Source organism: Agelaius phoeniceus, chromosome 2, assembly GCF_051311805.1.
Source record: "Agelaius phoeniceus isolate bAgePho1 chromosome 2, bAgePho1.hap1, whole genome shotgun sequence".
Classification (NCBI taxonomy): domain Eukaryota; kingdom Metazoa; phylum Chordata; class Aves; order Passeriformes; family Icteridae; genus Agelaius; species Agelaius phoeniceus.
In genome coordinates this window covers 8,679,780-8,937,317 of record NC_135266.1, presented here as the reverse complement: position 1 = coordinate 8,937,317, position 257,538 = coordinate 8,679,780, and the positions used below count along the sequence as shown (strand labels likewise).

Here is a 257,538-nt window from a genome sequence, read left to right as displayed (position 1 = left end):
AACCTCTGAGTCCATGGCTGCCTGAAAACCTGGGCTCATGGTCTGAACACCCTGGAGCCACCTCCAGTGTTTGCCACTGAGGTGCTTGGCAGGTGACTGTCCAGTAGCCAGGATCTTCATTCTGTTTTTCAGAGACTTTCAGCACAGTCAGAATGATCCAGTTCATCTGCCCATTCCCTTCTGTCAGTCCTAGAACCCCCAGTGCATCTCCCAGCTTACCAGGACCCAGGAACGTAAGACAGTGAGGAACAAAGGCCTGAAATGAGACATTTTTTACAAAAAACCACCCCCACTCTTGAATAATGAATGCAATGTGATGCTCCATTTATGTCATATATTGTCTATAACCACAAAAATAAAAGTAAAGCAATCCTACATTTGTCTGAGAGGAAAAATTCTGGAACAGGATGAGAGCTGCCAGAGATGTCTGGATCTGTAGAGAAATGCATGCACAGCAAAGGGGTAGATGTCCAGTGTGGCAGAAGACCTTGCTGAAATAATTTATGGTGCATTTCCTGCCTCTGCCTTGAACTGTCAGGAGGCCTTCAATGTGTCCTTCATAATTTCCCATCCTTTTCCTTCTTAAACTTCAGTCTCTGCATCCCAATTGGCATTGTGATCTCATGTGAAATACAAGGGTAATACCCTTCTGGGCTCCAAATGCCATTTTGCATTAAACTGGGTGCTGGCCATCAGCAAGTGAGATGAGCCACTCCAAACATCGATTTAAACATTCCTGTGCACTAATCCACACAAAGTCATCAGCAGAGTGATTTATCATGTGTGTGTGCATAAGTGTAGGGAAAAAAAAAAGGACAGTCTTGAAAACTGTGCTGAAGTGATCTATGTCCTGGCTAGAAATGTGTTAAGTTGGTAAAGGCTGAGCAAAAATATATAGGAGGGGGATGATTCACTGATTCTCACCTGCCCTCTACCAAATAAATCACAAAGGCTGGCTCTGCCTCCCTTGAGATTCTTTTTTTTTTTCTGCTCTTCCCCCAGCCACAATGAAAGGGGCTTTTCTTCCGCTTGAACTGACCTTTGGCAAACATTTCCCTTCCAATTAATATCTGACATGTCCTTGTGGACTGCTGCTTCTGGAGACAGCAGGGAGGTGGCTCTGAAGCCACTCACACAAGAGTCAGGGCAGAGAATAATTGCCTGAATTCATAAGGTTAATTCCAGTCTAGACGAAGGCAGAGAGAAGTTAACTAGAGGTCTTCTTTGGAGAACAATATGTTTGTTTTTCTGGACTCTCTGGTCTCCCTGGCTGGCTGCTATCTATATAGTGTGATTATTTCTCTTATGGACTGCTGAGCAATTACTGTGTCTGAGCACTGGGCTCACTGTCCTCGTGTCATTATCAGTTTTATAGCCCAGTGGGAGCCTCCCAGGAATGAGGCTTTGACTGGGGCTTGACCTGGCTCACTGGATGAAATGGAAAGACAGCAGGCTGGGCGTGGGTGTTTGGCAGTGGGGAAGTTGCTGCCTGACTAAACCAAAGAAATTTTATTAAAAACATTCATCAAAATCTTGATGCATGCAAGTTTACAGGTAAAGCCTAGAATGACTTAATATACAGTCTCATTAAAAAGGACCAGGATAACTAGAAGAGGTAAAAGAAAAACATCAGATTAATGACTGCAGGAAATTCACGGGTTGCACTGAACATTTTCTCATCCAGACCAAGTTCTCAGGATTTTGCAAATTCATGCTATTGTAGGCAAATTAGTGGCTAGAGACTGACTATGTGATGTGCTGTGAAACACTTGGGCTGTCATGGTACAGTTATCTGGGTTTCATGGCACTGCCACGTCAAGCCAGTGGTGTTAACAGTGGTGTCACTGTCAGGATGGACGAAGGACATGATGCAAGGCTGGTCAGTGAAAAGAGGTAAGATCCTTCAAGACAAAGCTTTTGCCACACAACTAAAGTTCTCTCATGTGCTCTTGGGCCAGGGTAAGTGAAATTGGATGAACAGTGGTCCACTGCTTGTGCAGCTGTTGGTGGGTGGCACATACACTGTTGTTGATCCCTTCATTCCCAGCTACTCCATATCTTTAGATCATCAGCCTCCTTACAGGCTTTGGTGACATGAGTTTTATCCCCTTGCTGAGACCTTTTCTTTCCCTGGCTTTGGCAGTCCTGTGCCTCCTAAGACCTCTTTTTACTTCTCTGTTTGTTCCCTTAATGCTTCTCATCAGAGGCTTCCTCTGTTCTTCTCCTTGTTTCTTTTGAAACAAGAACCTCACAGTACATTGCTCATCCTCTCTGCATTCCAGCCACATACTCTGATGAGCTTCTAAGAGCCACTCATTAACGTGGAAGTAATGTTTCTGGGCTGAAACATCAACATCCTCTGCATCTTCCTTCCCTTCCCTTCGTCATCACCATTCTTCTTGACCTCAGAAGCCTCTCATTGACCATTCTCCCTGTCTTTCAGGTCCACTGTAAGATGAATTTCCACAGCCTGAGTTACTTGCTGTGCCCCACATGGTATTTGTAATAGTCCATTGTGAGGGGAATATATGAATCCTTCCACTCTTGGCTTTCCTAGTATGAAACCCATTAAATCTAATGCATGTGCATTGATAAAGCAATTTCCTTCCCTGCTCTATCCCTTTCTGCTTCTGTCTTCCTTATAAATATACCAAGCACAAACATTCTCTTTTCCTGTTCCAGACTTCTGTCCATTTATTTACTTTGATGCCCTGTTGATTTCCATCCTCTGCAATGCCAGAAATCCCAGCCCCATTTGCCTGGATATCCAGTTTCCCACTGAGTGCACACATGCTTTTCCTCCTCCTGGAAGGGGGGCCCTTCTCACAGAGGTCTTTAAAATCTGCATTTTGCAGGCATTTTCATTGTGCTGCCCACACAGCAGTGCCAATTAAGCATGATGGTACAGGCACCAAGGAGATGAAAAGCCTATTCTGTGTGGTGTTTTGCCCCCACATTGACATGTGTGTGGCTGAGCTATTCATAGGCATTACGTGATCTCTCTAAATGGGACCCGAGTATGTGAGGAGGAGGCAGTGTGAAAGTGAAGGGCTGGCCTGTGACTGGGGTTTTGATGCCAGCTCTGTCACTGCTTTGGCATGCTCTGACAAGTCACCTGCTCATGCCTCTGTTTCCCCACCTTTGAAACAAGGATAATTTTGCTTACCCTGTTTTCCATGCTTTGAGACCAAATGATAAAATATGCTCTGCAGTAACCATGCACTGTTGTTTTTCCTGTCCCATATCTCCTCATTATGTGTCACTCCAGCTGGTTTCATCTGTGGCTAAATTAGTCTGTGGGCATCTGAAGGAGCCCTACATTTTTCATTTTTCACAGCATGATGGCAGAGGCGTTGCAGTGCTCTCTAACTTACAGGTACTAATGCAGCAGAAGTAAAAATTATAATAAAAGCACCTCTCCTGGAGCTGTGGACAGTGCTACAAAAGGGAATGCTGAGTGTCTGCACTCAATAATGGGGTTCTGAAGTGACTTCTTGTGACGTTTTATAGTCGGACGTTGCCTGACAAAGATCCCATCTGGGATGTAAATTGCATGTGCTGCTGCCATATGCCTGGGGAAGCAGGATCTGTTTGTTCTGTCAGGAGAGAGGAGCCTGCTGAATTCAAACCAGAAGTCAGGTACACATCGTGTTCATCCCAGCTTGTGTTAGAGCTGTAGCAGCTTTTTATTCTTTTTCTTTTGAGTGCTGCACAGAGCTCAGTTTGGTGAGGCTGAGCTTCTGTCACAGGGAATTTGTTTATTATTTGTGAAGGGATGTATCACATCCTGGTTGTAAACTGCATTTTCACTCCTAGGGAAAAAAAACCCAAATGAGCTCCCCTATTTAACATAGGAAGCCAAATTAAGGCATAAGCCTGACTCCATGAATTTCCTGATTTCATGAATGTTCCAATCACTTAATTTGGCCTGGGATGCACAATAAGACACTGGATTGCTATCTGAAAGCTAAGAAGTTTCTCTTTAATCTTTTCAAGATTCTTATATTCCAGGAAAGATAGATAGAATGGGTAAGGACTGTTGTCTGAATTTTCTCTACCCTCTATTTCTCTGTTCTGACACTTTATAATGTTTTAAGATTTCTTATTTAAGACCTGTAACAGTTTTATGGCTATGCATGAATACAAGAAACAGTAACTTGGGAGACACAGAAACTGCCAGACTGAACACCTCCATTAGATGCTGATCTTACCTGTCCCTTGCTGTAATTCTAAAAACAAGGCAGTTTTTGATTAAGAAATTATGTTTTGAAAGGAACAGCCCAATGGTTGAGGCCCTTAACACTATCTGTGATTCTGTGATTTTTTAATAGCACATTTCTCACTTGTTGTTTTTTTTTTAAATTTGGCTCTGACATTCAAGAATCTTGAAGCAGCACAATGTGGCATTCACATTCTCTGAAAAAATCCCTTTGCCCAGGATTTTTCTCCTGGGAAGCTGAGAAGCCTCAGAGAAAAGGAAAACAATTCTTGTCTCATTTGCTTCTCCTGTGTTGTGCTCACACGTGGAATGTGTTTGGAGATTGTTTACCCACAGGTGATTGTTTCATTGGATTCTGCTGTGAGTTGTTTTGACTCATTGGCCAATCAGGGCCAAGCTGTGTTGAGACTCTGGAAAGAATCACAAGTTTTCATTATTATCCTTTTAGCATTCAGTAAGTATCCTTTCTGTATTCTTTAGTATTGTATTGTATAGTATTATAAAGTAATAAATTAGCCTTCTAAGAACGTGGAGCCAGATTCATCATTCCTGCCTTCGTCAGGACATTTCCCTGCAAATGCAATAGCACAATCCTGAGAGAACATTTTCTCTTAGAAAAAAAAATTCAGGCTGTTAGATTTATTTTTTTTTTACAAGATCCATGTACAAGATCACAAGAAAATGGTTTTGCTTCCCAAACACCTGTTGTACAGGTGTAAGCTGAGGTGAGGGGGTTTGCAGCCACTCAGCAGCTGCATCGGACAAGATGCTGCAGGGCAGGTGCTGCAGCTTCTCACCTGACTCCAGACCCTGCACTGCTGATAGCTGGGCATGGGTGAGCCCTGTTGGCTCCCTGTGTAGGCTGGGGGTAGAAACAGGCATTTCTGAGAGCTGCATTTGTCCTGGTGTGAGCTTCCAAAGCAGCCCAAGAGGTAAATATCTTAGGTCCAGCTACTGCTTTCTCCTGGCTGTAAGCAGGGGATTTGTCACCAGCTCACATATGGACGTGTCCAGTGAGAGAAATTCCTCTCACACTGTTTCAATTTGGTCTCCTGAAGTGAATGGCTGCTTTGAAAAGGTGTAAATTGCTTTCCTTGGGTCACAAAGTAAAGTCTGCACCACATCCCTCTGTGAGGCTTCAGGTGACTCATTCCTGCACTGGTCACATCCCAGTCTCTGCCTCTCTCTGCCGTGTTCCCATCTCTTTCTCACTGCTTATTTTTTGATAATCTGTCCAAATGAACTCTTTTCACTGTGAATGTTTGAAAGAGACACTCACTGTCTTTCATTTACATGCTGATAAAAGTCATAAGCCATGAAATAGCTTAGTCATACATCATCCATGTTCCCACCTTCCTGCAGGGATTCAAGTCAGTCTCCCAGGGAGAAATTTTAGGCAGTTTAGCCACCCCTAGGCAAGGGCAAAGCATCTCTCCTAATTTTTTAACCCACATATGGACTGCCAACAGAGAGCATCACACTCACCAAACCATATAAGAGAGAAAAAAGGAAAAGCAAGACTATGAAAAAAGTCCCTGGAAGAGAAAAAGAGGGAAAAATAAAAGGAAAAAAAGCCCCACCAACAGTAAATAAGAAAAGAAAAAGCAACTAAAATGAGTTAAAAAGAAGTTTTCCAAGGATGCTGCTGAATGAAGCTTTTGTGGCACTTGGATGTTGTGGTACAGAGCAGAGAGCTCAGGCCAAGTCGTGTGCTGCACCCCTTCAGTCCCATTTCTGTGCCATGATCAGCCCAGAACCAGGGGCAGTCAGAAACCAGAAATCCCATCCTCAGGAAAGCTGCAGGATTTCAAAATTTGGTTTCATTCTGAATCATAAATAAAAGTGACTTGCACTGATTTTTTTTTTTTTTGATGGGGCAAACATTCAAACAGTAAAGTCAAATTGTTTCCTTTGGGCTCATTAAATTAGACTTCATTTTGCATTTATGTAAAATATCAGTGTAATATAAAAGCTATAGCACAAAGGTAAGAGTGGAATATTTCAACATATTTTGCAAATATTTTAATGGAAGCCATATGTAACAGTAAAAAAAATCAGTTTTGTCAAACCAGCATTTCCCACCTGAAGAAAAAGAATCCCTCTAATGTATCTCTGCCTTGTCTTTTCAGTGCATTCACGTTTTGGTTAAAACTAAGTATTAAACAATCAAAAATATGTATCTGTCACGCTCCTCTTTCGATTTCCTTTCTGCAAGGAAGAGGCTGTCCAGTGATTTATGGAGGCATATGAACACCAGTAGAAATTTTTTCTGATGGAGACCAGCCTGAAGATTTTTCATCTCTGTGTCATACCAGGATTTAGGCTTCAGAGGCAAAACCAGAAAGTTGGTGGGAGAGGAAGAAGGGAGGGACCATAAAACAGCTGTGCTGGAGGGTTGGAGATGAGTAAAGGTTGACTCCACTATTTAAAACCAGGCCAAGATAAATGTCAGATATTTATAACATCATTGCTTGTCATCATTCTCTTATCAATATATTGTGGGACATAGGGCCCAGGCATCCCTTACATTGACAATGAGAGAAGCAGCACCACAGGCAGTAAGCAAGTGAAGTACCAGATCATTCAGGAATGTAAATAATTTTTTGTGCCTCTGTGGGTCATTTACCTTCTCCTTGGTCAGTATAGTAGAATAATGCACATGACTGAGCATTTATGAAACTCCAACAATTTGCTTAGGCCAGAAAATGAGGTTGTGCATTGTTTGATAATCCAGCAATTACTAATGGTCCTGCTAGTTTCCTTTGGGAAGAAACAATGATTTTGGGAGAGTCACTGCATGAACAAAGCATTCAAAATGCATTTATGAAGTGGATAATATTTTATAAGTAGTTCTGTAAAGATATCCCTGGGCAAGGAGATTCAAATCAAGACTTAAACTAGGGAACACCTCCTTTGATGAGAAAAATATGTTTCTGAGAACAGTTGGAGCCATTTGCTGAGATAAATCAGATGCTACTCTCTGCTTTTATGGGTTGCTAAACCCCAGAAATATATGGTATGTCTAGGATCTGTTGGCTGCATTCTTGTGCTATGAACACAGATATTGTAGTCCACTAACAAAGAAAAATGATGGACCCAGCAGGCAACTGCAAATATCTTCTTTTCTCATTCTTACTGATTAGAGCTGAGAGAAAACTGCTCTGGTGAAACCTCTGGAGATGTCTGATTTTTTCCTATATTAGACATGAGCTGAAAGCAGCCTGGGTCTCCTATTGCCACTTTTACCTCTACGAAGGGAAGTAAAGAAAATATCACAGACCTTTTTTTAAGGTAGAGCATTTTTAAGGCTCACTAGCTGTTACAAATATCTGGAAAGAATAATGGATTGTTAGGAATGCTGTCTCAAGAGACAGTCTTAGAGGCCACTAAGTCCTTCATGTCTCCAGCATCTCCAAGTTTATGATAAACACACCTTCTATTCTGGATTCTGTCAACTTATTAAAGGAAAACTAAATTACTTATATTAACAATGATCAGTGGGTTGCAAAAGCAACAATAGAGGAAATATATTACAATGTTTTTCTTTCTTCCTCCCCTCCCATGCAGGGTGGGTTTTCTCCACAAAAGCATTTCTCACAAACAAATGCACCTGAAGCCTTTGAGCCAGCCAAGCCAGGAGCCATGGGGACACAACCTGCTTGTAGGTAGAAATGATCAAGCATGAGGATGATGTGAGCAAAAAACCACAGGTATGAATGAAGAAATACAGAAAGCAGATCTCAAAACACATGTGAGGCATTGCAAGTCTGTAATGAGGAGGCATCACAAAAGGGCAACAACAACACAATAACAACAACAACAACAACAACAGCTTTGCTGCTTTGCAACATCAGTTCAGGAGGCAAAGGTCCAACTCCAAGCAACCCCAGAAAAGATGGGATGTGACTGATTGCCCAGTTCACATCTTGTCTCATTTTCCTGAAGGGACAGACTGCTGTACTCCAGACACTGAACTGGCTGCCAGAGAGATGCACAGAGTTTTCTTTTGGAGATGTTGTGTTTTCTCCCTCTATTGTTCTGCTTAGTCTGTGCTGCTATTTATGTTACAGTTGTTCTTCTGCTAATCAGTAAATGGCTTTGAAAACCTCCCAGTTGAATTATCAGCCAAAACTCAAAGTGTTGCTTTTGTTGGCAGCTAAGAGAGACATCACAGCATTGCATCACACTGAAGTGTTTAACCTTCTATTCCCACTCTTTTTTTTCCCCTTCACTTTTCTTTGGCCTAGATAGAAAGCAATGGTAAATATGTTATTAGCACTTATAGGACAATATTTCCATTGTGAAGTCTCCAGGACATATTCTATTTAATTTGTAATTTCACTTCTGAATTTTCAGACTAATTCTCTTAGCAATTCCTCTGACTCAGCCTCATAAGGAAGGGACTTTATCTGCATTTTTTTCTAAAGCCATTTTAGCCAGTTGAACTATATGCATGTTTCTTCATCAGGTGTTTCTTCCTTCCCCTCTCATTCTGCTTCAGCACTGACACTGCTGTAGCCTTTTGCTGTGGAAATGTGCAGTTCCTGGTGGGTGATGTAATGGAAGGTACCACAGGGAAGCTCAAACACACCTGCAGTGAGAAAATGCCTTCCTCCATTTTTGTGCCAAACACAGAAGCATCACATTTTTAACTAATAACATTTTGGGGTGGCTTAGGGGTGCTTTTAAAAGGAATGTCAATTAAGTTAGACAAAAATGCTGCAGTGATAGAACTCTGTTTGGCAGTTTGTGTTGAAGTCCTTGGGGTAATTAAAGATTTCAGAGAATATTCTAGTGTTAATGGCACCATGTAGGGTAAGTGTGGACCTGCCTGTTCCTGTGCAGGCCAAGAGACAGGGTGGAATGCATACAACAAACACCATAAAGAAGATAAATTCACACCTCTCTATTCATATAATTTCTTTCCTCCACCCACTTGACCCCACTTTTACAAACCAGCAGAGATGTATCTTCTTCCAGCCCTTTTTAAATCTTGCACATTGAGTTATGCTGATAGCTAAGAAAAGCATTTCTAAAGGTCAGAGGAGTGGTGGGTTTTTTCCACCTACTGGAGAAAGGAAACTTAAAAACCACTATAGTGATCAATACTAACAACAGCAAAGAGTAATAGGAACAAAGTGCATGCTCCAAAGAAAGATCAGGGCAAGGGGTGTGCTTTGAAGCATGTATAAAAGAGAAGAAAAAGAGCATTTTGTTGTGGTCATTACAGAAAAGGTATTTTTTCAAAAGAAACCAGGAAAGGGAAGATCTCCACACCCTTCCCACAGTTCCTCCTTCTAGAAAGAAAGCAGCATTTGACACGACTCTGAGGATGAGCTGTGTGCAGTTGTTCTCACATGGGTGAGAACCACCACCAAAAAGCCTGAAGGAGATGGCAGGCACGTGGGTGGGGAGTGGATTGCAGAGTTTCCAGGAGTAACAAGGGAGAACATTGGCTATTAGAACCACAAATGTGCAGGGATGTGGCCTCTCTGGTGTTTACCCCCCTTTGCTGCACAAGCCTATGAGACACAAACACTCTGGAGGGGTGTCAGCCAGTGGGAGGAGAGTGCTGGCACAACAGTTCTCTGAGATGATTAACAGCAGCATGGAGAGAGTTGCCATTTATATTTATTCTTCTCCTCTGTGTCATGAATCATCTGACAGACCAGAAATTGGGAACAGATTGTGCAGAGTTTGCAGGGCTCATGCCAGGGTGCTGCTCAGGTGGCACAGGCCATGCTGGCCCTGTGGTGAGTCCTGCAGGCCTGCTGTCTCTCCTCTTCTTTCCAAAAGAAGGACAGGGAAAGTGTGTCACTGCTCCTTCTCTGGACAGCTCATGCAGGCTTCTGGAATGTGGAGACAGGGGCCTGACAAATATCCAAGCTGTGATTCAGCCTTAGGAATGGAAGTGGGAAGAAGGCACACACCGACACAGATCTAGGAGCTGGGAAATACCCCTGGATCCCACAGAAGAGGCATGAATCTGAATCTGAAATTAGGAGGCAGATTGGTGAAACAGTAGTCCAGACAGTTTTTGAAAAGCCAGTGTTCTTCAAGAGCCTTTCCACCAGTACCTGCATCAGAAACCTGCAGCACAAAGCAGCTTGGGATGCTCCACAGAGCCTGCTGGAGAAAGATGCATTTGGGGCAAAAGAGTGGCCTGCAGCCAGTCTAGCAAAAGGGGCATGGAATTACATTACTGTCTCCTCCTACATTCACATTGTTGAGATATTTTTGCATGAGCATACAAAGAGAGGCATCACACAGACAGCAGGAGTTGTAGCAGAGGTAATGATCTGGGGGAACAACTGGCAAGGAGATCAAGTTGAGAACTTAATTCCATTTTATCTCCTCGTTTTTCTGTCCTGGGTGTCTAAAGTATCCCTCATGGGGACAGCAGGCAGTGTCAGTGCCATTCCCTGTCACTAGAGCCAGCAGGAGGTACTCAGAGACACAGAGAATGGGATCACAGCTCTGCATACAACATCCATGCTCAGATATCCACCCCTGAAAAGAACACTGAACATGAAGAAGAAGGTTAATCCAAGCATGTGCCAGCTCCCAGTGATGTGAGGCCACTCAGGGCAGGATCTGCACTGCAAGGCCCTGGCTTTTCAGCACAGTGGGCTCAGGGTAGGCTACCCTTATCCTGGAGCCCACAGTCATGCTCTGGAACATGAAATATCCTTTTTTTAAAAACTTGCAGCACTTTTGCTAGATGAACTCCCACTTAGTACTGCAAAGTCCTAACACCAGGAATTTGTCTGTTAACAAGTATTGGAGAAAGGCTTCTCTGAGCCCCCACAGGCACTGCTTCTGATGATGCCATTTCAGAAGATCCAGGGATATGTGCAATATGCAGAACTTTATTCCAGGAATGTCAACAGCATCAGGGCCAAGAGGTCTCTTGAAACCTCTTAGCGGAAAACAAAGGCAATCACTCATTTTCTCTCAGTGCTCATACCTAGGTTATATAACATGTCCTGGTCACTATTATTTTTGTCTTCCCATCCTATCCCCATGGCAGATGGTTCACCTTGTGTTAATTTGATTCATAAGATTTCTGGGCTAGAGAATGTATCTCACTGTGCTTGCAGTGTGTACATCTGGCATTTCCTGGCTTTCAAGTGCTTGACTATGCAGCCTAAATAAATACAACACTTCTACAGAGGTATTTGTAATACATTTGAATGGCTATATTTATATTAATAATGTATTGTTAGACATAGGAGGAAAGTAATTTGAAATGCAAAATGAAGAGAGAGGTGGATATGAAAAAATTATACTGCTGTAAAATGTGGAAAATTGCAATATATTCACAAGGTAACTGAATTAGGCTTTGCAGAATGGCTTCTGCATACAGAACTTTTAATTTTCAAGTATCTGACTTTGCAACTTGTTTCTTAACATAAATTTTTTGCATGCTTCTGTTTTTAAATGTAATTCTCCATTTTTTTCTCCTGGTGTGGAAAATGATGAAGAACAAATTATATGTAACTGTAGCAACCTGCTGTCTTTGTGAGAAGGACCTGAACTCCAGACACAGACACAGAGGACGGGACTTGCCTCCAGGCCCAGACCCCAAAATTTGGGTGTTGCTGGAATAGCTGTCTACAAGTGAAACTCTTACCTGTCCTGACACTGTGGTCATTGGGTTCTACAGAACTTCCATAAAATGGGATGTCTGGTGAATTCACAGCTCCCCAGATCCTACTAAAGGGCTCTCCAGTGACAGTAACAGGAGCTGAGACATTCACTCCACCTGCAGGTACCTGTGTGTTTGGGTGTCTGAAAGTGGAGATAAAGAGGAGCATCTGAATCTGTTCCCTCATCATGGACTTCTGCTGCTCTATTACACACTCTAGGGAACCTTGTTTACTCTCCAGCCAGCTCTCCAGAAGATTGTGGGTCTCCTGCTTTTCCTTCAGCCCCAGAGAGACCTGCAGGAGAGAAGAGGGTGTCTGAAATAGCACAAGGGATCTTGGGACAGCAGAACTGAGTCCTGAGTGTCCCCTCCAGGCTGGGGAATGGACACACCCAGGACTCCTTGGTCACCTTCTGGAGACAGGAGGGCCCTGCAGTGTGGGGAGGCAGGAGCTGGAGGCAGGAGGGGGAATTCTGCTGTTTGACATGGAGCCCCATTCTGCTGCTGTGTCCAGGGGCTGGCAGTCTGATCAGTCTCCCTGTTATGGAGGGGTGGGATTAGCTGTAGCAGCTGTTGCAGGGTGTGGTTGATTGGTGAGCTTAGGGGCTTCTTTTGTGTCTTTGGTGCTGGTTATGGTTTATTTAGGGGCAATGTTGGTGGGGTTTATTTATTTGGTGCCGTTGGCAGCGGATCCTTATCCTGCAGCTTGGACTGATTGAGGGGTTGCTGGTTATGTGTGATTGCACAGGGAGAGGGAAGGCCCCTGGCCTGTCTCTCTTCTCATCACTGATTGCTTCAGCAGAGATACTGAGCCCTCCCAAGAGGAGGAAATCAGTGGTTTTGCTACAGCCACAGCTTATCCTCAGAAAGCTGATGGCTGGCAAGGAAGCAAGTCTTTCCCAAAGACTAAAATTAAGGGTGATATTTTGGGGGCAATATACTTCTTCACAAAAACCTAGCAAGAATTTCACTCTTTCAGCCAAAAGCCTTTGCTGCTGCTAAAAATCCAGCTCCCCTCACCCCACAGCAAAACACTGAATATATGAAAACTTCTGGTGAAACATCATGATGGTCTTTTGTAATGGAAAGCATTAAGCAGTGTAAAATGACAGGGTCCTTATCCACTCCTCCTGAATTAATCAGAAAGTTGTTTAAGCTTTTTAGAGAGGATAATGAGGAGAGAGTTGCTTATCACAGACACAATGCCATTTGCATGGGTGCCTGACAGGCAAATCATCTTGGAAGTGGTGAGTGTTGCTGTGCCAAGCCCCTGTGCTGGTTTGTGTGATGCTCCCCAAGCCTGGAATGCAAAATCAGCTGCTCTGATGGAAACCACAACTCTGTGAACTATTTCCAGAAGACACTAACGAGATTTTGCTTTGCTTTACTTTTATCAGTACAAAATGGAAACCCCAAAGAAGATAGAAGGCACAATTGCTGTCTTACAAAAATATAGCTACATCCACATAAAACAGAAGTTTGGGTTTTTTAAGCACTAAAAAATTGGTTAAAAATTATTTAAAATGGGGCATCACATGATTTGATACAAGTCTGGCCCTGTCCTGAATTAGAATGTGCCAAGTTTGTCTATGGACATCCCTTCTTAGTCATGCTCCAGGCATGTCTGCAGCACCCCAGGGTGATGCTCTGTCATGTGTCCTCTCGGCTGACAAAGCCCTGCTGCCACATTCCCAAAATGTGCCCAGCTGACAGGTGGTCATTTCCATGACTGTGCCATCCAGGAACACTTTCTGAGTCAGGGTCTTGCTTGTGTCCTGTTTAACTGCAGATGACAGGCTCACCTAGTTATGTTCAGCCTGGAGATGAGACTCCAGTGAGGTGTCACACCCTCCCTATCAATGGCATCCTCAGCCACGAGTCACCCCAGCAGCTGAGAGCCTGACTTGTTCTGAAAGGGGATTTTAGAACACAGGTTTTGCTTTCTCCCAGGGTGCTAGGACTTTATCCCAGCTTCCTGCAATCAGAGGTTTTGTGTTTCCCTGTGCTGCTTCCCAACTGCTGTGCTTAAGGGCTGCTAATGATAGCTTTGGGTACCCTTGTTGCTGGGCATTGGCAGCAGCAGCTGTGCAGGAGCTGGAGCAGGCTGGTGGCTCTGCCATGGCAGTGGCAGAGCAGCCAGACTCATAGGGCTTGTCTTCCAAGCTTCCACAGCATGCCAGCTGTGAATGGCTTCATTTTGCTTCATGTGCAGCCTCAGCATGCTCAGGGCTGGAAGGCAGCTCAGAGGTGCCTGGGAAGTGGGCTGGACAGTGTGCTCCAGCTGGAGTGACCCATGAATCCAGCTCTGGGTGATGCTGAGCTCAGATGGGGCTGAGGCCAAACAGTGACTGAGCCCCCTCAGGCAACAATGTGAAGCTGAAGCAATAACCACTGCACATTTCTGCCTGTGTTACAAATAATTCATGTCTGACCCCTCAAAAAGTCTCTGGGAAAGTCCCTGCTGTTGTCTACCTTTCTACTTCTCAGCTGCCATATTTCAGACTTTGGAGCCATATTATAATGGATCAACTTGTTATGCTCTCTATTAGCAAAAGGCCACCGTGACCTCTGCAGAAAACTATTGCAGTGCTATAAAAAATTCAATAAACTTAGCCATGAAATATGAATGGGTTAAAAATTTTCAGTTCTTTGTTTAAATATTTTGTTTTCAGCAGAGCACAGAGCTGCCCATAGTGTGCTATTAAAATACAGTTAGGCAGAATATTATATACTGATGGAAAACCATAACAGCAAATAGAAGAAGAGCTGTGGTATGGAACCAAATCAAACCATGTATTTTGTAACAGCTCAAATGCACCCTGACTCTAACTGATTACTACATTACTGCTGTAGCTGCTGCATGGACATGCTGGGAATGTATAAAGAGCCACTCTCACTGTTACTCAAACCCTTTTCTCTGTGGAATGACAATTTCCCATTTTTCAATCTCCAGCACTCCTTCCTTTCTGTTCAGATGTGCTGAATTATTCAGACCCATTTAACTATTTGTCCTACTGCAGCATGATTCATACCTCAAGACTCAACACAGTAACTGTCATACCAAGAAAAAAATACTCTGCCATCCAAGACACCCTCTTGTCAAATGGTCATCCCTTCATTTTCTAGTGGAAAACCCTTCTGCTTGTTTTTTTCTTACCAGGAAGACAGAAGCTTTACTGCTTCAAAGTATTGTTTTTGGTTTTTTTTTTTCTGTAGCTACTGGGTACAGTATACAGCTATTTTTGTCTCCTATGTTGTTCTTGTCTTTTCCATGCATTTCTCCTAACAAGCTTGGAGCCATACTGGCTGCCATCATTTTTGCTCCTATATAGTTGAAAGCTTTTCCTCTCCCCAGTGTTGCCATTCTCAGCCTGCTCAGAACCACCCCTCTAGTGGAGAGAAGAAAGCCCTTTCAAGGTATTTTGGCTTTTCTAGAACAAAAAATATTGTATAGATTTTTTTTTTTTTCCATAAAAAAAATTGACTTTTGACTCAGTGCATAAAGCAAGACAAGGGTGGAGCAATGGTCATTTGTCTGGGTCTGCCTCTCTGGCCTCTTCCTCAGGGACTAGGCCAGAGGAACTGGCTGATGGCTCTGTGTTGCTCCCTAACTTTCTACATTTATATTTTCTTCCTACAGCTCCTCTGGAAAAAGATTCTGCCTGAGGCCATGGCTCTTTAGCATCCTGAATCGTGCCCTCCCTGGGGCAAGGGGGATCTCAGGGGCAACAGCTGGGTTAGGAGAGAATCTGAGGAGCCTCCTGCTCCTCCCTGCACTCTGGTATAAACACACTGGCCTCCTTTTCCTCAGATTCATTTGCAGCAGCTGTGCTATTTGTCTGGCACAGGGAGGTCACTGTGCCTTTTAGATATTACCCAGTGCTCCCTGAATAGAGTTATTGGCAGTGCACAGATTTGAGCATTTGAGAAATTATGGGCATTTCTTGAGTTAGCCTCTGTAGACTCACCAAAACTGTCTGTAGAAGAGAAATATCCTGCAGAGAAATTTATTACAACCTTTTGCTGACTGAACATTGATCCTATCAGGTTTTAAAGACAAGCAGCTGAGCATGCAACTCTCATCCTTTCCCCTAAATCCTCCCTATGACTTTTGGAGTGTGAGGGTTCTTTTTTTTAATTTTAACTAGCTACAAATACTAGGACCCTGTTGTCCCTGTCTGCTGGAGACATTGGGGATGAGATCCTTCTGAATTCTTCACAGATAAAATGCTGCTCTTGTCTAGACCATGGAAACAACCAGCACACACCAGGCAGAGTGTGTATGAGAATGACAATGGGGAATGCAGCAAATACAGGTCCCCATGGTCCCTGCAGCACAAGCACTGCTTTTTCTCCATGTTCCTGAGGGAGCAGGACAAAGCTGGGAGAAGTGCAGCTCTCTGCCTCTTTCCATGAGCACACACACACAAAATCCATGTCATGGGTCAGTGCAGACACAGACCAAGCAACACCCATTCAGTGCAACCATGAGTGACATATCTAACAATATACAAACCCTCTATTTGAGCCCTCCACATAGAGTTCAGCCAAATCCCCAAAGATTTTTCAGTCATAAATCATTAAAAAAAACCCCAGAATTTGTTTTTCTTAGCTTGAAAAGAAATTGAGAACTTGTCGAGAGTTTAGAAGACAGGAATTGAATGAGTTTTGAAGGTAAGATTGGGGTCAGGTTAATCTTAAGACCAAGCTGTTTGCAGATAGGCAGAACCTCCAGGTAGGTTTAATATAGCAATGTGGGAAAACCACACCATTCAGTGCAAAGAAAGGGAGGGAGGAGACAGGAAGTGGGTATAGAGGATGGTGCAAACATTACTCTGTTTTCTAGGCCTCCAGAAAGTCTCATATTGCTGTAACATCCAGCTTCAAGTAGATACCTTTGCCATTAACACAGACTTTTGCAGACTGAAAGAAATAGATCTGTTGTCTATATAGACTAAGAAGCAAGAGTTAAAAATAACCCATAGAGTCAAATAATTCTGAAATTCAATAATTAAATGACACTTAGTACTTGCACCATACATTAATTTCAGAGCAGTAATTAATAGCCATCACAACAGCTGAAAGACTGTATAAATATTATCCTTTGTTTATCAATTTGAGAAAAAGGGGAGGGACAAGAAGTGAAATGCCCAAGGCTACTGAGGATTTATAGGAGAAGCAAGATGAGAAAGTGGCTATCTTTGAACATCCTCTCCACTGGTGAGCAAAATGGGCTGTTCTTCCTTCCACTGGAAGGTGAGCACAGACTACCACCAGTGGGAAATGGGGGAATATTCCACTACTGCTGGCTGCTTTAAATAGTTGCAGGAATGATGGGGAAATGACACAGTGGATTTTTTGCCCCCCAATCCCAAGGTCAGATAATAACATCACCCCTCTGCAAAGGAAGTATGGTTCAGTTACCAGCAACTCAGGGCAGAGAGAGAATCAATTAGCTCTACATTAAAAACTACTTTTTTCAGAAAAAAATCTATGTTAAACATTAATACTGGGAAGTAAGTTAACTATTACACAAGAGCAGAACACAGTACAAAAGTACTTTATACACACAGGCAAGTTTGTGAACATAAAGCAAAATCCAGGTCCCACTGAAGTCAGTAGGACCAAGATTTTATCTGCTTGGCTTTAATGAATTTAGTAATTTGTCCACAAATTCTTAGCCTGTAGAGGACACCATATGGTTCACCACTCTCCTTTTTAAAGCACAGGGACAAGGAAAATGATGGAGGGTTTCCATTTCCTAGGATAGGTTCGTAATAATACAATACTTCCATCACCCTGCTAGGAGGTGACATAAGTGCTTCACTAGCCATCCCTGCTAAACCACATATTTCTCCTTCAGCAGTGCTCTCAGAGCTGTTATGGCAGTATTTATACTCTGCCAGAATCACTTCTCTGTGAGTAGAAAATGGTTATACAAGCAGGCAGCCCAGCAGCTCCGTGTAACTCTGTGCTCCTCTTCACGTGCACTCCCAATATTTTGTTTTCAAGGGCTGGCCATGGGGCACCTCTGGCAGGTTTCTGCTCCCATGAACAGGCTGGTGGCCCCAACCTCCAAAGCAGAAGCTGTGCAGACAGAGCCTGGCTGTAATTGGGTTTTCTAATTTTAAAGCCACGCTACATTACCACTGGTCAAATTCCTCAGGGCGCTGAAATCGATCTCTGCAGTAAAGCTGCACCCACGGATGCTGCCCATGTGATCCTGTTTAAATTGGAGCACCACAGAAAAGACAAACTATTGTGATCTCTTTTATTCTGCTCTCTACAGCAGATATTTTCCAGCCTGGTGGGTTGATAGGAGAGAAAAGCAGAATAATCCTTGACTGTCTTAACTGTGTCAGCAGAAGCCTCTGGTGCAGATCCAGCTACACTGGTGAGAGTTCGTGTTTTCTGGGATAGTTTGGCTTGCTCGTAAAATATAGCTTTGCTTTTTTTAGGAGCACAAAGAGCAGAAATGGTGATACAGCTACACAGCCAGTAACAAACTCTGTTGTTCAAATCACTGTACCTGCACTACTGTGCAAGAAAATTCCTTCCAGGGCCAGCACAGCTTCTGACTGCCACACATGAGCTTTGAGAAACTTGAGCAACTGCTTTAATGTGTGACAGATCCAGCTGTCACTCATTCACAGTAAGGTTATTGCCCCCTTAGCAATGTGAGGTGAAGGAAATGTCACCTCTTCTTTGGTGGCTCCAAATTTTGATCCACAGCCTTAGTTGAAGGTTTAATGTGCAGGATTGGGAATGGGAGCAGGCGTAGGTGGCTGCACATCTCCTTCTGCTGGCTCTTAAAAGGTTGGGACTTTGAACAGAGGGACAGAGCACAGAGCTGGAGGCAATAACATCTTAAACTGCTACACAAGGGTTACCATCTGACAAACCCCTTTGTAATGAAATTGTGTATCTTGACTTGAGAAATACAGATGTTAACATCATCTGCTAAAGCACAAAAAAATGGGAGAATATGTGGTAAATTTCTTCTGTGGGCCAGCATTGCCCCAGGACTTCTGTGGCTGAAACCAGGACTCAACCCTGGTGCTTTCCCTTTTCAGTCAGTCTCTAGCAAGGGAAGGGTGATTTATTTTCAAGATTTCCTGTGCTTGCTGTTAAGGAGATCTGCAGACCTGGGGCTTTTCTGGTGCTCACCTGTGTGAGCAGGAACAGAACAACTCTGGGACCTGTTCTCTGGGACCTGAACAGGAAAAGAATATCTCTGATTACCCTGACCAGTCTCTGGTCGCAAGGTGAGAGTGATGCAGCCAGAAGGGGCAAGAGCAAAATTGTTCCAGTTAAGGGCAGTCAGTGCCTTGTCCCAAAACACCCTGAGTCCTGCTCTGTGACCACTTTTGCTATTGCTGACATATTGCAGGGAGCAGAGCCTCCTGCTGCTCCCCAGATGAGACTCAGTCTCCCTCTTGCTAACTTTCCTGCTGAGCCCTGGCAGCTTTGGGAGCTAGACCCCTTTAAGGATTGCAGAGATCCCCTGCCAACAGCAGGGACAGAGGATTCCTCTCGCTCCCTCCCTGGCTCCCCTCCATGCTGAGGTTGGCATGCTCTCATATCAGACAAATCCAGATCTTCTTGGGCTCAGGAAAGCACAGAGCCAAAGCTGTTTTCATTCAAGGCACATTTTTCCACCCCCTAGTCTTATTATATGGTGAGATGGAAGATGAAGAAAAAGATGAGCTAATGCCACTGCCTTTTCTTTAAAAAGCTGCTGATCCTCCTCAGAAAAGCAGTACCTCTGGTGGAATGAGTCATCCAGCATTTCCTACTCATTTCTTAAATTTTCAATGGAGAGAGAGATGCTCAATCAAAGATGCTGAATTAATATCTAGAAGCTTCTAGGGATGCCTTCTGCCCTCTCTAAAAGGCAGAGAGAATTTTCTTTAGGAAGGCTGGAATAAATGTTTCTATACTATGGGCTAGAGGCCCGAGAAGCAGGCTGGTGCTGACCTAAATTAGATCACAGAGCCATAGAATATTCTGAGTTGGAAGAGACCCACGAGGATCATCAAAATCCAGCTCCTGGCCCCACACAGAGCAGCTCCAAGAATTCTTCCATGTGCCTGACAGCTCTGTCAAGTTTGGAGCTTTGACCACTTCCCTGGGGAGCCTGTGCCAGTGCCCAGCCATGCTCTGGATGAAGAACCTGACATGTGGGTGCTTGTTTGTGCTTGGACAATGGCCTCTCTGGAAGTCCCAGTGTAGGAGCACAGCTGTGGTGCTCCAGCCACTGACTGGAGCCCAGCTCATGGGACCAGCCCAGGGCAGACCCAATGTCCTGCAGCAAGGCTGAGGAATTCTGGCTGCCACCCCTCCACCCCTCTGTTTCCAGGCCCTGCCTCTGCTGCTCCTCCTCACAGGCTGATGTGAACAAAGCCCAAATGAGGTGGCATTTATCAGGCAGTTTGCTGCCTTCCCTTGTGGCTATCCTGCTCCTTTTCTCCCTTACCACTGTTTTCCTTCTTGCTCTTCCTCCCACTCAGCAAGCTGCTTGCTTTCCAAGGATAGCTTTGCCCTGAAGGTCAGAGCTGCTGCCAGCAGCTGTTTTATTTCTTATTAGTGTTTGAGGAGTTCCCTCCCTGCCTCCCAGGCCTGCCTGCAATCCCTGCAATGACATATTTATAAAATATCTGCACCTCCAGTCTAATGACAAACTAGATTTCAAGGCTATTGAACTAACAGGGTATCTTAGCAACAAATATTTATTTTAATAACAGTATTCCCAGCCATGTTAAACAAGCACCTACTTCAATAGTCAGAACACCCTAGAACATTTTATTTTATACCACAGCCCACCTTCTGTTGGCTCATCTTCACTTTAAAGAGTTACTAAAGTCAATGCCATGGTCCCAGAGAGGTTGTTCTCAGTGACTTCCCAATATTTTAGAACAATACCCAAAAGAAGCAGGTCACTGCACTCCTGCTAAGCACCCACACCGATTTGATGTGGGGGCTTTCCTCTCACTATCTGCTGGAAATTTCTTCTTGTTGCTGGTGTTGATCTTCTCAGAGAAGTTGTTGAACTGATTTCTTGCATTGTTTGTTTACTGTATTGTCTTGGTCTGGAAGGACAGGAGTCTGCTAAGGAAGGCAGGAGCCTCCCCTGAAATGGAGAATGTAAACCCTCCCCACCCCTCTGAATTGCTATAAGTTTTAAATTAAGGGGTTGTCAGGCAAAAAATAGGGGAGCAAGAAATAACAATTCTTTAATAGGGAAGAAAATAAAAGGTAAAATAAACAATGCAGTGCACTAGAACAACACTGACAGAGTCAGAACCCAACCTGACACCCTGTGGGATGTTGGTAGCAGTCCCATTGGAATTGTGGCTCAGCCCTCCTGCAGTGTCAGGGGTGGTTCTGCTGGAGCAGGGATCCTGTAGAGAAGGATGTGTTTGTCCTCTGAAGATCCAGGGAAGAGGCAGCTGCTGTTCCTCTGGGGAATCCCGTGGAGAGGCCGTGCTGGTGTCTCAAAACCTCTGGATTATATCTGGGTAGCAATGCTTGGCTCCTCCCCCTGGGCGGAGCATCTCACAATGGGATGTTACAGTTCTTATCAGCCATGCAGGGACATTCAATAGCTGTTATCAGCAGATGTCCCCTCTCCAGGGAGGTGTGAATGTGGTCACTCAAAGAGAGAGATAAGGCAAACTGCCCACTTGACAAAAGATAATCTGCCATACAGATGGTAACTGAAAACATCTTGCCTTGCAATCTGGAACACTTCTATCTGAAGACTGCAACGCTCCAGCCGCTCCCCCGGCCAGGACCACCAGGCTGATCCCTACTCTGGTCACAGTCGATCCTTGGCTCACATCCTCTCCTTGAAGCTGCCAGGAAGCAACAAGGGACATCCCAACAGACTGCCCTGCTACTGCTCCTTCATGCTGCTCACCCAACTTGCCATGAGAGGCTTTCCCATCCATTTTCTCTGGCCCTTATTAGGATTCCAGGAAGGATTTTTCTTTAAAAGAAATTTCCAATTTCCTCTCGAAAATTAGCTGTAGTGGAAACATTCACACATTAGAAATAATGGCTAACATAACCACCTAGCTTTACTGTTTTATTGTCATTGTACATTTTGCAATTACCTTTTCCTCTCCCCTGCTAGCTAAGCCAAGAGACTGACTGTGACATCAAACCATAATTTGTATGGTCATCGTTATAAATTTATGAAAGCAAGTAATAGTTTGTCTTATGGAATAAAATAACACAGCATGAAATTAGAGTAGCTTATCTTCATATTCCTTGGACAGCACATTGTTGCTCCCTGATGGGTTGAAAGCTCTTTCTTTTGATAAACTCACTAGTATCTGCCTTTGTTCTCTCCTAGTGAGATATTTTAGTGACAGAAACATCCAGAAACATTTTCTCAGCATTGCCCTACGGAGGATAAATCCAGCCCTTCTTGTCCCCAGCACTCACTGGGGTTCAGTTTTGTTTCAGGAAGGGAATACTGTGGTCATCAGAAAACACAGCCTCTCCAGTGCACATTTACCTGGGGATTGTTGAGCAATATTCTCTCCAGTTCTTTCTATTTTTCCATATTGCCTCCTGTTAATTTGTGTGTCAGCAGCAGGAATCAAGTGGCATTTGAGCAGTTCCTCTCCAGGGATTCAGCACAATCCAGCCTGGGCCAGTGGGCACTTTCCTGGCTCCTGGGGCTGGTCCAGCACAGGCCAGAGTGCCCTTGCTCAGCTCCTGGACACAGCTGCAGGTTCCTCACTGAACTGCTCCACTTCCAGGTTGACTTTAGTCCATGTATTTTCTCTCTTCCACCTGCCACCCTCCTCCCCCAGTTATAAACGTACGTTTGTGTACAGCTCAAGGAGAAACACCTTCACAGCTTCATAAAAATAAATGATGTCAGCCTGACACTGAGTTAGTCAGGAAGTTCTGCTGAGGACAAAAGCTGCTCTAAAGCTGCATCATGCAGGATTTAGCAATCCCACCTGTGCTAGATGGTGGGCCTACTATCCCACAAACTGTGTGCAAGGACAGGGGAACTGGTAATGACACCCATCTCCCTGAAACAGCCACAGGGGCTTTAAAAATGTTATGGCAAGAATCACTGTTTACTCCTGGATGGCTGAGCACTTCTTGTGTTGAAAGAGGAATATTGCTCACCTCTCTCATTCTTGCTGGTGAGGGTCAAAGTCCAGATCAAGCAGGTGGTGTGACCTGAGCTGCTCCCCAGACAAGTGAAAGGAGTGTTTTGTGTTGCATGCCACACACTTGTGGTCTGAAAACAACTCTTCTTCTGATTCTCTTAGCATAACTTCATTAGTGACAAGGACTGAGAGTGAAAGTGACAGCCTCATCATTTGATTTGATTGCTTATTGTGTTAATTTGGTATGGAAGCACTTTGAAGCTATTAATCTATTGATTCATTTTTACTTGAGAACATAATTTGATTACTGTATTTTTTGCATTTCTATTAGCTTTGTAAATAAACCAAGTAGCGTGCTTGCTTTCAATTTATGTTTGCTCTATCATTCAGTTTGATAAATTATACAAAAAAGGCCACTGATCTGGTTAGGTTAGACCATTCCTAACATGGCAAAGGCAAGTCTATCCATGCAGCTCTTCTTCCACATTATCCATATACAACATTTACAGCTTTGCTCTGTCCAGCAGCACTACCCATCCCCCTATTCATAAAGCACAGCTGGCTCCTCCAAGTGCATCACAGCTCTATTTTCTGATGTGTGAGCCACATTTTTTGCAGCTGCATTAACCAACTTGTGCCAACGTCCCTCTAAGCCAGTACCAGCCCACAATCACCCTCCAGTATTTCTGGGTGGAGTTCTGCTCCCCATTCACCCACAGTAGCTGCTCATGGGTATATGGGTATGCATATACAGCCTCATAAATTAGGGCAACCTGAATTCATAAAAGCAGGCAGGCTGTTGGTGTTTTGGGCTGTTTTTAGCACTGCTGCTCAGCTGAAGCAGGAAAAATGGATGCAGGCTAGGCATTTAACTTGCTGCTCTCCAAACACAAAACACTTTTCACCATTGCCAAGGTGTTCACTTCCAATCTCAAATTCTAAGGGAATCTGACACCTATTGTAAGCAACATCTCATGGAATTAATTTACTTTTTACAGGTCTCAAATGAGGAGATGCCATGAAAGCTATGGTGTTGAGTGCTGCTTCATAAACTGGCCTAAATTTAGGTTTTGTTATTTACAGTTAGAGCAGCAATGCATTTCAAAGCACTGGTTGGACTGTAGCTAGGAAATTGATGAGAGATCTAACCTTTAAAAATGCGTCTTCTTTGTCTTATGAAAGATAGCCACCTATTCTTCCTCTGTCCTGTGAAGGCCAACCTTCACCCTCCGGCTTTGCAACATCATCATCCTCAGTGTGGCCTGGGAGCACGAAATAAACTTCCCTCTAGAGACTGTCAGTGTTTCTTGGTCATGGACACTGACAGTAAGTCATCAATCAGTTAAGTACAAAGCTGGAAATTAGCTGGGAAAATGAGGGAGAAAGATCCCCTCAAATATTTGTGCCTAAGCAGACAGAGATCCTGCTCAGCCAGGCTTAAATCCATTTGTGTTTAAGCAAACATTTGAGTGGCCACTGTCTGTTCACAGGGAAATGTGGAGAGAGGCTGTTCATCAGTGCTTGTACACGCACAAATCCACACTGCAGAAATGTTGTCTTACATATCAAGAGTTCTCTTATTATAGTGCAAGGATTCCATATCACCAGAGTTTTGTACCTCCTTGATGTTTCTCATAGGCAGCTCCTCTAAGCACTGACTCTTCCTGGCCCTTGCAGCAGCCAACTGACTCCAGTTCCCAGCAATTCACTCTTTTATAATACTGCTCTTGTTGGCTATAGGTGTGGCCTGTTAACATCAGGCCTGCTCCTAATCTTTAGTAATTAGTTCAGCTACAACTCTTTAGGTGATAAGGCTACAATCTATACCATTTTCATCTACCCTTACTGTATCCCCCTAAATGCCCCTTTTTCTTTTAATTAAAGAGTTGCAGCATTTCTGGAAGGACATATTCAAATAAACATCATGACACATTGATACATTTCACTTAGAACTAAGAGTTGTACAAGTGTTCAAGCAGCATATTATAGTACCAAAATATATATATTTCTAAATGTTAGTTCAGTTTTATAGCTTTTCTCAGTTTACAAAGTACTCCTATTTAACAAACACTAATAGCTGTAATTGATATATTTTGCCAATAGTTTAGTATCCAAATCCAGTTTCCCCAAATCCACAGGGCAATATAGTTTAGCCCTAAATCCACAGGTCATCCCAAATCCATAGGGCAATATAGTTTAGAATCTAAGTCGATTTTCTCCCAAATCACATCAGCATCACCATTTGTTCTCTTACATATCGAGAGTTCTCTTATCATTATAGTGCAAGGATTCCATATCACCAGAGTTTGGTACCTCCTTGATGTTTCTCATAGGCAGCTCCTCTAGGCACCGACTGTTCCTAACCCTTGCAGCAGCCAGCTGACTCCAGTTCCCAGCAATCCACTCTTTTATAACACTCTTCTTATTGGCTACAGCTGTGGCCTGTTAACATCAGGCCTGCTCCTAATCTTTAGTAATTGGCTCAGCTGCAACTCTTTAGGGGATAAGATTACATTCTACACCATCTTCATCTATCCATACTCTATCCCCCTACACAGGAATTAGTACCAACGTGTTTTAGCCTTCACTATGTGGGCAGGGGGTGTTTGGGAGAGTGTGAGGAAGCACAGAGAGACCAGGGAACAAAGCAGGCAACGCTCTCAGTCCAGACCCACGTGATGGATGCCTGGCAGTGGTGAGGAAGAGGAGGAATCCTTGAGAAGTGGTGAAGTCCTTGACCAGAATCAAGGTGCTTGTGGTCCTGAGCAGGAGCACAGGATGAGATGCCTGAGCAGGAGCTGGGAGGGTGCAGATGAGTAAAATTCTTTATGTGCACTGCCCCACTTCAGCTTTGACCTTAAAGATCACTGAGATGGAGTTGTTTGGTTGAGAGAGGGAGACACTGATAACTATTTAGTACATGGTTCAAAGCCTGACTCCTGTCTGGATGAAATGGACAGCGACCAGCCCTGCTGTCAAGAGATAAGTGTGGAAAGAGAATTGGGTATCTTGGCAAGATTTCTGCTGGAGCTGAATTCAAACTGCAAAGTAATTCATCACTTGCAACTCTTCAATCCTTATTACCCTCTTTGCTATCTTGAATCAAAATCCTCTGTCTTCTGGAGTTCAGTTCTTATTTTAACTGAGATGTTTTTCCTGAAGAGCAACTCTTCAATTTAGGGGCAGGCAATAAATTAATAAAGAGATAGGTATAAATCATCACTTGTGACTTGGAATAGCTCTGCAATTATTCGGGTCTATAAGGCTTAGCTAATGTTTCTAATGTAATATTCTGCCATGAGATTTAATTTGCCTCATATGAGTCATTTAGTAACATAAGCATGGATTTAGAACTGACAAATATCTATTAAACCAGTATGTCCAGGTACAATAGGGTGGATTTGTCCATCACTAGGTATTATGGCAACACTAAGCAGATGATTTTGGATAGATAGCCTCAACTGTAAACTCTATTTAATTACAGGGGTTTTTTTTCTCTTATTGTTATCTGTCTTCCATTGAGCCAAGTGCATCAAGAGCTCTCTCACATGAGATTTCTGGGCATAAACAACTAATTTACATTAAGTGGTTTTTTTAGTCATCTGCCTGTTACGTTCCCATCTGGATATAATTCCACACCATGGATTTGGCCCTTTTCTGTGGATTGGAAGTGGCTTGTTGTCACCCTGGGAGCTCATGACTCAGGTATAAGATACCACTGAGGTCACAAAAACCACAGAAGGTTATAGCAACAATTATCACACCTCCAGTTACTTAAATTGAATTGTCTGTGACGTTCCCAACACACCTCCATGTCCCGTTGTTTGAGTGTGCTAGAAATGATATTGCACTTTTCATAAGATAATGGCAATTAGCAGAACTGTGCTCGGTGGTTATTTTAGGCAGCATTGTCTCTGATGTGAGCCCTCAGTTTTTTTCTCAGCAGTTGTCATGGTGGACCTGAACATGATATTCTTCTTGGTCACAAGGTCCTTGACTATGAAAGTGGTTAAAACTGGCTCCAAAGTGACTTGTCATAAAAAAAACTCTTCCAAGCAATATCAGTGGGAAAGCACCTACTGGTTAAAGGGAGAAATGTAAACAGAATTGAAAAGCAAAAGCTAAGAGGGGAAGGTACTCAGTCAAGACCTGACACTCTCTGTGCCTGATCTGTGCTTTTCTTCACCACCTTTCTCTAGATAGGAAAAGGTGATGCACTTCTTGCTGCACCTGCATGTTACCCAGGGAGATAAAATTCCTCAATAAAAAATGAAAAGCGAGGCTGTACGCTTTCAGAGCTAAGCCTCATTTTTTAAATTCAAACTCCTCACATCTTCAGGCAAAATAGCATGCAGCATTTAATCTCCAGACTTCTTATTCCCATGTTTTGAATTAATATTAACCATGAACAATTCTACTGGAAGAAAAGACTGAACACCAGTGTTGCTGAATACACTCCTGGATGGGTAGAGGTTTCTGAAGAGCCTATCAGCATTTCCTTGTTTTATTGTGCCTCACTAGAGGAAACTCCCAAAAAATCAGATAAGCCTGGAACCATAGAGCCTTAAAATTCCCTTGTAATCTACCTTCCAGACTTAATTTCTCTCTGCCCTCTTTCTACTCCACTTTGGAATAAAACAGGGCTTTAATAAGTGTTGATTACAAAATGCCCTGATCCCATCCTGCTTAGATTGCATGAATGGCCTATTGCTGGACTGTTCCCAACTTGACCCTCGTTGTGCATCCAAATTCAATGATACAGCCATTCATCAGCTTGATTCTGGCAGTGTTATACATGCCCTCTGAAACATTATTTTTGGCAGGCTCTCAAAGCACGAGTGACTTCCAGCATACAAATCTCATTTGCTGCATCATCTCCTTCGTGATCCTTGATCAGCAGGAGTTCAGCACCTCGGCTGACTAGCACAGAGCCAAAAATAGTGTCTTTGTCAGTGCAAGTCTGAATAACCATGAATATGGAACCTCAGTGACAGCAGTTGGTGCATGCTCTGGGACTGCTTTTCTCCACCTGTGATCAAGGGAGCTGGTCAGCAGGAGGAAGGTGCCCTAAAAGCACTTGCATCTGGTCCCTAAATTAAGCAAATGTTGCAGTAAGTTAATTTGTCCCACCAAGGCCTGTCTGGAGATGGTAACTACAAAGAGCAGGCCCCTAAATCAGGGCCTTTTTTGTGGTTAGAAAAGCAGTAGTAATGACTGTGTGTAGTTTTTAAGCTCTGGAAAGTTTTAGAAGCATTTCTATTGTTTTTGATGGCCTGGAGTTCAACATTAGTTACCCCTGTGCTACCAATGGGGAAATGGCAGCACAGGACAGACCTGGGGATCTCCCTGACGCTCAGATTTTCTTCTTGGAGGATCAGTTTTCAGGCTTTTTCTAAGATTGCTGGATCTCACCTCTTTAACCTCTCAAAAGCTCCAGCAGAAAGCACAAGGTGCCCTGTGTGCAAGCTGTGAGTGTCCCTGAAGCAGCTCCTTGGGAAAGCACTAGGAAGCATTGGATTGCTGCAGTGCCTTATATAACCCAGCAATACCCACACCCCTGATCCCCCTGAAACTGCAGAAATGCTGTGGGGCTCTGCTCAAGTCCATCAAGGCACAAGAGACACCACTGCACCCCAAACACCCCTCTTCAGACACTCCTGCAGGGAAAAAGCTGGAGGAGCTGCCTGGACACTGGCAGTGTCCTTTACTCCCTTGGAGGGAAACCTCAGGACAAGAAGTGATTCAGCAGATGATGCAGTGCAGGAGTGATTTGCTTGGCAGAGACCCCACTGCAGGTCTAAAGCTGCTGTTCTACAGCACCTCTTCCACTGGAAATGAATAAAACCAAAACCTTTGCCTCCCACAGAAGGCAGATACTAAACAGGAAGCCACCTTAGGTGATATCCCAACCTAGCAAGTAGGAGTCAGCCTCCCTGGCTGTAGTTTTGGAATAAAACAGGGCTTTAATCAGTGTAGATTACAAAATGCCCTGATCCCATCCTGCTTAGATTGCATGAATGGCCTATGCTAGACTGTTCCCAACCTGGCCCTCGTTGTGCATCCAAATTCAATGATACAGCCATTCACCAGCTTGATTCTGGCAGTGTTATACATTGCCACCTGAGGTGATATCCCAGCCTAGCAAGCAGGAGTCAGCCTCCCACAGCTTTGTTCCTTCAGCCAGGCTGACTGGAGACCTTGTGCTCCTCAGTGCTCTGAGAGCTGAGCCCAGCCCTTGCCAGAGCAGCTCTTTGTGCCCTTTTAATGACACAAAAAACAAGCACTCACACTGCAAGTGTGATTCTTCACTGAGTTGTGCATATTTCATGCCAGTAAATAACTGCAGTAAAATCTATGTTCTAAGCCAGTAAAATCTATTTTGTGATGATGAGGGATCAGGCTCAGTAAAACGTATCCAGAAATTAAACAAGTAAAACAGAGCAAACAGCTCTGTCCTATCAAGGTGATTTATATCCTGTTAACCACAAGAAAAAAAAAAAAACAACCCAACATGCTCAAGAGACATCTGGAAATGAAAATTAACTAAAACCAGACTGATGACATAAACAAGAGAGAAATACAGCCTATCTGTGTAGCTGAGTCTGATGTATATCACAAACTAGATTGCTTGGGGTTTTTGTTTTTAAAAGAACACAACAAATCAGGGAGGAAGTTTTCCATTTAAAGCCATAACTTCTCAATTCAGACATTTGTGAGGGCATAAAAGACAGAAGCATGGAGGAAAAAAATCATCTGCTAAGAGTTCCACATGCATGTTGGTCCCAGAACTGATTGAATAGCAATAACCCTTATTTGAGAATCATTTTGGTTGCCAGAATTCACAAATAATATCATTTACAACCCGTTGTATGACCACCTTCAGATTTAATTGAATTAAAAAATACATATTAGCACATACACACAAAAATTTAGAAAAAATAGTTTTAATTTTAATTTTAATTTTAATTTTAATTTTAATTTAAGAAATAAACGTTGAGCAAGCACATGGTTTCCCTGTTGCAATATTGTCTTACACTAAGGGCATTTGCTCCTCATTGTGAAAAAATTTCTGGGTTTGGTGCATTTCCTCTAAATGTATGAGAAGGATGTACATGCCACATAGATGAAAAAAAATCTGGGCATGGTTTTCACCTCATTGCTGACCTTGACTATTCTCTTCCATACCTAGCTCTGAAATCTTCATCCAAACTGCAGTGGGATCTGCCATCTGTTTGATTCCCCTGCAGATCTGGGCAGAGCAGTTTTATGATCTGTTTCCATGTCTATTATAGAATCTTTATAAAGATGGCAAATGTTACCACTTAAAACACCAAGGAGATGTTGGCTTACTTTATTTTCAGTATTGGAAAAAAATATTTGGAAAAATATTGGAAAAAAAAAAAAAGCTTATTATGGAGCTTTCATTTGCTCATATTCCCCCCAAGACCCCACCAAAACAAACACTTGCTAAAATAATGGTAAACTCAGCAAAGCAGAAAGGTTCAGGTTTTGAACTATATACCATTAGATCTTAAACAGTACTGCCTGCCAAATCCAGAGTCCACATCATTTTCAAGCACAAGCAATTTTCAAATTTTCAAATACCAGGCTAGTTCTGCAATGCTGACAGACTAAAATGATCTCCTGCTTTACTTAGAAGTTGACCCAATTTGACAGAAAAATCTTCAGGAGAAAGCAAATGTAGAAGTTTTTATTTTATTTGCTACTACTTTACTGACTACAGCAAAGCCCTGAAGGTCAGTAATGTTATCCAGGCACTAAATGCCAAATCCTGCATCAAAACACATCCCAGAAAAGTGTGCCTGGTTCTTTTATTCCTGCATGGGAATGGGGAAGTCTTTCCTTATGGTACCCCTTCCTTGGTGAACCCAACCTGTGTCTTTATTGTCCTGCTCCTGCACAGAAATAACACAATGTCAGTAATTCATAAGGATCATAGAGGCCTTTGCTGTGCTTTGTGAAGTCACCAGAACCCAGTGAAAGGCAGTTTACAATCTAGCTTGGTGTGGAAACCCAGGGCACTGGGAATATTTCTGTGTCTGCTTTGGGGTGCCCTGACCCCCAGGGGAGCACTGACTTTGACCCTCACTCATGGAGAAAGTTTCCTAAACTCCAGAATAGATTGGAATCCAGAAAAGTGTGAAATAGATTATAGAGAGTAGTGTAGGTGTATCACTTGGTGAGAAATTTAGGTTTTGGGATTTTTAGTATGTTGTGGATGGAAGCAAGATGGAGAGCACAGGGCGTCATCTGTAGCCATGATATTTTCTGAAAAATCCTTTCCTTAGGACTTTTTCTCCTGAGAAGCCGAGAGGCCTCAGGAACAAAATGTAAACAATGGTTATCTGCTGCTCTGGAATGCAACAGGTGCATCTGTGATTGGTCTCATGTTATTGTTTCTAATTAATGGCCAATCACAGTCCAGCTGTCCAGACTGTCTCAGTCAGACACAAGCCTTTGTTATCATTCTTTTTCTATTCTTAGCCAGACTTCTGATGAAATCCTTTCTTCTATTCTTTTAGTATAGTTTTAATATAATATATAGCATAAAATAATAAATCAGCCTTCTGAAACATGGAGTCAGATCCTCATCTCTTCCCTCATCCTAAGACCCCTGTGAACACCATCACAATCATCCTGGGTTTCTTCTTCATGCTTCTTCTTCCTTCTTCTCCATGGGTTTGGGTGGCATTTTGTAATTGGGCAGAAAAGTCCCATTGCAGCTCTTTGAGATCAGTTATTGGGTTAAAAAGGAAATAATCCAGGTGTCAGTTCTTAATTGGATATTTTAGCTTTAAAAGACCTTGGAACAAGAGATTGTTGGCCATTTTTGTGGTGCTTTTCCAGTGCGCTGAGCCTGGTGTGGACAGCGTGCAAAACTCCAGATAAGATAACAATAAACAAGAACCTGAAGACCAAAAAAATCCAGTGTTTCTCTCTCTCCTGACACAAGACCACTCCAGGAGGGTCTTCCCTGACAGGGGAGCCCCCTGGGAGGGCCCAGCCAGAATCTCCAAAGTCAGGGAATTGGTGACAGTTTGGGTTTGTGTGCCTGGTGCAGTCCTTATAGCTCCTTATGGACATCATGGAACTGCCTCATGACAACCTCCCTAAGGGAGTCTGAGGGAGAAAAGATCCTGTGCAGGTCTGCAGGCTGGCCTGGGCTTGGAGAGGACTGCAAAGTGCAAGGTGGAAGGAGAACACTGTAATGGAAAAAGAGGACAGTCAGAGAGACTTCATTCCTAAAGCCTGCAGGTTCTCAGGCACCAAAGTGATGAGTAAGAGACTTGCTGAGCTCTTCTTCCCCACAGGGGACATTCCACACAAGTGTCACTGGGGCTGAGGGCAGGCTTTGTGTCCCTCATCCATGAGGCCAGCATGCCAGCAAGGAGATATGGGATGTTCTGGGGTTCTTGGGTCTGAAGCTCCAGGGAGAGCTGTACAATGTAGGGGGTTCTTCAGAGATTGTTTCCACAGGCTGTGGTTGTGGTGAGGTTTATGCAGCCCTGGTTTTATGTTCTCTTTTGCTGTATGAAATTGAGTATTGAATACAAGTGACATCATTAAAAATATTTCAAATTAGTCAATAAACTATTTATCTCAGTTCCTAATACAGGTATATTTCTGGGGGTCTGTCAAGAAAAAGAAGAAATTTTAACAAATACACACAATTTAGGACAAACATGGACATCCCAGATTTCAAAGGCAATAAATCAATAAAAATTTTATCAGCCGCCACTGTGCATCCTTAAAAAGGAAAGTCCTAGCTGATTCTCTGTTAGTTAAAAATCTCTGTATCTCCAGTCTGAGCCTGGATGAGGAGAGGGAGAGGGAGAGGGAGAGGAGAGGAGAGAGGAGGTACCTCAGTTATCCAGCAGTGCCCATAAGGAGGATGGGGGGAGCATGAAGCAAGATGTCCTGGTGCTTTCCCTGTGCACCTCCCTTTGCCCTGGGCTCCTCCTTTCACTCCTGCTGCTCCAGCACAGGGTGCTTTGCTCCCAGTGCCAGGGAGGCTTTGTGAACGAGCTGCTGCTCTGCTCCCAGTGCCAGGGAGGCTTTGTGAACGAGCTGCTGCTCTGCTCCCAGTGCCAGGGAGGCTTTGTGAACGAGCTGTGGGTGCTTCTTGCATTCCTTGACCTGAGTCCATCTCGGGTGGGTGGGCGGCCAGCTGGAGCACAGGCATGGCCACAGGCATGGCTGCAATGTGGCTGCAGCATGATCAGGAGAGTGCCCAGCCTAAAAGCTCCTCCAGAGAGAAGGGCAGCCCTTCCATTTCCACCAAGGCTTCCTTCTCACAGAGCTTTCCCAAAGGTTTGATGCAGGATGGGACACCTGCACCCCTCGCCTCAGCTGGCCCCAAGCAGTCCAGAGCCCAGGAGGAGCAGGAGGGTGTGCTCAGGGTCAGGGTCAGACAGGCTGTGCTTGGCAGACTGGCACAAATTGAGGCACAACAGTGCCTTAGAGGAGCAGAGCTCCTCACCCAATGGCTCAGGGAATTGCTGGATGGCTGTGGAGGAAAGGAGGCTGCTCATGAGGGAGCTGACAGGGACAAGCAGTGGGTGTCTCCAGGGAACAGATTGCTCCTCCAGAAGGAAGGGATGTGGGCACAAAGCAAGAAAATCCTGCACAAGGGAAGCAAAGCTGCTCTCATCCACCTCCCAGCTGAGCCAAGAAACAAGCAGGGTCTGAGTGAGCAGTTCTGCTCCATTCCCCAGCATCACAGGGAAGGAATCTGCTCCACAATGGGCAGCTGGGCCTCTGAGCTGGGGCCAGAGCTTTTGTGTGCTCATGTAAGAGATACCTGAATGCTACATGCAACAGGCTGTCCCTGAAAAACAAGAACTTTGCCTGCACTGGCACTGATGTGGGCACAGGATGTGCTCTAAGTATCAGTCCTGTTTCTTTGGTTGTTTTAAGATTTGTTGTCCCACACTTTACCTGTAATGAATTGTTTTTTAAATGGTATTGCTTGATACAGCATAATTCTATTCACTAAAACATGCGACAATTTTGTTGTCATTTTCTCTTCTCATCACTAGCAAATTGTTGTTAGATACTTGGCAGCTTTAAAAATCAATCATCTCATTTTTTGAAGATAAGAAGAGGAGCCATTGTTTAGAGGAGGAGAAGGAAAATTAGACATCATATAGAGAGAAAACACATTGGATCAAAATCCATGCAGTGCACCTCAAATTCCTTTCATTATGTATCTGATATGATTATCAAATGTACATGGTATGATTATATACTAATTTTACCTTGAGCATGGCTATTTACTAAAGAGCTCTTGGTGTTCCCATAGCCTCTGTGGTGCTTTTCACATTGGACTATCACACTCCACACCTTGACCTCCCTCAGCAGCACCCATGTTGCCCATGCTCCATCAGCTGTCTCACTCCTGAGCTTTCCCCATCCCACTGTCCATAAACTGAAGACATCCAGCATTCCCTTTCCAAGACTTAGGTTATGGTTTCCTTTCCTCTGGAACTTGGCCTTAGATGCATACAAGGAAAAGCAAGCCTCAGGGGAAAATGAAGTTATAGTAGAGGAAATGTATTTGAATATCTGTATAGAGGCTTTGCCCCGGAGGTCCCCGTTGCCCCTGATGGGCTGCAGCTGTGATGTCCTTAATTGGGCTGCAGCTGTGACCAATGAAGATGACTGGGATAAAAGGGGGTGGGTTGGCCAGTCAGGGAGAGCCTTGGAGGAGCCCTGAGCTGAGAGAGAACAGCATGCAGCAGAAGGAGTCAGTGCAGAGCTGCAGCCATGAGAATATGCCAAAGAGGTATGGACTTTAGAAATCTGAGAATATCATTATAGAACTCTAGAGAAATAGAACAACAACATGAAGTTTTCCCAAACCTGTTAGCAAGCTGGAGTGGTCTCTGCTGAAAGGATTTGAGCACTCTTATGGCTGACACAAAACAATCCAGAGTCTGCAGCTGGGGTGACAAGGGTAAGAGCACCCCAGGCAAGAGGTCCATGTGTCACCTGTGGCTGCTGTCAGAGCCAAGGTCCAGGGCCTGGCAGGTCCTTGCAGGTGCCAGGCTGACCAGAGTCTCACCCAGCCCAGAAAACACCACACAGTACTCAGCCAGACATTCCCACATAAACCAGGGGCCTGTGTCTGTCCCACTGGGGGATTGCTGCAGACAGAAAAGCTGGGATTTGCTCTCCTGCCCCTGTTTCTTATGCAAACTCTCACAGACCAGCCATGACAATGGGTAACTTCTGCCAGCACTGGAGAAGAGGCTGAGCTCTGCCTGCTTTTGCTTCAGGGCAGACAAAAGAGAAATCTAGTAGAAACAAATCATGGCACAGTCAAGAAAGGAGAAGGAGGCAAATAAAAACAGTACTGAATGCTTTGGTGTTCACAGTTTAACCCAGTGCAGCCCAACCACACTCCTTGACAGAAGCAAATAACAGGAAACCATGGAGGAGGGGGACCTTATAGGTATTTCTTGGCTCCTCACACTGATCCTTCTAGAAGAAGAAATTATCTAATTCCTCCCAAGATTATTGTAAATTATCTACTGACCTTAAGAAAATGTCCAGGTATTCCAGGGATACACAAGAGAGAATCTGGTGCTGTTACTCATAACTACAAAGTAAAGAAAAACCAGATAAAATACAGTGTGACAAAGTAATTTGAGTGACTTGGCAAATGTGCAGGGTTAATTGTCACTTTATTGCTATAGATGAAGATAATAAAATTGCATGCTCCATTCTTCTTGCTGTGTGTCAAAACTCCCATCATCTGGAGATGTAATAATGCTTCTCCTGAAATAACATAGACCTGTTCTTTGTGTGTTTATATGCTCTTTGTGTATTTTTCTGCTCTCTGACCTCTTATCTTTTCCAAGTCCTCCACCCACCCTCTGTAAATGCTGGTGATCTTAATTTATCCTGTTGTGGTAGTTATACTTAGTCACAAATGTATTTCTGTTCCATTCCCTTCAAGAGAACACTTCACAAAGCTTTGGAGTAACCAGGAAGGTCATCACAAGCCATGAGAAATACCTGCCTACAAAACAGCTGTAAACCTCCCTTTTCAATCAAGGCATTTTCTGAGAAATATGAAGAGTTATGAAAAGCTTATTTGTATCAAAGTTACTGATAAAAACCAGATATTACATGCCTGCTCTGAAGGGAAATGGGACATCTCTTTTTGGCCTAACATTAGAGCATGAACTGAGCGTGGTTCATAAGGCATGAGATGCTTCCTACAAAGCATCCTAAAGACCTTCTTAAAAGGTTTAAGAAAGTTTCCTAACATTGCTACTTCCTCTGCAAACAGGTACTGCTGCCCATCAGTGTCAGCACCACGATCTCAATATTTCAGAGCCACCCCATGAGCCCTTTATGTTGAATCAGTGCTGAATCTGAATTTCATCCTAACTCATATGTGTTGCCAAACTCTGAACCTGATGTCTGTGTGTGCTCCCTTATGCCTGTGCTGCAGGAGGCTGGGCCTTTCTTTCCAAGTTGTGGTAAGTGGAAATTCCTTGGTTGACTTTGTCAACACCACATTCATCTCCTTACAGGCTCTTTTCTGGCAATTCATTCTCTGGCACTGGTTTTGAAACCCCACATCTCTTCCTTGGGGACCTATAAAGCCTGAGGCATCTTTAGAAAACACACTCTGGGGCCTGGGCCTGGCAGCTTGGTCCCACTGATGCATCTGCCAAAAGCATGCAGCCACCAGCCATGTGACAAATGTGCCACCATCCATGTGACAAACTGGCTGCTCAGTGAGTGAGAGCTCTGCTTTTTTAGAGCTGAAGGATGCATGATGCAGAGGTGGCAGTGGGACCTGTACAGAGTTACCTGAACCGACCTGTGACCCCCTCAGTGCAGCAAAAGTATCAGACACTTGTTTTTCCTCCTGCTTCCTGCATTTTGCCACAAAATTTGTGGTTACTCTGCAATGGAGTGATGCAGGCTCTGGCAGCTGAGGACAGCCACTGGCAGGTCCCATGGAGATAGGGGGGATGGGAAAAGGACAAAAAACCCTCAAACCTCTGCTCTCCAGGGAGGATGAAGTGAGTGTGGATTATAAGCCTGAATGCCCAATAAATGATAGCAGAGGTTGCTGCCTTTACTTTTGACAGCACCACAGCAAATCTGTGAAAGGCCAGAATGGGCATGAAGAGAACAAAGCACCACATTTCTCACCTGCTGTAATTGCAGAAGAGTGTGAGACCTTTACATTTTTCCTCTACTACTCCCAGAAAGAAGTTATTTCCTCATCAAATAGCCAAGATCAGCTCCAGGTAAGGATGGAAGTCCTCATTTTCACTTTCAATGCTCTGCCACAGGATGCAGGACCCCCTTCTAGACTGATGCTTTGCAAACAGACTTAGTAAGACAGGATATTCCCTGTGCTTTATGAAGAAATATGAATTTACAGATTAAAGAAGAATCCCTGCAAACTGCCAGTGTTTTAAAGAAATATTTTTCAAATGACACAGTTAGGCAAAAATGTCCTGTTTTGAATAACTACAAAAATGTTCTCTCTGTGGGAAGATGTGAAGAGCAATTATGTTCCCAACTTTGCAAACGTGGATTACAGACCTGAAAATGTATTTTGCTTTAGAAAGGCTTGCTTTGATTTTGTTCAAGTAATACTTGAGAATCTGCCCTCCCAAATCTGCAAAACTACGATAAAAATATTTTTAAAAGGTAGATGTGTTTCCAAGCCACACATAAAGGCTAGCAATTGTTCAGTAATTCCATTTAAGCCTAAAATGTTTGATGGCTCGGTGCTCTTGTCATATTTTAATGGTATTTGCTGTAATCAGGCAGATTTTTGTTCAGCTCTGTTCAGACATTCTCATTTTTAATCCAAAATTTGCATCTACATCCAATAAAGTATATCCTCCTTGACTGCATGCCAAGAAGCAACTCAGTTCCTCCACAGACAGCCTGGTGAGAAGACTGTAGGCTCAGGTGGAGATATCATGAAGCCTCTGTTTCTCAGTCCTCAGGACATCATCCCCTCCGGGGCCTGACATTTGTGAAAAAAGGAGCTGTATTTCCTGGTGTGGGCTTTTCTTCTTGCACCTCTGTTTTCTCTCTGGTTCCCTGGTGCAAAATCCTATGAGCTTTAACAGCACTGTCAAGGGAGGCTTTGTAGGCACTCGTTCAGTTTAGATCCCCAGCACATCCTTCTGAGAAGACTCGGGGGATGTATCCCAAATTAGGCACAATGGGACAGAGTGACCTAAAATCACATGCTGTTGGCAGAAAATGGGAGTCTTTGTCAAAATCAGCATCTACCAAAATATCCATTCTGATTGATATTATAGTTTGTTTCATGCTTTCTTAAAAACACCTGAAGGGGAGGGGAAGTATAACCATAGCTACTGAAATAAATGGCTGCTGTCCCCTGGGCTGTGGCAGCAGCATTTATCTTTCTACAGCCCATGTGTGAGAGGAAGGAAGAGAATTCTCCAGCTTGGAGCTATTTTCTGTCAAAAATCTTAGTGTAATTTTTGTACAGTGAATATTTATAACTGTTGTTAGTGTCAATACAATTTTTTGCAGTTAGTGCACTTATTTACATTTTAATGGCCAAGCCAATAAAGATTTATGCACCTGTCATCTGAATTTTCCACAAAAGTGGTGATTGCTTAAAAAAACCCCAGTACCTCCTGCAGAATACTCCCTCTCCAATCATCTTTTAGATGCCTTCATTGTTTTGGGAAACAGTGGGCTTACAGCTCTAAAAGTCATAAGTTAAACCCAGCAAAATCCTGCATCAGTCTTCATGGCAAAACTTCTGCATATTACAAAAGCACTTGCGCAGGAACCATTTTTTTCTCACTCTGTTTTTCAAACACTGTCTCTTGAATGGCAAGGGCTGTTTAATCACTTTGATATGTCTCAGCTGCACAAACTACATTACTTTTGCAGCTTGAGGAGATTCGCTGTTTAGTGTTGACCTTGTTTTGATTTTAATGCAGTTAAAGGCATAATTCAGATCCCTGCTTTGTGTGCAGCCACACCACTCAGGAGGGACACACAGTGCTCCAGCATCCACTCCCATGCACACATAACCTCCTCCAAAATGTGAACTACAGAAAAAGCCCTGAAGGCATCCCCTCTGTGCCTGCCCACGGTCCTGGCACAGCAGCCAGGACATGTGTGCCCTCATTCTGGCCATGCTTCTCCTGGAGGCAGCCAGCCCACAAGCCTTTTTTATTCCCACACCGCTGCTTTGGTGCCAGGGCTCTGCAGGATCAGCTCCTTTTCCATGCCCAGACTAGCCCGGTTATTTCCCTGCGGTCCATCCCTCCTCGCTGGATTCCCCAGGGGTGGCTGCGGTGACAAGGAGGAGGGTCGGGCTCTCTCGGGAGCTGTGTGCCCTCTCCGGGCTCTGCTGTCACTCAGCTCTGCTCCAGCCGAAGCTGAGGGTCTCAAAGACATAGAAGTGTGAGGTTTCTGATCAGTATAGCTGGGGTTCAATGTCCAGAGTAGTTTTAGCATACAGTTCAGATTTGAGGCATAAAGCCGAGGCCAGGGGCCAGGCTCTTGTAAGGCACCGTCCGTAGGTCACAGCTCTTACAGTTCCACACAAGCACCTGCATAGAGCTGCAAAAGAGGCACGGCATAGGCCGAGAGCTGGAGGAGCCCCGGCCCCCAAATAGCTTCGGTGCAGAGCTCTTGCTCAGCCAGACTGCGTGGCTGTGACCAGAGCACCGTCAAACCTGCGCTATTTGCCCTTGCTGTGGTCCCCAGACCTTTGAAGCTTGCAGGAACACACATTTTAATCGTGACACTGAAGGATGTTTCCTCCCGTACGGGCAATTCCCTCCGCAGCTCCGACCGTGCAGCGCCTCCATCCCCAAACCCCTGAGCAGCCCAAGAGACGCCTCCGAGCATCTTCCCGACAAAACGGGGCGGCCGGGGGGTGTCCTTCACCTCATCTTTCAAAACCTCAACTCGCCCCGTCCCTGAGATGAATGTCACCCCCGCGGCCGCCCCCGGCAGGCGCTGCTGGAGCCCGTGCGCGGTGCCCGGAGCGGGGGTCCCCGGGCGGCAGCAGGAGGCGCGGTGAGCCCGGCCGCGGCAGCCGGGCGCTGAGCTCACCTCCCTCCGCCCCCCCGCTCCCTTCTCCCTCCCCCTTCCCTCCCTCCTCCTCCGCCTCCTCCCGCGCCCAGCCTGCAGCCGGGATCTCAGTATTATGGCATCGAGGAGAATGGAGACCAAACCCGTGATAACGTGTCTGAAAACCCTCCTCATCATCTACTCCTTCGTGTTCTGGGTGAGTGCGGCTCGGCGCGGCGCGGGCACACGGGCACCGCAGGGCACCGCAGGGCACGGCCCGGCACCCCCCGGCCCCACCTGCCCGGGGCGGGGGGCACCGGGGGCTCCGCAGCGCGGGGTGGCACCGCCGGGCGAGCGGGAACGGGGCATGTCCGCCGGATACAGATCTGCATGCACACACACACACACATATATATGAGCTCACACATATATATACACACACATTTCCATGTATAAAAAATGATGGCTTTTGCCTCCTCTCGCGGCGAGCACATCCCCCCGAGCCCCCGCGGGGGAAAGTTGCAGGGGTCTCCCTGAAAGCCTCCATAGCCTGCGCCTTCCCCGCCGCCCCCCTGGCCGCCAGGACCGTGTCCCCAGCCTCCAGGACCGTGTCCCCACAGCCGGACCGCGTCCCCAGCCTCCAGGACCGTGTCCCCACCGCATCCCCGTCCCTCCGGGCGATGCCGCCCGAGCCCCCCCGGTACCTGCGCGCAGCGGGGGCTGCCCGAGCCCCGGCCGCTGTACCCGCGTTTCGTAACCGGGCTCAGGCTCCCGCAAACCATTTTCCTGACCCAGATGCATTAATTGAGTTGCCGCGATTGCCTGACACGGCCCGGCCGTGTTTTTCAGGCCCCCTCCGGGGGCTGGAGGTTTTCGCAGCGCCCCGGCCTGTTAGTCAGCAGATCCCCGGCAGGAGCCGCGCATCGCGGCGGCGATCGGCAGGTTAAGGACCTTTCAGTGGCACACGGTGACAAGACACGCTAATGGCCCCGCTGTGTGCAGTTAGGGACCTGCTCCGCACACCATCGGCACAGCGCAGCGAGGCGCGTTTGTCACTTCCCAGCCGGGGGAGCTGGTTGTGCTCTCTCGGTTCGGTAGCTCTGCGCTGTGGAAAGTGTCTGTGAAACACACTGGCTCAAATCTTCATCTTTCTGCTTCAAAAGGCATTCTAAACAAAGAATTGCTTATTCATGGCAATAGCGTTTGACATTGTTAGAGTGAACATAGGACTTCAGCTGTTTCAACTTTAACTTCATAGGCTTTTCTTTTTTTTTTTTTTTAAAGCATAACCAAAACACATTTTTGTTTTTCCATACTCATGGCAGTACCTCGGTGTTATTGGTTCCCTCATACCTCGTACCCTCCCCCCCAATATTTAACATATCCCCCCCTCTTCCTTTTTTTAATAATCTTGGTGGCAGCAGAGGTGTCTGATGACTGAAATGGATAGGAAGCCAGAATTATCTGTTGGGGCTTTTGTTGGCAAGTAGATTCTTCACATTAGTCTCAAGGTGGCTAAGTTTATATACTTACCACAGTTTTAAGATTCATCCTTTCCAGTCCTCAGTTCTCAGCAGATCTGTAAAAAACCCCTCTTCATTCTGTGATGAGTGAGCAACTGCAGGAGCTCAGGCGAATTCATGGCATCTTTTAAAATTGTGTCTTTTTTTTTTTTTTTAAAGTGATCGTTGTATCTGCTGCAGCCCAAATAAACAGAGGGCTTAGATCAGCATGCCCGTTGAGCTAGCACATTTCACCAAATGGGAATCATTTAAAAAGAGAGAATTGTACCCTGAGCCAAGCAGCTGGCCGAGGGCATTTGTGCTGGAGGCTGTCAGGATGCCAGGCCAGGTTGACAGCTGGGACCTCGTGGGGTAAATGGCACAGCTGAGCTCAGGGTGGGCTCTGTCAGAACCCAGGAAACGGGCTCCAGCAACACAGCTGTGCTGCTGGGATGCTCTGCTGTGAATTCTTTCCCTCTGAGCTGTGGGTCAGGCTCCTGTGTCTCTGGATCTTCTCCAAGGGCATGGCCCACTCTTCCAGTTACTTAACATTTGATGGCTACCAGAGTCTCTGTTTGTCCTCTTCCCTGAGCCTGGAAAACGAGGAGGAAATCAATGGTTGGGGACAGAATCCTGCAGCCATGATCAAAGGAGAATGAAGAATCATGCTTGCTGTTGCATCTGGTTTCTCAAGGCACCGGCCAAGGGACATAGGCAGGTGTCAGTGGGAGAAGACAGCAAAGGATTTGGTAAAGGTCCAGAGCATTTGACAGCAGATTCTAAGTCTTTATCAGTTCTTCTGTGCTAAAATCTAATTCATATTTTTGTCCTCTTTCTGGGCTCTGAATCCATTTTTGTCCTCTTTCTGGGCTCTGAATCCATTTAGAATAAATTGGAGCAGGATGCCATGAGGAGAGCAAAAACATGGCATACTCTGGATGTCTGCTCATTTTGTTTTTTTCAGGCAAGTTTGAGAGCTGAGGGATGTATGGACTTCCCTCAACCCCACTCCATTATTTTCTGGGGTGATTTTTGTACTCTTAGAATCTGCTGGCTCCAGAGTCAGTGTAACTCAACTTGAGTCCTTGTGAATTCTCAGAGCTGAAAATATGGGAAGGATTCTATTGGAGGAACTATTTCAATTTTTTTTTTCTTGGACTGAGCTAAATACCAGAAGGAAACCATGCCAGCACCACAAATGGCTGGTTTGTAAATTTTTATTCTGACGGCTTTCCCACATTTTTTGGAGAGGTTGTAAGCTGATTTCTGAAGGAGAAAGCTCTGTGTTGCTTAGCTGCAGTTTGTGTGGGTTTTTTTTCTAGCTGTGGGAATGGAGCTGTGATACAGCACAGGGCAGAAACTCGTCCTGTGGCATGGTGGTGTGTGGTGGCAACCCTTTGCCTGGTGGGTCAGGTGGTTACAGCTGTGAGGCAGTGGGGAGAAGGTGCTTCTTTGCATCCAGTGAGCTGTTCTGAACCGTCATGAAGGACTCCTGTGTGGTTCACATTGTTTATAAAATAAGAAAGTCTGTGTACGCAGCATGTTCCCCCAACAAGTGCTTTTTTTGTCAGGCTTAAATATGAATTGCATTTGTATTTGTGGGACAGATGTGTATAGGTGAAGGCTTTTAGTATGAGCATTAAATGAGGCTGCACAGATTTCATGGGAGCTGTAGGACCGTAATGGGGAGACACAGTTCATTCAAATTTCATGCTGCGTAGCTTGTTCCTTTCCAAATAGGTTTTGTTTAACGTAACTTGTTATTTTGATAGCTTCTTCTCCTCCCCCTCACCATACTTCCCAACTTCTTTCTGTAAATGTATCAACATGGTAAAAAAAAAATTCCATAAACAGAGATAACAAGCTTTTTGTGTGCTCATATGTATTGTTATTCATAGAACACATTAAATGCCTAAGGTTACCGCTTTTGGTCCTTAAGGGATGTAGTAATAAAAATTCAACAGCCATTTTTTTCCTAATCAGAATTCTATACTGACTGCATCTGGTTTGGAACTAGCAGATTAAAAAAAAAAAGTTGATAAAAGCTCTGCTCTGCTTGTTAGCTATTTTTATTTTTTCCTTTTGGGTATCATAAAATGCTTGCATAGAAATCTGAGTTAGAGCCTGTCTTGTTTTTAAGAGAAAATGAATTTTGAATTAGAATTCTAAGTGAATTTTTTATAGGAGAGAGAAACCTTGAAGCACCCCTCAGTACCTTGTATTTGTCTAGTACTTAAGTAACCTTTGGTCTTAAAACATGTGTATAATTAATATTTCACTGTAGCCTTCTAAATATATTTTGTTACCAAATTAACTGCCTGCCTCAATGTGTTCTGGGAGGGAGCTTTAAGGGGGCATGCACTCATCCTTTAAAGTTATATGGCTGAGGAAAATGGGTTTTCTCTTCCATGCAAAGCTTGTTGTTGCCCCAAATAGGCACCGTAGCAAAGTGATTATTTTCTGATCCCAGGCCCTGTGAGACACTTGGCACCACATGAGTGCTTTGTGTGTGCTGTCCTGCTGGAATGGGGTTTTCTTGCTGTCAGTTAGTGTCATAAAAGCATGTGAGTAGAGTTCCCATTTAGATAACATTCCAAGGTGGGTCACTGATCTGAAGAGCATCTTCCAAAGTCTGTGGGGACTACACTAGGTTCTTAGAACTTGGCCTGTCTTTGGCTATGTGACAAAATCAGAGCTAAGGTACCTGCTTAGCTCTGTAGTGGTAGTTTGGTTTGCTGAGTGTTTGTTGCCTTGAAAATAGACCTGTGCCTGCTGGTGTGATCCCTTGGAAGTTAGCAGGGGCAGGAGAGAGGTGAGGCAGGTGAGTGTTGCTGGCTCTGAGGCCACAGCAGGGCTGTGATTTTAAAAAAGGTACAGTTCCTCTTCTTTAGCCAGTTCCTCTGGGAATGTGGTGTCACTGGTGGGGGTCAGGGGGTCTGGAGATGGCCCCATGAAGGGTGATGGGCTCAGTGCCCCTCTGGCATGGGAGGTGTGGGAAGTCCTGGTGAGTGCTTTGAAGTGCCTCCCCATTTTCATCTTCTCAGAATTCCCCCAAAAGGGGTCACTTGTGGGTGCTGGGAGTGGCTCTGCTGTTGGGACAGACAGCTGCCACTGTGGCAGGAGGGTGGAGGGGGCATTTCCCTGCCATTCCAGGGCTCACAGAGCTGTTTTCCAGGAAATGACTGAGACAAAGAGCGAGTGTGGCAGCCTGCTTGGGAACACAGATTTATGGCTCAACTCCTGACCCGTCCTCAAATGCAGCCATCTGAGCTCTGCATTACAATGTGGGATTAAATTTGTGTGTCCCTTTGAGTTACTAGTGGTATTACTCATCTCCCCTATATATGTCCAGCTGGGTTGCTGAAATAACTGGTTTTCTCCCCAAATCTTCTTTCCAGTGTTTCTGCATTGGTTCCTGCATGTTTCCGGTCTTTTTAATACCTCTTACCATGCCTGTATTTCTTTTCTTTTAATTCTTTTAAAATATATGTTAGCAGATGGTTTTAGAGGAAATATTTTGGGAAATTTTTAGCTTTCCCATGTGGCTTAGATTGCTCAATCTCTTGGTGGTTCCATTTGATTGCAAAGTCAACATTGCTATACTTTTAGAAAGTGTTATTACTCATATGTAGTTACCTGAAATCCCAAAAAACCCCAAGCTCTCAAAAATGCCCGGTATCCCCCCATCATGACAGATTTGAAGTGCTCCATTGTTCAGCACAAACCTCATGCAGTTGCCTCCTGAAGTCAGTTGTTCCCTGTTCTCATAATGATATACATGTAAGATTAAAGATAATGGTGTTTTCTAGTAAGCATAGCCCAAGGTGAATTCTGTTGGCTAAATAAATAACTGGATTTTTAAAAACAACAACAAAAAAGGCTAGATGGTGTTTGAAACCATAACTCCAGTCAGCTTTGTAAATTCCTTCTTGGGACGTGTACACAGCTTGGCTCAGTTTAGTGGGGTTTTGATTGGGATTTTTCACGTTCTGAAAATTGTGTGGTTTTGGTACAAATTAGCATTTTACACCTCATTTAATGGAATAATTGATTTTGCTGTTGGCTAAATCCTCCTTCTTTCCTGTTTGTGGAGCTGTGCTTGCATCTCAGCAAGTGCCACCCCTTGACCTTGGAGTTTGCATCAGGACCGTTCTGTGGCTTGAGGACGGTGACATTTTCACATTAATGGGTTGGTTTGGACTGGTGAAGGGCATAGTGGGGGACTTGGAAGTTGTTTCAGCTCTGTTTGGGAAGGCACAGGATGCATTCATAACCCAGCAGAGGCAGGAACCCTTTTTTTCCACAAGGAAGGGCAGGAGGCTGTGGGGGAGTGCCACTGTTTGTGTAGTAAACATTTGGCTGTTTAGTGTTCCCTCCTGCTCTGAGCAACCTGTTGTGTGCTAAACAGGGTAAATATAAATTCTAGGGAAAGGTGCTGGGGAGGCCTTGTTAGCACTTTTCCATGAAAACAGCAGTAGAGTCCTTGGATGCTGCCTCATTCCAGCCTTGCTTGTCAAGGAAACGGAGGCAATTATCGTAGGTAAACCAAGGGAATTTAAAATGGATCCAATAATCTGATTTTATCTCTGATTCTGTGACTATTTATCAATTCCCTGTGCTGTCAGGGAGGGAAATTAGGTTACCTGGTACTGTTAGTTGTCTCCATCTCCGGATTTTTATCATCATTTCTTCTGTTGGTGCAACTGTCCTACAAATTTACGTGCCATTGAGTTAATAGATGAGTATCTAGAAAGGCTCTTTGTGCATGTGAGCTTGCAGAAGCATCTCCTTCAATCTTTCACATGCTGTTTAAACCCAGTGATGCTTGTTAGAGAGATGCTGGCTTTGCTGTAGTGCTGAGTCCCTTCTGCAGCCACCAAATTTGCACTTTTCAGCCCTGCTGATCTCAGTGCCTTGCAAACCTCGGGACTGAATCTTTAAAATAAAATACAGGACTCAGAAGTGACTGTGGGCAGCAGATGACAGACATTGTGCAGCCATTTTTATTTTGCATGATGTTACTTCTTTAGGCTCATTTCTATTAATTAGCATTTAATCATCTCTCAGAGATGAGAGATGGGCAGAGCAGGCTTCTTTCCATCTTAGCTCTCTCTCATGGTGGTGGGCAGATGGTTGAAATGTTCTGTCTCTATCACAGTTCTGGGTTAGCAGAGGGAAGCATTTGAATTTCCCTTGCACTAAAGGGACTCTGAAGCATGGCACACTTGTGTCTTACTGGATTATCATTACTTCATAGCTGAGCTGGTTCTTTGAGCTCTGGGAGGAGGACACAGGATTTTTAGGAGCTACTGTAATGAAAGAGTGGAAGTTAATGTTGTTAATATCAATTTTGCTGTAATTTCCACGTAGTGTTTTGCAAGATGTTTTCCAGATGTGCTTTTTTCATCTCTGTGTTTCTGGGGACAATACTAAAATCTTTACAAGAAGCAAGCAAACCCCCTTCCCTCTCTGTTTCTTGCTTTTCCCATCTCCCTAAATTGCTGTAATGAGTTCAGTTGGTGGCTGGCCACAGTGTGATGCTGGCAGTGACCCTCTCCCAAAAACCAGGCAGGATTCACCACATTCACCAACAGCCTGGGCTGAGCAGAAGGTTGAAATTTTGCCATCATTTATTATTGGGAGATATTTGCTGAGAGCTTTGTGGGAAGGTTGGATTTGGTTTGGGCTGAGTGTGGATTTGGATGGATCAAACTGAATTTTTTTTTGTTGTTAACATATTCAAAGAGAGTCTTTTTCAAGAGTTTAATTGCTAGGAGAATGTGATGGGGTGAGTAATGACGTGATGGACTTAATCTGCAGAAGCCTCTGGATCTTGGGAGCAGAGCTAAGGAAAAGGGTGGCATGCTTGTAAGGTTCTGCAGAGAAATCAGAGAGGAGAAAAGAGAGTGAAACCCTGTAAATATCATAGGAAGAGGAGCACTTACATTTCCCTTTAAAGTGGGAAGAGAAGGAAGCCCCTGCTGTCTGACCCACATAACCACTCAGTGCCTTAATGCCTCTGAACAGAAAGGATCAGCTCAGACCTGCTGCTGCCACGGGATTGGAGCTGCCAGGGAAGCTGACAAGTTCCTCAGGCTCTTGTTCCTGACTGGATTATGGGCACTGCTTCAGAGAATGCAGGAACAGGAACAGCAAATTGCACCAGCAAAGCTCATCTGCAGCTCAGCACACAGGAAACTCTGCCTGCAAGGACCTGAGTACATCTCCTGCAGCTGAGGATTCAGCTAGGCCATGCTGATTTCGTCATTTGATAAGTTTTGAAAACATTTGTCATTTGGATGGAGTTTCTCATGGGTTGGCCTCCATCTGGAAGCAACTTTGAAGTGTTTGGAGAATTCCTTTCAGTAGTTTTTGGCAAAAGAATATGAAAAATTGCTCATTTTTGTATGTTTCTGAAAGTAAATGGGAGCTATATCAAAACCTGACATTTTTGATGGAGGTAGTCTTCTCAATTATATAAACTTAGTGATTTGGGAAATTCTAGGAAAAAAAAGAATTTTTCAAATAAATGAGAATTTCCTGAATGTGCCAGGTAGCACTGAAATTCTTTTTTAATTTTTTTGTATCTGGACTTGAAACTGAGGCCAGTTTGTGGCATCACAGGTTGTGTCATGGCATCAGTGTGGCATCAGTCCAGTTGGGCAGCACCAAGGCTTCAAAAGTTGTGTCTGGGGCTTGGAGCCCAGCCACAGGTGAAAGTCTGTGGCAGAGATGGGGACCTGGGGTCTGCAGGCCCCTGTAGCCTGCAAGGATTTACACCTGGATATCCACCTGGAGTGGGATGTTTGTCCATGCTTGAAGATAATACAAAGGTGCATGGCAGTGTGCAGCTTGCTTGGACTGTAAAGATACTCTGCTGTGACCTCAGCCAAAGAAAAGGTGGAGGACATTGTAAACAGATTATGGAAACACATCCAAGTCAATCCCAAAAGCTATTTGAGGAGAATTGCTGCAGATTTCCAGCAACGGAGAGCCCATGAATTTTGTTGTCTTCCCTAATAGTTTCCTGCCCAAAACATTTTTATTACAACTTGCTGTGGCCTCCCCTGCATTAAAAGACAGTCAACACACCAGAGATGTGTCACACAAGTTGTGCCTTTCATTCTTGGAGAATAGGTTAAGATAGAAGAGAAGGCACTTTCCAGGTATGCATTAACAGAAGAGATAGAAACTCAATCCTCCTGTTTCACTTCAATAGTACTTAACATCTAACTGGCTCTAATTAGGCTTGGAATGGGAAGATAATTAAGAGCATGTCTGTTTCCCTTTGAAAACAAAGAAAGGAAACAAATGCAGATAGGTTACCCTCAGTACCTTGATGGCTGCATCTTATGGCTGGGTTCATTTTCACTGGTGCAGCTGCCCTGTGCTGGATGTAGCATTTATTGCTCTGTGGTGTGCACTGACTGCAGACTGAGCATGATTCAATTTACCTGCAAAATAATGTCTTAGAGGAAATAAGCAGCTGATATTATTGCATGTCTTTGAGAATTTTTTTTTTTCAAATTTCCTCTGTTTTCAGGTCAGTGATGCTATGCCAGAGCTCCTTTCTTTGTTTAGCTGAATCTTTGAGTTAGTTAAAGCTGATCCAGTGTGCAGTTGCTTGTAAATGTTGAGGTCAGCTTGAGTGCCACCTGGAACTGAGTTCCTCTTTCCAGTATACTTCAGGAAAACTGCTGAGTTAAATTGAGTGGGTTCAAATAATCTAGAGGCTTAAATTGATCTCTCTTGTCCCTGAATAACCTATAGGCCATCTGTGCATCACCTTCAGGGTTTGGTTTTTATTCTGTGCAAGTGTGAACTAAAACCTCCTGAAGAAAGAACCAGAACCTCAAGATGTTGGAGAGCTGAGTTTCAGAAATGTTTCCCTCTTATTTCCTGGATCATACAAGCCAGCCCTGGGTATATTCCTTGATTCCTGTTCTCACAAAACAGGAGCTGATGCAAAGGGATTGAATCAAGATTTTCCAACAGAAGGTCACACCATTTAAAAATAAAAAAAATGTAGTTCACAGAGATGACCTTACAGGTTTATTTCTGTCGTGGCAGCTTGGACTGGGGACACATAAGAGCCTTTCTAGGAGGCAGTGTGACCTTGCTGCAGTTACTGAATATGTGCAGGATGTCTGGGCAGCTTTCAGAGCACCTGTGCAAAACTCTCACTGACAGGATGGGGCAACTGCTGGTTTTGCCCATGGCCTTGTGGATAAATAGTTCCTTATGGAAAAATAACCACTCCTTTCTAAACCTTTCCCTGTTGGTCTCCAAAGTGATGCTTTTATTGGGCATCCTCCCAGCATGGAAAGGGCAGCTCAGTGCCCTCTGTGCCTGCTCAGCACTGACCTCATCCCCCCTCAGCTGTGTTTAGTGGCATTCTCACCAGAGAGATGTGCAAGGCAGGGCCACTGGTCCTTGTCCCATCCAAGGTGGTCCCTGCCACAGCCAGGGGACAGCCAGCAGCCTCCTGGCCAGCACAGGAGCACTGCCAGGCAGGTGTGGGTGGGCTCTGTACTCACCAGTGCAATTACAAACTGCAGGAGATGTGCAGGACCAGCCAGTGTGGTCATAAACAGTATTTCATCCAGAACTTGTGTAATTTTCAACAGAAACCAGCAACAAAAATAAAGCCTCCCACTCCCAGGACTTCTGTGTTTTGTAAGCAGCAGCTTTGTGACAAGATGGTTGTGCTCAATATAGGTATGTTTGTGGTAGAGAGAATTTTCAGCTCATGGAATTATCAGAATGATATGGAAAATTTGCCTGAGTTTCTGTGAGCTGGCATGATAGGCATGTAATACTCTTTAACACAAAACAAACTTGGTCCCTGTTGTACAGAAACCTGAGCATGCTGCACCATAGCTATTTTTTAACAGAAGTATCAGATTGAACATGTTCCCTTCCCTCCTGCTCACTGACCTCAAATTGCTGGGGGACCAGACAGGATTAATCCCTGTGCCATGAAGACTATCCAGTATTAAAGCAAGGAGCTTGGTTGTTTCCTAGAGCAATGCAATCCCCAAATGATAAAGAATATAACTGAACCACAACCACTTAGTTGATTTCTACCCTTAATTTCACCTAATTTCCAGTGTCATAGCAGGTATTAGACCAAAATTAATTCCTATTTTTTCCAGCACTATTGAATATGAAAAATATTTAAGAGTGAAGACCTCTAAATCTGAAGGATATAGAGAAGAATTTCATGCTAAGTTTTAGCTCTTAGGCAATCAATCAAGTTATTAATGATATAAGAATAAGAGCCACCTCATCAGTGAGGAGCAAACAATTACCCAGTTTTTCTTCTGGTACCATTAACCAGCTTATCAGTTGTTTACCAAGCTCAAGTCTGTGTGGCACTAAAATTTCCCTTTTGGAAACATATTTGCTCTACATCATATGTTAGTGCAATACTGGTAAGCAAAAGAATATGGAATAAAAATACATTTCAAGAAGAATTACATCAGCTCTGGTTGATGGGCACATGTGGGTGGACTCAGCTTGGTCCATATGAAAGGTGTAAAATATCTTACAACATCATCTTTCTCTGCTTAAATTCAGTGGGAAACAAACATGACCAAACTGTCTTATGCAGCCAGGCAATGGTTTTTGAAACTCACCTGTGCTTAATATTCATGTTCAGTGAAACAGGCAGTTACTCTGGCTTGGATTCCTCAGAATTCCCACAGACATGTGTGTGCATGGGAGGGTTTATCATTCGTGTGCTGGATATCTCAGCAGGATAAACCTTCTTCCCCTTCCTCTGCCAAGTTAAATTCTCCCTCTGGTCTCTAGACTCCCTTTGGTTACCCTGTGATTTTGCAGCACAGCATCATTTCACAAGAAGATGTGTGATCCTCTGGTGTGGTGATGTCACTGAATTTAGATGGACCCTAAAATTGTGTTTAAAATTTCGCAGCTTCTATGAAAACAAAACCTAAACTAAGAGAATACAAGAGCAAAAGAGTTATCTCTGTGTGGATGAGATGGAGTAGTGTGTGACCACCTGAGTCAGCTGGTGGATGAATAAATGCTGAGTATTATGGCTGGCATCAGAGGGCATGGCAGAGTGCATGTTATTTGGATTAAATTCAGGAAAAAACTGGACCCTGGCTGCACCCTGTTTGTTGATAAGATGGGATTTTTTAAATGTTGATAGCTGTATGTTATATTTTCTCTATTCTTGAGAAGCATTGTGCAATTACTTAGAGCAACACTAAACCTTTGGATTTATTTACCAGTGGTAATACCTAGAAAATAGTAGTTGGTATGTCCATTTGATAAGACAGAGCCACTGCTACAAGTCAGGCAATATGTCTAGGATGTGGCCCAGCTGTGAGTTGGTTATTTTAAGTCCCTAACTATAATAATTACTATGTTGTAGCATTCACTTTGACATATTACTTCAATTGCAGGAGTAGAAAGATGAAATAATAATTAGGGTCACCTGATGTTGCTTGTAGAGTATGGGAATGCTTCTGAGAAGTTTAATGAATTCTCCTTGTGAAGACAGATTATGATGGAGCAGCTGGCTGTATCTGAGCTATGAAATTCATACACCATGATGCTTCTTTATTCTGAAGCTGCATAGACAATGCTCTGAAAAAACCTTTTAAGCTGCCCAGCATCTTGGGAGAGGGAGTGGAGCTGCTGCTGCATGAGAGTAACCCCAAGGTGAGTGGGCTTCCACAGCTGGGAATTATCCATGCAACTTTCCTGACTTCACAGGAAAACCCTTTTGTGGGGAAAAAAAAAAATTCCTGCCATGCAGGGCATAGGTGGGGGATAGTTTTTCTTCAGGGAAAGAGCTGCACATTTCTGTAGATGGATATCCACCTTTATTTTGGAAGATATTTGACTGGGCCACAAGCATGTTGACACAGCTCCCCATGGAGAGGAGACTTGGTGTACCTGCTTAAGAATGTCCTCCTCCTCTTGGTGCTGAGTGATCTCTGATCTCCATGCTGTGTTCCAAGGGTGGCAGGCAGGATCAGCTTTTAGTGGTGACCTCCAGAACAGGGTGGTTTGTTTGCTTTTACCCTGCTGTGGACATGAAGACCCAGAGGAAGATTTTGCTAATGTGGAGTTCTGGTTAAAGACCAGTATGCAGAATTTTGTCATTTGTGGGTTCTGCCAGGTCTTGTGAGTGGGATTGTCAAGTGCTTCTAGGAACTGGACTGACTTACTGGCTCAAGAAGGGTTTCTCTCTAGTTTACTCATGCAGTGGATATTTTGACAGCTACAAAGAGTTCTTAGCAGTTTTGTTTGAGAAATTGTAATCAGGTGGCTAAAAAGAGCACTCTGTGTGGGGATGCAGCTCTCAGGACTCTGCTTTAGCACAGGGAGGGACCCTAGCACCTACAGGGGCAGAGGCTGTGCTGGGAAGGACAGTGAGAGCTTTCCAAGCTGTCATTTAAGGCTAGAACATGTTCTAAGGAAAAGGGTATCAGGTAACTTACTGCTTGGAGGAAACTTTTAATTTGGAGATTTCTTCAAGTAGAAGGGAGTTTGTTCATGCTGAGAGCCTATTCTGTAGCTTGTGCTTTCTCCCACACCCCTTTCTGGAAGAAATTAATGCTGGCTGCTCTTGGTTTTGTGTCAGAGTTAAATTAAGGCTTTTCACTAGCCTGGATTAAGGTGTATTTTGGTGTTTGGTGGGTGTAGGCGGTGACAACTCATGGAAAGATGTGATCATTCATCCTAGCATGCATCTTGCATCTGAGTGGGTGAATGACAGGCTGGTTTTCTTCTGATGGCCCTGTGCATTTCTATCCAAAACCCCTGTAATGCCCAGCTGGTCAGGCTGGGAGCAGAGCAGAATGCCTTAAAACAGTCACTGTTTTGTTCTTGCCCTCTCCTATGGCTTGGGGAACAAGAGGGCAAAGGGCTCAGCAGGGACTCAGCAGAAGGTAATTAATTTCTCTGGCATTCCTGGACCATGCTGCTTTCAGGCAGAGAGAATTTTCAGGTTAGCCACAGCATGATTTCTGTTTCCCACTTCTCCTTCCCCCTGAGTGGGTATCATGTAGGGACAGAGATTGCTCTGTGGCTTAGCTCATGCTTTTGTTTTCTTTTATCGCCTTATGTGGTGCAGTTTAAATTACACTTTTCAAATGGTAAATTGCTTGGGAAAGACTTCTTAATGCCAGTTCTCCTGGCAGTTTATTTCATACTTTTCATGCAAGTTGTACCAATCAGTGTCTGGTGGGGCTGCCTGCTAAGCAGGACCAGATGGCCCATGCTAGTGAGGACAGGAAGGATCACAGGGGTAGGAGCCAGTGTTATCTAAATATGTGTTTTGGATTGCATCATGAATGCTTCCCAGGAGGAAGCACAGCTGGCACTGGAATTGCAGAGATCTGATTTTTGGTATTCTCTATTTGCAGTCTTGGCATATGTGAAAATCAAGTTCATGTTGGGCCAGATCAATAATATTGAAATTCTTCTTGGATAAAATCAGTTTGCTTGCTAGTTTTCTTTCTGTCTTTTTGCTTATCCTGTAATCAAATGTACTGTGTGATAGAAAATACACAGAAGAGAGCAGCCAGGTCCATGATGTAATCTTGCTTCCATGTGTGCTCTACCACAGGATGGCCTGAAAATGGAGTAACCAATACATAACTGCAGGAAGAAAACCAGAATTAATCATAGGTGGTTTGACCACTATTTCCCCCTCTGGCACTAAAATACTTGAGTACCCTGCTAGGCAAAGGGCCAAAGAGGAGAGGGGGATGTGTCAGAAAGTGGCTGCCTTGCAGAGCTCATGTTCTGGGCAAATTTCTTTTTCTTCCTAATGCTGGGCTGGCAGCATCCCCTATGCTTTGACCTGGTTTTCATCTGTAGCAGTGGGCACATCTCCAAGGGGGCAGGGAAAAAGCATGAATGAAGAAAGCTGTGATCTTAAACACAGTCTGTGGAGGCCAAATTTGATTCTGCTAAGGCTTAGCCACAGCCACCTTTGCTTTGTGTAATGTATTATATTGGATGTTTGTCCAGGTGCCAGCAGGAAAAGGCCAAGAGATCCCAGACATGGCCACGTGATTGAGATTTGGCACATCAGGCCTTTCAGAGGGCTCTTGGAGTATGTACTGGTACCTGTCTTCTCTTGAGACTAAGACACAACATGAATAAAAATGTGAGAAACTTCTTACTGAAAAATTCACTATCAGAAAGTTATGGGAAATTCATTACTTTGTGATTTTTTTGGGATTTTTGGGGGGGGTGGTTGGTTTTTTTAGTTTTTTGTTGTTGTTGTTGGTTGGTTTTTTGGGGTTTTTTGTTGGTTTTTTGGTTGGGTTTTTTTGTTTTTTTGTTTTTTTTTTGGTTGGTTGGTTGGGTTTTTTGTTTGTCTTCGTTGGGGTTTTTTTTGTTTTTTTGGGGGTTTTTTTGGTTTTTTTGGGTTTTTTTTGTTCGGGTTTTTTTTTGTTGTTGTTTTTTGCTGTCCTATAAACTTTTAGTTTAGAAGATAACATTTCATTTGGTTCTGACATTTAAATCCTTTCCCTTCCCCTGCATGGACAGAGGCTGAGCAGTCCTTGCTTTGTGTAAGGCACCAAGAGCTTGTGTCAGTCCTGGGATGGTGTAAGCACAGAACCACAGAATGGTTTGGGTTGCAAGGAACCTGAAAGATCCTGTGCTTCCAATTCCCTGCCAAGGGCAGGGATGCCACCTGCCACACCAGATTGCTCAAAACTCCACCCAGCCCTGGCCTTGAACTCTGCCAGGGCTGGGGCGGCCACATTCTCTGGGCAAATTCTTCCAGTGCCTCACCACCCTCTGCCTTCTATTCTCACCAGCAGAATAATAACCTGTGGTAGATAAAACACATTACAACTGCCCAGAGAATGATGTGGAAGATAACCTAAGGCAGTCCTGTCAGGATGTGCCCTTATCCTTGGGCAGCTGAGCAAGGGGAAGACCCTTCTTGTCAGCCTGGCCTGGAAGGATTTGTCTCACAACTTCCCTTATGAATTTTGCACTTTCCTAGTGCTACATCACTGTGTTTACCATGGTTCCTGCTGCCTTGGTGTGTGTCTTTTGAGCATAAGCAGAAAATGCTGGCAATGTGTCAGGAAAAAATCCATGAGGAATGCCTCTAAAATGCCCTGGGAGGGAAGAGGAAACCGAGTAAGGTGGTGACAATTCCTGCTCTCCCCCTGGCCCATGTACACCAACTTGCTTGGGTTTAGGGTAAAGCCAGATTCTGCATTCACTTAAAAGCTTTTTCACCAACAACTTTGTGTGTGGAGAGAGGACTAGAAACACATGGCTGGTCACTCAAGGGAAGGAAAGGTAAGTTTATCCCCACTTTCTCCAGGAGACATGGAATATATGGAATATATGGCTGTGCAGAATGGTCAAATGCATTTCCCCTTGATGGAGGTGGCAGCTGGGTATTCCCTGGTTCTCCTGTTCCCTGTTAGCTCTGGAGTGGAGTCCCATGGCATTCCTCCTGGAGAACAGCAAAGGAGGGAGCACCTGCTTTTAGATACAAGCTGCTGAAGGGATCAAAGTATTTACTGATAACTCTCCCTTGCACTTCCCTCCCTTAATCTCTGCTCTTGAGAAATAGCTCATTAATTTGTTAGTGGCTTGATGAGAAAGGAGGGGGTGGAAAGCCACTAAAAATGGCCTTGGTCCAGGTCAGGTCTCTCTGTAGCAGGAGGAACCTGCTCTTTCCCACCTTGTTCCAGTGGGGAGATGAGGAGCTGGATGGTGAGGAAGGTCCTTCCCCTGTTATTCCACAGACTGGTTTGGGCTGCTATATATAACATTTCTTCTTGGTGGACATGACAAGCTACCAAAGAAATGATGTAAGGGCTGTAGAACTTACACATATTCCAAAGTTAACTGCCACATTCCTCCCAAAACTTCACACCGGAGTTTAAATGTGGAACTTTCCTCTCCTTTTCAAAGATCTGTGTGTATATCACAAGTAACAGGCAAAAAGATCTTTATCATAATACTTTGACCTGATAAATCAGTCTTGCAGACAGATAGAAGTTGGCAGGTTCCTTTTGAATGGGTTTGGCAGGCACTGCTGGAGGAAAAGGCAGTTCAGCACCTCCTTAGGAAGGAGAATATCCTTGTCATAACACCATCCATTGCTGGCCTTGTCTCTGACTCACAGCAACAATGAAACATCAGTTTTTTACCTGACTTTGAAACTGGCAAGAAAACCACAGGAGGACTGTAAAATGGAAGTGTTTGTACTTGGTTCCTGTTGTAGGAAGATGTGGATTTTCACTTTACATATTTCAAATTGGTCAGAGGAAGTGAGGAGGCCTGTAGAGACAGGAGATTTTATTATGCTTTTTGTTACATCAAACAATATGTGAAAGATGATTCATACAGAAAAGTTGGAAGAATTTAGGTAACTTAATCTGATGATGTAGATATTTGAACAAAGAAAAACTCTAGCATTGTTTGTTTTGGAACTCTCTTTATGAAGGGACATAGTTGCTCACAAATATCCCACTACTGAAGTTTTTATAGGTCTTTGATCCTGACATAGCTGCCAGTGTTCCTACATGTTCCTACAGCACACCTGGTTGTATTTTTGAGGCTCCCAGCTTTAGGAGTAGAAGACAAATGGTGAACACTTTGTCTTGAAACACTTAATGATAAAATGGTACTTGTGTAAATGCCTGACCTAAATACTAACACCAGGAATAATGTTCAACATCCTGGATGGAATCCCAAAGTTCAGAGCTCACTCTGCTTCTGATGCTTCCAGCAGAAGCACTTTTTCAATACTTCTCTCTGGCTAACCAGCAGATTCCCTCTGATTTTATGACCTGCTCCACAGGGAATGCCTCATCCTAAACAACATGAGCTCTTGCACTTCCCCTTTTCCTTTTTTTAAAAAAAAAACCTGATGAAATCATCTCTCTCTCTCTTTTTGTTATTCCCTCCCTCCTCCCCCCAGTTTAAAGGTTTACCTTATGTTTTTGGGTTGGTTCAGAAAAACTTGCCTCCCCCTTTGAGCTCTCTCTATCTAAAGCTCTTCCCAGCTTGTCAGAAGTCCAGATGCTGGGACTTTTAGGCTGTGGTACAGTCTGGGGATCCAAGCCCTCACTTGCAGGCTGTTTTTCCTGTGCTTTTGTCCTTGTTCAGCATTTTGGGAGGGATCTGCCTCTTGGGAATTGCTAAAACAAGAGAAGGGGCTGCTGCACTGCAGTGGCAAGGGATCCAGCTGTGGGGCATGGAGGGTTTACATCAGTGCTGAGGAGCACAACCACACTAAACCATCCTGTGCCAGCTGTATCTGGGATTTTAATGCCCTCCCAATGAGGCTGCAGTTATTTACTGTGAGTGCTCAGTGTGGCAGACTGCCCTGCCCTCACCAGCACCTGTGCCCTGAGCAGCATTGCACACCCTGCACACCCTCCTGCTGTGCCCTTCAGCTGTGCTGGTTTGAGCTTTTTCCTATCTCCAGCAGTGTGCAGGGAAAAAAAGAAGAAAAAAAAAAGGAAAAAAGGCTGCATTGCATTTTAAAAAAGGAGGGGAAGGAGTGAGGAGAGGTGAAAAAATAGAAAATAAAGGTCTGCAGGAGCACACACTTTTAAAACAGAAAATAAAAGGGAGGTGCAGAAGCGTACACCCTGGTGCACTGTGTGCTGACACAGGGGGGAATGGCATCAGCTGAGGCACCAGCACACCCAGAGCTGTCAGCAGTGCAAACTGGGCTGCACCCCTGACACCTCTGTGCATGCTGGGGCCTCACCCCTCATGTGCTGCACACCTAACCCCCCTGGACAGCACAGTCTCCTGTGCAGAGCTGAGTGAGCTCTCACTCGCTGTGGGGTTGTTGGCAGCAGCACCCAGGTATCCCCAGGGGTGCTGCTGTGGGCAGGCTGCCTGTGGTATGGCTCACACTGTGCTTGAGTGGTGTCCAAGTGCCTGCCCCTGTGCCCAGGCAGGGCAAAGCTCATTTTGGAAACAGGTGGAGTCCAGGGCTGCCCTGTGTGCTCCTGTGCTGTCCTCCAGCAGCAGGCAGTGAATGCTGCTGGCCTCGGGGTGCCAGGGGGCTCTGGGGGCAGCACCCCTTGCTTACCCCCAGAGCAAGGCTGCATTGGGCATCCCTGCCCCTCAACCCCCAATGCATTGCCAGAGTTTCTCTAAGGCAATAATAGCATGGAATGCCTTTGGGGTAGGAATTCCTCCTGTCTTTCCTTTGGGCTTTTCTTCCTTCACCTGCCAGGAGTGAGGGTGGGTGCTGCTGCTGGTGGCTGCCTGTTTCCAGCTGTGTGAAATGTGGCTGTGCAAGGATGCCAAAGCAGAAAAGGTGGGCTAACAGAAAGAGAGAGAAGGAAGTGTGGAGAAGTATGGAGAAGGAAGGCAGAAGTTAATGGAGAAGGGCAAAGGGAAACAGGTATTTGAGGCAACCAACCAGTCAGTTGTTGGCCAGTACAATAAGTAAATGGCCAGGCAGAATAAATCAGGGAGGTGAAAGAGGAGATAAGGCTGGCCTGGCATTCTGGTTTATGGCCCTGTTCAATGCTTTCTGGGACATTTCACTTCTGTATCACTGGGTTTGGTGCTTCACTGTGGGGCCTATTCATGCCCCTCTCTGCTCCCTGTGCCTCTGAGTGAGGAGCTGCTGCCCCACTGACCCCACTCTTTGGTGGGGGGAGGCAAAGGGGAAATGGTGTGGGAGCAGGATAGTTTGGGAGATCTGTGCATCTCAGGGGTTGTGTTGGGATAGAAGGACCCTGGGAAATGGGTAGGGGAGGACATCCCTGTGCTTCTTTTCAACTTGCCATCATGGCATAAAACCCCTTTATCTGCAGGTTAGTCTCTGCAGCAGCACCAGAGGGGCTGGTGGGAGGGAAGGCAGCGTGGCACTGACAGCAGGGAGGGAAACTTCCAGTTGTGTGGGTGCAAAACTCCCTCATCAGTCCCTTCCCCAAACAGCTTTGTCGTGTTGTCCCTCTTGGTGGCATCACGATTCACAGAGTTTTCACCAACAAACCAGCGGTGCCAATGGCATTGGCCATGAACGTTGTCACTACAAGGACACCTGTGCCTTGAATCCAGCCCCACGCCTTTGGAAATGCCTGTGAGACTGCATTTTAAAGCTTTTTGTGCAGGAAAAAGGAGTGCATATCAAGGGTACTTGGGAGACATCTCTGGCTGGAAGAACTTCTGTCACCTTCTGGGGGACTTGTCACAAAGCCAGCTACAGCAACATCTTTGTCATCAGGCTGAGGACGGGGCACATTGCTGTTAATGAGAGTGAGCACTGAACCCCCCAAGGAGCCAAGCCCTTCACTGGCTGCACCCCATGTGTCTGTCCCATGTGCTGGAGGTGTTTGTGCAGTGGGGCTGGGCCTTCAGTGCAATCCTAAAGCCAAGGGGTTCCACATGCCCAGTGAGCTGTGCAGGACAGCAAGCTTCAAGGGTCTTACTTTCCATTCCTGTCAAAATTCCATTTTCTCCCACTTCCTTTTCTTCTATTGAATGAAAAAGCCAGTATCACTAATGATCCTATTTTTAAATGTAAGTTTCAGAAATTCATGAGCTGCCCGGGTGGGACAGAGCATCTCTTTTGTTTACAAGTGCAAATCATTTGATCTTTGCCAGACCATGCATGTTGTGGAGTTCCTTAAAGAGACTTTTCTGGTGACATTAAAGGACAGAATATGTCGAGACACCCAGCAATAGTGAAGTTGAGCTTATGGTGGGCAAGTCTGTTCTGAGAAAAGAGGACTTCTTCAGAGCATTTGTACTAATGAACTTTCTTTGTGCTCTGCTTGTTTGTCTGCTTTGTTCTCTTAAACGATGATGCATTTCTGGATAATTTCCTCTGCTGGTGAGCTACCCCCATCAAGTTGAAAGTTGTCTATTTTTAAAATGCCAGCTGCCTCTCGGATAAAAAAGCCAGTGCTGATGTACCCTTGCTTGCAATGCATTATTCAAAGTCCTTTTTAGACTCTCTCAAATAAAGAGCTTCATTAATATTTCAGCGGTCGCTGTGATTCTCTCCAAGGGGGCTCCATTCCTTTTTCTCACTTGACACCCCTGTCTTTCTCTGTGCAGTGAAGATGATTGGATTTCCAGTTACCTTTGGTAGAGTGAACTCATCGTTTTCTGCAGGAAGTGGATCTTAAAAGAAAATCTGACCTTGAGATTGGTGCTAAGCAGATACCTGGCATACCCAGGGTCTTATCACAGCCCTCAGCAATGGGAGAGGTTTGGGAGTGGAGGGGCTGTTTTGTGCACCAAACTGTTGTGCACCATCATTCTGATCATTCCAGCTGGCTTTGCTAGCTGAGATGGGAGGTAGGGAGGGGGATTGGAAAAGGAGAATCACAACAGGTTGGATTTCTAGGCATAAAGATTTGCTTAATGAGGTTTTCTTATGGAAATATTAACTGCATTTGTACTGATTTCAAAACAACACTAAGGGTTATTTTCTTTTTTTCTTGCTGTTAGGTACAGAACCTGTAGCTAAAGCTGAGGTTTTGAGAAAGAACACAGTGATTTCCACACTTGAGGTACTGGTGGAAAATCAGTAGCAGGCAGGTCTGGGAAAAGTGGGTTTAGCTCTAAAGAAGAAAGGCTGAGACAAAAAGTATCAACCATTCTGAACTCACTGCAATATGAGCAGTTTTCCTAATTTATAGGGTTCTTACATCTTTCCTTATGATGCCACAAATAAAGATTCCTTTGGCTTGATTGTGCATGACAGGTTTTGGTGCTGGGAGATGGAGATCAAGTGATACAGAGCTGCATAGTAATTTTAAGAGGTAGTTTCTCAATACATCAAGCAATTAAGTGTCTGGAGAGAAGACAAGCATTCAAAACTGCTGCTCAGCCATGAAACAAGAGCAGGAGAGAGAGAATGGCTGCTAAAAATCATTGCTGCATCCCCTGAGTGCACAAGAGCTGCAGGCTGGGGTCTCCCCTGTGAGTGGAGGAAGGGCTGATGAAGAGGTAGAGCTGAGTAGGGTGGAGACCATCAGTCATCAAAGAAATTAAACAGCCACAAGCATAGAGGGGATTCACACTGTGGATACCTGGACATTGTGTTGGCTGCCTACAGCATGCCTGGTTTGCATGTCAGGCAGCTCTTGCACTGTCAGGCCTCTCGTCAGGACACTGTGCAAGGGGAATCCTGTGGCTTTGCTTGCAAAATACTAAAAATGCTGTGAGCTGCAGTTGCTGAGCATCCAGAAACTTAAATTCTGCTTTGCTGTTGAAGAAAATGACTATGACCAGGCTGGTTAAGAATAGCTTGATGTTTCTGCCCTGAATCAGCAGTAAAGTGATATTCTGGACAAGAAATAAGTCTTCAGTTCGGGGGGGTTTTGTGTTTGGGTTTTTTTCTGTGGGTGGTGCTGTGCTTCAAAATATGGTCTGTGTTTAGCTACCTTATTCAGTATGAAATTGAATTTCCTTTAGTTTCATGAGGTGAATGTTAGTATCTAAAAGCTGCAATTCTGCTTTCCCAAAATGTGCAGAAGTGTTTCTTGTTCATTTAGGACCCAAATAACAGCTGCTGTTCCCAGAAAATAAAGATTCCCCCCCCCCCCCCCAGACACACTTCACTGGAATCATTCATGACTTTTCTGGTGTAATTTCCTTAACATTTTTTAAAGGATCTTGGCTCACAGGCTGTTCAGAAGATACAGGAGAGCACATTTCAGGGTGCCAGAGGGATGGAGGGGATGCCAAAGCAACACTGGAATATTTTGACTGAAATGTTGTGTCTTGCTGGGAAAGGGCTGAGGACGGGGCCTATTGGCAGCGATTCGCCATCGGTGTGTGGTTCATGGTTACTTTCCCATCTTTGCTTGTACATCTGAAATGATTTTAAATTGCCACAGATAATTCTGGGCAGAATTATCCAGATCTGGGCAGCACAAAGAATACCTCCTTGTTCTTGTGCCCATTAGTCTAATGGGAGTGAGGAGTGAAACTCTTTGCCAGGCTTTGCAAATGTACCTCTGGGCCTATTTATTTGGTGTCCTGTGGAGTCTTTACCTTCCATGGGTGTCTTCTGCTGATGCAGGGAGAGCTCTCTACCATGGATGGGGCTGTTGGAGTCCACCCCGGCAGCAGCTCCGGGGGCAGCCAGGGTGAGCAGAGCCACTATGGGGCCAGGCAGGTTTGTGTTCTGTCCCTGTGTGCTGTGTCCCTGTTTGCTGTGTCCCTGTGTGCTGTGTGTGCTGTGTCACTGTGTCCCATATCACTGTGTCCCATGTCCCTGTGTGTCCTGTCCCTGTGTGCTGTGTCCCTGTGTGTGTGCCGTGTCCCGTATGCCATGTCCCGTGTCTCGTGTGCTGTGTCCTGTGTGCCACGTCCCTGTGTGCCGTGTCCCTGTATCCTGATTCAGGGCAAATTTTGGAGAGGACCCCCAAAGGGGCTCTTCTAGGAAAAGAGATTCAATTGGCAAGATTCAATGGGCAATTTCTCCCTCCCCCCAGCTGGTCCGGGAGAAAATACCTCCTTGGAGAAAAGTGGAAAAAACCTGTTTATTAAACAATAAAACCTAAACACTATGAAACAATAAAACCCCTTGCTGCTCCAAAAGAGATGACAAACTCAGAAAGTCCCTCCATGGGCTGCAGCTGAGCTCACTCAGTCTCTGCTCAGTCCCTCTGGTGCTGGAAATGCCGCGGCCCAGGCCCGGCCTGGTGGGCCACAGGTGGAGCTGCTGGTGCTCTGCTGGGTGTTCAGGCCAGAGCAGGTTAAACAGGGCAAAGAAAAGGGAAAAAAAACCCCACAGTCCAGGGAACTTCTTTGCCTCAGCTAGCTAAACTAACTAAAACAAAGGGGAGCTCTGTCCTGCTGTCTGTCCATCCGCAGACAACACAGTCAGGAGCAGGATTGTGGAGGAGTGAGTGCAGTGTCTGAAAACAAACTGCAGCTTCTCCTCTCCTCCCTTCACTCTCTGGAACAAGTCTGAAAGGTGCAAAACTTATTATTCAGCATAAACAGAATGAGACTATTGGGGCTAAAAGCATCATATAGTCAGCCTAGGACACCCTGTCACCACGCCCGCAGCGGATCATCCCGTCATGCGCTCCTGGGCTGACCTTAATCCTCCTAATGCGGGATCGCCCTCCCGGAGAGGGACAATAACAACCCCAGTGTCCCTGCTGGTGGTAACAGGGTAATAGAGGGACAATAACAACCCCAGAGGGACAATAACAACTCCAAAGGGACAATAACAACCCCAGTGTCCCCTCCGGTGGTAACAGGGTAAGAGAGTTACAATAACAGCCCCGGTGTCCCCGCTGGTGGTAACAGGGCAAGAGAGGGACAATAAACAACCCCAGAGGGACAATAAACAACCCCAGAGGGACAATAACCAACCCCGGTGTCCCCGCCGGTGGTAACAGGGCAAGAGAGGGACAATAAACAACCCCAGAGGGACAATAACCAACCCTGGTGTCCCTGACGGTGGTTATTCCGTAAGCAATCCCACAGCTCCCACAGGGGAGGAAGCGTTCGCAGGGCACTGAGATGCAGAGGATGGAAAGAGTGCCCTGGGGAAAACCAGGAGAGATGGGATTGCTTCCTCTGTTCCCTGTTGCTGTGTTGTAATATGGCAATGCTTAATGTGAGCAAAAAAGATGTTTTAAGCAAGTAATGAACGAATATATTCTACTAAAATTATAAAACGCAAAGTAGTTAATAATAGTAGTTAATAAACCTTTGTAGTGACGTGGTTACAAAGGTTTCTTTTTAGTTGGACTGAGAGGGGGGATTGTGGGAATCCTCAAAATCAGAGGGTTTTGGGAAAGCTGCAAAAAGCAGGCCTCAGAGACAGCAGAACTGTGGTTAGAGCTAAGCAGTAGCCATGAGATAGGTCAATAGAAAAGTTAGAAGTAGAAAGTGAAGACAAACAGAACAATAGTCTGTGTATTAACACTTCAATAGAATGAGTCCCTAAGCTAAAGAAAAGTATAGCAAGATATTATGAAGTTCTAAGCTTAGTAGTGGAGCTCTGTGTATTGTATCTTAAGGCTTACAAGCAGGTATTGTATTCAAAATAAGCAAACGTTTTAACCAAAGGTACCTGTGCTTATAGTGGTTGGATAGAGCTACTGTCAATGTGCTTTTACTTTGTGTCATTGGCCAAAAGACTTTTAAAGTAAGTTGTAACATAAAGTCCTTTGTCTGCTGCTGGGGATGTGAGCTGATGGCATCTTCCCATTGTCATAACCATGTAATGAGACTGATGCTGGAAAATAAAACAGCTCAAGGCACATTCCCAGCAGTCCTGTCCTGTCTGTGATTTGTACATGGACCCCCAGCCAGCACTACCTACTGTGTGTCCATCAGGGCTTCTGCAATTAGCACTGCCTGCTGGGAAGTTCCATCTTCTAAGGTTGCTTTTCCTGGCCAAGACACCTTTTCCCCCTTCCAACAGGGCTCCCCCAAGTACCTGGACTGGCTGCTGTTTGCTCTTTTAAATCTCTGGAGATCTCTGCTTCTTTTCCCTGTCCCAGGAAGGGGGGAAGAATCTCTTCCCTTTGTGTCCTGGCCCTGCTACCACTGCCTTTCCTTCAGCAAACTGTTAATTACAATTAAATGCCTGTTACAGGCCCTGTATAAGTAATAGGTGACTTGCTTCTGCAAGGGCTGCAGAAGGGTCCCAGCCCAGGGGACCTGTCTGAATGGTGTCTGGAGCTGATGCTCCCATCTGGTTGTTAAACACTGACACTCATTATTTTACCCAAATGGTGGCTGCTGGAGAAATTTGGGCCGTTGTGTTCAAGGACTGACTGATGTGAGAGCAGATGCTCAAAGACAAAAATGGGTCCTTGGGCCTGCCTGACCTTGCAGATGGCTTATCTTGGGAAACAGGAGCCAAATCTCTCGCAAAAGCCCTTTACATTTGCTAATGGTAAATCTTTTTTCCAGTGTGGGAAGCAAGGGCTGTGTGCAGGAGTGGGGAAACGACAGTGACAAAAAAGGAGAGCAGGAGTCCAAATTGGGCAGGTTTTTAATCCAGTGTCTTAGGGGATCAAGTTAGCACATAAAAATGCCTTTTTATAGCTTCAGCCACTTCTTTTAGTTGTGTGTTTTCTGGAAATGTGCTACAACAATCAGTATCAGCTCTGGTTAACTCCACACACCATCCAAATTTGAAAGGTTGAAATTTTCATGAAGGGACAAAGGTTTTAGGACTCTTATGGTGACATACATGGTTCTATCTTTTTCCTGTCCATTTTCCTCTCCTTCTTCCGAGCCAGTTCAGAAAAAGGTCTCCAGGAATTTTTTTTCTGAGTCCCCCTCCCAATAGGAAGAAGACTTTCTGCAAGCCTCCTGACTCCTATTTGCTCAGAGAGAGAACAGGGGATTTAGTCAGAAAAGCTGGTGTGGTTGGAGGGCAGCCAAGCAAACAGACACTCACACAATCAGTGCTGCTGATAGAGTGAGACTCTGCTAGAAGTGACTCAGAGGAATTGGCTAATACGTCCTGCAGCCACAAAGTAGTGCTCAGAGCAGAGTGTTGTTGTCAGCAGAACGGCTGGTGGTGCAGTAGGTAAACTTGTTTTTAATGGAAACTGGGAGGTAAGGCTTGGAAAAATGTCAGGGGCAGCCTTGTAGGTAGAAATTGAATGCTGTATTCTTGGATGTTTGCAGGACTGTAATGATTATTTAAGAGAGTAGAAAGTTAATTTGTTAATTAAATGTTCTGTCATTCTGCTCCTCAGTGACAGCTTCTCTGAGTCACCACTTATCAGTCCAGCTTTCCTTCCTACAAGTGTCACAAGCTTCAATTTTTACCACAGCTTGATCTGCATGTACTGAAAACTGCACTCTGCTCATTTAGACCTGTGCAAATATAAATGTTGCCTGTAGTGTACCCAGTGTGGTTAAAATTACCTCTTTTGTGGGAGACATGTCAAAATTGGCTTGGATTTTGTTCTGGGAACAGCTGCTGGTGGCACTGTAGAAACACTGGGTTTTACCAGTGGGTTTTACCAATGGACAAGCAGAAAAGGAGAGTGTTGGCAGGGTTTGGTGGCTCTTTGGGAGCACCAGAGAGCCCAACCACTGCAGTGTGAAAGCAGAGAAATGGCACATCACAAGTGCCTGTGGTGCAGTGTCTACAATTCCTTCTGGTTTTTGCATCCTTGCCCTGGAGTTGGGGGTTTTGCCAGGCATCAGTGCAGTCCCACGCAGCTGCAGCCTCTTCACAGCCAAGTTTTCAGTGGAGATCCCAGCAGGGAAAGCTTATGTGAGGCTCAAAAATGTAACTCAGAGCAATGAGAAAATCCATGGAGCATCTGTCATGCTGCCTCTTGCCTGGACAAATGTCTGGGTTTTAATCTCTTTGGGAGGATGTCTGTTTGGAGCTGAGCTCTCCCAGCTCTGGGGTGCTTTTGGGAGGGATCTCTGGCTCAAAGTTGCTCCTTGCTGGTGCAGCAGACCAGAAAGGAGGCTTTTTGCTCCTGAAACTGCACGAGCCAAGAGGATTTTGCAGAAGGATGCTGAGCAGAGCCTCCCCTTCCACTGGCCAGTGGGAGCTGGGCACCTCACTGCCCTCCAAAGATGCCATCACCACTGCCAGAATGCTCCTGCTTTGCTGCTCTCAGCAGCTCATGGCCTCTTGCAAAAGCAGAATCCTGCTTGTTTGCCTCTCTGGCATTAGGGGAGGTGCTGGTTAATGCTGATTTACAGCCCCTGCAAGAGCAGCAGCAAAAGAGGGCACATCATTTTGCTGTGTTTGTGCATAGCTACCTCAGTCAAAGGCTCACAGGCTGAAAGTTTCTTCCAGACAAGAAAGTGAATCTCCTGTCCTGCAGGCTTCTCAGTAATGCCTCCAAGGGCACATTTCACTGGGACAAAATGGCTCTTTGTGATAAGTACAGTGACAGTGCTATTACCACACACTAAATTAGGTCTTGGGTCTGAAATGAAGCTATTTGGACTTTTAAACATTGTTAATAGGAGAGATTCAAAGGCTCTTTCCCTCTTTGCTTTTTCTGCTATTTTCCCCCTCATCTTTGCTTTTACATCTGAAATGATTTAAAATTGCCACAGATGGACCTTCTGGGCAGAATTATCCAGATCTGGGCAGCACAAAGAATACCTCCTTGTTCTTGTGCCCATTAGTCTAATGGGAGTGAGGAGTGAAACTCTTTGCCAGGCTTTGCAAATGTACCTCTGGGCCTATTTATTTTGTGTCCTGTGGAGTCTTTACCTTCCATGGGTGTCTTCTGCTGATGCAGGGACAGCTCTCTGGCCACCTGAGGTCTTGTGTGTTCAGACCTGGGCTGGGGAAGCCACTGTGCCTTGCAGAGTCACCAAACCAAGTGTGCAGCCAAGGCCTCCTGAAGGAGCTGTGTTGCAATTTCTTCTCTGCCCACCATGCCCAGAATGAGCCAGCTGGGATGCTGGGGGAGGCTGATTTTCTGTGGATGAATCCTGGGTTTTATGGTCATTTCTTTGCTCCCACCCTTCTCTGGAAGCGTGACTGCTGCTGATTCCCAGTGTGCACAGGCCATTCTCTAGAGCTTTATTGCCCTCACTTTATGCTTGCTGAAATGTGGATCTTGATGAGATTTGCTTAAGTACTAGTACCCAAAGCACTAAAATATTCAATTCTTCTTAAAATAATGTTTGAATCATTTAAATAAAGCAGAAAATAACTTCTCTAGAAGACCTATAGGTTAAACAGATGAGAAATCCAAAAGTACAGCTAAGGAGAAGGAAAAAATCAGTTGTTCTGGTTTTCCTTCTTTTGTAGGAAATTGCTTCATTTTGCAAAAGCTGAATTGTTTGCTAGCAATTCCTGGTGACCTAGAGAGCCTCAGACAGTGACTGTGGCACTGCTGATGTCTCTGTGTTTTGCTGGTTTTCAGGAGAACCCCTGAATGCACCAGGTGATTGTCTCAAGACATGGAGCTCCTCCATGGAGAGGACACAGCAGTGCTCCTGCACGGGCTCTTGCCCCCAGCATTCAGTGTTTTTGGGAAAATGTGGCTCCTTGGTTGTGGTGAGAGGAGGACTGACTGCCTTAGGAAGCTGCTCAAGTGTCCAGTTGGAAAGTACAATTTACTGTCAGTGCACTTCTCTGCAAAACCATCGTCCCTGGCAAGATTTGTCCTTAAATGACTGGTGCCATTAACTTTAATGGATTGCATAATCAAGCTCTCACATTATCCTACCCCACACTGTGTTTTAGCTTGCTTCTCATCCTTCTGCAAGCCTGTGAAGAGAGGTGTGTGCTGGATGACACAGATGCAAGTGTGCACGCTCCACTCCTCTTGGCCACTTGGACACCTAAGAATCAAGGATGGCAGGATTGTTAATGTATCCTAGACAACCTCTGGAAGCATGTTTGACACTAGAAGTAATGTCAGGGTTCCTATTTCTGTTCTCAGGCACTGTCAGCATCAGTAAGAAACAAGGGTTGAGACCAGTAAAGGATTTGTGAGATGTGCACCCAGCACTGGGGAATAATGGGAGCACTGGCCTTGGTCCAGGAGAAATGTGACCCAGTAAACTCCTTAAAAGACAATTCAATCACCCTCTTTATTATTATGCTGGAGCATACAGGCTGTGCACAGGATGAATGGCATTTTCATAACTGCTGCCAAAGGAAACATTTTCTGTGCTGTGTAAAGTGATTTTCTCTACTTTGGAGTCTGGGCTGGCAGCAGAGGAGGGCTGCTCCTCACCTCCTCACAGGGGTGGGTGGTAATGGTGCACTTTGAACTGGACCCTTCACCAGTGATTTAATTCCATCAAGCTCAAGCACAGCTTCATTGCTCTGTACCTTTGTAGAGGAATCCACTCTCTGTCTGTAGTCATAGAGATCGGGAGCGAAATAATAGAGAGAAAAAAGTTCTGTTTGAAGAAAAACAGCACAGCCCATGGATATCTGGATGGGAACAGCAGTGTTGCTGCTTGGCTGGAGATGCCCAGGCACCTGAGAGCTGTGGCTGCTCTTGGAGGAGGGCTGGAGCATAGAGCTCCTGCAGGCTCCTTCCCAAAAAAGTCCTCAATAATATCAGAAATAGCACAGTGTCTCCAGGTGGGTTTTTTTATGCCTCTAGCCTTTTCTCTAGCCTTTGCCCTTCCCTGTGGTTTATTGCTTTCCCAAAATAGGTTTCCTGGGAAAAAAATTTTCCACTAGATTCACTCTGAAGTCAGAGTAACAAGCTGTTTATTTATTTAATTGGTTTTATGTTCCTACCAATAAATTAATCTTCTCTGTGTTTGATTTTTGAGCAAGCAAAGCTAAAAGAAGGGGCAGTGCATACCAGAGATGTGGGGTTCTCTTTTTCATGTTTTATCAGCTCTTTCTTTAAATAAAAAGCTTAATTAAGCCTGTGTTTCTCATTAGAGTCTGTGTAAATGTAGCACCTAAGGAACGTGATCTGGGCTTGAGAGCAGTTTGCTGTTCCTGTGCAGCTCATCATTTTCTATATAAGAGCAATTCCTGCCTATAATAATTTTGCTATCCCAGTGTATTTATCTTTTGCATCTTCATACATGACTCTTGGAGGTTCTCCTGGTGTTCTGACAGCCTGAGCTTCCCCAGCACTCAGACTGTTTATTTCTCACAAGTTTCTGAAACTGCATTCGATTTTTTTTTCTTATTTTTTGAATCTCCTTTTTTTTTTATGCATCATAAGCCACAGTGCTCACAGTTGTGTGTACAACCCATCTGCACACAGAACAAGAATGAAATATGCAGGGTTCATTAGTCAGATGTGGTGAATGGCTTGAAATGTTTAATTAAAGAAAAAACACAAAAGGCCCAGTGAATCAGATGCTCACAGAGTAATAGAGGTGGGGGAAAAAACTTTGTGAATTATCTGCTCTTTAAATATAGATTCTCTCATTTGCTCACAGTTCATTCCCACCCATGTTTTTTGCAAGGATGATCAATCAGTAAAATATATGACATCCTCAACTTTTTATTTCTTATGGAAATTTTGCTATGCTAATTCTTTTGCTTTGATGTTTTGCTTTCTTTTGTCCTAAATCTATTTTAAAGCTCAGCATTGCTGGATTCTACAATGTACCTTTGTTTAAGAATATAATGCCCATATATTTCCTAGCAATGCCATGGTCGTTTTGTCTTAGAACTGAAGCTTTGGAAAAGTCTCTTCTTCCCACTTAGGATGAGTCTATTCCCACTTAATTCTTATGAACTAGCTTGCGAAACCAAACTGGTGACATCCTTGCTAATCAGCCTTTGCAAGATAAAAAAAACACCAAAAACATCAACAACAACAAAAAACACAACAAAAATGAACAAAACAAACAAACAAAAACAAAACAAACAAAAAAGACACAAAGAAAAAGCAAGTGCTTTATGTGTCTTGTCATGGCTGTTAAATTTGCACGTTTTTTTAAAACCTTTCCTGACGATTCATGCTTCTTGTGAACCTCTCATCAGTGGAAAGCTGAGCAGAATAGAGGTTGTTTCAGCTAATTGCAGGGTGACGTTATAGCTTGAAATGGAGGATGAGGGATGAACAAGCACTTTGAGTGCTCTGCCCCTATTCTGTTCTGTGCAGGCATGTTAATAGCTGGATCTGTTAGTATATTTTTAAGGCTGTGTTCAGTCTCAATAGGGTGATGTTTGTCTGTGGGCCTGGCTCTCAGTCTGTTTGTGCCCAGTGTATTTGTGACAATGCCTGCACTGTGTCTGTGCCCTGAGCTGCTGAAGGGGGCTGAGATGTTAGACTGGGCTGTCAGAGATGCTCTTCATTTGTATTCTGCTCAGGGGGCCCAGCCACCGAGGAGGAGACGTGCCAGAGTGCTTTCCTTACAGAGCCCCTGCCCTCTTTCATTTGCCTTTGCATTTCTTTACCCCAGTGAACATTTCTCTTTTGAGGTGTAACTCTTCCTGCAGCACAGAGCTTGGCTTTAGATGATGAAACAGATAGGATGTGCAGTACCTACAAACCAGTGAGTTGTTTGGGGCTGGTTTATTTTTGGCTGTGAAATGTTGAGTTAGGAAACAGAGAGTTGCATTGAGAGCATCTGGTGCCTGCCCTCTTCCAGGCTGAGAGGGGGGTTTTGTGTGGGCAGAGAAATGTGAAGTACATTGTGGGAGTATGGCCTGTGCAGAGCTGCCTCTGAAGCAATAGCCAGCTCAGCTTTGTAGGGAATGGCACATGCTCTTGGAACCCCATGAATGAGGAGCTCCCAAAGTGGAATTGTTTTAAACCAAAAATGCTGGGTTTGCCCTAAATCTAAAAGGCTGCTCATTTGAGACCTGACATGTTAATGCAGTTTGTTTTTCCTAAAATGGTGCAGTGATGCATCCTCAGTGCTGAGGGGATGTGCAGATGAGTGCAGTGTCCTCACCTGCTCTGCTGGTGAGACAGTGGCAGCCTTTGGGGACAAGGAAGGATGTTTCAACAATATGAAGTAATTTTGTTACTGAATTCATGAGTACCTTCCTGTTCAATATCTTCTGAGTTTGCTCTGTGGTTTTCTGGGAAGAGGAGGGTGTTGGTTGTACATCCTGTCATTTTGCATCCTTCCTTGCTTTAACTGCAGCAGTTTCCAAGTCTCTTGGTCCTGTTTTTGGGACTGCTGATGCAGCACATCCCCATGGCAGGAGAAACCAGCACCCCTGAGCGATTCCTTGTGCTCCACACTGACACAGCCAGGCTACCCCAGCTCCTCTCCTGGCAGACAGTGATTAATGTAAAGTTCAACAGCACCAACTTTCATTTTCTGCCACGTGAGGTGTCCCCCCCAGCAAGAGAAAGCTCTGACTGTTCTGCTGTGGGCTGCAGTCTGTGCTGCTGTCCACATGCTGGTGTGACTTTTCTCTCCTCCATCCTTCCTGCAGTTCCCTTTTGCCCTCTGCCCTTGGAGACTTCTGTGTAAAGGTGAGATCAAACAGTCAGCCTGAAAGGAAAACACAGAGCAGAGAAAAGGCAGTTTTGGTGAGGATTGCAGGTCATGTGTCAGGTCGAATCAGTCCCTGATGGAGACAGCAAAGAAAATGTAACACTGCAAGAGCAAACGTGGTTTTGCTGAGGAAAGGTTCCTGGCTGGTTTTCATTGCTTCAGGGTCATCTGCATGGCTGCCTAGAAACCCTCTCTGCACTTAAACTCATGTGGTGCCAAACTCTTTCAAGTGAGGAAAATGAAGATCAGGAGGAGGTTGCTGGACCCTGGCCAGGGTGAGTGCCTGACCATTTGTGTGAGCCAAGTCAGGAGCAGGACAAAGCAGCTCCTACCTTGGTGTCCCAGGGAGCCCCATGACAGGAATGAAGATGCCCATTTCTTGTACTGTACTGTCATTTTCCTCTGAGCCTCCCATTGTCTGCCCACTTGTCCTGGAAGACAAAGATCTAATTCTAGATTTAGACAGTCCCAGGTGGAATCACAGTCAGTTGCAAACCAGGGGTATATTCCTGAAGAAAACTGTTTTCTCCATCCAACTTCCCTCGGGGTTTTTTTGTGTGTGCTGGAAGCAAAATCTTGCTTTCTTCTAGATTTCACCAGCTTTTGGTTTGGTGGGCACTGCAGGAGACTGGCTATGATGCTGCCAGTATTAGGAAAAGAGGAAATTCTTCTGTTTGAAGAACATTTTGGATGGAGGCCTGGTAATCAAAAGAAAGTTCAAACAAACTCAGCAAACACTGTATCCTGAAACCATGCTAAACCAACACATGTGATGGCAGAGCAAGCCCTTATCTTCCTGGCCTATGAATGAATGAAAGTGACTCCTAATTTCAAAACAAATAGAAAAGTAACAGAAAACCAATTATTTGTTGTATTTTAGTGGGAATGTGGATCCTGTACACAGAGCTAGAACAACCATGCAGTAAATCCTGTTCTCTCTTTTCCTTCATCACTGATGGATGCAGGGAAGCAAACTGAAAGGAAGCCACATCACAGCGAGTGAAGCAAGGCAGAAATAGCAGCTGGGCCTGTTTGGTGCCTGATGTGTTTGGACCTGAGTACCAGAAAGAGAGGTCCCAGCATCCTCTGAACAGAGTGGGGTGATCTGCTGAGGTCCCAAAGCCCTGTTGTTCCCATGCATTACACATTTGTTCCTGTCACAAAGATCACCATGACAGTGGAATTTTCTTACGTAATTAGAAGGAATGTGATCACCTTCAACCCTGGGAGCAAATGAGCCTCTGCAGCAGCAGCTCCCATTCATGTGTGCACTGCATACCAAGGGGAAGAGGAATACAATGGATTTTATGTGTCTAAGCAGAACACAGTCTGCAACTGGAAATGCCACTCCTTGAGAAGCAATTTTATGCGCTGGTGACTGGACATTTTTCATTTGAAATTAAATTCCTCTTGGCCCTGCTGCATATTGGGGTTTGGATTGATGAGTAATTTCTCACAAATCTGTGCATCATCTCTGTTTTGCATCTTCCCTTTCTGCTGCTCCCAACACTGCAAATTGATGGCAAGAAGAGAGCATGACTCAAATTGTTACTTGTTAAGCCTTCTGGTTTTATCTCATATAGGAATTTTGCTATTTGAAAGTAAATCTTTCAACCATAACTAGACCTGTGAAAAATTAATAAACAGGTAAAGGAATCACCCTGTCCCAGCAACAGGCCAACAAATATAGTCTGTGGTACTGCCTGAGCAAAGCCTGTGAATTAACTACATTTTAATCAAGTGAAGTGGGTAGCTTGGGTTTGCTGAGACAAGTGTTTGAGTTAAGGATCAGCTTTCTGTTTCTCAGTATTTTCAGCAAGCCTAGGAAGACATTCTGGAGTTAATCAGGCAACCTTCCCCAAAATGCTGTCCTGACTGCAATCTTTCCAGGTCCCTAAGCGTGATCTCACTGCCTCTTTCTCGTACTTCAACTTCTGACTAGACTGAGCCTCAGATGCAGATGTCAGCATGTTCCCAATTATTATGGCAATGTCCTTGAGTGGAGCCATCTCCAGTCAGAAAAATCTGTAGAGTTGAATATAGCAAAGTGCTATTTCAACTCAAGTTTGGCTTTCTTCCAGCTGACATAGCATTTGTTCCCAAAGTCAATTCCAGGACAATTTTTTTTCCGTTTTCTCTTTTTTCTCCTTTCTCTGTTCCTTCCCCCAAAGCCATTTCAGGGAAGAGAAGTCACACAAGTTGTATTGGCATCTGAAAGATGTAGCTGAATACGAATTCATGGTTATTTTTCAGTTGATGTTCAGCACCATTTTTATCAGAAATCTTTTTCACAGGCTCATCTTTGAGAGGAGGGGGATATCTGAATGCAATTCATTTGGAATTTTCATATTTAGAAGTTTGCCCTTCTTCCCCCTTAGAGATAGCAGAGTTGTCTGACTGTCTGTAATGTATCTTTTGGCATTACTGCACTGAAAAACAAGAAAAATGTCTCTGTTCTTGCCTGATAATGCTCTTTTGCTATGAAGAATGTTTGCCAGAATCAACCCATCTTTTATTGCCGTGTGAAGTTTCCAGAATAATAATGGATGCTGACTTCCAAATATTTAGAGTTCTCTAATTAGAAGAAATTATCTCTGTGCTCCACAGTAGGGGAATTGTGTATGCCTTCCTTGCCCTCCCAGCCCCAAGGGGGCTGGAATGAATGCTGGGGTGTAAGAAAGCAACTCCTGCACCCTGCAAAAGGCCCATGAGCTGTGGGACAGCGCTGCCCTGGCTTTGTAATGTTTTCCAGAGAGGCCATGCCCCACCAGGAGAGAGCCCAGTGCAAATGGGCAGATCCCAGACCTGAAATGTAATCTGAAGGGTTCTGCTTTTCTTACCTGCAAGAAGCTAAGCCTGATGTTCCAGTGAGGATATTACATGAGCTGTTCCTGTCTGGAAGTTTCCCAAGTTGTGTCTTGGAAAAAAAAAAAAAAAAGGCTCTGGATCCAGAGCTAATGGTACATCTTTCAAAGAAGTGTTTCTCTAAAAATATACTGACATCCCATATGAAATAACATCAGTGAGAACCCTGAAGCATGCTCTGCTCCCTTGTGTAGTAAAGGTTACAGCCAAAATCTTTTTAGAAGGGAAATGTAAAATCTGTCTGAGACCTCCTGGTGCTGTGCAGCATCTTCTCTGGCTGCACTGATCAGGCAGTGTCTGCAAGTGTCAGCATGGGTTTCTGGCTGAGGGGCTGGGTGTCACAGACACATTCCATGAAAAATCCTTTCCTGAGGACTTTTTCTCCTGAGAAGCTGAGAGGCCTCAGGAACAAAATGTAACCAATGGTTATCTGCTGCTGTGGAATGCAACAGGTGCATCTGGGATTGGGCTCATGTGGTTGTTTCTCATTAGTGGCCAATCACAGCCCAGCTGTCCAGACTGTCTCGGTCAGTCACAAGCCTTTGTTATCATTCCTTCTTTTTCTATTCTTAGCCAGCCTTCTGATGAAATCTTTTCTTCTATTCTTTTAGTATAGTTTTAACATAATATATATTATAAAATAATAAATCAGCCTTCTGAAACATGGAGTCAGATCCTCATCTCTTCCCTCATCCTAAGACCCCTGTGAACACCGTCACATCTGGGTGCACAGGTGAGTGTTTCAGTGCACACAGACAAATCATCCTGTATTGATTACCTGTACAAGAAATCTCTCAGTTCCAGCCAAGCCCTGAGCCAGCCTGAGGGTGCCTGCCCAGCCAGCACAGAGCACAGCCTTTATCCCAAAACAGGTCTTGACACCATGGGCAGTTGTCTCTGTTGGCTCTGCTGAGAGCTGAGAGTGATATGTGGCTGAAATTTCTCTTCTTCTGCTAATCCTATGTCAGCTGAATCATGCCCTTTGTAAAAGGCACTTCCCTGCCATCACACTGACCAGACAGCACAAATCATTTGTGATTTAATGGTTGGCATTAATGAGGTACTCAATATATGTAGACTTCACTGAGGTTTGTGGTAGCTCTTATGGTTATAATATTGTTGTAGCTCTTAGTGCTTACAGCTGTACAGCTTGAGATATATGGAAAAGTGGGGAGAAATGGGATGGGAGGAGAATGCCACAAGATTGCCAAGGTCCTCTTCCTGCTCCTGGGTATGATCAGCAGTGCTTCAGGGATGCACCACTGCTGTTAATTTACCCTGTGTTTGGAGAACTCTGAGTAAAATCTATTCCTGTGCTTTGTTATCATTATATGTAGTTTTTATAATGTTTGATCTGAGTCATTCTTGCTCCAATTTCAGCCCATTACTCCTTATCTGCCGTGGTTATGGAGAACAGATCGTTCTATTGACTTTTGTAGCACGTTTCTATGTACATAGCAGTCCATTATCACCCTGCTCATAGCATTCTCCTCACTAGATAAAAACAATGCCATTTGCTGCACTGCCTCCTGACAAGTCCTATTTTCTAGATGTTTTTCCTGGGTTTTGTACTCTCTTCCTTTGGTGCCCTTTTATTTACTTAAAGTACTCAGTGAGGGAGATAATTCTTCATCCAAGGACTCAGAAAGCTGAGCAGGAGAATGACTTGTATTGTAGGTGATGTGGGCTCCTGTGTTTAGTAATCCCAGCTTGTTGAGCTTTCATAACAGTATGACTTCACCCAGGCATGTTCCCCTTATAGCCTGCTACACTCCAAATCTTCCTCTGAAGAGCTGTTGTCTGAACACTCAGAACAGTTTTCCCCAACCTCTCTTTGTTGGTTGTTCCTGAGTGCCTGTAGTAACTATACTTCTGGCCGTGTTGAATTTCAAAGCATGTCTTCAAATGATGAAATAATCTCATTTAATCTTGTCCTCTGGTGTAATTGCGTTCCCTCCAGACTTGTGTGCTGCAAATTTTAATAAGCATGTCCTCTACTTCCTCCTCTCCTTCACTAATGTTAGCAGGGAATAGAACCAAGAAACAAAAAAAAAAAAAAAAGAAGGAAACCTACTTGACATCTCTTTTTGCTTTTACAGTGTCCCATTAATGACACCCATGTGGGTCCTCCATTTGTTGCTGGTTTCACCAAGACTGTGCTTCCTTGGTTGCTTATTGGAACATCTGTGAGTGCAGCATCCAAGGAAGTGTGGCTATACATGAAGTAAAAACTATAAAAATGTTTTTGTACAGAGGTATCTGGAGCCTTCCTGTAGAAGTGAAAACTCTTGGGCCATCAATATACTCTCTTCCTCTTCAGTTTGGTTATAGTCAAGTTGGAACAGTGAGTGATTGTCCAAAACAGTGGGGGTGTAAGTGCAGGTTCCTCATATGAAAATCTTCATATGAGACAAAAATCATGCAGACAAGTGTAAATCAGTCGTAAAAATAAGGATTTTGGAGGCTGGGAAGCAGCAGACATTAAAATGGCCATACTCCTGCCTTTATGTTCAAAATGTTCAAAATCAGATAACTAGGTGCTGGCATTCAGAAAATTGGCACTGAAAGCTCCCATGTTAAAAGGCCTCATAGACTTGAAAGCTAAATTATTTCACAGACTGAAGGCAAATGTAGGTTCAAGTGCTATGTAGGTCCCCAAATCCCTTGCCAGTGTGTGGGTTTTGCAGTAGGCTCTTTCCATAGTACTTTTGCACTTCTCCATGTGTGACAGCTGGGGAGATTGGAGATGGGCTGTGTGGCACAGACAAGTGCTCAAACTGAAATAATCCTGAGAAGAGTCTTCGTGCCACTTTCTCTTTGGGTTTCTGATGAGCACAGCAGATGTCTGCAGGGATGGGAGATGCAGGCTCCTGCTGTGAAAGACTGTAATAATGAGAAGCATTTGATGAGCTGTGTTTCATTCTTACTGATGAGTTGATACTTTAAGTATACAAATTATTACAGCAACTTTGATCAGCTTTAGTTTAGGTGCAACTAGAATTGATTCCAAGAGAGGCAGCTTGCGTGGATAGAAAAGTAACTAAGATGTGCTATCTTGTAGGCTTTATTTTTCATTCCTTCCTCATCCCTGTTTCCCCATCTCCTTAGCACTGATTTTATGTTAAGTATCTCTTTAGAATTGTCTTGTTCTGCAGTCTTTAATGTTTAAGGTTGTGTAGCAGCATTTTGGTTGCCTGGTTATCACAAGTACAGGGAAAACAGTCTTCTTGTTAAATATGAGTCTTACAGAGATACTCTGGCAGAGTCAAATTGCAAACCCATGTGTGCCTTGTTGCCTGGCTCTGTATGGAAAGGAACCTGGGAGAGCTGTACAGGGTGAGAAATGCAGAGGCTGGGACTAATGCTGCCCTTCAGAGCAGTCACTGGGGCTGAGGGACTGGAACACTTCCAGGAAAAGAGTACTGATACCGAAGTATCTTCACACATCACTGCTAATACTGGGTAGGAAAGTGCCTGAGGGAAGGACAAAACTCTGTAAACAACTGTGAGATGGAAATACGTGCAGCAGCCCTTTGGGTTGCTTTGACCGAGGGCAGGCCAGCAGGAAGTCTGTAGCAAGCTGTTGCTTTCTCCAGGTCAAAGAAAACATTTGAGGAATAACCTCCCCATTTTATTTTGCTTCTCATTCCTGGGAAACAGTGGGGGTTGGAGAATAAGTGTGCAGCAGTTATTATTTCATGGCCAGTGCCCCGGGGAAGGGGGTGCAGCCCGGTAGCTGTGCTGCTCTCTGGTCACCTGCCTTCCTGTGGAAACTGCTGCAGGCAGCAGGTGCCCTGCCAGCTCTGTCTGGCTTCTCTTCCTCCAAGATTCCCCAGATGTGGAGTGGCTTGGAATACCTGTCCCTTTCTCCATGCCATAACTTGCCTGGAGCTCTCTTACATCAAGGTGCTCCCGTCACGACGTGGGGCTGGAGGAGCTGCCATGGGCCACTGTGGTATTCACATGCCCTCTGAACAGAGAGAGGCTATGAGAGAAGCAGAGAAAAGAATTATCAAAACAATTCTTATCTCGTTTGCTACTCCTATGTAGAATGTGTTAAAAAAGTTGTTTACCTGGAAGAGTTTAGTAATTAGATGCTAGTAGAAATTGTTTATGTTAATTAACCTATCAGGTCCAAGCTGTATGGACTGTTGGTCTGGAGACAGACAGCCACCAGTTAGTTGGTTAGTGATAGTTCTTGTTAGTGTAATGTTTGTTGCGGTGTGATTTCATGGTTTACCCCAGAACCCCGGGTTTCTCCCCTGAAGATTCCCTCCCAGGTGTGTCAATCACCCCTCTTTTCCCCACCTTGACCCCTGCCAAGCACTGTCTGTCAATCCTGGCATTCCAGAAGTGTGTTGAGTGATTGGGCAGATTCAAAAGATGCTCTCTACCCCCCGGGGGCATTGGGCCATGCGGGTGTCCTTTGTCCCTTGAGACCTCGCCTCCTGTACCTATTGGTGGCTTCCTACCCCTTCCCTCCTCCCCTGCCCCAGGTAAAAGGGTGAGCAACCATGCAGTCAGGAGTTCTGTTGGAGCTGGTGCTGGATTCAGAGGCCTGTGGGCCAGAATAAAGCTCTGGATCCAAAGCCTCCATCCGAACCGACTCCTTTCCTTCACCATCACCTTAAAGCTTCTCCACTAGAGGGAAACTTGAGGAGCAGACCCTCCATGGGAGGAAGCTCCATCCCACCACCACCATAGCTGCTGCATGCCTGGACTTGTCCCCAAGTGCCCAGCTGCAACAACATCCAGCTGGCCAAAAGTGTCTCTGGGCTGAAACATCACCGTTGCCGCTATTTGGTTCAGCCGCAGGGGCCAGACAAGCCAAGGCACGTCCCGTCCACAATATCGGTAATACCAATAACATTCTCTAATATAGTTATAGTATAATACAGTATAATAAAGTAATTAATTAGCCTCCTGATGTCATGGAGCTCTGCACATCATTCCTCCCACCCATTGGGCATCCAAGCACTGACAGGCCACCAGCCCAGGGCTCCTGCGCCGCTCCCAGCGCGGTCGGTCAGCCATGGGGCTGTGAGCTGGAGGGGGCAGGGTCAGGTCATTTTTGGAGAGCTGCTGGTGAATGTGTCAGGGAGCTGCTGCCTTCACACGGCCCCAGCAGGCTGCTCTGAGCCCAGCTCTATAATTAGCTGGTGGCAATCAGCGCTGCTTGCTGCTGTCACAGGGGCTCAGGCTGGCTGGAGCAGTGAATGCACAGAGCTCCTGCTTTAATGCCTGTGCTTGCCCGGTGCCAAAGCCAGCTGACTTTTCAGCCTGCATTTCAGATTGATTTGAGGCTTAATTTTTGTGATTCGGGTGTGGATTGGTCTTTGCTTTCCCCAAGTAAATTCTAGGAGATGTGCTGGAGCATTAATAGGCCTGACAGATATTTCTGTGCAGCCCCTTGAATTTACAGGAAGCTTTCATCAATTAAAAAACCTTGCTGATTGGAATATGTGCAGATCCATTTGTAGAAACAGCCTCAGTACATTCCTTTAACCATGTCCTTACCATGTTAGCTCACTCTGCTTGAACCACTTGGGAATACAGGAACCCTTATGGGGTTTGAAGTTTCTGAAGGCATTTCTTTATCTTGGAAGTTCCTGGGTCTTTTTTAGCTAAGATTGCTCTCAGGCCTGATTGACTGGCAAAATTCTGTATCCCCCTGACCTTCTGACTTGCATCATCTACCTGACAAGGAGAATGGAGAAGAGATTGTGACAGTGCACACCACCAAATGTTTCTGTGGGAGCCAAAGCTAGGAAAGGAGGATACCACATTCTGCTCACTCTATTTTTATTTACAATGTGATAAGCCAGGACATCAAGATTTGTACTGGCTTTTAATAGATTTTGGGAGTGCAGCTAACTCCAGTTGTTCTCAGTTAAGGTACCTGCCTGCTCTGGCACATTACCCATTTCCATTATTTTGTTCTGTGGTGGTAGGAAATGTGCTCCCCCCCCTCTGAAAATTATCTCTGTACCTAAAGTTTGGGGTTTTTTGGTGATATGCCAACATACAGCATAAGCACTTCTCTAGCAGTTTTTAAGAGCTTGACTGTGGGAAGGGAGAATGAGGTCTCACATCCTGGGGAGCGGGGTAGGATCCAGAAATCTGCATTACGTCAGACTGGGCAAGACCGATTTTGACCTGATTCTATCAAACTCAAGTGCAGGCAGAAGGAGCTGGAAACATGAACTCCTTTTGGTGCCTGCAGTTGCAGGGTATGATCAGCCTGCCCTGCATTTGGCTAGAGAGCTGGACAAACAGCATCTGGAAGTAAACTGGGCACTAACAAACTTGGGGGCTTCTTTTTTAAGGGTGGGTTTTTTCCTCAGTCTATCAAGTAAATTCAAGTTTGCTTACTGAAGGATTTGGGGTGTGCACTGACAACCCTTGTCTGCAGCAGTGATCAGCCCTTGGAGCACAGCTCTCCAGGCTTTGCCTTTAATTCCAATTACTGGTTTGTATGGAGTCTCCTCTAATGCCTTCATGCAGCCTCCTGCTCTCCTACACAAGGATAAAGCCATTTCTGTGAAAAGCCCACAGCAAACTCAGCAGGTCTGTGCCTGGATCTCTGTGGTGAGGCTCTGAACCACTAATCTTTCCTGTGGTTGCTGATGTGCATTTGGAAGAGTGAAATGACATCATAAGGCTTTCAGACAACTGTGCAGTCTCATCTTTCAAAGTCAAAAGTTTTTTCTTCAAATCCATCCATATGTTAGAATCCTGGGCACCTTGTTTGTACTCATCTCTTCCCCTTTGTCTACCCCCTTTCATGAGTTACTCACTGATTTATAAATAAGTAAGGATGCAAGCACATTTTGGGAGATTTTTCATGTGTTGTTTATAGAAGAAATTTGTTTGGTAAAAAAGATAGCTCTAAAAAGCTTTTGGCGTCAGATAACAAGACTGGAACCCTGAGGACCTGCTTCACACCCAAGCTGCCATAACCTGAAGGAATTTTTAGGAGGCAGCACTGCTTGCAGTGTGTGATACTAGAAGTGTCTGCTCCTGATGTACTGTGGAACTACTGCACAGCCTCAGTGGCTGCATTTATAGCATGCAACAGCCAGATCCACCACAACAAGCAGAACTGCTCTTCAGTGTCGTGGGATTTCCTCAGTGTTCTGGCTGAACAGAAGGATGGGGACATCTCCTCTCTGAGAGCTTTGGAACTGGAGCTCTCTGAAGCAGTTTTCATGTGTCACATGCTGTGTGTACCGAGTGCTTTATGCCGAGGTTGGCACAAACCAATTTGTTGCTCTGTTTACCTTGTACTCCACACTGCTCTGTGCTCCAGAGAGGAAGGGAAAGCGTTGGGTCAGCTGCTCTCATCACCTGGGAGAGGGATTATGGGGGAAGCAGAGCATCCACTGGAGCAGGAGCTGCTGCCCATCTATCTGCTGCTCACATAAGCGATAATCTCCGGAACAAAGCGCTGCCCACACCGCTCCCTGCTGACATCCATCCTTCCACTTCCCATCTGCTCCCGGCTTTCCAGGGCATCAGCTGCCTCCCCAGCTGCTGGTCCTCTTCACAGACCACCCAGCTCCTGGGACAGGCTTCCTGAGGAGTTGCCCACTAATCCAAGCCCTAAGGGGTGGCAGGTTACCCCTTCGAAACACTGTTATATTTTTTGTACTCGTATGTAGAATCATTGAATGCAATGTATAAAATCATACGTGCAGAGCTCCTACAAAAAATAATTAATTTGCCTTAGGCTATTGGCCACTTTACCAGGCTTCCCTCTCTTCACCTGATGGCTTTCAGCCCTGTTGCAGCCTTGAGTGTCTTTAAGCCTTAGAGGTGTTTTTCAGTCACTCAATCTGCCATAGAAACGTTTTTCTCCTCTGGACCTCCAAGTTTCTGTGCCTGAAGGGAGTCAAATATGTAATTTAAACATCCTTTGAGCATGTTCTTGGCCTGCTCCTCTACAAGATGTGCTCTGCAAGAGAAGTGGGAATTTTCCCCTTCCCCTGGGACTTGTAGCGCTTCCATCTTACTTTGGAGAGGACCCAAGATACCCATTTTTAAAATTCTTACTCTTTTTACAGGAAAGTGTAAGTGTTCTACATCATGTAACAGACTTCAGCATGCTCCAAGCCTTGTATCCATCATATTAAAGGCATACAGAAAACTAGCTGTGGTAGGATTTGAAAAGCATTTCTGGAAAGGTGACATATGGATGGTACAGGGTAGCTCTTTTTTAACATTTCCATCTCGCCATCCAAGCCCAATTGTGGCTTCACCACCTGTGAACAATCCACAGTTTCAATCTCCTGCTGCAGTCACCTTGTATGCCCTTCCTCCCCATCACATATTCCAATTTCTGCTACAGAGTGACTTGAAAGGACTCTTCAATTTTGGCAGGAACAGTGTGGCTGCTATAGAGCCTCTAATGCATCCTTCTGCATTTTATTCATCACTGAAACAGGATTTGGAGAGGGTGGGGATTCTGAATAAAATGTGTAAAATTTTGCTGCCAACAGCATGATAATTAAAGAGAGAAGGTAGCAGTACATGTAAAAATATTGTTACATGTGCACAAAGCAGGGCTGATCTTAGTGTTGGAAGCTGGGTATTTCTGAGCCCTGTGCCTTTAAGACCTACATAATGCTGTTACATTACCTTAGGGTTTTTCTTTTGAATTTCCAGCTTCAGAAAACCAAGCTTGATTTTCCTTTTTTTCCTTCCATCCCCTGACGATGCTCTCAAAACCTGGGGCTGTTTATTTGAAAGAAGACTCTCTGCCTGTAAGATATCACGGTGTGATAAGACGCGTTGCAGTAAATAGGGGTAGAATCATGTGGACATCCCTGTCAGAGCTGCCATGGCCGGGTGACTGTCACCTCCCCTTCGCCACGCCAGCTCCGTCATTTAGGGCAGCACCACTCATTTTTCTCTATTGCTCCCTGACATCTCGTGGCAGCACCAGGTAATGCAGTCAATTGCTTAAAATTTTTCCAAGAGAGTAGCTCTGACATGAAATTTTGAATCTTCAGTAGCTCTGCTGGAAAAGAAACTCATTTAGCTGTTGCTATTGTGTTTTGGAATTATTTATTATTCCCCCCCTCCCCATGGGGAAGAACCCTTCTCTAAGGAAGGATTTTGAATATATGTATATATATATATATGTATGTATGTATGTATGTATATGTATATATATGTATGTATGTATGTATGTATGTATATGTATATATATATGTATATATATACATATGTGTATATATATGTATATATATGTATATATCTATGTATATGTGTGTATATATGTATATATATGTATATATATGTATATGTGTGTATATATATGTATATGTATATATAATATGTGTATATATATATGTGTGTGTATGTATGTGTGTGTGTGTATATGTATATATATATATATATATATTTATAAAATTTTATACATTAAATTAAAAGCTTGCACTAACACGATGCATTCTGTTTTAAAATTTTTCCAGTGAAATTTCACTAAATTTCACCAAGAACTGCTTTGATGCTTGGAGAGGAGGAGGTTGATGACAGCCAGTGCTGCAGAAGAGCTGAATGCCTTTGGCTGGCTCTTTGATATTTTCTTGTTCTAGCATTTAATTCCCCAAAAGAGTTGGAGTTTTGCTGCTTAGCTTTGAGAAAATGGCCAAGTCTGGGAATGGAAAATTATGCTGCATTCTGAGCTAGAGAGAAACATACTCTTGCTAGAAACAACTGAGTATTTTCTATATCTTTCGTCCCTTTCTAGAGTGCTGAGTAAGGGCAAAAATGAGGATAAAACAAGCAGAATGGGCAGTAAATGCACATGTTTGTGTGGCAGGTGCAGCAAAGAGAGTAGGACTCCATGATCCCTCTGGGTCCCTTCCAAGTCAGACTATTCTGTGATTTCTGTGATTTCAATACCTGAGCTCACTGCAATTCCAGCTCAGGGGCTTGGGGTTGGTGTGTGGCTGCCAAGAAGGTGTCAGTGAACCTCCCCCTGGTGCTCGAGTTCTGTGCCACCTAGAAATAACAAGGTTTCTCTGTGAAGGCCAGGAATGAATGGACGAAACATTGCTAATAGGAAGGGTGGCTTGCTCTGTAAAGGTTTGTTTTCTGTTCACAAGTCCCCCTTGTAATACCTGTTGCTGCCTCCTCTCTGGGTAGGAGCAGTGAGACCTTGGTGGGAATGTGAGCTGATAGTGATTAATTTTGTGTGGCACTCTGCAGATTGGACTCTTGTTCCAGTTTTAGGTAGAGTGCCTGAAAATTCATCTTTCTTTTCCTCTCCAATCTCCAGTCCCAAGGTAAGAAACCAGCCACAGCTTGTGATGTAGATATAGATATATCTATATATATATATAGATATATACTCACCTGTGCAGTGAGTAGTGCTCTATTCCAGAATGGGCTTTTCCACCATCTCTCCTGGTTTTGCACTCTGTGCCTTCTTGGCTGTTCTTTTATATGGATGGAATTATCAGCAGCTTGTCCCATCTTTCTCTGTCAGTTTAATGAGGTAACAGCTACAAGTGTCTTCTTTTTATTCTCTTCCTTGGTTTTTTGGGGTTTATTCTTTGCTTGTTCCAAAGCCCCTCCATCCTGGATTTTGCCTGAGAGGTTTCCCACCTGTACCACTCAGGCAGAGTTGCCATTTGTTTATCTCCATGACTCCATGAGTAGATGGCCACACATCCCAGCTTTCAGTGCTTGAAGGGAGGGCAGAGCAGGAGCAGCAGCTGCTGCCTGCCCCCAAAGAAAACCTGAGCCAAGGGCCAAGGCTTATGTCCATTGGCACTGCAGGGCTGAATTCTGCACAGGAGAGACTTCAGAAAACACTGGCTTTGTTCAGCATGTGGGACTTCTGTGGCAGCCTGAATTTCACCAGAGACCCAGTGTGTGTCCATATCCCCTGAAAAACCTGTGAAGTCCCAACCTTCCAGTGTCACAGAGGATGTTTTGGAGAGAGCAGAAATGCTCCAGCACAGTAGGAGATATATTGCCTATGAACCAAGATCCTATCCTGAAGGGCAGCCCTGGGAGGGCTCTGGCTGATGGAGCCAGGCTGGCACCACAAGGAGTGAGAGCTCCAGAGAAAGGGCAAAAAAAGAGAGCAACATGAGGATACCAAGAGCTTATCATCCCCATCCTTTGCTTTGTAAAGTTTTAACAGAAATCATGCCATAGGGAGGTGCCCAAATTAGTATTTCCTTCCCTCTTTGTCCTGTCATTGATCAGACCATGAGTTTAGTCCATTATTTTGGAATTATTTTCCACAGGGACTTTGGTGATAATACCAGAACATTGTTTTAGCTAGACAGTTAGAGTCATTTCAGCCTTGTTCATGGTGTCAGTGTGCCATCCCATGCAGAAAACAAACCCCTAAAAATTAAAACCTGCCCTTTATAGGGATGTTCATAGTCTGAATTATACCCAACTCCATCATAGCTTATCAGGTAAAATATTTACCATAGGTGTTTTCCCACAGGGAATGACAGCTGGACTTGACTGGATGTTTAAATGCTCAGATGTTTTGAATGAGGAGTCCAAGGGAGGCTCTTGGTTGGTGACAGAGGCAGCATTAAGGGACAATATCAGCCTGGGAACTGCCACAGCATCTCCCAAGCAATAAAACTGCACTCTGCAATCTTTGGTGTTGAAGATGACTGGATCTTGACCTATATAGCAAAAATTTCCTGCTCACCAGAGAATGAGTGATCACATGAAAGTCTGCTCAGTCCTTTTGTGGGGAAGGAGAGAGTGCAAAGATCTTGGGTTTGCAGTGAACCCAGGGGGACTCCGCCTCCTGCCTTGGAGAATGGTGTCTTCTTCTTATCAACTGCTCTCCCCTGTGTGGCAAAGAGTAGTTTGTCCTCTCCTTCCTGACAGCTGGCTTTTGTGTGAAAGTGAAATAAACTCCCTGTGCTGAAGGTTTCATGCAGGGCAGTGGCTCCAAATCCTGCAGTGCAGCCCACGCTTCAGCAGAGGGGTTGTTTCATGGCACTTCAATATTGTGTGGCACCCCTGGGGTGGTTACACCAGGCACTTCTGCACAAAAGCACCAATTTTGTGTATTTTAGCTGCATTTGCTGCAATTTAGCAATTGGTTCTAAATAGCAGCAGGACAGCTCTGTGCTTGCTGTCACACAGGAGGTATGACTTGGGAGCCAGGAGCTCTGCTTGTGTCTGAAAACATCCCAGCACTGCCTTTCAGTATCACTCTGGGGTAAGTGAGCTCAGGACCCTGCCACCATGGAGCCAGGAGGGGTTTGCTGCTCCTTCTGTACAGAAAATGTCTCTGCATTGGAATAGATGATTTTGATTTAAAACCTTCATTTAGCATTGGAGAGAGAGATTTTTTTTTCCTGTCTGGTTATAATTGTTAAAGTAGGTCAAGGTTGAGATCCAGATCACTGTAAATCACTTCCCTTTAAAGGCAAATGTTTTGCTTTGTGGCCCAAGGGACTGAAATCAAGTCTGACAAGGTGCACAGACCTGCATTTTATTCCTGGCTTTTCTGGGCTGCCTCTGTCATTTTTTTTCTCCATCTGGAGAGCAGTGCTTACCTCGCTCTGCTGTGGTGGGGATTAATTAATCCCTCTATTTGCACAGAGCTGTGAACATGCCCAAATGCAATGCTGTTATTTTAATTGCCTGGTGGCTCTGTGCAGCCTCCTGTGACAGCAGAGGCTGGGGATGCATGGAGGGGCACAGAGAGGCCCCTGGGCCACCCCACGTGCTGATTTCTGAGCTCTGCCTGGCACTCCCAGCCAGCCCAGATGCAGGGGACACCAGGTGTGACAGACCCCTGGGCTGGGCAGAGGTTTGTGCAGATTCCTGTTTCTGTGCCCTGTGGCTGGACCAGCTGGCGAGGAGGCTTCAGCAAGAATGGCTTGCAGGTTGCAGGTGTGCACTGTCTGCTAAAGATTTGGACATCAATTTAAGAGCCAAGTGGCTGTCTTAAGCTATCTCTTGGTGTTTGGAATCCATGAGGAGGCTTGATCTCTGCTTGGAAGATGTCAAACCACCACAGGATGACAGTGCAAGCATCATGTGCAAGTATCTAAGGATTAAATGGTCCCTTAGCCATCCTAAATGTACATTATCAATTCTAAGTGTAATCTACCAGGCATTTAAGGCCGTAAATCAGATTACTGTTTTTAGAGGGCCACAGGCTTTGTGTATTTTTTTGGCAGAGGGCTCTTTGATACCCTTGTGATCTCACCTCCTAGAATTTTCTTTGTTTTACTGGTTCACAGTAAAACAGGGGCAGGTTAAAGGTGTAACAAGGATTTTTATTACCCAGTCGTAGTTACACCAGCAAGCATTTGCATACCAGAGATTGATTTTTTCCTAGCATCTCCTTCTACAAAAGAGATGCACTAACAAAGCATGTAGGGCTTCACAGATGGGCTGTAAAAGAACAATAGGAACATTGTAGCTGTGTCTGCTGTGTCATTTCCTTCCATCTTTTCATTTTCTGTCTTTCTCCATCACTCTTCTTTTTTTTTTTTTTTCCTCTGTCTTGTCATTCCCTATTTGCTTTGCTCCTTGCTGGCAGAGTTATTTGGAGTGGAAGTGGATGGTTCACATCACATGGTGATGCTCATGCAGTGGTGCCCTCACCTGCCCAGCCAGCCTGGCTGTTTGAGAGCTGCAGAAAATGCAGTCCACAACAAGGGAGGAGAGCCCAGAATTCACTTTGCTGTCGTCATGGCAGTGGATCCTTTTCCAGTGATGGATTCGGGACACCTGGGAGGAAACAGAATAAAAGCAAACACAGAAGGAAAGAAAAACTCCAGAAAAACATTTGAGTTACTAATTATGTGCTTGGAAATAAATTTGGGATGACAATGCTGGAGGGACAGGGTTGCCTCTGGTCAGGCCATGGTGACCTGCTGGAGCAGTGGTGTGGGTTTTTCCTTGCAAGGAGGAGGAGTATGGAAAGGACACTTTTCTTAGGGATGCTCTTCTTAAGTTTCCTAAGCAGAAGAGATGCTGCATAGGTGTAACTTTCAGAAAATTCAGTTCAGGCATGAAAGAGCAGCTTGTGGAGAAAGCTTGAATTACTCCACTCCACTGAAGAAGAAAAACAAAACTTGATCATAGCTACAAAATTCCATACAGGAAAACCACATTATGCCACCATTTTTCTGTGACAAAATGCAAATGCCATTCTGGCCATGAACATGCTTATTGCATTGTCTGAAAAGATGCATTTTGATCCAGTAACAACTGGATTTCACCCACCTTTATTTTGTCAAGTTATGCTGCATTATGCATGCCTGCTAACTGGAATTTTGGGTGGCCATGGGAGCTGTGGTGTGAGACCTGGATGTTTGCTGGGAAATCAGAGCTTGGAGCTGACAAACTCAGCCCATGCCCCACGTCAGAGTGATGCCAGTGTGTTGTGAGGTACAGATTGCTGTCATTTCCATCTTTCTTCACGTGCTTTGCCACAATTTAAAGGACTTAATGATGGTATTTGATATGAAGCAGCACCTGTAAGAGGGATAATTGAGTACCAGTACAGATGGTTGTCCATGTATGTCCATCACTGCAGCATGTACTGACCTGCCTTCTTCATTTAAAGCCCTCTAAAATTCCCTCTGCTTTCTTCCTGCCACAGACTGCATTCCACAGAATAACCCAAAGACTTCTTGAGGGCATTCTCTTTATTATCAGTTTCCTGTTGGCCATCCCTAGAGCTGCTTTATACCTTCTTGCCAGCATCCCTCATGCTAGCTGCTGTGATGTGAGCTCCTCCTCCTGCAAAAAAAAAAAAAAACCCAAGCTGACCCAGTTGCCTTGGGTAATGTTCATTCTATTAATGCACATTGCTACGATAAGAGGAATGACTGTCACTTGAGGTAGCTGGAAAAGGAAATGAGGAATTTATTCAGCAGAGTGCAAATTGTGTTGCTTTCTCTTCCAGGGAGCCAGCAGGTACCAGTGGTTGGTGTGAGGTGAAGAATTGCTTGGTCTTGGATCCATGACTGTGATCCTCACCACGCACATGCTGTGCCTTCATCATTCATTGCTTGCTTCTGTCTCCTTCTTTCCCCAAAAAGTGGAAGGATAGAGGCTGTTGTCTTTTATTCTCTGGCTGATGGAAGAGCAGCCTTACATTCTCTTCCTATGGATTGTGTCCTTGGTGTTAAAACCTCATGTGAGGGCCTTTCTGCTGCCTTCTGCTCAGCCCAGCAGGGTTCCAGGGCTGCTTTCCATCACCCTGCCTGGGCTGGCAATCATGTCCTCACACACCAGACCTTGTGCTCTGGGTGGTGGGAGGCTGAGCCTGCATTTGGGTTCTGCCACCTCCATCTGGGGAAAATAATATTCCTGTGCAGCTGGGGCCCCTGGGGTGGGGAGGCAAAGTTCACACCTTGGCTTTCAGCAGAAATGCTCAGGCACTCCCATGTCACAGACATCTTTTATGAAAAATCTTTTCTTTAGGATTTTTCTTCTTGAGAAGCTTAGAGGCTTCAGGAAAAAATGCAAACAATGATTATCTGCTGCTGTGGAATGCAACAGGTGCATCTGTGATTGGTCTCATGCAGTTGTTTCTAATTAAAGGCCAATCACAGTGAGCTAGCTCAGACAGAGAGTCCGAGCCACAAACCTTTGTTATCATTTTTTCTTTCTCTATTCTTAGCTAGACTTCTGATGAAATCTTTTCTTCTATTCTTTTAGTATAGTTTTAATGTTGTATATATCATAAAATAATAAATCAAGCCTTCTGAAACATGGAGTCAGATCCTCATCTCTTCCCTCATGCTAAGACCCCTGTGAACATGGTCACACTCCCACACAGCTTTGGCTGCTGGCTCAGTTCTCAGTGCCTTTGGTTTGGTTTGGTTTGGTTTGGATGAGAGGGAGGGAGGGAGGAGGTTGGATGGAGTAATCCCTGTGGCCCCTTCCTTTGGCTTTACTCTTCCACAGGATGCTTTTCCTTGGCTGTCTCAGTCCCCCCTGCCCGTGCAGCTGGTGTGTGGGAGCTGTGAGCAGTGCTTGGCTGAGTGGAGGTGTCACTGAAGCCTTGCCACGTTCTGCAGTTCCACCTGAGACTCGAGCAAGGCTGCACCATCACTTTCTTTCCTCCAGTCACCTCGTGCAGCTCTGCACCTGCTGGGTCTGTCATGTGCTCACTCAACCCAAAGTCTGGTGTTTGTCTCCACTTTCCAGGATGAGAGGCCTTGCATGACCTGGGAAGGGACCATGCATGACCTGAAGAAGGCAATTCCTTCCAGCAGGATCTGGCTTGGTGTCCCCTGGTTGTCCTGGCCCTCTCCTGGACCTCATCTCTCTGCTGCCCTGGGCAGCTCTGGGCTGTGAGATGGGAAACACCCTCTTGATTTTCAGACTGAGGTCCAGAACCAAAGCAGGACCTTAAGCCTTGAATATACTGAAGTGGGGTTTTGTAGGAGAAAGCTTTTTGAGCAAAGCACACCAAGTTTATTTGTGAGTTTGTATGGAGTGAAGGGAGTGGCTTGGTGTTTAGTTTTGATCAAAATATTTTTAGAAGCAGGTCAATTACACACAGCATTCCTTAGCTTTCATTTCCCTGTCAGTCATTAGAAATGTTGCATTTTTGTTGTCTTTCACCTCTAAATTGAAATAAAGGAAATAAATTTTATTAGAGCATCTCTATCTCTACCTCTTAAATGCTTAAAGTTGGTTCAGAACCAAGTATTAATAATTGCATTGTATTCATTTATTTTTAACTTGACTCTAAGCCTGAAAGCAACCAAGCAGAAAAAGTATTTAATAACCAACAAACTTAGAGGAGCAGAACACATAGCCCAGTGCTGTTAACATCCTTCAGCAAAAAAGATTAAGTACTGCTGTCGTCATTTAGGCTTTGGGGGGTGGGAGAAGGGAGAGAGGAGATGTCTGATCCACTTAATGCAAAGTATAAATTGATGTCATTTTAATTTTCTTCTTATAAGATTTACCACTTTACATGTAAATACCAGGCAGCACTGTGGCTATGCTGGATTTCTGATTCATATGGAGAATGTGTTCATCTGCTGGAACTTAACTGATCACACTGAGTTAAGGGGAGGATAATAAAAAGCTATGGAGTGAATAATGGAAGGATTTAAAAATGAGGCATGGGGGGCAGAAGATAGGATACAGAGTAATTTTGGAGGTAAAACTACAGTTGAGATTAACAATATATTTCTGGACATCTGGCTGATCTAAAGTCTGTCTGATGATTGTCTTGTAATTGTTAAACCTGCTGCCTTTATGTGTGGGATTAGGCCTTTTTAAATATGCATGCAAAAGGCAGAATGGTTATTGATTCTATGCAGCATAATTTGTGTGGATCTTAGTTTGGAGTCAAATGGAGTTTATTTCTACTTTAGTTCACACATACTCGGATCTTGTTTAGCTTTTTTTTCTCAAATGCAATGTCAAAATGAGCATCTGGGAGAAGCTTAGTGATAGGGAAAGAGTTTAAAATAAAAGTTAGCATTTTTAGAGGGATTGATTTATAAAGGAAAAATGAACATATTTTTAGTTACTTAAAGTGCATCTTCCGAACAATTGTATTAAATTTAGCATTTAAGGATCCTGCATCTGTATTTAATCCCTTTCACTGCCACAGATCTTTAATTAAAGACTCTCCTATCTTTATGCCAATTAGTTTGAGATCCTAACCTTTGTGCTTAACAGAAATGGTTGCAGGAGCTCTGCTGACATCCTCAGTGCTGTTTGTAAAGAAAGAAAACTCCAGGAAAAACCCATCAATATCAGCCCCCATGGAAACACCCGGGCATTTCATTAGTGGCTGTAAGCTGGAGTGACAATGAGCTGGAGGGAAGGCTTTATTAGGCCAGAGGTGGTAAATGGAAAATTGGCAGCAGAAAATCAAAGTTTGATCATGAACAGCCCCTCACAACTGCAAACAGTATCTTATTGTGCATGGGTTTGCATTTCCACCATGCCCTGATCACAACGGTGTCAGGCCACGTAATAAATAAATAACCCAACCTTCACGAGCAGGAAAAAACAAAATGATGGCTCTGAGCCAGCCAAAGCTGCTCTGCAGCCATCTGCTCAGCATCAGCCCAGCACCAGCCTGCATGCTGAGAGCAGGGAGTACAGATCATTCCCCAAGGCCTGATGGTCAAAATGTCACTGATTTTATGTTCTTTGCAGAGGATATTTAATGTGATATTAAATTCCTTACAGCAACCATCTCCACTGGTGTTTTAGTTACATGTCTGTATTAGAAATCCACTGTAAAAATGTTGTGTCTATATTAACAGGCTGAGGGTAAGGAGAATACTTTGATTTGCTGTTCTAAGATGGTTTCAATGGAAAAAATGAACACAAGTCAAGGGACGTAAGAGAAGGGACAGATTAATGCTGGCATGAGAGTGGTCAGAAAAGGTGATGTTCATGTAGAGTCACATTTCCATTTAGGTACCTAAAAGTGCTGATAGGTCCTGCAGTTTTTAGATGGTCAGGCTGCTGGACCTCTGTGCAGCGAAAGACAGCCTGTGGAAATTGGGTGCCTGTTTTCTACTGCATTGTCTCTTCTGAGTATCTTGGTGCTTTTGAAATGTCCTTATTTACATGCTAGGCTTTTTACATCTCTGCAATCTGGTTTAAGTGGGTATGGAATCTGCAGCCTCTGTTTTTTGTCCTCTGCCCTGTGATGCCCATTCTTGGGTGCAGTCTTCATGCTTTAGCAGTGTTGACAACCAAAGTCAACACTGGGTTTTTGGACAAGAGATGGAAGAAGGAAATAGAAGACATGGGAGCTCCCAACTCTGGTTTAGTGTTTAGACACCTAAAATCTGTTAGTATAAGTGACCTGTAGCCTACAAAGTGTTTTCTTTATTTCAGTTCTGCTGTCAGTTCAGGCAATATTTTATGGGTGTGGGTGTTCTTTGTCCTTGGGGGAACTAAACACTCTTAGGTGTTAAAAAAGTAAAAGTGACACCTGAGAGCTCTGTTCAAGTAATGCTGGGTGGATTTAGAGATTTAGAGAGATGGGGATTGAAAGTGTAGCAAAAATTGTCAAGTGTAGCAGGAATTGCCAAGTTGGAACATAAAAGCTGTAAATGAGATCTACCCTTACTCTTTTATTCCCAGCCAGCTCTAATTTAAACTGGCTGTGTAACCAATTTTACGTGTGATCCACAGAGTCACGTAGGCCACGTGTGCTTGCAGAAAGAAAAGATTTAAGAGCATGACTGAAAACTGCCAATAAAGCTGCCCTCAGACCTTGCACTGTCGTGAGCATCACTGGTGCTGCTGCTGAAGGGACCCCCTGAGCAGCCCAGAAACTCTGATTTCTGCAGCAGTCATGGTGCCTTCCACACTCACGGTACAATAATCTGAGCATGGACAGCTCAAATCATACTCTGCTCCAGAGGAGATTTCATCAGGGCTCTCTTCTGTAGTACTCAGATTTCCATGTGCTGGAAGTACACAGTTTGCACAAGCATTTTTCATGCCTTCTTTGCCCTGATAGCTAATATTCACCTTTTGAGCAGCTGGTGCAGGCCTTTCATCTGGAATTCCTGAGCTCTGAGACCAGGCTATGCCAGAAATCTGTGTACATATTAGGATATCAACACATTGGACATTACACAGTTATTCAAGTTCCTTCTGTTTTGGTGTGAAATGCCTCCATTTCCTCCAGTGTCCTCTTTGTGACAGTGCTTGTTGGAACTCAGCGCATCCCTCCAGGTGTCCAGAGCTGCTGAGGACCCCACCGGGGGGCTCAGAGACCCTGGCATGCAGCCCAGAACACCTGGGGATTTGATTTTGACCCCTGGAGCAAGTTGCCAGCTTTGTATGAGGACCTGAAAGTCACAGAGGTTTGAATAGTATAATAATAAAATTATCACAGAGTGAAAATGTAGATTTTAGGATTTTTGGTATGGGGGTTATGGGGACAAGATGGAGGAACTTGGGTGTGTCTAGCCTTTCTTCTTCTTCTTCTTCTTCTTCTTCTTCTTCTTCTTCTTCTTCTTCTTCTTCTCCATTTTCTGCAGTGGTGTTGGCACTTTGGGATTGGTCTAGAGTAGAAGCTCACTGTGTATCACTGTCTAACATAGGGGATAGGTATTGGGAATTAAGTGTAAATATGTTATACGTAGTTTAGAGTATAAAAGGACAACACAGCCTCGAGGGCGGTCAGAGTGCCTGTGGCTGCCTTGCTGAGCAGACCTCAGCTGGGCAGAAGGAACATTTTATAGATAAGAGTTAATAAACAACCTCAAGAGCGAAAAGTGAGGAGTCCAGACTCGTCCTTCAGTGGCACGGGCCGAAACAGAGACACCCTGCACATCTCAGGGCAGCAATTAACAACCAGCTACCCGAGAAGTGCTGGCTGTTTTCATCCTCAATAAACTTTCCTTAGGATGTCCCTCATTTTTTGTGACACTCATAAAAGCAAGTCAGCTCCAATGCTTGCAGAATTTCTCTAATAACTCCTGCTGGCACAGGTGATTGCAGCTTCCCCTGTGTTGGCAGCTCCTTTGTCATCAGGCTGTTTCAGTGCAGCTTTTTTGTGTTTTCCACGTGGTGCTCTGTCAGCAGGTTTCCTGCAGGGAGCTCAGATGGTTCCTGTGGTACTTCTGTTGTATAAAAAGTGAGTCAGCTTTTCAGAAAGGGTTATTTGGGTTAATTTGCAATAACCAAGCTTCAGTGAGCCTTGCTTTCTGCATGGCTTTATCCCACTTCCTACTTTCCTCTGTGCCTTCATTTAACAAAGCAAGTAAGACAAACTAGAAAAAAATATTTTTATGGGTTTTTTTTTGTTTTGTTTTTTGGGTTTTTTTTTTTTGTGGTCAAAGTAGAACATCTGTTTAAACTAATAAAACATTGGGATTTTGCTTCATTTAGCTGCAGTAGCACAGGCAATGCTGCTAAAGATGTGCACTGATCATCTGGATATGAAAATTATTGCTGGTTTTAAGTTTTGAAAGGAATATTTTCATTATATTGTAGCATTTTGATGGCACATTGAGAGTTTAAGAAAAAGTGAAGATAATACCTTGCTGCCAGATGCCGCCCATTCCAAAAAGTGGAGGCAATGGCTCATACTCAGTGGTATGACCATGCAAGAATATTATTTTATTTTCAATAGGTGGGCCCTAGTTTCCCATTTATATGACACTGCATCAGCTTGTACAATGAAAACTATATCTACATTTACTGGACTTTTTTCTAATATCTCTAAGGGGTTTTTTTTACTTTCTTCTTGTATTTGCATTCCTAAACAGTGCAGTTGCTGTAATGATGCATCAGGGGTGTATTTACTTGTGCTGACATTAAAATATCCATTTGAATGAGAAAATATTTTCCTCAACAGAAGTGTAAATGTGTTTTAGAAGCCCTTACAGTTCTGTATTGATCAGCAAATTTGACTAAAGCAAGTTCAGCTTACTTTGTCATGTTGGCATAAAGCATTTGCCTCTGTTTGAGCAATTCCACTGGGGAAGAGGGCAAAGTATGTAGAAAGAACATTTTTTCATTATAGTTCAAGCATTGCTTTGCTTTGAGGCATCTCCTGGGGTGCACTTACCTAAGCTTTGTTTTGTAAGGCAGCTTGATCTCACAGAGGCATCATTTATCCCATGTGGAGCATTCCTGGATGTGTTCTCATCTGGACACTCATTTATGCATTTGTGCCTCAGCATCCAGCCACAGCTCTTTGCCTCTGTGAATGACATGCATCTGAACCTTTAAGTCCAGGTTGCTCTGCTGACCAAAGTGTTCAGCCCCACTCCCTGAGCCAGAGGCACCATCCAGAGCTCCCAAAAATCCCTCTCCTGTCTCTGGCAACACCACACTGCTCTTGGAAGGGATGCACTAAATCCCTTTTCTGTGTCTAGGACATGGATGTGGTTGGTTGGATGTTTCTCCTATAATTTCTCTAGAAAGAGACAAAGTGGGAACCTGGAAGATGGATGGTAAGAACTTGGTGGCCTGAGAGACAAAGGTTTTTGCCTGATCTCTTGAAATGGTGTAATGGTAGAAGGGGTTAGTTCCAAGCAATTTGCATTTTGCAAAGAGCTTTGTGAGTCAGATTGTTTGTCTTTCTTGCTGTGTTAAAGAGTGGTACTTTTTCTTTAATCCATGAGACATTCCTCTGGTGTTGCATTCATGGTGTTTGGGTGACTTACAGGTCAGTGGGCTTCAGCCCTGCTGTGCTTAATTCACAGTGTATCTGGAATGTCTTTTGAAAATATGCCCCTATTTGCACAAACAGAAGAAGATTAATTTTTGTTAATTTTAGATATTCACATTTCTTGATATGGCAGGTTTTGGGATGCTTTCTACTGATCTTGATTCTGGGTTTCTACAGCTGCAGTGCAGCAAATTGCACTGCAGAATTTGCATCAAGACTTTGCAGTGTAGAAACTTGAAACTAAAGTACCAAGTTGAGTGTAAGTAAGGTGGGAATGGAAATGCCCATGTGGGAAACTGCCATAAGAAACAGCAGGATAAGGGTTAAAGGAGCAGCACCTTTTGCTATAGAGGATCCTTTGTGTGAAGTTCAATCAAGGAACCAAACAGCAAGAAAATAGAGAATTATATTAGACTTTCTCAGAGAAGTTCCTGTTACTTGCTGGGTTGTGTCTTCTCCAGACATTGATTTTGGAGCATTCCCTGTCAGTAACACTTAGATTGGAATAGCTTGTTTTGGTTTTGGAGAAGCAGAACTTGCTGGGACTGTTTGGCAGGGCTGTCACAGCTGGAGCAGCCTTTGTTTTCTCCCTGTGAATCCTAGGAAAGTGCACAATTCCCAAGCTTTGACCTCTACAGCATTCAGGCAGGAGAGCTCCCCAACAGCCTGGCATGCTTGGAAACCATAGGGTCCCCTTTTAATAGAATCCATATCAAAATGCAGGTCCTTATAATTCTGTATGTTAATTAAGTAGGCAGACGTGGTCCTTTTGCATGTGCCTGGAGTTTGGAAGAGAACTCTGCTGTGTGTTAAGACTGGGCTTGGCAGCATGAGGTGGAAAAGGTGTGTCTGGTCTTTTCCCATACTCTTTGGTGGCAAGGTTTTTTAATTTTTTCTTTAATTACTGTTGTTATATATGGATGAATGTAGCAGTTTGATTTTTGTTTCCTTCCTTGCTGGTACTGCTGCTCTGTCATTGCTCCCAGGCTCTGATATCTTAAGCTGAGAGAAGCTTAGGATACAATACAGGAACTTCTCTGAGAGAGTCTGATATCATTCATTATTTTCTTGCTGTTTGGTTCCTTGATTTGGTAAACCACCATGGTGCTGGTGTGCCATCCTGGATGAACAGTGTGCATCAGCTACAGCCTGCTAGGAGGGCAAATTTGGGAGCCTCATCCCTGCCTGGACTCACAGTACAGTCCTAGGGACAGCTGCTGGCAGGGTGTAGTAAGAGCTGGTGAAGTAAAAGAGGAAAGCTTGGTAGAGTAATCAGTTAGGAATTTTTATGGCTCGTGCTCAGCCTTTTAAACGTTTCTATTTTCTCTTGTTAGTAGGTGGTTCCCCAAATTGGAACCTATAAAGAGCAGAGATGAGGCTTGAATAAGATCAACTGGCAACAGTGCAAACATGAATTTTACAACAACCAGTCAAATGAAATAAAACAGAATGATGTGTATAATGATGGTAACATTAGCTTGCCTTACTGCTCCTATGAATGCTAGTAAGATAAATATTGAATATCTGTAAATAAACTAGCATTATACCAGCATGAAATCCCCCTCCAAACTGTAATTCTTCTTGAGAAAGATGCAGTGGTTTTCTTTAATCTTTTCAACAGGGGCTCTGCAGTGAATCATTTCCTTTAATTGCTGTTCTGAAACACATAACAGGTTTTTTAATGCCTACTTTTTATATTTGTCTTTTTTCTTTCCGTTAATTGCAGTACTTCCATTCAGGCTTGAAAATGAAATTGCTTCCTCAACATATTTCTTCTCTGCTTTATGTAAACATGGGGGGGTTTATTAGCCCAATTTCCAGGGAAGATGGAAGTGCACTAACGCCGAGCACGCAGAGAGGCTTTAGTCAGCTGTTGTAGTCACAGGCACTTTAAAGGAAACTCAGAAGAGCTGCAGGCAGAACAAACCTCATCTCCTTCTCTCACTCTGTGGAATTCATGTGCCTGGGGGACTGAAGGGCAGCACCAAAATCCAGTGGGATGGCTGCTCCAAGAGGCTCAGAAAGGCTTTGCACGTGGCACTCTGGAACTGTGTGCACCAGAGCCAAGGATCAGATAAAGTCCTTCTCTTCCTTCCCTTTAAACAACCCACTTGCTTAATTTATTTGCATTGATTGCAGATTTGGTTAGCAAGTATGTTAACTGAATATCAAAACCTGATTACAGCTGATGAGATGAACAGGAATAAAGAAGCCTGAAAGTACTTAAAAATTAATCATCTTTCATAGCAATAAGATATGCAAAATCCCATGCAGTTTGGTCCGTCTGTCATTTAGGACATCATTGCAGCTCTTCCAGGAAAAGAAAACTTGAAGGATTAAGCAGCAAGCGAGCCTCAAGTACTAGATGTAGAAATCTAAAGAGTTTGATTTAAAACCCATGAGTAATCCATCCCTTCTGCAAATCTCATAGTGCATCTCAAACAGCAGGAGCAGTCCTGCTCAGTTCTGGGGTATTTTGTTGGTTTTGCCAAAGGACATTTCATAGGCCAGGTGGAGGCTCGTGGCAGGGATGCAGAGGGAAGCAGCAGCCTTTGCCTCCCAGGGCCCTTCTCAAGGGGACTGGCAGCAGCTCAGCCACAAATGGCTCAGGCATTTGTCCTGTGCTCCCACAGGAGCTGTGGCAAAGCTTCAGGGTGGGGTGAGGGAATCCTGCCTGATGGCATCCCACAGCTGCTGGACCCATGCCAGAGAATGAGTTTAGGTTGGTGGGAGACCTGTGGTTAAAAGGCTTTCCTGGAGGCATCACTGTGCTGGTGGGGAAGAGAGTTGCAGGTCACTTTTGTCTTTGGTATTGCAATTATCTGGTATTTTTTACTGGTTTTGCTGTTTTGGTGGTGGTGATGGCTTTTGGGGTTTTGTTGTTGTTGTTTTTGTCGCTCAAGTTCTTTTGTGTTGCTTTGGTTTGATTCAATTTTTGGGCTTAGTTTGCTTTTGCTTGGGTTTTTTTGTTTTGTTTGCTTGTTTTTTTCTTGCAGTGTTGTTTTTGTTTTCTTACTAATCAAACATCTGGGTTGAAATATTTTAAGTTTTGTTTCTGCTCTGGCTGACGTCTTTTGGTTTTGTTTCAGCTGGAATTTAGCAGTTTGAGTGCAGGCCACTCAAAATGTAGAAAATTTCTACATTCATGCAGAAAATTTCTTTCATGCAAGCACATGTAGTCATACACACTCAAAGGTGTCAGACATGTAGCAAAACCCAGCTAATATGTGAGGAATAGGCCTTTATTTTCAGACACATGCTCAAGTGAATCCCCACAAACAGGAACTCCAGTGTCTCAACCATTTAAGCACCAGTATATGTGTATGTATAGGAATAGAAAACACAATTAAGTTGTTTCTTTTAATTTTATCCAGGGAGTTTTGGTGAATGGTTACAGGTCCTAAACTATTTCAAAATCATATTTATAAGCCATGGTATGGAATTTTGATTCTGCAATCCTGTTGGGATTTGGGGCAGATATTTCCTTCCTCTCTCTAAAAAAGCATTGAAGTACTTAAAGCAGCTTCTGGCTTTGGCTCCTGTAGCAGGAGCAGCACATGAAAACCAGAGCTGTGCACAAATGAACAACAGAGCAGTGTGAAAATTGTTGTGTAGATGCAGAACCAGAGTGCTGGGCCTTAGGTGGGAAAACTGGGCTGTTTTAGAGTAGAACAAACCTTATTTTTGCCATCCTTAGCAGGTGAGGTGTGAGTGAGAGCAAATGCAGATGGTTATGGAGAACATGGTTGGTTTTGAAGGACTGACCTGGGTATGCTGAACTGAGAACATTTTATTTCTCATGTGAGCTGTACAACAGTGGGGATCCATCCTCTGTGCACTGCCTCCAAAAGCAGACCTCCAGAAAACACTGGAGCCTGAAGAGCACAAGAGGAGAACATGGCTCATGTGAAAGGAGAAAGGGAAAGAACCAGAAGTCGTAATGATGGAATAAATGTTTCCTTTCTGGGGAAAAAAAATAAACAAGCCCCTCAGTAGGAATGGCAGTCCTCAGCCCATTCTGAGTCTGATCAGGATGTAAATAACCAGTGATTTTCCTTAAAATGGGATCAGGACATGAGGGGCTTGGTTGCAATAATAAAATCCCTTTTCAACTTTAAACAAAACCTTATCATTACTTGTGCCCTCAAGCTGATTTTTGGATGGACTGAACTGAAATTAATGCTGCAGCTGACAACCTTCTTGCCAGAGGCATCCTGGCTCTGCAGGGATGGAGGCTGAGACCCTGCTGCCCCCCTTCCTCTTCACAGCTCCGGCCTTTTAGGCATTCAGTGGGACCCCCAGCTCTCCATAGGTGCAGCCCCCATCCCACAGTGCAGGGATGAGAGCTGACACCCTTTGCAGGCTCTGGCTGTGTTGCTGTTTTCCCCTCCTTCCCTCTCCCAGAGGAGGAGGCTGCTTCCATCCTCACCACCCTGATTTGCACCCTCCATGAGCCCATGGCCAGCATGGGCTGGGCTGTCCTGGGGCTTAAGCAGCTCCCTCTTGTCCAGGGAGTGGAATCCCCCCACTGCAGGTTTATATCCCCTCACCCCTCCTCATCCCCACACACCCCAACTCCTGCTCAGGGGACTCTCCAGCACCTCCTCATCCCTCACTCCTGCCAGGGACCTGCTGCAGCACCACCTCAGCTTCCTGAAACAGCCTCCTCTGGGAATTCCTCACCTTTGGAAATGCTCCTCTGGGAATCCCTCACCTTTGGAAATGCACCACTGCCTTGGGTGTGCTCTATGTGTGTGCCATGAGTGGCTCCTTGTGGTGTTTGTGAGGTCCCCAGGACAAGGTGAGAGATGAGATTTTGACTCCTTGTTCTCAGAAGGCTGATAATATAATATAATATAATATAATATAATATAATATAATATAATATAATATAATATAATATAATATAATATAATATAATATAATATAATATAATATAAGAATGCTATACTAAAGAAAGAGAAAGGAAACATCAGAAGGCTTCACAAGAATGATAATGAAAGCTCGTGACCGACTCAGAGAGTCTGGCACAGCTGGCTGTGATTGGTCATTAAGTTAAAACAATTCACATGGAGCCAATCAAACATTCACCTCTTGGTGAGCAATGTCCAAGCCACATTCCAAAGCAGCAAACACAGGAGCAGCAATCAGATAATTATTGCTTTCATTCCTCTCTGAGGCTTTTCAGCTTCCCAGGAGAAAATTCTGGGCAAAGAGGATTTTTCAGAAAATATCATGGTGACAGTTCCTCATCAGCACCGTGGTCAGCTGGCATTCAGAAGTCCTTTTCCTCCATTATTAGTTGCAAATTCAGGGGCTTGAAACTGCTGGAATTGGTCCCAGCACCATGACCTTGCATTTGTTACTACTGAATTTATCATCTCACACCTCAGTGCCATATTCTGCTTTTTCTGAAGGTTATTAGGACTGTAGTGGCCTGAATAAAAAATTATTCTGAAGGAGTTTCACGCCACTGCTGTTGTGTGCAGTGACTAATGAGCTTGTACATCTCTTTTTAATTCTTTTCAAGTTCTCTTACTGCTAAATCCAAACTTGGTAAGGCTGTTACATGTGCAGGGAGGAATTTCAGTGCTGATTGATCCATTGAAATTACCAAAACTCCTTGACTGGGGTCTCTCTCAAAGTCTTCTCTGCCCTGGTCAGTCCTGAGGGAGCCTTTCACCTGAAGCCTGACCCAGCCTGGGCTTTGGACACAGTGTGAGTCCCATGGGCATGGACAGCACTAGAGGATGTTTTTCAGAGTGTTTCTTTTTAATCCTTTTCCTTGTCCACATAAGCATTATAGAAGTTTAGATTTTGCCTTGATTTATTAGGAGGCAAGCAAACAACAAGAGCATTTAAGAAACAAAGTGTTTAATTAGGGGTAGTCTTGTTTCAAAACATTTTATTTTCTTGCATTTTTTAAATTTCAGATCTTCTATCTCAGTAAAATAGGTGAACTGTTTTAAAATTTGAGGCCGAGCCATGTCGTGCTGTGTAAATAATGTTTCTGTCACCTCTGCATTGCTACTGAAGGGATTTTAAAGTGAGAATATGAGGGACAGCTGCTGCATTCAAGCTTCCAAGAACTTTCAGGCCCCACAGGTTAATATTCTCTGGCTGTATCACTTTGCTGATGGTCAGTTGGTTCCTTCTGTTCTGTGCACTACCAGACCTCCAAAACATCCCCAGTTCCTCTGGCTAGGAGTGTGCCTTAGCCTTGCAGAGTGGGATGCTGCTTTTGAAGTCTCCACTCTCTAAGTTCTTTTCCCTGAGATGTTCAGTCATGCATATTTAAAGCTACATTTCAAGAAATTAGGTCTGAAAATTCCCAGCAGAAATGTATTTTTGTGTTTTATTTTTATCCAGAGATGACCACGTTTTTGTCTGCCAGCTGGCTTAAAAGATACATCAATTAATAGAGCCACTGGTGATTAAACTGCAAAGCAGAATATCTTCTCTCATTTAATGAAGTGCCTTACATAAAAATAACTATAATTCTCATGATAAAGAACTCAGTTTTACTGAGATTTCCAGCTTCTTTTCTGAAAGTGCAAGGTGTTATAAAGCTACATCTTCAGCATAAGAATATGGCTGTTTATTATAATTATTCATCACTGGCATGATATTAGTATAGAGATCAGGTCCCAAATGTCCTTATTCTTCCTGAATCTTCCTACAAGTGGCATGTAATCAATTGTTTCCTTACAGAAAAAAAAAGAAATCTCTAAAAATAGGTATTTGCACTGTCTTAGCAAGAAATCCTTAGTTTTGAGCAATGCTGCAAGGTTGTTTTCAAGTTCTTGCCTCCCCACTGCAGTCCTTGTTAGTGCTCCTAGGACTTCTTGGGCCATGTCCAATTTTTTATCCTGCAGCAAACAAAATTACTGTGATGTTTTCTTCCATGCTGTTCATTAAATGATCATTGGCCTCTTCTGGTTGCAAGGAGAAGGTTGCACTCACCTCTATGTGATTTTTAATCTGTTTTCCATACAGAGCCAGTGATTCAGTCCTGGTTGTCATTTCTGCCCCAGCCTGCAAGGAAAGCACCATTAGACCTTGGTGTGTGGTTGGTATGGATGGGTGGGGGTGCTGGGAAACACCACCTGGGTTGTTTATAAAATATCCACTTCCTTTCAGAGGTCATTTAACTCTGCAGTTGATAGAGGCACTATTAAAGTTAGGGATTAGTACACACTCTGTTGTCTGCAGAGTTGGTGGTGAGAAGCCAGATCAGCTCCATGATAATTTGGTTTTCACTTTGTCATCTGCATGACAGCCAACATTTCAATTTCTTTTCATTTTTTTTCATTTTTTTTACCAGTACTACAGTTTGACCTCTGAGGACCTTAATCTGATGTCAGCTCACCTGGGACAACTATTCATGTTCTTGTAATAGTGTCCCAGCTAGGACAAACACTGAAGATTAAAACTATTATTGAAAAGGAAATAGGATGGTAGTCATCTCACAGAAAGGAGCTGTGCCAGAACAGGGTGTTAAGCTTGATATCAGTGTGTCTAATCAAAATCTCCTCCACTGTGTTTCAGGGCAGATTCAGTATTGTCCCCTGATGTGAGTGTGGTAGATACTCAGCTCTGACCCAGTGGTGACATGGGAGCAGAGGCAGCATCCCCCTTGCTGTGGTTTGCCTGTCCTGGTATCCCTGAGGATGCTTTCCACATGCAGCTTTAAACGCAGGAATCTCAGCTTTGCACAGAAACAGCAAGGGCTGTGGTGGATAATCAGTGCTGTGACAGCAGCTAGCTCTGGATGGATGCTGAGCAGCTGGGATCATAACTCAAACAGATTCCTGAGGTGAAGGGATGGAGCAAGATTCCTTGTGCTGGACATTGCACACATGCAGCAGGGAGAGAAAACCCTGAGCCCAAGGCGTGGCAGCCTGCCCAGGTGAGACAGGCAAGGCATCTCAGAGAGCAATGTGGATTAATCTTAGGGCGTTTTTCCTTTAAATCCTTTTGGCTGTGGCTTTTTAGGAAGGAATTATTTACATGGAAAACTGTAGGGAACAAAGAAGGAGAGGGACAGGCCTGAGTTACAGGAGCAGAGGAACAAAGTAATTAGGTTAGATACTGGGGAGATGTGTCAAGAAATGGTGAAGTCAGGAATAGAAGACACTAGAACAGTTAGTTACATCCAAGAATGGCCACTGCAGGTGTTTTCCTCTAACACAGTGACCTTTACAGGCTGTCTCTCAGTTTGCAAAGGGGCCAGAAATGATGATTTATTGGCTTCCAACTTGTTGCCTTCTTCCAAAGGTACAGCTGGTGGCATCTTCCTTTCCTGTTTGCTCCAGCAGAGATCAGCCCTGTGCAAAGGTGACCCAAGATGGGTTTGCAGGTGTAGTCAGGATCAGCAGATGTGAGGACAGAGAATTCAGGTGTGTTGCTGGGTCACAGGCATTCCCATGTTCTGTTGCGTCTTGGCCTAATGCTTTGCCCCTGCCTGTGAAGAGCTGGCATTGAAGCTCAAAGGAAGATTTATATCACTTTTAGTCACCTGCCTGCCTGAAGAGGGCCCAGGGGCTGAGGAAGGAGAAGACTCAAAGCCAGCCACTCCCAGTGCTTGACAAGCTGTAAAGCAAGAACATTTTGAATGTGATCCATTGCCTATTTTGGGAAAGTTATAAAATTTTCAGAGGTAGGCCAGTTATTTTTAAGTCTCTCTGGACATGCTTTTAACGCAGGATTTGTTCTGGATGTTGTCAAGGTCAGACATTTTCTTCATGAAAATGTTTCCCTCCTTTGGGGAAATGTCTGGAAGAGCTAATTAGCTGTGTGCCTTGGTCCTCTCTCATTTCCTCACAGCCTGCTAAACCTATTGCTAGACCTTTCAGCTTCAGCCAAGATGGATTGAGATAGTTCTTGTCTGCCTTCCCCTGGCTTCATCCTTTTTATGCACATTATCCATTTTCTCTGGCCTTTTTGAGGAGAAAGTTGCAGGACAGCTGTGCAGAGACAGCATGCCTCCACCAAAATGCAGGGAGGCTGGTGTTTGGAAAAGGATGGAGTTGGAATATTTGGAATTGAGAAACTGAAAATACCAACAACGTGGTTATTTTCCTTGTATCTGATTCTTTGCTGCTGCTTTGAATTTCTTTTTAAGTTGCCCACATTTTTCATTCATTTAGCAAGGTGAAAATATGAAATGAAATAGAAGAATTGTACCTACAGTGAGATAGATCCTCATTAATGAAGATGCTCTCCTGCATCTCAGTTCTGTAGATAAAGAACCAGTCCAGAGAAATGCTGAGCTCTTCCTGCTGCTTTTGGGAGTGGAAGGAATTGCTGTGTGCTCTGCAGCAATCAGCACTGGCTTCCAAGTTTTATTTTGACAGACCTTAGGAATCAAAATTGCTCACATCACTAATGAACAGGAGGACATGGATTATGTGGACCAATAAACCAGCAATTCCTGCTGCACATTTATCTTCAGCTCTGTAATTGACAAACTTTAAATATTACATGTGGCAATCCTGAGTATAAATAAGGGTTTGAATTAGGGTCTTGTATTGTATTTGCAGGGAATGCCTCAACGAAGGCAGGAATGATGCATCTGACTTCATGTTCTCAGAAGGCTAATTTATTACTTTATAATACTATATTATATTAAAGAATACTATACTATACTAAAGAATACAGAAAGGATACTTACAGAATGCTAAAAAGATAATAAATGAAAACTCCTGACTCTTTCCAGAGTCTCGACACAGCTTGGCCCTGATTGGCCAGAGAGTGAAAACAACTCACACCAGAATCCAATGAAACAATCACCTGTGGGTAAACAACCTCCAAACACATTCCACATGTGAGCACAACACAGGAGAAGCCAATGAGATAAGAATTGTTTTCCTTTTTCTCTGAGGCCTCTCAGCTTCCCAGGAGAAAAGTCCTGGGCAAAGGGATTTTTTCAGAGAATGTGAATGCCAGAGTCCTGAATCTCTGTGGATGTGAGGTGTAGAACCTTTCATGCCTCCTGTATCAGCAGCAGCAACCTTCAGATCATGCCACCAGTGCTCTGTGGGTTTTGGGGTGTGGAGACAACAGACTCTTTTAGGAGTGGTGTGCATCCAGTTGAAATGAGTGCATAGTGTTTTCCTGCCTAATTCTGACAGAACTAAAGACAGTGCACTTTCAGAAGTTATTTTCTGAACACTCCTCTCTGCAGATTTTGGTGTTACCTAGAAGAAGGGGATTGATAGTTTGATCTTTGTTTTAGCACTAATAAAAGAAGGAATTCTCAAACATTTTTCTGTTGCCTTTTATTGAGGAACTGCATGTGTTTAGTATTAGTTCTGATTTTATGAATGCCCATCCTTACCAGGGCATGACTCTCCCTGTGTCCTGTAAAGCTGTGGCACACACCCTTGTGTCAGTGCTGTTGGCCACATCCTTGTCTGTGTGTCTCCAAAAAGCAGCTGGTTCATTGGACAAGTGGAGTTAGAGCTGAGAGTCAGTTCTGCTGTATTTCTGCCTGCCTGCAGCATGGTAGCTTTACCACCACATCCTGACCTGTGAGCAGTACTGCAGGTAACACTGGAATCATCTGTATTGATGCTGAAGGAAGGTAACAGGACTAGAAAGCCTGTCTGCCTTGAAATGAAATCAGTGATGGTGGGATGTGCCTGTGGTACCATGCTTGAGGGGAGGCAAGAGGCAGAGCTGGGGGTGAGGGGGGGAAGGTTGGTTCACAGATATATATATATATTTTTTTTTTTAAAGCCAGAAGAATCTAATTCATCTAGATTAAAACATTCTGTGGGAACACCATGATTTCGGTGGTGTTTTTTGTTAGAAAATGTCCAGGTGGCCCACCTGCTTCATTTCCTGCCATCTCATCAGTCAAGGGCTTCTGGGGTGTGTTTGCTGAGCCTGAGCTCAGAGGCACTGAAATGTGAGACCTGCTAGGACTCAACAATGTGATTTCTACTTGTGTGCAGCCTTTACAATCCTTGCCCTACTTGGATATCTCCTGTGTTTTGAGGTTTTTTTTTTTTTCCTTTTAACCTTTCAAATTTTGACCTAAATGAAGGTCAGGACGAATAATGTTTTATGGAATGCTGCATCTCTGGTTTCCTGGCTGAGGAAACATGAGTGCAAGGGGCTTCCACTGCAGTGAACTTTTGTAAGGAAGATATCATCTACCTTTGATGGAATCCAGGATGAAATAGCTTTCTAACAATGTTTCAAACTACAGAAAGAACACAGAAAAGAAACTGAAGGTGCAGGGAAAATCCATCAAAACAGTGTGGGGGGCAGGACAGGGTGCAAGCATGAAAAAGAGACAACCAAAACCAGCACAAACCACTTGCAAGCCCATTTGTGGACACAAAACCTGTCTGAGTTTCTGGGGCTTTTTATGATCATAGGAACTGGTCCCAAGCATGGATAAATCAGGCCAGCCCTGGCTGCTGGCAGGAATCTCTCCAGTGATGTTCTCTAGTTGGTTGTTCTCTGTGGATATGAGCTTTGCCTGTGTTATCCAGGGTGGGCTATTTCTGCTTAAGCCAAGGTTTGTATAAAGTCCAAGGAAAACTTTGGAGTTTTTTTCTGAATCAAAAGCATTTGGTAAGTTTGTGACAGGCCTTGAAACTTGGGATTTTGGGTAGTTGTTCTCTTTTGCTTTCCCTTAAAAACACCAATAGACAGGATCCCACGTGTGCTTACATTTAGATAGGAGTGTCTGGCAGTTGCTTTTTAGAGGGAAACTTCTTCCTTTTTGGTTTTTTTGGGAGGTTTTTTCCCTTTGCAAATGCTGGTTTTTCTGTACCACTCCAGATGTCTCATTTGGGGCATCATGGACTGTGCAGCTGCCAGTTCATTTCTTCTGTGGCTGCTGAGGATCTGGAGTGGGGTCATGACACTCTTCCCTCACTGTAGGCTGTAGCTGTCATAGCATCTCCAGGACAAATCTTAAAATTCTTGCTGGGCCATATGAGGACCAGGTTTTGCTGTAGGAATTCACTGGTGGAATTTCACTGCTGCTCTCATGCTCCATGTGTGCTGGCTCTTCCAGGTGTTTGTAAATAAACAAAGATGTTTATTTACAAACACCTGGAAGAGGTTTGGATGCTCAGAGGGTCTCTAAAGGTCAAAGGGCTGGCAACCACTCTCCTCTGACTGCCAGGATATCTGAAATACTTTTACATCTCCTGTATGATCATTGCCTGAATTGAAACTTTACCGTGGAAAGAGAGTAGGGAAGACTGGGGTGGTGGGGAGGAGGTGGGGGGGATTGTGCATTGGAGAAGGTGCTCTGAGTTTCCTTTTAGACCTTCCAGGCATAAAGGGACACAGAGCACCCTGCTTTTGTAACAATTGAGCCTGGTCACAGATCACAGAATTAGGCTGGTGGAGAGATTTTGGGCCAAAGGAAGGAGATAAGGGGAAGATGTGTGTACTGATGGTGAGTGTCCAGAGCAGTGTCTATTCCTGCTGCCTTGTTCTCAGGCCAGCACTGTCCTGGTCTTCTGTCTGCCCATTTCTCTCCTGCTTTTAAAGAAAAATCTAAAAACCAAGCCAGAAACCAGTACATTGATTTTTCCCTAACTGTGTGATGGCACAGAGAGATAGTGATGAAAAGTGTGTCTTGGAAATAAGGAAATGAGGCTTGCCTTGGGGTGGAGGTAGGCATTAGTCACACCACTGCTTGTGCTCTGCTGAATAAAGGTCATGGAAAGGTTTGTAGGGAAGTCTTATGGGTTTTTTGTCTTCATGAGCAAAATTTCCAGCAATCACTGCAGCTTGAGGTGCATCTCCAGTGTGTCTTTGTGGGAACATCCCATCCCCTCTGCACCATGCCAAGCTTCCCAGGGGCTCAGACCTCCCAACAAACTCAGGGATTTCCTTAAATCCCTGTAAATCAGAGCTCTATTAAGAAGCAGAAGGGAAATAAACCACCAAGAGGCTTTCCTCCTTTTTTCCAAAGTCTGTGTGTGCCATAAATTGAATAGGCCCCCCCTGAGACCTGGGGAAACCAAACTCTTAAAATGCATAGTAAAGGGTTAGTAATTGTTTCAAACAGCCAACTAAAAATGCTTTTTATTGGGAGGCTTGAGCTCTCTTTCATATGTGAAGCTGCCTGTTCACTTTGGCAGTGAAGGCTGCTTTTATGCCTCCCTGGGGATGGTGGTAAAACTTTCAGCAGCTTAGGCACAGAAACCAGCCCTTTGTGGAACTGGAGGCGAGAAACCAGAAGTTGTTCTGCAGATTTCTCAGTCCCCTGCAGCTTGCTTTCAGATTTTGCTGATTAATCCACTTTTGTTCAGGCCAAGGAGAGGTGAAGTGCAGGGATGGGACAGACTTGGCCAGGGCATTGCTGTCTGTGGGTGGGTAGGCTCCTCAGTGATTTTTTCTGACATTCAGCTGTTGGGTGCCATAACAAGGATTCAGCACTTTTCACACAGTTGCACTGAAAGATGGACAAGAGCTGGATTTATTATTACTGCCACTGTGAGCAGGAGAGCAGAAGTCCCTGCTAATCCTGTCCCAAGGTGGCAGCAGAAATGCCAGCACCTGCTGAGGCTGATCAAGGGGAGCAGGGGACACTCAGGCAGAGGGACAGGAGAAGCTGGCTGTGTGTCCCTGGGGCTGCAGGAGCAGAGAGCTGTTCTGCAGGGTGCACTGCATCCTCCCCTGGCAGTGATTACCCTTAGGTGTTTGTCCTTCAGTGCCAGCCTCAATGCAACAGGTGCTGGAGTTTAATTCATCTGTCTGTCCCTCTGGAGCTCTTGAGGCTCCTTGCTGCCAGCAGCAGGGCCCCAGCACATCCCTGCAGGATCACTGAGTGCTTTGGAAGGCTCTGGATGCCCTCCTCCCCAGTGGCTCCTGGTTGGAACCCTGCTGGCTGAGAATTTTAGGCTTTCTGTGCTGGCAAGCAGTGACCCCCAAGAGAGCACTGCATTTGACCTGAGTTTGTGGAGAAGGCTTCCAAAATTGGATGATAAAACTGAGATTGTAAGTGTGTAGTTTAAATAGAAGTGTATAATATGACATGGTAGACAACTTAAATTTAAAGTTTTAGAATATATAAACAATACATAAAACAAAATAAAAGCATAAAACATACATAAAACAAAATTTTAAAAATTAAAACAAAAGCTAGTCCTTCTTCTTCACCTTTTTCTTCATAAGTTTAAGTAGTATTGTATAATTAAATTTAAAACTCCACATTAGGAACCACAAGTAGTTAGTTATTAAGTTAAAAGTAAAAAGAATTTAAATATCATTTCTTAATTAGACAGTTTAGCCTTAAAAAAGCCTTATAAAGAAAAAAATACAACTCTATCTTTAGTGTATTAAAGCACTATAAAACCCACGATTTATAAGACTATAATATAAGTAAAAGCTAATACTCATCTAAATCCAAACAAAAAATACCATCTTGCACATTTAACCCCAACCTTAAAAAAAATTAAAAAAAAAAAAAAAAAAAAATCCATGGTTCCTGACAGGTTTGTTCCTTCTTCCACCAGGCAATAACTGATAGAACCAGAGGACACAGTCTCAAGCTGTGTCAGGGAAGGTATAGGTTGGATATTGTTGTTGTTCTTCTATTTCTAGAGTTTCATATTGTTGTTGTCAGATTTCTTAAGTCTGTACTTCTTCAGTGTATTGTTATGGCTGCAGATCTTCACAGCACAGACTCCTCCTTCTTCTTCTTCTGCATGTTGTTCTCGCTCAGTTCAAGGCTCTCCCTGACTGGCTAACTTGCTCTCTTTTATTTTAGTTATCTTCATTGGTCACAGCTGCAGCTTAATTAAGGACATTGCAGCTGCAGCTTATCAAGGACAACTGGGACCTCCCAGGGCAAAGCTTATATACAGATATTCAAATACAATACATTTCTTCTACTATAGGACATCAGGAAAAATATTTCACCTAAATAATAATAAAGTACTGGAATGCACTTCCCAGGGAGGTGGTAGATCACCATATCTGGATGTGTTTAAAAAAATGCTGGCCATGGCACTTGGTGCTATAGTCTGGTTGAGGTGTTAGGGCGTGGGTTGGACTGGATGATCTCAGAGGCCTCTTCCAAGCTCTTTATTCTGTGATTCTTTGCAGATCACTGGCGTTATCCTGCTGGCAGTGGGAGTCTGGGGCAAGCTGACCCTTGGCACCTACATCTCCCTGATTGCTGAGAACTCCACCAATGCCCCCTATGTGCTCATCGGGACGGGCACCACCATCATCGTCTTCGGCCTCTTCGGCTGCTTTGCCACCTGCCGGGGCAGCCCATGGATGCTGAAGCTGGTGAGCAAACCCCAGTGCCTGAGGAGGGTTTGGGATCAGCTGGGATTCCCCCCACTGTCACTGCAATGGGTGATAATTAGCTCTGACTCCGTGGTTCACAGAGGGCTGATCAATCTCTTTATTATTATTATTATCATGATTAAGAAAGCCATTGCTTTTATAGACAGTTATGATACAGCTGGACCTAACTGGCCCTTTAATTAAAACACCATCACCTTTGGCTAAGTAAGAACCCACCCTTTGGTAAACAAATCTCCATAACAACCCTCCACATGTTCACAACAACAGGTTAAGATAAGAATTGTTTCTCATTCTTTGCTCTGATCTTCTCACAGCCTTTCCCAGGAGGATGCCTGGGATAGTTGTCCCTGTCACTCTCTGTGACCAGAGAGCTGCTGCCACACCCCCACCCCCTGACAGATGTTGGTGAAACTTCTTAAGCACATAAGCTAGATTTTATTAATCATTACTTTCAACATTTGTGCCTTTTGGACAAAGAGGGGGGGGAAAAACCTTCACCAAGCCCAGTTTTTGATTGACTGTGACTGAATTTTGCAACACATGGCACATAGGCCCATGTGTTTGGAGCAGGGTGGTGCTGCTGAATTGCTCTGTGAGTTGTTCTACAATCATTCTGGTTTTCTGTGAGCCACACAGATAAATATATTTACAATCTGAAAGATTCCCAAAGCATCATCAATTTGAAATTCTTTTGAATTGTATTTTAAGGGATCAGTTTAATACCCTGATGTGAAATTATGGAACTTCATGAAAGCCTGCCCTTCTTTTTCTCCTAACATTTAGGAGAACATTGTTCTAGGATAGAACAATTCAACCCAAAAAGAAGGGCATTTATGGTATGTTTGGCCTCACCTCAAAAGCAGCAGGGGCTCAAGGTGCACTGAGCAGAGGGGGAGCTGTTGTCCCTCAGTCCACTTTAACCTCTCTCTATATGAATTTCTCTGTTCTGAGTTTTCCAGAAAGTTCTGGAAAATTTCCTTAAAATTCAAAATAACTACAGGTTAAACAAACTTACATTATAAACTGTGTTTCTAGGCATATTTAGGAGCAAAATGCTGCATGAGGAATGATTTGAAGGGTGGAAATAGCACTTATGAAACACTGAACTAGTGAGAAAGGGCTTGACAGTGCAATGCACCTCCTGCTACAGTATTTTGGGACAGGTTTTCTACGGAGATGGGATTATTTTTCTCCAGTTTTAACTGCATTTTAAAAAAGAAAGGACATGTTAAAGGGAGTTAATTTCCTCAAATGATGGCAGGGAGGGGAAGGGGAGAGGCAGCAGCTGCAATTCCATCAGCTGGTGGCCAGCTGGCAAGAACCTCACTGCTGTCTCTTGCTGGTGATGGGTGTCAGGGCATGTGCAGAGGCTTGCTGGAGTCACTGCAGGCCAGATGGGAAAGGGATAAAGGTGAATGATGGTATAAATCCATAGGAAATCAGGCTCTGCTAGCTGCTCCATAACTTTCTTAAAGCTATGCCAGTAACCGTAGCATGTGGTGTTCCAAGCACGTGGGTTTATTTTCATTGTACATATAAGAAATATTCCTGAACTTCTTTTCTCTCCTGAACAGAGTGTTTTGACAGCTGCATTAACTGGACACATTTTTTCTAGTTCTGCTTACACTGTTGTGCTCCTTTTCCCAATAACCTTTCATGAAAGCTATGTTTCCCTTTCTCCACTAAATCCTGCTAGGACTGAATTTAAAACATTTCCTTTCTTAATTAACTGTTACTTAGCAGGTGGAATAAAAAGGTAATTTTTCCTCCAGAAAATTAAGCCCCAACTTCAAATTTTACTATCCCACTTTGCAATTTTTCTTTACCTTCTTTATTTCTGCTTCAATATATTTTTAGTACTTGGTGAGTGCCTACACTGAAAGCACTGTTTTCAAGGTTTATTCAGCTCCTGATCCAAATGCTGCACCTAAAGCCAAATATGGACCTTGGCTCAGCAAAGTATTTGGAGCATATGTCTAATGTTACTGTGAGAATATTTCCAGTCAAGGCAATGTTTCAGTCCATTCATTGGAGAAACTTCAGGAACCAGGCAGCCAATCCCAGCCTGGCAGTGAGATAGATAAACACAAACCAAAACACCTGGGGAAGCCTGTTGAGCTCAGCAGAGCACCATGCAAACAGGAAGGGTCTGTTTGTATTCCCTATTGCAAGATCAAAACCTGAGTGATGTGGATTCACCTCTGGCACGTGAGTGTGTTTTAATTTATATAAGAATGCTGAGAAACTTGGAACAGAAACGTCAGGAAAGCCAATAATTAAGCAATATACATCAGTTGTGAGTTGTATAAACACGTGTGTTACATTCAGGTCATAACCTGTGTATCTCCTCCAAAAGACCTTTGGTTTCTTAACATCTTTGAAGGGTGCCTAGAGGGGAAGGTTACATTTCATGTGATAGCATCTGTGCTGAGACAAAAGCCTGTCGTGCTCTGACTTCTCTTGCCTCCTGCCTTTCCAGTATGCCATGTTCTTGTCCCTGGTGTTCCTGGCTGAGCTGGTGGCTGGCATTTCAGGCTTTGTCTTTCGCCACGAGGTAGGTGGAAATGTGCTGAGCAGGAAGGTGGGAGGTGGGAATGTTTGCAGCTGGCAGAGCCTCCCTGGCAGGGCAGGAGCTGCTGAGGAGCTCCCTGGAGGGTGGAGAACGTGCAGGGCACTGAGCTTGGCTCCAGCACATCTCCAGGGATGGGGCTGCTGTGACACAATGACCTGTACAGCTCCTAAGAACCAGTGCCATTCCAAATGAGGGGATTTAGCCAAAGCTCCTGCCCTCAGCTGCCTGGTGATTTACTCTGGAGCTATCAGGTTTTGTGTGTCCACCACGGAAGATCTTCTTTACTCTTTTACATATGCTGAGGGCTGCAAAATAGATTAAATGCTTTTCTTGAACACACTTTTTCAGCCAGGCAAATGCTGGTTTATGTAAGGCAGAGAAAACTTCTGCATCACACCAGAATTGCTGTTTTGTAAATCTTTTTTTTTCCCTGGGGGAGGTGGGGGGGAGAGAGGGGGTGGGGAGGGAGTGGGATGGGATTTCATTTCTATCTTGAGAATAAGGAGAGATTAGAAGTAGAGTGAGGGAGGAAACTGGGACAGGAAGAAGCTTTAAAAAAGCATGATGGTCTAGATTTGTAGTAACACTCCTGCTTTATCCACTGTAATCAGGTCTATCTCTGGCTGTAAGTCCATGGACCTACATGCCACTGGTGCTGAACCAGAGCAGCCCCAGGACCCTCCTTGTCTCCTCTCTTTGTGTGAGCTGGTTTTCCAGCTCTTTTGACATGACATTTCCACTGCTATAGAGTTTTCTGCTGCTCACCCGTGCAAGCAGTGATTGTTTTTAATGTGGTCCTGAGGTGCCTGTCCAGCTGCTGAGGATTCCCATTTCATCCCACCTAACCTGCAGCAGCCCCAGTGTCAGACTGCTCCCTTTTGGGAGGGGCAGTCTCTCATTAAGGCCACAGCCATGTAGGTTGCTCACATCATCTGCTTCCCAGCCCCTGTCCCACCCCGAGTGCCATTCCTGATGATGTGCCTGACACCTTCCAGCTGAGGGACCTCTTGTTCCTCACCCAAATCCCTTTGGTGCTGGGGATGCCTGGTCAGGAGATTTATGTCCTGCTTTGGTGCCACTGGCTTGTGTCCCCAGTGTGTTTGTACACCTGGCATCCATGAGCAGGGAGAAGCATGAAGTCTCCTTCAGACTTAGTGCTGGAGCAAAGTGTTTGGGTGGAAAAGCATAAAATGTTACCTTTTTGATAGGTTAAGTCATTTTACAGTATTTTTTAACATATCAGTTTGCTAGGGTAGTCTTCTTTCTGTGACTGATATCCCACTGGAAAAATGGCATAAATTATTCCTGACATTTAAGAGGGAGCTCTGCCAGCTCTAAAAACACCCTTAAAAACAACTGGGAAGAGCTAGTTTGGGTTTTTTGTTAGGAAATCTGCTTCCTGCAAGAACTGCTTCAGATATTGTGCTTCTTGTTGCTCATGTGGGCTGTTTCTTATTCCTCACCCTCACAGATCAAGGATACTTTCCTTAGGACATACACTGAGGCAATCCAGAATTACAACAAGAATGATGAGCGGAGCCATGCAGTGGATAACGTACAGGAAAGTGTAAGTCTCAAACTGGGTACCAAAATTAGACAATAGAGAAAGCACAGGTTTAATCCCAAAATCTGAAGTTTTGATGGCTCAATCTGCAAGCTGTAATCTGCAAGCAAAATTAGAGGCTGGCAAAACTGATCTAAAGGAAATGCTTGCCCAGGATTCCTAAATTTTAGTGAAAAAGCTGTCTGATAAAGGCAAGGCCTGTCCCACTGGCTTGTTGTTGGTCCCAGATCTTGAATTAGGTTTATGGGGCAGGTCTATTCCTAAAGAACATACCTTATTCCTAAGGGAATTTGCCAATAAGATCATAAAATGTTTTAAATTTGAGCTGGATGAGACAGGGTTTTATAATCTTGTGTCCTGCATCACTGATGAAATGCAGCAGTTCTCTTCACTAGTACAGTGAGAGGCTGGCAAAGGAGACCTCATGAGTCAAGAAGAAAAACTGGGTATCTTTTCCCTAGAGGAAAATAGAGGGGAAAACTGCTGAGGTTGGCAGTGAGAGGTGTGGTGGAGGGATGGAGTAGGAGCTTGGTGGAGAAGAGCCTCTCTGACCCTCAGGGTGGCAGCAGGGCAGTGGGAATTGCCTTGCCTTCCAGCAGGACACATGGCACCAGCAAATGCCACAGCACAGCCAAACCAGCTGGGGATGCCACCCACAAGAGACCAAATACACCAACTACAACACAGAGTGATAAAATTCACATTTAAATTCCCACTGGAAGCTCTGCTCTAGCAAGAAGCTGTTCCTTCAGTTTGCAATACATTCCATGAGCCAATTTCCTTTCCATATGATTGTGGCTCTATGAATGGCTGAAATTATCAGTGTAATTGTATTGATGATTTCCAGACCTTTAGAAATTACAGCTCTTGGTTGGACCCTTCAGCATGGTTGAAACTGTACTCTAACCTGGCTTCTCCTGGTTAGCAGATGACTGCAGTGCTCCAAATCGAGTATATTGTGCTGCCACATTTTCTGTTTGCATAATATTAACCTGTATTTTAAATTTCTGATTCCATGGAGTTGACCAAATGAAACAATTCTGAGTAGTTTTTCAGTGTTTCTGTTGTAGCAGAATGTTAATTTCATTCATAATTCTCTCTTTACAGGAACTGCACTTATAAGCCCTCTCCATGCAGAAAATTCAGCACATACTCCACACTTTTGTGTCTCTGACTTCTAGCTTAGGATCTAAATCAGAACATCCTTCCCAATTTAGGGTTTTCTAGCTGACTTCCTAGATACACCCTGTGAACATATGGTCTCTTTCTATTCACAGCTCAGTGAATTGTCCTAGAAATTATTTTGGTGAGTTAGAGAGGCTTCACCTTATGGATTTGTACTAGTTTGAACCTGTATGTGTTACATGTAATTCTGTGTAATGCTTTGAGGTCTTGAATTTACAGGATCATCTTTAATCAAATAAAAAAGTAAAGAAAACAAACAAACAAAAACAACCCAAAACAAACAACAGACTGTCAACTAAAAAAGATGGGTTTATGGCTGGACCTTTATCAAATGTTACAAATAATAGTTCTGCTCATAAAATACCTTCTTTTAGTAGGTCATCAGCTCCCATGTTCTGTAAGCTGCATCCCTGGTACTTTTGTAATTAATGGGGCAGGGGTGTTATCTGCTTTTCAAAACTTGAGGTGCCCTGTCATTATTTTGATTATGAGCTTATGAAGTGGGCTGAGATGATTCTGGTCTAGTTTGAATTCTGGTTTGTTTGTTTGTGTGTTTTAAACCTGCCTCTTACCCCTCCCAGCTGAGCTGCTGTGGCATTCAGAGCTACACCAACTGGAGCACCAGCCCCTACTTCTTCAAGCACGGCATCCCTACGAGCTGTTGCATGAACTCCAGTGACTGTAACACTCAGGATCTGCGCAACATGACCGTGGCTGCCACTAAAGTAAACCAGAAGGTACCAGTAACCTTGTGCCAGGGGCACTTGTGACACCACCCAGCACCCCAGGGGAGTGTGTGCCTGCTTGCACCTTGCATTTCATTTCAAATGGTTGGTTGATAACGTGCAAGTGAGGCTGGAGTAATGGTGAGGATGGGATTGGTCCTGCACTTGCTTCATTTTCCTCGAGCTGCCCTTTCTCAAATCCAATCCCAGACCCAGCAGTTCTGAGGAAAAACAGGTGTGGGGTATTTTCAGGGTCCCCCATGGCAGGAAGGAAATGATGAATCTGACTCCATGTTCTTAGAAGGCTAATTTACTATTCTATTCTATTCTATTCTATTCTATTCTATTCTATTCTATTCTAGAATGCTATACTAAAACTCTACTAAAGAATAGAGAAAGGATACTTACAGAAGACTAAAAGATAATAATAATAAACTCGTGACTCTCTCCTCAGAGTCCAAAACAGCCTGACCATGATTGGTCATTAAGTCAAAATAATTCACTTGTTGGATAAACAATCTCCAAACCACATCCCAAAGCAGCAAAACACAGGAGAAGCAAATGAGATAATATTGTTTTCCTTTTTCTCTGAGGCTTCTCAGCTTCCTAGGAGAGAAATCCTGGGCAAAGAGGATTTTTCAGAAAATATGATGGTGGCACAGGTGATTGACAGTAAATTCTGTGGTTGGTTTATTACTCACATTTATTGTGAGTTAAAATCTTTGAAGGTGTAGGGCTGCAAGCACAGCCCAGCCAAAGTGACCCCTTCCCTGGGTTCACCTGGAGGAGAGGGTTGGGAAGACAGAAATAGGATTGAGAAGGCAAGTAGGGAGAACAGGAAGAAAATTAATTAGAGAACAAAAATACAGAAAATGCTAAGAAAGGAAAGAATAAAGAGAAAATAATGCAGCATCTATGCATTAGACATTGTGCTGAAGAAGTGCTACTCAAGTTATTGCTTCAAGTGCTAGTGTTTCATCTATTCTTTCTCACTTGAGATTTGCAAGAGAGGGAAGAGTTTGTTGGTAAGAGGAATGATATTGTGGCTAAATCACCATTCTAAGTAGTGCAGCTTAGTCAGACTTAAGGATTATTTTCTTTTCTGTTTTGATTTTCAGAGATCTGTTTAAAAAATAAATAGAAGTCCTGAGGACAACAGGGTAAATATGGAAATGCCTCTGTCTCTTCTGTTTCTGTCTTTTTCACCTCAGTCACTTGTGACTCAGAAGGTTGGACTGGTGGCTGAGCACAGCCTGAAACATCTTTGAAAACCAGTCAAGTAGACAACATTTTCTGGCATCTATTGTAAAAGGGATGCTAGAGGATTAATTTCCACTAAGCCTTTCTCTTTTTTTTGCAATGGTTTAATGAGAGCCACTTGTTGCAGGTGTGGGGAATGTTGGTGGTGTCCATTGGTTGAGGGACTCACAGTCACCACCAGCAGAGTGACCTTGCATGAGCATGGAGGGTGAGCCCCTCTGTTCAGCTGCTCCTGGTGAATTTGTACTACCTCGATGTTTTTGTGCAAGTGGAAGGAAGGTGAGAGGCAGGGTGGATGTAGGGCATGTGCAGCCCTGCCAGCACCCCAACAGGTTTGGTGCCTCCTGGGCAGCCCATGCTGAGCCTCTGCTTTGGCTCCCCTTCCCAGCAGCAGAGCTTTCTGCTGTGGCTGGTGCTCCAGCAGCTTTGCAGTTCAGCACAGCCGTGCACTCCCAACCTGTCCTGCCTGCAAAACCATTTAGGTACCATTGGCACTCCCAGCACTGATCTGTGGTTCCCCCAGGTGTCTTGGTCTGCCTGCTCAGGGAAATCCCTGTCCACTTTGGAGTTCCTGGTGGCACAGGATGCCTGCTGAACTGTAGGGAGTGACTGAGGGATCAGTGAGTGCTAGGCCAGGGCTGGAAACACATTTCCAGCCATTCTTGCTCCTTGCTCTCCTGTCAAATGCACAAGTCACCTAACAGAAAAGCACTGCCAATTCTTCAGGAAATAGCTGAAGTAATTACTTGAGGAAATTTGGATGTTTGGAAGTTCATGTGGTTTTGTCTCATTTTCTGACATAGCCATTGAAAATCAAAAGTTGCAGATTTCTGTTTAGCAGTTGTGGGAGCTTGGAGTTGTCCCGGGCATTTGAACAAAGTGGGATGCTTCTGAAAGATGCATGGGAATAAAAAGCAAGAAGGAGAAAATGTTGTTTAGCCCTATCCTTTCACTTCAGATAGTACCAAACACCATTGCCTCTGACCCAAGCCCCTTGCTCATCTTGGAAACAGACCCTTTGCTCTCTGAGTGTTGGAGAAAAAGGAAAATATTTATTGCCTGTGTTGTGGAAGACCCATCTCACCATGCCTATGGACAAGTACATTTGGATTACATCTTTTGGTGGATTCTTGCAAAACTATCAGAAAAACGAGTTCTCTATGAGCTAATCAAATTACTAGCAGTTTCTGAGGACTAATAATGAATTAACCAAAGAGGATTAAACTAATAATATAATTACAGGACAAAAAGACAGCATTCCTGGATTTTCTTTGCCAGTTCTGACCCTAACTTGCTTAGTGACCTTGGGTTAATTATTTGGGCTCTCTGTTTCTTCGTCTCAGACAGCACTAATACCGAACTTTAAGGGCTGTCATTAGGATTAGCTAATTAATGTTCATCTAGTGCTTTTAATCACAGTTCTTTACTAAGAAACCTCAAGAACCATTTCTCTCTAAAATCTTAAGAAAGGAACAGATGCATGGAGTCAAGAAAGATCAGATCCTTTGTAAGCTGTCCCTGCTGTGCTCTGGATCTCTGCTCAGCACCCAGAGGTGCTCACACGCTTCTGTCCTGTCCTGCACCAGTGGGTGCTGCCCATGCCCACTAAGGACTGAGCAACTGGGCCATGTGTAAGCAATGTTCTTCAGAAAACAGGTTATTGTGGCTTGGGAAAACAGATTCTTCAAGTGAGGAGGGTGATCACAACTCTGCCATTGCATGTTTTTGTTGACAAGATCTTCTGTCTCCCTGAAATTACCACTGTGCTTCAGTGTTGCACCTCTTGAAGGCTCTTCAACAGAACTGGTTTCAGAAGAGCTGGGAGAGCATTAAGCCATGTCAGACAGAATGAAAATGCTGCTTGAGAAATCTAATCTCATTGCATAACATGTAAGACACACAAACTATAGTTGCTTGATGGGTTAAATAAGCAAGCTTGAATCAGACTTACTGTACACTGTGGTAAAACAGAGTTGATATGTACACATAAACATTTCAGAAATTAATCGGGATCAGCTGTGCTACTATTAGGTTCAGCCCTTCATTACTCTCAGGATTAAATGTTTTGTGATGTTATAAAAGAAGTTAAATAACCTTGTACCAAGAAATGGTACAATTTATTTAATGAATGGCCTGTCTGAAATAAAGAACATTGTTTGTCCTTCTCGCTGTTATTTTTTACAAGCACCTGATGCTCTGAGGTCATCAGGAGTTCCTACAATGCTTGCGGAATGAGGGATGTGTGGATGTGGGTGAAATGTGGAGACACTTCTCTCCTATGGGACAGGAGTCCAAGCTGGGAAAGGCAACTCACTGTTATTTCTGAGTTTTCCAATTTCTGATCAAGTGGATAAAGCTATAATGTATAAAACTCCTCAGGACTGGCCTTCAGCCAGAGTGAAGTTGGTCATTAGAGAGTGTTGGTCATTTGAGGAAGGTGGCAAAAGGGGCTGAGGAGCGACTTTGTGTTGTGGGGACAGATAATGGGGGTTAATAATGAAAGAAAAAAGAGATGTGTAGTGGTTTTGGTGCCATCTTTCTTTTTTAATCCATGTATCAAATCACATGTTTAGATTAATTTAGGCACCACAAAGCAGGAGATAACTTCAAATGCTTTTTTGAGGGGTCAAATAGGTGAAGGGAGAAACTTGGCAAACATTATTATACTGAGAGGGAGCATCTCAAAGAAGTCTATCCAAGAGAAGGGCAGATATTGCACATGAATCCTCTGGCCCCAGTCTGAGCTGTGAATTGAGGCCTGAGAAAGAGAAAGAAAGTCAGCAAAGAGAAAATTCAGTCTGGGGAGCAGGACAGGGAATTTTATGTCCAAGGGCAAATGAACCAAGAAAATTCATAGAAAACCCTTGATAACTTTGTTACATGGTTTAAAGTTACATGCTGTTCAGTGCCTTGCCTGGTGTCCTTTGATGGGTAAAGGCAAGCAGAATGCCTCAAGGGACACTTTATTAAATATCTAGAGTATTAGGAAATCAGCATCATTTATTCATTTTTGACATCTGTGTTGTATTATAACATTGGTGTATTGTTACTAGTTTGGTTTCAGGTCAAAGCTATATTGTTTTTTAACTGACTTTCTTTAAAAAGACCCATAAAAATGAGTGCAACATCACATTTAGATTTTAAAAGTATTGAAATGCATTCATTTCTAAAAGTAATTGGTTTTGCCACAACTCCACATCATTCACTCAGAATTGCTGTTTTAGAAAAAAGGTGACACTGTTGGAAATTACAGCAGAAATATTGTCTAGCCAGAGTTCATTCCAAATGAGAAATTTGTATGTATGCATTCATGGCAGGGAAGGTCAGTACAAAGAATGATGATGTTTGTTTTCCAGGGCTGTTATGACTTGGTGACCAGTTTTATGGAGACAAATATGGGAATCATAGCTGGAGTGGCTTTTGGGATTGCATTCTCACAGGTATGTGCATAAACACTCCCCTTCCCCCCCTTTTCTTTTTCCCTCTTTACCTGGACTTCAAGGAAGGAAGGATTATGGAAAGGGACTGAACTCAGCATGCTCTTTAGTCCTGAGGTCATCTGTTCATTGATTTTCTTTTTTTCAACTTAAATGAAGTTTCTCCTTGGGAATATCAGTTACGGTTGAGCTAATGACTAGCTCAAGGAAAACAACTTGTCCCTGCACTGGGTCAAATGGAGGTTAACCCAATAAAACATTGGCTTAAATGGAGCATAAATGCTAAGAAGACAAATAGCTTATCCATTGTTTGGGTAGGCTTCTATCTTCCAAGTACTCTTATTTGTTCTTAAAGGACTCAAGAATTCAAAGGAGTGCACCCTCAGGCCTCCCCATCCTGGACCTGGGGCCTGGAGAGGACACTTTGTGACCAATTTGATTTATTTTCCCTTTAACACTGAACAGTGAGAAATGTTAAGTCTACCAAAATCAGATTGTTAAACCAACTCCTTGTCTGCACCAAAAGGGGTTTTCTGCTCCATGATGTCCAAACTGCATTTATGTAGACAGGAACTGGGGAAAGTATAGCTCTGGTCAGATTGTTCTGATCAAGAAGGGGCAGGAAAACCCCTGCATCTTTCAACAAGATGTCCTTTTTCCAGTCATTTTGTGTGTCACAGCAAGGACTGTACTGGAAACATGCAGAAATGAGAGAGAGGGAAATATAAACAATTCAAAACTATCCCCAAGCCACAAAAGTGTGAGAAACGGCCCCCACATCCTCTCCATCAGCATGCACACAACCTGAGGGAGCCCTAAAATTGTCTGGGCTCAGTCTGGCTGAGTGCCCTGCCTTGGGCATGCCTGGAAGCCTGATGCCCTGTGGCCAAGGTGCTGGATGTGAGCAGCCCATGGTTTGGTGTGGGTGGAAATGTTGGTTGATCTCAACAGCAGCTGCCCAGAGCATGGGCCCACATGCCAAGGATCCAGAAAAGGAGAACAATCTGCAGCTGTTTGTGCATGGAAAAGGGGAGGTCAGGGGTTTTTTAAATAGGCTATTCTAATTCTTGTTGAATGGTGACAGCATTGATATTCTTCTCCAGCCTTGATTATGGTTTGATTGCTGCTACAGGACTCCAGGCTCGGGTTTCAGTTTGGGTTCTAGATAGCCAGAAGGCTGTAAAGCATCTTTTTAAATGCCTCCTGTAAAGCTATCCAAAAGAAAAATGAGACTAGTAGAATTGTAAAATATGCTGCTGGGGGGAAAGAGTCAGGACCAATACAGCCTGAAAGCATTTAATGGGTGTTTCATGGCAGGCTGCAGGCAGCAAGGGCTGCAAGGCATTTTGTCCCTGTGACTGAGAGGAAAAATGAGCTGTGTTTTGGTGTGGTGTTGGCATCTCATACTGCTGGTGGCACCAGGAGCCCTGCTGCCAGGTGGGGCTGTCACTCCCCAGAGCAGGCACTGGGCTCTGGCACGGTGAGGACATGCCCAGCTGCTTGGGGTGTTAGCAGACTTCTCAAAAAAAGAGAAGAGAGAGGCTGCAGAGGGGGAACACACAGCTCTCCCAGGCTCTGAAGAATAGGAGGTGGCCAGTTGTAATTTACTGAGTAATCTGTTTTGCTGGGCCCAATTAGGGACAGTGTTGACAAATTGATTTCAGGTTAAGGTGTCTGGCAGAAATGCCAGGCAGGGCTCCAGCTGCAGGCGAGGTTTTGCTGTTCCTATTGAGAATAGGTTTAATCTAAATAAAAGACAAATTAAATCATGTTGCTCCTCTACAGCAAAGCATGCTCAAGGGCCTTTCCTTCACGTGATTTGTTAGGTGTTGACTAGCATGGGGAATGTGCTGATGCCCAGAAATAGGGAAAGTTGGTGTAATGGCACTGAAAATCTTACAGGCCTGGCACAGACCTCCCCATCAGAGTCAAGAGTTCTTATAAAAAACACTGTGTTGTTGACCTTGTCTGATCTGCTCCTTGGGTTTGAAATAATAACAACAAAATAAAATTTGATGGTTTTTGGACTTGGATGCCAATGTTCACTTCCAGCTGGAATAATTTCCATTTAGCAGGTGCTCTTCAGAGCAGAAAAATTATTGCTGTGTTGTGCCCAACAGAGAATGAAATTATGCAAACTGCACAGATGATGGAGAGCTGTGCCTAGATAAAACTACAGAGCAGGCATTGGCTGAAGGAATGCAAGGGACACTGTCTGGAGGTGTTAGAGATTGTCAGTAGGGGAGGCTCAGTGCAATGTTCACATTATTCCCTTGGTGCTGAAATCAGGTGCTCTCCATGTGCTCCAAACCAGTTGTTTGGCATGCGCAGGTCCCATTATTCTAAGATAAATTCCCCTGCAGCCATGGACCCTCTTTACTGTCAGCATCAGTGTGGGCAGCTCTGCCTGAAGGTGGATTTGGTTCTGAAATCATCCACCTTGTCTGCTCCAGCTCCTCCCTGAGCACAGGGAGGCTGGGACTGGCTCAGGGGTGAGGAATGGGATCCACATCAGCCTCCAAGATGTGACTTGAAATCTGGTCTAAGACTGGGCTGTTTCTGAAAGCTACTCACAGTGGATTCAGTGGAGGCAGGGCCTGTGACAGAGGCACACCACAGCACAGGAGGCTGACTCAAACAACTGGCATGTGACACAGAAAATTCTCCCTTTTAAAATAGAGCCAGAGAACTTGCACGTTTGGAGATTTGCATTTTGAGAATATGACAAGGTATTGAGCTAAAAAATTATTCCTGATGGATTAAACCCTCCCCCCAGTTTTGGCTTACCTGATGTGCTGATGAATTCCAAGTTAGTTCAACACATTTCTATTTATAGAAATTCTCCCAAAGAATGAAAAATGGTGACAATACCAAGACCCAAAATAAAATGGAAATTCAAATTGCAATTCAGTTTCTTTCTCTTCAGTATAATAAGGTGTAATAAATATGTCATGCAGAACAGCTTCCAGTCAGTGGTAACTCCTACAGAATAAGTGTATTAAAAAGCCAGTTATTATATGTACTGGGGGGATAAGACTGCTACAAAATATGCTATGGATGGTTTTCAATGGCCAGAACTAAGATGTGCCTGAGATTGCTCCTAGAAACCATGAGAAATTCACTGCATTCTGCTTGCTGGAGTGACCTGTGATGGTAATACAGGAGAAACAACTGAGGGGTGTGGGTTTCCCAAACTAAAGAATTTGTCAGCATTTTCAAGTTTCCTGTGACAAGACCACAGTATGGAAATCTCTCTGCTTTCTATATAATAGTTCAGAAGATCAAGATAATCTTAGAAAAAAAGGGAAGAAAAGAAAAAAAGTAAGAAAGAAGACAAATGCAGAACCAAGTCTGCCAACTTAGCACTCAAAAATCAAGAGACTAAAATCAAATAAATGAATAAGTGGATAAAAGTTGAGATGGGGCATTTGAGGGGCAATGGGAGTGCAGGGAAATGAATGCAGCTCCCAGCAGCAGTTTCTTTGTGGGAATCCTTTACCACCAATTCTTCTGGTTTTTCAAAGGAGCTGCAGGAACCTGGTGCACAATGGGATAAGGAGCTTCCTCCTGCCTGAAGAGCAGAGGAGGCAAGTGATGGAACAAATGCAGAGAGCAAGGCAGGGTGCAGAGTGCTGATTTGTGCTGCAGTCTGGGAGCCTCTAGCCTGACTGAAAAGCAGAGGACTCGAGTTCTGCCTGTAATGAAAGAGCACCGTGGAGAAAACTCAGCAGCTCAGTACAATATTGCCTCTTTTGGGCTGCAGGAGGAGCAGTGCTCTTGTGGTTAAATGTGGAAATCAACACATCAAAAAGCACATGTTTTTATATGCATTCAAAGCGTTTCCAGACTATTTATTATAGCTCTGTTATGTCCTGGTAATGCTTAGAAATGCTGAATAAAATGTGTGTGCAATGGCTTGACACGCATGCCATTATTTTTGAAATACAGAGTTAAGCATTCTGTCACTATAACCACTTAAATGCCAAAACCAGCCTAGGGTCAGAGCCAAGAATCAATAATTGGGCCAAAGATCATGGAGATAGACTCATGAGTAACCTGCCACTCGTCTTAGGAGTGAGCTGAGTAAAACAAAACACCATTAAAAGCCTGCAGATGCTACAAAGTTTAGGCACACTGATTGTTAGAGAGGAATCCCTAATTAGAGGTGTCTGGGGAAGTCTGCTCCAGTTGAAGGGGGAAAGAAAAGCCTGTGGTTTCCTATTTGTAGAGGCTGCAGCATCTTTCCCCTTGTAAACCTGATGCAAGCAGCAGATTGGGGTCGAGAAGAAAGTGGCTGTAACCTGGGTGCTTGTGGTGGGGAAAAATAAACAAACTGCAATGTACATTCTTGGCCATTGTAGGGAGGAATTGATTTGGGTCTGGGCTGGAATTTGCTCAGGGAAAATAATTTGGATTAAATACACTGCAAAGTTCATCTTACTTAAAAATGCAGTAAGGCAGAGAGGTAACTTCTGAGTCCAGCCAAGAAAGGTGAAGAAAGACTGGAAGTCACCACAAACACAGAAAAACAACAATGAAGGAGGTGGGACAGGGCCACCCAGAGACACTCACTGTGTTCAGCCTGTCAGAGCATGAAGAAATACATCTCGCTGTCTAAACCAGAAATCTCATTCTCCAAAATTCATCTGAGCTAAAGAAACAGTGCATGAGCCAGGTGCAGGACTGTTGTAAGAATTCACATTAGTGCAATACAACAGAGTGTCATGTAGCCAGTAGAATGTGGTTGGTTTTCAGCAACACCTTCAGAAATTTATTAAATCATCCTCCCAGTGATGAGTAGAATAGGCAACAAAATAGCTAAAATCTCTTCTTGGTATCAGCTGAGATTTTTCAGAGCTGAGGAGGGTTTCCACCTGTGGCAAGACCACAGTATGGAAATCTCTTTGCTTTCTATATAATAGTTCAGAAGATCAAGATAATCTTAGGAGAAAAAAGAGAAGAAAAGAAAAAAGTAAGAGAGAAGACAAAAATGTATTGTTTTGGCAACCAAAAACACAGGCCCTGGACCCTGGTAGCTTTGGTTTTTGTTGGAGGCTGGTCAGGAATTGATAGCAGTGCCCCACATCTAGTTCTAACCAAGGCAGTGTCATCCTTGGTGCCAAAATCAGAGGGTGCATGTGGGGAACAGGGGAGTTCAAGCTGCTTCTAAATGTGGCTCAGTGCCCTTTTGAAATTCCCAGAAGAGCTCTGGTGGACACTGAAACAGGAAACTGAACAAATTTCTGGCAAAGAAGCATGGCCCGACAAGGACTGTGACATCTTAGGGACAGGAAACAGTTTATCCAGATTTGAGTTAACCCTGGCTTGGCCTTGGTCTGTGCTGGTGCCAGCCCAAATCAAGGTGGTACAGATGTGTATTTTGATGATTGTGTTAACAGGGAGCACTGCCTGGTCTAGGGGAAGGGACACAAAATCCTGGGCTGTGAAATAGGAGGATCCAGTCTGGATGAGCAGCCAGCCAGTCATACCTAGGCATGCTCTGGATGTGCTCAGGAGTTAATTAATTAATTGACCATCCCCAATGAGAAAAGCGAGGTTGAATTATTTAGAGCATATTAACACTGTTGGCACATGAAGGAAGCACTAAGAAACTGCAGTAGACAAAACATTGAAAAGACTGAGTGCTTATTGATGAGTGGAAGCCTGGGATCTGTTTTCAATAATCTGAGTGACAGCCAAGGGAATAGTGAATTTTGTGAATAACTTTTTTAAAAGTTATTTCCAGATTTACAGAGCTTATTTCTACAGTGCTGCATCACTTGTAAAGGAAGCATAACCAGTGTGGGACATCAGGAAGCTTTTCCCTGGCACAGTGATAGAGAAGTTAAAGGCAGCAGCTCTCAGGGCTGAGGGGTGGTGGTGAGGGATGCAGGTGGAGCAAGTGAAACACAGCCTGTAATAAGCTGATACCCCCAGTAGCTTATTCATCCACGTCTGGCTTGGCCAGACTTTGACAATGGGATTAAAAAATACCAAAAAGTCATGCTGTCTGTGAAATAAATGTCAAAAATCAAGAGGAAGATCTGACAAAGACAGACAACAGATTTAAATGCTGTTTTTCTAATTAGAGCAGTCCTTAAAATAGGGCATAAATACATTGTGCATAATAACTCCAGAACATGAACTACGTTTACCAATGCTCTGCACTGATATATTTAACTGAAATTCTGTTCTATTGAACTGAAATTCTGTTCTGTGTCTGTCTTGTCTGGAACAGTTGATCGGGATGCTGCTGGCATGCTGTCTGTCCCGGTTTATTACTGCTAACCAGTACGAGATGGTGTAACAAGGTGAGCTTTTCCCATTTTCCTGGTGATATAAAGCTATAAAAGCCTTGCTGTGTTGTGGCTGTGCTGCTTCTGCTGAAGACAGCGAGCAAATTTTACATTCTGACTTCTCATTCATTCATTTTGAGTGTGTTCCTTGAGAATTAAGCTTTCCCATGCACTTCTTTGCTTTGGGATTTTCATCCCCATTTTGTGTGTGGTAGGGGAAAAAAAATAGAAGGGGGGGGGGGGGGAATGCAGTGTTGAATTTTGTCATTTCAGTTTTCTTGGGGAGAGATGTTGCAACCCAAGAAATTCCTCTGGCTGCCCTGGAGGACTCGAGCCCCTGCCCAGGAGGCTCAAAGACCTTGGCAAAGAGCCCAAGATCCCTGTGCCTTTGATTTAGCCCTTGGAAAAAACAATACCAATCACCTATGTTAGACAGTGAGCTTCTACTCTAAACCAATCTAAAGGTGCCAACATCACAGCAGAAGATGGAGGTTAGGAATAAGAAGAAGGAGAAAGGCTGGACACGCCCTTATTCCTCCATTTTGCCCCCTGAACCCCTATTCTAAAAACCCCAAAAATCTATTTTTCACATCTATTTTTCAGTATCATTCTACTTAAACTGTCGTGGCTTGTAATTCTTCATACAAGGTTGGTAATTGTTTTTTTCCAAGGGCTAAATCAAAGTCACAGGGGTCTTGGGTTCTGTGCTAAGGTCTGTGAGCCCCCCAGGCAGGGGCTTGAGCCCTCCAGGGCAGCCAGAGGAATTTCCTGGGTTCCAACAAAGAGAGAGCAAAACACCTGCTGCGAATACTGATATCAACCAAAGCAACCCACTTGTTGGTTTGTTATTTTGGTGTTTTTTTGTTTTTTTTTTTTTTGGTTGTTTTTTTTTTTCCATCTCCAGTCTTTCAAGAAGTGTGAAGTCCAGAGCCTGTGTGAAGACCAGGAGCTGCAGAGCTGGAGAAAGACTGCCATGAATGTTATAGCACACACTGTCTCTCGCACGCACGCACGCACGCACACCCCACGAGCAAGCCCGTGCGCGCGCACACTCGCACCCACCCCACTCCCCAAGTGTCCCACGCCTAGTGTCCCATCCTGTGAAGTTCCACGGTGCCACCCGGAGTGTGGCCGGGTCCCCTCGGCCTCCAGAGCCAGCGCCACCCCCGGGGGACGGCACCGTCTGTATGTTCTTGGTCACACAGTAGTTGCATCGTAAGTTAACAAAGGTAACTCATTAACAGCATTGATCGGGCTGTGCATGTAGTGACTGGAGGGCATAATTAGCCTTTCACCATGGTTAATAAGTGTTGCACACATCCATATAAACCGGTATATGAAATATATATTCTTTTTGGTTTTTATCTTAATTTCTTGGTTTGTTTATTGCTTTACTAAGGTTTCCATCCTTTCCCCCCTTCCCCTGCACCTGTCCCCCTTCTCCCCAAAAACAAAGGAATCAGTAACATAACATAAAGATACTTGAAAATGATGTTAAAATGTTGTGCTTGAAGGGAACTGTTATTCCTGATGTTCTTCTACATCTTTGATTCTTACTCAGTGTTGTATGCCTAGTGCGTATCCCGGTAGGCTTTGTCTAGTGCATTTTGCCTCGGAACCTGATCCTGTGTAATACTGTTATTAAGCTGTGTTGTTGCTTACTGTGAAGGCAGAAATTTTTGCTCCCTTTATTTTTATTATGTAGCTATGAACTAATTGAACTGTGCTGTACTGCGGCCTTCATACTTTTTTCCTGTTCTTTTTTTCTTTCTTTCTTTTTTGCATTGAGGTTGCAGCCACCAAGTACATTGTTGAATCAAATCGAAATAAAAACACACACACAGAGACACAAAAAAAAAAATCTCAAAAAAAAATAACAGGCATATGAAATATTTTTGGGGGAAAGCAAAAGTTTAAAACCTTTTTAAAAAAAAATAGGACTTTTTTAATAATGCCTCTGTCTAGCATGCAAATGAGAATGCATTGATATTGTGAGTATTTGTGATATACGTATTAATAAATGGAACCATTACAGATTTCTAGCTGCTTCTGTCTCATTCTTTAGTTATAAGAAAACTCTTTTTTTGGGAGGGGGGGAAGTGAACATGAAACACGTAGGCACAGCTTGGCATGACATGTCTTTATGTGTTTTTTAACAACTAATTTGCTTGTAAAAGAGAAGTGTGACTACCCTGGGAAAATAAAAAAAAAAAAAAAAAAAGGAGAAAGCTGGAATTGTTTCAAAACTCCTTCTACAGCTGGTTTCACCATGGGACAAATACCCTCTGCTTTGCAAGTTTTCTTCTTGTAATTGTTAAAAATCCACAGTGTTTAGTTATCCCATCCTTAGTGCAGTGAGTGATTTTGGCATTAAGCATTTCTCTCTTGATTTTGGTGAGAAAGGAGAGAAGAGAGCTTTGGGGTTGAGGGGTGGGCTCATGGAAAGGCAGGCAGTTATCTGTTTCTCACTTGAATAAGTGAAATGTCACAGATGTGACAGAAAACCCGTGGAAGTTTAAACCTGGGAATTTTGGGGCAAGCCCTTAGCTTGGCAGTGTGGACCGAGGGGGAGACTTGAGAACTCCTGGAGCCTTCTGGTTGTGGGAGCTGTGCAGCTGCTGGAGTCCCAGTCCTTCCTCTGTCTGTCTGTCTGTCTGTCCATCCATCAGTGCCACTGTGACCCCTGCCCGTGGTGCTGCCCTGCCTGGTGCCTCCAGCATCAGATCCTGGTGAACCTTTGGGTGGTGCTGGCGTGGGCAGTGCACTCCCACCCTCAGCTCTGGAAGGGCTCACAGCCACATGGGCAGAAACCTGCCAGCATTCTTAAAAACCCCAGCAGCATCTTCTTTAGCTTTGTTCAGAGAGCACTTCCAGAGCAGGAAAGAGAAAAAGAGTTTAACAAATAGAGGAGGAATCTGGTCCCCAAATTTAGATCTGCCCTCAATAAAATATCTGCCATGAGGGAACCAGACATTTTTAGAGGTGGAGATGCCAATGCAGGTCCTGCATCTGTGCTGGGCAGTCAAGCAGGACAGTGCTGGGGACAAAGCCACTGTCAGGTCACAGCACTCCCATTTGCAGTCTCTTCTGAGCCTTCAGAGCAGCCACAGCCCCTTGCTGGTTGCTGGGGCTACGCTGTGCTGCAGCGATGCCCTTCTCCTGCAGGCACAGGATGTTCACAGAGAGATGTTTTTCCATGCCAGAAAGAACTGGCCCGCCAGCTGCCCCAGTTTCCCTCCTCTATTCACTGCCAGGCAGGTCTCTCCTTGCCCCTCGGAGGGGAGGGAGGTGGGTGAGGCTGCCCTGCCTCCTTCAGGAGTCACCAGTGACCTTCCGGAGCACAAAAGCACCAGCCTCTCCTTGGTTTTCTTTCCTTTTTTTTTTTTTTTTTTTTCTGTTTCATTTTCCTGAAAGAAAGAGCTGTTTGTGCCAAGAGCTGTTCCTTTTGAAGATGCTGATGTTGGGTGACAGGTCAGCAGGCCCCCAAACGTGCCTGTCCCCATTCAGGAGCGCTGAGCACAGCTCAGCTTTAAGGCGTAAGCCCTGAATTAAATCCATTCAGCAAAGCCCTTCAGTGCGTGGCCGATTGTTTCCCCCAGCGCTGCACCACTCCTGCTTTTATGGGGTAGGTGTGTTAATTGGGCTCTTGGCAGCTTCCCTGAAGAGGATCCGGCTGCAGGAGGAACTGCCAGGGGCTTCCCGGGTGAAATCCCCCTGGCTCGGGCTGGGACCACCCAGGCTGTGCTGCCTGGCACCGCTGCATCCCCCTGGCAGCCTGGGGTGGAGCTGGAGCATCCCACGCTCCCTTCCCTTCCCTTCCCTTCCCTTCCCTTCCCTTCCCTTCCCTTCCCTTCCCTTCCCTTCCCTTCCTCCAGGAAGGAGAATTGGGGTTCTGGCTGATGTAGGAAACACAGCTGGAGCTGCAGAGTGTCAGGACCCAGGACATCCCTCTGGCTGTCCTGAGCAGCCAAGACCCCTGCCAGGGAGCTCAGAGACCCTGGCACAGAGCCCAAAATGCCTGTGGTTTTGATTATGACCCATGGAGCAAGTTACCAACCTTAGATGAAGATGTACAAGCCATGACAAATTAAGCAGAATGATAGTGAATTTATCACAAGGTTTATCACAAGTAGATTTTGGGGCTTTTAGAATGGGGGTTCAGGGGGCAAGATGGAGGAATCTGGGTGTGTTCAGCCTTTCTCCTTCTTCTTCTTGGCCTCCATCTTCTGCTGTGATGTTGGCACTTTTAGATTGTTTTAGAGTAGAAGCTCACTGTCTAACATAGGTGATAGGTATTGGGAAGTAATGTAAACATTGTACACGTAGTTTTTAGTGTAAAGACATAACACTGCCCTGGGGGCAGGGTGAGTGCCTGGACTGTCTTGCTGAGTGGACCTCAGCTGGACAGGAGAAAGAATTTTATAGACAATGTTATGAATAAGAAGCTTGACTAGGCCAATATTCAAGCAGCAATCAATTTATTATTTAATATGGTAAAGTATGAGCAATACAGCGCTGGGTACAGTGGGGGAAGTTTTCCCTCCAACTGCACACCGATAGTTGAGTGTTACAGGTATTTATAGGGGTACTCATCAGCTTTTTCAGCAGTTTCTATTCCAATTTTTACTCATCAGCAATTTTTATTCCAAATTATTACATCACAATTCTATACACTACTGTGATTTTAGTATTTTTTTCTCAGGATGTTTCTCAAAAGGAGTATCCCAGATGGTGGCGGTCCGGTTTCCAAAAGAAGAAAGACGAATCCCATCTGGTGGAGTCCAGCTCCCCAGATGTGGGTCCACCTTTTAATTGCAGAGAGTACAGATATAATAACAGTGATGTCCAGCTTCCCTTTGGTCAAAACCATAAATCCTTGAGGTGATGTGCATCTTCCTTTCTCAAGCTGTTTTTCTCTGCTTCAATAAGGCATGAGATAAGCATATTTCCTTTATATATATTCTAAAGCTATAGTTTTAAGGATATAAGTAATATTCTAAAATTATACTTCAAAAGGTAATTATTGCAGAGCTCTTTATGGATTAACTGCAAGCAAAAAGCAACATCCTTAACACCTTAATTCCAATGCTCCTAAATCAACCAGGGTGAATTGCAAACAAAAGATAGGTTCAAAGGCCTTTTTCCATGCTTTATTTTCCTCAGTTATTATTGGAATTCACAGCTCTCCCATTGTCGGGGTCCACACATTTCGCACTCACAAATACACACGTCGCCCGTTTGTACCTGACATGAAACACAGCTTTGTATTTCACAATAAGATACAATAAACAACCTTGAGACCCAGAAATAAAGAGCCCTGACTCCTTCAAGCGCCAGGCTGGGAAAAGAGACTTTTTAACTCTTCTCAGGGTCACTCTGAGCAGCCAGAGACCCCAACAGGAGAGAACGGGTCGGTGTCAGCCGGGCATGAACGAGCGGGATTTTCCTTCCAGAGGTGTTTGCCCCAGGGTCCCTCTGCTCCCTCTGTATGAACTGAATGAGCAGCAGAGGAATCGAGCTGCTGCTGTGCCAGGATGGCTCTGGCTGCTCATCCCTGCCTGAGCAAATTGTGTCTGTGCAGTTAGTGAGCCAGCTGGGCCAAGGAAGGGTGGGCAGGTGTGGGAGTGAAAGCAGATGATGGGCAGCCAGATGAGCCCCAGGAGGGGTGGGAGGAATGGCTGGGCATCGAGGAGAGTGATCATAGAATCATTTAGGATGAAAAACACCTTAAGATCAGTCCAACTGTTACCCCAGCACTGCCAAATCCACCTCAAAATCATGACAACACATGGAGCAGGACTCTGGGAGGAGGAGGAAGGAGCAGCACCTTTGGTCCCAGTGAGCTGCCAGCTTGGTTTGGCTGTAAGATGCACCAGCAGCCTTAGCTGATGTTTGTGCTATCCTGAGCTGCCTCCCAGGGCTGGTTTGTGCTGAGAGCACAGCCCTGAGCCCTGCTGAGAGACAGCATGCTGCTGTGAAGGTGATTTTTCACTGTGTCAGTGAACTGTGGCTGCTCTTGGAGGCCTTGCTGCTGCTGCCATCCTTGGGCAAGCATCACTGCAGAAGAGACTGGCTTTGCCACAGGACTTCAGGCTGCTGCTCCTTGGAGGACCCAGTGCAGCCCCTAAGGTGATTTTGTCTTCTGTGGTTCTTCCCTTGACTTCAATGGCTCATTAATACTGAAGATAATTTTAAAGTTAGGAAGTTAATTTACTGCCAGCCAAGCCCCTTGCATAAAACACCTGGCATCCCACTGGAGGGGAAGGATTGATCAGGGTGTCAGACTTCCACCAGGGCTGAGTGAGGCCTGCTTCACTGTGAACCTGTATCACAAAAATAAAGATCCTCCTAAAGATCCTGTACCCAAAAATAAAGATTTGACACAGAAATGACACTTCTCTATTTTGTAAGTAAAAATGTTTTGCCCTCCAAATGTGTAAAGTATGGTCAACTTTCTGCAAGCTGTTTCTGCCAGCTTGGCCTGGTTTTGAAGTAAAAAGCTGTTGCTTTTGCCTTTTTCTTGTCACTGCACCTGTTCCTGTTGCAACCAGAAAACATTTTATTCAAAAGTCATTTCAGTTTTGTCCAGTGTGACTGGAGGTATTTGGTGTGTGCAAGCTCATGCAAAGCAAGCTGTGCTGAGGCAGCAAGTCCTAAGCTCTGGAGTCTGTTCTGCTCCCTGGCAGTGAGGTTATTTTTGGTGTCTGGACCTGTCTGTAGGTGGCACCGAGGACTTGTTTTAGATTCTGTGTGATCAATAACTGGGGAGTGTATATTACAGACCCAAAATATCCAGGCTGTGGGAATCCACAAAATCAGAGGGTTTTGGGAAAGCTGCAAAAGGCAGGCCTCAGAGACAGCAGAACTGTAATTGGAGCCAAGCAGTAGCCATGAGATTGGTCAGCAGAAAAATTATTTAAAAAGTAGAAAAGCAAGGACAAATAGAACAATGGTCTGTGTATTAATGCTTGTCTAGAATAACTCCCTAAGCTACAGAAAAGTTTATCTAGCAAGATATTAGGAAGTTTGAAGCTTAATAATGGAGCTCTGTGCACTCTGTTTTAAGGCTTACAAGCAGGTATTGTATTTGAAATAAGCAGGCATTGTTTTAACCAAAGGTACGTGTGCTCATAGTGGTTGGATAGAGCTACTGTCAATGTGCTTTTGCTCTGTGTGATTGGTCAAAAAACTTATAAAGTAAATTGTAACATTAAGTTCTTTGTCTGCTGCCTGAGATGTGAGCTGATGGCATCTTCCCATTGTCACAACCATGGAATGAGAGTGATGCTGGAAAATGAACCAGCTCAAGGCAGTTCCACAGCAGCCCCGTCCCGTTTGTGATTTGGTCATATAACCCTGGCAGCAATACAGACCAGGCTGGATGCCTCTGTTCCATCCCAAGGGGGTGGGGATGGAACAAGATGAACTTTAAGGTCCTTTCCAATCCAAAGCATTCTGTAATTCTGTGATTCTGTCCCTGGTGCCCTGTGCAACAGTGCAACTCCAAACATTCCCAAAGCAGCTACTCAATCACCTGAATGCTATTTTTTATTCACCATACTTGGCCAAGACTTGCAGAAGCAGTTGATTCCAGGCAACCCCTGGAGGTATTTCCAGAATGCTTTCAGAAAGTGCCAAACTACCAACTTTTTGTTAATCTGGGCACTGAAAAAAGTCATTTCAGAAAGCCCTATCTGTTCTTAAAATGGAGATGGTTCAACCAAGTTAAAACATATTAATATTATTAAAACTGTGATTTCCAGGGGGAAAGAGAGCTTTCTGGCTTGCATATGGAGGGTATGGTTTGTGTGCTTTATCTTTTTGAGGAAAGAATCAGAAAGTATGATGTGAGAGACAACTGATGCCCTGTAAAACTGATGGGGTGGCACAGGAGAAGGAAAAAGAGAGAAAAAGACTTCTCCAGTCAGAGTGGCTGGAATTGGGAAGGAGCTCAATCTGATGGTGAGTCTGACAGCAGCTCCAAGGTAAGCAGGCTCAGCAGCTCAGCCCTGCAGCCTGGGGTCTGAGGTCTGGTCTGGAAGGGACTGCTCCCTGCCAGGGCACCTCTTACATCCCCTGGGTGGTGAGAGCAGCATTTTGTGGAGTCTGTAGGTGTCACACAGCTGGGAACTACTGCAGTGCACACCCAGGGAAACTCACAGCCAGCAGCAGCCCATGGCACCTCCTGAGGCTTTGCAGGAGCCTTTGGACCCTGGTGCTGTCCTACTCTGCCCCCCACAAGCTGACTGCACTTCTGTGGGGTTCGCTTTCAATGTAGTGTTTGTAAGTCATTGCTTCCTCAACAGAACTGAAAGGACTTGGTCAGGGCTTGTGTTGATATTTTGGTATCTTCAGCCCTGTATTTATCTGTAAATAAAAGCAAACAAATGATTATCTGGAATTTTCTTCATCTTGGAGTGCAGTGTGACCCAAAGATTAGGTGAATGAGTTTTCTTCCCAAGTACAGGAATGGGTACACTGGCCCAGGGGTTGCTGCTGTGTGCCTCTCCTTTTGCTGTGTGCCTCTCCTTTTGCTGTGTGCCTCTCCTTTTGCTGTGTGCCTCTCCTTTTGCTGTGTGCCTCTCCTTTTGCCCTCGTGCATTCCTGGTGCTGACAGGGCCAGGCATTGCCTTGTTCCTGCAGGGGAGCTGGAATTCAGTTCTGGAGGGAGCCTGCCTGAGCCTTGTACATTCCCTCTGCCCTGCCAGAGCAGAATTCTCTGCCAGAATCAATGCTGTGCCTTGGGGAAGGGCAGAAAACAAGTCTCCACCTGCTTGGTGGAAGCAGGAAGGTGTAAGACCCAGAAAATCCTGGCCAGCACCAGAGCAGGCTAGAGCACTGAACTGAGCATAGGCTGGCATGGTCCACTGGTCTTTGTACTGCTGGGGTTCCTCCCCATGCTCATCTGGATAACCTAGCTGTTCCCAGCTCCTTTGGACTAAGCATTAAGCATTACAACATGAGAGGGAAATCAAACACAATCAAAATTATCTCTATGAGACCCATTCAATAAAATAGTTATTGGCAATTAGCATGGATTTTTTTATAAAGAAGTAATTAGCCCTCCTGCCCTGAGCATTAATGAATGCTTTTCATAGCACCCCAAGGGGTAGTCAACCCGATAATAATCCACTTCAACACAAATGTTGTTATAAAACAACATTGTTTGACAACAGAGGCAGCAGGACAGTCACAAACAGGAGGCAAGCCTGCTCTAGTGAGCACTGGAGCTGGTTGTATAAAAATGAAAGATCATTAATAATTTGCTTGGATTGGCACTGCAGACTTGTCTTCTTACCTGTGAAGGAGATGAAGCAACTGATACAAAAAGCAGGGTCTCATTTCCATGGGTCAAAGCTGAGAAAGCCAATGGAGATGCAGCAGTGCTGGCCACAAGCTTCTGGTGGTGGTGCCTGCAGAGCCTGGCAGGGTGGAACAGGACCTGTCTGTGTGGTGGTCTGGAGGTGGTGATTTGGTGGTCTGGAGGTGGTGATTTCATGGTCAGGGGGTGGGGATTTGGTGTGACAGTGTTCACAGGGGTCCGAGGATGAGGGAGGAGACGAGGATCGGATTCTACGTTTCAGAAGGCTGGTTTATTATTTTATGATATATATTACATTAAAACTATACTAAAAGAATAGAAGAAAAGATTTCATCAGAAAGCTAGCTAAGAATAGAAAAAGAAAAAATTAATAACAAAGGTTTGTGTCTCAGACAGAGAGTCTGAGCCAGCTGACTGTGATTGGCCATTAATTAGAAACAACCACATGAGCCCAATCCCAGATGCACCTGTTGCATTCCACAGCAGCAGATAACCATTGCTTACATTTTGTTCCTGAGGCCCCTCAGCTTCTCAAGAGGAAAAATCTTAAAGAAAAGATTTTTCAGAAAATATCATAGCTACAATTTGGTGGTCTGGAGGTGGTGATTTCATGGTCTGCAGGGGTTTGGCAGCCAAATGGCAGAGGGCTGTGTGTCCCTGCAGTCTCCACTGCTGAACTCTTTGGTGCTACAGGGAATGAGCACCTGGTGACAGCACCCCTTCCCCCCTGCTCCTGTTTGATTGTCGGCATTTTCTAGTGAGCTATGTGTTAGTGCAGATGCAAAAATCACATTGGCCTCTCAATTCAGTGGCTTTCCTGCTCTGACAACCCATCACAGCCACCTGGTTCTGCTCAGGGTGATGATCACAGCATGGGCAGGGCTCTCTGTCAGAAGAAAACCCCCACAGAGTGGACAGATGAACCAACCCCTGCTCTGAGAGCATCCTTGCTGCTCCCCTCTGAGGCCTCTGCAGCCCTTGGGTCTGGTGGGAACCCCAGCAGCCACTGCTGACCGGGGACTGCTGGCACAGCCAGGCTATAAAAGGACCCATTTACAACCCTGAGGTGAACAGCTGAATCCCCCCCTCCAAGCTGGGCTGTCAGACTAGGAAGAAGTGGTCCAGGATGATGCTGGGGAGCTCAGCCCCAGGGCTTTGCCCTGTGGAAAGACAGTGGGTAATGGGAGATCTGATTAAGGAGGCCAACAGCACATTTGTGTGCTGCTGGAAAAACCTTCCTTGCCCACACTCCCTCTGCAATTGCACACTTATTTTCTGGGGAGACTATTCTCACTCCAGAGCTAAAAGATGCCTCCAGCCTCTTCTCATCTCCAGCTATCCCTGTGCTCTCATGGGAAGCAATGACAGCCCACACCAGGGTGGGGAGGAGGAGTGCTTGAAGATGGTGCCACAGCCCCTGGGACAACGTGAGACACTGGAGCCAGGAGTGACACTGGAGTCAGGGGTGACACTGGAGCAATGGGTGGCACTGGAGCCAGGGGTGGCACTGGAGCCAGGGGTGGCACTGGAGCCAAGAGTGACATTGGAGCAAGGGGTGGCACTGGAGCCAGGAGTGACACTGGAGCTAAGAGTGACACTGGAGCAAGGGGTGACACAGGAGTCAGGGGTGACACTGGAGCCAAGGGTGACACTGGAGCTAAGAGTGACACTGGAACCAGGGGTGACACTGGAGCAAGGGGTGGCACTGGAGGCAGGAGTGACACTGGAGCAAGGGGTGACACAGGAGTCAGGGGTGACACTGGAGCCAGGGGTGACACTGGAGCCAGGAGTGACACTGGAGCCAAGAGTGGCACTGGAGCCAGGGGTGACACTGGAGCCAAGGGTGACACTGGAGCAAGGGGTGACATTGGAGTCAGGGGTGGCACTGGAGGTAGGGGTGACACTGGAGCCAAGGGTGGCACTGGAGCCAGGGATGGCACTGGAGCCAGGGGTGACACTGGAGCCAGGAGTGACACTGGAGCCAAGGGTGACACTGGAGCCAGGGGTGGCACTGGAGCCAGGGGTGACATTGGAGACAGGGGTGGCACTGGAGCCAGGGGTGACGCTGGAGCCAGGAGTGACACTGGAGCCAGGGGTGACACTGGAGCCTGGGATGGCACTGGAGCCAAGGGTGGCACTGGAGCCAGGGATGGCACTGGAGCCAGGAGTGACACTGGAACCAGGGGTGACACTGGAGCCAAGGGTGGCACTGGAGCCAGGAGTGACACTGGAGCCAGGGGTGACACTGGAGCCAGGAGTGACACTGGAGCAAGGGGTGGCACTGGAGCAAGGGGTGACACTGGAGCCAGGAGTGACACTGGAGCCAGGGGTGGCACTGGAGCAAGGGGTGGCACTGGAGCAAGGGGTGACACTGGAGCCAGGAGTGACACTGGAGCCAGGGGTGGCACTGGAGCCAAGGGTGACACTGGAGCCAGGGGTGACACTGGAGCCAAGGGTGGCACTGGAGCCAGGAGTGACGCTGGAGCCAGGAGTGACGCTGGAGCCAGGAGTGACACTGGAGCCAGGGGTGACACTGGAGCCAGGGGTGGCACTGGAGCCAGGGGTGACACTGGAGCCAGGGGTGGCACTGGAGCCAAGGGTGACACTGGAGCCAGGGGTGGCAGCCAGCTCTGGAGCCAGCCCAGGCTGTCCCTGGTGACCTGGCCCAGCTCCTCTGTGGTGGGCACACCTTGGCTGCTGCTCCCTCCCCGTGCAGAGAGAGGAGCCCCTCTGCAGGGTGAGCAGGAATTGTCAGGATTGCTCATCTTGGAGCTGCCTGCTCCAGGGGCAGGGATCAGCTTTCCTGGATATGTCAGGGGAATTCAGTCCTGCCAAGGAGCTAAGGCTGCAGGGGTGAGAGGAGTAACTCAACAATCCTTGTGGGTCCCTTCCAGCTTGGAATATTCCATGGGAAAAAAAAAAAAAGATTACTAGGTAGGGTGGAGGCTGCTGGGATCAGTGCAATGAGCACAGGGCTGCATTAGGCTTGCTTTAGGCAATCTCAATTTTGGCATTTCATAGATTATGGGTGCCTAATTTCACAGCTGTAAGCTTCTTTGAGCACACATTTGTTTTGATGTAATCACTTCACTTCAAAAACAAAGTACATGGGGGAAAATATTTTTTTTTCATGTGGAGCCATAACCATCCTCTGAGGCAGCCTTAGCAGGGCTGCAATCCCTGCATCAACCCTTCAGTGCCTGCTCACCAGCTCTTTATGGGGTGGGACATGGGACTGCTCAGCTCCTGGCCCAAAGGAAAAGCTGCCTGGGATTAAGGGAATGCTCCCACAGACATTAGGGCTCCCTGGGGAGGCTGATTTCTATGCTGTGTCATAATTTTAATGTAAAGAGAAAAAAAGGTCCCTCAGTTTAATGCTCACAACAGTTTTATTCTCTGTTATTGCTGTATAGGTTGGCAGACCTCTAGGGAAAGCTTTACAAGGGGGTAAACTGATTTTTTCCAATGTAGAAGTTTCCAGAACTTCAACAAGCTGCAATTAGCTTTGAAACATGAACTAGGAATCACTTAACTGCTGCATTTAAAGTATCTGTGGTCTAGGATTACATTTTTTTGTAATATAATGATATTTAAATTAAAGCAACTGTATTCGCAGTTTTTGCTTTTTAGAAATTTGTCCCTTTTCTGGATCGTTTCTTTAATTTTTTTTAAACAAACAAAAGAGATGAAGACTTGTTCTTACTAGAGAACCAAGGAAGCCCAAGACCATGGCCAGGTCTCCTATGGATTCATACAGGGCTGGGGTCCGTATTTTCCCTCACCCATTTTCCTGCAGTACCAGGAAGGAAATTTTTTGCAGGAATAGTTGAAGCTTGAAAAAGGGAATTATCCTTTAATGCCATCACAGCAACAGTGCCAAAAAATACCAACTGCTTGTATCTGCACCAGGACAGGTCAGACTCTGAGGCATGAAGGCTTCTACAAAAGTTCAAAACCAGGGGAGTTGCTGGGTGGGTGTGTTTGGTGTCAGTGGGACCTGGTACACAGGGGCACCTACTGGAGTGGGAGATGCTCACCAACCCTCCCTAGAGATTACCTGCCCCACAAACTCCCTTTCATTCAGCACCTAAGGAGCCTGTGCACAGCAAATGCAAATTCTGTGTGGCTCTGATGCACAGGCTGCACTGAGCAGCCCCTGGGCCAGGGCTCTCAGCCCCTCAGAGGAATCATTGTCCTGCCCAGGATGCTGTCATGGTCCTGGGCTCACACATCCAGCACCTCCTTTCCCCCTGGTTCCCTGTCTGGATGGCTTTGCTGGGCTTTGGGAGCACAGCTGTGCACAGCAGCAGGTCAAGAGCAAAGGCTGACCTGGACAAGAGCAAAGGAGGACATGGACAGATTTGCTCTTTTATTTGCATTTATCCTGCATTGGAGGTTGCATATAGCTGCCTGTCTGTCCTGGCTTAGGCTGAAATAGAGGTAATTTTCTCTACAGTAGCTGGCACAAGTCTGTGTTCTGGATTTATGGTGAGAATAATATGGATAACACACTGATGTTTTAAGTTTTTGCTAAGTAGTGTTTATACTAAGTCGAGGATTTTGTATTGTGTATGCCTTGTCTTTCTTGGGTTTTCTCTCTCTCTGCCTTTCCTTTTAATTACAATTATTATTAATAGTAGTATCACTTTAATTTTCTTTTATATTTTACTTCGTTTTAATTATGAATTTATTTAATTATTAATCCATCTATACCCACAGTTAAGTTTTGCTTTTCTTTCCTGATTCTTCACTCCATCCCCCTGGGGTGGGTGGGGAGTGGGTGAGTGGTTGTTTGGGGCTCAGTTGCCAGCTGGGTAAAGCCATTACACTGTCCCAGGAGGGTTTCAAATGCTGGACACCCTGCACAGTTACAACAGTCAGGAGGCAAATTCTGCCTGGGGGACAAATGAGCTGTTGTGTTTGTCACTGACTTTTTCCAAACTGGAAAATCTATGGCTGTGACTGTGGGAGATCTATGGCTCCTCAGCCTTCCTAATTCTCTCTTGCCAACCACTGTCTTGTATTTGAGAATAATTAGACTCTCTTTTTTAATAAGTAGGATACATTTTTCAAGGTCATGCTAATCCACTGCTTGTGGTCAAACAAGCCATGCTGTGTGCACAGGTGCCCAAAAAGTCACAGCAAACTCTGTCATCTCTCTGGGGAAAAAAAAAAAAGCTGCTTTTAAGGCATGGATTGCAACAAGGCACTACATGGAGTGGGGCTCTGAGCAAGCTCCTTTAGTTTGGAGATGTCCCTGCTCATTGCAGGGGGGCTGAACAAGATGATCTTTATGGTTCCTTCCAACCCAAACCATTCTGTGACTACAGTTCTGTAATTCCATGATTCCTGCTGCCTGAAGAAGGGCATATTTAGGAGGTGAAGCAGGAGGCCTTTCCATCCCTAGAGCCTCATTTATCTCATGATGAGGCTGCATCCCTCCAAAGGGTGGCTGTGCAAGGGCAGGTGCAATACCCACAATTTGCTCCTGCCTGTGATGCTCACCCCAGCACCAGCACACCAGGAAGCACCTGAGAAATGGCCAGGGAAGGCTCATATCTCCCCTGTCACAGGAGTTTGATCCCTTCCCTGGCTGGTGGAGAGCACAGTTTCACCTGGTGGTGTTATGGGGTCCCAGCACACAAAAGACATTGGAAATTCATCCCTTCTGCAGCACATCCACTGAAGTGCCAGGGTGCAAATAGGGACTGGCCTGGCTTTTCTGCCATGCTGCAGTCAGCCCAATCCACCTGGCTAAACCTGAGTCATGCTGGGGAGGACACAGCCCAGAGGCCAAGCTGCCAAGGTCTACAAGAGCTACATTCCCCAGTTCTAGAAATCCAGTCCCATGTTGGTATTGACCGTGCAATTTTCAGCACTGCATTCCAGGACCAAGCTTTTTGTAATTTCTCCACCAATGAATGATTTCAATGTTTTGATTTCTTGAGAAATTTGTGTGTCTGTGCCACCTGGGGAAGGTACAAGTGAGGGTGCACATCTCTGCATCTAAGGCACAGTCTCAAGACAGCCCAATAACCCATTGATTTAAATAATAAAATGAATGTATTAGTGGCAGCCTAATGAAATGGCCTTTACCATCTTGAAAGTGGAAAATGAGCATGATATACCAGCCCTTCATGTGAACCATACCTTCTTTGTTTTATGCAAGTTATTGAGCAGAAGATCCCATGGAAAACCCTATAAACACTTTCCAATTTATCAATGTTCATTATTTTTACTGATTACCCTTCAGAGTAAAAATATGACCAGATAAACCATGCTTAGGTGATAGTTCATATACTGAGTATTTTCTGTAATGTAAGCATGTGGTGGCACTCACATCTGTGTATGTGTAAAAAAGACAGCTATTATGCCATTTATTATCATCATCATCATTATCATCATCATCATTGTATAATATACCTGTGTAACTTATACTCTGATTGAAATTGAATACATTTTTTGCCTTATGGGAAGGAAGAGAATGTGGCAAAGGAAGGACAAGTTATAAGTGTCTGGGTGCTTTTAAAGCTGATCTCAGACACAGCACTCTAGGGCAGCAGAGATTTGGTAGGTCCCAAGCGTGGTCGTACCAGACACTTTGTTTGAGATATTCCCACCCAACACAGTCCTCTGCTTATTCTGGACTGTAAACAAGGTCAGTGCTGAGTTTCACAAGCTCAGGATTGTTGCACCCTTGGATGTCACCACGGAGCCACGAGGCAGAGGAGCCCTCAGTGCGATCTAACATTGCACCGCCCGCACAACCCACGCAGGAGATGGAGAGGTCACGTTTCAGGTCTGCAAGCCGTGACAGTGTCCCTTTCAGCCCTATTGCAATGACACCTGTTACACCACCTCTCCTCGCTCCCACCTAATGCACTGTGGCACTGGCGGCGGTGTTGCAATGACAGCTGACAGATTCCCTGCCTCTGCACACCCGCTCCTGTCGCGTTGCGGGCGCTCGCTAATCGGATCATTCTGTTGTTCTGGTGGCGCTCGTGTTCGTCTGTGCTAAATGACAAACACTTGTGCTCTGCTTTCTGCCACTTCCCTTTCGAGCTTCACAGTTGTACTTGCCATTTCACCTTGTGCGTGAATCCGAGTTGTTCTCGCTTCTTCGTGAGACACGGCGGCTCCATCTGGAGGCAGGGAGAGCTGGCATCCCCAGAGCCCATCCAGGTTTAGGGAGCGCTGGCATCCCCAGAGCCCATCCAGGTTAGGGAGCACTGGCATCCCCAGAGCCCATCTGGGTTTAGGGAGCGCTGGCATCCCCAGAGCCCGTCCAGGTTAGGGAGCGCTGGCATCCCCAGAGCCCGTCCGGGGGCAGGGAGTGCTGGCATCCCCAGAGCCCGTCCGGGTTTAGGGAGCGCTGGCATCCCCAGAGCCCATCCAGGTTAGGGAGCGCTGGCATCCCCAGAGCCCATCCAGGTTTAGGGAGCGCTGGCATCCCCAGCAGTGTCGGAGACTGTTGGGGAAGATGAAACAAGAAAGCCTTATAAATATGATTGCCTGGCAAAAGATTTTGAGAATATAGAAACTATAAGTGAGATTGAAATGAAAGCAAGCATTGAGATCCCTTAGTTACTGAACAATGGGAAAACTATGGTGTGGCTGGCTGAAGGTAATCCCCTTTTGATGAAACAAAACCCTCTGCTTGCAGACAGGTCCAAGGGTCAGAGCAGACCCTGCTAGCTCTGCAGAAGGGGTCCAAAGAGGAGTTTTTAGGGCTTAAAATGTAACACAGTATGGTAATGTAAGGATTCTTATAGGCTGTACGTAAATGCTATAGGATTTGTATCTTGTACTAGGTTGGTTAGTGAGAATTAGAATATTCAACACAGAAGAAGATTTATTGCATTGTAACGGGAACTTCGCCCTCTTACCCCTTTTACTCTCTTATGCTTTTGCTCTCTTACTCCCTTACTGTCTCACCCTCTCATCCTCTCTCCCCCTCTCTTCTCTCAGGCCTGCTCTGAGCTGTGCCTGGCAGCTCCCAGCAGGGCCCTGCACCCAGGCCCTTTGCAATAAACCCCAATTCCACGACCTGGCTGCAGAGATCTCTCATCTCCCTCCATCCTGACCGTCCCTGTCCCTGATGCTCCTACAGGAGCCCGTCTGGGTTTAGGGAGCGCTGGCACCCCTGGCAGCCCCTGCAGCCCTTCCCAGGCAGCTCAGACAGGGATGGCAAACAAACAGCAGCCCCCTGAAACTGGCCCCAGTTTGGTTTCTGCTGATTGATCTGGCAGCTCCACCAGGGAAAACAAGTAATGCTGGATATCAATTATTTGTGGGCCTGCTCCCTTCACCCCAGGAGTGCTTTTAGTCAAGGTCCAGGGAGATAAATGAAGGAAGAGAGGATCCCTGTCTCTCCAGCAGTGGCTGTTCCTGTAAATCAGCTCTTACTAATGAGTCCAGGTGTAAATGAGGCACTGCTGAAATGCACAATTAGACACGCTGATCATCAGGGGAGCTTGATACGAAGATTTCTGCACCAAACCCACAAGATTAAAAAGTATTTCTCTTTATATAGTTAGGATCATGGGTGCAAAACTGAGGATGTAGATATTCTTCTGTTAAACAAGTTTGTTCACCAGAGCAGCTCCAGCCCCTCCCAGGCAGGGCTCTGTCCCTCACACCATGCAGCCAGGGCCTGTTCAGGGTTCTTGTGGCAGGGCCTGAACTTTCATGCAGCCCAGGTGCTTGGGAGAAGACTGTCTAATCAAGGAAGGGTGCAATTAATAGATTGCCTTTGTGCATGGGATCAGAGCAAATATAGAACTTAATAATACAGTTCCCCACCTTGGCGCACATAACAGATTTCTCATTTAGTGCAAGTTGGAAGAGCCCCTGTAGGGCAAGGCTCAGTCTCTGCCCAGAGCAGAAGATCCCTGGGTTATATCCTGGGAAGTTAAGCCCAGCAGCATTTCTGAGCCATCTCCTCGTGGGTCACTGTAGGGCACCAGTTTCCAGCTGACTTTGGAAGTGCTTTGAACACAGAGCTGGGAAGCAGCTCCAAAATACACCCAGCCTAGAGCACAGTGCTCTTGGAGGGCTGTATGAATTTACTTTGTTTACTTTAGAAATCTTACTACAGATCAGCCACCGACTGTAAAAGATTAAATATAGGGAACATGGAAGCATGCCATGAAAAATAAATCAGATAAAGGCCTGTTCATGGTAGGAAAATGGGAAAGAACACAGTCAGTGCCACTTTTTGTTGGTTTTGGTGGTGGGAGTTGAGAGCTGAGAGTGAGGGTAAGAAGGGAAGAACATTACTTCAGAAATTATACATTTTACATATATGATCTACCAAAGATCAATGTTCTGCATAAGAAGTCAGAGATTTTAAAAAATCCTACATATTTAAAACAGACTTAAAAGAAATAATTAGCCTTGTTAGTCTGGCATATTAAAGAAACCCCACATCTTCAATCTGATCAGCTCTTGACACATTTTGTTTAGCATCCTACAGGCATGCAGAATGTCTCCTGTTGGGCTATAGAAAATAAAGATACATGGCAGCCTCTGCGTGGGTGCAGAGATCACGCTGGGCACAGCAGAAATGAATGAACACATCTGCAATGTGGTGTCTAGAAAGCACCAAAAAGCATGTGCTGGAAACACCAGAGTAAAGAGGGAAAGTGCATAAAAAACCCAGGGGAAAGGAGGAATCCTTTCCCACAAGGAGTGATATCAAGACAGATTGGATGAATACTTTGAAGAGCTTCCAACCAGAAAGAATCACAAGAAGCTCAAAGCAGAAAAAACTGGGAGGTGAAAGTTGAATGTGGTGGGTCTTTGCAGGAAAGAAAGGAGCAACTTCAAGCACACTGGGAAGAACATCTGTCAACTTTTAAGGCTCTCACTTGTGAAACCATCTAGTGACTGTCACAGCTGACCATGGCCAGGCAAGCAAGCACGGGACCACAAAATTCAGGAAATTTAGTATGAAGATTAAAACCGGCCATGCCAAACTTTCCAATGAGTGACATTCTAGATTGGGTGCCTGTCATTTAATCCACTAGAGCCAATGAACTTGAAAGAGAAAAGCTGTAGGCTGTGAGATTGCATATACCTGAGCTGTTAGGCCCCAGACCAAGAGGGTGCACATCACCGAAAGCTACAACAATAAAAAGCAAAAATTCTTCCCAGGGGCAAGGGGCCAACTGCATCCATAGGAAAGGCACAGGGCTGTTCACCAGAAACAAAAGGGCATGTCATGGAAAAGATGAGCCCTGTTCTTGTCACCACCTGCAATGTTTCACAAACCTGAGATTAAGGGATTAAAAGAAGCCTTGCAGACGATCAGTGTGCATGGCACAGCTTGTAACATATGAAATGAGAGAAAGCCCTGTAACAGTGTGCTGCTTTGGGCTGGGGTAGGGTTACATTTCTTCACAGTGGCTGGTGTAGGGCAGTGTTTTTTATTGCTGAAAGCAGTGTTTATAATAGAGAGGTGTTTTTGTCATTGCTGAGCAGCCCTTGCACAGTATCAAGGCCTTTTCTGCTTCCCTACTGACACAGTGGCGAGGGGGATGCAGGTGCATGTGACACTGGGAGGAGACACAGCAGGGACAGCTGACCTCAAGTGACCAGAGGGATGTCCTATACCATATGGCATCATGATCAGCCTACAGAGCTGAGGAGGAAGGAAGGGGGAGAAGTTTGGAGTGATGTTGTTTGTCTTCCCAAGTCACTGTCACATGTGATGGAGCCCTGCTGTCCTGGGGATGGCTGAACACCTGCCCACCCATGGGAAGTGGTGCATGAATTCCTTGCTTTTCTTTGCTGGCACAGAAGGCTTTTGCTATTAAATTGTCTGTATCTCAATTCATGGCTCTTCAAACTTTTACTCCTCTGATTCTCTCCCCCATCCCACTGGTGAGGGAGTGAGTGAGAGACTGCCTGGGGCTCAGCTGTCAGTTTGGGTTAAGCCATAAGAAACAGCAGAGGAGAGAAGGGGCACAGGAGAGGTACCAGGTCTTGCTTTAACTCTTTGGCAAAATCATGGACAGCAGGAAGAAAGCAAATTCTTCCATGAACCAGTTTTTTGTCAGAATTTAATCAGCCACTGAAGGACCAAGGGGCACTCCAAATGAGATCTCTGGCTGGGTGTGAAGGTGAAGATATCAGCCCTGGAGAGCTCACAGTCCTCCTGCATAGGAATGGGGACCCTTAGAGATTCCTATAGCTCAGGGCAGTCCTGCTGGAGGCTCCAGCATGCACAACAGGCACAACAGCTGAGGCTGCCTTGAAATAACCTTCCGGAGAGCTGTGAGAGCCAGAAACACTTCACTGCCTTATTGTAGGCACAAGGGAGTGCTCAGGAATGAAAGCACCCATTGATGATGTGCCATGCCTGGGCAGGCAGTGATCAGAATCCCAAATCAAGGAGGACATTGAAGCAGCCAAGAAGATGCAACCCAAACCTCAGCAGAGCCAGATGTCAATCGCAGATGATTTAATTGTGTCTGGAGAAACCAGCCACAGAGGCAGTAAAGCCTGCTGATTATAAGCAACAGTGAACAAGCTGACAATGAAAGGGGTAAACAGGGAAATTCAGAAATTGCAAAGGTGGTTGAAGTAGGTCACACCCAGCCACACAACTCAAACCCCTTGCTAAAGAAAGTGCATGGCTCAGATAGAAAGCAATTATCACAGCTAGAGCAGTGGACATGGCCCCTTCCAACCTTACCCATTGCGAGATTCTGAGACAGAAAGGACCTGAAGCATTTACAAGCATCATCTGTATTCCTCCTCCTTCACCCTCCTACCACCACAATCAGGCTCATGCTACTGGGTAAAATGCAGCTGTAAATAAATAATAGGACTTTGCCAAGCTGTGTCAATGACTACAAAATGTTCCATGGTCTGTGGTTCCCACCTTCACAAGTGTCTCTTTCATTAGCATGGCCATATTTTCGCTCTTAAACTATAATCCATCAAACAGTGTGACATCTGTTGATGTGCAGCACAGACTTAACATGCTTGGTGAAGCTGAGAGGATGATCAAGTGCCTCTGCCTTTGGAAAGCTGCTAATCTGAAAAAAAAATGAAAAAGAACTAGATGTCCACAGGGAGAACTAAAGAGAGGAGAGGTGGTGTGTCACCCAAGAAATACAGGCTCAAGTACCTGTAGCCTGTAGTGGACTTCACATGAGGCACAGCAAGGCTGGGAACCAGTTTGGGAAGATGTGCCAGGCCATGTAGGTCACTGTACCTTCCTTTAAAGCTCCTTAGAGCTATAGAACCTCAGTTGTTTTTTGTTTTTTTTTTTTAATAAAATAATGATTGTGGCTGGAGGTGGAATTGAGATAATAGAAGGATAAACTAAACTGAGGCCATCCCCTCACTCTGTGGCATCTTAATATAAACTGCACCTAAATCACTACATTACAGAAAAGGAAAAGACAGGGAATAGCACCTTGGCAGGTAACCATGAGTGCCTTTGTTAGCAGGTTGAAAGTCTGGATGAAAAATTATGTCAATTCAAAAGAGCAGCCAGCATTCCACCTGGTAATTTCCAGCGTGTTCAGCTTGATGAGATACGAAGGATTTGGAGAAAGCAGAAGCCTCCCATGTGAACATGATGTGCTGTACCTCCAGCAAAAAGGGGAGAGCAGGGAAAGAAGTGCAGCCAAAGAGGAAATACTGTAACAGCAACAAACCCTCAAAGTGCAGGATGGTGTAGCTGCTCCCCCCACACGAACACTCAGTCATTTAGGGAATACTCATGAAAAGTGTGGGCTCAGTATTTCCCACGATGCTGAAAAGGAAGGAGTGGAAGGGGGAGTGTGGGAAAGCACTTTGCAGTGACTCTGCTCACTGACATTGAAATGGAGAGAAAAGAGCCTGGAAGTTCTGGAGTGGGCAGGGAGAAGGGCCTCAGTGTCTGCCCTGAAAGGCAGCCAGGCTGTGGAACCCCTCCTGATCCTCCTGATCCTCATGGATCCCGAGTGTCCCAGCACTGCTCAGCCCAAAAACCCCAGCAATGCTCCCAAGAAATCGTTCCTATCTGAGGTATGAGAGATCTGTGGAGTTACACAAACAGTTTACAGACTTTTAATGTCAGGCTGTGACCACACATTACCCACAGCTTTTTTAAGTCCAATCTGCTGGGATTTTATCACAGCCAGAGTATCACTGTCCTTTCCAACTACCAAAATCTGACTTCTGAAAAGGCCTCCATCTGTCTCCCATCTTACTTTAATTTACTAAGTTGTGCCATATCCCCATCTGGCTATTGGCTGGAATTTTGTTTTGTTTTGTCCCCTTTAGTTATTCAAGGAGACACAGAGCTGGCTGAGTACATTAGATCATTATGTGCCTCTTAAAGTAGTTGTTGGATTTATTTGAATAGGGATTAGCAAGATTAAGAATGTTTTCTTTAAATTACTATAGTAGCCTACAATTTTCAAATGGTAATTTTGTCCATTATATTGATTTGTATTTAAAGGACTTTGATGTTTTTTATTACAGTACAAAGAAGGCAGTTAAGCAATGCTCCTGTGAAAACCAACAATTTTAGAATTTTGTTCAAGACTGAAATAACAGATGCACAAATCCCATTAAAATTCGATGGAAATTGACCTCACACCTCTGTAAGTTGCTTGAAGAGCTCGTTTATAGAACTTCCAGAAGTAGCTTTACACACAATTGGTGTTTCCTACCAAACATTCTTCATACAACTTCACACATTGTTATTTTGGAGAGAAAAATAATCAAAGAGCACTCCTGACACGGTATTACTGACATGGAAAAGTGGTTCAGCCCTTCTGAAAAGTGCTTCAGTCCTTTCCTTCTCTGTCTTTGTCTCTCTGAAGTGTTGGGCCTCAGTTTAGCTATCTCTGCTGATTGCATCAACAAGGTCAAGAAGGATGCCTCAGTATAGTTTATCCTTCTATTATCTCAATTCCACCTCCAGCCACAACCATTATTTCATAAAAAAAAAAATAACTGAGGTTCTATAGCTCTGAGGAGCTTTAAAGGAGCCATCCAAGATCCCTTATCAGAGGGGAGCATTTGGATGGAGGGCTGGTTACTCAGGATCCCATCCCGTTGGTCCATCAGCTCCATCACAGCTGGTGTAGCACCAGCACCTGGTGCAGGTACCTGGGGCTGCTCCAGCATCTCCTGGCTGTTCCTGTGTCCCACTCAGGGGGAGATGGATTTGATTTATGCCATTAACTTGCATTCATATGAACCCAAGGAAAGCCAAAGGTGTGAGCTGTAATAGGACACGAAATAAAATGACACGCAAGCTGGAACTTCCAAGGTAAAAAAGAAGGGAAGTTTATTCTTGACTTCAGTATATACAGAATTTGAAAAGTGACTTTGGATTGGAGGATGAAATTGCCACCTCTCCAATGACACTGGCTAAATTAACAGTTTATCAATTTTCTCCTCCTTTAGGAAAGAATGCAAAACCAATCATTATTTACATAAAAGTGCGTGAGAAAATGTAAACGAAAATGTAAACATCAGAAGGCTTAGGAGAACTCAGAAGAACAGGGCAACAGGTGTGCCTCTCCTTTCTCCCTCTAAAGGTCATTGAGGTTTGATGGGTTTCAAGGTTTTCTACAAACCCAGGACCCTTTGCTGCTCGTGCCCATCTGTTGGATTTTAGTCATGCCTGGCACCAACCCTGTGGCACAGGTTGGGCTCAGTGGCCAAACACTGGCTGTGTGCAGCCCCTCCTACCCTCACTGGCACACAGGGAACACCTAAGCTGAGCTGTCAGAAAAGAATGCTAAATTGTTCACTGCCTGTCTCCTGCCCAAAGTTCTGTGCAAAAACCATGGGATTTTATTCTCCTTTCTGGAGGGAACAAGATGGAGGGAAATGAAGTGCTTAGAAACCCTTTTGTTTCCCAATCATGCTTTGTCAGTCCAAATTATTTAGTCATTCTCTCTGCACACTCACTGGGAGAAAAGGAGCAATAATAATAATAATAATAATAATAATAATAATAATAATAATAATAATAATAATAATAATAATATCTTAATTTAAATACTGTAAAGATTAATTAATAAGTGTATAACATGTAGAAATACCCTTTCTACATGTTTTCTAAATGGCACAATCATAGTCTCTGTGCTGATAGCAGGCAAGTTCAGCCTCCCCTCAATGTGTAACTACCATCTATTTTAGAATCTGTAAAGTATAAAGTATTCAGTAATTTTTCCTCTCTGTCTCTTTGTATGCATATCCTAATACATGCAGAGACTCCACAGCTCACATTTTTGTAAGAATACAAGCAAATATCCTGCCCCAAAAGTTAAACTGAACCACAGCTCAGCAGCAATCCTTTCAAAAGCTTTTCAATGGCCTGTTCTCTGCCTTTGAACACATCTTTGGCATTCAAGTCCTCAGAAGAGAGGCATTTACTCAGTTTGGATCTGAGGCATTATCTGGTGTGTGCTCTGGATGTTTTAGGATCTGTGAGATCGCACATCACCGCACATCTCACAAAATTAACATTGCTGTGCTCCTGTACTCACAGTACAACTCTGATCCAAACCCAGCTCCTTGTGTTGACAGGAGATTGGCTTTGGGCTGTCTCACCTACAATGATGCTCACATTTTGCCGAGTCTAGCAAAAAAAGCACTGAATAAGACATCTCCCATCTAAGTCCTGTCTTCCTTGCTTTAATATGAAAGAAACCCTGATGTTTTATGATCAAGCAGGAATCTGTCTGAATGCCTCTGCCTAAAATTTCCTCTCCCTGCACTGGCATGCAGTGTGCTGCATGATTGGTTTTGTCCTATCCAAGAAGGGACTGGGCTATAGCAACACTGCAAAAAATGCAATGAATTTTGAGAGAATTACTCTGAAAGTGGAAAATAAGCTGAAAAGCTCTTTGAGATGTAAGCTATTACATAAAAGCTCAGCTGTTATTTTTATAACTTTATTACTCATGATTGTTGATAATGATGGAAATGCTTGCCAGGCTCAGAAAAGGTCATCCTTTCTGCTGCAATAGAATCCATTTTAAAGGCTGAAGTCTTTATCCCTCCAACTCTGTGCTGAATAACTTGAGTTTGCTAAGGGAAACAGACTAATTCAAGCCATTTGTTGATTTTGAGTCCAGGTAACCTCAACAGTTTTCAAACTTGCCACCCAATTTAACCAAATGTGACAGAGGGCCAATGATGTCTAAGACAGACATTTCCTGTGGGTTGGATGAAAGCAGGAAGGTGGATGGAAAACACCTTGTTAATATTCCCAGCTGAGGGAAAGGGCACAGTGTGGGCATGGCTGCTATTACACAGTACAAATTCCTCTTAGGTGCTCAGCCTTCAGCCATGGATCTGCAGAAAACCAGGCCTCTCTGGATCCTGTCTTCAAACACCTCTTTGTTATTCTCTCTTGATAGCAAACCCAATAACCTCCTAGGTAAAGATTTGAATTGTAGATGACAATATAGCCTGTGCTAGCATGAAAAATGAAACTTTGGTATTATTCATAGCTCACCAAGCCTACAGGGTGTGGCATGGCTTTACCTGAAACCTGCCAAGTTTTCTTTGTGGTGGCACAGCTGTTGCCCTGTTTTGCTGTGCAGTGGGAGAGGCATTTTGAAAACAGCTCATTAGTTTATTATTGTTATTGTCTTCACTCTTTCTGACTGTCTCAGTCTCCAGCTTCACTCAGTCTCCTTCTGCTTTGCCTCATCATTATCTGCTTTTTAAGCTGCTTGGCACACTTATGTGCTTGTCCTTTACCCAAGCAATGCCAACTCCTCCCTATGACAATTTCTCAGGTCTGTAAAGATGTTTGTGTGGATCCAACTGGTGAAGGAAGTTTTACATAACAAAACCACAAATTATTTCTAAAACTCCTCTGGAAACTGGTTACCAACAAAAAGATTGGGTTTTTTTCTTCTTTAAGGAAATGATATTCAAAGTCCAAACCTGTCCCTGTTAAATTCAGTTCATGAAACATGAGACCTTTTAGTTCTACATGCTTGGAACTGATTGTGAGGCAGCCAAACTCACTTATCTATGCCCTCTCTATTTCAGAGGTGACTAGAATTTGTTGAAATTAAACCTAAAACGAAAAGGTTCAGTAAATATTAATTTGTACTTTATGGGAAATTAGGTTGGATTTGCATCTCAGGCATTTTTTCATATCTAGTTATAGTCTTAAAAATGTCAGAGCCCTGAAGTTTGTAGACACAGCACTCTCTAAATGAACAGGGGAGAATTATTTCAGAGAGTAAATCAGAAATTCGTACACGTGAGCAAGCCCTGTGTGTCTGGACCAAAAGGTTTAGTACAGTGTTCCCGTGCTTCCAGTCAGCCAGCTATAATTCCTGTGACTCCAGGGCTCCCCAAAAACTGCCTGCACATCCTTTAGGGATGTCCTATGTTCACTGAAATTTTTGACCCATTAATTTAGAAGAATGAGTTAATGTGAGAAAATAGTGATCTACTCGTCACAATTAGTGAAAATGTGAGAAAATGGTGACCTACTCAACAATTTCCAGGTGAGAGGGAGGGTCCACAAAGCTGATTGGATCCATTACTCAGTGTCACTGGATTCACCTGGCTCTGCTCCCAAGCCTTCCCTTGTAAACCATATCCCCCACAGCTCAAAGCAGCCTCATTGCCAAAAAAGTTGAGCGGTGGTAAAACTGCTGCAGAGCTTCGGTTCCGTCACACGTGAACCGTCACAGCTCCATCACAGCTCCAACCCTAAATCTGGAGATCCCAATGACACCAAATGTCCACTTTTAGGCCACTGCAAATCAGTGAGGGAAGGGTTTTCCCTGCTCACAGGCAGCTCATGTGGCCACCAGTGATTGATTCCCTTCTCACTGCCATCGACCTCATGAAACACCCACCGCTTCTTCCAGACACGGCTCTGCAGCCATTGCGGCACATGAAATATTGATGCGATTTAATGCTGAAAAAAACCCCAAAACAGCCCAAGCTGAATTCCAGTAATTCCAGCTGGGTTTCCGTGCGATGCCGGGCTCCTGCAATCCGGACGAGCGGCACTAGATGGCAAAGCAGCGCCAGGTTTGGCAGCCGTGGGTCCGGGGGCACCTGGCGGAGGAGGGGATGCGCATCCCCGCCTTGCCCTTCTGCCTGCCCGGCCTCCCTCCTCCAAACCGCAGAGATCGCCCCAAAGATCGGATGCTGCGGATAAACACCGGAGCTGAGGGGACTCTAAGGATGTAGACGAGGCTGTTTTTTCTTATGGCTCCTGCTGGCAGCGGTGGCTTGCTCGAGATCCCGTGCAGGACAAGCAGTCCTCGCTCCAACAGAGATCACACGGCAACAGAGTGGCAAAACTTGTCTCATCTCCTTATTGAACAAAAGGAGATTTACATTTAACAGTCCCAAGTGGGAACACCTCTTCTTTCAATCTCATGTCAGTCTGTGCTTTGGGTGTTTAACTCTGAGGGAAGCTATCATCTATGCACTTAAGGTGTGAAGTAATTTTATTAGGAGTCTGTTCTCCCTTTTCCCTTGTGTGCAGATAATACCTGTTTATGCTAAAAGGAGTTACAGAGGGAAAGGTGGAATCGTCAGGATCCTCAGTTTTGGATCAAATAACAAAAATCTTTTAGAGCTAAGTAAAAAAAAAAAAAAAACAAATGTCTGGGCAGGCCAGTAAATCCCTCTCTATTTTTTGTAAGGGAGTGTCATGTTTTAATCACTGTCTTAACAGGGAGTTAAGGTCATGTCAATAAACTCATCCTCACAACTGCAATACCACAAATTATACCATTTAAGGGTTACCTCTATTCCCCCACCATATCTACCTGTTAGACTCCAAGGATCAACCTAAGCTGGAGATTGCAACATTTACAGTTTCATCAGAGGGGATATCCAAACTTCTCTGTCCTTTCAATGCTTGTGAAAACAGGATTGATGTCAGGAATGTTCCTGCTCTTCCTGACAGCTGCAGGGGAGTGCATAAGGCTCTGGATGCTAATGCTCATGATGCCACCCTGTTGGAGGTGTCTTATGCATGGTACCCTTCTTGGGAGCAGCTGAGCCCCTGCTGCTGAAATATGATGTTCAAAACAGAGCTTTCACTCAGAAAGCTTTGCAGAAGCTTTGAGCTTTGCTCCTCCCTTTAATTTTTCTCTCCATTCTTGCAATATTCAGTCCTTCCCCCTCTCCCTTGCCTTCTTTGAGCTGCTGGTGACAGACCCAAAATGAGCTAGGGATTTCAGAATACTCTTCTTTAAATGACAGTGGTGTACTAAGTCCCAAACTTTGCACTTGGGGATAAAAGGGCAGCAGTGAGCCTAAGTGGGCAGTGCACACACACTGACAGAAGGGCATCTGCTCTTCAGGGCTGAAAGAAGTCAAGATACTTGCCAAATCTAGATTATTTCTACCTTAAGGACAGGACAAGACTAACATGAAAAAAATCCTGCTTTCTGCTGGTGGGGGCTTTTACAAAGGTGTATCATGCTCTTCTTTGGCTATTTAAATAACACTGCCTCACTCTGTATAAACCAACTTACAATATGAATGGGAAAAAAGCTATGGATCATGAAGCAAGTGGGAATGGATAATCAACTTTTATCACTAATATTGTGGGTATCACCAATAAGTCTGAATGAGTTATGGAAGTCTTTGCTCTGAGCAGATGTGTCTCCTTTCAAAGCAGTCTCTTTCTGGCACAGCTTTAATAACAGAAAAAGTGTTGATTTAAACACATTAAAACTAAACAAACATGTATTTTCATTGTACACTATATTTCTTCTTAAAATGTAGGAATATGAAATTCTCAGAGGTGGGCTGGCTGGGGGTGACACAACAAGGGATTACAAAAGCTTTCAGCTTTACAAACATGGGTTCAAATCAAGCTTAAGTAAGTGACAGGCAAAAGGGGGTTATTGATTTCCTTCTAGTCCCATTTGGCTACAGCAAAAACTGGGCACAACAGTGTCCTAACACTGAAAGGGATGGCATCAGCCAAAAGATAAAGCTTCTGTGGGAGAACATTTGTGGTGTTATCTATAGCAACTGAGATTACTGGACCACTTGAGGTTACTAGAGCTGAAAGACATCAGAGAGTAAACTCACATCCCCCCATTTTGGGAGGTGTGCTTTCTAAGTTTGGCTGTGCTTTCTGGCAACCCTGTGCCCAAAGCCCCTTTCCAGTTACATGGTAGAGCAGACATGATCCATGTGTGCAGGTCAGGCTGGGAAACATATTTTCCAAGATAAAAGTTCACACTGAGTCAAAAATCCTCTGCAGGCCAGGAACCAGCCTGCCAGGCAAGTGATAAGGTTGGCTGATTTTCCTTCCTGACCATGCACTCATGCTGCAAGAAAAGCCCAACAGGTCCTTGAAGCAAATGTGGTGGCCAAGGCTGTGTCTCCTTGCAGGTGACAACACACAAGGAGCCAGGCCTTGCCCTGACTGAGAGGAGTCACAAGCAGAGCTGAAACTGGGGTGGACTCACAGCTCCATCATGAACTGCATCCTTCTTCATCCTGCCCAGCAGGCACCACCTGGACTTGGTCTTTAAACACCTCGATGCTCTTTGGGTGTGTAAGTCAGGCCCAAGGGGCTCAGGAATGAGCACAGGAAGCTCTGTGTGAACACTGTGATTAACACCTGAATGTCTGGCCCATTGAAAGAGCCAGGGCTAAAATGCAGGAGTTTCTTGCTCCTATATTGCTCTCCCACCTTTCTGAATTAGGTGCACCTCTCCTGCTGCTATTTAAAGACACAGCAGGGCTCAGTGGAAGGTAATGGGGCTGCCCTCTCCACTTCCTTACATCAGGGGATTTGTGTCAGAAGTTCAGCATTGCCAAATGTCATTTTGAATGATTTTGTAGTTCTAGGTCAATAAACTGCTTACCATCATAGGGGAACTGAACCATGAATTACTCGAGTTGCTACAGTGCATATTTTTTAGCTATGTACATTGAATATCCGGTTCAGGATGATTCTAAATAGCCCTACATTTTCTGATTCACGTTTTTAATTAAATGTATTTTTCTTTCTTTTGTTTCTAAATGGGCATGCTCTGTCCATTGTGGCTCTGGCCCTTGTCTCAAGGGCCACCAAGACAAGAATATCTCAAGGCCTCATGGCTGCAAAGCTCCGCTCTTGCTGCAGAGAAGAAAATATCAGAGAATAGTGAAATAGAAGGGCAGAGAGCAAGAACATTCTCTTCTTTTTTTTTTTTTGTTGTTGCTATTGTTAAATTAAAGGGATAAACATCATATTAATTCAAAGTCACTTTGTACTGACCTCTCTTCAACATTATCTGAAGATTATGTTCATTTTTTAATTTGTGAGGCTCAAGTTCAGAGGAGGAATGGAGTGAAAACCCCTCCCAACCAGGATGAAAACAAAATATTTGCTGTTGATACTATTCCACTGTAGTAGGGAGCAGTAGTTTGTGGTATGCACCTTCCCACATACGTAACAGGGGTGGATTCACAACCTTCTGAAAATCATTTAAAACACATGCAATATTATGTTTTATACTCATATATAGTTTCCTTGATGCTGTGATGTGATGGCAAAGATCCCTTTTGGTGCCTTAGACTGCTGAACACTGCATGTTTCCCCTCTCAACCCACCATTTCCTCCAGTCTGAGGCAAGGAACACAGTTTATAATTTTTTTGACTTTCCTAGGTGCGAGCCAGGCACAAGGGCCATGATTTACTTTCCAGAGGTGCCCTTTCCCTTGGGAGCTGAGGAGCAGCCAGCTTTTGTTAGGAATCCTGCTCAGCCCTTCAGCCCACAGCAGGGACGGCAGCGTGGCAGCTCCTCTGCCCACTGCCCTTCCTTCCTGCAGGCACCACGTTGTATATCCCTCACAGGCCTGACCACAGCTTTCAGAAACATCCAATAAATCAACAGTTAAAAGGGAAGAGTAGACATGGGGAGCAGGTGCTTATTATGTGTGCATCTCTGGAGAAGAATAACCCACAGTGTATTTCCATGCCCATTTGAAATGGAATACGACCATGACCCTGCAAGTGGCTCTGCTTGAATTGTTCCTGGCATGATGTTTTACTCCTAATATTTTCATTGTCTGCCTCCATCAGTTTTACCTCCCACTGTAGCATTAATTTTGTATGTGAATATGGAGGCTGTGCTTTAAATAATACAGCATATGCTTTTTATTTGCCATGTAGAATAATATTTTTTTGGCTGATTTATGTTCCACCTGGACAAAATTATTTTTTATGAAGGGTTTATTTCATTTGTTCCCACATCCCCAAATAGAGGGGGGGGAGGGGGAGAGAAGGAAGAGAAATTGTAAACCACCAATAATGATGGACACAAAAATCTGCTTTGAAATACAAATTTACGCAAAACCAGATTTTCTCCAGCCATGTAAATGAAAAAATGCTGTTCTAATAATTTTAATGCTACAAATGCCTGTTACTACTGGAGAAAGTAACCTTCAGTCTCTTGTGTCATCCCTTACACAATGCTGGGAGTATGGGGAAATTCACTGACAGCTATAAGCTATTCCACTAGAACAAAATTGCACATATGGCTACAGCATGGATTAAATTTAGCTCTTTTCAGAACTTCATCAAAGCCAGGACAAAACCCTGTGGTCTTTCAGTTCAGAGATTTGCCCCAGAACTTCATAGGCTAAGCTGCCCAATCTACCTTATTTCCAGTTTTCACAGGAACTGTGGAAAAACATGTTACTTGCCATTGAAACAATTTCATTTCAAACAGATAATCTGAGTTTCAGTTAAAAAATAATATATGATGTACCTTGTGTTTTACAACCCTGAAAAACTGGCAGTATTTTTTATGTTAATCTATCACCTACAGAAATATGCACTGTGAATAGATATATTAAAAAAAAAAAAAGTTATATGCAGTTCCTAGCACAACTTTGTTCTGATTGTGACTTCCAGCTTTTGGTGCTTTTTGTAGAGCAACTAAATATTAATCTTACAAATTCATAATAGTCATAGCATTCGGGAAGCTCTGGTACTATTTTTGGTTGTAATAGTCCTCTTTAACCACACAGCATCCCCCAGCCAAAACCACACTATAATAGGAGGGCTTATAATAAGGACACACAAGGCCTCCATGTCAGCTCTGAACTACAGAGCCAGGAAAAGTAGGATATTCTTTCAGAGCAGCTTCTCTGTCAATACTGAATGTAAGATGAAGAGATAGGACTTTCACAGAAAAATTCTGCTGCTTCTATCCCATCCTCTAAGTCCCCATCAGACAGCAGAAATCCAAGCTGATATCTTCCCCCTGGCATTTTCAGGCACAAGCAGATTTGTTCCCAGGCAGGGCCCCTCCTCTCCACACAGAGCTCTCCTCTGTCACCGGCTGGGGTTCCATGTACAAATCACAAACGGGACGGGGCTGCTGTGGAACTGCCTTGAGCTGGTTCATTTTCCAGCATCACTCTCATTCCATGGTTGTGACAATGGGAAGATGCCATCAGCTCACATCCCAGGCAGCAGACAAAGAATTTAATGTTACAATTTACTTTATAAGTTTTTTGACCAATCACACAGAGCAAAAGCACATTGACAGTAGCTCTATCCAAGCACTATAAGCACACGTACCTTTGGTTAAAACAATGCCTGCTTATTTCAAATACAATACCTGCTTGTAAGCCCTAAAACAGAATGCACAGAGCTCCATTATTAAGCTTCAAACTTCCTAATATCTTGCTAGATAAACTTTTCTGTAGCTTAGGGAGTTATTCTAGACAAGTGTTAACACACAGACATTGTTCTATTTGTCCTCGCTTTTCTACTTTTTAAATAATTTTTCTGCTGACCAATCTCATGGCTACTGCTTGGCTCCAATCACAGTTCTGCTGTCTCTGATGCCTGCCTTTTGCAGCTTTCCCAAAACCCTCTGATTTTGTGGATTCCCACATCCTCCAGCCCCTCATCCTGCCACATCTCTAATTCTGGTTCCACCAGAAAGCTCCAGTAACAGTGGCCACCTTTGTTCTGCTCCTTCTCGTGAAGAATCCATGCAGCAAGCCAGGCACTGAAAATCAGTGGCTGCTCTACAGCCAGGAATTACCATTTATAGGACTGCACGAACGCGTATTGTACTTGTTTCACCACCTGGGCAGCTCTGGGCCTTTTAAACAAAACCAGAGCTGCGGTTTTCCCTCCAGCCCGGCGGGATGAAGGGGCAGCTCCTGCGGGAAGGGGAGGCAGTCTCGGCAAAGCGCAGTAGATGGAGCCGGAGAGGCGCGGCAGAGCCCGCGCGTCACCTGAGGATACCTGCGAGATTTCCCCCTCAGCTAAAGCGGGTTGGAAAATGTGCAATTTAGATTTATCAGTTCAGGAGGGAGATTCAGATAAAAACAGTTGAGCTGGTGAGATTATTAAATGCAGAGCGCCGTGCTGAGACGACGCTCACCTTACTAATGAAGGGGAAATAGGGCACCGGCACCCCCCCAGCTGCACCCAGGCAGTCACACGGGAGGGAGGTGATGGAAGGAGGGGGAACATCGCCAACAGAGACCTTCCTCCACCCAGGAACATCATCTGGGACCTTGAGGTGGCACCCTCGGGATGCAGCAGGAGTGGTGCAGGTTTGGGTCAGAGTGGGAAGCACAGATGGGCATTTCCTGCTGCCAGCCCCTGCGTATCAGCCCAGTAATGTCACACAAAGGTGGTCTGGTGTATTTAATTTTATCAGGCAGAAGAACTCTGATATATGCTGCGCTCAGTTCAGCACTCCCGTGCAGATTTACTCGGCGCTTTAGCATGCGTGCTGCCTCGCTGACAGAGATTAAAGGCTCTCCTCAGAGCCCCAGGTATTACGCTCAAACGTATAAATCAGGGCTTAATATATAATATTTGTCCATAAAAATATATCACAGTGGCATTCGTTTGACTATCTGCATATTAAATACCATTACAGAAAAGTCCTGAGCTTATTGAGGATTACTTTGCTACGCCACTAAAGTCTCCTGCCATCCTAACCGGGTTTCTTTCCTGCCAGAGCGTGGCCGAGAGGCAAAGAGGAAGGGGCAGATGTTGCTGTCACTGTTCATGACCCCAGGCATGCCCCAGCCACGCAGAGCTGTGCCAGGAACATCTCCCAGGCCGGCCCTGGGCTCTGGCTCGCCGGCACTGGGCAGGCAGGGCAGGGATCACGGTGGAGATGACACTGCAAAGCTCTAAAGGAGAAAATTGCATGATGTATCAGCACTCAGGAGCACCCGCCAGAGAGCTGTTTAGAGTGAGATTACAGTCTCACAGGAGACTCTCATGCCTCTTGGTCACAGGGTTACTAAGATGATGCAGTTGCGACTTGTATGCGGGAGGTAGGAGGGATTTAAGCAGCGGCCAGAAAGAAAAGCTGGATCAAACCTCCACAAACCATGCTCAGATTAACCCAGATTCCTGAGTCCCCAGCTTTGAGGGACTTGAAATCAGCCAAATTGGATCCTTTCCCTTGAACAGAAGACAAAAACTGTGAGGGAGATTATAAAGTTTATACTTGGGCCACAAGTTTATGAGCAGCATTTTAGAATGAACAGAAGCAAAGCTCCCCAAAATAGGAGTTTGTGCAGTGCAGAGGTCTTGATCCTGCTCATGCCAGTTCCACATCAGCACAGCTATACAGCTTTCTCTGCTTTTGCTGCTGTCTTACAGAGACGCAAAGGAGAAAAAATCAGACCCAGTTGCAATCTTCTCCCCTTCATCCTCTTCATATTCAAGCTCTTTTTTTTTCCTTCTAAATTCCTATTATTAACACAGGAGAAAAAAAAAAAAAAAAAAAGAATCCCTGGGATCCCTGGTGCATCCTTGGAGTGGCTGCAGCCTCATCATGGATGACTAGACAACCGCCACTGTGCCACATAATGAGGAGCACACATGCTGCACCGGGAGATACTAATGAGGGAGCTACAGCCCCCTTAGCCCTCTCCAGTAAATCCGTGTCTGCAAGCCATGTTTTATTTATCAGGCTTATTATGGCAGCACTAAGGAGCCATTTGAAAAGGGCTGCTGCTGTCCTGGGCACTGCACACTGCAGTGCCTGCTCAGACCAGCTTCCAGGGAAGATGGATGGGGCTGGCAAGAGACAGGGGAGAGGGATGCTATGCACACACCAGGCAAACAGTCTGTGGCAGCATTTATCCCACCAGCTCCTTGAAGGAGGAAGAGGATTCAGCCTGCTTCAACCTCACAGCTCTACCTAGATGATCCCAGGCCCTGAAAATACAGAGTAGGTGGTAAACAGATTGAAGCTGTGCATGTAAGGACTTCCAGGAAAGCTGAGAAAGCAAGGATTTGACAGACCTGGGGAGACCCAGGTGCAAACTGCAGCCACGCAACTCAGAGGGGCTTTGCAGCAGCTCAGCTGCCTGAGACAGCTGCCTACTGCCCAGCACTGCTCCCTGATCCCTCTGCCTGCAGATCTCCTGCTGGATCCCACACTTTCCACCAGGCACTGCTGCTCTGTGCCAGGATGTGAGCACACAGAGCTCCAGTGTGTGGTCTCGTGCAATGTGCCAGAGGGAAAGGCGATTTTCCATCACTGCTGTCTCCTCCGAACATCCTCCTGACCCCTCTGCACATCCTCACAGAGGCTTCTGTGCACTTTGGAGAATCACTCCACCTGCTGAGGATCAACAGAGAGAGGAGTAAAAGGCAGCTGAGTGAAAGAGAGGAGAGAGAGATGAGCAAATCTTTGCAAAACTTACACTGCAGGTCTCAGCAGGGCTCAGACAAATTGGTCTGCATTCCTTTAATATATTAGATTTCTACTTACCCTGTTCATTAGCATGTTAAGCTACAAGGGCTGATTATATGAACCTCATGGAGAGGCATCAATTAAGATGATAAATTTACATACATTCCTTCTGGATAAAAATGACGGGTTTCCCCAGTTCAGTGTTTGGTACAACTGGACTTGCTTCCAGAAAGAGAAAGAAGTGTTAAATGTGTGCATCTCTACTGCTCCCCAAAATGATGGGAGCAGTTCACAAGTTTGAGCAAAAATGTATGTCAAATAGGAATGGAAGGAAACAACTTGCAGTTTCCAAGGCTGAACTCTAATCTGCCATGTCACATTGACAACAGATTATGAGAGGAAGTGAAATTCCCAAGAGATGTTGCCTGTACAAGGCTGGCCCAAATGGTGCTCCCAGCCTGAAGAATGCAACACTAAATATTTGCACATATTTATCACTTCTTGCCCACGCAAGATCTCATCTTATTTTGCACACACTGTGCAGCAGAACAACTTCATAGCCACCAAAGTGTAGCCATTTCTGGTCTGCAGCGTGCCAGGGGCACCTCTCCTGTGCCAGCACGTGTCTTGGGAGAACTGTGAACAAAGAGGGTTTGTTATCCTGTTGTCACTGAACAGAGAAATTAGATAGGCCTTGCAAATGGTATGAAAACCCACTCAAGCTGACAGAATCATCTGTCTTTACTTGAAAAACACTGCACAGCTGCTAATGCTGCCAGAGGAGACAGGCCAGTAGCAGTTCTGTTCCTATAGCCAAACTTTGTAGCACTAACTTCAGTGTTCCTGGGGCCAAAAACTGGTTTACAGCTAAGTCAAACAGTTAATGCCATTAATAGCTCAGTAACAGGAACAGCTAAATAGTAACAGCCATAGCTCATCCCTCATCTTCTTCAGGAAGAAGAAAGCAAGCAGGCTGTGGTCCAGAAAGGGCTGAATACCACCAGCCCTCATTAATTTCAGAGAAAATTAAAGGTTTTTAGCCAATATGGTAACTTTTATGTGACTCCTGCTGTCCTGAATTGCAGAACCAAGTTTACTGGAGCAGAAAGGTGTTTTCACCTCACACTGCTGGAGTGCTCCACCCAGCTGAGGTGCTGGATAAAGACTCCTGTTGCATGCTGCCTTATCCAGGACCGTGCTGGGCAAAGGTGCACATTTACACTTTCTTGAACTGCCAGATAGCAAACATGCAAACTTCCTCATTGCTCAGGGCACGATAAGGGCTTTCCATCTGATTCCCCTTCCAGGGCCTGCACGGCCACGATAACCAGAACATTCTGAAGAGGACACATTTCAAACAAATACCACTTGCATACAAAATTTTTTTGCCTTAAATGGGATCATCTTTTCCTCAAGAGGAATGGAAAAAGTGCCATTTCTTTTCCTCTCGTGTGCACAGCCATGTCCATTACATACCACTGGAGTAAGGAATAAGTGCTCCTTTATTTTTGTTTGAACCAAAGAGCAATCAAACCTAGCCAGGCTTGTGTTCATGATGCACATTATATGTACCAGGGACATTTATGTCACATATCATAAGAACATAAGAAAGATTAAAAAAAAAAAAAAAGCCAATTCCCTTATGCTGTTAAGTTTGATTTGAATATGATCTGTCTCTGCCTAATGGTGAGGCACATGCCTTACTAAAATAAGGAAATATTTACAGCTGAAAGCAGAATGTGTGGCTATACCTCTTGGGGAAACAAATTTCTTGCGCAGACCCTAATTCCTATAATACCATCACACTGAAGATTCACATACTTCCCCCCTTTGCAGCTCCAAGCTGGGTTGTTTCTGCCAATTTTTCCTCCTCCCCAGCCAGTATGTCATAACCTCAGGTAAAGATTTCAGCTTTAATTTCTTCAAATGTTTAATTGTTTTAATTTGGAAAGTTGGACAATAAACCAATTCCCCTCGTTTCCAAAGATTTATTGCTTTTTCCAATGTATTGAACGTTCAGTGCAGGCTGCATTTCAATTAAAGGCAGCAAAACTGTTAATGGTCTATTAACGACACACTGCATCTATATAAAGATGCAAATATAAGTCGCGGCCAATTTTCTGGCCCGGTGAGATAATTTCTTCTTTTCCCCGTAGTGAATTATCTGCGAACAACTCATAATTTTATACCAGCCCGTATCTCTGGCTACTGCTTAACTGTGAGTATCTGCAGAGCACGAGCTGCCCGCGGTCCAACCCCGGGTTTGTCACCCAGGGAAGCGGCCTCCTGCCGTGGGGACGGGGACTACGGGGGCTGTGGGGAGCAGGGTGGGCAGGGGCAGGGTGCCGGGCCCCTCTCAGGCCGGGCTGCCCGTTCGCGGCATTCCCGGTGATGCAGGAGGAGCGGCCCCGGCCCGCCCGGTGATGCTCCCGCCGTTACCATGGCAACCGCCCCCCGCCCCACGTGACCCGCGGCGGCGCTCGCGGCCAACCCGCCTGTTACCAGGGCGGGGGCGTTGGGAGGGGGGCGCTCTTGTTTCCGATTGGCTGCTGGCGGGGCTCGCTGATTGGCGGAAGGCGGAGGGCGGCGCGCCGATTGGCTGGGCCCGGAGGTGAGGCTGTGGGGTGATGCCGGCCGCCCCGCGCAGCGCCGGGACACAGACAAAGGCTGCCCAAAGGCTGCCCGGAGGCTGCCCGGGCTCCCCCCGCCGCCCCGGGGCTGGCGCGGTGCGGGATGGCCGCGGGGGAGCCGCGGCTCTTGGCGCGCTGCTGGGAGGTGGCAACGCGAGCCTGGCCGGGCGCCCGGAAACCGCGCGCCCTCCCCGCCCGCCCGCCCGCCCGCTCCGACTGGCGCTGGGGCACGCGGCGCGCGGAGGGGCGGAGCCTCTGTCACGGTCGCCGCGCGCCCGGCAGCCAATGGGCGGGCCGGGAGAACGCGGGCAGCACGCGGGGCCCGCGTGTCCCGCGGCACGGGCTGTCAATCACCCGGCAGCCGCTCGCCCCGCCCCGCCCCGGCGCGGCCCCGCCCGGCGGAGGGAGCGCGGGCCCTTAGCGCCGCTCGGGCACGGCGAGCCGAGCCTCCGGCGGCACCGGCGCTGCCGTGTCCCAGCGTTGGGGTCCGAGGGGGTCTCCGCCGCACTGGGACGGCTCCCCTGCGGCCTCAGCCCCGCTGTTTCCGCCGCCAGCGCCAAGCCCGCGCGGCCCGGCCCCCTCGGGATGCCCGCGGTGCGGGCTCTGCTCCCGGCGCCCTCCCCCGGTGGGGGGAGAGAGGCGGAGCCGGTGTGGCCGCCGCCCGCCGCCTTTATCTGGCGTGGCAGCGCGGGGGGTGGCACTGGGGAACACCTTGTTGTAAGATACGCGCTATAAATACGGCGCCGGGGATGGGAGTGCGGCCACGGGCGGCGGGGAACAGCTTCGAACTACGGTGGGTGCCTTCCCCGCGGCACGGCGGCCAGGGACCGCTCGAATCGTAATTACCGGCAGGGCTGCCATCCCCTCGGCCACCCCCCGCAGCCGGTTCCCGGGAGGAGTCGCGGGGGAAGTTCTGCGTTTTGGCTAGTTTTGCACGGAGGGCAGCGGCGGCAGCGAGCCCCGGTGGCTGCGGCAGGGCAGGCGGAGGAGCGGAGGGTGAGAGAAGGGATGGGGAGGGCAAGGCTGGAGGAAGGACGCGGGGCTGGGGATAAAGGCGGCGTGGGAGGAGAAGGCGCTGGCGGGAGGGGACGGGAGGACGGGAAGGCGGGCTGGGGGAGGGAGGAGAGAGAGGGAGAGCAGCCTCTAACCCCGGCGCCACCGCCTCCCAGCAGGGCTCTGATCGCCAGCAGCCGCCGAGCCCAGCCCGCCACGGAGGGCGGCCGGTGCCGCTAGCGCGGAGGAGGAGGAGGAGGAGGTCGCCGCCGGAGGAGCTCCGCGGTCCGGTCTGGTCCGAGCCACGTCGCTGAGCACGCCTGCCCGGCCGCCAGCATGATGCAGATCTGCGACTCGTACAGCCAGAAGTACTCCCTCTTCAACGCCATGAACCGCTTCATCGGCGCCGTCAACAACATGGACCAGACGGTGATGGTGCCCAGCCTGCTGCGCGACGTGCCGCTGCTGCTGGAGGAGCTGGACGCGGCGGGCGCCGTGTGCCCGCCCCGGGATGCTGCCCTGCCGCCCGGCGACCCCGGCGCCTACTTCTCCCGCAGGGACATGTACAGCCACTACATGCTGCTCAAGTCCATCCGCAACGACATCGAGTGGGGCGTGGTGCAGCCGCCGGCGGGCGAGGAGGCCGCCCGCAAGAAGGACAAGCTGGGCGGCGGGCCCGCCGAGGAGGGCGAGGGAGAGGAGGACCTGGAGCAGCAGTTCCATTACCACCTCAGCGGACTCCACTCGGTCCTCTCCAAGCTCACCCGCAAGGCCAACGTCCTCACCAACAGATACAAGCAGGAGATCGGCGTCAGCAGCTGGGGGCAGTGAGCGCCGGGGGGAGCGGGGTGAGGGGTTCCGAGCCGGCGGCAGCGGCGCGTCCCCGGGCAGGGCCCCGGGCCCGGGCTTCCCTGCGCGCTCCCAAGACTGCAGCAGGTTTTCTACCAACGCACAAGAGAGAGAAAGAAATGTAAATTAATCAGTACTAGTTTATTAATTATTTTGACCCCCTCCGTGTTTTTTTTCGTTGTACGGTCCGGGGCGAGCAGTCGCTGTGCGTGCCCCGGCAGGGAGGCTGAACCCGTGTGCGTACGAGGTGGTGGCATTGCTGGCCGATAAGGAGGCTCCACTCAAGCCGATGAACGTAACGAAACTGGCACAAAATTGCTTCTGTCACCTCGGAGGGAACCCAGAGAGCTAAGGAACATCCCTCTGTTGAGGGAGAGATGGCGGGTCCTGTGGTTGTACATGTACTGGAGTTTATTTAAAACTTTTTTACTCAGATGTAGAGTATATTCTAAAATAAATGCAAACGTATTAACGAAGAGTGATCTAAACTTTTGGTATGATTTATCTTTCTTTAATTAAATGATATTTTTAACATCTGGAATTCTTCTGTTTTTCTTCTATGTCACATTCAGAGTTGCCTTACTAGATACAGAAATCTGTATGTGCAAGAGAGGGGGTTTTGTGGCTTTGTTTTTTTTCCATCAAAGCAATTAGGCAGTGATGATAACTTGGCGCATCTGAAATGTTTGAATCACCATTTAAACTTAACCATACATGGCCTGAATTTTAGTAAGCTGTTCCCAGCTGCACAGTGCAGTTGCTCTGTGTGAGTGTTGGATTGAAGGTCAGTGCCTCTTTAACAAAATCTGAGAAGATCGAGTCATGGTTACTCTGCAGGCAGCGATTCATGGCAGTTGGAGCAAAGCCTAGGAATGACTCTTGCTTTTTTCGGGAAGTATCTTAATGTACTGTGGGGAGCTCTTTTCTCTCCCTCAGAATAGGTCTGGCAGACTTGCCTCTCCAGTCTCTCTGCATTTCTTCCCTCTAATCCTCCTTGGATACCAGGAGTTAATCGGTTTTATGTTATCCAGATTGTATTGATATTTTTTTTTCTCTTTTTTTTTCATTTTGTCAAGTAAGGTACCTCAGAATTGGGTGTCTACATTGTGTTAGAACATTAAGTTCTGATATTAAAGTGCACTTGTTGGTTGTGATATATATATATATATATATATATAAAACAGAGAATAAATGTTTAATAAATATGTAAGTCCTTACATCATGTAAATTTTCTTCTCAGGCACTGAAACACCAAGTTTGTAGACATACTGAGATTTCACTTTGTATTACTGTCATCAAATTTAGGCCTTGTTTGGTAGTGTTGGTTTGGGGTTTTTCTTCTTCTAAAAATAGAATCATTTTTCTCTCAACTTCAAGGATATTTTTGTTTAAATTCAGATATTCCTTAGCACTTTATTTTTCAGCCCAACTGTTTGGATGTTGTAGTAAAACATGAGCATTCCAGACATGGTACTAGTTGGCAGATGTTTGTGTAAGTTAAAACACTCAGTCTAAATCTATGTTTAAAAATATATCTTTTGGAAGGTTTTTCCCTTCTGGGGTAAAGAACAGCTTTGTAAGGCTGGATAATTTTTAGTTTGGCGATGCTTGTTCTTTTTGTAATGTTTTCAACTCCTCTTGGGAAGATGCCAGGAAAAAAGTCAGGAACAAGGCGAGGGATTACCCTGGTTTCCTAACATGTCAGCTTGCCAGTCTTCCTGCAGTGGGACTAAGGCAGTGTGAAAGGTGCAGAGCCCTGTGCTGGATGCTGAAGTTCTGTTCTGACGACAAGGGGGAGAGGGAGAACCTGTTCTGCTGTGTGGCTCCCTTCTGCATCAGCTGGAAACCACATTACAGCTTCTGCTGGGGAGCACGGCGAAACCCCAGACAAAAGCAGCTCATGCAGTTTCACCCGTGTGCCTTTTGATCTCCCAGTAACTTCTCCTGGTATGGGTTTAGACAATCCTGTTTAAGTGTTGCACAAGAGACAATGTGATGCTGATTTAGACTATGAGTAATGTCAGAAAAACAGTGTTACATTAGTGCAGCACAGCCGTGACTATGGCATCCATTCCCTTTGCATTCTTAAAAAAAAAAAAAGCACAAGAGAAAAGTTTAGGTGGAAGAGCAGCTGAAATCTTGTGCTATGGGGCAGCAAAAGTGGCATTTCCTTACAGGTAAAACTTGGGGTAAGAGGAGGAGGAGGAGGAGGAGGAGGAGGAGGATTCTGTGACTCAAGGGTTTGCCTTGCTGTGTCTGTGACTAAGCTGCAGTCGCTGGGGTGCACGAGGCTCCCATGCGGGGCCCAGGCGCTGGGCTGGCAGCAGCCCCGGCAATCCCAGCGCAGCCACGCAAACCCTGCTGGGAGCCACAGCATCCTGCCACCTCCCACCTGGGAGCTGCTTTAGAATTTCCCCTTCTCAAGGTCGTGGGAGAGGATTGAGGCTCTTGGGATCAAGAAAGTGATATCTTAATGCAGGGGGAAGACAGCAACAGATAAAACCAGGGATGACTTTGCTGCTGTCTGTTGTGTAAAACAACTTGGCCTAAAAGGTGGGGTGGTCAGGCAATTATGTAAATGCTGACTCCTGGCATTGCAGTAAGCAAAGATGAGATTGCAGAGTCTTAATGCAGATTTTGTATGTTAGATGCTGAATTGGGAAAAATTTCCATCAGCAGCACTATATAAAACAATTAGGTTTATTATTAAGGAGTTATGTTTCCTTTTGAAGGACTGGATCACTTGAAGTCTCCCAATTGCTTTAGAGTTCAACAAACCTTTAGGCTGCTCTGATAAAGTGATTCTGGTACTTGTGTTAATGACAAATTACATCAGTCTAATGTAAAAAGTATCTTTATGATCTCAAATACTTTGGGAAGTGACTTAATTTCTTAACCACACACAGGCAAAAGGACAACTCGCCAAATTACCCCAGCAGTGCTCAAAATGGGATATGCACTGTGAGAAGCAGTTGTCATTTTTAGCTCACTTAAGTGAAACAGACTCCATATAGACTAAGGCAGATATTAGAAGAGCAGTAAATAATGAGATTCAGAGCTATTTGCACTAACAAATTGATTACAGCAGAAGTTATCTCACAGCCAAGGAGCCTCAAGGACATTGCTCACGGCATGCATCGGTTTATATACAAAAGTGCAATATCTGTCATTATAGCTCGTGAGTAATCTCTTGTTTTTGTGTATACAAAAGAAGGACAAATGAGGGGAAAGCCATGTTTTTCTCTCTCTCTCTTTCTTTCCATAAAAATAAAGGGATGGGCATGAGTTCCATGGGAAGAAGAAGAATCGTGGGTTGGTCAGTGCTTGATGGAAGCAGATTAAGCTGAGTCAGGCTAGGCTGTCACCTTCCTACTTTCCCTCTGAAAGCTCTTCCTTGCAGAGGGCTCTAACTAGATCAAGATATTCGTGTTTTGTGGTTTGTTTCCTCCCCCCTGCACAGGCTCTTGCACCAAGACAACATGAGTCATCAGCAGATTGGCTTTGCTGAAAGATGCACTGATGTTAGTGGTCAGAGGGAAGGTTGTGTTAGGATCTTATTATCATGTACTCAAACTCTGCACGCTGTTCTGCCAGGAAACAAAACAAAACAAAACAAAACAAATAGAAAGCACCTCCTTTCTATGCCTTTGGATTTGGTACAGAGCCAATCTCTCTGCAGAAAAGTCTGCATCAATTTTCCTTCACTGACTTCTTTCCCTGAAGTCTTGAGTTTGGGAGGGGATTGAGTAGAAGTATTACTTTTTATTATGCATACCTTTAAACTGTTAATGTTATTGTTATTTGTATCTAGGTAACAGTGTGTTAGGTACCATATTCCAAAGAGCTCAAAGATCATAAAAACAGAATTGGATAGAAAGAGATGTAGTTCCAACCCCCTTGCCATGGGCAGAGACACCTTCTGCCAGCTCAGGTTGCTCAATGCCCATCCACTCTGGCCCTGAGCACTTCCAGGGATGGGACATCCCCAGCTTCTCTGGGCAACCTGTGCCAGTGCCTTGCCATGCTCACTGTAAATACATTTCTTCCTAATATCTAATCTAAATCTATTTTCTTTCAGTTTGAACCCATTTCCCCCTGTCCTATCTGTACATGTCCATGTTGAAAGTCCCTCTCCAGCTTTCTTGTAGCCCTCTTTAGGTTCCCGAAGGCTGCTCCAAGGTCTCCCTGGAGCCTTCCCTTCTGCAGACTGAACAATCCCAATCCTCTCAGCCTGTCTTTTTAGGAGAGGTGCTCCAGCCCCTCTGATCATCTTTGTGGTCTCCTCTGCACTCATTCCAGCAGTTCCACGTCCTTCCTGTGCTGGGGACCCCAGAGCTGGATGCAGCACTGCAGGTGGGGTCTCATGAGAGCAGAGTAGGGGCAGAATCACCTCCCATCACCTGCATCTTGGGGTGCAGCCAGGACACATTTGGCTTTCTGGGCTGTGAGCACAAATTGCTGGATCATGTCAAGCTTTTCATCAAACAATGTCCTCAAGCTGTTTTCCTCAGGGCTGCTCTCAACCCATTCTCCATGCAGCCTGTGTCTGTCTGTCTGTCTGTCTGTCTGTGCTTGGGATTGCCCTGACCCACATGCAGCACCTTGTGCTTGACCTAGTTGAAATTCACAGGGTTCACACCTCTCAACCTGTCCAGGTCCCTCTGCATGGGGTCCCTTCCCTGCAGCATGGGGGCCACACAGCCTGGGAGTGCCTCAGTGCCTCTGTCCATGTCACCAACGAGGGTTTTAAACAGTGCTGTCCCAACACTGACACATGAGGAGCACCTTTGGCCACTGCTCTGCACTTGACCACAACCCTATGAGTGCAACAAACCAACCAATTCCTTATCCATGGAGTTCCCACCCACCAAATCCAGGTCTCTCCAGTTTAGAGACAAGGGGGGATGTTGTGTGGGACAGTGTCAAATGCTTTGCACAATTTTCTGCACACAACATCAGTTGCTTCCAAAGATCTTAAGTGATAGTGCACACAGGAGAAATAGAAGGGCACAATGGGTTATAACCTGCCACAAAATCTGAGGGAAGTGCAATCAAGGTGAGCATTGCAAAAGCATCTCCAGCTTTGCATGCATTTTTCTGTCATTTGTCTCTGTCACCCCTAAACAAGCAGAAATACCTGAATGTGTTAGTTCTAATGTTGCAATTATTTTTTTTTTCCAGACCACAGACTTGCATGACAAGTTTAGGTCAAAATTAGTTTTAAGGAATTAAGCTATAAGTGCCTTTCCAGAAGGAAATCTGTAAATAGGAGTGCAGTAATTGTATATCTTTTTGTTGGTAGCCAACTGCCACAATGAGCACTCTTTGTAAGAAGTAACATTCCTTCCCTGTTCAAATATCCTCATTTGACCCAGAGTGATGAATGAGGAAAACACCTTCCAGTTCTTGTGCTTTTGAATTTTGTCCTGGAGGAATGGCACAGTAGAAGCTTAGAGAACTTGGAGAAAGCAGGTGCCTCTGTGTTAAATCACAAAACAGTGAATGAGCTTGCCCCATATTTGTAAGGTCTGTCATAGTATCAGTTGTATCCTTTTTTTTTATCATGTGTATCTACATACATCTGATTCTAAAATTATTCTGTATTTCTCTTCTGGCCTGTTATATCTTAGCAACTTTGGGGCACAAACAGCAGGGCCAATATCCCACAGGCCCAGACACTTTAGACACTTTGGCTGAGCCTTTTTAAGTGCATTCACTTCCCCATCTGTATTTGAACTGAGAAGAGGGGCAGAATGCCTAAAGCCATGACTCAGAGTATACAGCACAGGAGCATGGCAGCCCCCTTGCTCTGGGGTTGCTTTTTGGTCACTGGTTTATGTACTGGAGCAGGAAGACAGATGCAAGGTGAACCATTCCTTCAGGGATTTACTGCAGGTTGTACAGTGTTTGGAAGGGAGAATGGCAATGGGGACTTTTCTCACGTAGTAACCAATATGTGTCCTTCCCAATTCCTCTCCCCCTCTCTCTGAGAATTTTCCTCTCTGAAATTCGTAGTAAACCAAGATTGTTTTGTCACCCAGACAGCTCTCTGTTTTGAACTGAACTGCAATTACTAATAACAGGAATATTAAGTGATTTCATGATATTTTATTGTCTGAATTGTATAATTAAACCTAGCTTCTTTTATTAACCTGCTATTTTTCATGTGGAGGCACTTTTCCTTTTAAAATGTTTCAGTAGTGATGGCTGATCACAAATCCATATTTTGAGAAATATCAATGTCTAAATAGCTCTTTTGAAAGCAGAGCCAACAATGCAGAAAGCTGGTTTTCTGTTGCTGATGTGTGCAGTGCTCATCTTTTGACGTGCCCTAATAATTGCCATTCCTATTAACTGTAGCATCACACACTGAGAGAAAAACACACCCTGTAGCGAGCCTGAACAGAGACAAGGAAAAGCAGGGGAGCTGGCAGATCATGGCCTTGGCATTTCTGATACTGGCTTCTGTGTTCAAGTTCAGTGTAATGAAAAAAAAAAAAAACAGCCTCATTTAAAGAAGTTGAGAAGTGTGGTTATAATGAAACAGGCAGTAGGTTTCTTTCAGCTCTTGCTGGTTTTGGTATATGGTATTTTGCAAAGACTAAAATAATTCCTCATGCAGGTGAATACAGTCATGAAAGCCTTAATTTCAACAACCAATCACAATCACTATTTTTTAAGGTCTTTTTATTTTAAGACCCAGCAGTGACTATTTCTTGACTGGTTTAAGTTCAGGCAGTGCCAAAAGGGCTGGTCCTGTTCCATCCCCTGACTCCCATCCCAGCCCCGTGAACCCTCCAGTTCTGCTGTGCTGGCACCAGCACTCATGCAGCAGTGGAGTTACCAGACTTAGGGAGCTGATCCAGATCAAAATGAGCGGAGGAGAAAAGCTTTCAGCGGTACTAATTCCCTCATTCAGCAGAAGGTGTAGCTGCATTAGCTGCGGGCTGCTGTGGAGGGAGGGTTGGGAACACGCTGCCAGAAGGCAGAGTCGGACCTCCCCTCTTGGCAGCCACTTCCCAGTAGATTGGATTAAGCTTGTTGTGAAAGTGTCATCCGAGTGCCATCTTCCAAAGAGGTTTGTATGCTGATGAGTTTCAGTATCACTGAAACCGGCGGCTGCTCGGGGCTGAGATGCGGGCAGGACGAGCGCTGATGTGCCGCCTCTGCCCGGGGCCGGCCCCTTGCGCCAGAGCCTGCGGTCCCTAAGGAGGCAGAGCCGGCTCCCCAGCCCCTCCTGAGCCACTCCGCAGGGCGGCACCAGCCGCTGGGGACAGGCACTGGGGAGGCTGAGGTCACACCCCAGCCCTCGGCTCTTGGCTGCCTCCATCCCCTCGTGCTGGCCATGGCGGAGAAGAGATGCTCCCACACGGAGTTCAAGGGCCATGGCCAAGAAGAGATGGTCCCACATGGAGTTCAGGAGCCATGGCCAAGAAGAGATGGTCCCACACGGAGTTCAAGGGCCATGGCCAAGAAGAGATGGTCCCACACGGAGATAAAGAGCCATGGCAGAAGAGAGATAGTCCCACATGGAGTTCAACAACCATGGCAGAGGATAGACACTCCAACACAGAGTTTGACAGCCATGGCCAAGAAGAGATGCTCCCACATGGAGTTTAAGAGCTATGGCCAAGAAGAGATGGTCCCACACGGAGTTCAAGAGCCATGGCAGAGAAGAGATGCTCCCACACAGAGTTCAAGAGCCATGGCAGAGAAGAGATGCTCCCACACAGAGTTTGACAGCCATGGCAGAGAAGAGATGGTCCCACACGGAGTTTGACAGAGAAGAGATGCTCCCACACAGAGTTTAACAGCCATGGCAGAGAAGAGAGGGTCCCATACAGAGTTCAAGAGCCATGGCCAAAAAGAGATGGTCCCACATGGAGTTTAACAGCCATGGCAGAGAAGAGATGCTCCCACACAGAGTTTAACAGCCATGGCAGAGAAGAGAGGGTCCCACACAGAGTTAAGGAGGAGACCCTGAGCTCCTTCAGAGCGCAACCAACAGTGCTGCTGCCATCCTGCCTCTGCTGGTGTCCCAGCTTCCCAGAGAATACCTACGAGATTCCACAGCACAACAACACTGAGTACACCATGGCAGCAATTTTGCTTGATGTGAAAGGGTTTAATACTTCTGGAGCGTGTGTGAGGGAAAGAGGAAGGGACAGCAGGAGCCCTGTGCAGGCACTGACACAGCCAGCCTTGGTGCAGGGATGGGAGCCCAGGACTTGTCCTCCCTGGGAGTGCCCTGAGCACAAGGTCTCTCTTGCTCTCTAATTAAAGGATGCCAGCAAAATAAGGCTGTGGCCAGAAGACTGAGAGCCAGGAGAGCAGGTTGCTCCTGAAGTGATGAACCACTCTTAAAGAAACCTCAAGAGGTGAACTTGAAGCTACTTGGAGGATTGAAAATAAGGTCTCCACTACCCCTCAAGGGTGCCAGTGGGTGAAAAGGCAAAATATTTTGTGGGGAGTCCTTCTCAGCAGATGTGCTGTGAGACCTAAAACCATTTCTCGTGGGAGCTGTGGTTTAGTGGAGTGCAGATTTTGGCACAGTTCTCTCCTCTGGCTCACCTTGCCTTCTGCAGGAGGTAGGATGTGACTGCAGTACAGGAACAACCAGACTTTTTCTCTTGCCTCCACATCACTGTGCAAGGTAAAATTTTCCATTGCTGTTGCTGCAACCATCATGGATGAAGAGCAAAGGAAGGCAGCAAGAATTTTGCCTAATCCTCTCTGTTGGGTAGGTAGCTCTGCATGGCAATGGCCTTTCCAGCCAGCCTCCCTCTCCCACCCTCCCTGTGGCACTGGAGCCTTGCCATGCCCTGCACTGACTCTCAGCTTCTGTTCCCTCCCTACTCTTAGAGCAGCCACCTGGAAAACACAGGAGCTTGCAGGCAGGAGCCTGTACCACCATGAAAGAGTAGATGGGAATGCCTGTTGGTTTTGCCCAAAGATGCTGCCTTCATGGGAAGGAGAAGCAGAAATGAATCCACTGCAATGTGAACAAGAGTGCTAACCCACAGTGCTCCTCCAAGCTTCCTGCCCAGCTTCCTTCTCACAGAAAGGGGAAGGTAGGGGAGGATGTTGTTCACCATGCCCCATCTGACCTGGAGTCACCACGCAGGGTGAGGAAGATGCCTTGGTGCCCACGGTGCCCTTTTGGTCTGTGTGTGTGTAATGATTTCCCCGGGCAGTTTTGGAGAAGAGTTTCCATCAGAAACATGGCTGAGGGCCCTGCCCCATGGCCTGAATCACACAGTCACACTGGGGGAGGGTGTTGATGACATTGGTGGCAGTGGGAGCTGCCCTCTGCATCAAGGGCTGGGCTTTGGGGGCTGCCACACTGAGTCCCTCCTCCTCCTCCTCCTCTTCCCCTGCCTCGGTGCTCAGGGGACATTTCCAGGTGCAGGGGCTTTCTCCATGAAAGTCAGGCTCAGGAGAGACTGGCTGTCAGACTCTGAAGCACTTGCTGCTTTTGACTGTGTGTTTTGGACAGAATCCCCTTCCATCTGCATTGATGCAGCTATTGTTTGTATACATGATTTTAAGAAGGGATTTCCCTTCTTTCCTTCCTTCCTTCTCCTTTTGATATCACGTAGCAGCTAGAAGCAGGGAGAAGAGACTGGCACCATATGACCAAGCAGCTGTCTGTGGACTGTCAGAGCATATTGAGGGGAACACAGTGTGACTACCTTGGGTGCTAGAACATTCAGTCTCTGTTGGCTGAACTATGCACTACCTTCCTCCCACTCAGTTATCCTGAATGTCACGGGGTCAGTGCATGGTTTACAGGACAGTGTTTTGAATTAAAAAAAAAAAAAAAGTCATCTGGTCCATGTCCAGGGCATGGTAAAATCCCCCTCCTAGGAAAGCAGCATGAGTCATGCTGGCAGAGTATCTACTGCCAAGTCATCCTTTCTGTTGCATGGTGATGTCTTCCCTTTTCTAAATTGCCTTTAAAGGCAGGAGAGTGGGTCACCTTTGCTCCAGCTACAAGGTAGCAAACACAAGTGTTTAGGAAGGAGAATACCAAAGGATGTGAAGCAAAGCTAAGTATAGATGCATCACACTGACTAATGTTGGAGAGATGGTGAGTTGTCTTTGACCTCAGTCCTCTCAGTTTTCTCTGCAGAGGAATCACAAATGCATTCTAAAGAACTCTTCTATTATTTGTGAGTTTCATGGATGTATGAAGACATGTAAGTATCCTTCAGTTTCCACTAGAAAATCAAGGTGCTTTTACAGAGGGAAAGGAGAGCACCCTAAGGTGCCCAGACAACAAAAGGCACAATCTGCCACTGATGCAGGGGAGCAGAGAAGGCAGTTTTGGCACTAGCAAAAATATAATCTCTGCCACTTGAGGAATTTATCAGGTAAAGGCTTTTCTGAGGATGCCTCCTAAACTGTGCTCTCTGGCACAGTCAGTCACCAGAACCATCAGGCACCAGTTCTTCAGCTCACAGTTTGATGTGGGGGGATTCCCCAGGAAACTGACCCAAAGAAAGGAGATGTTCTTTAAGGAAAGAGAGAACAGTTTTTCATTATCAATCTGATGAAATTACTGATTTCTAGGAAGGCCCAGTTTCTCTGAATTGGCAGATTTGAGTTCCCTCAATAGACAGATGACAGCATTATACCCTGCTCACTTTGCCAGCAGACATACTGCCTTATTTACTCAGGAGCATGTCATGTGCTACTTGACAGGTGGTAAAAGCATGGTCTGCTTTACTTCTCTTTAACGTTCTCATTTTTAGGCTACTGAGGTATGCTCCTATGCCTTCAGCTATTCAAGGAGGATTGGTTCTCATGAAAACTGTAAGATGATTGTTATTGATTATGACCAATAATATATTATTTTTGTCTGTCCCTTCTTCCTTCCCTCTTGCATTATTTAATCTGCAATCCTTTTCCTTCTAGTGACAATCAACATCATTACCTCTCTTCACAATCTACTGTTTCTCAAGTCTACAGACTTTTGCAAGCAAGTTTCCATTTATTCTTTTGGGGTTGTAATTCATCTGAATGAACGTGGAATCATTGCATTTTCCTTCCTGCAGATATTTCCCTGCAGTTATGCAAGTCTGTGGAAAACCACATTAATTCAGCATTGTGGACTGAGACTGGGACATGAGCTTGTGTCATGTACCTGCTGCAAAGCCTCAGTGTGGCAGAAAGAGCTGCTAATTACACTGTGCCTGGATAGAAAGTTTCAGTAATCCAGGAATGGGAAATGGTGAGAAGCATATGAACAGAGTTGTTCATCATTTCCATCTCAGCTCCTGCCACAGGAAAGGAGGAGAACTAAAACCTGCAGAAACCTAATACTGGTTGCAAGAACATCATGGCAAATGCACATAATTTACTGCTGATGCACTTAAAGAAGTGCATCAGCACTTCTTGGTGCCTAGATAAGGCAAGTCAAGGCAGTTCTAACTTACTAGCATGATTCACTTAACATAGCTGATTTGAATTTTTGTGAATTAAGATGTTTTTAATTAATTTTTTTATGATCTTGGGTTTTTTTCCTTCTTTCTTCTTCTGCATATTCTCTTCTTTTTTTTTTTTTCTGAAAAAAACTGTTTGGCAATTTGGAGTGGTTTTCCTGTCTGCATTTTTTGCATTTAGCCCCTGTGTTTTGGAGAAGTGCCTGCATGCAGCAGCCTAGACAGACTTCCAGGGCTGGAAGCACGTTCTCTAAAACATGGATGTAAGTGTTTACTTCACTTTTGACCCTCTTCCACTGTGGAACTGAAGAAATCTCTGAAGAAATCTCAGGGCTAGGTTCAGCCCTCTGCTCCCATATTGCTCCCAGCACCTATCCTAAACATTTCCTCTTTTCCCAGCCAGATGTTTCACAGCCCAGGAAAATCTAGAAGAGGCTCTCATCCTTGCTCCCCATCTCCTGTTCTCTCTCACACCTTGGGAGAGGGTAGGAGATGCTCATATCTCTCAACCATTCCTGTTGGTTTCTGTTTCCTTTCCCTCCTGGCCCCACAGGAAGGGGAGGTACTCCAATAAACATCTCTCACTGTCCCCTCCTCCTGGTTTTGGGGACAGAAAGGAGAAGGATCCCCTCCTTTTTGTGATTGTCAAAGTCACTGAATCCCTTCCAGACATGCTTGTAATTCTGTGATCAGGTTTGGGTGATACACAAAGTTGCCCATTTCCTTTTTGTTTCCCAGAACACCACAGAAGTTGGAGAGAAGCAGTGGCTGTAAGAAAATCACTTTCCTATGAACAATGGGAAAGAAATAGCTGAGATCATGATGGGTGGATCCTCCTTTACCCTACTGTCTAGATCAGCTTCCTAAAATAACTTTCCCAGGGAATGATAACTTGTTTCAGTGAAACACAGATTTCAAGGGAGATCCTGATCATAAGGGAGAAGACCATGTGTCAGGTAATGTGGGCTTCCTCTAATATTCCCTTTTATTCCCATCTTCTACAGTCCTCTCTCCCATCCAATTCTTTTTTTTCCACCCATCCTCTGCCAGTCTCTTCTCCCCAGGGTCTGTTCCTGCTCGTGTGGAGTTTCATCTCAGTCCTTGCAAGGATTTGGATGATATTACATCAGGCTTCATGTCGTGTTCTGGGGGAGAAAGCAAGACAGTAAATCTCTCCTGTATTTAACAGGCTAATTGTAATTTTGTGTAACCCACATCTCTGGCATCAGCCAGGGAGGAGCAGGGAAGGAAGGGGCAGAACTACTGAACAAAACCCCACAGCAGCCTTTTTGGCATGGTTTGTGAAGGAAAGGGGAGAGAACGGGAGAGAGATCCTAATCTGAAATATGTATGAGGTGCTCCCATCCAAGAGTGGCGGGTGTGGACCGAAATGCTCAGTAGCTGGGGAGATGGCAGATTAGGGAGATTGTTTACTGTGAGATGGACAGAGCTGGAAAGACTCAAGGAGGGGCTGCAGAAGGGTGTGAGTAAGTAATGGAAAGAAAAGTTCAAGTAAATTCCCAAGAAGTTGAAAATGGAAGCAGGAACCAGGATTTATTTTTGTCTGGGAACAGACAGAGGATGCAGGGAAAAAGAAAAAAAAAAGATGAGGAGATGAAAGCCAGGAGAGTTAATTCAGCTCCTATTAAAGCTGACAGCATTAGCCTTTACAGATAGTAGGCTTGGCTCATAGGAAGATTTTGAAATAGGACAGAAGGAGGAAAGGAGACTAGTAGACAAAAGACAGACAAAAAGAGAGAGAAGGAGAAGGAATATGCAAAAAATGGAAGTAGAAAATAGTTGAAAATTAACACAGGGAAACATATGCTGGAAAAGGGAAGGGGGATTGAAACCAGAGCCAAAAAAAAAACCAAAAAAACCAAACCATGAGATCATTTTGTGATTTCAGATTTACATCCTAGGGAATATGAGAATCCTGCCTGTAGAGCTGAGACCTTGAGGAAAACCTGTGACAGATGTGAAGATGTGCAGGGCAGAATATAACTGCAAACTATGGAATGCATTACTTTATGCAGATACTTTCCTCTTAAGCTCTAACCCCAGGAGTGGAGTGGGCTCAGAGAGCAGGCTGGGGGCTGGGTAGGGAAGATGGGAAGTGAAAGAGGCAGTGACCAGATGGTTTGGTGCAGATCTGTGTCTTGGTGGTGGCTGGCTCTGACATCCAAGGAAATGAAAGCTTCAGCTGCAGCTCTTCCTGAAGCTGGGGCACCATGAGGTCTGTCTCTATGGTTTCTGTGGCATGGGGGTTCCCTGCCCACAAAACATGGCCCCATGCTTCAGTCCTCTCCCTGGGGAGAGCTGAATGCCCAGCTGTTCCCACAAAACCTGCAGAAGCCAGGTGTCTCTGGCCAGGTCTCTGCATCCCTGGGTTCCACAGATTTACCCTCACCCTCTAGGAGGGTAAAACAGACTCAGGTGTCAGTGCCCCAGCCCCTCCAGCCACAGGCTCTGGTTTCCAGAAGAGGGAAATGTCCCCGTGGGGAATGTGACACACTCCACCAGGTCCCCTCATGTGTGCCACCTCCAAAGTCTCTTAGTCCAGCAAAGAAAAGAGAAATAACAACTGCAGCTGGAAATACCAACTCCTTTGTCAAAGCTGGGTGAGCTGGGCTGATGGATCCAAAGCTTGCTAAGGGAGATCCAGGCATTTGTACATGCAGAGTAAAATCATGGGAGCTTTTTGGTTTTTTGGTTTTTGTTTTTTTTTCATTTTTCCTGAAAACCAGGCTTAAAGCAAGACTCTTGATCAGGCATCCTTTCCAGAAAGAAAAACCAGCCAGGGCTGCCTGTCAAGGGAGAGCAAGCTGCACGGGCCACGTGGGCTGCTGGTGCCATGCCTGAGAGAAAGCAGGTCCCAAACCTCAGAAAGGTTCATTGTACCCAAGGCTTGACTGCCTGAATGCCTCTGGGGCAGGCATTGAGAGACCTGCCTGCTGCAAGGTTGGTGAGATCCCTGCAGTGTGTTTGGATGAGGGAAAACTTCCTCCCAAGGGTGAGCAAGACCTGTGCCTGGGGCAGCCCTCTGGGGTTTTCTCTGGTGTTTAAGAGTTGGGCTCTTGAGGTTCCCTTCCCACTCAGAATATCCTACTGTGGTTCTGTGGTTCTTCACTCCCTCAGTGCCAGATCACTGCCCCTGTGTGAAGGCTCTGGCTCCCATCACTGCAGTCACACACAGGGAAAATTCCTGCTGGGATGGGCCAGACCTGCTCACACATCCACAGCTGGGCTGTCAGTGCCAGAAATATCACCCACCCCATGGAAATCTGCCCTAGCTGAGGGGGACATTTGTGCTGAGACAAGGTGCTTTTCCTCGTGCTCTGTCTTCTTGCCTGTGCATTTTCATGGCATGAGCAGGGTCTGGTGAGATTATCTTATTTTTCTCCTCAGCATGATAGCAGGAATCGATGGGAGAGGTGTTTAGAGCTTCACTGCCTGAGCTCCCTGTGCTCAGCCTGAAAAAGCACATCTCCAGCAGGAAAAGAGCATCTTAAACAAACAGGATCCCAAGCTTTAAGAAGCCTAGCAGGCTTATGGCAGTGCATTTTGAAGAAAGAAATAGAAGCAGAATAAATACATATTCCATTACACATGTTTGTTATAAACTTGCTATGGTGCTGAGAACATTCACTGTATACAATTCATGGTTACAAACTTCCCAAGGCAAATTCCTAAGCCTCCTCTTCTTGTAGTATTCCTTCCTACCCCATGAGACAGGAATAACCCCTGAGAGTGGCAGAAAACTGCTACCCCAACTCTTCCAGGTTTGATCCCCGTCCTAAAGAGCCATAAGGTGGGATATAGGAAATATCAGGTCCTTTTTAAAGTGGGGAGCTAAAGATGTGTGGGGTTTTGGCCACAGCCATCAACAGTTTAAGATCCCTTAATTTTTCTTTTCCTGGGCCATTGCAGCTGTATATGCAGCACTAATTCCCCAAGGCTGGAGGGTTGGGTTGGTTTTTTTTTCATTTTCAATCCTGGTGCATTTTGTTCGCTGTTCTTCAGTCTGTTTATTGATTCTCAGCTTTTTTCAAGACTCTAAGTGCCTTTTCTTTGTACTCCTCCCCTTCCTCCCTCCCCCCAAAACATACCAGCCTGCATTCACTTAGGCTGAATCTCAATTTATTTACTGCCTTTTTAGAAGCATGGTTTTTCTCCTAAGGCTTGCTGAAAAAAAGCTGTCCATTAAGGTTTTTTTCCCACTGCAGAGAAGGCTTTGTCCTGTTTTCTCATGGTGTTTGTGGCTGATATGAAACTGTTGAAGACAAAATGTACTTTTGAATCAGGCTGAAACAAATGACAGCTGTGTGCAGGCAGATGGAGAAAGGGTCCCAGGGTACTTTTCAACTGTGGGACAGGACATATCACTTTAGCAAATTGTTGCTAGCATCTGTTTTTGCATGGGGCAGTTCTCTAGCCCCAGATAATCCCCTCTGAGTGCCAGGACTGGCTGTGCTGTTTGGCTGCTGATCTGACACTTCCAGCAACTGAATAACTGCTACAAAGCAGCAATTCCAGAAGCAACATTGCTGCAAAATGAGTGAGTTTATTTAAGCTTTCTACATTATTGTCAAAAAAGTAAGGGACTAATGCATGAAATTTGCTCTGTGTTGATGTTCATGATAAGGAGTAAGAGAAGCCTTTGCCAATATTTTACTCTCTTATCAAAAAAAATCAATAAAAGTGCTTCCTGATAAATAGCATGTTTGACATGTGGCCTGTCTCTCAGGGCATTGGAAAGGCTGATAAATACCCAGTATCCTTACTCCAGTGCTTCCCTGGAAAACAAACAGCCTGGGGGAGAGAAGGGGCAGTGCAGCTCTGCAGTGCACTGTGTCTGTGCTCAGCATCCACCGAGATGCTGCAAGTCTGGACACTCCAACCCTGCTCCTCCCCTCCCCACTCTTCACATCAGCCCCAGCCACACTCAGCCTGAACTGACCCACCAGGGGCTTTTCTGAAGGCTAGTGCAGGTTCCTAGTGCAGGACTAATAAATTATCATTTATTCATTACTAAATGTGCTTTCAAGTCCAGGTAATACTGTTCACCACCCTCCTTCCACCCCCTCCTTGTGCCTCCTCCCATTTCCTCCATTTCCCTGTCTTACTTGCCCTGCAGCCAGTACAAAGCTGAAGGCACAGCTCTGATGGGAGGGTCCTGCACTTTCTTCACACCTGCTCAATGCAGGTCCAGGAATGTTCAGCAATACCTCACTCCTCTCATGTTCTGCTCTGCAATGTATCGTCTTCTTCTTCTTCTTCTTCTTCTTCTTCTTCTTCTTCTTCTTCTTCTTCTTCTTCTTCTTCTTCTTCTTCTTCTCTGCCGTTTTTGATTAAGGTATGCTGAAAAAACTAGAAGTGATTGGATTGTTCTCCCCTGATTATCCTCCTGCTAACATAATTCATTGTCATTTAGAACATAATTTGCTGCTAGGGACGTGATTAGCTTGGATTAAGACACCATTAAATAAACAAGACTGTGTAAGAGTAAGATGGCTGTAGAAAAAGACAGAGTTGTTTTGCATCAGCTCACATCTTGTAATTAGTCGTGATTTAAAAATACCTGAAAATTCCTTAAGGCCTGAGGGAAGTCCTGAAGCAATCTAATCCAATATTTTAGAGTTAGTCTGAATGTGATCAGTGGTCCTAAAAACAGTAAGTGCATAATGATGAACTGAAGAGTGCTTCTATACCTCCCACACAATCTCCTTGATTTCTTCCTCATCCTCCTTCCAGTGCAGCCCTCACTGGATGGGAACACTCCCATGCTCAGTTGCAGCCATGGTTCTCAGTCTTTGTACTATATGTTCCATAAAATGTGAAGCTTTAGGGAAATTCAAGTATCATCCTTTTTGGAATCCTTCTCTAGAGTATGTGGAGGTCGAAGGGGAAATTTTTTGAATCTTCAACAATGCTACAAAGTCAAGAAAGACATCACTTCCACTCATGAGCTGAAGGATGAGTTCTGCTTCAAGAGCTTCTGGTATTCACTTTCCTATTATATCCAGGTGGAATATTAAAATTCACATTTTTCCAGTGGCTGCAGAAATACCTTAGAACAGCCAGGCAAAGTTACCTTGGCTGTGAGCAGAGTGCTGTTAAGTGAAGGTAGGACCAGGCCTCTGTGCTGCACATCAAATGGGAGCTATAACACTTTCTACATGTCCTTAGTAAGACCTAAGGACAGATTTAGCTGGGAAACAGAATGCATTGCTGTAAAAAGTAGTCTTTTATTTCTTCTCATCCTGAACCTCTCGGAGCCCAAATCTGCCTCCTTCACAATAAAAATTGTGGTTTTGAATTGCTCTGAACAGGTACTTCCAAATAAAGCTGTCTGTGTAAAGAGTAATGTAAGTGGGTTCCCAAGCATTTGTTCTGCAAGTTACCTGACCTGCTACCTTTTGTTTGCATTAATTTGGCTGTTACTTCTGATCCACAACTTCACTGAGAATAGATCTCTTGAAATTGCAACTCGGGCCAAAACTCAGGAGCCCTATAAGAAAGTGTTGAAAAGCCACAGGTTTTGACTGCAGTCCACAAATTGTGACATCAATCTTTCTTCATCATGTGTAGAAACCCAGAAGTAGAAACTTAAATATAGAATTGGCTGATTCACCAACTTAGTACAGTTAATGATGTGGATTAGCCTTTTTTTTGCAAATGCTTTTGTGGAGAAACAAAACAAGCAGAGGAACTTTGTACTCTAATTTGTCTAAGAGTGTCTGAGCTAGAATGAAATTTGCTCAGTATATATTTTCCCAGTTAGAAAAGCCATGCTTTTAAAAAGTCTAAATGAACTCAGTGGTATCATTTGTTGACCCACCTGGAAGAGGTGACCGGTCGAGGTCTGTTGACTTTCCTGGAATAGCTGCAGTAGGATGGCAGGGGGACAGTGACCTGCAGGCCAAGGCTTTTGGTGGAATATAATCTTCCTGTGTTGACTCTTGTGTGACATTAGAGGTGAGACTGACATTCATTTACATTCTTCTGTTAAGCAAGCAGAGGGCTCTTGTGTTGCCTTAGCCCTGTGCAGCACAGCCACAGGTACTTGGGGTATGTGCAAGGAAATGAGAAGCATGACTGCCACTCCAAGGGTCTGAATGCTTATCAGGAAACATTAAAAAAAAGCATGTCCAGATCCCTCAAAACCTGATTTGAACAGGTGAAATTCCTCCCATCAATACAACTGAATCTACCTCCCCGTCTGGGGAATTAAAGGAAAAAATAAAAATGTAATAATGAAAACCTCTGGAGGAAACTGTGCCTGTGCAGCATATGGTAGACATTTGGAGTGACCCTTCATGTGCTAGCATTGCACAGGAGCCTTGTGAAGGGACCCTAACAACCACAAATTATAGCATTTTAGAGCACAAATCTGCCCTGAAAAAGGTCTGCTTAACTTCAGCCTACAACTGTCTTGCTTCCCAAGTCTGCCCAAACTGGGACAGCTGAATTTAATGATAGAATAAGTTGTTATGACTTCACTGCTCTTTCTCTAAACCAAATCCAGCTATGCTTTGGAAATGTGAGCTGTGCTGGCCTTTGCTTTATAAACAGGAGCATTCAGTGGATTCTAGCTGTAACAACTTGATTTTTGGGGGAGGAGAGCCAGAAATCATCCATCCTGATGAAAGGGCCAGGAGGATTTGCAGCATCTAAACAGTGGGAAGGGGGCGCATCTCTGCCTGCTGTGAGAAGGAGCAGGTCCACAGCAGTGCCTGCAGTGGCCTTGGTGACATTAAAGGAAACGTGGAGGCAAGCAGGGAGCCATGGGGTGTGCCAGTCTGCTCCCAGGACTGAGGCTGGGGTGAGTGGAGAGCAGAGCTGGCCCCCAGTGTGGGTACAGGGGACAGGATGGAGCTCTGTCTGCACTCCAGGCAGTTCAAGGTCACTGTCAGCTGGACCTGCCCTGTGTCTGAGGTGCTCCAGAGCTGCCTGTGTCCCTCCTGTGCCAGCAGCTCTTTGAGGCTCAGCTGTGCCTGGCAGTGCTGCTCTCTGCCCTGCAGACACACTCCTGCACTGACATTTTCAAACCACCACTTCTCCCAGAACAGAACTGTACCTTAGCACTTCCCAGTGCTCCAGTTGGAGCTGTCTTCCCCTGCTTGTGACCTGTGGATGCCTCTGGCAGCTGGCAATTGCCATGCTGCAAATGAGAGAGGGAGGATGACCTCAAGCACAGGCAGGAGGGCTCTCTGCTCACCTTGTTTCATACCTGCTCATGCCTTTCATCAGCCCAACAGATCGTGGATTTGGGCAAAAGTCCATAATTTCTATATATCCCAGCACAGACTGCCAGGAGCCAGTACTTTCTCACTATGAAGTTTGTTGCAATACTGTAAGTTGATATAATTTTCCTCCAGAGTTGCTCCTTAGAAGAGGGTGACTGTAGAGAGGAAAACCAGAAAGCTTTGCAGGACCTTGCTGTCTGGGACTCTGCTTTTCCACTCTTATTCCCAGGTGGGGAAGGCTCAGGTTTTTAGTGAGCTGAAGAGGTGTTTAAATGTGTTACAGCAGCATTTACCCAGCCCAGAACTGGAGCCCTGACTCACCTCTGGACCTCTGTAGCTGCAGAAACAAGAAATTTCAGATCCCACCCTGGAATTTCAGGAGGGTAACATCTGGATCCAAAATTAACCATCACAGTGTTGGCTCTTCTCACGTTCAAAATCTGTTATCTGATCTCAATCCAGTGTACTTGTCAGTATTGAGAGCCACCAGCCAGAAAGCTGTTAAGTGATGCACTTAAAATAGTTGAGCCACTAAAGGGTGGAAGCTGGAAGGTGACCAGAGGTGGCTTTTTGAACCACTGTCCAGCCCTGAAGGACCAAGCTGCTGTTTCCAGTCCACTTCAGGACAAAGTCAACAAGAAAATTAAAACATCTCTGTCACCAGGAGAAGAGGCTCATCCCTTTGTCATGCACCTGAAACCAACAGAGGTCCATCAGGCAGCCAGGGTGAGAGGAGCAAACTTGGTATTGGATTTCATACAAAGTCCTACAGTGGAGCTCAACAGCTCAGCTGCAGAGCTTCACTCAGCCTCAGCATTTCTCATACACCTTGGGGGGTTGCTATTATGTCTCAGTGTATGGAGAATGCTCCCCTCAATATCTTTGCTCACAGAATTAAACCCTGCACTCATCACCTCTCTGTGCCCCGTGGTAAATAAGTACAATTTTCTTCTGTGACTTCTGAATTAAATCAGTTTCCTGGCCTGTGCTGCATCACAGCCCAGTGCTCTCCTGGATATCTGGGTGGCACAGAGCATGTTTTGCATCTGTTAAAGGCAAATCCCTTTTCTCAATGGAACTTTCTAAGCTATTCCCCCCAGTGACATCATGCCTTCTCTGCTCCCACAGCCACAAAGGCATTTATTGATAGCCATGACATTTCCCTTTAATGCTTTCATTGTTTCCAGAGGTTTATTTGGGTTGTTGTTGCAAGTCAGAAAAACAAGACAAAAGGCAAAGTATGTTAAGAGGGAGAATTGGCCTGCATGCAAGTATGTGGTGAGAGAAAATCTCTGGGCCAATTTTTAGGGAATCTGCTTTCCACAGGTTTCTCCACAGTGACAAATTAGTGTCATCCAAGCCCCCTGGAGCTGCCACCTCCTTCTGGCATTTTGCTGCAGTCCAGTGCTTGGGTTTGGTGTGCTGTGCACGGATCTGGCATGGGGATTTTAGAGCACTTCTGTAGATGTACCTGCCTTGCTTTCCTTCCCTATTTGCCTCTTTAGATACTCTTTTTTTTTTTCCCTGAGAATTACCCACAGCACTTCCAATGAGTTGTTGTCCAGAACGATGTGTTAGTTTATAGATAGATAAACTGACTGTTTCATATTTCATTAAATATTCCTTAAGAGTTGCTTTGTGTCTAAGGGAGTTTGCAGACATCCATACAGACCCCTCTTAAAAGTTAATTTGTCTGGCAGCCTGGACAAAACAATACTCCAAAGGTTAATAAGCATGAAATGAATGGCTTGGTAAGCCTGGGCTAAATGATCATTTGGAGGAGGGAGCAGCCACTGCTGCATTACAAGCTGCTGCTGCTGCTGCTGCTGCTGCTAAACCTCAGCAAATCTGCTAAGTGAAGAAAAACCCAGAAGAGGGGGGCCCTTTAGGTCTTGCCCCTCAATAGCCTCTGGCTTTGGTCTCACATAATGCTTGAACTGCTTGAGAGACCTCTGAGCTCTGCTGGGACTTGCTCTCAGAGGAGCCCTGTGGGTTTTTAAAAAATCTTTTATAATTATTATTATTTATTTGGGAGGGTTGCTGTTGTTGGTTTTTTCTGGTTTTGTTTGTTTTGTTGTGTTTGTTTGTGGGGTTTTGTGTGGGTGTTTTTGGTGGTGATGGTGGGGTTTGGGTTTGGGGTTTTTCCCTACAAATTAAGACCCAGTTAATTGAGATATGACATGCAAGCACCCCGAGGTCTTGCCAGTGCAGTCTCTGGTGAGGAGAGGAGACTACAGAATATGGTAGAACCTGTTCACCCAGGCTGGCCAGAAGCCAAGAGCCACTGGAAGTGCTGGGAATGTCACCAAAAGTCTTCTGGGGCTTTGCTTTGCTCCCTTCTTTAAATGTGGGGGGATTCTCCTGTTTTATTTCTTTGGTTGGTTTTTCTTTTTGTTTTTGAAAAATGCATCTGAGCTGCCCTCTGCCCTGTGAGGTGCCAGCTGAGATGGAAGCAGGTGAGTGCCTCCCCATGTGCCTGCTGCAGAGAAATCACCTGGAGCTGCAGAGGAGAGAGAGTGTGCAGGGGGTAATGAGATGTGACCTCTGCTCTGGGGTTCCTCCCACCCCTTGTCAGCTCCTGGCACTGAGGAACCTGATGGCCTTTTCTGCCTCACACACCATGCTTGGCTGACAGATTTTCAAGTACCAAACATCCCACTGCTGCCTGAACTCCTGCAGAGACCAGGGTGGTGACAACAGGGGTCATGTCCCCGTGACATAATCACCTGCTGCAGAAATCTGCAGGATATTTATAACTTTCACAGCTTTTCCCTCCCCTGCAACATCAACTCAGAATTTAAATCAAGCAAGTGGCTGTGTAGAATCCCCTGTGCTTCACAAGGACCATCAGACCTGTGCCCATATAGAGTCCCTTGTGCTTTACAAGGACCATCAGACCTGTGCCCATGTAGAGTCCCTTGTGCTTCACAAGAACCATCAGACCTGTGTCCATGTAGGGTCCCCTGTGTTTCACAAGGACCATCAGACCTGTGTCCATGTAGAGTCCCTTGTGCTTCACAAGAACCATCAGACCTGTGCCCATGTAGAGTCCCTTGTGCTTTATAAGGACCATCAGACCTGTGCCCATGTAGGGTCCCCTGTGCTTTACAAGGACCATCAGACCTGTGTCCATGTAGAGTCCCTTGTGCTTCACAAGAACCATCAGACCTGTGCCCATGTAGAGTCCCTTGTGCTTTACAAGGACCATCAGACCTGTGTCCATGTAGGGTCCCCTGTGCTTTACAAGGACCATCAGACCTGTGTCCATGTAGAATCCTCTGTGCTTTACAAGGACCATTTACTTGGTCTGAGATGCTGCTGCAGAGAACAACTTACTTTTGCCAGTAACCAGCTCCAGAGCACTCAGGCTATTGTTACCTGACTGTGTGGTGTTTATCAGGTGTAGATAGTGTTGTCTTGAGCACAGCACACACCAGATGGGGCTGAGGTTGGAGGAGGTCACGTGCCAGAAAGTGGGAGAGAGGGCTGGTGTGAGAGTGGGAGACGTGAGGGGATGAACAGCCAGCAAGGTGAGGTAAGGCCAGGTCAAGCCATGGCCTTCCTTAAAATGGCCTTTGTCACCTGGCAGCAGCAATCCTACAAGCCCTTTTTGTTTAGTTCTTCCATTGAATTATTTTCAGCAAACAGAAGTGAACCAAAACAACCCTGCCTTTTGCCCGGGGTTTGGCTCGGGGTTTGTCTCCACTCTGGCAAGCGTCCATGAGGGCAGCTTGTGTCTGTGCCTGCACGTGTACTCCAGTGCTCCTCCTCACCGAGCCCTGGAGGAGGCTGTGGGTGTTTTAATCTCACATCTTGGCCCCAGACAAATCTGTTGTTCGTGTCATCACCAGCTGCATGGTGTGTTCAGGCAGAGCAGCCTGTCTGAGGGCTGGGGTAATGCCCAGGGAGGGTGCCTGGGGCTCCCAGCCTGTCCTGCCACTCTCTAGCAGGTTACAGGAGCCCACAGAGCTGTCCCATCTCCTGTCCTGGAGCATTTGGCCCCAGGAAGGTCCTTCAGGGCTTGCCAGTCCCAAGTCACAGCTCAGGTCTGAGCCTCCAGGGCCTGAGAGCTGCACCTTGGCTGAGACCAGAGGTGTCTGGCTCTTGGCCAACAGGAACCAGGTAACAACCACAGGAAAGCTGGCACAGCAATTTCTTCTAAAATTGCAGTCCCCCGTGGAAGGCTGAGAGCTCAGGATCCTGCTTTGGATGAGGAGGAGACCCCAGGAAACCCTGCCCAGGGCCTGGAGCTTCTGCCCTGTGCCCACCTTGTTCCAGGCTGCCATTGCTGAGAGAGACCCTCCTCACACCCTGTGCCTGTCAGCAGCCAAGGGGACAGGGCAAGCATCTGGAGCCCAGGGATTTAAATAAAGCATGTCTGGACCTCAGAATTGACAGCTCTCTTCTCCTCCTGGCTCCTTTCATCTCAAGGAAGGGAAGCCAATTTCCTTTGCAAAGTAATCCGAGCTCCAGGAGTTAAAAGTGCTGTTTAAAGAGCTCAGTGGTGATGTTGCCCAAGGAGCTTGCAGGCTGCAGAAGGCTCTCTGCCTCAGTGTGTAAAAACTAGGCTAATAATGTTTTTCTGCCTCACACAAGCTGGTGAGAGTTAATTAATTTTAAAAGCAGTTTGAGACACAACATAGGTGCTAAGTTTTATTTATTAATTCCATATTCAAAATACAAGACAAATTGCTTATGTGCACGGCAAAAGGTGCATTTCTGAGCTAGTAATTCAATTTTAATGTTTTAGGTGGTACTTGCATTGAGCTGTACTCAAACAAAAAACGTTGCATTAGGTAAAAATCATGTGTAGGTCTCTCATTAAGTGTTATCTTTATTATGCTGGTTTAAAATCATTCCATGCTGGATTTGTCAAGACCAAACATCTGGCTTTTGCTGTAGCACTCAGTGCTTCCCGAACTGCCAGTTCCCAGCCAGGAGGAAGGGGCTCAGGAGAAGGGCATGGAAGTGGAGGGGTGGGATGGAACCAAATTTGTGCCTCGTGGTTTTGTTGTCAGTGACAAGAGGACAGAAGGAGTTTGTGCCTGCTGTGGAGGGGGTGTGGAGCCCGTGTAGGTCTCTGACCTGGGGATGGAGAGGTCTTCCCTGTGCATTGATAGGGATGGAAGGAAGAACACTCCCCAGAGGGCTGTTCTCTCTGGGTACCACATGGTCTGTGCTGGTGCTTTAACCCCTCCACAGTCAGACCATATTTTCAGAGCTCTAACATGTTTTCAAACAAAAGAGTGGGATCTTGCAAACAATTATTTCTGTGTCAATGGTTTAGAGAAGATATCCCAGCTTTAAATGCTATGAGGCAGCAATTGTCTCTCCCTATGTGTTTGGATATAATTTAGTGTGGTCTGGATCTAAGTGGTGCCCCTTGATGCCCTGGTAGTGAATAAGTTCCATGTTCCACTCAAGAGGAAAAAAAAACCCAAAACAACCAACTTACATTTCAGAAAATCAGAAATGAAACTGAAAAAAAAAATATTCTTTGGAGTTTTTTCTCCTTACTGAGTCTGATGAAGATGGAGAGGGTGCAGCAAGGCAAGTCCAGCTATGGTGAAATTTCAGCAATAAGGAGATACAGATACACCCTCTAATGTACGTAAGAAATGCGAAAGAAGTCCTCTGCTCCAGCTTATCTAGGAATTGCAGTAAACTCTGACACTTCCTAGTGCTTCCACCATGTGCACAGCAAGGACTTTAACGAAAGATGGTAGATATGGACAGCAGAAATCACATTTGCTCCTCTCAACTTTGAAGATTGTCCAAATTGCAGCTCAGTGAGGTCCTCACCAGGCTTAAAGAAGCTAAAATGTAAATGCATTAAAAGTAAAATGGACTCAGTTTGGGTGATTTTTTAAGGAGAAGAAAGTCACAGTGAAGAAAAGTTGGTAATGCACAAAGTTCAATGTTAGTCTTTGCGTGAGAGCCAAAGAGCCATGGGAAGGGTGACTCAAAATTATAAGCAGAAATTGGAGAGGTGCCCACTGTGATAGCTGAGCTTAGATTAGAGGTAGATAAAGAAGGAAAGTTAAAAATTAACTTTAAGTTTTGCACATTAAGAGATGTCTTGTATTTCCTTATGATGCAGTGTCATAAGAAACAGAATTATTATTAAATGATTTCACATTTTTCTCAAAATGTATGAATCCGAGACTTGTGTGTTGACTGGATCTATTTCTGCCTCACCCAAGCTTGCCAGTGCTTTTCTGAGAATTGCTGTTTGCCTCCAGATAAATTCATATTAATACTATTAATTCAAATTAATACTATTAATCTATGCACAGGGTAAGAGGGGGGTAACAACAGGCAGATTCTTGCTATCCTGGATGAAAATGCCATGTGATGATGGCATCCATTCCACCCTTTTCATCCTAACTGAAGTCTCCTTGTGCTCAAAGGAGCCACCACTGCCCAGTGCCCCCCACCAGCCCCTCTTTCAGTTCTTTGGTGCCTGGGCTGGGATGGGGAATTTCCTTCTAAGGGACATATCAGACTCTTCTTTCTTATGGGGTAATGTGCATTTTCCTTCTGGAAATTATGTTTTCCCTTTAACTCATGATTTTTGTAGACTTCCTTTGCACCTTGTGAGCTGGAAAAGAAACCTTTAAATGGCTTGAAGCTGCTGCTGGCTGTAAAGTAACTGGAGCTGACAGTGGGCTTGCACAAGCACAGAGCTGTAAATCAGCTAAATGTATTGCACATAATTTCCTGGTGCCTGCTCTCCTCGGGAGCAGAGCCCTGCTGGGATGAATGTCATCACAGCATGCAAACCCCTGGATTTGATGCTCCTTTTGTTTGCAGGGGGAATGGGGCTTGCCTCTGCCAAGAATGCCATGTTCTGCCACAGGGTCACCAGCCACCTCACTTCTCTGTAGCCTTTCCCTCTTGCAGCTTTAAAGATCTTGTACTTCAGCCCACAAAATGCCCAGTAATTTATTTTAGGCATACAGAACAGGTGGGAACTCTTTCCTGAAGTGCTGCTATCTTAAATGGGCAAATCCATGGGGAAAGAATCTCTGAGTGATTGAGGGCACTGTGCTTCTCTGTGTCCACTGGTAACTGCAGATTAAGCTCTTTTTTTTCACCTTGGAACTTGGAAGAGTTTTTTATTCCATTAGTTATATTAGTTATTAAGTGAAATTTCCACACCCTGGCTAATGCATGTGGATCAGCATTTGATAATTTAAAACACAAGTTAAGAACAGAAAATAATTTCAAAAAAAAAAAAATTCTCAAAGTGGGGATTTTTGAGGTTATCTATCCATGCATTCATTGTAACTTCTACTAAACAGCTGGAGTGCCAGCAGCTGCCTGCAGCAATGGGTGGCACTGGTGGCTGTCACTGGAGAAGTGACAGTAGTGCTGGACTGGGAGCAGTGTGGCAGCACTCCCTTTGGATCATGGGCACTGTCCCTGCCATGCTTTCCTGTAGATCCACTTGGATCATGGGCACTGTCCCTGCCATGCTTTCCTGTAGATCCAGTCCCTTTGGATCATGGGCACTGTCCCTGCCATGCTTTCCTGCAGATCCACTCCCTTTGGATCATGGGCACTGTCCCTGCCATGCTTTCCTGTAGATCCACTTGGATCATGGGCACTGTCCCTGCCATGCTTTCCTGTAGATCCACTTGGATCATGGGCACTATTCCTGCCATGTTTTCCTGTAGATTCACTCCCTTTGGATCATGGGCACTGTCCCTGCCATGCTTTCCTGTAGATCCACTCCCTTTGGGTCATGGGCACTATTCCTGCCATGCTTTCCTGTAGATCCACTCCCTTTGGATCATGGGCACTGTCCCTGCCATGCTTTCCTGTAGATCCAGTCCCTTTGGATCATGGGCACTGTCCCAGCCATGCTTTCCTGTAGATCCACTCCCTTTGGATCATGGGCATTCTCCCTGCCATGCTTTCCTGCAGATCTGGTTTCCTTTGTAAGCACATAGCTTTGTTTTATTATATTTTCCTTCTCGTTTTTTGCTTTTTTTTCTGAACCCAGTGACGTTATACAATTACAATGTATATTTATTTCTACTCTCGCTGCTTCCTCTTGAAATTATGCAAGCTGTTTAAATCTCTCTGGCATTTTCATGGAAGGATGGATTCTGCAGGGTGTGAGAGTGTGTGTAGCAGCCATATAATTTCCTGCCTCTGATTTCCCCTGGGGAAGGGGAAAGAAACTCCAGCTCCATCTGCACATCTTGGGAGGCCCTAAGAGCCTGGCACCCTGAAAGGCAGCTGGGGGGGATGCAGCACCCCAAAGGCTGGTCTGGGGGACCTCAAAAGGGAGCTAATTCTTCTCAGTCCTTTTGGGCTCCAGAACTGGGACTGCTTGATGGAGATTGTGACAGATTTGTGTCCTTGAGGAGCTGGGCATGGGAACAATCAGGGCACGCGAGGGAGCAGATGAAAGAAATATCTGTCATGGGTCAGGGTTTGCTCTTTGTATCTGTACCAAGAGCCTTTGTATCTGGCCTAATTCTTCCACAAACACTTGTTTCACAAAACACTGCAAACATTGCGTTAGGAAACACAGAAGAAAGCCACAGAAATAATCTGGATGTTGATCTTGCACCTGCTGTGAAGTGACCCTGCCTGGTCAGGGCTGGATGAGGAGGTGAGGGCATCCCTTTATCACCTCCTCACTGATAAAATTGCATCAGCCCCTGGACTGGCTGCCCCCAGCCTGCCTTCACCTGCCCTGTGGGAGAAATCTCCCCATTCCTGCCTGCTGGCTGGCCTCCTCCACAAAAAAACCTCATGGAAAGAAAACTGCTGGGGTTTTTATGAGACTGCAGCTCTCTCAGCATTGAAAATGAGAGGAAGCTGAAGTGCAGCTTGCCAGCACTAATTCCCTGCAAAAAAAAAGTTACCAATGGCAAAAAAAGTTTCCAAATCTGGGCTCTTCAGACCCATGACCCAGGGCAGCTGTACCCCGTGCATCCATGGAGAGCACAACACAATTTGGGGAGCTCTGCTGGCACTGAGCCCTGCAGACTTCCATTATTTCTGTCAGGCTGCCCAGAGCTCTGCTGTGCTGGAAATGGAGTTTGCAGCATGGAGTAAATGGAGAAGAGGAAGATTGAGGCACTTTCCTCCAAGCCCCACACCTCTGGGTGCTCTGGACATAAAATTAGTAATCCCTGGTGGGCTCCCTCACATCCACCCCAGTTTGTGGTTCTGTAGATGAAAATAACAAATCTGCTGGTGTTGGTTATCTTTTTCCCTCAAAAAAATGCAGATGAACCTCTACATATTTTGGACATGTCAGTGGGTTTGCAGCACAAGCAATCCAGGAGGATGGGTAGCACTGAGATCACTACACATCCATGGCACATTTCACCCTGTATCTTCTTTCCTTCCTCCTCTGGAAATTCAGCTGCTGCCTTCAAAGTTTGTCATAACATTATCCAGGAAAAAATAGGTACAAACAAATAATATTCTGGGGGCAAAAAAGGAAAATTTAAAAAAACCCTAACTAGTTTAAGGAAGCAGCTTGGCAAACTATTGAACTTTTTGAAGCTTTCCTTGACAGTGTGTGGCTGGCCCAGACAAGCAGAGAGATCCTTTTGGTCCCTGTGTTCCCAGTGCCAAAAACAGCACTGCTGCTGGTTCCAGGACACAGTAGGTGGGTGTGCTGGAAAGGTGCCTGATGTCTGGGGAGTGTGAAGTGCATTTAATGGGATTCAGTCCTTTCTCCTCTCTCAAACCTTTCACATGAATAAAGCAAGTCTCTGTCTCAGCCTCCTCACAAGTGAAAGGGCTGGGGAGGGAACAGGGCAAGGAGAAGGGAGGAGAAAAGCCAGAAAAATGGGGCAAAGATAAGAGGTCACTCCTCCTCCCTGCCTAAGTCCTCTCCAGAAAGTTCTCCAGAATGTCCAAAGGTCCCTGCCATGATTGCTGCTGTAGCTCCTTCTGCTGACTGGCAAAGCCTTTTCTGTACTTTTGCCAAGCCACATTTGGAAAACAGAGAGGGGCAGTGTGCCTTTCCCAACATCCCAATCCAGCAGGAACCTGGGGCAAGAAGGGAAATTGCCACTTCTAGGGCTCTATTAACACTTCCCCCCAGCTTGCCTGTGTGTGGCACCTCCAGGTTTCAGTTATGATGTCGTGATTATCTACAAAATATTTTAATATCCCAGTCTGGGCTGCATTTGTGGAGTAAATACCACCCATCCTAGGATACACAACATTCACTGATGCACTGCACAGCTTTTGGTACAAATTATTTCCATTTGGTCTGCCCTCACACTGCACAGTTTTAAAACAGGTAAAATGGAACTGGATGAGTGTGTGTATGTGTACAACCACGGTGTGAAGTGAGGGGTGCTGTGAATAACACAGGATATGAGGGGTGATGGGATTCCATGAGGATCAGAATGTGATGGAATTCCATGAGGAGCAGGCCCCCAGTGCTCTGCAAGGGGGTGCAACCCCAGAGAGCTCCAAGAGCCTCAATCCAGCAGTGTAGAGGTGGATTGAAGTGGGATTATCAGGAGTGCTGGGGGTGATGGGGTTGTTTGGAGTGCAGGCTGGCACTGTCCCTCTCCTCCAAGTGCCCTGGGCAGAGGAACAGACTGGGACCAAAGCTGTGTGAGGAGAGACTTGCCCTGGAAGTGTGTGTTGGTCTGTAAAGGCTCAGTGAACAGCAGCACCCTCAGGCTCTCCTGGCTGCCCCACGCTCTGCAGACATCAAAGCTCCCATGCCTCAGTGCAATCTCCCTAATTCCTGCTGTCCCTTGTGTGACTGTGAGGAGTTTCTCCTTGCCTGCACCAGGCTCACCACCTGGGAGTTCTCCTCTCTGCCTCTGCAGAATGAATTTCTTCCTTCAGCCAGATAAGCCAGGCTGGCTTTGGGTCTGCTCCACATCCAGCCCCAAAGGACCTTTTGTGAGGAAGGGTCCCTCTGCCTGGCTGCCAGCACTGTCCTCTGGCTGAGGGCAGGCAGGTGGGATAGAGATGGGTGCAATGCTGCTGGGAACCACCTGAAGACAGCTCTACTTATGTCTTATCTGATGGTCAATCATATACACTTTATATGCACCCCTGGCACACACTTATTCCTTCTGGAAATGAGTTGAGTCTCCTGAGTAATGGTAAAAAAGGAAGAAAAACTCCAAGAAACTGAGCTGAGCATCTCTCATGGCCATGTGTAGTACACCTGTGTGATCAGACCTGGGCTATTTCTGAAGATCCCCATTCCTGTGCTGCAGCAGGGCCGGGGAGGAGGCTGAGCACATCTGCCTCTCAGAAATGGAGCAGCTTTCCAGAGTGAGAGTCCTTGGGCAGGGACTCATGGGGAAGGCACCATGTCCTCCCTCCAAGGCTCAGAGATGCTGGGCAGAGCCTCTAACACTGATCTGTTGGGGGCAAGAAGGAGTGACCTTCAGGACTCACCAGAGGTGTTACTTTTAATCAGCTCATGCATTTAGAAAGGGCAGGATTCTGTGTAGCAGCCATCAGTGCCTGCCTTAGGGCCAGATGAGGAATAAGGGGAAAAAAGTATTTTACAGTGAGGATGGTAAACTCTGGAACAGGTTGCCCAGAGAGGTGGTGGATGGCCCATCCCTGGAAACATTCAGGGCCAAGCTGGAGGGGCTCTGAGGAACCCAACCTAAGTGAAGAGGCCCCTACTCATTGCAGGGAGTTGGACTTGATGGCCTTCAAATGTCCAGCTCAATCCAAACTCTTCTATGATTCAATGATCCTGTGATAGGATCTCTGCTTGAGGTTCCCCAGCCTCCTCCTGCAGGAATTGACTGAGGAGAGAGCAAACCTGGGTCCTGCATGGTCAGAACCCAGGACATCCCTCTGCCCCTCCTGCCAGGGGCCTCAGAGAGCTTGGCATGAACCCAAAGGCACCTGTGCCTTTGATTTTAACCCATGGAGAAAATTAGCAATTTTATGTGAAGATTTACAAGCCACGAGAGTTGAAGCAGAAAGATAGTTAGTTTGTCACAGGATGAAAAAGTAAAATTTGGGATTTTTAGAATGGGGGTTCAGAAGCCAAGATGGAGGGATTTGGATGTGCCTTGTCCTTCTTCTTTCCTCTTCTTGTCCTCCATCTTCTGTTTGATGGTGGCACTTTTGGATTGGTTTAGAGTAGAGACAGACTGTCTAACATAGGTGATAGGTATTGGAAAATTATTGTAAATAATGTACATGTAGTTTTTAGTATAAAAAGATAACACTACCCCAAGGGTGGTCAGTGTGCCATGAACCAACCTGCTGGACAGACCTTCACAGGTCAGAAAAAGAATGTTATAGATAACAGAGAATAAACAGCCTTGAGAACCAGAGCCAAGGAATCCCAACTTCTTCTTCTATCTCAGGGCTGGGAAAAAGAGACTTTTTAATTCCTCAGCTCCACAATGCAGCAGCTGCTCCAGGCAATGTGCAAAGCTGCTGAAAACATGCAAATGCCCATTTTTGTTCAGCTTCCTTGAGAAGTCCTGCAAAATGGAGGAGGAAGGTGCTGGATCTGTGGATACCTGTTGGATTCCTGGTAGTCATGCTGCTGGGAGTTTGAGCTCCTTCTGGCAAGTTTTGAAGGAGACATCTCCAGCTCTAGGACAAATACAAGTTAACAGCAAAGGGGAAAAACTGTTGTTTTCAGCCAAGATGAGAAGATTTAAAACGTAGAGAACACCTATGGGTTTGAGCACAGTACCACAAGGCAAAAAACACGGATGAAGGAATCACAGGAGAAGTCATTACATGGAAAATGTATAATATGGCACAAAACAATCCCATGAATTTCCAATCCCAAGCTCCCCAGTCTTGAGCCTGGTTTAATAATCACAGCTTAACTGCAAAATAGGAGAAGGGCTTTTTCTCTGCACTGTGGGTTGTTCCATAGGACTTTGGAAATCACTTCTGTTATATTTTCAAGTTTATTAAGTCTATAAAGAGTTTTGAAATGTTTGAAGATGATCAAGTAGGAAGGATTTGTAAAGAATACTTATTTTAAGGGAAAAGCTTAGTATAGCTAAAAACTTGGGAGCTAAGAAGTTCAGACACTTTCAGACTTTTCTCTTTGCTAAAAACAACCTCCAGTTTGGGTCACAGCTTGAGAACTGGATCCAACACTTGCAACTGGTTTTAGTTGTTTGTCTCCTTTTTAAACTCTTTTTATTGTTTTTTTGATGTGCTGGTGGATTCTCACCTAGAGCCATAACTTTACTATGATGAACCAAATGCATTCAAAATCATGTGTAATAAACCAGCACATAAAAATGCTGTCTCAATATTTGCACTGCTTGTTGGGGTGTTACTTGGCATTCTGATGGATCTGGTCTGCAGTTGTATCTCTTTCAGTTCCATGTATTTATTTCATTCTTGATTTTAAACATTCTTAATACACAGTCATGAGATTTACTCTCCCAGTTAGAAGCAAAGATCATCTCACAGGACCAAGGTGGAGTTATTCTGCTGTTTGTGAGAATGCCAGTCAGAAACCTCATACAATGTTTTTTATACGTGTATTTTCTTGACAAAAAGTTATTTCACAATTCTGTAAAATCTCCAAGAGTCAAAGCAAACCTATTTCAAGGCAATGAGGAAAAAAATAAGTGAAATGATCAAAAGAAGGTTGAAATGTCCATAAACTCACATCTCTCCTGGAGTGGGTGCTTTAGCTGGCACACCAAGTGCCACAGAGCTTTTGATGAAAGCCTGAGGTCTGCCTGTGTGACTGCTAACAAATTAAAACGTGCAAAAACATGTTTTCAACCAGGGCAAGTTTTACCTTTAATTGAAACCATCAAAAGAGGGTAACTGTGACCCTGGCCATGCAGATGGTGGCCGGGACCAGGATAATCAGCCTGCTGGATACACTTCCCTGTGCTGTGGGTCCAGTCACTCTTCCCCTAAGGACAGAGACAAAAGCCCTTGCAGAGATGCCAGGGTGGTGGATCATGTCCCAGAGCCCTCTGGGGAAGTCTGGCATCCTCCTGGCTGCAGGAGTTACCCTGGATGGGCCACTAGCTAGCTGACCCAAAACTGGGAATGGGAGGTAAATCTCTTTGAGGACACTTACCAAGAGGGAAGCCATTCCTTTTAAAAAATGCCTTTTAAAGAAAGCCACTTGGTGCCCTTTTCTCTCCCTTCCCTGGAGGAGCTGGGTGGGCTCAGGGAGCCATTGGAGCAGGAACATTTTCCATGGGCAAGTCCTCTGTGGGAGCTGAGCCCTGCTCAGGTGTCCCCAGCCCTCTGCACGGGGCTGTGCAACTTCAGAGGGTTCTCACCTTCCCACTGGGGTTCCAGGAGGGAAGCACTTCAACTCCTGCCCCCTTCAGTGGCAGCTTTTTGGGGAAATACCAATGTGGATAACAGGTTGCCACTGATACATGGGAGCTGGGGTGAGGAGAACTGTGCAGGAATTTTCCAGAAAGACTGGAAAATGTGTGTGCTGCTGATGATTAGCTAGATTTTTAATCAACTTCAGTTTAACCAGATTAACAGTGATTTCTAATCCATTGAGGAAGGAGTGGGGAAAGCACAACAAAAAACCAGGGAAGCAACACCCTTTATCACTTATTGATAAAAAACAAAGCTTTGCTTTGTTGTTGTTCTATTTCTAGAGCCCTATACTGTTGTTATCGGATTTCTAGAGTCCCATACCTCCTCGGTGCATTCTTATGGCTGCAGATCTTCACAGCACAGACTCCTTCTGCTGCATGCTGTTCTTTCTCAGTTCAGGGCTCCTCCAAGGCTCTCCCTGACTGGCCAACCCACCCCCTCTTATCCCAGTCATCTTCATTAGGCACAGATGCAGCCCAGGACATCACAGCTGCAGCCCATCAAGGACAACCAGGACATACCAGGGCAAAGCCTCTATACAGATATTCAAGTATAATGCGTTTCCTCTACTATATTGCTTCTCACCTAAAATTAAGTGCTGTTACAAATGGTGAAAATCAAGTGTGAAATGTTTCAGATTTTGGACAAAGCCTACTGCTGAAGTCAGCACTGTAGGGAAGCACAGCAAGGAGTGCAACAGCAATTTCCCCACACCTGCAGTAGCCCTGGCAGGTAAGGAAGGGGAAAGTTCTGTGCCCTGGATAAGAGGGTTGGGACTCAGAACAAGTGGCTTTTATTCTCCCTCTCTGTTTAATGTGCTCCTTACTCCTGGACCATATCAGCAAACTTCCTTCTTTACTTTTCAATCCATGGGCTGAACTCCATGGAGTGTTGTGATACTTAAAGCAGCTGGACAAAGCAGCTGAAACATGTTGTCTACCTGAAAAGTGCTCAGGTTTTTTCTAAGATAATAAAAGTGACTGGGAAAACTGGGTGCCCAGAGCACTGGGGAATGATGACAAAATTAATGAGGGTCATATGGAAATCCAAATAGGAGCAAACCCCACTTTATTACCATTGGGAGTGCAGATACGAAGTTTCTGAGAGGGTGAGCTGTGCGTGTTTCTAGAGATTCTCAGTAGAAATAAATGCTTTTGTGGTGAAACAAAAAATTCTGTGTGAAAGCAAAAATGCAAAAATAAATTTCCACCTCTGTTGAGTGTGAAAAAGGCTGAAGTGTGCTCCTGTGCAGAAGGCAAGCAGAAACCTAAGCACTGTTTAGGTCAGGCTGTAAATCCACTGAAGCCAGGGGTTATTCACAGGCATTGCAGGGCTCACAGCACATCCTGTTGTAAAACTGAACTTTAGCTTTTACTCATTTCTCAGCAACTGTTCTGGATCTTGGCCATTTCTCAATATCCTCTTAAGTATTTTGTCTTGAAATAGAAATCTGGAGATCATTTCCATGTATCTAAATATTTATCCTGAGACTTTTCAATGATTAATGTGCACTTAATCCCCTACCTATGTGACTGAACATGAAAATGCAAATATCTTAGTGACTTATCTAAAAATCTGCTTCCCTTTTTTCCTTTTTTGGTCCCCTAACTATTTTAGTGTAGCTTTCCAAAGTAAAACTCTGTTATCCGGGCATTCCCTGCCATCCCTTCCAGCTGCAGGAATGCTCGGGCCCTTGGATGGCACTGACCAAGTGCACAAACCCCCAGTGTAAGATTCCTGCTGTGGATGAGTCACTGGGAAGGGATCTCAGCAGTGTTTGCTTTCCCTGCCCTGCACGATAAGGGGTGACGTGTTCTGCAGATCCTAAGGCCTCTAATGCAATTTAAAGCTGTTCATAACAAAGAACAGAGAATGATATCAAATTTCATTCTGGTGCAGTAAAGGGAGAAGGTGCCATCTGTTCTTTATGCTGCTGTTGATGAATATGCAGAGGAGAGGACCCAGACAAGGAGCAGCAAGAGCAGTCCCCAAAGGGATTTCATTGCAGCACAGCATCCAGGTATGGACACATCCCTGGTCTGGACTCCCAGGAAGGGGACTCACTGCCAGGCAGAGCCTGAGCTGGGGCCTGCAATGACCAGACACAGCTTTAAACTGGGAAATGATGGAGAAGGAACTCATTTGTGCAGCCAGAGCTTCCCAGCTGGAACTAAAATGCTACAGACTTGGAGAGTGGCTGGAAAAGACTCAGCCACAGCCAAGGGCTACACACAAGCACTTGGGGCCAGGAAAAAAACTCTTCTGCTCCTTGCAATAAACATCATGTTCCTGATGATTTGCAGTTAACTCAGCTGGGAAAATGCATGGCAGAAGCTTTGGTGTGGGGTGTTATGTCAACAGGAAATATGGGACACATACCTACCTCTTTTTGCATGTGCAGGCAAGGGAAGAATGGTTGGCAGGGGTTTTCCAGCTACAAAAATGCCTTCAGGATTTTAGGAGCAAAGTCTTTTGTAAGACTGTGTTATAATGAAGGTTTGCACTGAGACCTTCTGGGAGAGATTAAAGGAAGGCACAGAATTACTGCATGACAAAGACTGAAAGCTTGTCAGAAAGAAAGGTAAATCATGGGGGGAGGAGGACAGTGCCTTGACAGAAGGGACAAAGTCAAAAATCAAGATGCTGCAGGTAAGAGCTTGACACGAGGGGTCATGTGAAGTTCAAAGTCAGACTCACAAAAATTGGCATGTGAAGAGGCACAGCCTGTGACAGCCAGCATAAACCAAGCCCTGTTTGGTTTATGTTTGGTAAAGGTGGTGCAGCAATCTAATGCATTGCATTGCTGTCCAGAAGAATTGGCAAGAACCTGTGGGCCATGCATAGCCTGGACAGAGAGAAAGGGAAATATGCTCCTACCCCAAACAAATCCTGCAGAGAAACAAAACCAGTGCAGGCTGGCAGGAGTGAACCAGCCATCTAAAACAGGAGAGTATCCGTGGATCCCAAGCTGGACACATGCCAGAGCAGTGCAGACAAACTGTGGTGGGTGAAAAGTTTCAGTTTCCAGTGACTGCAGGCAAAAATGCTCTTTTGAGTGACAGTGCTGTTGTGCCTCTGTTCCCAATCAGCAGGATGCCTTTATGCTGGGCCAGAGCAGGGAAGGAGGGATCAGAGGGATCTCCTCCAGGGGATATGAGTGCTCTGAACCCAAAAAAGAGATAACTCAGGACTTTATGGGGTCTCCAGGCACACAGCGCTGACCAAGAGAAGCTCAGAATGTGAAGCAGAGTCCTTGATTCTGGGTATTTTCTGAAGCACAGGGGATCACCCTTTTCCCTCTGCATATCAAACCTGGAGCTATGACCCCTATTTCCCCTATAACCCTTTTCCCTCTGCATATCAAACCTGGAACTATGACTCCTATTTCCCCTATAACCCTTTTCCCTCTGCATATCAAACCTGGAGCTCTTGCTTCAGGAACAGCCTTGTCTCCCAATATGACTGGGCAGCATCTTGTGCTGTAATTAAATCTCCAAACAAAATGGAAGAGGGTAACCTCTGAGCCATTCTTCACACTGATAAACATTTCCTTTCCCCTCAGCAATCCTGGGGTGTGTTTGTGGCAGCACCCTCTGCCCCTCACACCAGCCCTTCCCTCTCTGTCTTCCAGGCAGCTGAATTGTTCTCACTGGTCAGAAATTAGCAGCTTCCCTTGAACAGAGGCTTTTTTCATCAATACCATGAACAGAGGCTGTTTTTTCATCAATACCAGCTTCCCAGAGATTTTATGGGTTTTTTTTCCCCAGACTGTTTGTTTACTAAAACGCTTACTCTAAAAATGTATGTCTCCTTAATTTATTGGTCCACTAGAGAAAAGTGCATCATGTCTGAAATGCTTTAATAAGGATCCAAGGCGAGGGATGATCAAATAAATGATAATTACAGTGTCAGAGAGGCATTCCCAGATCCCCCACCCTCGTCAGATGTCAGTGCACTGCAATAACCAAGCAGGAGCAGGAAGCTGGTGTTGAAAGCCCACGTGAAGCTCCTGGTAGCCACAACCTGCAGCACCTTCCCTGTCCTGCTGGACACACAGAGGGCTCCTCAGCACCACAGCTCTCCCAGCCCTGCTGCTGACTGACACTGACTGTCAGAGCACCAGGGCACTCAACAGGAAGGGTTTTTCATTGGTTTTTGCTCACGTGGGTTACTGTCACTATAGGACACGAAACAACACGATGTGCACACACTGCTGTTCTCAAGGTAAAAAAGGGGAAGTTTATTTTCTGACTCCAACATTTATAGATTTCCAAAAGTGACAGTGGATTGGAAGGTGACAGTGCCACCTCTCCAATGACACTGGACAAACCAACAGTCCATCAAATTTCTCCTCCTCCATAAAAGAATGCAAAACAATGAGTTATTTACAGAAAGTGTGTGAGAAAGTTTGTTACAAGAATGTAAACATCAGGAGGCTTAGCAAATCTTAAAAAATCAGGGCAACAGGTTACCACCCCGTGTTGGTGGAAGATGAAAAGCTGATGGTCTCTGGACACTGGGGGCCCAGCTGTGCCCTGAGCCAATGCAGAAAGGAGCCAGGTCATGGTTGGTAAGGGGGGTCTGAAGTTGGATATTCAGCCTGCAGGGGCACAGGAGGGTATTAAGGCAAGGGTCCCACAGCCCTGGGCAGGATGTGCTCCTGCATGGGCAATTCTGCAGGCAAAGGGAAGGGTTTCCACTGGTATTTCAGCATACAGGAAAACCCCTGCTTTCCTCTCTGTTCCTCTGTTGCCAAGGCCACAGTCTTCACAGGAATCACGTGTTTCAGAGCTTTGTTAGGACCACAAACCACTTTTACACAAGGCTTTACCCACAGACTTCTCTGTAGCATATTCTACAGCTCCAAATGGCAAACTCTGTATGCTACACACCTCAAAAATTAACTCCAGGTTTGTCCTCATGTCCTGAGAAACACCTTCTGCTCTGAGCTTTGCCCTTGTGCCCCACAGACCACAGGGATTATTCCAGCAGGGATCAGGGGAAAGGCCTTCAGGCTGAGGTGCATTGGAGGCAACTCAAAAAGTCCCTCAGAAAAAATTGCAAAATGTGTGTTGGGAGGTTGAGGAGAAGGTTCCTCTGAGGATTTCCAGTGAAGCTGTTCCCAGAGACTGAGCTGGGACCCAGCTGTACATTGCAGGTGGACAAGAGCATCTTTCCACCATGGCTCACTGCTGCAGCACATCCTCATACAGCCCAGCTCTTCCTGTGCCCATGCAGGGCCAAGGGGCTCCCAGGCACCAGCTGCTTCAACCTCCACCTTGCCCAATTTCAGCCCCCCTGAGCTTTCTGGGTGATAAGGTCTCCAGTGAACTTCCTCCATAAATCATCTCTCTCCCTTTGCCTTGCACTGAGAATCCAGCAGCTACTTAATATTTATAATATGGATGGTATTACACAGTGTATCAAAATATTCATATTATTTTATATCAACTCTAATGCTGCAAGTGGTGTCAGCTCTTTCACCTGGCATTGTGTGCTGCTGGTGAGGAAAAATAGTGGGGATTAACCTACATGGTTAAAACCTTTGTGGCATAGGCCTGATTTACAGGGTGCTTCATGGGGTGCTTTTTCAAAAAGGATTTAGTCCTTCTCTTATTGAATGTTTCTCTTATTGAAAATGTTTGTGGGAATGGCAGGGGCAGAGCCCACAGCACGGGCAGTGACCAGAACCCATCTCAATTAATCACTTCTGACAATGCATGTCTAAGCTATTGTGTTTGTCCAAACACAGGGGAAGGCATGGTCTCTGCCCCCTGCTCCTCGGGCACCCTGAACCATCACGGTGTGATTAGGACACCCAGAATCACAGGATGGGAGCTAAATGCTAAGACTGTCGATGGAATTGCTAATGAGGACCTAAAGATGACACGGTGAATGATAGCAGATCACTAATTGCTTTTTCCCTGTAGTGACTTAGCAATTAGAAATGGGAGAAGAAAATCAGGGTGAAATTTGAGAGCTGTGCTGTTTGGAGTACCTGCTTTTGTTTATTTTTAACCCTGTCTTTTGTGCCCCTAATCCCTTCTGGGATGGTTTTGCTCCTCGCTCTGCGGAGCGCTGCATTACATTTGCAATGCCCTGTCACTCGCATCATGTCTGCAAGCTGTCTTCCTCAGGCATGAGCTTATTTAGACAAGTTGTCAGGCCGAATGGGAAAAATCTTAAATCAATGTATTTCAGCATGCAATCATATATAGGCTAATTTATCTGCTGGCCTGTACAGCCTGCCAGGTTAAAATGAGGTCTCTCAGGCATGGTGCCTCTGAAAGTCTCCTGATTAACAGAGCCATTTTTATTGGGAGGGTGACAACGAGATTGTTTTGTGGTAATTGTTATCATTTGGACCTGTGTATATGCAAATGGGGGAGATTAAAGTAGAGAAAATATAAAGATGATGAATATGCAGCACGTAGCCAAGATGGCAGAGGGACAGAAATATTTTCCACGTTATGTGGCTGGGGTGGTGAGGGGCTGGCTGCTTTTCCAGGCACAGGGACATCCCCAGCCTACAGGGGCAGCCAACAGGACAGGCTGCAGGGGACAGGACTGTGCCCACTCTCAGTCCCACCCCTGGCACTGATCAAGGGGGCTGCCTCTCCTCCCAAAGGGCTTTGGGGATGGAAAATAGATAAATGGACCAAAAAAGATGAAGCAGTAGCACAAGTCACATCAGTGCAAGACTTCTTGAGGTGAACCCACTAGTCCCAAACTCTTTTGGGATAGGTTTAAACATATTTCAACTGCTCTATTGCTGGCTTTCCTGCTCATTACTTCCTATCACTTTTTTTTTCTCTTGCCTGGTTTTAAGTGAAGCTTGGATTTGCGAAAAACATTGTTTCTACAGGCATGGACCTTTCTAACCCTCACTGGCACAAAACCACACAGCAAGACTAGCCCACCAGTAAATCTAATCCTTCACCTGGGAAGAGCTACCTCTACAAATAAAGAGCATTCCAGTCTCTATCCCTCAGCTCTGCTCTGCCCCTGAAATTAAAAGTAAAACCCCTGTGGGGAAGGTCTGGGCCCTCAGTGCCAGACTTTCTTCAGGAAACCAGCAGCAGGTCAGGAGTGTGCAGATGCTCACTGAGCCTGGATCTGCCCACTAAGAGCTGCCTGAGCTCAGCAGCTCACTTTAGATAAATCACTGAGCATGAGATCATACCCTTTTTTTTCCCTCTTTTTTACATTACGTTATTGAGGCTTGTGGCAAGGGGAGCAGGACAGCAAATTCTGTCTCCATTAAAAACATGTCAGGCGGTGTCCATTTGGTAATATATTTTAGTACCCATGTGGGAGAGCACCTCTGGCTGTTCCCTGCAGCTACAGCTGCACAGCCTGAGACACTGCAGCCTCTTTTCTTCTCCATCTGCTGGAAATGAGGAGATCAGTAGAGCCCTCCATTCTCCTTCCTGTGCCACCATCCTTGGCTGTGTATTTTTGCCTTGCAACCCTTAGCCACTTATTCTCTCTGCATCTCTCAGCTGCAAGTGGCTGCTATTTGCCTGTTCCATCTTTTCCAGGCATGCTGCTGGAGCATGGACTGACTCTGCCTTGCCCAAAGTCCCCAGAGAAGGGGACTTTGTGCACAGCAAGGGTCATGCCCAAGCTCACAATGCATCAGTGGATGGGACTGCTCCTCACTTCTGCAGAGGAACACAAGAGATTTTACAAGTTTGCTGACATTTGTGCCTGAGCAGATCAGGCACGCAGGGCTCCAGTGTCAGAGATGCTCTGTCTGCTGTTGGGTACCTGTCAATTCCCCGACTTCTGGGACTCTGGCTGGGCCCTCCCAGGGGGCTCCCCTGTCAGGGGAGACCCTCCTGGAGTGGTCTTGTGTCAGGAAAGAGAGACACACTGGATTTTTTCAGTCTTCAGGTTCTTGTTTATTGTTATCTTATCTGGAGTTTTGCACGCTGTCCACACCAGGCTCAGTGCACTGGAAAGGCACCACAAAAATGGCAACAATCTCTTGTTCCAAGGTCTTTTAAGACTAAACTATCCAATGAAGAACTGACACCTAGATTATTTCCCTTTTTAACCCAATAACTGATCCCAAAGAGCTGCAATGGGGACTTTTCTGCCCAATTACAAAATGCCACCCAAACACATGGAGAAGAAGGAAGAAGAAGCATGAAGAAGAAACCCAGGACAACACCCTGTGCCCTCCATCTTGATTCCATCCACAAGATAGTAAAAATCCCAAAACCTCAATTTCTCACCAAGTGATGCACCTACACTGCTCTCTATAATCTATTTCACACTTTTGTGGATTCCAGTCTATCTTGAAGTCTGGGAAACTTTCTCCATGAATGAGGGTCAAAGTCAGTGCTCCCCTGGGGGTCAGGGCACCCCAGAGCAGACACAGAAATATTCCTGGTGCCCTGGGTTTCCACAGTTTTCCACAAAGCATTGCCCAGGATTCTGGTCCTGTCCTCGAGGCCAGGAGGGCACATGGGAAGGTTGCACTGGTTTTAGCTGGGATAGAGTTCATTTTCTTCACAGTGTCCTGCATGGGGTTATGTTTTGGGTTTGTGCTACAGTGTTGATAACTCCTGTATGTTTTAGTCATTGACTTAGAGAGAGTCAGGGCCTATTCTGCCCCTCAGGAGGCTGGGAGTGCCCAAGGAGTTGGAAGGGGACACAGCTGGCACAGGAATATCCCACACCATAGGGCACCTTGATCAGTTGATACAGAGCTGGGGAAAGAAGGAAGCAGGGACATTCAGAGCAGTGGTGTTTGTCTTCCCAAATCATCATTACACATGATGGAATCCTGCTGTCCTGGAGATGGCTGAGCACCTGCCTGACCATGGGAAGCAGCCAATGAATTCCTTGTTTCTTTGTGAGAGCGCTGCTTTGGCTTTACCTGCTAAATTGTCATTATCTCAACCCATGAATTTTCTCACCCTTACTCTTCTGAGTCTCTTCTCCACCCATCCCACCTGGGGAGAGTGATCAAGAGGCTGTGTGGGCTTAGCAGCCACCTGGGGTTAAACCACAACATGCACATTTTCCTTAAAAGCCTTATTTCCTTAGCTGTCCAAGAAGAGAGCCAGTGCCTACAATAGCAGAGATTTGTCATGACTGGGAAAAACTGAATACATTGAAGACACGTTTCTCTCTGCTCTGCTGTCCTGATTCATTCCTCTTTTCCTGTGTTTCTGAATGCAACCAAAGCCTGGCCTTGAAAACCAAATACACCAAAGTAAAACATCCTGGCTTGGATCAGCAATTGTGTGACCAGCAGGACCAGAGCAGAAACCACCCCTCCACTCAGCACTGGTGAAGCCACACCTCCAGTCCTGGGTTCAGTTTTGGGCCCCTCACTACAAGAAGGACATTGAGGGGCTGGAGTGTGTCCAGAGAAGGGCAATGGAGCTGGGAAGGGTCTGGAACACAGGACCTGTGAGGAGCAGCTGAGGGAGCTGGGGGTGCTTAGCCTGGAGAAAAGGAGGCTGAGGGGTGACCTTACTGCTCTCCCTGACAGGAGGTGTAGCCAGGTGAGGGTAGAGCTCTTCTCCCAAGTAACAAGTGATAGGACAAGAGGAAATGGCCTCAAATTGTGCCAGGGAATGTTTCAACTGGGTATTAGGAAAGATGTCTTCATGGAAAGAAGGCACTATCAGGCACTGGAACACGCTGTCCAGGGGAGTGGCTGAGTCCCCACCCCTGGAGGTATTTAACAGATGTGTAGATGTGGCACTCAGGGGCCACAGTTTTGTGATGAATAATGGCTGGGCTCAGTGATCTTAGAGATATTTTCCAACATAAATGATTCTATATTCTATAATTTTATATTTACCAGTATTTCCTTATGAGCCTCTGTTGTTCCATGACATTTGATTCACCATAACAGAGAGATTGTTTGGCTTGGTGCTCTGTTCAGCCACTGTGAGGGTCATGGACCCAACCAGGGACCTGATGGAGGATATTCCCTTACCCCTCCCATCCCTCACACTCCAGCTGGCAGCACTGAGACTGAACATTTCAAAGCATCTCCACTGAGTGGAAAGGATAATGAAAGTGTTTTGTCATTGAGGGCTGCCTCTGATTCTCTTCCATTCACCATCACATAACCTTTCCTTGCAGGGCTCACCCCAGATCAGCTGGGATGTGCAGTTTCAACACTTCTCCTGCTTTCAACAGTGTTTTCCCCAAGAAGTCATCCTGATAAAGCCACAGGCCTGTTCCAGCAAGCTCTTCTCTTTGAGGAGCATTGGCCAAGCACTGTGCACAAGGAACTTTCACTCATGAGTTACACAGACCTGAGGATGTGTCTAGAGCTGTCCCTTCCCTGTGTCACATCTGTGCCAGGGATGAGGCAGCAGTCAGGCTTAGCTCTGTCCCAGCAAGGAGCTTACTGCTGCTCACAGTCCAGACAGGCTTGATTTTTTTAAAGCTGAAGTCAAATTGCCAGAACAAAATCCTACTATTTCAACAGGAAAATCTGTCCAGCTGGAGCTGGGTTGCAGAAGAGGACAGATATCTCATTTTGTGTAAGACACCAGCAAGTAATCTGATGCTTTTCCATGACTAACACAATAGGTCATATTTGAATGGTCGATGGAGAGATGAGAGGGTTCATATTCTATTACCAAATCCCTGAGCCATCTGGTTCCTAATGGCTTCTTTCAAAACAAAGGGAATACAATTTCCAAATTGTGCAATGCAAACTGACATCCTCTCTTAGACCGAAGATGCCCGTTGCTTCACATCAGCAAACAAGATCAATGCCTCCATCAATTACAGTTTCAGGTATTTCTGGCCATGCACCTAATGGCAAATGTATCTTCCTCACTGCTCAAGCTGGTTTAGTCCATCACTGGGAGCCACAGGATGGAGAGTGGAGGGCAGTGGCTGTTGCTACAGTGAGTGTTTGTTTCCATTGGGGCGGGGGAGGTTTGATGGCACAAAGATGGGGAAAAGCCCAGCAGGAGAGTGGGGTTGGCAGGGCACTGTGGGCTGTGCCACCCATCCCAGCTGTGGTGACAGTGCTGGGGTGAGTAACACTCTGGGGGATGTGTCTTTGTCCTGATCCCTGTGCCCTGGGGTGGCAGCTGCTAGCTGGGCTCTGCCACCAGAGCCGGGTTTTTCCTCGTGACCCACGTGAGCTGGAGCTGTAGGAGAGGAACAAGAGCCTTTCCCGTGTCACATCCTTTTTCTGTGACTGTGCTTTGACATGTGTGCTTTGCTCATGGCCTGGCCTCTGCCACAGCTTGGCACATTTTGGGGAGCACTCCTCAGAAATGCTCCTGTGCTCACAGAGGCTCACCTGCTCAAGGAGACATGCCCCATGCCAGCCTAAATCCTGAGCTGGGGAAAATGCAAAGAGCAGACAGAAAATCCTGAAGAAATGAAGTGTTTTTAAGTGGGAGCTGCCACCTTTGCTTCCTGAGGCCAAGCCACCACCACAGCCATGAGATGCCATCACAGCCTGGGTAGATCAGCCAGGCTGGTGCCTTTTAAATTACAGGTCTGACACAGCATCCATGGCAGTGACAGCCACAGGGGCTCTCAGCAGCCAAGACAAAGGTCTGTGGTCATCATAGCCCATGCCACACTCACCAAACTGGTAACATTGCCTGAGCTGGTTCGCTTAAGTGATAGCTCAGTAATGTTTATTATTTGTTTTCACAGTGCAAATCTGCCCCAGGGAAACCCAGGCCAGGAATTTTTCTATCCACACTTTCACCGTTGAGAAGCATCCAATGACATGGGTGTGCTTGCTGTCAACAAAGGCCCTGAGCCCCCTCCCCACACTGCAGCCTCTGCTCCAGGAGCTCCTGGGCCACAGCAAGATGTGTACAGAGCTGCTGATGTGTTCTGCCTATGTGTCCTTGTCATTTGAATTAAACCCATTCACAAATGAAAGGCCACAAAATGCATGCATTTATTATTCTGTATTTATCGCTTGTATAGTTCAGCCAAGAACATCACAGCACTGTTTGTGTGATGCTATCAGGGATTACATATCCAATAAGTACAGTGTATTACCAGCATACTCCAGCCCCATTATGTATAATTATGGATGTTTATGGACAGCCCATCACAGGCCAGCATGGCTCTTGGTTACATCTGTGACACGCCGCTTGTTGCGTCACGCTCACAAATCTTCTGCTGCCTCTAATTAAGGACATTTATGGATGTGTGCTGTGCTCAGTGCTCACCATCCTGCTTGCACCATCAATCAGAGCCATCCTGTTGATAGGGAAGCTGATGTTTATTTGCTTCATGTCTTCTGATTCTTTAAACATCTGTCTTTTAAGTGGTGGGTGCCTTACAGTGGATTCATCCTGTAGTTAGGCCTGACTTACACAACTCAATAATTTGGTGAAACCCTGGTTTCTCTACAGGCTGCTGGCAGTTCCATAGGGCCAGGGTTTCACCACCTGTGACTGGGTTACACATCAGCTCATTTAGGAAGAGCACTGACTTTGGTGGGGTTTGAAGTTGCTGCTGACCTGCACTCAGATCTCAAGTCAAAGGCTGGATGAGAGGCTGCAACACCACCCAAAATCTGGGCTGCCAGCTGCAGCTCCTCTCCATTTCTTGCTCAAGGGCAAAAATTCTTGGATCTGCAAGGAGCATTGGTCTGCTCTGCTCCTTTGGTGCTTTTCCTAATGTCTATTGAATTGCTCCTCCCTTTGTGCTGTATAATTTAGGCCCGGTTGAGTACAGAGTATTTTATTTATTTATGTATTCAAATTTTTAAAATGTATCTCTAGGCATCTTAGCAGTACACTGGGCGCCTTCCACATAAATTAAAAATAACAGCATAAACTTAGACAAAGGACCTTCTATAAATAATTCCTCCTCAGCTCATACCCTTAGCAATAGCCTTAGCTTGGAACAGGGAAATAGATGGGCTTTACAGCCTGTTGGGAAGGTTAATAAATCTGGGCACTGATGGACCAAAGGGGAAAATGAGTTTCAAAATTGAAGCCCACTCTCTCCATCCCCTTTGTGGAGACTCCTTGCCTTGAACTCTTCACCTCTCCTGGTCCTTAATGGATCCATCGGATCCTGCTGGACAACTTAGAGTTAGAAAAGAACTGTCAAGGACATCTCACACTGCTGCCATGATGCAAATTAGCTGACCACATTCTGATCACACAGAAAAGTTATTTTTAAATAACTTTTGTCCATGGCTGCAAAAATTATTTAATTTAGCACCATATTTATGTATCCAGTCTAAGCCATACTGGACATAGGTGAATAACCAGAAGATGTCCATTCACCCTTTTCTAAAGATCAGGCACCTTTTATAGATGTCAGATTGAACACCAAAATCACTGGTTAGATCTGAAAAGGTAAATCTGTGTGTGTAAGTATACAGGAGAAAACATCCTCTTTAGAAGTAATTTGCTGAAAACAGTTTTCACATTTTGTTTCTGCCTATGGCAATTTATGAAACACAAATGAGATATTGTACCAGTAGTGATGCTGAAATAAATCACCCTAAGAACAGAACTGAAAATTTTATTTCATTACTAAAGTAAATATAAAAGTGCTTTAGCACAGTTTCAAATTAGATTGGGGTTTGGTCAAGCTTGTTATAAATCCAATGATTGTAAAGCAAACGGCTGGAGATGGCTCTCAGTAGAGCAGCATTGCAAACACAGCTAATGGGATGCTGTGAGGTGCAGAGCAATAAACAGGGAGAAGCCAAGGTGTGGATTCTGTGCCTGCACTGCCAGAACCAAAGGCAGTGATGCAGCACGCTGTCGGAATTCAAGGCAACCCCGACGATGGGGAGAAACAACGAGGACTCCATGGATATCAGAAGGCTAATTAATTACTTTATTATACTATATTATTCTATATTATATTGCACTGTATTACATTACATCTAAACTGAATCTGCACAAGCACCCAACTCAACTCAACTGCCCAGAATCTCTGAATATGAGCTGACAGTCCCGACACACACACATGCTTGGCCCTGACAGGCCAAGGAAACAAAACACCATCACTTTGGGTAAACAATCTCCATATTGCATTCTACTTTGGCACAGCACAGGCACAGCAAATGAGATAAGAATTGTTTTGATCATTCTTTTCTCTGCTTCTCTCACTGCTTCTCTCAGGTTCAGAGAATGTGAATCCCACAGCATGCTGTGGCCAGGTCTGCTGTGCAATTCCTAAAAGGATGCTGAGAGGATAAACAGGGGGACAGAATATACCCCCAAAGCTGTCTCATAGCCTGGACAAAATGCCTTCCTCTGAGAATGTGGAGGAGAGAGGCAGCTGAGCTCAGCCCAGGGTCCTACAGCCCAGCTGTAAATGGGGCTGAAGACCATCCAGAAGGGCACAGCACAGGAAACACCTGCAGGAGGTGGAGCCCTCTCTAATGGTAAAGGCACAAGGTGGTGGGTCTACCTCCTTGAGAGCAGGGGTGACCCTCAGCTTGGGGTACCCCACTGGCAGTCCCATCTCCTGTAGGAGGCTGAATTGCTGCTAGGATAGTCCAGGGTAAGGAAGCAAAAAGGGCCTTTGCATAATATCCACAGATGTTTTATTCAGCCACGTGGTGAGATGGTCAGGTCCCAGCCCCCACACACAGAGGGTCTCAGTTTCTGTCTGCCAAGGGCCTGGGGGCTGACCCTGGTCTAGGGGCAGTACAAAGAGTATAGGGAGGAGTGGCTCAGGGACATGGGAACAGACATAGGAACAGGGGAAGGAACCAATGGGGTCTAACAGCTTTTTGAGGGAAGCTTCTTGTGTGTCCCAAAACCAGGGAATGGCCCCCCAGGGTATCCACAATCCCCAGGGATCACTGGTCATACAGAGGCAAGGAGCTGCTCTGGTACCACAGGTCCTTCCTAAGGACCAAAAGTGTGTGATAACATCATACACTGCTGGGAGCAGATGTTCACACCAGAAACACCTTGCAAAATGGGGCAGGGAAGTCACAACTGGCTGTGGGTGGAAGCTGAGTAAACTTCATCTGGGTGAACTTTGGGAGGGGCTTGACAAACCACTATTGGTCCAGCTTACATGCCTGACATCCTCTTCTTGGTCTCAGCTTGCAGAGCAGCCATCAAGGAGTGACGAGGAGCCATCTCACCACTGCAGCCCCTCAGAGGGCTGGGTGTCCTGCAGCCTTTCTCCCATGGGAGACAACCCCACGCTGGCAGTCAGTGGTCAGCTTTGTCTCACCTCTGATATCCCACCAGGGCCAGGTGCTGGCTCACTGTCCAGCAAGCTGGTGGCACCTGAACCCACAGCAGCCACCCTTGAAGGTACAACCCATCCTTTACCTCCATGGGGCTTTGGTGGGCTCCTGGTGCAAAAGCCCACAGAGTAACCTTAGCTCATCCCTAAAACCTGACAGCTCAAACACCAGCCTGCCTGCCAAGAAGGCAGGGCTTGATCACATCAGAGACTTACAAACCTCCATCTAGCAACATGCCTTCCCTCCTCAGTATCTCCAGCCTGGTAAAAATGGAGCTGCCTTGCTGTTATCAACCTGCTTGGGGGTTGATTCAGAGATATGGAAGTTATTGGAAAGATGCTCGTTAATATGAAAACCTCTGCATCATAATGACCAATAAACAAAGTCTGTTTTGCTGAAGAGGGAAAATTGAAAATATACTTTCAGGTCATTTCCTGGCAGGGCAGATTCTGCAATCTGTGCAGCATCCAGGAACTGATGTGTTTTCTATATTCTGTGCTATGCCCCCAGCACCTGCACCAAAGTAACTGAGCATTATGCACGTTCATCAGCTGAACAATAACCCCTGGGGAATCAGTAATTCATTACAAAATGGTTTCTCCTGGAAGAGAAAGAAGGTTTTGTCTAGTTTTTAGGAGTACCCCAGGAAACCTCCATTTATTTATGCCTGCTTTTGTTTCACAATAGTTTCTTTGTTCCCCTCTGCTGTTGCTTTTTCTAGTGGCAGTTAACAGCAAGGGCCGTGGGGAAAAGAAAGGAGAGGCAGAATCTCTGTCAAGAAGGAAAAATCAATCTGTGCCTAACAAAATAGAATTGAAGCAACATGTTTAAGCAAACCAGAGGCACAGACACTTGAGGTTTTTCTCCATGTGTGTTTAAATTTTCTAGTTATTGGAATCTGTCATTTCCCATAGCACCTCTGATTTCTCCAGGTTGTCCCTAGCTTGTTACCATATTCTGGTCAGAGGAAGTTCATCCTAAAGACCCAGCTGATGTTTTGCTGGACAATTGTGGTCTAGAAGATATTCTTAAGTGGGTACAAGTAGATTTGTATCTGTTAAGGTTTTACTGAACATGCAGAGCCATCACCAATAGTCATTATGCACCCATACAAGTCCACAGGCTGCTTTCAGCCCATCACTGGCTCTTAAACCAATGACCTGTCCTGGGAGTCATCCCATGCAACAGACACAAGACCTGGTACCCCATCACCTCCTGTGACTGAGAAGCCCCAGCTCCAGGAGCCCAGATAAAGAGAATGTTTCCATGTTAGGAGGCATTTTTCTTTTTATTTAGCAAGAAATACATGGAGAGGAGGGGAGAAGTATCCTAAGGACAGAGAAGAAGACACATCTGCCCATTGATAAAATAGAAGAGAGGTGCTAGATATACAAAAAAATATGTGCACTTCCTCTTCAAAGCTTCCTTCTGGAAGTTCTTGAAGTAACTTCACTAATTAAAGCAATTTGTGTATATGGAAGAGGTAGGAATGAGAGCAGACACACAGAGGGCCTCGGGAACATGCCTGAGTCTGCAAATTTGCCTTTTACTTAATAATTCAAGGCACAATAGGCATAAATAAAATGGGATGCAGAAAATCAATGCTGGTAAATAGTAAAAGATGCTTTGGGGGAGATTGGAGAGGAAAGGTGTAATTGCTGCTGAGGAATGTTCAGCAGTAACTGAGATAAGGGGCATTAGGACAATGCTATATGGGGCTGGTGATTCCAATCAGAGGCCCACCCTAACTCTTGGGACACATTAAAGGATGTCTTAAACAATCTCCTGGCTGGCTGGGCTGAGACAAACCCAGCCCTGGGGATCTCCAGAGGAAAGAGCAGATTCAGGACTTTGCCCTTTCCTGGGTTTCTCTGCTGCCACAGCCCCTTGGGCAGCCCTTGCAGTTTAACCCTTTCCTGTGGGGGCTCAGCTCCACCTGACCCCTTCTAATCCTGCCCAGCCCCTCCAGCCTCAGCCCAGGCACCCCCAGCTCATTGCTGGGCTCTGGGAGCTGAGTTTGGGCTCAGCCAGCTGCTCCTGGTGCTTGCTGAGGCTGTCTGGAGCTCCCACCTGGAGAGAGGCAGAGCCTGTGGTTCCACTGAATCCTAAAGCAAGGTGGAAGCAGCTCCCAACAGGGAGAGATGGAGAAATCTGCTTCTAGTGCAACTGCAGAGGAAAAAACAAGGAGCATGGGTGAGTTTGAGCTACACATGGTGGAGGAGAGAAAGGGCACAAAGTGGGCTGGAGAGGATGAGAAGCAGTGGCACACAAATCACAGCCTGCCCACAGGTTTTGTATGCCACAGAGGAATAAATAAAGGGAGTTAAAGCAGGGCACTCACTGTGAATGAGGATGGAAGAACAGAAAATAATCAAGGACAAGGGAGAGGAATATGTGAAGTGTAAAACATCACCCCAGAGAAGGAAGGGAGGTGTTGCAGGGCAGAGGGGAGAGAGTGAAAGAAGTAACACGCACGTGTGCACACACACAGACAAATACACAAAAGAAAAAGAAATCATGAAAGAAATATTGTGCAAGAGATCAAGGTAAATATGAAACTCTTCAGGCATGCAAGAGAAAAGGTCTCAAGAGGAGACAGCAAATTTACTTGCACGACATGGTAAGGATAATTTATTGATGTGAGCTGGCCACTGGTAAATGGAAAAAAATATAATTAACTGGTTTCCTTAATATTCCCAAAGGAGAGAGGCCAAGGCATATCCCACATTAATTTGCATTGCAAGAGGACAAAAAACACTGTGAGAAAACAAGGAGAGCACAGCCTGACTATCAGAGCACTGGAGAAGTGACAGATCTCTGTGGGGAGCTCAGTGGGGTGCAGGAGGCAGGGGACAGGAGGCAGGGGCAGGGTGACAGGGCCCAAAGGAAGGATGATGGGAGGTGCTGGCACAGGGATGGGAGGGTGGGGCAGCCTCTGCTGTGGGCATCATGAGGCTGGGACTGTGAGAGCTCCTGTGCCTCCCTCATCCACGCTGCTCCATCCCCCTTGCAGACCAGTCTGCTCAATGGCTTCTTGGAAATTATAGGGATGCCCACTTGTGGGGGTGCAGCAAGGATTAGGGAAGCTTCCAAAGCGCAGGAATGCAAAATGAACAACTTTATGGTAAGGCAGAGGGGGCAGAGTGATACTAGAGAAGTTACAACTGGACAGCAATCCGTGAAGTTTGGCAGCTTTTCCAACTAGAGCTCCACCTCCCAATGAGCTGCTGCTCCTGCAGGAGGGCCTGGATCTCCAGGCTCTGATGAAACTTGACATCAGAGAACTCTCTGGTTTGACACTGTGATACAAACCTGCAGCATCCCTAGGGTGGGGTCCTGCTCTAAGCACCATCCATGTTCAGGCTGTCACCCCAGCTGTGCCTTGAGGCCTGGAGGAGCAGGGGGGACACACACTGTGCCAGCAGGGAGAGAGGCTGTAGGGACACCTGGCACCTCTGCCAGCCAGCAGGAACACCTGGCCCAGGGAAGGAATGGTGAGAGTGCTGCTGGAAGGCTGCTGGGGATGAGGGGAGGCAGATGAAAGTGCCATATGGCTGGGTGGCTCAGCTCAGTGTAGAATGGCCATCACCCTGTTACACACAAGTTTAAGAATTCACAGGATCCAGTGTTGTGCAGTTTTTGTGACCAATGTGATGAGCTGGTTTATCAGGCTCACTCAACTTTCCCCTCAAACCTGCACTATCAGCCTGTCAGTGTCAGGCTGCTTTTTTTAGCCTCCCCTTTCATATCTGTGTCAGTTCCAAGGGCAGATCCTGCACCCAGTGAAAAGGATTGTGTTCAAGAAACTGATAAATAACCTGTGCCAAGTGGAGGCAGCAGCATCCCTCATTTGGTTTTGGAGGACAACTCCCAGCTGCATCTCTGTTGTTGGAGCCCTAAATGATAAAAGAAAAGTATTCCTCATCTCTGCTCCGAATCTGGAGGCTGAGTCCTCAGGAATCCCTCAGGAATCCCTCAGGAATCCCTCAGGAATCAAGCTCTGTGTCCTGCTGGTTTTCCCTTCTGTCTGGGTCCCTGTTGGTGTCAGCACCAGCCACACAGTGCTCTGGTGGTACTGGCAGCAGCAGCATTTCTATTACAAAAAGAGTAAATTAAATTCCTGGGGTGTAAAACAGCTGCATTGGAATAAAGGACTGCAGCACTTCTTGATGCTTGTTCTCCAGGTCAGCTCCTAAGGTTTCTCTCTTGTTTCATCCAGCTAAATATTTGTGTCCAGCTGCTTGTGGAAGCTTTGGTGGTAAGAAGCAATCTGCTGCTCCCCCCTGCCAGGATTCCTGCTTCTGGGCAAGCCCTGCTCTTAAATGTGCATTTTCTCCCCAGGGGCCTATTTCCCCTGCAGTCTCCTGTATTTCATAAACTTTGCCCAGACACCAGTTTTCACTGCATGCCCTAAAGATTAGTGGTGTCAGGTCCACTTTGGAAATGCTTGGTGAGCTCTCTGCTTTGCAGACAGGAAACTTAGCTCTCCTTGGGGTTGGGAGCCTAAAGACCAACCTGGACTTCAGGGGACTGACACCAATTCCATCTTTCCCCACCAATGGATTGTTCCCTCCAGAACAGCAAAGCAGATTTTGAAATGTGCCTCATAACCCTTCCTACCCTGATGTTTGTCTCAGAAACACCTGAAGGGGTGGCCTGGATCTCCAGGGGCAGGGGAGGAAGGTGAACCTGAGGAGTTCAACCCCTGCTCTGGGGAGCAGAGCCACGGGAGGGGTACAAAGGGAGGGGTTTGAAACTCCCAGCTGTCCTGGAGAATGTAGGAAACCTTGAAAACATTCCTTTTTACTCCTTGTTATGTGATGTCCACTCTGATGCTGGTCTCCCAAGTCACTCAGCAGCATTCTCCTTGTTCCTTCCTTCCCACAGGAGCCAGTGGATCTGCTGAAACCATAGTGCTCTGATCAGGATAAACGATTGCAGGGATTTCACCTCCATTCTTGTGTTTGTGGGAAAGCTTTCCTGGGTGCAGTCTGAGTCTAACACAGGGCAGCTACACTAACATGCTGGTTTTTCCTTTTGTAGTTGAACTTGGGAAAGCAATGAGCAGCATCTGGAGAAGGCACCCATACCACAATAGTGGTGTCATCTCTGTTCCTATGCTGGGGCAGCTGGCAAAACTTTCCTGTGCAGGTAATGTTTAGGGTAGTCAGTCATTCAGGATGGGGCCTGAGCTCATTGGGGATAATCAGACAGTTCCTACCAGCCTCATAGGTCTCAGGAGAGGAAAAATAAACCATAAAGTAAAGAGATCCCAATTTTAAATACACCAGAAAAGTAAATGCCTGCATCTTTTCCCTACAGGATGCTGTCATTTTTCATTTTATTTGAAGATTTCTATTACATTTTTTATTTTTACTTTAAAAACACCTCATTGGGGAAAAACATATTTTATGCCATATTTTCAGTTTTTGCTGTCCTCTTCCACAGGGCACAGGGAGGAAAACCATTGTGGCCTGTCAGTTGTCCCCACTGAAATCAATCTGACCAGGAGGATGAGGAGGTGCTGGGATTTCCTGCAGGAGCTGTCTCACACCTGGGACCATGTGTGGCTTGCTCATGGCTCTGGCTCACACAGGCAGCAGCATTTACCAGCCCTGCTTTGCAGTAACTGATAAAAACAAGAGCAGGCTCCTGGTACTAAAGTGATTTCAGCATTTATTATAAGAAAAAGAAAGGCCCAAAGCAAGGGGGCCCTCGGGCTGAGCGTTCCCACCGAGGATGCTGCAGCGCCGGCGCTGGGGCTCCTTGAGCAGCGATGTCCCTGATGTCCCAGATAGAGCAGCACAGTTTCAGTGGGTCAGAAACCCCTTTTTATCCTGTTTTTTGTCCCTCTGGATTGGTTTCTTTTTGGATCCTTCATTTGAATGAAGGTTTAAGGCGCTTGATTGGCCCATGACAGTTCTGTCCAGGCTGGCTCATGGTGCACTTTGCTTAGGTGTGCTATGGTACGTTGAGTACCACATTGCTTATAACTGCCCTTTCAACCCCTTTTACAATATAATAACTGTGAAAAATGCCAATCACTTGATTTTTTTTTTAATTTTAAAAGTTTAATGATAATAAAATGGTTATAAAAATAGCAATGTAGAAAATATAGCAAAATAGAAAATATAGCAAAATAGAGTAATAATAATTTGGACAATTTGGATTAGGACACTATGAGACAATAGAAACAAAGAGTTTAATAGGACAGTCCGGGTACCTTTTCTGGGCAAAATAACCCTGAAAAAGGACCCACGTTAACAGAAGATTAACCCTTAAAAGCAATAGCCTGTTGCATATTCATACACCTCACACATGATGCATAAATTCCATTCAAACACAGGATTCTGTCTGGTCAGTGTCAGCTTCTTCCTCTGAATCCTAACGGCATCTTCATGGCTGAGTAAGGCAGGAAGAAGTTCATTTCTTCTGATAAGAGAGCAATAAATTCTTTTTCTCTGAAAGATTTAGGTGTCCTGTGGCTGCTCAGTGCGAATCCTCTCTTTAAAAAAAATATTACATAGCATAGTTTCTATTTTAACATTTTGTTATAACCTAAAACTATATTTAACACACTACTTAAGAGAATTAATACAGCATAACTTTCTAACATAACACATCTAATATTCATTTTAATATTTGAAAAAAGCCAATCATAAAATATGCATTTTTCACAATAACCAAACCAACGGTATATGCTTAACAATATATCAACTATTTTACAACAGTTTCTAACCTATTTTTAACAGTAACAGGGCTCAGCTGAAGGTGTGGATCTGCTGGGTGTCTGAGGCTCATTTTCCTTCCATGCTGCCCCCAGAGATCCTGAGGCTCTCCCAGTTTTCCCATGGCAGCATTGCTGTGCCTACTCTGCCCTTGCCACAAGGATGCTGCAGAGCCCTTGGCTGCCCAGAGCCAGGACATCCCTGTGAGAAACAACTGCCCACTTTGAAAATTGAAAAAGGTTTATTGAACCTTGACAAAAATACAACAAAAGGACTATATAAGGAAAAATTTGCAGCACTGGGAACTGCCCCTCGTGCATACCACATGGCCAGTTCATCTTCAGGATGGATGCTCAATCTTTTATACCCCTGGGGGTTGCATCAGCCAGCTCTGGCCCCTCCTAAGTCTGTCACTCAGCTCTTCTGTGCCATTTATCAGTGGAAACTGCTTTCTTGTCACTGGATTGGAGCTCAGGTGTTGCCATGCCCACACCCTAAGCACCCCCAAGCTTTTCCATTCCACCTGCCCCAGGGAAGGGGTGTTTGTGCACACCTTCTTTTTACCTGTCCATGGCTGTCTGATGGCAACAATACAGGGGGGGAAAGGGAACTATGGGGAGAACAGAGGACATCTAAACTAAAATAACATAACTGTACATCACTAAAGCTTTTCTTAATATTCACACAATAGTCATCCCTTAATTGTGAGAGCCAATCATCTCATTATCCGCCTATAAAATCCCTGCCCTGCTGCTCTCCTGGATCTGGAGCATCTTGATGAAATTGGATGGGAGCCTCCTGGGCACTCTGTGTTGAGCTCTCTCTGCCTTCCCCAGGAGCTCTGCAGGAGCCGCACGTCCCAGCAGTTTTTAAAGAGCCGAGGATATCCCAGGAGGGCAGATTCAGCAGAGGACCTGCCAAAAACCCTCTGCTCTCCCCAAGCAGCTGCTGGGAATCGAGGCGGGTACCCTGGGGCATTTCGAGTGGCACTAATCACCGATATTTAAACACCGGAATCCCACCTGGGAAGGCGGCAAAGCCCTTTCCCGGCAGATCCCCTCCCCGGAGTGACAGGGTGGGGCAGGACAGATAAAGCAAGACAGATAAAGCATGCCGGGACTTCTCTGTTAGGCATTATTCCCTGAAGGCAGCAGGCACAGGAAATTCCCCTGGAGTACAGGAGACGGAGAGCCCTTCAACAGGTCTAATTTTAACCATCCTGCAGAGCTGCATCATTTCCTGGGAATACTACGGGTTTGTTTGGGGGTGTTGCCATTCTCAAATGAGCTCTTAAAAATAAATAAATAAATAAATAAAATAACCTTCTAAATCTTTGCTTCTTATTTGGCTAGTGTTGAGTGTAATTTGTAAGTTTAGTTCAATTTTAATTCTGCGTGGAGTTATGAAGGCTGCCTGGGGTTTTGTGGGACAGGTATGGTAGAAAAAGGGTCTGTCATGTCCAATAATATGGCACAGAGGCTATATGTGTGGGGAATGCACCCATTCAGAACGAAAGCTGACTTCTCTTGGTGTTGCCTTCCAGCCTCTGGATGCCTTGAGCATATTACAATAGGGTTTTTTTTGTTCTGGTATCCTTGCTTTGTGATGAAAAATTTGATGTGACTGAGTCCCAGAGCATCTTAACCCCAGGGAACTGGTGGGTTTCTTTTCCCACAATTACCCAGAGAAGTGAGGGCTGTGGTAGCTCCCCATGGGACTGCTCTCCCCTGCCTGAACACTGGGTTGCTGTTAAAGCTGTTGGAGCTGACTCCTGCATGGTGGGGTAGCCTAACCCTGAGTGTTTGGGTTTTGTGCCTGAAATGCTCTGTTGCACATCCTTTCCCAGCTCCACAAAGGACAAGAACAACTTTTATTTCACCCTTGAGCAAAAGAGAGAAGGCACCAGTGACTTGTGTTTTATTAAAGCCAGGCCAACTGCTTAAGGCTTTCTTGTGACAGGAATTATCAATCTTAAATATATATATAGAGAGAGAGGAGCAGGCTGGTTTTGGAAAAACCTGAAGGATGAGCTGGGCATTGCACTGTTATATATAATGTATACATTAATGTATACATACAATGTATAAACACCCATTTTTGGTGCTCCTGTGTCTGAGGCAGGGCAAAACTTCCTGGCCTAAATGCTGCCCCTTCCTCAGGGACACTTTGCCAGAAAAAAGGCAGCAGTTATGACCCTAAATACATCATTATGCTGATTAGAAAGAGGGGGTCAGGAGTTGTCAGTGTTTCATCAGTTCCCTGCTTATTCCTGTGTTCCCCTCAGGTGGGCTGGCAGCCCTCTGGAACTTGCATCTCTGTCCTAGGGTGATGTTGTGATGCTTGTATCCCCATTCATGTGTTCTGTTTTTGCTGGATATCATGTTCTGTGCCTTCAAGACTGGCTCTGAAGAGTGAGTTTTGTTTTGGCTTCTTCTCAGCCGCTCCCCCACGGCTGGTGGGACACACAGGGCAGTACATGGTTCTGCTTTTGTTTTGCTTTGCTCTTGCTCTTGCTTCTGCTCATTAATTAGTTTAGCTAAACACTCCAAATTTCTTCCTGGACTGTTTCTCCTTTCCTTTTTTTGGACCTACTCGTGCCTGTTCCAGACTGGGGCCTGGCAAACACCGAGAGTTTGCCCCTTGTGGCCTAGCGGGGCCTACTCTGGGCAGCAGCTGCCCCAGCACCGGAGGGACTGATAACAGAGGGACCACTCCCAGAGAGACTTTCTGAATTTGTCATCTTTTTCAGAGTGCTGCAAGAGTGGTGTCATCTGGTATTGTTCATTTTGTGTGCTGGGGGTGCTGTGCCTGTTAAATAAACAGGTTCTTTCCACTTCTCTCCGAGGAATCCTTCCTGAACCGGTTGGGAGGAGGAGCTGTGTGGGTTTGCTTTCTGGAGGGGCCCCCTTTGGAGATTCTCTCCCAAATCTGCCCTAAACCAGGACAACCTCCCTGAGGCACTTCCTGAGCCTCAGACCCCTGGGTTTGAGAGCTCCCTGAGCACCCCTGGGTTTTCAGCTGTGCTGCCAGAGCACTCCTCTGTGTGCTGTGGGATGCCCTGGTACCCCAGCATGGACTGGCTTCCCCTCAGCTACACAGAGAGGCAGTGGCTCAGTGAGGCTCTCTCAGCTCTGAGCCCCAAAATCAAAGTGTCACAGCAGCACAGGGCTCTCTGAGCCCCAGATCAGAGTATCACAGCAGCACAGGGCTCCCAGAGCCCCAGATCAGAGTGTCACAGCAGCACAGGGCTCTCTGAGCCCCAGATCAGTGTCACACAGCAGCACAGGGCTCTCTGAGCCCCAGATCAGTGTCACAGCAGCACAGGGCTCCCAGAGCCCCATACCAGTGTCACAGCAGCACAGGGCTCCCAGAGCCTGGCAGGGCTGTGTCCTGCACAGCCCAGGCTCGCTCTGCCAGTTCAGCCTCGCTGTTTGGAGCTGTTTGAAGGCTGTGGGCTGCCAGGCATCCTGAGAGTTCAGGTATTGTCCGTCCTCCCAGAGCCCTCACAAAGGCAGCACAAAAGCAGAAAGGAGTGTTTTGCTCTTTGGCTGCTTCATCAGAAATCCCCACAGCTGCTGCCAGGCAAGTTCCTGGTGGAGGGGAAGGCAGCACCTCACTTTTCTGCCATGCACGGAGTCTGTGCTTTTGTTCAAGCTGCTCAGCAGGATCAGAGGAAGAAATTATTCTTAATGTTTCCCCCATGAGAATGTAGAGTCTAATTCTTCTCTCCCTAAATCAAAAGCAGGATGAGAAGGCAAGAATCCAGTTTTGTCTCATCTCAGATCTCTGTCTCAGGATATAGGGCTGTAAGATCACTGTGCCCTAATAGCTTCCAGCTAAGAGAACAATGTCCAGAGCAAACACCAAAATTGGTTAAAAAGAATCACTTAGAGAATAAAAGGAGGCTGGAGATGACTTCCCATCCCAAATGAAATTAATGTAATTGCTTCAGCCTTTTCCTCTCAGGACCAAGGTACTATGAGGCAGTTTGTTTTCCTTTTCCTAATACACACCATGTGTTTTTTGGACTCGTGCTCCAGTCACCACATGACCTGACAGCTGCTTTCCCCTCTGATGCTCAGGCAGCTGTGAGCAGCTGCTTCCTCTGCCACACCCACACCGAGTGCCTCCACAACCAGGGGAGCAGGAAGGGCCTCTGGCACTTCTGTCTGCTCCTTTTGGTGGCTGCACATCTCTTCTCCTGCCCTGAGAGGCAAGACCAGAGAGGGCAGGATGCCCCACTGGGCACCCCCCACTTTGCCAGGGCAGCATCTTTTTCTGCAGGACAGATTTCAGCATTGCATACCAGATTTCAGGTGGAATTTTGCAGCAATGCTTCCTTTCTGACAGTTGGGCTTTGTGTCCCCACCTTCTGTTAGTGCCACTGCTAATTGTCCAGAGAGCCTCAAGAGAAACTGCTGATAATTGTCCCAGAATTTCACAACTGCAGCAAGAACAGACTGTGTCTAACCACAGATTGAGTGTGCTGCCAGGCCATTAGCTTTTGTTCATTTTGCTGTTTAGGAGGCACCTTAATTTTTTTTTCTTTTCTGTATTACAAAGTGAGAAATACTTAGCATTTATTTAATTAGCTTGGCTACAATACAGACGTTCCATGATTACAAACCAAAGTCAGTAAAACCCTAATGTGAATGGTACTTTTTTGTCCCATTGGAAATTAAAAATCAGTTGCACTATGATTAAATTGATTCCGGGTGGTTTCTTTTGAGCAATTATGTTCAAAAACAGTCTGCCAGTCCAATTTGCTATCAAATCTCACTTTATCACTAGCATTCCACATGCAGGTGCACAGACAATATAAACCCAAAGTCCTACAGAATTATCACCCTTTTGTAGGAATGAAATGCTGATTGTTTATTATCTGATTTAATTTCTGCTGGTTAAATCTGAGCAGTCTGATTTAGCAACATTTTCAATCAACCTTACAAATATTTGAATGCATTTATGTAACAATTAATGTGCAAAAGAGCGTGGAGCAAAGTCAGCTCTTTTTTTTCTGCTTCAGTCAGGGCACTGATTCCTGTCCCCTAAGGAGAGGGATGTCCACAGGGCATCCTTGGAAAAGGGCACCATCAGGACATAGCAGCCCCTCTCCTCTCTGTGGGATGAATTTGGGACCACAGCCCAGTCCCATACCTGTGCTGGTGCACCTCAGAGTGGGATTGCACCCCTTGGACTGAGCTGGCAGCTGAGAGTGAAGCTGAGGGTGGCTGCAGGGCAGGAGCTGCTGCATGGCACACAGACCTGCTGCCCCTCTTGGGCAGGGTGAATCCAGGCCACCAAAGAGAGCTCATCTGTGAATTCAGGTCACTGGAACAGCTCTAACATCACCCTGCATGACTTTATTTATCAGAGGCATTGGATGGATTCAGTATTGCCCATAAGCTCTCAGTCATCTCTTTTCCAAGCCATGAGGCACCATTCTTGTTTGCAGACAGGTGGAGGCAGCTCCCATGGCAGTGGATTGGAGCTGTGCCAGCTGCTGGAGCAGGGATGGGGACCCTGGGCATCCCTGAGCTTCACTGGTGGCATTCCTTACTGTTAAAGGTGATTGAGTGCAGGCTGGGATGGCTCTGGTGTCATTTCTGGTGGCATTCCTTACTGTGTCATTTCTGCACAGCCACTGCTGTTCTGGATGCCTCCCTTGCCCTCTGCACTGCAAGCTGTAGTTGGTAGTGATGCTGTTGACAAAGAGGTGACTCATTTCCACCACCAGATCTCTCTCACACAATGCATCTATATCCTGTTTAATTTCACACCTATCCTGTTTGCTTAGTTACACAGCATTGCTGTTCTATTTGGTGAATTTTAGATTGTATTATAAGGAGTGAATTTTTATAATATATTATACTATATGATAATTGCTCATTTAATTTTAACTTGGTAATATGTTTATACTGCAAACAGTTATGAAAATTACTTACAAGAGTGTTTTAACTAGATGTGTATTTTGAGGATACGAATTTAATATGCCATATAAACCTTATGGGACAGAATTGCTGTGTCCTTACTCAGTTAGGTAAATGCAAGTTTACTTGAGCACAGAGGCATTCACAACCCAGGGAGTATTTTGAGACCACTGCTTAATTAGGATAATTGCTAGCCACAAGTCACAAACTCGGATGTGAGGTATCAGCAGAGCTGCTCCTGGTTTGCTGCAGATGGGCAGTGCAGTGTTGAGCAAGGAGCACACAGCCCGAGCTGTGAGCCTGTTACTCACCCCTCAGAGGAGTTACTCATGCTGCTCCATTTGCCACACGAGTAATGAGGAGATGAGCACCCCTGTTTTCATCAAATACTCAGGAGTTCCTTATGTGGACAGATGTTGTTGGGGTGGAAGCCCATTTTGTTGCCTATTTTTTTGCCCTGGGCTAAAGTGCTGCACCCAGCAGAGGCCTGGGAGCTTTGTGCATCTCCCTGCCAACACCCCACTCAGCTTCCCCTGAACATCCCTCCAAGAGCCACAATCCTTCTGGGTGCACTCTCCTTGTCCTCCCAACCCTCTTGCTCCTCTTGATCCCACTGAACCAGCACTTTTAGATTACTCCTGTCCTTAGTGTAATTTAATGAAGGAGCTGAGGGAATGGACAGGGATGGGGGAAAGACCAGTGGGAGATGCTTAGATGGCACTACAGGTCCTGTCAGCCTAGAGGAGGCCCCATGGCAGGCTGGCTGCACAGCTTCCAGCTTTCCCAGGGGTGTCTGCCCTTTATAAACTAAAAAGTTGCTCTCCTTCTGTCTCTGTTTCCATAGTGGATTTTAGTACTGTACCTACTGATTAGATGAATGACAATGAAAGAGAGTCTTCAGAAAAGCTGGAGGTTTGGTAGTAAAATAATTTGGGTTGCTGTGAACATTTGTACTTGAAATTTCCAATTTCAGTGTGGAATTAAATTTTGACCTCATCAGCATACCTGACTCAGACTTAGCACTACTGGAAGGTTTGCTAACCGTTTATTTAATGTTCTGATCGACTGTTTGTTCCAACTTTAGCAAAAACCTTCCTTTTTTCTAGCAAAGTGTAGCAGCCAAGCTAAACAAATATCAGAAAATCCTTTTAACTGTGTCCTCTTCCTCTGTTTGAATGCCCCAAGCTTTCCCACCCCATTGTGGCAGTGCTCCTGCTCTGCGGCCTCACAGCAAAGGCACCTCATTTCTGCTGGTCCAGAGGCACCCTGCTCTCAGCACCTGGCTTCTGCCTGCAGAAAACCATCATGCCTTTGCCCCTGGCTTTCAGGCAGGTGCCCATTTCCCTCTTTGATCCTGCTCTGCCAACCTTCAGCTCATGGTCCTGGTACCCAGGGCTGCAGCTGCAGCCGTCCCAGCAGCCCAGGATCACACACACCTCCTAAGGGAAGTGCAAAGTCAGGGGCTAAGCAGAGATTAAGGGTCAGGTATTTTAGTCAGTGACATCCTAAGAACTTGATCTGAGTGACCTGGCTTAAAATAAATAACCCATTTTCAATCAGGTTTTGCTTCTGGCAGACAGAGCTCCATGAACATAGGAAAAAGTTCAAGAAGGTTTGGAGCAAATCCACCAGAGTCATGCATGGCAGTAATTCCACACCAAGAAACAGGGACTCACTAATGCTGATGTTTCTTGGATTAAGCAATGTGTCCTGGTTTTCCACCTATGCAGTGTGCAAGTAGCCAAGTTCCACTGTCAACTTGGGTTCCTGTTGGGAACTATTCCCAACAGGCAAATCTCAGAGGAGAAAACTCAAGGGATTAACAGGATGTTTTCCCCAGTGGTTTCATTGGATTTTGAATGAGGCCTCAAACGTGGCTAAAAGTATGTGCACTTTTAGCTGCACAGAATTAGCCACGCCCTTTAATAATCTTTAATGATCTGATCCCTTTGCAGTACCAACCATAACAACAGCATTGGGGTGATGCCAGGAGATGATGAGCCATCCTGGTTACACTTTAGTGCTTCAGGAAGACAAACTCCTACTGATCCTGCCTAAGAAAAATAGGTCCCTTTTAACTCCAGTAACCAAATCCCACTCCCTCTTAAGCTGCCAGGTGCTTTCTCCCACAAGATCCTACCTGCCACACTCTGTACCTGTTTCATCTGCACTTGCAGCCCAGCTATGAATTTTGGTTTTTCCCCTGTCACATTGCTGTCCCATGAGCTGCAGGGACCTGGAAAAGCCTGGAAAGCACACAGGCACTCCAGCTCCTGGAGGCAGGCTATTGGCACTGGGCTGCAGCCTGGTTTTGCCAGGCACGTGACAAAATTGGCTGTCCTGTGTCATTGTGTTAGAGAGGTTCCAAACAAGAGCCTCTTCCTTGGGCAGCCTGCAGTGCCAGCACACAGGACTGGAGCTGCTGGGGCCCACTGCAGGGAGAGGAAAGACAGAGAGCAGTCTCTCCTGTGTTTGCAATGTGGAAAAGAGGCTTCTGAAGGCACCTCTTGCTTCTGATAGTTTTTCAGATTTGTTGCAGCCCTGTGAAAGCAAAGCCTCCTTGCATGTGCAGCTTCTGCACTTTTCCCTTGGTGCTATTGTTCTCCCTCTCTCCTGAGGCCAATGTTGCCTCCTTCCCCAGCTGGCAGATGAGAACTTGCTGCAGTGCACTTACCTCTGGCCAAGGTTTTTTAAAAACTCAGCTACCAGCCAACCTGTTGTTCAGCCAGGTGAGTCCTGAGGCAGTTATTCCTGCTAAGTTGTCCCTTCCACAAACTCCTGGGATGGCCCTTTCAGAGCCAGCCCCTTGTCCCCACCCCTGCTGTTGCTGCTGGCTGAGCATGGCCAGCCAGGGATGCAGGGAAGATCTCAGCCTCTGCTGGAGCCACGGAAAGGTAGTTTATGGCATGACATCACCAGCACAGCACCAGCATGAGCAATGGCAGAGAGGGGAATTGGGGCTGGATGCCTGGGGGAGGAGGGAACAGGAAGAGAGAGTCACAGAAGAAGGAGGTTTGTTTTCTGTTTTCTTCCCTTTGAGTCTCAACAGCTGTGTTAGAGCAGATTCTCTGGGTTTGGGACATTAAGAGACACAGGTTAAAAGGGAAATCATCAAATCCTGCTTTATTGTAGCACCTTCGTTGCCTCCAAGTAGTGGGAAGCGTGAAATCAGTTCTCAGTTCTGGTTTTAATTCACCCTGGTGCATCTCCAGCTCCTCTGGCACCAGCAGGGGCTCTCCCCAGGGTTCTGTGCCTCTGGGCACCACGCCCGGGCTGCTGTGCCATGGTGCATTAGAGCAGATCTAACCCTGTAAGCCCCACTAATCCCTCCAGGGCAGGAGAACACTGTTTAATGGGAGGGATGCAGCAGAACTGTGAGTGAGCTGCAGAGACTGGGGAGTGCAGACACCAGGTTTACCAGGGGTACCCCAGACTCCTAATCCCCAGGTGTTACCACTGCCAGTAGCTTTTGGGGGGTTCTGAGGACACCCCAGGCCCAGCTGAAGGACACAGATTGGAGCCTGAGGTCTCCAGGGCTGCAGCCACCGCTCAGTCCCTGCTCTCTGGCCATACCTCATCACAACCACCACATTCAAAGTGTCTCGATATGCTGCTCCCACATGCAGGGTTTCCTTCTTCTTCACTGATTTATTGAAAGGAGTAGGGTCTCCTGGCATCCCTCAGGATTTCTAGGGAAGGTATTTAAAAGAAAAACACTTGGATCTGTAGGTTTCCATCAAAATAACGGCGCCTGTGATGACAGGCAAAGCATAAACGCTTACGCAGACAAAGACAAGCCTTGGTGCTGTGGCTGCCTATTTAAATCAGATCCCCACAAACGCTGCTCTGGACAGGAGAGACCCAAAGTCTTTCTTGTTCATTACGTGAGCCTAAGCAGAAGACCTTTATTTGAAGCTTATTTCTGCTTTCATATGTCACAGCAGCAGTATTCTCCAGCAGTGGAGGGCAGCTTTTCTCTAATTTTAGATCTTTCTCTCGGAAGATGGCAGCTGACAACGGAGACAGGCCTCTGAAAAGGATGGATTTGAAGGTTTGCCTTTTTACTAAAGATGTACAAGCTGTGCAGCACGGCAGTTCTTGTGAGATCAAACCGAGTGGATTTCAGATTCAAATCCCACCCTACTTTGAGGTCAGACTCCAGGCAATGTGTCCCAAGCTGCTCACCAACAGAAAAGCAGGCGTCATTTTTTTTTAGCAAAAAAATACAAATTGTGAGTGCTAAGAAAGGGGAGCAGGAGCAGGGATAAATGATTTACACACAGCAAACCCACTGAGGAATTCAAACAGATGCTTTATTGTCTCTCAGGGCTCCAGGCTGGATATATCCATTTCTAAATAGAGCTTGCTGCACCTCAGTGAATCGTTTCAGGCTACAAATTGTCCTGCAAGGTTCAAGGTAAAGCTTCTCTGTTTCCCTCCTGAGAAGCTCATTGCACCTGAGAAAAGGCAGAGCCAGCCCACAGCATGGGCAGAGGTAGGAAAAGCCCCACCAGGTCAGCTGCAATCCCCCTTTTTTGTGTCCACAGTGTCTGCTGGGCTTTCATAGCAAGCTTAGGAGACACCTCAACAAAACGGTGCTTTGCACCCTCTGTTTCAGCTATTAAGAGAGAAAAGTTTGTACAAAAAGGGAGTCAAAGTGGCAAAGCAGAAGCTACCAGCTGAGTTACTCATGGGGGTGAGTTGATTTTTTTTTCTGTGGAGCTACTCCCTTATCACAGATGTGTCACCCTCTGTGTCCTCCCTTGGGGCAAGTGATGCATTCTCCCCGGGGCCCTTTTTTGTCATTAGAAGGCAATGTAAAATATCTGTCTGTGTATCTGCCTAATCTCATTCTGGCTGTTGCTGTGATGGATAGATAACAGATATGAAAATTAGGGCTTGTCTAGCAAGGCTCAGCTATCCTCCTGAATGACTTCCGATAGGGAGTGACCAATCTTCAAGGCACAGAGAGCTGTCTGTGCTTGCTGCACAGACAGGCTGCCCTGACAGGCAGCAGCCTGGAGACCAAGCTTCCAACTCCCATGGACGTTTGCATTCACTTCTGTGTAATTTTTGAAAGGAATTTTGTACTGGACTTTGTTCAGGTGCACATTCATCATATATCAGTGACTCGTGGAGTTGCAAATTTTAACGGGATGTTGTAAGGGTAAAAATAATCTTGGCTAATCAGGTGCTGACAGCCACACAAGCTGAGTGGGAAATGCCTGCCTGTGGTTTGCACTTCTTTTGCTCAGGAGATGGAGACAGGGCAGAGCTCAACATCTCTCAGCAGGGTTTAGAGCCATGGACTATAAGCATATTCTTCTTGGAGTGTTGAGCAGTTCCTTCCCTAACTTAACAGACTGAATTTTAAATATCTAATTTAGCTTTCAGCTGCATGTTATTAGCCTTTTTTTCCCCTTTCAGTTTGAATTGTAAAAGAGAAAAAAAAAGGGAGAAAAACCTAGGCTTCCCTCGGTAGCCAGGCCCCCAGTTTGTTTTCCTTTTCAGTCTGATGCAGAAGGATCCAGTAAAGATTTGCAAATGCTGCAGGAGAGTGTTCATTTACATCAGAACATGCTGTTTACAACTGATTTTTAAAGACCCACTCTCCTTCTCTATTAATTTTATGCTGTGAAATAAAATCGTACAAAAATAAGACATACAATGATTTTGACAGCAAACTAAATGGGGCGCTCTGTAGGAGATGCCATCACTGATTTTGCCTGTTTTGTTTAGCTGAGAAAGAGCAGGGAAATGCTTGCTTTAAGAAAAATCACTCTCCAAAGAACAGCAGCTGAGGGAGTGGAGGCTGGTAAGCATTTGCTGCCTGAAGATTCCTAAGCCTGGGAGCACTTACTACAGGCAGTTTTCCCTTTGGGAAAGGGAGCTATGTGTGTTACTCTGCCACCCAAAGGGGAAGAGTCTCTCTTATCCTACAAAGAGGAACTTTTCCAGAAAAAAAGACAACACATATCTGTCTTCATCTTGCTCTTCTTCTTAAACTGAGAGTGCCTTGCAGTGCCAGCCTGCCTTTAGAATAACTTGGGGAATGTGCCTGCAGACACATCTTGGCAAAGGAGAGAAGGGAGGGGTGCAGAGCAGCCAATCATGGCAAGGACTGTTGTTTTCTACAGGGAGCAAAATGAAGCAGGGACCTTCATGTGGAAAAAATAACAAACGCAAATGCAAAAAAAAATTTAAAAATAGAATCAAGGAAAAAGCTCAACCCATAGAAATAGCATCATAGAAATCTTACACTTAGTCCGTGCACTTGGGTCTCTCGTGATGAGACCACACGTGGAGTAAAGACTGCTAGTATTGTTCAGATAAAATAACACTCCCTTTCTCTGCTTCTGCTGAGAAAAACACCTCAAGCTGGTGGAGGAGGCAGCTTTTCCAAGAGCTGGATCACAACCCTTCTCAGCCCGATGAGGGGATGCCTGGCTGACCTGCACACCCATTCCCCTCTCCCCATCTCACTCATTGCAAGGTGCTCTCAGCAGTGCCCTTCTCCCCCGATCCCAGAGGGGCTATAACCAGCTCAGCGCCCCTGGGATGCTCCAGAGCGGCCATTCCTGCCCATTCCTACAGCTGCTGCTGGGGATCCTTCATCCTACAGCCGCTGCTCAGATCCTTCCATCCCCGGTCCCCGCTGCCGACCAGCGCTGCTCCGCGGTCTCCCCAGCACCAAGCCCATTACCGGCACTCACAAATCATTCTCACCGTAATTAGCAGCAATTAGTGACTTAATGGAGAGTCTCTGGGGATTCCTGAGCGTGATTCGTGAGCACGTGGGGGTTTTTAGGACGGTGGAAGTTGAGAAAGCCCTGAGGAATGCTGGTGGCATCTGGCTGTCCCTTATCTCCCGGATGGGTTTGGCTGTGTGCGCCCTTCCCACCAGACATCTCCCGGCTGGGGAAATTCCACCTGCCCGCCCGCGGTGGCATCCCCGGGAGCTGTCCCCGGGATCCCTGCCTGCTGTCCCGGCATCCCCGGGAGCTGTCCCTGGCATCCCCGGGAGCGGTCCCTGGCATCCCCGGGAGCGGTCCCTGGCATCTCTGGGAGCGGTCCCCGGCATCCCCAGGAGCGGTCCCTGGCATCTCTGCCTGCTGCCCCTGACATCTCTGCCTGCTATCCCGGGCATCCCTGCCTGCTCTTCCCCGGCATCCCCGGGAGCTGTCCCGGGCATCTTTGCCTGCTCTCCCCGGGATCCCTGCCTGCTGTCCCTGGGATCTCTGCCTGCTCTTCCCCAGCATCCCCGGGAGCTGTCCCCGGCATCTCTGCCTGCTGATCCCTGCCTGCTCTCCCCAGCATCTCTGCCTGCTCTCCCTGGCATCCCTGCCTGCTGCCCCCAGCATCTCTGCCTGCTGCCCCCAGCATCCCTGCCTGCTCTCCCTGGCATCTCTGCCTGCTGCCCCCAGCATCTCTGCCTGCTGCCCCCAGCATCCCTGCCTGCTCTCCCTGGCATCTCTGCCTGCTGTCCCCGCCTCGCCCCCCAGCCCTCCCCCGGCCACGAAAACCATGCACAAACCAAGGTATGCGCACTCCGAAAGAAGGGGAGCGAGCTCAGCTTGCCCAAAACGCAGTGGGAGCCAGTTTAAAATCAGATTAATTCCCTCTGCCCCAGTAGGTCCTCGGCTGTGCCAAGGCTGAGCCTCCCGGGCAGTCACATAGGGTTTGTTTGTTGAGGGCACAAGGCGTGAACTCCTCCGCCAAAAAAAAAAAACCCTCACCTAATTAAACTTCTCATTCTGAAAACAAATAGGGGTTCTCAGAGGAGACAACGCAGTCTCCCTGAGGTTGTTACTGTTGGGCAGATTTTTGCAAGTCATTAGCAACCTCGGGAAAATGTTGATCAAATGGCTGGAAATGCAGCTTTTCAGTTTTCCACTAAACCGAGCATAGTAAGCCACTGCGGCATAAGCATCTTCATAATGATGTTTCTGAGTTAACAGGAGGGGCCTGGGGTGTTTTAATTGCCTTAGTTTCTAAATAAATGTAAAGAGATTTGTACACTTTCTAAATAAATGTAAAGAGATTTGTACACGTCCTGGGTGCAAACGACCTCTTGCAGAAAGGCTGCCTGACTTTCCTTTTGGATTTTTGCCACTGAAAGAAGGAAGAAAATCCCATTAAGGCTGGGTTTTGAGTGTGGTACTATCATGTGCCCAAAACTATAATTAATGCAGACACTTACCATTTCTGGGTTTGAGATATAACCAGCACCTCTATATCTGTGAACCCTTCTCAGCTGCTAACACAGGTTGTTAAATACTCTTTTGTCTAGCTGATATTTTTCAGGATTTTTGTGCTGTTTCACTGGCAAACTACAAGTGACACAAACACACATCAATAGAAATAGGACAATTATAATAGATAGATAGCTAGTCAGTCAGTCCTTAGGTCAGTATGCAAATTGCTATTTTTAGAAATTACACATTTTTGCCCTGCATGTGGGCTCTCATCTTTCTGTAATTATGGGCATTCTGCTATATAATAGAGTCCACTTCTGCATGACAAGGTATTTTGTAACATGTTGGCAGCAGTTTCAATTGCACAAATCGATCCAGGCATTGGAAATTTAAAACAGAATTTTTACCTTTATTGCCTAGTTTAATTTCTACCTGCTCTCTGCAGGTGTACAGGGAACATTAGTCTCATCCAAATTCCAGATCACTATTTGCTTGGGGTAATTTTAATTGAGCTGGCTGAAGGTGAAACTCACCCCAATGAATAATAATACCTGCTCTTCTAGAAGAATGACAGAGATGAAAATAGAATTAATTCAGAGATCCATTCCTATGGTCTAGCCACTGGGCACTCATCCTCCAAATTAGATTGGACAGAATGGGAACTCCTTTGAAATTACCAGGCAGCCAATTCAAAATAAACACAAAGGAATGCCTTTCCATAACATACATAATTGAACTGGGGAACTCACTGCCACCAGTTGATGTGGAGGCCCCCAGTATAAACAGGTTCCAACAGGGTTTAAGCAGAGCTGGGAAGCTGGACTAACCACTGCTGCAGTCCCCAGAGGTTTGGCTGCAAGCTCCAGCTCAGAGTCCCTCAAGTCTCCCCCTTGCCAGTGATGAGATGCTGAGAAGGTGGAGATGGGATGGATCATCTCCTCACCATGCTCCTGCCACTCCTTCCCCCCCATCCACCCCTGGCTGCTCTCAGGAATGAGCTGTCAGGCTGCTGCTCTCAGGAATGAGCTGTCAGGCTGACCCAGGAGCTCTGCTCCAGCCCTGGGCACCACTCTTGGTTTTGTGTTGCAGCACAGGGGAGGTCAAGCCGTGTGGTCCCCAGGCACAGCTGATCACAGCCAGAAACAGAGAGCCTGGCTGCACCCCTGCTCCAGACTGTCCCACATGGCTCTCCCTTTCTAAGTACTGAGGTTTGCAAAAACCATATTTTACTGGAAGGTCCACAAGCAAACCAGAGCATTCAACCCAGAGCTGGTTTTGCAGTGCCTTAGTGACCCTCCAGAGGAATTCAAGGCAGACTGCATTTTTTGTGTGTGTGCTTGTTATCTTATCTTTGAAGTCCTTTGGGAGGCCTCCATCTGCCTTCAAATGACCTGCACGAGGCCTGACTGCAGATCTTTGTTTAAGGAGGCAATTGTGAGAGTTTTTTTTAGCTCACATATAACAGGTAGATGTAAAGAGCTTGCCAAGGTCTGGCTTCACAGCCCATAATGTTTTCATTAGCATCACTACCAGAGATGCCAGGTGAGAGCTCAGCCCTCCATCCTCAGTGGGCCCAGCACAGTCAGTGCTCTCAGACCTCTTCTTTCCCTAATCCACCTAGCCCAGGGTTCAGGAGACAGCTGTTTTCCAGCTCTCCCAGAGAAAGCCAGGGGTGTGGGGTCCCCCCAGTTCCTCCTTTCAGGACACTGTTCCCCCACATGCAATGATTGCCTCTCTTCACTTTACAGCACTGAGCCAAAGACTGAATATGTTCCTGTGGCTCACCAAGGGCCAAGCCATAGATGAGCCCTTGCAGAGGTGCAGATGACAAGATTACCATAAAATGCTGTTGTTGTGACACAGGAGCCTGACTGCCTGGGACCCACACAGGGGCTGCCTGCACAGCCATGGATCCAACATTTTCCCCATTTCTGCAATTCCATAAATGCTCATAGTATCAGTTTTCCATGAACACTGTGGACAGACTGCTAAGTGATTAAAACATCCATTTTCTCTATAGGTGCCTACATCCCAAGGGTGTCAGTGTCAGGGTGCTGACTTTTCCTGCTTGCACCCAGGAGACTGATTTCAATTTCTGCTCAGACCCCTTCCTGCACTCTGGCTGTGTGAAGGAGGCATGAATTGCAGACTAAATGTAGTGGTTCTCCATGAACCATGGGTAAAATTCACCCTGCCAGGCCTTGCTCCAGAAGTTGTGGCCCAATTTAGACAGGAGGATGATGGAAGCAGCACATAAGAGAGGCTCTTCTCACTGTGCCATGAGAAGCTTTTCCATGCTAGCCTGAGAGTCAAAATAGAAAACAATGGTCCAGGAGATAGATCAGGAGGGCAAACAGGTCTGAGGTGAGTAAAGAACCCATAGGAATGTTAAATGAGTGACCTTTCATCCTCTTTATTATCTGTCTTGGTAGCAGAGCTTTTGGACAAGATTATTTTTGGAGATTTTCAAGAGAGATATTGGCACCAACTGGCACAAGGTTAATTCCAATCCTCTTGGTTCCTTCTGTGCCTGTGGAAGGCAAGGAGGAATTTCCAAATGCATGAATGGGGTTTGGATTAGACCCTGCAGTGCCAGCTAATAAACTCCCCCATGGCTCAGCTCTTCACCTGAGCTAGTGCAAATCCTCACCCTGCAAATGGGAAGCACTTCTAACTTAGTACAAGGTAATCTTGTTTAACCCAGAGTTTTTAAAATAGAAGTGCCCCTTGTGACATAACTTGGCCCATTCACCTTGGCTTCAGGTTTGTTAATAATTGAGAAATACTTTGTGGCACCTATCATGGAAGTACAAACAACTGATGCCAGCAGGAACGTTTCCTGTATTGGACTGGAGTTTATCTATGGATCCTACACTTACAGAAGAAGAATTGTATGAGTAGAGTTAATCTTAAGTGTGTGTCCTAAGTGTGATGGACTTAGGTCTGTCCTTCTCCTGAACCCTCTCACTACCCTCAGGCAGCAGCTATATCCCCCTGACCAGTGGTCATATCCACCAGTGGAGATGAAGCTTTGGAAAAGTGACCTTCAGAGGTGCCACAGGAGGTTTTTCATTTGGAGAGAAAATCCTTCTCCACGGTCCTGCTCCCTCATCTGCAGCACAATTACTGCAGCAGTTGGTGTGTGCTTGGAAGGACCTGCAGCTGAATGCTAAATTCATTTATTTCTCAGATTGGACTCTGCATATCTATTTACCAAGCATAACTGTGTGCCTCCCCAGCCTCACATGGGTACTCCCTTGTTTTCTTTTCCCATTGCCAAGAAATAGTAAAATGTTTTGCAACAGCTGGCTGGGAGCACCCACATCCCAGGGCAGCTGGAAGACAGAGGATATAGAGACTCTCCTATAAAAGCCAAGAGCAATAGATCACATTCCCCTTGGGCTGAGTGGAAGTTTAACCCTAATCTCCCACATCCTGTGTGGATGTCCCAGCCACCTCCTGCTTTGCTTGTTGACATGTAATTAAAGCCCACAAAAGTTTATTAGAAATACAGGCCACATTTTCACACAGTGTCCTATAAGTTGTCCTTGCACAAAATGCTTCACTTTTTTAAAAAGTGTGTGTGGATTTTGTTTACCCTGTAAATTACACTCAATCAAACAGGCATTTTGAAACAGCAAATGTGATCACAGTGGCTTAGGAGAAGCAGCAGAGAGGAAGCACGTGTCTCACTGGACCTGCAAGGGGAATTTAAGTAAATAAAATGGATAACTTGTGCTGGAGTCAGGACATGATGTAGGCCTGAAGTCAGTCTGGTACTTGCAGACAAGCTGCTGAACTGAAGTGGGACATTTAACAGCACAATTTGTTTTATTAGTGTCATAAAGTGCCCTGTCTGAGCTAGCAGTCAGGATTTAGGAGCAGGTCGATATTGAAAAAAATCCATTAATTGATTATGGAGTTTTTCAAACTTTCTGGACTGCCAGCTGTGTTGTGTTCACTCAGTCTGCCTGCAGAGAGGCTGTTTGCAGAATGGGTGGGTTTTATAAACCTTCTTCCTCATTAACGCGTTTTTCATCTGGGGAAGGCTGTAAAAATGCCAGGTGAGTTCTGTCACCAGCTACACCCCATGAGTGGCAAATTCTCCACAGCTGCCCCACTGAGGGGAAAACTAGGAAAAACTAGGAAAACTGTTTCCCCACTAGGAAACAGTTTGCAAGTCCTACCTGTGCTAAGTTGTGTTCAAACGGACCAGTGCCAAAATACAAGAAAAAACCACACTTGACCTTGTAGCTGAGACTGAGGCTGAACCCAACCAGAGATTTTCTCAACATTTTTCTTCCAGTCTTGGAAGGACTTTCCTGTCTCGGCTATTGAATGATGTCCTCCACAAACATGATGTTTACCTCCAGCTCTGCCACAGCCACCGCAACTCAAGGTCACCAGCACCCTCAAGGTCACCAGCCATCCCCTGCAGCCAGGTCTTTTGTAAAAACACCCTCTGAAGGCATTGATTTGGCCTCATTCTTTGCCTGAACTTTATCCAAGAGCAGCACGAGGCAGTGCAGCTGGGGGTGATGTTTGGAAAGCCTCGTTCATGAAATGTAAATACTTGTAGGTGTTTGTATAGATAATATGGTCTCATGAAGGAACCACTTGATGTGTCAGTGTTAATACCTGCATCCCTTCATTCCCCCAGTGTTTGTATGCACAGTACATATTTTGCTTATAGAATACAGAGCAGGGCTGTAATAGAGATGTCTTCAAGCTACATTTATTTGATCTATTTGTTTTTACATTATTTTTATGCTACTAGTGAATGGGCTGTTTGGGAATCAAAATGCCAAAGCTGAGGTATGAGCAGGATTGCTCATCTCCATCCCCCATCACCCATGATAAAGAAATCAGGCTGCTATTGATTGTGGCAGAGAGGGGAGCAGAATACACTAAGTATGCCAGTCCATACCAGTCATTTAGCACCCTGGGAAGGGTAATATTTTTGCCTTAACTTCCTGGCAGTTTAGAGCAGTGCTGTGTCCTGTGGGACAGCATCACATCTTTTGGGAAGACACAGCAGGAAATACCTTCCAGTAAACACCATTAACAAGCAGCTTCAGCAAATATTGGTGGTTCTGCATCACTCAAGGCAGAAGAATGGCAAGGGAAAGGTGTGTTTCTTTAACCAGCACACTGCAGGATTCAGATCTCAGTGAAGAGGGGTCCCAGCAGGGCTGAACCCAGGGCTGTCAGTTCCTGCACTCTCAGGGTCTCCCTGTGTCCCAAGAGCCTTTCTTCCTGGTCCCAGTGACCTTGGCAGGTTTGCTGGCAGTGGCCTCAGCAATCACAGCCCCAGGGAGGGGCTGCCCCAATGCAGAGCCAGGTTAATACTCCCCAGGGCTGCCAAGATGCGCATCCAGGGCTGACTTCAGTCTTGGAGAATCCCAAACCAGGATCAGTGCTGGTGGTTGGTTGGCTTCAACAAACCCCTCAAAAACCTTGTTTCCCACCAGGACAAATGTGCACCCTGCCACTTGCATGCTTTTGGCCAAATTGCCATCAGCCCTGTCTCTCCCACAGACACTGTGGCCATGTCTCTGAGATTCTGGAACCCAAACACCTCTCCCTCCTTCAGTCACAGCTGCTGCTTCCTACAGTTTATCATCTTTTTGTCTTTTGTGCTCCTGGGCAAGGTCAGCCAGACTGTGACTCTTTTTCTGCCGAAGCTGAAGACCCATTAGCCCCGTTGTGCAGAGCTTGAGGGATTTGCATTTATCACCACCCCATGTGTTTAGACCTTGCTGAAAGTGCTCCTTATCTCTCTCCCCCACTGAGCAGGGGATGTAATAACTTCCAAGCCCTTACCAATAGCCAGGATATGAATGCTGCCACCTCCAAACAGCCTGTGACACTGCATCCATCACCTCGTGTCCATCACATCTCAGCCTTGTGGGAGCTCTGTTCAGACCAGCCTCAGGCAGATACACATGGATTATGTATCTCAGCTTCCAAGCAGAAGATTTTATTGCTTTCTCAATGATCATAAAATACATTCTTAGGTCTGAGTGTTCTTTATCTTTCTCTTGATGGGAAGTGTGAAAAACAAGGCTTGAGAGTTTAAGGGAAAGATATTTTTTTGAGCATGCAGGTTTGAGGTCAATGTGTGAAAAAACCTACCACCAGCTCCTAAAATAAGATCAGAAGGTGTCACCAGTCTGTGATGTACAACTGCCCAAGGAACAAGCTTATTTACACAGGAAAAGGTGCATGCTAGTTGATTTGTCCATGTACAAATGAGAGTGCCCATGTGTGAACAGACCAGGAGATACCAAACAGACCAGAAACGGAAAGCTGAAATATAAAAGGACAATGGCATCTAAAAATGCAAGTGTTTTCTTTTATGGTGCATTTACAATGGTGCAATATATAGAGGCCCAGGTATCCTTCCTGGACTACTGTAAAAGCAAAGTGAGAAATGCAAGGAGGAGTAACACCTTTTATCAGACCAGCTGACAACAGCCTGAGAAAACAGATATATTGGGACACACAAAGCCTTGCTCAGGCCAGAGGAGAGGTTTCTGTTCAGACCTGACAAGAAGTCCATGTACCTGTTAGACTTGTCTGGTTTTCATGCCTTTAGAGGTTACAGTTGCTGTCAGGCTGTGGGATTCAGCTGTCAGGAGCAGCTGGGAGCTGGCACAGGACCCCACACCACCAGGGGTGCCTGGATGCTGTGCCCTCCTCCCCTGCCATGCTGCCCATTCCTGCAGCCACCAGCTCCCCGCCAAGGGCCCCTCTGATGCCCAGTCTGAAACCAGGACTGCCTGGAACAACTTTTTCTTGCAAAATGTGCATTTGTGTGGTCAGACATGCTCTGCAGGGATACACACAGGATATCAATGGTCCCCAAACACACTCCTCAGTTCCTGGTTTCCTCACCTATGCTCTGGAGCTGTCCAGTTTTCCAGGGTGCCCCATTTACCAGGATGGAAGTCGTCAAGAAGGACTGGGAGCCTTGAGAGCCTTGCATAGTTGGTAGCACTTCCCATTCCTGGACCAGGGACAATCAGGGCACATTTGGAGGATCCTGAACTGGAATAGAATAGAATAGAATAGAATAGAATAGAATAGAATAGAATAGAATAGAATAGAATAGAATAGAATAGAATGATTTAGGTTGAAAAATACTTCTAAAATCTTTAAGTCCAACTTACTAACCCAACACTGCCAAGTCCACCCCTAAACCACATCCCTCAGTGCTGCTTCCACAGGTCTTTTAAATTCCTCCAGGGATGGTGACTCAACCTGGCAGACCCTGGGCAGCCTGTTTCAATGCTTGAAAACCCTTTCCATGAAGAAATTTTCCTCCTATCCAGTCTAAATTTCCCCTGGAGCAATCTGAGGTAATTTCCTCTCATCCTCTCATTTGTTACTTGGGAGAAAAGACAGATACACACCTGGCTACACGCTGCCTGTCAGGAACTTGTAGAGAGCAATGAGGTTTCCCCCAGCCTCCTTTTCTCCAGGTTAAAGCACCCCAGCTCCCTCAGCCAGTCCTTGGAAGACTTGTGCTCCAGACCCTTCCCCAGCTCTGTTGCTCTTCTCTTGACCTGCTCTAGCACCTCCATGTCCTTCCTGAACTGAGGGGCCCAGAACTGGACACAGGCTTTGAGGTGTGGCCAAGTACAGGGGACAATCCATTCTCTAGCCCTGCTGGCCACACTATTGCTGATAAAATATTGCTGATGCTCATCTTGCATCAGGTGCTTAACTAAGGGGTGTTCTGCTCTTTGGGGTTTCCCACTTACCAACTGGCACACCCCCTGTGACCTGCATAGCCTCAAGGTAGGTTTTAAAAGGTCAAAATAAATTGTTTTGACCTTCCAGGGCTCGGGGGAAAAATTGTTATTTCTACTCTGCACCACATTTTTATTCCGCGACGGAATGAGATTTTTTTTGCACCTTTCACTGAAAATTGGGGATGTCTTGTAAACTCACCATTCCTCAACCAGGTCTTTCCACAGCCCTTCCCCAAGAGCAGCTTTGCAGACTCTTCTGGGCATGTAGCCAGATGAAGGGATGCTTTCACAGGAGAAAGGTGAGGAGAGGTTGTTCGATTCTTTCCTATCTCTATATTTGCACCAACAGAAGCTAAAAAAAGAAATGCCTCCGTACCTACAGTTGCACTAAATATAACTACCTAGATGGTTCTATATATACATTTTTAAAAGCATGACATGTGATACTTGCAAAGGGCTGAGCCTGGAAAATAAATTACAATGCCAGAGGGGCAGAGCTGTCAGTCACTCCATGCAAGGTAAACCACTGATTGATTTGGTCCTCGAGAATGGCTGACTTTTCTCTTTGTCATCCTCTGAAATAACAAACTTACTGTATTTTCTGGTTTACAAAAAAAAAAAAAAAAAAAGCATAATAGTACTACTACCAATAATAATAATGATAACTGATATCTGAAAATCCAGGGAGAGCCAAGGATGTGGCATAGAGATTTTGGTGCATCTAGGGTTAAAACCTCCAGTCCGCAGCGCCAGTGCTATCAGTCACTAATAGTAACCTTGCGTAGCTGCATGCATTAAGGTGGTGTTGGATGATAAGGCAGAGGAGCGAAGCAATCTGTTGGGCTACAGCTGAAAATAGAGTCAGTGCTGCACAGGGAGAAGCTCCATCCCCTCCCTGGCTCTCTCTTCAGTAATGAAAATGCAGGGAGTCATGCCGAGGGAAGGGGAATCTGATTTCCCACTGCTAAGAGACAGGGTGGCACTTGTGAGGAGGATTTCAAGGTCATGGTGGTGATGCTATCAGCGCTGATGGGGGAGCCAGGCAGACAACAGGTGAAGCTTCACAGAGGAGGTGATGGCTGTGGGGAGATCATCTGATAGCAGGGGAGCTGCCTGCTGGGGGGCACCTTCAGCCTTGTTCTGCACACAAAACACCGGAATCCGGCCATCAAGGTGACAGGGATGGGTAAGAGGCAAAGTGCCTGTGGATAACTGAGGTTACACATCCTCACACCCACCAGGCAGTGCTGGAGCATCCCCTTCCCCTGCACTGCCCATCAGCCGGGTAAAGCTTCTCCCACTGCAACAGGGCAGAGCCAGCCTGGCAACAAACTCCTGTTTCCTTTAATCAACATATTCAAAGGCAAATAAATTAACTGGCAGGGAATCCTGAGGTTTGACCAAGGCCAAATGAACTCTCAGTGCAGTCTCAAAATTGCAGCTCTGTCAGTAAACAGCAAGGATTTGAGCACAGGACCCCACACTGGTACCCTTGGTTCCAATTGTGCTCCACCTACATTTCTAACCTTGGGCACAGCACTTACCAGCTTGGCACCTCTGTTTACTCTTCTTCTTGTGGAACAAAAAGAAGTCATGAACCACTTCACAGGCTTAGAATTTCAAAACTAATATTTGTACGGGTCTTGGAGATCCCTGGCTGGGAGGTGCTACAAAGGGGACCTCTACATCAAAGGTGCAAATACACACAGAAGTGGTTCAGGGAGTACAAGGACTGGCTTTTGCAAAGAGGCTCCTGAAGTGAGGGCAGAAGTGCCAGCAAAGGTTGCACAACCCAGTCAGGGAATGTTCCAAGGTGTTACTGAGACCTTCACTAAGGCCTGTCTAGAGGGCAATGGAAATTTTACCCTGTTAAGAACAGGTGCAAGGCATTCAGAATGTCATAAATTTAATCTGGACTACCTTTCCTGGACTATCTGATTTGGATAGAGAATTTAAAAATGCCACTTAGCTTGGCAACAAGCACTTTGACCTATCCCTTTGTTTTTTCACCTTTTTTTGTCCTTATTTTTTTGCTCTCCAAACTCCAGAGCTGATCTGGACCCTTGAAAGCCTGCAGTCAAGAGTTTGCCTGATTATGCCAGCACTCATCAATCCCACTGGCAGAAATATTAACAGATCCTTGGTACTCATTTGTAATTAGGGAACAAGTATATTCTTGCAGTTTAAGCACTGGGGAGGCATCTGGGAGATGGGGATTAAATTTGCCCCAATAAAACCTTCTTGCAGAAATTTCCATAATGCTGAATCTTTCTGTAAATACTTGTATACTCCTGAATACCACATGGTTCCTATTCCACATTCTGGGAATTTGCCCCATGACAGCTAAAAATATGTTTATGAGTGGTACTGTCTACCTGACCTGCTCTGTGCCCTGAAATCTACCTTGCATCATCTATCTATCTATCTATCTATCTATCTATCTATCTATCTATCTATCTATCTATCTATCTATCTATCTATCTATATGTCTATATCTATTTTTATGTATATATGTATATCTATATATATATATTTATGTGTATATATATATATACACACACACACCTCTTGTTACAACCTAAGAAGCTATAGGGACCTAAGTAATCTTACAATTTAAGGGAGTTAGAACACATATTGTATTGTTTGTTATTTTTGTTTGGTTTCTTTTTCCAGCTCTTCTTTCCATTTCTCAGTTTTCCACTACCCCTCGCTGGGAAATTGAGGACTGCCAGGGGTTGACACCCAGGTGTTTTCCTGGCTGCTAATTTGTACTTTAAATAACAAGAAAAGTGAAGCTGATGCAGGTAGGGCTGGTGTGGTTCCAGCAGGGATCAGTGGGAAGGAGTAATGCTGCTTTACCCCATGCTGGTCCTGTGCAATGGGAAATTGAGCAAATAGTTGCCATCACTGCACACCAAAGCTGAACCCTACAGACCTGAAACACCCTGCCTTGCAAGGTGGGTAACAATCCTCTGAGCCAGAGAGTGAAAATTACCTGAAAAAAATGCTACCAAGCCAAAGACAGCTGGGAAAATCCTGCTGTTCAGCCTTCTTTTGCCCTTTTTTTCAGTGCAAGGTCCTAAAGGCTGTATCTGTATCCTGAGTGGTGGGACACCAGTGAAATTTCCTGCTACTACTGCTCCTCTGGATGGGGATTGTAGGGGGGAGAACAGGCCACAATGAGAATCAATGTGGGTGCAGCTGCTTATATTCCTTTGTGACCAAGAGCCCTCATTGTAGTGGACAGTACCTTATAAATGTAAATACTTAACACAGTCCCCTGAAGCAGGGCAGTGTGGTGTTGTGAGGTCCCCAGGACAAGCTGAGAGATGAGAATTTGACTCCATGTTCTCAGAAGGCTGATTTATATTATATTATATTATATTATATTATATTATATTATATTATATTATATTATATTCTAAAACTATACTAAAGAAAAAGAAAGGATACATCAGAAGGCTAGAAAAGAATGAATAATAAAAACCCATGACTGACTCAGAGAGTCCGACATAGCTGGCTGTGGTTGGCCATTAATTAAAAACAATTGACATGTTTGGATAAACAATCTTCAGACCACATTCCAGAGGAGCAAAAACATGGAGAAGCTGAGGCTTCTCATCTTCCCAGGAGAAGAAATCATGGCAAAGGGATTTTTCAGAAAATATCACGGTGACAGGGCAGCTGTCTGTATGCATGGCACTGAACTGTGTGCATGCATGGTGAAATAGAGTTTTTATGGCTGCACCACTTTCACTGTTGCTTTCCTTGACCAGAACTTTCCTTGTAGCTATGGTCAAAAGTCTTTTGCCACTATAGGGCTTTCCAGCCAACATTACTATGGTATTAAACAGGCAGCATCAGATTTAAACACTGAAAATAGGCTTTTCTAGCTTCTGAGCTTGGTCAAAGAAGCTTCTACTTGAACATAGTAAAATGTTTCAAACAGAACTTTAAAACATTTTCTAACGTCCTTGTTTTAAGAAATATCACATCATGACTTTCCACAGTGGCAAATCTCACAGAAATCTAGGAGTGACTCACTTCCCAAGCAGATGCCCTGCCCAGTGCCCAGTGCCCAGCTGTTGGCCATGCCAGGCTTTGACTTGCAGGGCATTGGTGAAGCCAGAGGACACAATCTCTAGCGAGGCTGCACACTGCATCAGGACAGCAACCCAAAAAATCCCTTCTAGGTGGCCCAGTGGCAGCCCTAGTGCAGGGATTTGGCTTCTCTCTAGCTACACAACAGGCTTGTCCCAGCACGAGGCAGTGGCCCACATCCCGTGGTCTATCTGCCATGGTGAGCAGTCATAAAAAGGCTTTTGTCTACATTATTGTGGTCTCAAACTGGGCTGTGTTTCCAGCCCTCCTTGCATGCAGAAAATGTTCAGGAAGGATAATCCTAGGGTAGGAGCATGAGACAAAAAATCAGCTGAATTGTTTGTCTTTAGGGATCAGCCATAAACTCCCTGTGTGACAGGGAAAACAGACATCTCCCTGCTTCATGGTCAGGCAGAAGAAAAACCTCCCCCTAACACAGACCAGGGCTGTGGGAAGCACCTAAGTGTCCTAGGCTGACTAAATGATGCTTTTAGCCCCAATAGTCTCGTTCTGTTTATGCTGAATAATAAGTTTTGCACCTTTCAGACTTGTTCCAGAGAGTGAAGGGAGGAGAGGAGAAGCTGCAGTTTGTTTTCAGACCCTGCACTCACTCCTCCACAGTCCTGCTCCTGACTGTGTTGTCTGCGGATGGACAGACAGCAGGACAGAGCTCTCCTTTGTTTTAGTTAGTTTAGCTAGCTGAGGCAAAGAAGTTCCCTGGACTGTGGGGTTGTTTTCCCTTTTCTTTGCCCTGTTTAACCTGCTCTGGCCTGAACACCCAGGGGAGCACCAGCAGCTCCACCTGTGGCCCACCAGGCCGGGCCTGGGCCGCGGCATTTCCAGCACCGGAGGGACTGAGCAGAGACTGAGTGAGCTCAGCTGCAGCCCATGGAGGGACTTTCTGAGTTTGTCATCTCTTTTGGAGCAGCAAGGGGTTTTATTGTTTAATATTGTTTAGGTTTCATTGTTTAATAAACAGTTTTTTTCCACTTTTCTCCAAGGAGGTATTTTCTCCCGGACCGGTTGGAGGGAGGGACCGACTGAATCTGCTTTACTAAAAGAGCCCCTTTGGGGGTTCTCTCCCAAATTTCTCCTGAACCAGGACACCAAGCAAAGCCAGAGGCTCCCCTGGCTGTAGGAGCTCCCTGAGCAAAGCTGCATCCTGCCATTCTTACTCCTGTGCTCCTCTTTCTGCCCTGCAGAAGGGATGGAGAGCAGGTCCAGCATTCAACCCAGCTGCACACACACAGACAGCAAGAAAGCTTGTGGCTTTCTCACTGTTTCCCTTACCCATCATTTCCATTCCTAGTGCTGCATCCAGATTTTGTGTTTATCTTTCTTGAAGCCATTCAGTGCACGCTGAGACTTTAATGCCTGGAAGAGTGTTAAGTAATGAGCCTCTTAAGCACAGATGAATCCCCTCAGGTATCTCCTGGGTCTCCTGTGGGATCAGGCTCTTCTCTACTTTTGCCACAGGCACAAGGCTGTGCCAGCAGGGTGACTGCTGCAAGGATTAAACCAGGGTCACAATTAGCTCAAGATTTTGAGTACTGAGTGCAGGCCCTAAGGAAAGTGGCAGGAATCCAGAAAGGAGGTGGCACTCAGAAGCAGAGGGGGTGTCCTGGGATAGCTGGGCTCTGCAGGAATGCTGCACACCACTGCTCTGAGCACCACAGATCCACGAAGAGCTGAAACCCCAGGAGATCTGTGCTATCTCTGTTTTCCCCGTGGTTTTTGTATGCAAAAGCAACCCAAAAATCTCACTTTTAACTCTTTTGCACGGTTCAAAAGGAACAGGGGAGAAGCATTGTTTGGGGTAACCCAGAGCATCAGATTAGTGTTGTCAAATCCCAGAGGAAAGGAGCCAGGAAAGGGTAAAGGGAAGTGGGAGGAGAGCTGAGGTTCCAGGAATTGTTAGCAGCACATACAGGAAAAATAATACTGCCCTCCCTTTTTCATGAGCAGCAGTGGAGATGTTCTGCTGCAAACACTGAAAACATGCAAGTCTTCACTCAGATGCCTGCACGTGCCTGTTCTTGCAACGGTGGTCAAGGAAAATTGGCTGAATTCTCTTAAATCTGAGATATTTGCCAAGCTGCACATTCGATAGAGAATAAACTGCTGATAAAATCTTCCCTCCTCCACCCTCTCCTCTGCACCTGAAATCCTGACCCTGGTGGAGCCCCAGGGTCTCAGCAGTCTCCAGGCAGCTCCTCTCCCTCTCCCTGCCTGTCCCACAGAGATCCTGGGGCACTCTGCAATGAGCAGTGCTCCTCTGACACTGCTTCCTGCTTCCCAAAGATGGAGATGGCTGATTCCATCACCCATGAATGATTCCATGCAGCAGGAGTGATTCCAGATGATTTGCTAATGAACAGAGGGATGACAGGAACATTGCCTACCTTTTATTAAAAAATCACTGCTAGATAAGAAATAAAGGACTGGGGGGAGGGAAGGGGGTTTCTTCCCCAATCACATTTTGCAAGACAGAAAATGCAAATTAGCAGAACAGTTCTTTTGGTTAGCAACGTGATTTCAAAGTTTCCCATTCCTGATTTCTTTGCAGCTCTCCTTTTCTGTGCAAAATGTAATGTCCCTGCACCTTGGGGTTGAATTTTGCTCAGTTTCAAGGAGAAAATGAGTTTCCTTGCAACACTTTATGAGGATGCCAAATACTTCTATGTATTTCATAAGTCTTAATCCTATCTTCTCCAGAATGTCCAATAATGTCTGTGAAAACTTTGTTGAATTGTCCCCATCGTCTGCTGAAGAAATGCAAGGCCAAGAGCAGAAGCAATCACTGTAGATCCCTCAAAGCAGCCTAACCCAAATGATGATTATCAAACATCCTGTTAGATATGCTGGGTCCAATTTAGTCCTGCTCCAAACTAATGCAACAGTGTTTAGAGGATTCTGGCTTACAGCCACAGATGAGTATTTATTTGCCATTGCTTAGACAAATGACCTCACAACAAAAAAATATTATTCACCTGGGGGATTTCTTTATGAAAACATATATTTCATATGGGGTTCAGAGGTTTAACTCCAATTCTATTGCACTTCACATAGGTTCTCTCATCCCCATGGGCTGTACAAGAGGACCCCTATGGACACTGTGACTGCCATTTCTCAGTTTTCACCTGCTTCTTGCAGATTCTTGGCTTGGACAAACCTAAATATCCAAGAGGAACTTATCTGCCACCTTGCTGAGGAAACAGTCAAAGCAACAAAATAATTAGCTTACAATGGAATACTTTAGGACCAAGGGAAACATGATTTTAAGTTTTGACCTCTCACAGGCTCCCAGTATGACACTGGATAAGTTATTGGGTCTATTGCACCTAATTCTTGCTCTATCACTGGCAGCTCTCATGATAGGAGCATGGTCTGCATTAGGAAGCTGTGTTGCCTTGAGGGCCAGGAAGGGAGCTGGGAGTTTGAATAAATCACCCTCCCTTGATACCTGTGTTTCACCATGGACTATGCAAGGAATTTAATCTGCTGGCTTAGACACTTCTGCTTCTTGAAGACACCCAGGAAAAGTCCAGGCTTTGAACTTTGCATGGGGTGGTTCCAAATGTGAAGAGGCACTCAACACTTAGTGCACACAGTAGCACTGACAGGAAAAATATTAAATTTAATGAAGTAATCAGATCCATCCTTCTGTTCCTGATAGAGAGGGGGATGGCTGTGTAAAATTTAGAATAAAATCTGAAAGTTGGCTTGAATGCTGACACAGAAGTTGTCGTGGGTCTTTTAAATCTGCACAGCATCTTATATTTCAGAATATTCTAACTCCCTTAAAATTCTACAATAATATCAGTAAGCCTCCAGGATAATGGCATAACAGAGTTTTGTAGCCAGGATAATTGAAGGTCAGAAGAGAGGATATTACCTCTTTCCACAAGCCTTGCCTTGTTTTGGAAAACATAGCTTGAGATTGAAGTTTGAGATTAAATCCCAAAGCCCACATTTGGGATGATTTGTGAAATTCAATGTCAGCATTTGCAAAATGTTCATGTTTACATTTCTCCTGGCCTCTGTTATCTTCCATCCTGAAGTGCAGGTGTTAGAGCACAGCTAAACCACGCTGCACTCTCTGTGCTGTTATGAGCTTTTGATCACTTTAATCACTGTGCTTAAGAGTAGCTTGATCTATTTTTTCCACCTAATTTGACATTCTACAAGGTAAGAAGGTAATTAGTGACGTCTGCTCTACTGAAAGGGTATGGAATTTCACTTATTCCCCCGAGAGCTTTACATTTTGGCTACAGACATTGTTAGATGGAAAACAATGCTTCTTTTTTGAGGAATGAGAAGTAAAAGACAACTTTGAGTAACCTGATTATGCAGCTTGCTCACATTTTGTTTTAGCTCTGTCTTTGATGCTATGCAAAGAATGAATTTTAGCTTTCCTCTGCCCTCATAGGTTCAGCTGCTGGAGTAGTCAGTGCTAGTTACCTTCATGTCTCTCTCTTGAGTATGTTTAACTTCATTTGGCAACAGGCTGTGTACATAGCTGGAAACAAGGTTTTCTTGTTTGGGGCATGGTTTTGCACCCTAGGAAGTTATAAGCAGGAGGTTCTGCTGCTTTTACTCCCTGATCTTATCTGAGTCACTTAGAAGGTACTAGCTGTCAGAGTATTAGCTAATTGCACAATCTGTGTGTGTTTGTGCAGGCTTTCATACAAGATAGCAATGGTATCAGTGGGGTAATGCTTTCACCTTCCCCAGGGGACTCTGGCTGTGTGACCTGACAGCGTTACACGGCTCATTGCAGAACAACACTGCTCTGCTGCCTCCTGAGCAGCCAGTCTGACCTTTGTTTAGACAAACCATCTGCTTTCTCTGCTCTCTCTCTCTCTCTCACTCTCTGATCTACAGCCACAAAGGAAAAGGAGTGGCCAGCAAAACTTCAAACAACGAAAAACATTTCAGCCTGAATTTGCTGAGGTGCCGGGGAGCCCAGCCTCCCCTGGGAGGTGGTGGCTGTATCAGAGCTCTCCAGCACGTTCCCAAGGAGGAGATGCTTTTATAGCCAGACAGTTTCTTTCCTCTGAAAACCAGGGGCGGGCTGGATGGCAGCAGACGCTGCTTCAGAAGCTCCTCTCCAGGTTTTGATGATCAGCACACCTCCCAGTGCCAGCAGCACTCTGAAACCCAGTGCAGAGCTGCAGTGCTGGCAAAGCACTTGCACTCACACACAGGTGCCCTCTCACCCTTGCCTTTTGCAGCTGGTCCGTCCCTCCCCATCAGCCCTGAGCTGCACTGCTGGGAAATGAGAGGCTGGGAGGTCAGTGCTGAACCCCAGAGCAGTTCCCTGCACTGCATTGGGATTTCCCTTTGCCTGGGCTGCTCTGCAGGGCAGCAGCTGCCATGTGTTGGGAAAATTAATCCACAAAC

At 45.5% G+C, this 257,538-nt stretch overlaps 2 protein-coding genes and 1 long non-coding RNA gene across 4 annotated transcripts; 2 read left to right on the top strand and 1 right to left on the bottom strand.

Annotated features, from left to right (window-relative positions):
• Positions 1 to 21,075: 21,075 nt before the first annotated feature.
• Positions 21,076 to 41,155, bottom strand: LOC143692167 (uncharacterized). 2 transcript variants are annotated; one of them, XR_013180021.1, is made up of 5 exons: positions 40,777 to 41,155; positions 37,199 to 40,458; positions 35,562 to 35,624; positions 24,152 to 32,550; positions 21,076 to 21,892 (listed from the first exon to the last, which is right to left on the bottom strand). It is a non-coding gene; the product is annotated as an uncharacterized LOC143692167 (long non-coding RNA). The 2 variants fall into 2 exon arrangements; XR_013180023.1 differs by lacking the exon at positions 37,199 to 40,458.
• On the top strand, positions 40,156 to 131,816 carry TSPAN7 (tetraspanin 7). Its single transcript, XM_054628251.2, has 8 exons — positions 40,156 to 40,289; positions 112,532 to 112,720; positions 115,221 to 115,295; positions 116,785 to 116,880; positions 118,644 to 118,799; positions 123,404 to 123,487; positions 129,723 to 129,795; positions 130,685 to 131,816. The coding sequence occupies exons 1-7, from the start codon at positions 40,209 to 40,211 to the stop codon at positions 129,789 to 129,791; spliced, it is 750 nt and encodes a 249-aa protein (XP_054484226.1). The 5' UTR covers positions 40,156 to 40,208; the 3' UTR covers positions 129,792 to 129,795; positions 130,685 to 131,816.
• A 36,977-nt stretch (positions 131,817 to 168,793) lies between these two features.
• MID1IP1 (MID1 interacting protein 1) lies at positions 168,794 to 170,766 on the top strand. Its single transcript, XM_054627854.2, has 2 exons — positions 168,794 to 169,379; positions 169,556 to 170,766. Exon 2 carries the CDS (start codon positions 169,713 to 169,715, stop codon positions 170,205 to 170,207), a length of 495 nt encoding a protein of 164 aa, XP_054483829.1. The 5' UTR covers positions 168,794 to 169,379; positions 169,556 to 169,712; the 3' UTR covers positions 170,208 to 170,766.
• Positions 170,767 to 257,538: the final 86,772 nt, after the last annotated feature.

What these genes read in the sequence shown, in the direction of transcription:
- TSPAN7 (XM_054628251.2), top strand. Translation starts at nt 40,209, where the DNA reads ATGGCATCGAGGAGAATGGAGACCAAACCCGTGATAACGTGTCTGAAA. An exon ending in GCCCATGGATGCTGAAGCTG is followed by an intron (nt 112,721 to 115,220) that starts GTGAGCAAACCC and finishes CTGCCTTTCCAG; the next exon opens with TATGCCATGTTCTTGTCCCT. An exon ending in CCACTAAAGTAAACCAGAAG is followed by an intron (nt 118,800 to 123,403) that starts GTACCAGTAACC and finishes TTTGTTTTCCAG; the next exon opens with GGCTGTTATGACTTGGTGAC.
- MID1IP1 (XM_054627854.2), top strand. Translation starts at nt 169,713, where the DNA reads ATGATGCAGATCTGCGACTCGTACAGCCAGAAGTACTCCCTCTTCAAC.